The sequence below is a fragment of the Diadema antillarum genome, unplaced genomic scaffold, assembly GCF_040938485.1.
Source record: "Diadema antillarum isolate AM-2024a unplaced genomic scaffold, OU_Dant_1.0 seq00000910_RagTag, whole genome shotgun sequence".
Taxonomy (NCBI): domain Eukaryota; kingdom Metazoa; phylum Echinodermata; class Echinoidea; order Diadematoida; family Diadematidae; genus Diadema; species Diadema antillarum.
This window is the reverse complement of record NW_027271766.1, coordinates 984,627-1,242,898: the sequence shown is the minus strand read 5'-3', so window position 1 is coordinate 1,242,898 and position 258,272 is coordinate 984,627. Positions and strand designations below refer to the sequence as shown.

General features: G+C 38.0%; 5 protein-coding genes across 5 annotated transcripts; 3 read left to right on the top strand and 2 right to left on the bottom strand.

Moving 5' to 3' along the window:
• Window positions 1-46,675: 46,675 nt before the first annotated feature.
• On the top strand, window positions 46,676-141,086 carry LOC139741191 (neuronal acetylcholine receptor subunit alpha-10-like). The gene is made up of 9 exons (XM_071651783.1): window positions 46,676-46,688; window positions 47,305-47,456; window positions 65,140-65,184; window positions 114,331-114,440; window positions 120,051-120,231; window positions 123,567-123,729; window positions 126,017-126,214; window positions 139,095-139,302; window positions 140,729-141,086. Exons 1-9 carry the CDS (start codon window positions 46,676-46,678, stop codon window positions 141,084-141,086), a joined length of 1,428 nt encoding a protein of 475 aa, XP_071507884.1.
• Window positions 141,087-150,067: 8,981 nt separating this feature from the next.
• On the top strand, window positions 150,068-160,675 carry LOC139741234 (phytanoyl-CoA dioxygenase domain-containing protein 1 homolog). The gene is made up of 9 exons (XM_071651829.1): window positions 150,068-150,316; window positions 151,456-151,573; window positions 154,612-154,712; window positions 155,850-155,951; window positions 156,632-156,671; window positions 157,167-157,261; window positions 157,847-158,037; window positions 159,121-159,298; window positions 160,427-160,675. The coding sequence occupies exons 1-9, from the start codon at window positions 150,218-150,220 to the stop codon at window positions 160,598-160,600; spliced, it is 1,098 nt and encodes a 365-aa protein (XP_071507930.1). The 5' UTR covers window positions 150,068-150,217; the 3' UTR covers window positions 160,601-160,675.
• An 8,322-nt stretch (window positions 160,676-168,997) lies between these two features.
• Window positions 168,998-177,407, top strand: LOC139741233 (uridine diphosphate glucose pyrophosphatase NUDT22-like). Its single transcript, XM_071651828.1, has 5 exons — window positions 168,998-169,185; window positions 171,732-172,011; window positions 173,206-173,414; window positions 174,613-174,706; window positions 176,686-177,407. The coding sequence occupies exons 1-5, from the start codon at window positions 168,998-169,000 to the stop codon at window positions 176,785-176,787; spliced, it is 873 nt and encodes a 290-aa protein (XP_071507929.1). The 3' UTR covers window positions 176,788-177,407.
• A 14,875-nt stretch (window positions 177,408-192,282) lies between these two features.
• On the bottom strand, window positions 192,283-206,064 carry LOC139741232 (glycine N-methyltransferase-like). The gene is made up of 5 exons (XM_071651827.1): window positions 205,801-206,064; window positions 203,000-203,127; window positions 194,919-195,172; window positions 193,644-193,819; window positions 192,283-192,581 (listed from the first exon to the last, which is right to left on the bottom strand). Exons 1-5 carry the CDS (start codon window positions 206,004-206,006, stop codon window positions 192,419-192,421), a joined length of 927 nt encoding a protein of 308 aa, XP_071507928.1. The 5' UTR covers window positions 206,007-206,064; the 3' UTR covers window positions 192,283-192,418.
• Window positions 206,065-213,927: 7,863 nt separating this feature from the next.
• Window positions 213,928-253,434, bottom strand: LOC139741231 (uncharacterized). Its single transcript, XM_071651826.1, has 2 exons — window positions 253,209-253,434; window positions 213,928-214,728 (listed from the first exon to the last, which is right to left on the bottom strand). The coding sequence occupies exon 2, from the start codon at window positions 214,716-214,718 to the stop codon at window positions 214,377-214,379; it is 342 nt and encodes a 113-aa protein (XP_071507927.1). The 5' UTR covers window positions 214,719-214,728; window positions 253,209-253,434; the 3' UTR covers window positions 213,928-214,376.
• Window positions 253,435-258,272: the final 4,838 nt, after the last annotated feature.

The window sequence follows — 258,272 nt, the reverse complement described above, 5'->3', positions numbered from 1 at the left end:
CAAATACAGAGCAGAATACAGGCGAGTGAGCCGAATAGGCCAAAATACGGCCGAATATCAGCCGAATAGGTAAATTGAGCGTCCAGAAAGACCCGAATAGCCTTGCGAATATAGCAGTATTGGCGATTTTGTTCTGATTCGGGACCTATTCGGAACCTGTTCGTTTCTGATTCGGGGAACTCCCCGAATCAGAGACGAATAGGTTCCGAATCCACCGAATCCATCAGATTCAGGCCTTATTCGGGCAGAATCGGTCCAAATTTATTCGGGAGAATTCGGCTTTGGTGTAACCCTGTCTATAACGAACAAAAGCTCATGGTATTTAACACTTTTAACTGGTTTAAGCATAGTAAGCCCAACAAATTTGTGTTGCGAGCAACTTCCTGTTGTTGTAGTGTGCTAGTATCTAATTCTGTTAAGTATCTTATATTTCGAACGAATACAGAGTGGATATACGTACACACCAACCTATGTTGACCTCTTTGGCTCCTCATCTTACGTAATCAAGTAAAAAACAAACAAACGAAGCTACAAAACTTCCAATTCTTAATACATAAGAATCAGTTATGTAGTTGACATTGCGAATAACTTTCGTAAAAAATACCAGTAAATTTTCCAGTTACTGAATTTTAGCACTCCTTTCAATATGGTTTACAGTAAGTTTGAGGCAACATTAACTCATCAAGATGATGGTGAAATACATGCACAGGGGAAACAAAACAAAGAAAGGCAAGGTTAAAACAACGACAGAAATCATGCAAGTACTGTGCCCCTTGTTCATGGTGTAAAAATATTTACATATTCTCGAAAGCTTGACCACGCAGCACTCTCTCACGTCGGTGCAAAGTAATTGCATCCAGTGCTCTTGGCAAGTCAATGCACTTGCATTTCGAATGCATTAGCTCTTTCCTCCATTATCACTATTACCCTTACTGCTAAAGCCTAACCCACTGGATGCAATTGCGATGCATAGAGATTAGGCATGTCATCACGTACTGTGACCTCACCTACAAAGATAAAACAACAACAACAACAACAAAACAGATACAAAAAGCAAGGGCAAAATCGTCAACTCTGGTACCCCTGACAGTCAATCCGTATGATTAATCATCATCAGGCATGTCAGCAACACTTCCACGATTCCATAATTCCGTGATTCCATAATTCAGCGTCCTCATTAGTCTAATGAAATCAAGAATTCCATCTAATCAAGAACTGGCTGGTGGAAGATTTAAGAGAATTCTCAATCACCTGTCATCAGCGGAATCCCGTGGATTCTATGGATGCGCGTAAATGAAGTGTTTTGTTCACTGCAAAACCACAATCAAGAAATTGACCTTCAAATGACGTTAATCCCGCTACGTGTTTCCACTGATGCAAAAGTAACAAACTTCATAGGTTCAAATCCCTCAGGATTTGGCATAGCGCAATAAGGTAGTGTGTTTTTATGACCGTATTTTCTGTTCAGCCTGGTAAAAACCGGAAGCAGGGGCGAAATGAGACAGTCACTCTGTGTTTATGGCATTGCTACATGTTGTTTTCGTGTACCATTGATTTAAAAAACAAAATGAGTTTTCTGGACTCCCTCTTCATCACGTAAAGCTTATAATACCGAACCATAAGCCTCGTCCGGCATGGAGCATCTATCGCAGGATTCCAACCATGGCAACTATATTGTTTTCCATTCGAGATGATGGGATTCTCCTCGAACTTGCGTTCACTTGATTCTTTTCTAAAAAGACTATTAAGGTGATATATGTCTTATGAAATCACATCGAACATGACATCACTTTAACAGGCGACAATTTTCCTATTGGCTAGCTGGTCATGTGATTTGACGAATCTGTAACAAGAGTCACCGAACATTAACTTTTTGTAGTTTTTGAAGGGATGGAGTTAGAGGGATACTAATGATGCATGTAAGATGTAACGGGTTTTATCCAGATTTTAATTATTCTCCCACTACATTAACTGAGAACATTTGCAGAGTGCTGGCATGCATTCATATGCGAGAATCTAAAACCTATTTGTAGACAAAAATGGCAACATGAAAAAGCAGTCAAACGTGAGTTTTATTCCATATGTGGATTATTATCTTATGCTTTAACATTACTTTGATGTCTTTCTCGTTCCTGTCATTTCCAGACCTGTGAAACTGACGCAGATTGCAGAGGTTTGGACCGCATGGGGTGTTGTGCGCGCTCCAGCATCGGTAATTATCGTGTATGCAAGCCACTGGGCAAAGAGTTCGATCGATGCAACACTCGCAGCCTACCGTACCTGACGTCACGGCGCCGGGAGGGATTCGTCTGTCCTTGTCATAGCAGACTACAGTGCATGAGTAGAGGACGACGAGACAATCATCGGGGTTTCTGCTTACCTTGACGGAAGTCAGCATATATTCCCCCATCGGCTGCAGTAATTTAGCCTATTGCTTCGTGATTATTTTGTGACTCTTTAATTTCTTGCTGCGTCCTTGGAAAGCACGGAAAAAGCTTAACCTATCTCCTGAGGAATGTCAGCGATTGCATTGCAATTATGTGGCAAAATAAGTCTGTCATGTACCAATCAAACATTTTTAACTCGTCCAAGTCGTAAATTTCGTGATTGAGCTCATTAACAGGGCTTGAAGTGTGTTTAGTATTCTCACACTTGTCACAATCAATGAGATTTCCTGTAAGGCATTACTTATCTATAACTATCTATTCATCCATCTATCTATTGGCTATTAAGGCTGCTTTCAGTCCCAAGTACACCCACCGTTCCAAGGCACACCGTGCCAAAGGGAGCGAAAGCGATCCACGACAGCAAGCCACGTGGCACGATGTGGAACTGTTCAGGGAGCGTGTAATCTGAATTTTGTGAAGCTCGCCGCTGCTAAGGGACTTTCGAGGCTCGCTTCTTTTTGTGAAGTTTTATGCAAGCTCAGTTAGTATTCCTGAGAATTGATGGGATAAAAGCACACACAATGCGATATCTCATTAACCATTTCAATGACTTTTTCAAATCGATCCTACAAATGTGATCATATTTTGTCAAACAAGGTGCTTGAACGCTAAATTTCATGCTATTTACACCGCGTACTTGTGACTTGTAAATGTTTATTAGGTCAGACTCAACAATTACATTACTTATGTCAGTCCAAAATATTTTTTTCGATTTAGGCAAGAGGATCCGATGTAGAACAGGTTTCATATCTTAGGCTAAATCCTCTTACCAGTAGGTCCGTATACAAATGAAAATAATGTACAAAGTCAATGCGGCACTGTTTGCCCTGGCACGCTCTGGACCAGATCATGACGTGGTCCACCATAACACACTTTCTGGACTGAGTGCTCCTCTCGCTCTAGATCGCTCTTGATCGCTCAATCAAGATTTGATAATGGAAAATGAACGCATCCTAAGGCCAGGTCACACACAAACACACACACACACACACACACACACACACACACACACACACACAAAGACTGCTTTCCGACCGCCAGCAAAAGAAAAAGACAAAAATCACTGGCAACCATCATCAGCCAATCGGCGTCCAAAACCTTTCAACTCTCTTGAATTTTGATGGGAGGCTTGTGGCCAATCGGTTACAGATCGGCTGTCGACCATTTGCGGGCATTTTGCTGACCCACTCGGTGAGCGTCTTGCAAACGTTATACGAACAACAAAAACCTGATTACATATCGGCTACTGCTCTCAAAAAAGCTTAATAAATGTCGTCAAATGTTCGGTGACTAAAATACAAAAAAAAAAATGGTTACAAGTTATATTGGTTACTGATGCTTTCGACAACCATGAAAAATTACTAAAGGGTACAGATATAAGACTGGGTGAGAATATCCTTTTTGCGAAAGCTGTCAACATTGAAAAAAAAGTCATCATTGTTCTGCCATCTTTACATACCTAACTCTAAACCATGGATTTAATCTTAGGACAGGAGGAAGAAGCTATGATAGTAGCTGTCCCTTAAAGCTGATGAACAATATAGTTCATGGCAAGATGGACAGTACAGGTTAAAACCATGGATTTTGGGTGATGAAGGTTCGTTAATCCGAAAATAGAATAAGGTTCGTCATTCAGAAATGCACAAATCCGTATACCTAGATGTCCGTTAATCCAAAAATGAAAAAGGGTTCGTTATTCTGAACATCTTATTTTTTTCTTGGCGTTATTCCGTAGATTAGTTATTCCGACAGTTTGTAATTTCAAACGTGAAATTAGGTTCGTCAGGTTTGTTAACCCGAAAATGAAATAAGGTGCGTCATTCCGAAAGTCCGTTAATCTGAAAATAAAATAAAACTCGTTAATCCGAATATGCATAGAAAGTACGTACTAACGAACCTTCGGAAAAACAAACTGTGACCTGGATCTCAAGAAAGGTCCTATTTGAGGGACTCGAAATCCCAGTTCTCTCACCTAGTTTGTCCTTTGGAACATGGGACGTTGACGTGAAAAGTTGCAATACTTACCAACAAAGATGGACTTCTACTCCATTCACTCTTTGAAAATTTCAAAATCGGTGTCACAGACATCATCAGGAGCTTGGAGTTTCAGATTTGAGGGCTATGATCCGTTTTGCGTGGTCATGAAAACAGTCATTGATTAAAATCATTGATTAATAGTGTCCTTCGTGTACGTTGAAGCCGGCACTCTTCCAGAAAAAACTAGAAATGTCGCTACAGCGACTGGTTATACCCCCGCCAAACAACATTTCATAAGCTTTGGTCAAAACAACATTTCATAAGCTTTGGTCAAAAAACTGAGGAAGTAGTTAAATCCGCAAGATCTTTCCTTGATCTTCTGCCATTAATATGCCGTTACCATGGCAACGTACTTTCGGGTACTGTCGAAAAATGCGTCTTGCACATCTACAACCAAAGGCACACATCTGTACCAAGTTTCATGGAAATTGGGCAAAAACTGAGGAAGTAGTTTGCAACACAAAATTTTCCATCATTTTGGCTCATAATATGTGAGCTGTTACCATGGCAACATACTTTTTGTCACTGTCAAGAAATGTGTCATGCTGACCTATATCCTAACACAAACATTCAATATGAATTCCATGAGAATTGGAAGAACACTGATGAAGCAGTTTTGCCATGAAGCATTTTGCCCTATATTTTACCAATAACATGCCGTTACCATGGCAACGCACTTTTTGCCACTGCGGAAATATGTGTCTTGCACATTAACATATTCAGATGAACATCTGTACCTAATTTCATAAAAAATTGATCAAAAACTGTGGGAGGAGTTCGCGACGCAAGATTTGTACCCATTTTTGCCCATAATATGCCGTTACCATGGCAACGTACTTTTGGGTACTGTCAAAAAATACGTCTTGCACATCTACAACCCAAGGCACACATCTGTGCCAAGTTTTATGGGAATCGGTTGAAAACTGAGGAAGTAGTTCGCGACGCAAGATTTGCAACGGACCGACCGCCCGACCGCCCGACCGACCGCCCGACCGACCGACCGACCGCCCGACCGCCCGACCGTCCGCTGATTCCTATATACCCCCTTCAAACTTCGTTTGGCGGGGGTATAAAAAATCATATTAAAAGGTTGATTATTTCATTGAGGCCGGCGACAGCTCGGGAAATGTTTGGCTAGCAATCTTTGACTGGTCGGCAACTAGTTGCAACTGGCTGCCTACCACAAAAATACAAGATCTTCCTGTTTAGGGCTACATTTCACTAAGAAGAGTCCCTAAATTTTGGGAACCAACTGATGACCCCTCTCCATCGCCGCCTTCCCCCCCCCCCCCCCCCACAAAAAAACAACAAGAACAACAACAAATCTTTCGTCCACCATTTGTTAACTCAACAGGAAAAAAAAAACACCTCTGACAACCAACTGCCGGTAATTTCAGCAGTCGGCGACCAGTCTTTTTTCAGTTTTCAGTTCAATTTAGTTTTTATCTTCCATCCAACAAATATAATATAACATAAAGCGTGCGTAAAACAATCGCATTGTTTAACTAATCTTAATCAAGGAAAAAATACGAAACGAAAAGTGAATCGCATATAGTACATAATAAGATATGATATAAGTATAGTATAACTATGAACACATATACATGCATTGAAGGATAACAATAAAGTAGGTATGGAAAAAGAGTGGTCCACTAAAAAAAGCTATGTAATACATGGATCACTTAAAATATGATATATACAATTGTAAATAGATATCATCATTATAAACAGTAATTATTTTGTCTTCGCTTATATCTGTGACCGGGGCTTTGATAGACATATCGGAAAAGGATTGATTCGCGTCCTCGAAAACAGTAATGCAGGAATCGAAACCCAGGAATCAATTAGGAAACGTGATCTTAACGTACTTAGAGCAGAATCGTTCATGAAGTCTGTCTACAATGCATGATTAGGGAGCTTTAAGATGTTTGTTTGTATTAGTGACCTTTCCGTGGTATTTGCAGTTGAGTAGGGCCGCAAAAGTAAATGCACGGACCACAGTGAGTTCTTCAGTGGCATGGAATTGCGTTATGATTTTGTATAGATAGGAAACCCACTTTGAGCTGAATTGCTAAACAGGGTAAGTCACACACAAAAAAAAAAAAACCAAACTAAACAAAATACACAGATGGGTAGGCAAGTTATGTACTTTGAACTAGGTTTCGTTACATGTTTTCCTGAAACAGGGCTATTTGTCAGATGAAAAAGGTCATTACTGTTATAGCCTGTCAGTTCTTTGTGTGATTTGCTGTACACGATGATTAATGTGCACAAAATTTATGCAGCTACTATAACTCGCCTTGTATTTCACAGTGCTGACCTCTTATAACTTAAAACAATCTGACGCAATGGATTAATTTCAGTCACATTTATAACATTTCGCACACACACACACAAACACACACAAACAAACAAATATCGTAGCTGCGGGTTCTTTCCGCATTTTCATTCGATTTTGAAAATATTTTCATGTTCTCTATCTCATATTTCATTCTATTTGACCACAATCAACTTCAGCATGTAATTATAGACTGAAAAAAACAACTATTCAACAGGTAATCACGTAAAAAGTAATTGATCCCTCTTTTTTATTTTTTATTTTTTGGGGTCCTCTATACATCAATATCAAGATATATCATGACCATTGTAAATTTAGATCATCCCTCAAGACTACTTTGTTTACAGAAGCCTCTTTTCAATTTGGTTGATAATGCCAAGTGTAATAAAATATAATATTGCTCTATGTTTCCCTGTTTATTTGTTTAGGGGTTTTTATTATTAAGAATGCGTTATGGACACGAAGTTTATCACCCCTCCGTAAGCTACTGAGTTATGGAGCATTATTAAAATGTTTGTGTATTCTTTTATCTAAATGAAGATTCATTGGTATCAATATTGTTTATTGTGGCTTTAGAGTTGATTTAAATGAAATTCAAGGGAACATTGGCTTTCAGGTGTAACGAAGGTTGGCTGATTTCGACGAGGTTCCATGATATTTACTCCTGCGACAGTCTCTCCCTGCACGCTAAGCCGAACATAAACTATACCTACAAGCATAATCCTAACCCTAATCCTAATCCTCATCAAATTAAATCTAAAGCCCTATCACAGCCCTAACCCTAACACTCAGTCCTTGGAGAAAATAAGACCGGAGCAATAATGTCGCAGGAGCAAATGTCGTGTCACCTTTCGAAAAATAGATACGTTCGCATGTGTGCTGTTGTTGTTGTTTTTCATCCCTGCCATGCCTGCTCCGTACAGTAATACATACATTAAAACACTTCACAAAGTGGCCCCTTCCATTCGAGAAAATATCGAATACAGAGCACACAAAGAGAGAATCCGCATGAAAAATTTATGATTCGGTATATGATATAAAGTAAACGAAATATGATGAAGATCCACTTTCTTCTCGCGTCATATTGCAGCGGCAACGCTTTAACTTGTTCATTCTTATTAAGTCAGTGTAAAGAGGGTCTACACGTGATTTCCATGGTCATCTTATTCTTAGTCTCCACTCAAGCCCTGCCATTTTGTGTTATTTGCTCTTTTGAATCACTTATTCGATTTTATTCTGTAAATTTTCGTTCCTTTGGAATTGCAAAGCAAACAACGTCTAGGCAAATTCCATTTACATTCCCGATCACTTAAACTAATGATTGATAAATACGAAATATTAATTTCAGCAACAACACTATGTACCTCCTATTTAACACCAAACTGAGGACTGGGTATGCATGTACGTTTTTCCATAAAGTGTCAACACAGACGTGGAAATGTCTCCATGTAGATACTATGCGTGTGTGTATGCATGTGTATGTCAAAAAATGTGTGTCGAACTCAATCATAGACATTTTTGTCAAAGGGTATTATTGTCTTCTGCTTTGTTTCTTGTTAAAATAGCTTCTGCGGTATTTCAAAAACTCGTCTAGCGTGGTGTGTCACCTTGCATTTTGTAATTGTGACGCTTACCATGTAATCATCTTTGCTAGCATAAGATTTAAGCCAATTTCTTCTCTTTTTTTTCTTCGTTACTTTGTCTCATTTTTACTGTCAACTCATGTAATTTTTCGTAGATAAATCTACAGCCAATCATGGCATTTCTGTGTTGCTCACATTGTTGATCAGTTCCACATACATCCATCAAGCAATCGTCCTAATCACCGAACTGTTATATTCGGAACGCTGTCATTACAACGGCTTGATGCCGTCATAATGGTAAATTGGGCAGATTATCCTCCATCACAGGAATAATTAAAGTTTGATGACGTCTGCGATTTGTAAAAATTTAATTTGTTATCAAGTACTTTGTAACTAGAATGCGTGCACATGTTTGCGCTTATCCTTGAATCAAATTTGACTATGTTTCCACACATTCCCCATGTTGTTATTGATGGTGTCGAAAAATCTGTTAAGATGAAAAATATACAAGAGAACATTATTCTATTTAACTTCTTGTGTCTCTCTGAATTTTTTGTCTATTACAAGTACTTTGTCCATTAATACTTCTCCAAGCTTGACCTATGTATACAAAAAAAAAATGGACGCTATAAAATATGACCTTTGAGTATCCTGCGTGGGTGGAAAGTAGGAAGCACACGTTCTTTGCATAATGCGTGCAAACATGAATAGCTCTTGTCACCGAAGAAGATAAGTCTGAACAAGAGGGTACCCTTCAAAAGTGTTTGAGAGGGGAGCTACAGGCCCGTAACTAGGGGGTTCAGGGGGTTCAGTGGAAACCACCGTTTGTTAGGAGCAAAAAACCAACCAGCAGCAACAAAAGAAAAAAGTGCACGGGGAAGCTAGTCAGCTGATTAAACCCGGAAGTGACGAAAAATTGAACCAAAAATGTCTACTTTTTCTAATTCTGAACCCTCCCATAAAATGCATAGTTACGGGCCTGGGTCAAAAGGATATTATGCTTATGCAGTTTCTTATATCATAATTCTTTTGTTCAGTGATTTCATGGCAAATTATACAACGATTCGTGAACACGTCTCTTTATAAAACACATAAGGTTGTGTGTGTGTGTGTGTGTGTGTGTGTGTGTGTGTGTAGGCCTACATTGGTCGTGTCTGCTTGTGTGCATGTGTTTTTTTTTTGTGTGTTTTTGTTTTGTTTTGTTTTTTTGTTTATCGAGTTATTATAGCTACCCGCGGTTCAACGCTGCTGTCGATTCGGCCAAGGCTGTATGCCTTGAACGTAAATGGTACTTGATTATTAACGGCAGTACCCTTTACCATACTGAGCTCTCTTTGTGTCCCGGAAATGGGAGTATGACGTCATCACAATTAGAGGACTTCCGTCTGAAATTATCTTGCCCATAACGTTTATAATTTCTCCATTGTTTATTACGATATATAGCAGTAGAAATTTAACTCCTTCATAAAACGAAAGGTGCCTGTGTGCGAGGAAAAAAAAAAACACATTTCCGGCGACTGTATGAGGCATGAGTGATGAGGTTTATGCAGTGTACTGTAGTGTTCAATATAGTCCAGTTTGTTGAATAATTTTCTGTTTAATTTGGATCTTATTATTGGGCACTGGAGATGAAATTATAAAGCGATAAGAAAGACACTTAAAATCCTTTAAGAAAGCGGTTGTAGCTAATGCAGTGACACGTAAAGATTCTCCTGGTCAAAAATTACTTTCTCTCTCTTAAGAAAAAATAGTATGTAATATACGTGTACATATACATAATTTACTAGTATAAGATATATTCATATGATATACAGCGTGTCCCACAAAAAATGCTAATGGCACTCTAGATGGGTATGATATTAAAACTACAACATTATATTCTTTATATCTTTACACCCGTGAACTACAATTCATTTTCTACAACTGGATGAAATTTTATGAGATATCGTCCAATAATCACAAAGATATGAGCATTTTTTTTCATTACACATCAGGAAGCCTCTCCATTCAAGTTTTGTAGTCAGTACGTATGTGTATAATATGATAGTCAGATTCAGCGAACAAGATTTGTTATCTATATTCAAGTGGTGCAATATCTATTCACGTCCAGTCACGGGCGTAAATCTGCAAGGATTTTCTTTTGTTCAGGACTTGGGGAGGACCTATTCATTCATCCCTCTCTGATGAATAGAAATCTTGCATATTTACGACTGTGCGTTCAGCGAAACACGACGAAATCTGATCGAAATCTGAACACAAGATGAATTCGAGGCAGAATTCAATCAATGAGCACCATGCAAGGCGAGAATACTCAGAAATGTGCTCAAATACAGGGAAATGGGTACAAGCAAAAACCCTAAGAAGGGCAGATCGGGGAGAAGAGCAACAGTTCAAACACGAGAAAACATTGACATGGACCACATGAGGCAAAGCCTCATTCAAGAACCCCGACAAAGTAGCATGCAGGAGAAACAACGTCCCACACGTAATTGGACCACGTACTTTATTCAACGTAATAACAAAACTTGGATTGAGAGGTTTTCTGATGGGTGCTGAAGGAAGGCACATATTTCTGTGTTCAATTAACCATATGGCATAAGATTTAAGCCAGTTGTACAAAATAAATGCCAGTTTATGATTATAAAATTACATACAATATGATTTGGTAATTTTCAAATTATACTCATTAAAGTGTCATTAGCAATTTTTGTGGGACACGCTTCAGCATAAGATGTATACACTCCTTCAACCTAAATCTAACACTAAAAATTTTGAACTACCATTTCAAGAAAATGGTAAATGTAACATTGAAAGTGTTAAATCTAACATTTGCAAAAAGGTTCGGAAAGAGAAAATTTTGAAATTCTGAAATGAAATGCTACCATTTCATGTATATGTATAATGATAATGATAATGATAATAATAATAATAATACATTTATATAGCGCATTTTCCATAAACATACATGCTCAAATGCGCTTTACCAGTGGACTATTGATATAAACGAAACAAGTGGGTATATATATACATATATATATATATATATATATATACGTGTGTGTGTGTGTGTGTGTGTATGTGTGTTATTGTGGGAGTGGCTTTGTGTGTGTATGTACATGAAGAAATTAATGCTAGCTCAACTGGATACTTTAAAGAATCCTGACAAGTTGTTTCGAAGGCATGGATTCAATGCCTTCGCTGCCACTGAATGACCAACATTAATGATATCAAATTACCTGCTCACAGTGTAAGTGTCTATTTACAATTTGTAAAAGAGGGATATTTCCCACTCACTTACTGCTTCTGTGACAACAGATGAACAGGAATCCAAAAAACTACTTAATGTTGTTGTGTTTACTCTGAACATGATGCACCATGACATACATTGCCACGTCATTCTTTTTTATTTATCATCATAATCGATTTTGGCATTTAAAGATAAACAGCAAAGCCAAGCCATTTTTACACGTGACAAATACGATACAGATGCATGATGCAATTAAGTTCTTTTGCAAGATCTATGAGTAGGATACATTTGGTACAGTAGTTTGCGTTTTCCATCACATGTTGATGTAATGGAAAAAATAAAACAATGAACGTTCAAAAGGATACGCACATGCCTTATATTTCGTTCCATTTTAATGGAGCAACGGCTTGTTCTATTATCACTTACCTCCTCGAATTGTATCTTTAATATTAGAGAGCATCAAATAATTACCAGAAATGACTAGATAGGGTCTGATATTTGGTAATGATGAAAAGATATCTATCAAAAAAAAAAAAATCATGCTGGTGTTCTTCTACCTCCAAACTGAATTGACACAGTACACAGCAGAACACAATGCACAGAGACAGACTGCTGAAATGACGTCATTAATGGATTATTCAGTACGTTTTCGCAGTTCTCTGATCATCAGGACATGTTTAAGTAGAAATGACAGTTTCAATATTCACTCTGATATGAAGAAGACTAAGGTCTTATTAGACAAACAGTTCCTATACACTAAAAAACAACAACAAAACGAAAGGAGCTCGCGCACTCAGCTTTGCATTTTTCTTCTTTCTTTGCCTTTTTTCCACAGTTGTTTTTGTTTTCATTTTGTTTACTTCTGTCTTATCAAATTGTATACATTTTCTTATGGAATGAAATGAATATTCTATGAAATGAATATGCACAGTACACCGCTTCTAAAATGAGGCAAATTATACGCGTTTAATTTCGTGCTTCGATAAGCATGATTAGGCACAGGTGGGTGTCTGCGAGACAAGTCGCCGTACTCACGGGACGAAGGTTCGCTGTCCACCCGAACAGCAATTAGCATGAAGTGTTACATACGTAAATAGCACGTTTGGAACGAAAAAAAAAAATCAGTAAACCAAAATTGGCATTGCGAGATAGGGAATTGCATAGATTATCTACAATATCTCTTCTACCCCTCTCTCTCTCTCTCTCTCTCTCTGTCTATGTATCATTCATGTATAATATTATGATATGTGTGTTTGCATGAATATTTATTTATTTACACGTCACGTACTTATAGAGTGGAGAGAGAGAGAGAGAGAGAGAGAGAGGCGGGGAAAAGGACAAACTTATTTTGGGAGCTACGGGGAAGCCGAGATTAAACAGGATGAACAAGATACTTTAAACAGATTTGTGATTGCACTGTTTTTGTACTTGTATGGCTGTGATTCAAAACAAAACTCCAAAGGCAACCTTTGATAGATATCACATGGGGAAACCGCCTAACACCACTACATTCAATCATAAAACTATATGGGCGTTTTATTACTTATTCGGACAGTTGATGCATTTTCGGTTGTAGGTCAACGCCCATAATAATTATGCATGTTATGGAAATCAGTCAGTATGAATAAAGTTAAACCTGTGTACATGTATGCTCTGCATACATAGATTGATCAGAAAGATTTTTTTTTTCGAGAATGAATTTCTCCTATAGTAGGCCTATACATGTTCAGCCGCATACACTTCCGACCCTAATTGGTATTTGGACAAGGTTGTTCAAGGTTGTATGATGCGATGAAGTGAGCTTATAAATACTTGCCCAGTATCCATTTTAAAACCAAAACGCGAAATAGGTGTGGCATAAATGACACGTCAGCTGTGAAAACGAGGATGAGCAGAAAGGCAAATAAATCAAACATTAGAGAAGAAAATATAGACAAAGAGTATGTGTCTGTGTGTGTGTGTGGGGGGGGGGGGGTGATTGATGGATGGAGATTGAGTAGCATAACGCTGCGCACGTGCGTTTATATTGCGTTCAAAATGTGTGTTTCGTAAAGCGTTACTTTGTTCAGAAGTAGACCAAGGAGACAGTGCAAAATGAGGCGTATCGGTAACCGGAGTGTCCGCAATTAACGTCAGAATACAACAGCTTCCCCTAACAGTGTATAAGGACTGTCCTAAATAATGACGGCTGTTTAACACAAGACAGTTGCAGCTCCGCGATTACCACGAAAGGCAGTCGCGGTACATTTAAGGCATGATTAGTCAGGAGGTGGCGGTTACCCTTGTTGTCGAGTGGTGTGTGTGTGCGCCAGTCACATCCCGCCTCTTGAATAAAAGACGACGACAAAGCTGTCATCTGGCGACATTTTCTGCGTCAGGAGGAGCATGTCATGCCTGTCATGACGTCCCAATATTTTCCACATGTTTAAGTGATTAGGGACAAAACTTAACAATACATTTACTTTAATTGAGTGGTGTTATACGCAACAGTGACCTCGGAGTAATTTTGGCAATAACGTCTGCCTCATACACGAGTAATCATTAACCGGTCGAATAACACTTAAAGATCCGTATGCTGAAAGCTAGGTCGGTACCAAAAATATGCTTACTATCTTCTCTGGTATTTTCACCCTGACCCGTTTGGTATTCAGTGCCGATATACGACATGTTGCGTAGGAATATGGTTGCGTTTGTATTACTTGAGAGAGAAAATCCTGATGTTTCAAAACGTGTTTGATATGGTGTTTGCTAACGTGGTTTGAAACGCGATTCTCAGGGTGCAGCGTTTATCTAAACATCATACAATCGCGATTCAAGTGTTCTCACTGCGCAGCTGCGTTGTGCTGTTCGACCCGGGAAGTTAAGGTCAACTGTTAAGGTCAACTATTTGGCATGTTGTGTTATATTGCCCAGATACGAAGTTATATTGGGAAAAAATATCAAATTTTATATGCACTTATTTTCATATTGATATCACTGTGAATGAGCAAATGATATTATCAGGATTTAATGTAAGAGATAAATCTTTGATGTTGTTGAATTTGATATTAGATTTTGTCCAATATACGAATTTACGTTTGTATATACTTAGCAATTATACAAGGAAAGCAACGAATGTATACGCATTATTGACAGATTTTAGAACAGAGCTCATTATGAATTTGAAATTTTTGGTTAAAAAAGCTACTTGATTTCGCGAAAAGGCAACTTTATGAATTAGAGCAGAAGTTGAATCATAAGAATTATATTTCATTAACTGTGGATGCAGAAATCAATATGTTTAATGTCACACTCATGAAATATCTTGGAAATATTTGAAGTATACTATTACCAGAGGAATCGAAATTCATGTGATTATATGATTTTGACAACTATTGTTCTTACACTTAGTTTCTATGTTCTTACATCTTCGTTTTGGTAAACTTTTAAGATATCTGAAATAAAATCAAGTCCCTCGAAGGAGGATAAAGAAAAAAAAAGGTCAACTGTATACCACTGTAGCACCAAATATTCAATTCAATTCAATTCAATTTATTTCTGATAAACGAGGCAATTAAATCGTACATAACAGCATACAAGGGACATCGTAAAGGCAAAATAAAAAAACATATATATGCAAACCATAGGCCCTATATCAAGAGAAGTGGAGGAATCAACATAGGCTTAAACCAGCCTTTCAAGGTCAATCCCAAGAAATATATTCAAATATACATTGACAAGACAACACACACATCATAAAAACTTAAACAGAAGACATGACAAAGTACAATACCGACAAGAGGCAAAACAACAAGGCAAGTTAGTTAATAATATGTTAATCCTTATACATAATAATTTCATCAAAAATCATACAAAAGCAGAAAAATTATTGATTAAATAAATGTATCTTATATCTTTTCTTAAATAGATTCAGACTGTTGGTACACTTTAAGTCATTTGGCAAGGCGTTCCATAAAGAAGGACCAGCATAACGTATTGTTCGTCTGGAGTGATCATATCTATAATTTGGGATATACAAATTATAAAATTGCCGAGTGTTTTATGTATTTCTAACCTGAGTAAAAGTAAAATAATTACCGAGAAATTTGGGCAAAATACTATTTAGATAAGAGTATATAAAAATGCAGACAGCAAATTTGTTAAAATCATTCACTGTTAATAACCTCAACTTTTTAAAAATGGGCTGTGTATGAGTTACAGGTTGAGATTTTGTAATAATTCTGATTGCACGTTTTTGAAGAACATAAATACGTTTAAGTAGATAATTGACACAATTTCCCCAAATATGGCTCATCATTCACACACAAAATTAATAATGGGTAGAAAACACAACCGGAAACAGCTGGGAGTTGACCTTGAGATATAAACGCGTTGAAAAACGGTTTATCTACTCGCAGTACGGTGATCGTGGTCTCAAACGCGTTCCAACAAAACGGCGTTTATAAACGCGTTTGAAACACGGTTGCGTTTAGGATCGTGATTCTGCCTCAGAAAATTTTTATATAAACGCAGCCTTAGGAGTAGGAGTAGAGGTTTTCACTCAGGAGAAGTTCACCAATATTTTTTTTCTCAACTATCAATGTTCTATTTCCAAAGTAAAGAGTCTGACAAAAAAAAGAAAAATAATCTATATCACTTGTAAAAATCTTTTCATGATTAAATTTGTTATTTTCAGTAAAGGGTCTTATGTCAATAGATGCCATCTTCTACTCGTAATCAGGTTGTCTCTCCAGCATAGTGATGAGTTTTGCCGTGTTATTCTTACTCAAGACGGGAGATGAAAATAACTCTTCACGTCGAGTAGGTTTTATCAAGATTTCTTCACGGTCGCTTTATGTTGTGTGCTAGACTGAAGTGATATGTTACAAAACCGTGCAATCACCTTTTTCTACAATCGAGAGGGGCTCTATGACACTCATTACTGTATATCAATGTGTGCTCACGGATCGTATTTTGACGAGTAGAGTGCTGATCTGCAAACACTTATCATACGTCGAAGTATTATGCTCGAGGGTTACAAACCGCTGCGTGATCTCTAAGTAAATAATATAAACCTGAAACTGAAAACTAAAACTAAGTGACAACGTAACACAACAATAAAAGAAAATATAAATCACGAAGTGTTCATAAATTACAACTGGTATATTCATCAACTCTTTTCAGCTTCAGTTTCCGTATCATTTTTTTTTATCCACGCGTACAATGAAATCATTTTGCCGAACTAAATAAGAGTACTAACACCAATGAAAACAGATGTGACCAAGTGTTTACAAGAACATACGATATAATATCGTATCTAAAAGGTTCACAGGAATCGAGAACATTCGAGGATTTATATCATTATCCTAAGAGACATCATCATAGCTAATTTCTTTCACTGGTTTTGAATTTCACACTTATTTTTGGCCATTATAAATGAGCCATGAAATATTGAGAAAAAAAAAACACGAATTCTGCACGAAGTCGGTGACGCATAAGCAGTGCCAGGACTGGTGACGTCATCACCCCTGGAAAGAGCTCTGAGCACGATAGAGCGTGCACGCTACCGTTTCAATCGACTCTCAAACTTTGGCCTTTACGACAGTATTTTTAACGTTGTCGTTTTGTTTTGTTTTATCTTTTTGCTATTTCTTTTTTTTTTTGCCTAAGATATATCAGAGGGTTTGACCGAAAGGTGAGATTATCCTGTTATTAGCAACCGTTTTGAGCCAGAAGCTGACGCAGCAACCATAAAGAGTGAAATGATGGTCCTGACTTTTCCAGTGATCACGAAGACGCGGAAAGAAGGTTTGGCAACAAAAAAATGAAATTTCATTTTTCGTCTCCCGTACTAAGCAAACGAAAATTAATCACACAGTCATGTTATTGATTCATTATTTCTTCCCCCCCCCCCAAAAAAAAAAAAAAAAAATAGCTGTCTCTATTTGGCGGTAGGAAGTGTTTTTATGTGATTTGTTCATTATGTCTATAGAGCGTCACTACTGGAATCTGCTATGTCTCGGGTCGCTTAGTCTGCATTGAAATGCCCAGTGGGCTGCAAGGCCGAGGATTCAGATGTAAGTGTAAGGGCTCGGTCACACAGCCAAAAAGTCGCGTCGACGCATGAATCACGCATGAAATTTGGTTGTGCGTGCTTGTCCGTCGAGAATTTTCGCTGATTTACGCGATGAAAATCACCGATGAATTGCGCAGGAACTACGGAAAGATCACGCAAAAATCACTAACAAACTACGCACTTTCAGCGCATAGGCACGCAAAGGTCCCAAATAGAGCGAATACGTGGTTGTGCGCGACGACTGAAGTCCACGGAAAACCACGCATAATCTGCGCATTATCACTAATGAACTGCGTATGAACCGCACATGATTCGCGCATTAACGCCACTCTCGCGAACAATCACTGATATTCTACCCATATTTCGCGCGCATTGTCCGCGTAAGAACTACGCAAATTACGCAAAAATGTGCAAGCTTTTGATATTCATATGAAAAGTGATCAATCATCCCACATCGTTTGTCGTTATTTCGATATCTGTTGATGTGAATTTTCATTCGATTTTTAGGACTTGACTACACAGCTGAAAGGCTCAAAATTGACATGTCATCCCTTTGTGACATCACTATGCGTCTCAAGCTACGCCCATAATCTAAGCTCCTTTGTTTCTTCCTGGGCGGGGCTTATAGCAAGTGGGAGGGGCTTATAGCCGGCATAAAATTCTCAAAAACTGGTTGTTATTTTTCATTTTCTTCTCGAAGCAGAGATTTTCTGAAAAATATAAAGGTGGATTACAAATACAGTTAGAGTTACTTGAATGCTTTGAAGCGCTAATCTAGTCGGATTTCTGGGGACCTTTCAATTAAGGCACAGGTGCAGGAATCTGTTACCAACAAGCAATTTGTTTGATTGGCATGTCGGCCTATGGCGATATGGTATTTTGTTATTCCCTTAACACACACACACACACACACACACACACACACACACACACACATACACACACACATAAATAACTTCGAGCACATTCAACACCATTAGGCCGAGGAGGACAACACAAACCAATACAGAAACAAGTAAGACGGGACATAATAATGATAGTAATGATAACACTAATATCCTATTTATCCAGGGTAGCCTCTTCACTAGCAAGTGACACTGCTCTACCAAAAAGCCCTGCCATTATTATTACCCTAGCCCTGCCAGGTACCCATTTATACATATGGGTCGAGAGGGACATGGTAAAAATGGTAACCATGGTAAAGAAAAAAAAATCTTGTCCAAGGACGTAAGAATGGGCGGGAATCGAACTCGAGTCCTCCGATCGGGAGTCGGGAGTCGCATCCATACAGAGACGTACTTAACGGCTCTGCATTATAAATGCCACAGCGCCCCCACATAGAAAGGGAGACCTGAAGAGGATGAAATAAGCCAGTTCGGGGTTCCAATTTGAGCATGAGCGGAACAAGGTCATTTGTACCAATGGGACACATTAGTGTTTAGATTTACCAAGATTAGCAGCTGTGGTGTAATGATTATTCATGTAATCTTTATAAACATGATGTTTGCCAGCACATCCACCCGACAACAAAAAGCGTATTTGGCAATATATATATATAAAAAATTGTTAAACATTCGATGCAGAATAATGAAATGGATGCTTTCCAACGTGTTAATTGATGGCCATTCTGGTCTACACAACTTCATTCTTTGTTTGACCTCGACCGATGGATTCCATAAATTGTTACGTCTTGCAAGTTTATGCATTTTGTCACTTTGAAAACAAGTGAAGTGCCTAATCAACTGAGAAAAATGAAAGGTCACTTGTACTCAAGTGCGCATGAGCTAACCCCGAACTGGATTATTGACAGAAAAGACGTGATAACAGTGTTTAGTACTTCTAGTTGGATGGAACTGTGTTATGATCCTGTATAGAAATGACTTTACCTACGAATTTGTATGTTGAACCTACGAAAGCGAAGAATCATACTGTAAGCAAAATATGAATTTAATTTGTGATGTGAAAGTAAATCAATGAGCTACATTCCTAATTTGAGTGATACAATACGATTTTTTTTTCTATGATTGCAACTGAATGAACCAAATGAAAAAAAAAAAAATGACGGGTAGAACTGTTTCTGAGATCATCAGACAATGAGTTGTATGTATCAGGTCCATGGTTTCTTAGAGAATTTTGTGTGTTTTGATGAGTTTAGGATTTCCTAAATTGAATGTCACTGACGTGACGGGTAAGATATAATTAGATGCTGGAGTCTGAAATAAACGTAATTTTCAACTTTTCATTTTACATTGATGTACAAATTGCCATATTTATATAATCAGTGAATCTTAGAGTCTTTCAGTCATGTAACAAGCATTCAGTACGTTCTACGTGTTCTACCTAAGGAGAACAGGACCTTGCTTAGGACATTTTTTTTTTCCTGTAAGACAAAAACGTACGTACAATGTCAACTTCTTTTAACAAAAGAATAAAGAAATGAAAGTATCATTTCAAGTAATTCTGCACGAATTATAATAGGCTTCGAGAATATCGTAACCTCACAATGAAACAGGAAAACGAGTTTCTTTTGATAATCATTATCAAGTTTAAGTTTTCACGGAAATTTCCTCGTCTACCACACAAACTGCAATTTGTATGTGAAGCTACTATCAATACAAGCAGAACACACATAATGTCTGCTTGTCTAAGAGATCACTGATTGATGGTAGAAAAAAGACAGCGGCGAAACTAGGCCGCAACTTCATGCTAGGGATGTACTGAATATCAACAGCGCCCCCTGCACTAACAGTGTACTTTGACAGCAATTTCGATACCTATCTCTCCCTCCTTTTTCGATCTTTGTAAATTTACCTACCTTATTTCCATCCTGCTGTGTGTGTGCGTGTGTGTGTGTGTGTGCGCGCGCGCGTGCGTGTATGTGTGTGTGTGTGTCGTAGAGAGATTTGCACAGTTACAGTTTTATCGTGGGTTAGGGTTCAGATTATTGTTTTTTACGTATTGACGACTAGTGCAAAACGAGAATCAACTTGTAGATGCTACTGCAAATATTGTCTTCCTCTTCAGAGGGTATGATTTAACTTGCCATATCGTCTGGATATTTACATGATACTCTTGGTTGCTCCATCTTCATTACAGTCTTATGTCTATAGCAAAATAGCAATAACTTTAAAGAGCCCTTCATGTCATCACCTTCCAACTTTTCCACTGGTTTGTACGCAAGAAGAAAAAAATGATTTGTTTGTTGGCCAATGAACTGGCAACTGCAAACCCTTACTCTTATCTCGTCGTATTATTATAAATTCATGAAAAATATGCCAAGAAAAAAAATTGATGGATGTTTATGACTGGTTCAATTGGAGACTTGTGAGATTTGTGTAATTTCATGATCTGGTTGCTCTGTCATTGCTGTGTAACGTCACTGACACACACACACACACACACACACACACACACACACACACACACACACACACACACACACACATATATATATATATATATATATATATATATATATATATATATAGGACACCTTTGGGGAAGTTCCCATTCCATAAAGCTGCACTCATGCATTTCAGTGTAAAGTATAGTTCTGTAGAATTGCAAATAAACTTGGCCTCCAGCTGATATATGTAGAAGTGAAAAGGTCAAGTCACTGCATATATAGTCACAGTATGTCATACTTTGCTCTATAAAAACTATAGACCTCCATTCCAACCTTAATTTAAATCTATGCGAAAAGGCATCGGTCAGTCAATATCATTTCCTCTTCTCTTCAAAAATCCCCGGGCTTGTTTTCAATATGAATGCATAAACCTTCCACTTTATGTAACACATTTCATAGGGAGTATGCCCATGTACGTGTCACAGTTATCCTGCATCTTTGTATTCATCTATCTATTATACCAAATTATACGTACAGGTGTGTGTGTGTGTGTGTGTGTGTGTGTGTGTGTGTGTGTGTGTGTGTGTGTGTGTGTGTGTGTGTGTGTGTGTGTGTGTGTGAGTGTGTGAGTGTGTGCATGGTTACGGAAAAGAGTAGAACATTTTGTCCAGAATTAGAAATATATATCATGGTTGTTTTGGTTGATTTTTCCTGATAATGAAAAATTTCCTTTCGGACTAAAGTTCAATTTTGCACTCTACAGTATTCAATGTGATTTGAATAAATAGTTGAATCAAATGAGCAGAAATCGTAAACGTTTCAGCAAGTCGGACATGAAATGTAACATTTAAAGGAATTCTAAGATGTGACATGTTTTTAAGTTATCAAATAGTTGCATTTACTCGTACATAAGCAACTTAGAGACGATGATGTTATAATCTCTTATCATCCCATCGGTTGGTACACAGAGGTACAATGTATTATGGAACTAATATGGTGATAGTATATAATTATTATCCCATCCTCCAAATTGCCATAGATTATGGTGGCGAGTCATAATTATTATTAATCTCTTAAAATTCCTGAAAGTTTGAAATTCCATAACTTTCCATTTTCTTGTTCCATTTTGATGACCCGTCTACAGGTCGGTTCGTTAGCTTCTACTCTGATCATTTCATACGGCCTGAAAATGGTGTCAAATTCAACTTTCAGCTATATTACCACGATAATGTTATACTGTATAAGGTGTCTACAAATCGGCGCGCCTCTACAATATTATACGATGGAAAAGATGCTTGAGAAGAGATATTAGTATGTTCTGTCCGTCCATTCTCCCTCCCTCCCTCCCTATCCCTCTCCAACCAACACTGTCTTCCTTTCTCCCTCGATCCCTTCCCTTCCTACCCCCCTCTCTCCTATCTCTCCCTTCTCCCTCTCTCTCTCCCTCTCTCTCTCTCTCCCTTTCTTCTAGCTCTCTCCCTTTCTTCCTCTTTCTCTCTTTCTATTTCTCACTCTCTCTCTCTCTCTGTCTTGCTCTATGTAAATATTCCCCGTGCGATGGGCATTTCTCTGTTTGGCCTCCTCGCATACTCGTATCCCCATCTTCTCGATCACGTGACACGAGGGCCTCGGGGCTGGCGAAATGATCTAGTATCATTGGCTTTACTTCCCTCGCTCTCAATTAATCCTCTCTGCGCCATGTGTCCCCAATCTTTCTCTTTACGGAAGTGCAGAGGAAAGCCCTGCGGTCTTGTAGTCATTCCTTTCTACATTGATCAGTGGCCGAAACGTAAACTTTATATGTTTGTTTCTTATTTTCTGGGAATTTTTACATAACAGAAAAAACTATTTTTTTTATAAAAAAAGATATCAATTGAAAAGAGTACGTGTGGTGGAGAAAAATTAGAATAATATCGAAGTAGATAAAAGGATCAAGTTCCACAAAACCAGTTGACTCAATATTATGATTCTACGGAAGCTTCGCGATCTCGATCACTTGTTACGTAACTTGTACAAAACACTATTACCACTTCATAAGTATTAAGGAAAAGACGTGTCTTGTTTTGGCGGATACCAAAAGACTTACACTGCCGAGCATAATACTATATTATTATCATTATCATTTATTCATTCGGCATTTGCAAGACAATACAAGTGATAACAGATAAACAAACAAAACAAACAAAATACAAGAATACAAAATGTCAGGCTTTCCCTGGTGAGCTTCCCTAAGTTGCCGGGTCAAAATACACAAAGAACTCTCTACAGAGATGTAAGTGACATCACCACTTATTACTATGTGACGTAGACAACAAGCCGATACGCCCATAGGACACCGCTTTGTATTGTTTATTGAGCATTCAGTTATGAAAGAAATGTTTTAACTTAGTTTCAATCAGGACACCTTTTACTCCTCTGAGCTGTTGGGAGTCGTACCGAAGGTGACAAGATAACACATGTTTTATCACTTGGTATCACTAGAACCAGTCACCACACTAATAAAGAGCTACCTGACGTCTTTGACTTCTCCTTCTGAAGAAGAAACAAGAAAGATAACTAGTAATGGTTCCATCGGTTCCTGAGTGATATGCGGAGGCTCAAAGCAAGAGTACGCGAAACATCCTCTGTGAAACTTGACATTGAATGAAGCGCTGAATTGAAACACACGTGCATAACATTATCGTACCTTTACACGTTGGTATCGCACAATATCACTCGGAGCAGAATTTCAGACGGGCATTGGAAAGTGCAGGATCTTTTGTAACAGTTCTCAGGCAACTTTGTACATTGAAAATTGAATTAAAAAAATACTTATTGGACAGCAAGCCTACTCCTGTTGTTGAAAAAGTAATCATTCAGACGGAAATCCTTAATCAGACACACGGAAAAATGCAAGATCATTTGTAGCAATTCTTTTGCAACTTTTCCTCTCTATCCGCCGTCCCGATGTGATGCTAGCAATGACGTACCAATGCTAAACTCTCGGACATACGTGCATATCGTACCTTCACACGGTGGACAGTGTTGCACCAGTTTTCTCGGAGCATAATTTCTGGCTGATATTCGAGATTCACACCAGTGTGAATGAGCAATAAACATAATTACATCATTTTTAGAACGCAATCCTACATAAAACATATACAGACACAAACACAGACACACACACACAATATATATATATATATATATATATATATATATATATATATATATATATATATATGAATATATATATACACACAAATATATATATATATGAATATATATATACATATATATATATATATATATGAATATATATATATATATATATATATATATATATATGAATATATATATACACACAAATATATATATATATGAATATATATATACATATATATATATATATATATGAATATATATATATATATATATATATATATATATATATATATATATAGGGATATACGTTATTCGTGTGTGTGTGATTGGGTCTTTTTTTCTGTAAACAGCACAACAGTTTGAAAGAAAAATAGCTGCAATCTTTTATTTCAAACAAAGATACAATCAACAGCGGTGGCCTTGTTTGTATATCTGGGTTATTGTGTGTGTGTGTGTGTGTGTTATTTTTTTATATTATTCTATCTTCTCTTCGCGAAATGGCCATGTGGGGGAACGTACATTAAAGTGAGAGAACAAAAATAATATATAAACATATTTTCCCCTACAATCAGCCCGGATCCTTATCCCATATTTCACGGTTAACGTGTTCCACATAGAATATGGGACGCCCGAATTCTCAGTTCAAGAAGCGCAGACATAATTTCATTTGGGCTCTTGGCACTCACAATCGGACGCATAAAATATCCTACAGTTTTAGAAAATGACCTGCGATAGCCATGTTTTTTTCATGATAAAGAAACAAACAGATGCCATGATGACCAGTTCTATAGGCAACAATAATTTTTTGAAGTTTTTGTACAGCTGCATTTTCTGTATTACGCATATCGAATTCAATTTCATGATGTTATCTCGGCATGGCATACATAGACAATCTTGACCCTAAGGCTGCAAAGTAAATTACGATATTGCGGTCATTCCTTCTTCTTTTACCCCTCCAGCTTTTCTCTCCCTGTTTAGCGGAGCCCAATTTCATGAGATTGTGTTTGATTTGATTTAGAAGTTATTCTTCTTACGCCACAAGCTACCTCGACTATAATCACTCAGCAACGCTCGCCCTGATCGCATTGTCGCGAAAAGTCCCGCGCTCTTTCGAATTCACAATTTTGTTTGCCTCGGTCGCTAGTGGTTTTATTCACTTTACAAAAGATTGGAAAGCTTTCTTCCATCATTAGGCTTAAAAAGGCTTTTTGTGTCACACACATTGCATATTTCTTCTGTCTATTCTCTCTTTCTCTTTCTTTCTATTTGTGTTTACATGGAAATCTTTCACCCCTTTTTCTGTCAGTCTCGTTCACAGAAAAAGACACTGTCACTTCATCCGCCTCCTTTAAGGAGCGCCCTGCTTTTTAAGTCGATTGTTGTTGTTTTTTAGTCCCATTTCCCTCTCGACGGAATAAAACGTGTTTTATCATTAAAAAGAGTAAACAGGTTAATATATGCAATTATTGTCACGTAAATTTCGAATGAATGACAAGGAGTAAATTAACTTTGGCACAAGAAGTGTTGCAGTAGTATTGGTTCACCGTTAATCAGACAAATGGAAAGATGATGTCCAGTGGACACTGACTGACACGTCAACGAACTTTTCTTCAGTACGTGTTTAAGGGAGGCTGTAGTTCTGACCTATTCCCTCCATTCTGCGATTCTTCAATCTTTTTTGTGTCAGTTTAGTTTACGTGAGTTGTTGATAAACTTTTGAGGAATGCAATTAAACATCTCAAACCATTCTTATGTTTGTCCATTCCGTAATGAATAATGATAATATTGTTATCATTAGTATCACTTTAGTATGAAGATCATCATCACCATTGAAAGTACTAGAAGTCGTAGAAGAAGAGGAAATATCGAAAGAAATTGATAGATTACAATAAGAATTATCGTCCTTGTCATGTTGAGATGAAAACCTATCATGTTTGCCTGGTGAAAGACATTTCTAACAAACCATGATTATAATATGGAAGAACTGTAAATTTCTCTTCTTCAAACTCGCCTGGAATACGTCATTCTCCTGGGATATAGTGATTTTTTTAAAAATCTCAAATAAGTTACTTGATCAAAACTCTTTCACTCAGATCTCTGTAGCTTGTAACAGCTTGCTCCATAGGGACATCTGGCGCGAGATTGCAAATGAAGCTCAAAATAAACACACTCACTGTATATAACCCCCCCCCCCCCCCACTTCGACGTATCGGTGACGTGCATGTCGACACATTGTGTTTTGCAACAGATGATACGAGCGCAGACGACTGGTTTTTCACGGTTCGCTACCCATGCGATCATATATTGCCTTATTATCAGACCGTTTTGTTGTTTTTTCCCCCATCAAAGTGGTGTGATTCATTTCTACTCTCATCTTCATCAATAAATGCATAATTCCATTCTGTTTATAACGATTAAGCAAACACAGTTGCATCGCAACAAACGAACCAAACAGTAAGAAACGATACCCGTTACCGTATGCTTTACGTCAATCGTGTTTGTGTTATACCTTGAGTTATTACAGGGTCTTCTTGAACAAGAAAACAAAAAATGAGCGCTTTCAATTGTTATGTTGTACAACCAAACCAATCTTTAAAAGACGTACAAGTCTTTCCAATTTTCGATAACCCCAGAAATGATATGATTTTTGATTGACTGTTTTGATTTGTAATTTTCCAGAATTTCTCACTGATCTTAAGGACTGGATCTGGTGTTTGAACCATAACACTTCAGGAAACTTGTGTTCTAACAAGTGTGTTTATACATTATTCTACCTGGCTTTTTGTTTTATCTATTTTTCCGGGGTGGGGGGGGGGGGGGGGATGGGGTGGGGATGTCCTTGATAGAACTCTTTTCACTTTAGTTGCAATTTATTAATGCATACATTACTACATAACGTACCGCTCATATAAATCAGTGAAGTATTTGTAATTCAGTTTTAGGTGAACACATAATTTATCCCTAATTGTATCTTTTGCTCTATTACTGAGGCTGATCAAAAAGTTTCTTAAACATGTTTTACAAGAGCATAAATACAGATTTATGTGCAGAAGGGTTCGCCATTAGGTTGGAGTTGGTATTGTTCTGATTTCCAAAAGTAATAAAATATCAAATTCCAGTTGTTGAAGATAGCTTAAAATAACAAAGGATTTGGAAAACGCAGGCCTACATACACTCTTTTATAGCATAAATAACATGTACCATTGTCGAGCACACACATATCCGTTTAGATATCCTTTTGTAAATTTATCTTTCCTTTATCATCTTGCCCTAGAAAGATACAGTGGATATATTGTAATTAAATGTATCTTTCACTTACTATGTAGATTTCGACATGGTGTCTGGAGACTAATGTAGGGCACATCCGTGCACTTTCCTTCAATTTCTGCTCACTGAACACTAATTAATGTTAACTGAGGCCATCGTGTCAACATCCCAGTATCATCGCTAAAGTTCTCGTGCCACTTTCATCACCCTATATTTGGAGAACGACGCTTTTGTATGAAACTGGCAAACAGAGCAGGCAAAACAACTAGGCAAACATACCAAACCTCAGGCAAAACGTGCTAAGATAGCGTTAAAAGAGAAGAACAATTACAATTGTGCCCTCAAATTACTTTCAATGAAGCCTGTTGTCTTTAGAGTCATTCTATAAAAAAAAATCAAGCGCAGGAAAACTAGGTCTCCTGGTTACTCATTTGTTGGGGGAATTTGGCCACCATTGTTTTCATTTCCAACTGCATCGCCAATATCTCGTGCGTTTCTCGGCGCCACAGAGCAATTACCACTTAGGCCAATTTTCCACCAATCGTTCACGTAATTAGGATTCATTTGCGCGCTGTTGCAAATTGCACGGGAGATGAAAGGACGTAGAGAAAGCATCATAACCAAAATTGAGCCCATATTTTTCTTCATTTTGACCATTCTGATTGCTTTTCCATGTCTTGATGATTACAGCCTCGACCAAGATGTTTAAGCCAAGAAAGTGATATAAATGCATTCACACACTCTCACCCGCGCGCGCGCACACACACACACACACGCACACACATATGACACATATATACACACACATTGGTATCGATTAATACACATACATATACATATTCGTGTGTGTGTGTGTGTGTGTGTGTGTGTGTGTGTGTGTGTGTGTGTAATACCATGAAACGTAGTTAAGCACAGTAGGTGTTATCATTTACGTACATTCTACTGATTTTTTTATTTCCTTTTTCTCATTTCACCCGTCAACATCTTGAGTTGATAAAGCAAACACAAAAAAGGAATTAAAAGCCAAAATACTTAGAATAGCGTTACACTTTTCAACCTCTAATTCGTTCATTGATTTTAAAAAAAAAATGGTTGTGTTTGTATACGAAATATCTTAATAATAATACAGCATTCCAAACACCAGGCAAAACTCATCGATTGAATTTATAATCCAAAAGTCAAAGATTCGCTTGGTGTTGATTAGTCAGACATTATTGACAAGAGTTAATAACCTCTGCCAGTACTTCTCAAGCAGAGCACAAACATACTGTCCAGTCACTCATATACGGGAATAGAGTTATCATCCTTGCCGTATATCTCCCATTGCTTATGATGACGTTTATCTTTCTTTTACAGCTTCGGACGGGATGCTTTTCCCTCAACGTTTTTAATTAAATTTGCCAATGATTTACCAACTGGTGTCGTACATGTAACAGTCCTCACTTTGACGACATCTTGCCGATATCTCATTTCACTCGGTTTCATATACAAAGTCGCACTTTGTCGTTCATGTTTGAGTCATTTTCTTTTATTTGTATAGAATAAAGCATGTTTGAGTCGCCGACCGGAATTTGAAAAAAAAGTCAAAAAGTAGACGGACCTATCTCACGTTGTCGTGTTTTTTTCGAGCTGTAATTTACAATCAGGAATTGCCGTTCACAGATGACGACGACAAAACCAAGTCACTATACCCTTTTCCCCCCTTCAGATCAGCAGTTAGAAAACAATTCCAAAACACGGAAGTGTTAACCCCAAACTTCTGTCATTGCAGAGGTGAGAGTCACATGGATTCTGCTGACTTTGAGATGTTGAATAACAAAAGACACTAAATTATCATTTAAACAAACAAGACTTTGACTATCATGAAATACAAATATACATATGATATTAAACTAACTTGTCATTTTATTTGTTACCTCTAACTTGTGTGTGTGTGTGTGTGTGTGTGTGTGTGTGTGTGTGTGTAAGTAGGCTTATCTTAGTGCGGTGCTGACAACTTTTAATCATGTTTCTCGAGAAACACGGACAGCTGGTTTAAGCTTTTAAAGTCTTTGATTTTCTCTTCATACATGGGGTACAGTTACAGAAGATCGGAATGCAGGCAAGACCGCTGGCCTTCTTTGGAAGTGAAATGGATATCTCATTGATAGAATTCAAGGGAAATATCAACACTCTGTGTTCCTTCTGTTTAAAAAAAAAAGGAGCGAAGTCACACCAACGACAAAGTGACAAATGAACTCAGACATGTGAGACACGAATAAGGAAGTTACACGCGTTTTGCGACTCAGCGACACCGGCCATAATTCTAAAAGCAAACAATGCTTCTATTCGCTGATGCATTAATCCAGTAAAAATAATTTCGTTTTGTTAAAGGGGATTATAGCTATGATACTGAATAGAAACGACACAATTTACTTTAGAATTTTTACACATTTAAATCGTGCCCGGAAGTGAGCAAACGTATACTAAAGGCGATAGTTTGTGAAAACATCAATTTTGACATACTCTTGACATACGAGGATGAGTCTGATATAAGTCGATATTTGATAAGCTTCTTGACATTGATTAGACACAGAGACAGAAAAATCCTCTCCACTGAGAGAGTTTTATTGCAAGTCTTAAGCAAGTGTATTTTGTAGTTTTGTGTCCGGTTTTATTATGTTATTATTCGATTGGTTTTGATTTCTTAGAGGTCGTTTTTGCATTATTTCTTATTCAAAGGAAGCTTGTCCTTTCTGTGTATCAAATGTGACTGTGCACCTCAAAACGAACATAAAGTCGCACACACTGATTTGCCCGAGGACTGAAAATAAGTGAAATGGGTCAACCTAGCCAAACTTGACTTTTTCATTTTTTTTGAAAGAGCGGGTCTTCTTTTACATTATGCTAAAATTTGGTATCATAAAACGGGCAGGAAAGTGTGTTTTTTTAGCAGTTTATCTCGAACATTTTTGGTAGAATAGTGTGATTAGGTGTGTCTTTAGAATCCCTTTTTCATTTCTGAAAAACCTTGTCCACACTCTTCACTTTCAACTCTAATAACTTTTGAAAGGATAGTGCTACTGCTTTGAAAGTTCACATTGATTATGAACAGAATGTGTCAATGAGGCATGCTTAATTGCAGTTTAATATGATAATCTCTTCATTGTTGTTACTCTGGTGGTTTACTTCCTGTTTTTTGTCCCATTCATCGCACAGCCAGCACGGTTTGGTAAAGATTAAGCGCTTGAATATAGACACTGTACTTAACCTCTTTTCTCAGTTCACACTTTTCCTGAATTTGTGCTTTCTTTCCAATATTTAGATAGGTTAGGAGAGTCCATTTGATTTGAGTTATACATCATTTTAAAGCTTAAAGTCTGCTCTTTCAGAATATGGTCTTAACTAAACATTCATGTCTGGCGACTTTTTGTTTGTTTTGAGGTGCAGGGTCACAAATGAAAAAAAAAATACAAAAAAAAAATAGAGGGTTACGATGGAGACAGACTCTAAGGAATTGCATACACACCCAGACAAAATATCGCAAACTTTACACAAATAACAGAATCGCATACACATACAAAACCAACAAAAACGCGCGCACACACACACACACACACACACACACACAACATCCACACACCTGCATGTGTGTACACCACAGAACTATGTATTTATTTCTATGGTGTACACACACATCTAAACCCATTCGTGCACTTTACACTACACACCGCATTAACAGGATCCTCTCGAGCACGGCCAATGTTCGCATAAACATCCAGTCCACAAGTCATTCTCAAGTTTGTGGTTTTTTTGTGCATTTCCCGCTAAAGCCGCTAGGAAACCAAGACGGATAGAATCAATTTTTGGCATGGTGTCAGATTTCGCGCTTCACGCTACAATCCCCCAGCACGTGTGACGAATCGCGCAGCGCCGCGGATTCTCGGTGACTGTCTGTACCTAACTGACAATGACGTATTGGTGTTGATGCACTCAGTAAAATCTTGAGTACGAAGTACAGCGGGGAGTGCCCCGTCGAAATAGTCCATTAGTTAGCCTGTCCAATTACAGTAACGCACTCAGGTGTTTGGTTTTTTTGGGTTTTTTTTTTCGAATTGTGCGAAATTTCCATGGTGTTGAAAACCTCTTTTCATAAACTCATACATGGGTCGAATAATGAGCCTATTGTGAAATTAATGGGTTTTTTTCCCCGTAAAAATTACTTCAAATGGTTCTTCTTATCATCATGATAGCCAGTGTATTACAAAACACCCTTTATCAACCACAAAAACATGAGTATACAAAACTTCGAATGTTTGGGACAACTCCAGCATAAACATATAGCACACTGAGACGTACAAATTGCGTACAGATTGTCATTTTTGCAAGTTTTGCACTTTAGAATCTTGTCTGATTGAATAGTGCAGCATGAAATTGATGAGGTCGCAAACTGTACAATGGAAACTGTCAGAAACAATGAAAACCTACCTTGAAGGCATGTAAGAAAATAAAGCAATGCATACAGTGAGCAATGCTAATAAAGAATAATCAATAGTGAGAATTCATAAATGAGTCATCTTCAACTAGTAAGACGTTCAAGGCAAGGCGAGAAATTGTCCAGACTTAGCTAGAAAGAGAAAATCATGCGAGCTATTGGACTTATTTGACTGCAGGAATATCTTGAAGGATTTGACATATGAAATGATATTTCGAATTGTTTTTTTAATGTTTTTTTTTATGTGTGAACTTATTTTTTCCCCAAGATCTGATGACAAATTGACCACCCTTGTTACAATGATCAGGTTGGATGGAAAATGACGTAATGTCTAATTTCAGCCACACCTGTTACGCCACAATACGGCAATTGTGTGTAAGTATTGTGGCGCCATGACGCACTGCACGTCAGAAGTCCTCGATGAGATTATGTAATATGCATTTCTCATAAATCTATCCTTTACTTTTACGTACTGTATTTCAAACACATGGATTAGCATTAGGTCTTACCAACACAGGAGAGCACCACTGTTTTATGATTTCAAAAATCTATGTGCATTCAAAATCAGCTAGATCTGCGTTTACCATTTCTAACCAATTTCTGCTAAACAACAAACGCTACCGCACAGATTTGTAAAGTATGTAAGTCATATCCATGCACAAACAAGACAAATCAAAATTGATGATATCAAACTCATCACGAAGACGAGACTAACCAAACTGCCATACGTCAGTATGGAATACCAACATGCTTATGATTTACGGAGGTCATTCTTGGGGGTAGGATGGAGGTGGGGAGAAGATTTTCAAACGACTTCTTAAGGGTACATTCTAACAAATCAAGCCGTGTGAGTAGGCTTGCTTTTTGTTTACAAAATGATCATGTGACCCACCACCACAAAACGACCAATAAGTCGCAATGGGACTTTTCACGTAAATAGCTGAAATAGCCGGGTTGGGGTGGAATAGTCCATTTTTTGTTTTGGGTATTTTCTGAAAGTCCATTTATCGATCTACCACCTGACAAACTTTCAGGGTGTAATGTTTACTAGAAATACCAAACTGAAAGGAATTAATAGAACACACTCAAATAGTTTATTGCACTCATCTGCTTAACTTCATTTGAAAGATTTGGACTAAAGAATACGAGGAAGAGAAAGAAGAAAGTGTTAACTCTAATAGCGAAGCGAATAAGAGAGCATAGAATAGAAGAGGAAAAATAAAAAAGAGTGAAAGATGAGAGAACAGGAAAGTACTGAAGTGAGAGAAAAGAGAAGGAGAGAGAAGATTGAAGTGAAATAGAAACTAAGAATGAAATTGGATCAAGAGGGGGATAGAGAGAGAAAATGGATAAACTAGAGAAACGGGAATAATAAACAGAAAAATACACAGATAGTACATGCTATTATTTTATTGTTTTTAACTTCTTTTTTTCCTTCAAATAACTGATTTTGACAGATAAAGTTGAACATAAGAAGCCTTGATATAATGGACAATAAAACAATCATTTAGAATAGTTCTTGTCATTGATTTAATCCAGTTCATACTTCAAAGTAAACCATGAAGCTTTGAAACAACTAAGTATAACTCAAAAAGTATACAATATTAGGTCTAGAGATTTTGATTATTTGAGGAGTATGTCTTTTTAAAAGCTGCACCAAGTTTCATCTTTAGTCCTTTTTAGTGGTTGCTAGGGAGATTCTGCGCTGAATGGTCACAGTTCTTTAGAGCCCGTATTCTCCACTATTCTGGTAATTACCCTGTCTGACATTCCCACTTTCTCATGCAATTGCATTTTCAAAGGGTTTGCTTTGTCCATACAAGGCGTGTTTTATATCATTTTAAAGCTTAGAATCTCAGCTTTTTGATTATATTGAAATCTAAAAAACGAAATTTTCCAACTTATTGGTCGTTTTGTCGTGGTTGGTCACCACCACGATAGATGAATATTCATTTATCATTCATGCTCTTAATAAGATGTCTAGCTTCTTAAAATTTTCTGATCATTTGAAATATTTTGTAATGAATGTACATGACAGTTATCCACTGTTTGTCTCCTTTTTTTTTTTGTTCATTTCGAGGTAAACTGATCTTTACTTTGTTCTAATTTTTAGGACGTATATTTCACAATCGATTACATATTCAAGAGTTTTGTTATCTGGACCTATATCAGAAAAGAATTATTATTTGAATGTGAGGAATGAATCATTCTAATCTATTCCTTATCATCAGTTTTGCGAGATCTTCAAGGTCCTGTTTACCTTTGGGAGCAGTGATTTTAAAAATGTTCAAGATATCTCATTTGATGCATATGTGTAGATCTGTTGTATCACAAAACATCCTACCATATAAGATTTTCGCAATAAAGCCTAGAATATTAGGAGATATCAGTATTTTTCTCCATAAACTATAACTGTAGACGGTTTAGTCTGGAAACATTTTTATTGTAACTATTGTTCACATTTTGTATATTAACAACATCTCACGTTCATTATATTGATTTAAATTTATACAGTGGTTGTTTCTATCCCTAACTCACAATCTAGAACTATTTTAAGGCGCTGATGCGGGAGTTTTGTTTCATCTGCAAATGGTAAATTATGCCTTTAAGCAGAGCAAACTTAATTCGCTATACGCTTTATGTTTACACTTATTATTACAACAAATCCTAATGCTACTAATACTGCTTCCATTACTAGTACTATACTACTACTACTACTACTACTACTACTACCACTACTACTATATAACCAGCTCTTTCCAATTCTAAAACGGCAGGGCTGGGCAAATTTATTTTAGAAACTGTTGTCTTACTTTCATCGGATTTGTTGTACGACGGGTGAGAGCGCCAACGTATGGTCGGACAGGGGTCTAGTGGCCAAAGGGGCAGTGCATGGGTCGGAGAATTGATTGACTGCTCAGATTCTGCCACCGTATAAGAACTAACACGTAAGAGGTAAGACGATTATACCCTATTTTCCATACGCAACGAGTTCCTCATTACAATATCTAGTAATTACGCATAGGTTTCCTTCTTATCTATCGTATATCGCTCCTTCTATGTAGGCGAGCGAACAACTCGATATGTCGTGTTCATGCATATATGCTCAAATCTGGGACAGGGGGAATTTGTATTACTGCATCACAGAATTGCTAATGACTTGTTCTGTAAACGTGCTGTCGAAGGGAATTAATACACAATATATAAACACACACATACGCATTTATGCATTATACATAATGATACACACACACACACACACACACACACACACACACACACACATATATATATATATATATATATATATATATGTATATATACATACATATATATATACATACATGAATGCATATAATTGTCTACACACCTTTTACATGCTATATGGAGTGTGTGTCATAGTGTTTACTAAGTATATTGACTATACATTTGAATATTAGATTTCTATGATCTGTACTTCGCTATTCCTAATCCCTGTCTAAATTTATTTGGGCTCTCTCACTTCCTCAAACGTTGTCACGATTTTCATGAAATTAAGTTTATCTTTGTCCATTTTTTCTCGGAGACAGTGTGATATTCTTTAATCCATACTGCGTGCATTCAACCCAATAAGCAATGATTTGTGTTTGCGACGACAAAATAATTTACAAAGAAATCAGTAATAAGTAACTATTTATACGATCCGACGAGAGCAAAATAGATGAGTTTCTAGAACCATTACTAATTACGGCCCTTCTCCTATGAAGGCTCTAAAAAGACTGTCCACCATTCGTTTATAATGACGTAGCAAAAACAACAGCAAACAAATCAGACGCACCATAAAGAAGATTCTCTTTCGGAGACATGTATAGACGTCGTTAAGATGTGTCTGCCTCGTTTGTTTTACTGTACATTTTCTTTGCGTCAATCACAATATAAAACAAAACATTTACATGAAAGATTCAGTGCCTACCTACGTTTTTATGTTTGTGCATTATCCAATAGACAATTATTACATGAAACATCCATGAAATTTTCATCTGAAGTATAGCTTTTCTTTATAAAGCACTGCTAGTTTTACTAAAATAATAATATAAAAAGCGCTTAATGTGTGTAGTGGTGATCAGAGTAGTACAAATAACTTGTTAATATATAAATATATGTATTGATTTCCATATAATCAATCACGATTTTTAGGTAAAATAAGTATTATTGACCTAAGGGTTTCACAATAATCGTGAAGACATGAACGTAGAGAAGATGGCAACTTTTCCGTCTGGTATAACGTCAGGCTGTAATAATAAAGTGTCCCTATTTTTACTTTGTGCGTGTATGTGTACCCAACGCACGCTTGCCGTATTTACGTGGTTTTGACTGGCATAGTTTTACCCTTATCTGGGGTCTTCATCCACAAATCATGAGTGGCAATCCTAAGTCCATTTTTATCCCCACAGCAGGTGCGTGGGAATCGTACGCTCCCGACACATCAACAGCATCTGAGGTAGCTGCACTTGGAAGGCAACCTATCTATAGATACGAACCACGAACAATGTTGCCATTTGAGTAAGAAGAAACGACTGGGAGCGAGGCTGGAAGAAAGTCCGTCGTCTGCTGGGCTCTGTCTGTCTTTCCGTCTGCTCTCCTTCTAACTGTCTCTCTCCCCCTCTCTCTCCTCCTTTCTCTCCCTGGTTCTCTCTCTCTCTTTCACCCTCTCTCTCCTCCGTTGCGACCTTTCTCGCAGTGCTTCTCGAGACCCGCAGTTGGGGAAAGCCTTCCACTTTACTCAAATCACAGCCTCGCATTTTCGACCGGTTGGGACCAACGCATCATCACAGAGATCTTTATTTTCGGATATCTCATCGGAATAAATTTATTGTTCTCACTTGTTTATTCTTCATGTGCTTCACTGTTCTGAGAGAGAATTGTGTTTCCGTTTTTTGAAACGTTTTCTTCTTCTTTTTTCTTCCACCGCCACCAACTGGTTCTGGCATTCCTGAGCATTCTCCCAACAGAGAAAGAACTTCAGATCTACCTAAGATATGATCGGCGGGACAAATGACGTGGTTCTTTTCGTCTGTCTGACGGTCTGCCTATTGTTACAGAGATGTCAAACAGGTAAGAACGTAACAAATCTATAGATATTTGCGTCATCTGAGGCAGGAGAGAAGACTGCCAACTTCTAGACGAGTGAAACACTTTAAGGCGACTGACGAATGTTGAAAAATCATATTATGTTAATGTTAATTTCACGCTAATACACAAACTCTCAACACCTTTCAAGGCAGCAAACTAATGCTTCCCTCAAATCCATGCTTGTATTTTCTCTTTTCCTCCTGTGCCTTCTATCAAAATTGATGTATTTGTCAGTATCATTCCGTTGTGTGTCACTGGATGATTAATCATGTACCGTTAGAGATTAAACTTTCTAGGGCAATAATCTCTGACGCTTCAGGTTTGTGCGTGTTTAAAGACATAGCCGCTTAGTGTCTTATTAGGTTGATGAATGGTGCATTACGAACACTTTTTTCCTTTGCCTCCTTCCGCGTTAGGCTTGAGTAATAGAAACTGTTAAAGCAAACACAACGACCAAACACAGGTCTTGCTCTAATTAGCGTTTACAAACAGTGTATTGAATAGTATACAGCAACATCACGCAGATCCTGCGGCTATCTGCGTCACGAACCGATATTTGTTCTCCCACCACCAACAGATGCTGCATGTGAACAATTCAAAGGATTTTCAAAAACAACAAACCTGTCATAGACACTGCGTCCTTTCTCTTTTTGTCCTCTTCCATCTACACACATACACACACACACATACACACACACACACACACACACGTACATACACACGCACGCACACACACACATATTTGCACTGCACACACACCCACACCTATTACATACGTAAACATGTCATATATATTCATAAATACTCGTATTTTACAGACAACTAGCAATTTACGGAGAAATGATTCAGTGATTCACGATACAAGTTTTTATGTCAAAATTAGACCTTCGATGTCTTTTTACAGCAAGTCAGCATCCAGTTGAACCAACACTTATCTCTGACTTACGGGAATAGAAAAAAAAATACTTAATACATTTACTCGTGGCAGAGACAAGAATATAGCAAACGCAAGTATGTGTCCAGTTATACATGATGGTAGAACTTTCTCAGAGTTGTGACCGTAAGGAATGGCCAGTGATTATTTTGTTGATTGCAATTATAGCAACAAATGATTTTATGATTAACTTGGAAAATGCATTTTAATTTTCTGAGCACTGGAGGCCAAAACACATTCAAAATTCTTCAATTTGAGGTTGATTGATTTAATTTTTACGTGCATAATCAAGATTGATTATTGCTTAATCCATCATCTCCATGCGTGATCGTTTGCTAAAGTAAATCGTCACTCTACGTACATCACATGCTTTACCCTTCCTTTAATGTTATTGCAGTTATTAACTTCATATTGTATTAATATTAGTATTTATTTATCCGAGAATTAAAGTAAAACGTAGAGCTTGGATTTACCCTCTTATCTCGGGTATCCTATGAAATATCGATCGTCTAGCTGGTAATTTTCTTTGTAAATGTTATATTTTCTCAAACTGTTTTGATTGTAATTATCATTTGATAATAATGACAGGTCCCTTGTAGTTGTAATCTTTCCGCGTCGATCCTCACTAATATCGCAGGACATTGCTTGGTTATGTGCCACAAAGGAATGGCAAATTTCTTTGGGAACCTCATTACGTTCAGTCGTTTTCCTTTTCTATGGCTTTCTCCGTATTTCTTCAATGTGTTCTCCAGCGAGGCTGACAGCTCTTACCCTCACTCCATCCCACCCCACCCCAAGGCAGTATATAGTCTTCAAATTCTAATTCCCTTTCTCCAGCTTACTGTCTGTGCGTCTATTTTGTTTCATGATTTAAAGTGCCGTGAGTGCAACAAAAATATTGTGCTTATTCTATGTTTCTTCTCTATCTCTCTCGTATGGGATTGCAACTTGTCTGATAACCTTGTGCCGAAAATAGTTCCGGGCACTAACCATACAACATTCGTCTGTCTTTTGGCGTCAGATCGATGGTAATCAATTTAATTCCATTATGAATATCGTGGCTGCTGGGTATTGTGCGACACGACTTGCCAAATACACCACCAATTACGCTTCTTGTGAGACTATTGACGTCCTTTGCCGAGAACGTTCTCGGCAATAAGTCACTCGCGGCATGTTTTCGCAACCACTTCACTTGGGGAGCGCGCGTCTAACTCCTGGCGAGGCTAAAGGCATCCGTGAGTTCAGTCCGGCTGTCCGAGCACTTAGCAAAGGGGGAAATGGGGGGAATTCTATACAGACCGAAAAACAAAACAAAATGGCAAAATTGTCATACATTGAGAAAAGGTAGAAATGAAATAGGATGGATTGCACAAAAGACCACAAGAGACTTGATGTCTGCCAACGTAGAGATCTTTTTTTTTCTGAATTTTATGTTGATGTTTCATTTTTGAAAGCATCTCAGCTGGTAGCAAGATGCTCAAGCAGGAGATGACTTTCCCCAATTCACCGCTGAAGGTCAGGTCCACACTCTCGCCCTGTCGCTCTCCGGGTGCGACGAGAAAAGACACTGCGCCGGTTCAATGAGATAGAGATCGATAAGGCAGATGACTTTAGTGATATCCGCGATCGTTTGAGCTCTGTAGAAATTGTGCTTTGTCGTCATTTGTGTTTGCAGTCAGAGTATTGCGCGACACCATTAGCCCTTATATGCCTCGATCCGAACTGAGCCTGATAGAGCACATTTTCAGCTGTGGACACTGACATTTACATGTGCTCCAGTGACATCGAAGGGTAACGAGAATTGTGACGCTGATAGCGCGAGGATTACATATCACCTTCTAATAATGCTTCGTCTCCCTGTTTTTCTCATTTCTTTGCAATCAATAATACAGGAATCAATAATGCAACTATCCTAAAATTGAATATCTCCAAGGCCTAACGAAATCATGATGTCTTTTGAAGCGGCAAAACTTCACCGTCAGATTAATGTTAGTGGATAGATTTTTTTTTTTTTCATTTTGTGTGAATACAGATAATCTAGTACTCACTTCTAACGATGTTTCATTTTTTTATTTCCTTATGAGAGGGAGGCAGATTCGAGGCTGATTTGTTTGCTAGAAGATATGCGCCCCCCCCCCCCCCAAAAAAAAAGAAGAAAAGATAGTGTTTGAACAACACTCATGCAATAACTCTGGCGATCAGGATAATACATGGCAATGGTTACAAACTATCTGTCCTTTTACGATCTTAATATTTGAAAAACAGTTCCTTCATTCTCAATTCTACGCTCTGACTGCATGGTTCATGAGAAAAAAAGAAGAAGCGCGAAGGCCATGAGATATAGATCTCATAATTATGTCTGTTCAATATCCAACATACCAATCGCCATGCATGACAATAAATTGATAATGGGCTTTTCTTTCTATCTCTGGCGTGATAAAGCGTCAAGTGCTCTGTAAGTATGCATGAGTGACAATCACATAGCAAACATGAGCAGTGTGAGATAAGAAACACAAAGTGACGTGCTGTGGATACAGCAGCTGAGATCGAGATCATTAAGGCCGTAGGTTACAGTCCCAGAGGAACGCCGGCATCCGGGCGAACCTTTCAGACCTAGGCCCTATGCAGAGAAACAGGACAGTCTGTACACTGTACAGTACTTGGTATGGGGCAAAACATAAGATTACGTGTGATTGATCACGTTTGTCTGATCACGTGTGATTGAGCGACATGACCTAGGTAAGTTTCAGATATGATAAAAACACTATAAAAATCCTGCAGCATAACACTGATACATAACTACCACTAACGGTTCGCTTGGGGTCGAAGGATAAGAAAGTGGAAACGCTAATTGAAAGCAATAGAAACTGCGAATACAAGTTACTTGCTCACAAGAAGACCTCTACGAAATCTCTCAAACACTTCTTAGCAACGGAGATTCACATTTACTCGAGCGATATCCTCCTCGTAGAAATCTGCCTAGAGCTTCATTCGAACAGACAGCTTGAATATCGGCAAGTTTATCCCAATCTTATCCTCACTTCAATCCGCTTTTACCGGTTATTTGACTCTATCTTGTCGCCTATCTCTTGACCGATTTTAGAGTCGCGAAGTTCTTTGGAAACATTAAGCGTACCGCGAGGGAGATTGTGATGATCAGAAACACGAGCTAGACTTGAAAGTCTACCCCCGCAATTTGAGATAGAGAAGTGCGAGGTTCGTGGGGGGCTAGGCCACCCACAAATAGTGGTATGGATTGTCCATGAGGAAAAAACAAATGCAGAAAATATTAACTGAAGGACAGCGAGGATGCGCCTGTATACAAGTGCATTTTTTTTTTTCATACGCATCACTGGCGTTAACAAATTTACTGCTCCATTGCAGGTAAATCTACGTGAATTTAGCAATAGTTTAACAATAAATGATGTCATCAGTTTTAATGCCAAAAGCTATAGTTCTCTATACTCTCCTTTTTTTCCTTTTTTAAAAGATATTCCCCTTCTATATTGTGTTCTATTTTTGTCCTTGCTCAATACCGTTTGATTCCCTAGCCAGGAATGGGATGCGATTACACCCTTTGATCCTTTACACCTTCTGATGGTTCCGCCGGTTTCCTGTAGAATACGACTTGCACGCAAATAGAGACATTTTCAACCTTAGTTACGAGAGCATACTGTACTTTCTAGCATCATGCTCTATAAATACGGAACCATTGTGTAGTGAAACTGCTCCGTACGCCCGATTACGTTTATTTGTTATTATCTTTACTATCTCTACGAAACTTCTAATTCAGATTCTCCGCTGTATTCTTTCCATCTCTGTACCTTTTCCTCTCGTTCTGTCCATCCTCCCTACTATACACTCTGTTTTTTCCTTATTCACCATCTTGTCAGGTCCTTCTAAATGAGTCGATTCCTTTTCTCTGCCTCTTTTCAGTCTTTTTTTTCTCTCTCTCTCCTTTGCATCTCTACTTTCTCTTCCCGTTCTCTTTTTCTTATTTTTTTATTCTCTTCTTCATCACTGCACTTTTCCATCGTTACATCTTCTCCATTTTCATATCCAGTCGTAAGTAATATCAGGTACGCCTATTTCATGCACATTTACATTTCACGTAAATTTCCGTATTCTGCACATATTGGGAACTGTCGAATGCTTCGGTATTATAGCGTAATCATGTGGATATATATTAGTGAAACAATGTTGACGTACTTCGCTAACATAGTTATTTCAAAATCTTTGTCATTTAATCGATACGTTTGTTATTTGTTTCCTTGACATCGACATTTTGAAGAGACAGAGTACAACGTGACCAGAAATTGTTACTATTTACAACTCGAATGATATACAGCCATTGAGTCAAAATTTCATAATTGCTCCTGTGGCTATACACAGATGACGATGGAGATCACTGGAAATGAATCTATCCTCCTCGGGATTCGTCAGCCCAGAGCAATCTCTCTTAATAAGCTTCAAGGACATGAATTAACTGGTAGATCTCTGGGAGCTTATGAGCAAAGGCATTATGAATTATCTTTTCCCCCATGATCCAGAAGAATCGCAGTTGATTATGTGTTGCGACAGATTGTGAACTTTTCGCCCGCCATATCTATCTCTCCGTGGAAGCCTGTCTTTCATCAAAAATCAGTGTCCGGGAATCATAATCTATCGGCAGCTTACGTGTAAATGTTACCAAAATGATGATCAGAAATAGGGATTAAAAAACCACATACAGAATATGGTCTAGGATGCTTTTAAATCTATCCTTTATGTGTATTTAAGCTTTGTCTATCCACAGGTTACGTTTAGGATAGTTTCTCGAGGGAATGTTTAAATATCATGACATGACGGAATTAGAAAAAAAAAATCAGAATGCCACACTTGATTTAAATCGTGATATAAATCAAATGAAAAGATCGTATATTCAAATACAATAAAAGAACATTATAACGAGTAAAGAAAGTTTGTCGATGAAATTACGAGGGCATAGGAATGTTATCGAATGATGATATTAACATTTAATACATTCAGAGATTTTGAAAAGAAAACGTGAAAGTTATTTATCAAGAGCAAGAATAAACTTTCCAGAGTTCTGCCTTTTAATACGACGGTTTCTTTCAAATTGAGGATTTTCAAGTCTTGCTTGAAGAATCCAGCCGACTGAATCAAAACAATTCACAAAACACAAACGACCAGTATTGATAGTGCAATCCTCCCCCAGTGCTCCAAATAAAGTATGTGTCTCTCCTACTCAGGAATCAAGGAAACTTCGAACAACTATGGGCTGGATTTTTGCAAAATGCCAAAAGTGTCCCACTAGACAACAAGGAAAAAACCTCACGTCCAAGATTGTATAAGGGGGTTACTTAAATCCTTAATATCATGTCACAGATTTTCTGTTAGCCTGCTGGTTAGTTGGTCCTTGTGGAACGTAAAACTGTGAATTTAGAGGGGGAAGAAGCCGGGAGGGAAAAAGAGCACCCCTCTTCAGTTACTGATGCCCTTTAGATAATAGTTTCTGCGCATGATCTGAATATTAAATACCACAGGGTAAGCTACCTTTGTACCGCCAATTTTCCTACTCTGAAACATATTCTTCACTGCCGGCATTGATTGTATTTTAAGAGAATATCAATGCGAGTATAACAAGTAAAACAATTGTTCATAATACACGATATAAAAGTTAGGAGAATAAGGATATATCTATTTCAGGACTTAAAACAAATATTAAAAGTCAGACCAGTTATGTTTGTGACCCAACTTGCCTTCAGAACAATGCTAGTCTTTCACACTGTAGGTTGCAACATCATACTATTAAAGGCTTAACCCGAATATGGTAAATGGTTATTATAACATATATAAGGCCTATACATATGTTTTCCATCATTCATCCACTTTCCAAGGAAACATAGGAGACAGGCATATCAAAATAGAATACAGTAAGTTAAGAAATATATGTCACGAGAGATACAAATCTATAAGAGTATTTTCTCACAAACTTGTGCATTTCACAACTTTTGATGTCATAAATGTCGCCGTAAATGATTTAAATGCGTTTGATTCTTGTATTATTCAACCCTGGGAATTGTTCCATGTCATGGAAGTGAATCTTGTTATGTGTCAGGAAAATGAATAGAAGTCATTACAAAGCAATCATATTTAGCTTAATACACTGCCATTATTAGGCGAATTCTGTTCTCGTTTCATCACTTCCAGAAAAAACAGAGTGGTTATCTCATTATGGTGCTCGAGTTGGACACATATCTGTTGTCATCAGTCGCGTGGATAAGCGACGGGAATTTTTTAATTGAGCTTGCATGCCAAATATTCGATGATAGTCAGCACTTCTGGAAGTCTGAGCGATGTGCGAGGGGAGTTCAATTCTTCCGATTGCTCTTCGTTCGGGCCTGGCGTGGATGTGCACTGAATGAGGGAAATCAATGGAAATCTCCAGGCCAAATGTGGCAGTGACTGATAGAGCCGAAACCGTAGACTGCCAGTGAAAAGAAAAAAAAGAAGCAGGGTGTGCTGCCGGTAAGGGCGTTGGCAGCCTGCACTTACAGGACTTAAACTCAGATTTCAAAATCTATGTGGGACAAAAGTGGAATGCGCTTTATGAGGCATGTGAATATGACCGCAACTTCCAAGAAGCGATGAGATTGTGTTGCAGATTTCGACTTATCTGCCTTGCATCATTCCCCTGAAACGTTATGACTTAACCTTGGTTGGGTTGGGTTGCGTTGGGTTTCCATTGAAAATACAAAAGTCATGTCATACTTATCCATACTTGTTTAGGTGCTGAAACATAATGATTTTCATGGGTTTGTATTCAACGCTAGTGTCTGTGCGACAGACTGCATGAACCAACCCTCTGTCAAAAGAGTTTAAAAACGTTTGCAGCTGCATTGAATGTATCAGTCATAGCTGCATTCAGTAGATAGTCAGATCTAACATGCCAGGATCAGAACAAGATAACCAAAATGATTCCCAGTTGGACACAAAAAGTGCACTTAGAGGTTGATGTGTGGTTTAGTCTATAGATGTGATTAGAAAAGGGGGTAAATAGTGAGAAGATCACGGATTCTACGTGTGAGAAGTCCTTGGGGTGTCCACCATTAACCTCCTTCCCTCCACATCCGCCCCTGATGCCCACCTCTCTCTCATCCTCGTTCCTACGATGACCAGGTGTTCTGGCAAGGTTCCGTCCAGCCTGGCGCTCCGCCCCGCCCTAGTAAATTAAATGGAAAGGTGGATCATCCGTGACACAGAAAGAGAACCTGAGTAGGGATATTAGTCATATTCAACCTCATCTGTCCGGTGGACGGATCTAGGTAGTCCGTCTTTCAGCAGTAAAAAGCTTGGGAAAAGACAGAGACAGGAAATTGAAAGTGCACCCTGTGCTCACATCATGAATCGCGAAATAAGAGAACTGTATGCCTCAGATTGGGGCACTCCACAGGGTCATTTTAGAGGAGCTGTGCATATAAAGCTGAATATGTTTGTCCAAAAGGGCTCATCGTTAATTGGAGACAGAGAGTCACATTGATTCATCGTAAACCATCGTAAACTAACTGCAATGGCCAAGCTGTAGTATATATATCTATTACTGTATGCCTTGCGTATTGCATTATGATATTAGGGAGCATTTATTACAACTTAGGAGCATCATACTTCTATCAATTTACTATTACCATTCGCAAATCTCCTCCTCAGTCATGTTTTCGTTAAAGCTCTTACTTCCAAGGAACTTTAGGCATAGCAGTGTACCAGAGCTTGGTGTGAAGTTAAGATGCTTTCGAGATTATTAGCAACTGATACTGAGAGGACTGTTTGGGTTATTCATAGGTTTCAAATAAGTTTCACGAACGAAATTCCTGTGTAGTTTGAATTTCAATTAACTCTCCCATGAATAGTTAAACACTAAGTTGTTGCTTTTTAAGAGTGATGGTAAAGCGTAACTTCGTGTTTCGTGTTCTCAATACTTGTACACATGTAGGTTTGCATGTGTCTTGTTTAAATCTTAAAAGAATTACACGCTGATAGCATAAAAGATAGCAAATAATTTCCTGGTGAAAGAAGGAGATAAAAAGTTTGGTCCTTAATCTCGATGCTCACTCTTATTTGCGTTTTGTTTTGTTTTGTTTTGTTTTGCTTTGTTGAGAGTAGACTCTATAATCATAGCTGAAGCACAGAAAGGGGGTCGCTGGTTCACGGTTGGTCTCGCCGATGCACATTATTCAACGATTCTCATATGTAAAAACAAGAGATATATCAATTTATTTTAAATGTTATGTCTTCGCCTGATAATGACATATTATGGTTCGTGACACAGGGTTGCACAAGCACGAGATCCCAAAAGAATCTGGTTTCTTTTTGCCACAGGACAAGTCCGTGCTCAGGCATAGATGACTGTTTATTCAGCTGATCGTTTCCGACTAACTGTATTTGTACGAGCTTCGTGAGACGCAATGTTTCCATTACCCAAAGACAATACCATGGCACCTGCAGGGCACGGTTATCTTTATAGTGACATTTTTACAAACTTTTCCAGTACCTATAATAGTGAAGGTAAACTAATTACGATTCATGGAAGATTATGCATTTGAATCGATCGTATGATTTCAGTCTTTTCAGTTTGTTTGAAACGTGTACATTGAATATATTTGCCCATCCGGTTCACAGTAAAAGGTTGCCATGGCAAGGAAAAGTTGGTAAAACAAAAAACACTGTTGACATGATAGATCATAATGTTTGGCAAATCGTGTCTAAAGAGCACAAAGAATCGCGGCATAACACAATGGTTTCTAGGAACAATGAATACTAATAGTACAAACGGGTGAGTGGACAGGAAGCAATATGTGTCATAAAAATACCCTTTTCTTCAAGCTGCTGTGAATAAACGTGAAATTAGATATCGACGACTTCAAAGGAAGGTATTTCATAAATGCGGTATCAGCAGATAATCATAAAGTATCAATGGCAAGTGTCTCAAGAAATTTTAAGTCATTACTTGAAGTCAAAAATGTATCACAGAGTAGATACTGCTCTACGCTCAAAACCCACGCAATTGCAGAAATTGTACAATCATGTCGAATGTCTGGCATAATTCTTTTAGCCAGACGTTTTCATGTCATGTGACTGTATTATTTAAATGACAGAACAACTTGAATGATACGCATTTAAACATCAAATCACACATGGTTATGTCACATCGTTCAGGATTGCTTTTGTAATACATAACGTTGATGAATTATCCTCACCCAAAGTGCATTTTTACTTCTTCATTTAATATTCTCTCGTCTTTTTACTTTTTTGTCATACAGAGAGAATAACGATCTCTACTGGCCGAGGAGAAAAAGATCTGATCAACAAGTTGATGGGAGAGTACGGACACAAGGCTGCCCGACCAGTGCGGGATGCTAACAGACCGGTTTGGGTCTCTTTCCGCTTCTTACCCTCCCAAATCATAAAGTTCGTAAGTATCAAAAATGATATATAAATAGGTATACAGATGTATATGGAAAAGATGCTATATTTTGAATGTTTCATGTCTCTGTCCCTCTTCCTTTCTGCACGTAAATCTGCCTGTGATCTCCCTCTCTCTCTCTTGCTACCTCTTGTTTTTCTCTCTCTACCTTCTTCTTCTCTGTACCGCCTCTCCGTTTGTCTATCTATCTATCTATCTATCTATCTATCTATCCATCTCTGATGATTACATAGGACTTAGATATTCAATGACCAATGAAAATTCAAAACCCACTTGATTAGCATTAGATTTGTCTGTGGCAACTTTGATATCAGAAGTCATCACGTTTCCAGAGCTCATAACTATGCGCAGAGCAGCGACGAGGACATTGAATCTTGCTCTTTCGTGGGATGGAGGAAATAATGGTAACTAAAATTTAATTAAAACTGGTCACTATCAGTCATATTTTCCCTTATACCCTGATCAATGCAGTCACGCAATCGCATAGACAACACGTTTGAATACCTTGCATCGTTCAAGAATCTCATACGACTCATGTAAATTATCCAAGAACTGCATTGACGATCTTCCGTAGATGTGGGATTCGTCTGGGTGTCAGAGACTTAACTTTCTTTCACCGTCGGCCCAATATTTTTTGATTTTTTTCGAGGGTGCTGAATCCGAATCTGGATGAAAACAATTCTTGCATCCTTGAGGTTTTGGGGATACTCAAATTTAAAATTGATGCAAGAGTTACATCATTTACGTGGGCCTCTCTTTTTCAATAACACAATTATTTTGAACATTATTTTCACATGTATTGTTGTATTTATTATATTGCATTTCCCCCCTGAAATTGTATCTATTAATAGGTGATATTGGAAATAAAATCTAATTTGAATTGAATTTGATTGAATCATTCATATTCGGATTCGACACTTTCAAAAAGGTGAAATCATCAAGAACATTTTGGCGGACGGTAAACAAGGTTAGGCCCCAAATCTCACTTTGACACCCAGACTATACAATATTAATGCGGAGAGGAGTATTCGGACTATTATATGGATTCATGTCACGAGTTCGACACCCAAGAGTCATACAGACCACGAGTCATATAGCTCTCGAGTCGTACAGCCCAAGAGTCATACAACCCAAACAAAGTCCACGAGTTCGACACTCATTACATCATTGGGCTTGATGTATGCAGTGTCGGTCTCATGGGCCTTGTTTGCCTATTGTCGGACTCATGGGTTTTAATTTGCCTATTGTCGAACTCATGAACCTTATTCGCCTAGCGTCGAGCTCATGGGCTGTATAACTCGTGGACCTTTTTTAAATGACAAGCTCGTGGGCCGTATAGAATGACCCCTATCAACAATTTGGCGACATCTTTTCGAAACATGATACAAAGTCAGATCGCATAGCTATTTAACCAAAGTTTATCCCAGCGTGTTAGTAGATGTTTTATTTTTGTTGTTGTTTATATAAGGGTCAAAGTAAGAACAACTTCGTAACACATTTCTTTAAATACCTGAAGTTCTTCCATGGCGTCATGAATGACGAAATGAAAGGAGAAAGTAAGTAAAGTATCATTAATTTGCCCCCATTTCTACCTAGAAGCTGACATACTCTGACAAGAGAATTGCAACACTCCATCGAATGAACTGAAAGATTCGACGCTGTCTTTTTTTCGTAATTGGATGAATTGATTCGAGCAAACGAGGTAGCGCATAAGGGAAACAAGCTTTTCATTAATCTCTTGAATACAGTATGCATTAATCATGACTCAGTTACTCGTCACACACGAGGGGGGGGGGGGGGGGGGGGAAACTACCAAACACAAAGAGATAACAATACAAACAATGCTGGATGACCATCCAGGAGGTTATATGATGGTTGCTGACTATGTCAGTGTACTTTTGTTCAAAGCTGGCAATACTGTTTTTTTTTCACATTTTAAATTCTTCCTTAACCAAAAAATAACATCGACATTCTTTTTTACAAACGAAAATTTAACTACGCAACATATCTCCCAACTAAATCATGAGGACAAACTCTTCAATTCTAGCCGTGAAAAGCCTTTTTCAAACGAAATAAAAAAAAATCGCTGTCTACAATATCGTACATCTATCGCATACAGAATATTGGCGGTACTATCTGTTTTTTTTTTTTTTTGACGAGTAGGGCTACATAATAGATGAATACTTATTAAGCACAATGAAATATTTTTCTTCGAAGTCATGAAAAGAAAATGTTTATGACTTAAAGGGCGAGTTGTGTTATTCGCAAGTAAGCCAACTGTGTTCTGTACGAAATTACAATCGATTGCGTCTCAGTTTAATCCGGGACACATGTCGGGTCGTGACGAGTGGAAGGAATGATAGTCTTTTCAAGACGAAGACAACATATTTTTAATAAGTCGTTGGAGCTACCGGGGATTGTGAAAACATCAGCACAAAGACAAGGGCACTAACGAATGGAAAAACTACAAAGATTAAGTAAGTCATCACAGTCATGCATGTTTAATAATGATAACAAGAATGTAGATATCAGTTTATTAATCTCAAATGACCACATACATGAGTTCAGTGTGAAAATTATTCAGAAAGATTGTGCATTCGATGCTGATTGAAACCCGGAGCAAATCCTCCGTTTGATCCTTACAGACAAATGTATATGTTTATATTTGACGATAACAACAAGATATTATGTTAAAAATAAATTGGTCATTATTTAATGAGTTGAGAATACCAGAATCGTGATACTTACCCCGTGCTGCAAATTTCTGTGAGAAATGCGACATTACCAATATCATGTCGATTCATATGGTATATGGTCCATTTCTGTAATCACAGAATTTTTGGGTCATTTTTTATGAGTTCAAAGCTGTACTACTTACCTTATGCGATAGCCTACTCTTTGAGAAAGGAGAAAAATAAGTCCACCAGAATCATCGTTAGAGGAACTGACGTGATCCTTCAGCACAAAGACAAGGGCACTAAAGAATGGAAAAACTACAAAGATTAAGTAAGTCATCACAGTCATGCATGTTTAATAATGATAACAAGAATGTAGATATCAGTTTATTAATCTCAAATGACCACATACATGAGTTCAGTGTGAAAATTATTCAGAAAGATTGTACATTCGATGCTGATTGAAACCCGGAGCAAATCCTCCGTTTGATCCTTACAGACAAATGTATATGTTTATATTTGACAATAACAACAAGATGTTATGTTAAAAATAAATTGGTCATTATTTAATGAGTTGAGAATACCAGAATCGTGATACTTACCCCGTGCTGCAAATTTCTGTGAGAAATGTGACATTACCAATATCATGTCGATTCATATGGTATATGGTCCATTTCTGTAATCACAACATTTTTGGGTTATTTTTTATGAGTTCAAAGCTGTACTACTTACCTTATGCTCCAAAATTCTTCCCTCAAAACGATGATACCATCACTATATTGACTTCTTCGGTCGATTACTGTAATTTACTTCTTTATTCGGGGTATGATTTTACTCGGGGTATGACTTCAAAAATCAGATACTTACCTTATGCTGTAAGAAGATCACTTATTGTACGCATTATGACGAAACGAGTGGTAAGGGGAAATTTATGATTAGGATAATTTATGAAGCTATTATTTTGCAAAATCTAAATATTTCTTTTTTCTTTAAATGTTTTGATAGATTGGAAATTTCGAAATAATATGTTATATTGATTTCATAAAGTAATTTTTTGTTGAATAACATTTCTACGCTGTTTTATATGGTTCAGTTTATTCTGAGTATCTGCTAATTTTGAAACCAATCATTGTCTCTTTGATTAAAAGTTATCTAATAGATCAGGAAAAAAAAAATCCACTGTAGAAGAGTGAATTGATTTCACATCACGTGTTGTAATATTGACCCATGAACAGTGACTCTGGGTCCAGTTTACAGTTACAGTACGGTTTCAATAGGTGATAACTTGTTTTGCTGGTTTTAAGCAGCAGTCACAAAGGCACATATAATCAAGATCCATTTCCTTTCTATGTATCCAACTACTTGAAAGATATATAAAGAATTTGTTATTATTTTTGTCGGTATTGCCCTTTTGCGCACCAAAAATTGGAAGATTCTCAGAATATACGACTGACTGCTCCAATCCCTGGTATCTGTATAAATATTGATTCGTAATGAATGAACGTCTGACAGTTTTTCAGTACTCTGTTTCAACTTTAACATCTGCATACATAACACATTCAACCTAATCTGATATAGAGTAATGAATAAAATTGAAAATGTGTTTTTGAATATTCTATGTATTTTGATCTTAATCTTGGCCAAAGGTTAATGACGTTGGGTCCACCAAGTTTGGCAGGATCATCTAATCTACAAGGTTGTTGATTTATATTCTACTTTATTCTGGCCCACGGTCAATGACTAGCTCAACCAGATTTTGCAGGTACATTCAACTCAATAAGTTATCTGCTGTTATTATTTAATTTCATCAGACGCAAATTTGTTTGTCTTTCCGCATAATACACGAAACCGCTTGCCATTGCATACGGCAAAGTTTCATTTTTCTTACGTAACCCCCTCTAAATGACAGAGTATTGAGACAACTCGGATTTTCACAGTATGCACTGCCCATTGTGGCTGTCCCTATTTCGTATCAATCAGTATACTTCCATTACAATTAAGTTCATCCAGGCTCAGATTGTCAAGACGTTTGGACGAGAGTGTTTTAGTGTTCTATTCCATCCTGGTATTTACAAACATCCTATTAGCCAAATATTGAATGACAAAGTAATGTGAACACGTCAGGTGTTATATTATATTTTGTCCTAGCCTACGGTTAATGACTCTTGGTCTTCCAGATTTTTACTGGAGAATTCAGCTCAGTGATGTTGTTTAATGCCACATAGCAACATTCCGACCCTAAGGCGACAACTTGATCGTCATTCCACATTATATACGAAGTTATGTGTATAGCCAGGTTCTGTTCCACTTCTTTTATGTGTCCCTCTATTAAGAGAGTGCAATGAAACAACTAATGCCTTTACAACGTATGAAGACAAGATGTTTGAAACTTAGATACAGTATGCATCACTTAGAATGTTCAGTGTTCCGTTTCATCTTTGGTATTTGGTAAACATCTATTTAGACAAATTGCATTTCATCTGACATAATTTTTTTTCACTGAACGACAAGATGCTGTGTGTTCTTCTATTATTAGCCCACGATTAATGGACTGGCTCGACCAGGCTTTGCAGGTACATTCATCTCAGAAAGTCATCTACTTCTATTATTTCGATTCATCAGATAAAAACTCGATTGTCATTCCCCATTATACACGAAACCGCCTGCCAATACATGCGGCAAGGTTTCATTCTTCTCATGAGCCCTTCTAAATGACAAAGTATTGAGACAATTCGGGTTTTCACAGTATGCACCTCCCATTGTGGCTGTCCCTATTTCGTATCAATCATTATAATTCCATTACAATTAAGTTTATCCATCCAGGCTCAGATTGTCAAGAGAGTGTCTTAGTGTTCTATACACGAAACCGCCTGCCGATACATGCGGCAAGGTTTCATTCTTCTCATGAGCCCTTCTAAATGACAAAGTATTGAGACAATTCGAGTTTTCACAGTATGCACCTCCCATTGTGGCTGTCCCTATTTCGTATCAATCATTATAATTCCATTACAATTAAGTTCATCCATGCAGGCTCAGATTGTCAAGAGAGTGTCTTAGTGTTCTATTCCATCTTGGTATTTACAAACATCCATTTAGCCAAATGTTGAACCACAAAGTAATGTGAACATGTCAGGTGTTATATTATCTTTTTTTCTGGCCCGCGGTTAATGACTCTCGGTCCTCCACGTTTTCCAGGAGAATTCAACTCAGTACGTTGTTTAATGCCAACTAGCAACATTCCGATCCTAAGGCGACAACTCGATCGTCATTCCACATTATATACGATGTTATGTGTAGCCAGGTTCCATTCCACTTCTTTTATGTGTCCCTCTAAAGAGAGTGTAATGAAACAACTAGTGCCTTTACAACGTGTGAAGACAAGATGTTTAAGACTTGGATACAGTATGCATCAGTTAGAATGTTCAGTGTTCTGTTCCATCTATGGTATTTGGTAAACATCTATTTAGATAAACTGAATTTAATCTGAGAGATTTTTTTTTTCACTGACCGACAAGATACTGTGTGTACTTCTATTATTGGCCCACGGTCAATGACTGGCTCGACCAGGTTTTGCATTCAACTAACTAAGTCATCTATACTTCTATTATTTCAATTCATCAGACAAGAACTCGTTTGTCATTCCCATTTTGCACAAAACCGCCCGCCAGTGCATGCGGCATGGTTTCATTGTTCTCGTGAGCCCCTCTAAATGACAAAGTATTGAGACAACTCGGATTTTCACAGTATGCACTGCCCATTGTGGCTGTCCCTATTTCGTATCAATCATTATAATTCCATTACAATTAAGTTTATCCAGGCTCAGATTGTCAAGACATTTGAACGAGAGTGTCTTACTATTCTATTCCATCCTGGTAGACCTATTCACAAACATCCATTTAGCCAAATGTTGAACCACAAAGTAATGCGAACATGTCAGGTGTTATATTATTTTCCAGCCTACGGTTAATGACTCTTGGTCTTCCGGGTTTTCCTGGAGAATTCAACTCAGTACGTTGTTCAATGCCACATAGCAATATTCCAATCCTGAGGCGACAACTCGATCGTCATTCCACATTATATACGAATATACATCTGTATGTGCAGCCAGGTTCTGTTCCATTTCTTTTTTTGTGTGTGTGACCCTCTATTAAAAGAGGGTAATGAAACAACTAGCACTTTCACAGTGTTTAAAGACAGCATGTTTCTGCATGAATATGTCAGTGCGTTTATTTTATCCCTGGTGCTGCAAACACCGATTTGGTTTAACTGCCATAAATTTGATTTTTTTTTTTTGAAAGATAATAAAAAATATGCACGGGAATTTTAGTCCAGTACGACGACCCTTGTCCAATGACTTTAAGCCCACCAAGTTTCTCTAAGTTCATTAACCGTATTAAGTTGTATACTGTTAGCTCCTTTGGTTTCGTAATAGCTCACAATAATTTCAGTACTTCACACAAGGCTATTTACTGCTAAATTCCATTTTTTTTTGTACCTCTCCAGAGCTGAGATTGTTATACCAGCTGGATTTTTTTTTTTTAAATTTTGGTCAATACACCAATGTCACTGCTCCTGTCATCTTCTTGCTCAATCACTCTGGGTTCAATGAGACTCGTATGTATCGTGATTCTCTTCGCAATCACTTTGGTTTTTTTTTTCTCGTAAATATATAAAAAGTGATTATTTAGATAATATTTGCTGTATATAATTACCCATTTTGGTACCCCTGGCAGACTGCCAAATACTGTTGTAGGTTTTTTTTTTACCCATTAATTCTTCCCGCATATTCCAGACATTGTATATTTTTCTAGTTCTGTATACGGTGACTCTAGTTTCAAGTAAATAATTTAGACGCTTCACTCTTTATCACATACACTCAAGATGAATGCACACGCACGCACGCTCAGCGCACATGCACACACAGACACCTGCACTTGCACTCAAACCTCTTCCCACAACCCTTCAATTTCTACTCATACCCCCACACCGACAATGATCCCTCATGGTATGATCTTTGATGATCAAAGTTTGAATGACTCCGAAAGTACTTATTACACAACTGCCGAGTTTAATGCACTCATAAAACAAAATAAATTTCAATCATTTTTGGATTTGTTTAGTCTTCTTCACATCAATGCCAGAAGTTTAAATAAGAATTTTGATTCCATAGAATCATTTCTTTCCTCTTTACAAAATTTTCAATTTAGTATAATTGGCATATCAGAAACTTGGCTTAATACAAATTCACCACCAATGTTTAATTTAGAGCATTATCGAATGTATCGTTCTGATCGTTACTTAGGCAAGGGAGGTGGGGTTGCTTTCTACATTAGAAATAACATTGATATAAAAGTCAGGCATGACTTACATATCGAGGGTACGGAAGATATTTTTGTTGAAATTGTGAACAGTAAAGCAAAAAATATAATAATAGGTAATATATATAGGTCCCCAAGAAATAACATTGATTGTTTTCTAGAAAGTTTTGATCAAATTCTGAGTATTATTTCTCAGGAAAAGAAAGACACTTTTATAATGGGAGATTTTAATATTGATCTTTTAAATAATTCTGATAATCATACAATGCAGTTGCTAAGTTTATTAGCAACTTTCTCATTTCAACCACATATCAACAACCCAACAAGAATTTCTAGTACATCAAAAACTCTTATTGATAATATATTTTCAAATGTAATAAACACAGAATTCACAAATGGTATATTTTATTATGATATATCCGATCATTTACCTGTTTTTACCATCAACAATAGTTCTTTGAAAATAAAACAATATTTTGAAAATAAAAAATCTCAAATGTATTATAAGGAAACAGAAAGTAATATAAATTCTTTGATATTTGATTTAGCGCAGGAAGAATGGGACGATGTATTTGATGAAAGCAATGCTGATACTGCTTATGAAAAATTTATCAGCAGATTATTGTATTATTATCAGAGAAATATTCCTTTGGTTAAACGGAAACCTTTAAAGAAAAATAGACAACCCTGGATTACCAAAGGTATTATGCGGTCTATATCAACCCGTAATAAGTTATATAAGCAAGCAATAAAGAATCAAAGTAATAACTCATTTATGAAATACCGGAAATATAGAAATCAATTAACATCAGTAATAAGATTGTCCCGAAAATTGTATTATTCAACTAATATAGAAAAAAATAAGGATAATCTTTTTTCATTGTGGAAAACTGTCAATGCTCTTATGGGAAAGACGGTAAAAGAAACTACCAACTCTATCATCATTGACAATGAGGAAATTACTGATTTTACCACAATTGCCAATTCATTTAATGATTATTTTATAAATATTGGTCCTAGTTTAGCATCTAATATGAATTCATGTAATACACATTTTACTGATTATTTACCCAATCCTTGTGAAAATTCATTATTTCTCACGCCTACCAATGACCATGAAATAATCAATATTGTTCAGAATCTGAAAACAACTAAATCGAGTGGGCATGATGGTCTTAGTGTTCATTTATTGAAACAAATAATCTTTTACATTGCAAGCCCTCTAACTCACGTATTTAATATGTCTCTTTCAACAGGCATTTTTCCGAACTCATTCAAACTTGCAAAAGTTATTCCCATTCATAAAAAAGATGACTTTAAATTAATGAGTAATTATAGACCAATTTCATTATTACCAAGTATATCCAAAGTTCTTGAAAAAATTGTGTATAAAAGGTTATATCAGTTTTTACAAACCAATAATTTATTGATACCCAATCAATTTGGATTTAGAAGTGGATATTCTACTGACTATGCAATCGCTCACATGTGTGACAAAATGATTGAAGCTTTTGCTGATAAAAAGCATGTTATAGGTATATACATGGATTTGTCGAAAGCATTCGACACCATCGACCATGAAGTATTGATACATAAACTTAATACGTATGGTATACGAGGTCACGCTCTGCTCTGGTTTATAAATTATTTGCAAAACCGTCAACAGTATGTTAGTTTTCAGTCTTATGAATCACACAAACTTGATATTAAATGTGGGGTACCTCAAGGCTCCATTTTAGGGCCTCTGTTGTTTAACATTTATATAAATGATATTATAGGTTCTTCTCCATCTTTGAATTTTATACTTTTTGCTGATGATACATCCATTATTACATCAGATTATGATATAGGGACACTTGTTAATCGTTTGAACACTGAATTATTGAATATATTGAATTGGTTTAAATCAAACAAGTTATCTTTGAATGTTAATAAGACAAATTTTGTTTATTTTAGAAAACCCTACTCACAGGATCTTAATGTCAACATATCAATTGATGGGTTTTCTCTTTGTGAGAAACAGGTTATTAGATTCTTAGGCATTACAATCGATTCTCATTTAACATGGAACGAACATATATCCTGTTTACAAAGGACCCTATCAAGAAATATTGGTGTACTCTGGAAGTTGAAAGATCTCTTATCAGAACGATCCCTGATTATTTTATATAATTCTTTAATTTTGCCTCATATATTGTATTCAAATATTGTATGGGGAAATTGTAGTATTACTAAGCTGAATTCATTGTATTTACTCCAAAAGCGTGCTATTCGTATTATTACTAATTCCACATATTTATCTCATACAGATCCTTTATTTCATCGTTTGCATACTTTGAAGCTTCAGGACATCCACATTTTACAAACAGGTATATTTATGTACAAGTATGCAACAAATCAACTTCCCTCTTTATTTCATAATATTTTTCACTTAAATTCGAATATACACACATATCCAACTCGCCGTTCGACAGATTTTCACCTTGTAAACCCCAAAACTGTTTTAGCTCAGAAATCAATTAGACATTACGGTCCCGATGTCTGGAATAACCTACCTGATCAATTAAAGCAGTGTACTTCACTGTTTTCCTTTAAAGCTCATTTAAAAAAGTATTTATTATTGAAATATGTCTCCAGTTAGTAGTTTTTGATCAATGTACTTTTTCTTCTTTTTTTCTGAAGTCTCAGTAAGCCCTGATCCATGCAAAGTGTTTTTTTCCCTCCCGTTCCTTTCCTTTCTTTGATAATGATATTGCATACATTCATTAAAGCGTATACCTTACCCCCAAAATAGGCATGCTACAGCCTTTATTCTCTCTTGCACTGTCACCTGCACACACGACGCACTGTCACTCGCACACACCTACACTTTTATTGTCTACTATACCATGCAGCAGTCAATGGTGCTGCGTGCTGTTTTTTTTTTTTTCTTGTTCTAAAGCGCCAAGTCACTATTTTTCTTTTCTGGTTTTTTTTCTGTAGCAAAATGTGTTTTGTGTATTAAGATTAAGAGTTTTATGAGTACATATATAATTGGTGTTGTATTACATTGGTATCACATATTCAGATAGGGCCTCATCCACGTCAAGCTCTGCTTATGATGACGGTCCCCTGTATTGATTTCTCCTTTGTTATTAGATACAGTAAGCCTTAATATGTTATTTTGATTCATAATCATGCCACTTCAGACTGAATGTTGTTACGCAAATGATTTTTTTTTTTGTATTGATTTGTATGTATCTGTATCATTTTGTTTTCATTTGCAATTGTATTCGGAGAAAGAAAATGCAGAAATAAACCAAACAAACAACATGGATCAACATGCCTGCAGACATCAGCCACTTGCTGTTTTGATTCGCAGTCTAATGCCATTAATGCCCCGCACAGATGAGATGATATAATATTACAATGATATATCTTGTCTACAAGCCATCGAGAGAAGGGCTGATTGAAGGGAAGATAGGTGGGTAGGACAGTTGTGTTTGTGTGTGTGTGTATGTGTGTGTGTGCGAGAATGTGTGGGTATGTGTGAGTATGTGTGAGTGTAAGTGTGTGTGTGTTTGTGTGTGTTTGTGTGTGTGTGTGTGTGTGTATGTGTGTATGTGTGTGTGGTTGCTATCTCTAGTTTAAATTTCAAATATAGATGTAGAGTATAATCCATTCAGTTATCTACGGTAGATATGAATATAAAGTGTAAAGACGTACTATACACTAATACATCACCGGAAGATATTGTAGAAAAAAGAATATCCTTATTATGTTCTCCAGATCAAGTGAATGACAAAAAGCTGTGCGAAAAAACAACCCACAGCTACAATCGGATATACAATGGAGAATATCCGACTGCAGTCGTCTGATATTGATTGAAAGGATTCCGATTCTATTCTCTCATCTTGAATCAAAGCGACTGAACAGTAACACATCATTACAAGATGTTCTACTTTCCCTCAGTCAACTTGGAGTTTTACTCGCCATCCTACAATGAAGTTTGTTGATATTTGAAAAAGAAATATTAAAAAAGACGTTCTATATCAGCAAGTAATTTTATTGAGGGAAAAATTATTTCCTCATGTAACATTATTTGTGGGGACAGCTTCTCTGTGCTGTGAATGTTTACGCTGAGTTCCACATGTGACCGTGCATCACAAAACGAACAAAAAGTCGCACCCCTTGATTTTACGTGAGGACTAAAAAAAGGTGAAATAGGTCAACCGAGTCAATATTGAGTTCTAATATTTTCTGAAAGAGATATCCTTCTTCTACATTATTCTTTAGTTTGAGATCATAACATTGATGAGAAAGTGTGTTTTCAGCAGTTTTTCTACAACCCTTTTATGGGAGAGAATGGAAGGATCGGGTATGTCTTAGAGTCCCCTTTTCATTTCTTGAAATGCTTTACACACTCTTCACTTTCAAGTCTAATAACTTTTGAAAGGATAACTCTACTGCTTTAAAAGTTGGCATTAATCATGTACAGAATGTGTCAATAGTACACGCTTATTTCAGCTTAATCTGATGATCCCTTGTTGTTGCTCCAGTGGTTTACATCCTGTGTTTTGTCCCTTTCATTGCACAGCTAGCACGGCTTGGTAAAGATTAAGCGCTTGAATAGACCCTGTACTTCAGAGCCTCTTTTCTCAGTTTACACTTTTCCAGAGTGTGTGCTTTCTTCCTAGTATTTAGATAGGTTTGGGGAGTCCATTTGGATTGAGTTATACATCATTTTAAAACTTAGAATCTGCTCTTGAAGAATCTGCCCTTAACTTGAATTCCATGTCTGGCGACATTTTGTTGGTTTTGTGATGCAGGATCACATATATTCTTCCTGCAAAGAAAAACAAAATATCCGAAGCATTCAGAAGCACAAGATATTTTCTATCTATCATTTTCTTTTTTACTAGGAATGAAAGTGTTTAAATAGTAAAAGTAAGAGAAGGTAACCTTGTACATGCGAGGATACACTAATACACTAAAGCATGTAGAAGCCTGTGACACGTCTTTAAGTTTTTCTGTAATGTAATACAAACATACAAGAGGTAAGTAATGATGAATATTATTAAAGGGATGACACAGTTTCGGTTGAGATGGAGCTTCGCGTTTCCAACTTTTTTATGATGATTTTTTTAGATAATGCGAAACCTCTAATGAAATAAGAAACAGCGTATAATTCTAAGAGGAAGTCAAAGTTTATTTAATGAAAATTGGTTTTAAATGGCTGGGATATCCAAAACAAAGCGATCTTAATAAATGGTTGGACCACCGTTTATCAGGATCGCTTTGTTTTACTTTTTATTTTTGATATCTCAGCCATTTCAAAACCGATTTTCATTAAATAAACTTTGAAATCCTCTTAGAATTGTAAACTGTTTAACTTTTCATTAAGTGGTTTCCCGTTTTCTCGCAAAAAGTTAAAGTTGAATGAGAATCCTCGCTTCAACCAATACTATGCCATCTCTTTAAACTCGGTCCTGAAGATATAATAATCACCATGTGCCATCCATTATTATGTTATCATGCCATACAGGGGAAAGTGAAACCTATATCGGTGTCTGGCTTCTTGTTCGTCACTTTAAGCAAATGGTTTACAGATAGCTAGCTCTCTGTAAATATTTTCCGGAGTATTTAGGACTAAGCTGGATTAGTAGTGCTTGTTGCAAACAACATTAATCATCATCAAGTTATGATAAAGAATTACTGTGATAATTCATGGTTGATACTGTGTAAGCTTGTCCCTCCGGTATATAGTCGTGGTTGCATAATCAATAAAGCGTGCGTTCTGATCCAGCCAACCTTCTCGACTGTCAAAGTCTGTTTTTAACGCCCCTCCAGGTCCCCGTCATTAACATGTCAAGTCAGTTTACATTTCGGGGATGTTGGACACGTTTTTCTCGTTCGAAATTTCATGCTCCTAGCACTCATCGCTACGAACCATGAGTGTAACACGCTTAGCTAGACCCCCTTTATTCCATCGACTTTCGCATTGTTGAAATTATGTTTGCCATCAGACGCGCCCGGCCTCCCTGAATGTGCGCGTCATAATCTGAATTACGTCCCGTCATATCTGGTTATCGATCCGGAGCCAAAGCCCGATAAAGCTGGTGCAGTCACCCGTTCTTGTTTGTTTTAAGTGGTCATCAGGGAACGTGCGCACGAGCGCAGAGATACCGAAACCCGTTCGTCTCGGCGATCTGGGATGGTCGAATGGGGGAAAGTAGGGGGCAAGGGGGCGAGATGGAGTAGAAGAGGGACAGGAAAAACAAGGAAAATAGAAAATACGAGAAAGGGAAAAAGAGAGAAAAGAGAACTAGGAAAACGTATAAGATAAAGAGATGAAATATAGCAGGTATAGTCGAGTTGAAGAAAACTGAGATCGATGGATAAATAATAGAGAGAAATATATGTAATAGATTATTGTTATAATAGTATATATATATATATATATATATATATATATATATATAAGAAGTGTTGCTCTTTCAGAACTCGATAGGTTGAAGCATTTCACCCAGAGTGTACTTTGAGTCCTCACACAAAATCAGTGCGTTTTTTTCTTACTATATACATATTATACAGATATATTCGGATATAATATATCCGTATTATATATTACATAGCATATACAGTGGCAGAAAGCGGAAACATGGACCGACAGAAATTATATAAATTGTCTGTATTGTTATCTGTTTGAATAGAAAGCCACCACAGCACACAAAAAAGATCTCCAAAACAGCAGATAACTCACTCACTAACCCCTCCTCCTCTTTTCTGTCTTTACATTCTTCATGGTACAACGTGCACATCAGTTTGTTATTTCGAGTTGTTCCACATGAACACATGTAATGGGAAGTCAAACATCGAAATACCAAATGTTAAAATTCATCACTCCTAAGCCTTCGCAGAGTAATCTTCAAAATTGCGACCCAAATAGTAAAAGATGAACGAAATGTTAAATTCATCATCTGTTGAGCACAGGTAAAAAAAAAGACATGGAAGGCATTCAATAGTATATCTGCAATTCCCTGACGTCACTAGTTTTCAGCATTCATTACTGTATTTAGTTCACCATGATTCCATTAAAGTCCATTGCATTTTTTCTTTTCATTCAAACATAAACATCGAATAGAGAACACATAATCTCGTTTACAACTACAGCATGGAACAAATTATTTCTGAACTCATTACAAAACACAAATTTCTGATTATATGATGCATGTGTTGTGATATGAATACAAAATGATAAGACATGCAACTCAGGAACTGAGGCAAATGAAGAATGCACTTAAAAAGCAGTGATTAATTCAACTCATTTCGCTGTGTATTATCGATTCAAGTCTCAGGGTAGGATCATTCTTCGTTCTCATCTTTTCTTCTTGCGGCAACTTCTCATTCACCTCACCTATAAAGTAACTCTTCCCTGATTTTTTTGTTGATTATTCTCAGTCACGACCCGCCACGGCGTTTGTCCATCACCCCTTTGTGTAGTCTTCTCTTTGTTTTCTTTGTCTCTAATAGTCCCACATTCCCTGCAACTATTATCATCTTGGTATGATATCTCATTTTAAATTTCAATTTCAATTTCAATTTCATATTCTCGATGAAAGTAAATAAAGCATTACAAAATATGATAATAATTTGTAATGACCAGATTGGACATATAAGAAAAAAAATGCAAACATAGATCAAAGCAGTCGATATGTCAGTTTCAATCAAAGTAAAGGAATATTAAAGAGAAAAGCAATGGCACCTACTTAAAAGAAGGCTTGTTGAGTGTAGGTCCCATGATCTGTCGGTCATGATCTTTCGGTTTTTAACATTACGATTCAACTTTAACTGATTCAACATTGTAAGCTTGCCTGTATGCTTCTCAGCTATTAAAGAGATGGTATAGTATTGGTGAAGATGAGGATTGGACTAAAACTTTTTGCAAGATGCCATAAAACCACTTTAATACAATGAATATGAATCCAAGAGGAATTCAAATTTATTCGGTGAAAATCGGTTTTGGAATGGCTGAGACATCCAAAAACAATGTAAAACAAAGTAATCCTAATAGAAAAAGGCGAGTCCCCCCTTCTATTAGGATTGCTCTGTTTTTTGATATCTCAACCATTTCAAAACCAGTTTTCATTAAATAAACCTTGAATCCCTCTTGGAAGTACATGCTCTTTGATATTTCATAAGAGGTTTCTCAGTATCTCATCCAAAAAATGTTACCCGAAGTTGATAGGTCTCAACCAAAATTATACGATCACTTTAAGTCCATTTTTATAACGTGCGTGTATTTTTGTGTACAATGTCATGATACATTATCATTATGATAATTATGCTAGTAACAAGTGTGTGTATGTATACGTATGTGTCATAGTATAGATGCATTATGCATGTAATTTTATTAAGCTTGTGGATGTACATTATTTACACATTATGAATTTTTGTATGCACAATGGTGTGTCATAGCTGCATGTATGCATAGAAATTCATTTTCTGAATTTAATATATATTCGCACTCACTGACAAAAACGACATACTGTAAACAGTTATCTTCAGTCAGTTTGAGTAATTCAGATTATAAGCCAGATGGATATGATATTAGATTTCTTTTCATAGTAGTCTTAAAATAGGAAAAAAATGCGCAGTAGCAAACTAGACTTGCACGGCAACCTTCGCATAACCAGCTCAAATTGCTTATAAAGTACATCTGGCGGATATAACGTACCGTGTATCTTAACAACATGGTTTGTGTATTCCACTGGTTGACCTTTTGAATCAAAATTTGGAAATGCGCCCACTGTCCCGGACATAATGTGTATGGTTAAGATAGGTGAGAGGGTAGATCATGACTTGGGAACGAAATAAGATTAGCGAGGCGGAAGAGGGGGTCAAACGGAGAAACAAAAACTCTCATCCCACGCCCGACCGTACGTGTGGCTATACGGCAAACGAGAAATGCCATCAGATCAATATAAGTGGACTGGAGGAGTTGCTTGGCTTGGCCTGGGCCGAGTTTGAGAAGGGTAGCGTCAGGCAACTAGCCGGGGCAGGTCGTTTGAGTGGTTCCGTGATTGAATACGTGAATTCAGTGACAATGACTATCTTGTCTTTGAAAGCGTTTCACTCGCTGCAACGGCTATCCAGTCCCCCCCCCCCCACACACACACAAAAAAAAAACAAAAAAAAAAACTTCCATTTCGCCCAAAGCAAGATTGTGTATTATGGTGCGTATTATATGAAGGTATTGCAACTGAAACTTTTAGTGGTTTATTTGTTGGTTTGTTTGTTTGTTTTTTGAGGAGGGTTAAAAAGAGTGTTTTTCACTCATTCTTTCTTGTAACTAAATCGAAATGTGACATGCTCAATTCTAGGTCATCTAACTAGCAATGTTAGTTTCTTTTAGAAAAGAATGACCTTAAAAAAGGTCAATTTAGGATGATGTGTCGATTTAGCGGCATGCTGACCCATTTTTCGAAACATTATGGAGGTCATCCAATATTTGCCTTGACACTCATGAAGCCATTCTGAGGACATTGTAATCCCAACATTTGACAGTTCAGATGGAGACACATCGGAAATGCTTTCTCCGATTAGTGACCCTGGCCGGTGAATCCTCTTCCGATCACAGAAATCCACTCTGCTTTAATATCTCACCCTCTCTTTATCTCACTTTATGTATCAAAATAGGACGAAACTCAGCAGCAACTGACTGTCATGGCGTACATGAGAATGGTAAGTCCCTTTGTTTTCTTCTCTGTCATCATCAACGCTATTTCTATCTATCAGAAACATCGTGGATAAGTAAATGACAACTTGGGGTACTTCAGTTCATTGTTTTGGTTTTTTTTTTTTTGCATTTAAAGTATTTTGCTTTTCTATTCTTTCTCTGTATTTTGTCATCCAATATACTTTCCCTTAAATCCTCTTCTCATACTCCTCTCATCTTTTACGTTTATGGTGATTTTTTTTTTTACTCTCTGCTTTCATCACGAACATTTCCAAGCATTGCTTTGTTTTTTTTTTCTACGTTATACTGCCATGTATAGCCACTTTTTTTCTAGTTGTCTTGAGTTTGTAGCCTTAAGGTTGATGACATTTTTGGTGACTCTGTATATCTGCAATTGCCAATTTCTTCGCTTACTGCAGTTGAGACCACAGTAAGGCCTAAGTAATGTCAGTCTAAATCAAGAACGACATGATTATTATCGACAGCATTGTGAAATCAACATGTGGGATTTTTGTTGTTGTTTTTTATTTTTTGTTTAGTATGTACGAAAATTTTTCTTAGTGTCATTATCTTACCAGATTTTCATAATTTGATAAAGGAGGGCTTAAAACGATTCAGTTGGAAGCCTAAGTATGTCAGTTTAAAACAAGTATGACGTGACTGAAATTGAAAGCATTATGAATTCGACATACATTTTTTTTTTTTTTAGATCGAGGCAGCTGTATTTAGCAGGTATGATTTTTTTTTCTTCCTCAGGGAAGATATCCAACCAGGTCTTTAATTTCAATAAAGAAGGCTTAAAAAGAGTCCGATAAAAGAAGATTCCTCTCAAACCTTAAACAAAATTGTTTCGATAGAAGGACAATGTATACATGAAGGTGTTCCCAGTATGATAAGGAGGTGTTATGTTTCTTTTATACTCTCAATTCACTTTTCTGATGCATATCATTACCACACATAACAATAATCACACCATGCCGTTTTCACAGTTTGACTTAAATGGTACCTGCTACAAGAACAAATTCAATTCAATTCAATTCAATTCAATTCAGCTTTATTTTCATTTCCATTGAATAAACAGGAAAATTATATACAATGCATTAACAGAACATATTTATAATAATTTCAGAAAAGTAAATTAACAAAATACATGTGATCGTGAGTAACAACATGGTAGCATTTTTTAAGGTATATACATATGCATAGTACAAGAATGAGAATGGAAATGGAGGGTCCCACTAAATAGCAAAGCTTGTACGATATGGGACCACAGAAAATATATAAGAGAACGAATAATGACTTAATGGAACTACAACAGATATCTGAAATAACGCTTGATCACACATAATTCGTTCAATATTGAATTCAAGACCAAAAAAAAAAAATAATTCAAAACAATAATTGTAACTTTCCTTCCATTAATTGAAATCTATATTATGCGAGTTTTACTTCACAAATAATACGGAGTACGCAAAGATTAATGCGATGTATACTGATTAGGCGTTTTTGCACCATTATTCATCGTCTTCTAATTGATCACTCTGGAATGTTGTTTCCTTTGCACTTCCTTTGAAAGAAAGAATATAAAACAGGTGATTATACTAACGGAAATGATATTAGTCACCTGGCGAAAATGTTTGAGTGGGGCAAATTCGAGGTTGATGAATTTGGGCACACGTTATGGTCAGGTATGTCTAGGATTTCTAACGATTCATTATAATTATTTATAGAGCTTGATTGTTCCTTACAGGCTCAATCACTCCTGCAGAAAAAAGTAACAATTAAAAGATTTATTGCCAGTGAAAATCTGTCGCCAGTGGGCAGGAATCAAAGCTACAGATAACAATTAAAATAAAATGTTTCTTGAATAGAAGTGTGTCTTTGTTTAAAACTTTGTTTTACCACGGCATTGATTGTTGTGTTGGTAAGCTGTTTGTCCTCGTGTATCCATATAAATATTTTTACGTGGACTTACGGCTCTAGACGTAAGCAAGAAAACAATATTCTTCTCTCTGTGTAGAAGAGGAAGGCTTTCCCCTGAGCTTGATTTGGTTTACAATGAACCGTTTTCAACAAAATTGCCAGCAGATCGTAGGTTAGTTCTGAAGGTCAGATTGTTTTGATCGGAAAGGCAGCATGGAGGAGACGTCCTGCAAGCAAAAAAAAAAAAAAAAGAAAAGAAGAAAAACTCGGAGAAATAACACCGATATATCGAGATACACAAGAGTCCCCAACGAACGAGTACAACACCATCACTCTTATTTCATGTAGGGCCTATGTCTCTTGAGACTTTCACATACACGGCTGAATGTGCTCAATGTTGTTTGTTAACGTTGACATAACAGAGAAAAAGAAGAAAAAAAAAGATGAGAAAAATTGAAACTTTGTACTGGGAACAGCATCGAGAATATGAGTTAGAGACCACCAGGGGAAGGGGGAAAAATTGACGAAGTTTATTATTTATGAATAGTGCGAGGGGTTACAGGTATTCTAACGAAATGATGGTACCTGAATGTCTCATATAATTGTCCATCCATAACTAGTTTGCAATTCTTCTCCAGCAGAAGTTTCAATTACGCAGGAATTTACCATTTACCATTTCTTCCCATGCTATTATTTGTTATTCTGTTTTGCCTCGGATCCCCCCTTTTTGCGAAATGGAATCCCAATAAATCCAAAGGCACTTTTTTAATATTCCGTTTGAAAAATGATGCTTATATAAAGTGACACATCGGTTCTGGCTGCTCGCCACTGGCTATCCTTGGGAGGAGAGATGGGGATGAAGGGATGAGAGTGGTTGGCCTTAGATGAAAAAAAAAACCGAAAAAGGAGAAAAACAAAACAACAACTATAAACATAGACGTTTGAACGTACGATTATATCTCGTCCTCCCCCTCTGCTCTTTCGCCTACCTGCCTGGCTGTACTTTCGGAAGAACCGACGCTGCAAGTCAGGAAAGATAAAACTGATTAATGAAGCTTTCACGGAACGTATGTTTTGTCGGCGAGCAGAAATTGAGATGCGTTGTTCTGGCAGAGCTCGACGGGTGCATAAATAAGGGTCGGATGGAGGGAGAGGGGGAATGCGAGAAAAGTGCGCCCGGGTGCAGATATTTAATCAAACGCGCATTCGGACACTTTCTTCTGCGAAGGCGATTCCCCAGCATGGGATGAAACGTGAAGGAAGTGGTGTTGAAGGGATTTGCATTGTCGTCATTATGGCCATGTGTTCTCCAACGATGAATGAACTCATTTAGACAGGTTCATTTTTAAATACTGGCTATTCATGCACCATCTCACAAATCTAACCACATAAAGTCACGCATGGGCGTTTTGCACAAGTTGTGTAAAGATTTACATCTCCCGTGCTTTAAAACTATACAAAACAGGTTATTGCTTCTTCTTCTTCTTCTTCTTCTTCTTCTTCTTCTTCTTCTTCTTCTTCTTTTCTACCTAATTTTCCGGAGTGTAATGCAGAACTAAAAACAACTGTGACTCGGCTTGGCCGAATTGAAACAGTAGTCTCATGAATTTGTTATGCAGTATCACTCCTTGGAATAATGGAGTTAACAGTGAGGGAGATTGATACAATGGTAGTGCGATGCAAGACGTTTCGTTTTTGAAGTATTGCTAAAGTTGGTTATTCACCAGCGACGTTGTCGACTTGGGATACTCGTAGATCATCTCTTCAGTGATGTCATCGTTCTGTCTGACGCATTGTTGAGTTTGAAGTCTTAATACAACAGTGAGTCAATGTGATTGCAATCAATAAAGCAATTACTTTCAGAACTTACCCTCACATCGATGTTTCTGGCTGTACGATTTAACACGACCAAAAATAAAGGCGGGAAGTGCCGATGGGTATGCTCGATATATCGCTCATCATAAAGATTTTCTTTTGTTTATTCTAATCGAAATTTCCAAATCCATCCGTCTTGAAAATTAGCTCTTTTTTTTTCTCAATCGTGCGTGTTAATTTCCCTGCAAGAACACTGGCTCTATGAATCTACTGCGGATTATGGTTATAAGCATTAAAAAGCAATTTGTTGCAAATTCGTTGTGCTAATCAAGGTTTAGATTTCACAAGATGATACAGCGCACTTGCAGCCTTGAAATATAACGCAATACAGTAAATTTCGAAAAATCAAAATAATTCTTGTTTAAAACGAAATTACGTATGGGTATCAAGACGTGAAAATAAATCTAATTCATAAGAAAAAGCAAATCAAAGGACATAATTTTCCGTTTTTTTGTTTTGTTTTGTTTTGTTTTGCGCTTTCTGCTGTGACGTTAGGATTTTCTCATTTTTTTACATGCATAGAATATCGGAAAAGATTTCTTTTAGATATAAATATACTGCAAACGCAAACAAATCTATATGCAAATAAGACGGATAACGTGAAGCAGCAGCAAAACACGGGAAAACGCTGACAAGATGCATTATGCATGTAATTCTTCTGCATGACAGGGAAAGAGAAGAGAGTTTGATGCTATATTATTCTCTTCGGTGTTCGCTAGAGTCAAACTGAGCTCACTTTCCAATCACTTCGCCCCTTCAATCATTCAGGGCGGATAAAGGGTCTCATTTGACGAGTTTTATGAAATGATCCTTCTATTTTGTACGGTGAGAAATAGGTTTTGAGGTCGCATTTCTGGTGTTGAGATGGGAGGCTGGCACTACCATATTTCTGTCCTTCTGTATGATTCTGTTTGAAAGGAGGACTAATTCAAAATCGAGATCTCACTTTCGCATTCACTTTATCTGGAGAGGAAAGTGTCGAAATCACAGCAAACAATCAGGAAACCGTACTCAGTACTTGCATACAGTTGTAGATAAATATCCCAAGTTATATATAGTTATAGTTCGTTATTCCGAAGGGTCGTTGATCTGAAAACAGAATGAGGTACGTAATTCCCAAAGTTCATTGTAAAAGGCACAGTGTTTTTGTTTTGTTTGTTTGTTTGTTTGTTTGTTTTTTTTTTGATTAAGGAACACTCGGAATAACAAAGCTTATTTCATGCTGAGATTAACGACCCTTCGGAATAACAAACCCTAATTTTGTTTTTGGATCAACAAACTTTTGGAATCACGCCTCGAATGCTCCGATTAACAAACGATATTTCCTTCTTGGATAAATGAACATCTATGTGAAGGGAATTTGTGTGTTTCGGAAATACCATATTTCATTTGAGGATTAACGAAACTTATTCGCGGAGTAACGAACATAATTCATTATGGTTATAATGAAAAATGGTTATACATTATATGTACCAAAATAAAAAAATGTGTAGAGGCGTATGATCCATGCAGCTTACGTATTCTTTTAAGGAGCATGACTAAACAGATTTTCTATTCATTTAATGAAAGCAACAAACGAGCTTCAAGGACAATGACTCCACTTAAGACTGCATGATTAACACTAACATAGACACACACACACACACACACACACACACACAACTGATCAATGTTTATCATTATTTCATATAATTATAGGATCATTAATATGACATGATCACAATACATCGTAATTTATGAGTGGATGCAGTTGGATTACGTTAAGCGGTTCCAGGTGCTGCTGTGTTTTTAGTTGGCTAATGTGTTAGTGTATGTGTGTGTGTGTGTATGTATGTGTGTGTGTGTGTGTGTGTATGTATGTGTGTGTGTGTGTGTGTATGTATGTGTGTGTGTGTGTGTGTGTGTGTATATAATATGTACAGACGTTGGATGATACCGCATTTTTCTACGCTGTCTTTATATTGAAATAGCACCCACGACACAGCAAAGCAAGAATGAGATACGAAGGGGGGGGGGAGAGTTAAATGTATAAAGGGGGAAAGAGAGAGAGACAGAGAAGGAGAGTAAAAAAGAGAGAAAGACAGTATGAGAGGGAGGGAGAGAGAGAGAGAGAGGGAGGGGAAGATAGAAAGAGAACTATATCTATTTGGACAGGAGGCGCCACGATGAGTTTTCCCTTGTGCCCGATTCCATCCGATAGGACCAATATATTCGGTATTTCTTACCAAACCTGATCTCCGCATCTCGCCCCGGTCCCGGCTGCTTTGAAGTCATTCGCCTATTCATTTCCCCTCTGTAAAATAATAATAACCTGTCGTGTTTGCCCAATTCGGAGCTCAGCCGGCACGCAGGTATGTTTTTTGTCTCGGTTAGATAGCACGGAGCTAAATTTCTTTCCAGCCTGTTATTCAAACGCATGGTCTTACGTTTCACTGAAATGTGAGAAGCGGGCTGGGAGATGGGGGGGGGGGGGGGGGGGTGTGAGGGGAGGGGAGGGGAGGATGTGTTGGTCTACGTCATAGCATCATTCTCTTTTCAGGCTTGGATCCTTTTTGTGATTAGTATAACGCAAGCACAGGATACCGTGCTTTGAAGACATTGATTCCTTGATTAAAGCAAGGTTTCAGTGTTTTCAGTGCGAAAGAGAGTGTCTACTTTTAATGTTAATATTAAAGATTGACCAGGTGTTCTTAAACATTGGACTTTTATTTAAGAAAGTTGTCCATTAGAGGTAGGTGTATGTTTAGATAGAAACTCTCTAGGTACATAACCCCATTGGTGGTGACACAGCGCATGTGTTGCGTAGACCATAGTTAGTCGTCCGTGACAACATAAGATTTACGCCACATATTAGAACGCTTGCCCCCTCCCAAAAAAGATATATGAATGTATATATATATATATATATATATATATATATATATATATATATCACCTGTAATGCCTCTTGGAAGAAACACATACGACGCTGATACTCAGGTCTAAAACTGTGGTTGCTTAAAATATTTGATTGGTTCCCTTATCTTGTGGTACGGGTTGAACAATGGAAAACAAAACAACAAAAAAGTCAGAGTGACGATGGCCGTATATGATGGGGAAACTTGATTCACAGTATTCATTTCTGCGTTCGTCACTAAAGGACACGTATTGTAGGCATCACCTGTCCACAATATTTCAAAAATAAAGATTCTCGTGTGAACCAGCCTACTATGCTCTGGTGGGGAAAAAAAATGATTGAGTAGGGTAATACCGCGGGCATTCCCAATATTCGCGAGGATGCCGCGAAGGTTGATTAACCGGTAAGCCGGTTTAGTTTGCGCATCATGGCATCATCCGTATACCAGTTCCCACCGATCACTGAACATTTTCAGGACAAGAGAGTAAGAAGAGAACTTTTTTTTAATTCATTCCGAACGACTCCCGAGTTAGCATGTTTGTCTCGTTGTTGCGGTCGGTGTAAATGTTGAATCAATCCCACTATCTCAGGCTGTTCACGAGTGATATAACAAATTGAGATGCTAATTGGTTCCTCCGCGCTTTCATGCGCAAAGATAATTAGCCTCAAGGAATACGTTGGAAGACACTGACCGTCCTCGGTGTGTTTAACTTGCGTATGACTGTTCCGTGGTTGGATACCCTTAAAGGGATCAAATAGTTTTGGTTGAGACCTAATTTCAGGTTTCTAACATTTTTTGGTGAGATAAAGAGAAACCTCTTATGAAATATGAAAGAGCGTGTAATTCTATGAGGAATTCAACGTTTATTTGATGAAAATTGGTTTTGAAATGGCTGAGATTCCCAAAAAAGAGTGATTCTAATAAAGTGTGGGACCCACACTTTATTACGATCGCTTTGTTTTACTTTGTTTTTGGATGTTTCAGTCATTCCAAACCCGATTTTCATCAAATAAACTTTGATTTCCTTTTAAAATGGTATGCTCTGTACTATATCATAAGTGTTTTCTTGGTATCTTGCAAAAAGTTAGATGCCCAATTCTCATCTCCACCAATACTGTACCATCCCTTTAAGCGTTGGTGGGTGAATTTTGATTACCATTCATAACAGTATCAAAATTCGTGGAAAATCAAGAAAAACGTAAATGGTTGTCCCACAAATGTGACTGACATTGTTGTGTTTGTCTTTTACTAAACTGATTTGTTTACCTTCTTAAAACACACCCACACACTTTAAGATCGTCTTAACCCATTGTTTTCCATATCTTGACTCATATTAGAAATTACAGTGTCTTGAGGAGTATCAGATTAACCCACGCGATGTAGATTCTATTATCATGATCTCATTTTTGTCTTCCTCAAGTTTTTTTTTTCGGGGGGGGGGGTTGGATCGGGAGGGAAGGGGGTGAGATCGAGAATAATTCTGTGTATCTTTTTATGCACTATTGAAGTGAATAAAAACAAATCTTCCTGTCTTTTTTTTTTTACAGAGATTACATTCTGATTGTGTTAAATAATTTAGCTTGTTGGTAATTGAAGAGAAGGAAATTGACCCCAACCCTCACAAAGATATTTCTACATGTACTCGCACTTGTTTTGCGTGTACATACACACCGCACACACGTACACATAAACAAATACTCACATGAAATATTTAATGTATATATATCTATATACTGATATAATATATTCCTAGTACATTCGAATTGTGTGGTCCTAGTAGCATCGTAATTGAAGGGCTAACATTAAATTTGTCGAAGAAATAACATCATTTGAACTTTGAAAATCCTTGAAAGGTTTCCTTGAATAATAATGATAAAAAGAAGAATACAGTATTGTATTTCGAAGCCTGGAAGACTATAGTCCAAGAAGAAACATGACATCCGTGCGGAAGCATGGGATTCAATAAACATGTATCATGGATTACTTCTACCGTAATTTGTGACATGTATCGTTCAGCCTTGTCTTATATCCTGGTCTTCTTTTTCTCGTATGGTTGCATTATGCCATCACATTAGTCTATACAAACATCTTAACATGTTACGTTTCCTCTTCCGACTGTAGTCGAGAGAAATCATAATTGACTTTGATATGTCTGCTGTTATCCGGCTAAGTTCTTGATTGAGTATAGATGTGACAGGCAGTAGAGGGGAGGAAAGACAAAGAGATGGGGGGGGGGTAGGGGAGAACATGGGAATTTCATGGGTATTGAACTCATAAGGGTTGAGACATTTTGATATTTACATCTGATGTAGCAGTGCGACCATCGCTAGAATGTTGTCGACTCGCCGTAATAAGCATCATCAACAACTATGGCGTTTGCTAATACATCTGACATGTGAGATCAATTATTGAAATAGCCTCGATAGCCTTGATGGTCATAATTAATTTGTTCTCTTTTAAGTCGTTGTGTGCAGAGGTGCTTGACATTCCAATCGTTAAAACAGATTATCGAACAAGGTGTTCTTGCAAGATATTTTACAAAATTATCTGAGGAGAAAAAAAAAATACAAAATTAATGTGAAACCTCTTGTGCACAAATCCTTGCTAAAAATAACATTAACGTTAACATTGACTTAATGTTAGATCAGACTACAATTCTAAAATCACTATAATTGAAAACCAAAGAAATTTGCAAATTGCATTAAAACAATGATACAACACATCAAATCACTTTCAAACGAGGAGAGCTAGCTGGTTACACGTGGATATTATTTCAGTACGTAAGCACTGTGCCATAATGTCTCACTTTCAAACTTCTGTACCATGTTAAATAGTATACCCAATTAGGGTGGCCATGATAAGCACTAGGAGAGTATTCCCTGGAAATACAGCATTTGATTTTTCAGAACAACAAAGTATCATTGTTTTCCACATAATCGAACAGTAAAAGGACTGGCGCACTTTGAGTTCGTTGCTCTTCTTGCCAACGTGAAACAGACCCGCCATATATATACCTCAAGGCGAAATCCTTGCCTACTCGCTCTGAATTGCCAGTGGCAATTGTGGCCGCGCCGTCTCTCTAATTTGGTATTCTGCCCCACTGCGCCGGCCATCGGTCGGAGACGCGTCGGTCTATTTTCACCCAATTTCAACTATGTTCTTGGACAGCAGACAATTTTCCGATAATAAAAGTCGAAAAGTGGGGGGGGGAAAGTCACCGAACGTTTTAATGTTAGAACGCCGCCAATGCGCGTGGGGGGTCATGGTTCGAAAACAGTTTTAGTTTCGTTGGGAATACCAGTATTCAGTGCGCGTAGACCGAGCTCAATGATTAGATGAACAGCCTTTTTTTTCAGTTCAGTCTCCTCTCAAATCAATAAAGTGGCCCAGATATTCAGAGTGTTTAGATGGACGGAATGCCCTGTTTTCTGCCTTTCTACAAACTCTTCGACATGCCCAGAACTCCCAAGTGAATACACACACAAATTTCCCAGCAGGCGCCTCCAATGTCACTGTGCCCAATCTGATTCAAGTATCTGTAATGAATTGTAGAGAAATCAGTATAAAATGATATTTAGTCATTATTACCTCTCTTCGTTTATCCCTCTCCCTCATCTCCTCACTCACTCACCCTCCCCCTTTTCCTCCTCTCTTAATGCCATTTTTGTTGTTGTTGTTGTTGTTGGGTAGTAACATTATCATTGTAGCAAGTGAATCTATAGGTTTATTCAAAGATTCATAAGATATACAGTGCTTTGAATCCATTTATACGGGGTATGACGCAAACATAAATGATTTACGAGCTTTAAAGGAACTATGCAACGCAAAATGCATGTTGACTTGTTTAGATTCATAATACCCTCAACATCACTTCTGTGGCTAAATGTATATCTAAATACGCGCCTTATATCTTATGATAATGTTTTTTTACTATTTTTTCGTTAGATTACTTGGATACAAATACCTTCGTAAATGACGTCATCTGTCAGTCCTTAACAAGGTACTTATTACGATTAACGAAAGACAATGAAATGCAGCTTTTCCGAGATTAAGCATAACTTGCTGGACAACATGCAAGTTATGCTCAGTCTGTGGAAAGGTGCATTCCAATGTCTTTTGTTAATCATATCGATACATATTATATACCAGTTAAAGACAGATGATGTCACTCAAACAATCTTGCTTCGGAAGGCTTTGTGCGTGTGTGTGTGTGTGTGTGTGTGTGTGTTTGTGTGGGTGCGTGTGTGTAGGCGTATCCAAGTGATCTGAAGAAAAAGTAGTAGAAAAGTTATTATAGGTTTTCAAGGCCAATTTCGCACTTTTGTCAGTCCATTTGATAAAAGGTTCATTCAATTTAGCGAAAATCCTCGTCACTGCACATTCTGTCATTCAAAATTGCAAGTTGGTCGTTCAATTTAGCATTTCGATCAATGAAATTTGCACTTGTGCCTTTCGAATTCGTAAAACGGGCATTCAAATTGGCACGTGCTCTTCAGTCATTCAAATTCGCCAGCACTGGCCGAAAGGGGTATTTCAGTCATTCAATTTCGCGTATGGGCAGTCAAATTCCAAACATGTTCATTCAAATTAACGTCATGTTATTTCTTTTTTGAAAAGGTGATAACATTTAAACGTGTATTTCTATGTGACTTTTTGTTTCATCCACGCACTGTTAAGCAGTAAGAGTATCATATTTTGGACCCTATATAACTCAAGTTTGTTGCTCTGTAACGCCTCTTTTCTTTCATACATGTCATTTTAGGCCTACATGTACCAATACTACAGATTAACTTCATCCTCTTATATACAGTCATGACAGCACAAGTTAGATACAGACGTATTTCTCAAGAAGACAGAAAAAGAATTATAGGAACATTTGATGATCATAACCTTGACTTCCTAGAATTGGCCGACACACTTCGGATTGGAAGACTCACTACGCACATAAAGAAAAAAAAAACTGTTGCCAAAATCTCTAAGATGAGTACGAAAATATGAATGTAATGACGCTTGCAAAACAATAACTATGTTGAAGAAAAAAAAATAAGAAAGAACCAAAGCATAAACATGCGTGCTAAATTGACTGCAAAAGATGTTAAATTGGATGCCCAGAAATGAATTTGAATGAACGAGTGCAGCATGTCCGTGATCACGTGACTATATCATTCTAAATTGAATGAACGAATAACGAAATGGTGCTTGTTTTACGAACTTCAATTGCAAAAGTGTTAATTAGAATAAAGATAAAGGTAATTTGAATGCTCCAAAATTAATTTGAATGAAGACATCATAAAATTGAACTACCGAACATGTCATCTTCTCTAAATTTTGCTAAATTGAATGCAGCAATTAGGAATTGGACTGACAAAAGTGCGAAATTGGCCGGGAAAACCTATATAAGATATATGGCACACATTTCCTTTGAGTCACATAAGTGATGATTAAGGTATCATGAATCCATGCAACATGCATTTGTATTGCATGGTCCCTTTAAGGAGGAAGCTGCGCAGTAAAAAGGGTTTCCTTTCCCAATAGCAGCGCAATGCAACCGTCTTGCAATGACGGATGACCGTGACCACGTCCTATCACAATCATCCCTGGGTGTCTTCGAAGGGTAAATTTTGACTCTGTGGGCTGAATAACTGAACTTTATTCTACCCTGATGTTTTTTGTCTTGTTAGAAGGAGCTAAAAATAAAACAACAACCACGAAAGCTTTGTTTGTCAGAAGCAGCTGCTCTTACGTCGTAAAACACGCGTGACACGCCCGTGATCCGCAGCTCAACAAATCTGTTAATGTGCGACCGTCCGTGTCCGTTCAGCTCGCTGTTGGTATGTCTTTCGTCTCCTGCGCAAGGATGTCAGACTGCCTCATTTGCATTCATCCTGTTACCTCTTGCTCTCTTATACACTTTTTCAATGAGAGAGTTAATGCTTCTATATGCAAGACAAGTCCTTGAAGAGGTGAGACTTACATTTTATGTTGTTGCAAGTAAAATTATTATTCTACTTTGTCTGTTGTTGCTGTGCAAAGGATGGCTAAAAAACAATTATGGCACAAGTCTTACAAAGAGAGAAAAGATATAAAATTCCTTAAAATACTTCGTAAGCTTTATTTGTTGCCGTGTATCTCCACAACATGGAATAAGGTTGATATTGCCACTTAACCACATTGGAAACGCCGCAAGAGAATGCGTGTAGTGCAACAAAAACAGACTGCGAAAACAAACCGCTAAATTTCATGTGCTTCGTACGAAACAGTGGGTAGATCTTGCTTGCGGCGGAATGTATGCTACATTGCTCTTGCGTCAAAGTCTGGGTTCAAGGCAGCCCATGGTCTCTTCTTTCATCAAATGAAGTCACTCGCCGCTATGCCTGTAACAGACACACTCTCCTGAAGTTTTGGCACCCATGACTGTGGACGCTGGACACTAGAAAAGTCGATTTGCAACAAGGGGCCCTACAAGCAGCGACCGTAAACCGACGCCTGTTACGACAGGGATTTTTTTCTTTCAGTTTTTTTGGATGTCAGCAAATGTCATTCCTGAAAGTGAGCCTAGAAATCTCACCCGATCCCTCTTGCCTGCCTTTTATGTCAGCTCCTGTTCTCAGCGTTTAGCCCCAAAATAACACGGGAAGACATTTTAGCTGGATCGAACACGATCAACTTACACATTCTGCACTTGTTTTCACAGCGGACTGTCCGTGCCCCTTCATGCGATGTCTGCGGGCATAGTATCGTCTTCCAACATTACACGCACTTTAGCCGCAGTAAAATCAAGGATGGCGCAAAATGCGCGTGCTAACTGCTTCAGACATTTTGTGGCGTGCTTCTCGTGATGCGAGAAAATACCGCATGAACAAAGATCTTCAACCATTTTTCCGACATCCAAACATTGAAATATTCCACCCAATTTGATTTGAAATGTTGTTTGGTTTATGAAACATGCATTCCAGATTACATAGCGCCTTTTAACTGAGTCAAGGTATATCCATTGGGAATCATAAACCAAGATCAAGTAATTGTCGGTTTGGAAGATGTCTGTTCTATCGCTCCTCATCGACAGTCAGTCACGTGATGGGTCAAGGAAACTTTATTTACAACAGAGAGAGAGAGAGGGGGGGGGGGGGGGGAGGGGGATGAATGTATTCCGAACAACGCAGTGAAAAAATAGTTATTCCCTGTTGATGAGTGATTAGTAGGTGTATAACAAGACGCAACTTTCAACTGCACGCACAATCCATTTCTTCTTTGTTAAAAAGAGAGAGAGAGAAATCATACCAAATATCGAAAAAATCACCTGAGAAGATATGGTACAAATCTAGAATTCTGGTGTTTAAAATGTAACAACTCCAAAAAATGTTGAACTCAATTCAATTTGAATAATCTCCGTTTGGACGGGGGGGGGGGGGATGATGGAATTCCTTCCAAGAAAGGTTATCGAGTTTTGATCCCTGTGAATCCAGACTGGTAGAAGGCGTTTATATGATCGTCAGCCTGACTTGCAGATGGAATTCGATCTCAGGGCACAGGAAATGGGGATGTAAAGAGGGAAGTGGGGAAATGGGTGAAAATGGACTGATAGTGGAATTCCCATCACAGAAATTACCACTGATACCATATGGACTATATGTCAAATAAATGTGCTCCATTTTATCATAAACAGGAAATTCATTTGATTTTTTTTTCCGTTCTGTTTTGAAGAACGATCTTTAAAAAAAAAATCCGATGCGAAAGAAGACCAACCGCAAATAATGCTGATGTTCCCAAGAGCAGCTTAAAAAACAAAATCTAGCAAGAAACCATTGTAAAATCAGCCAAAACATACCATGTTTCTTCATCTATACTCCTCTAGCAAGATAGCAATAAGTTTTCACACCCTTTTGATTGCTAAACCCTTGCGGAACTAATGACTTCGAGATGCCCTTGATATTGCATACAAACATGTTGCCTTTAGAACGTAAGAGTTAATCACATCTCAGAGAGATGCCTCAATATCCATCTCTTGGAGTCTCCTTCATGTCCTATCCCGTTGAAGATTAGTCCCGAGTGTGATACTCGGGTAGACGTCTATGGGAAGTGATTGTTGTGGCAAAATCAGCCTCAACGGGTTAAACATGGTGAAGGTTTCTTCAGATGATTTGTGTTGCATTGTGTACTGATCATAATGACCTATTGCAGAAAGATCGTCGGAATATTTTCAGGAGAACAATGTATAATGCAAGAGCAGCTTGAGTACTTGGGTAGTTGAATTGGAGAAGCTCCTGGACCATGTCTTCGTTTCCTGGTATATTTTTAGAGACCCCAATCAGAAACGAGTAAAATGCTGAAAGCTCTCTGAGCAACTCATGCAACCATTCTTCTTTCTTTCTCATCTTTGCTTTGTTTTGTTCGTCTATACATAAGGGAATGATAAACAAACCCCACGGCCCTCCTTTGGGTCCTTGGGGCCTACATTTCTCGGTCCCAGTAAAAAAAAAACAAAAAACATCAAGAACGCACCGTTCCTACTAATTGTTTATCTTTCTTTAATATCTAGGGTCTAAAATGTGGCTGACTCCGTAAAGAATTTCACAGCAACTTCACAAATCATATTGTTTTAGCAACAGGTCATAAGTATAATTCGAAATGCAACACGTGAATATAGTGAGAAAAACAATGCATACTTTTCAAGGATGACAAGAAAGTAAATGTAGCGATGAAAAAGAGTGATCAGTGAAATAAGGAGTTTGAAAGACGTGTACACTCGATTAACAATATGCAAGTAACAAAAAAGAATTAAAGATGTCACATACATACACACAATTGCTCATGCAAAAAAAAAAGCACACACAAGCAAACGACGCAATGTTGTAGCAAGAACAAAGAACACATGGCATTGCAACACAACGAAGAATAAGAAGAAATGAACATCATTCACATGGTTTGCTGGAATTATTGCTCGTCATGAGTGCAATAAAAACTGCTGTTACACTTTTTAACTCAACATTAACGTGCATTATTGTTCATATATTGCCCTGCGTTTAAGCGCCAAAAGTGGTGACACATTGTACCGCACTTTCTTCACAGCACTATCCCTGCAAGGGTGAAATATCTATTGAGCATTACACGCACATCTGGAAAAGACTCTCGCTGTCATGTACTAGTAAAGCCGGCTGCACTTTCAAGAGGTTGTCCATTATTCATAGATAATGTGCATGACATCTCTTGTAACTCTTTACTATCGTGTAGTTATCTCGTTTTCAACGACGTAACAGCACGCTTTCTGTACAGCTCGCAGAATGTTAAATGTCGTGAGATCACGGTTCCCCTTTTTGTGGTAGATCGGGGATTGTGTATGATATGTGTATTTGTAATTCTATCGATAGCCGTAGCATGAAAATACAGGCGATGTTCGATATTCCGAAGGTTTGTTATTCCGAAACACACAAAGTACCTATTGCTGTTCGTTAATCAGAAAATGAAATAGGGTTAGTTGATCCCGACATTTGCGACATTATTCTAAAGGTTCGTCATTCCGAAGGTTTGTAGTTTAGAAGATGAAATGTGGTTCGTTATTCCGAAGGTTCATTAATTCAAAATTAAGATAAGTTAGTTTATCAATACGGACCTTCCGAATTTTGTTTAGGATTTCAGTGAAGTTTCAGTGAAGAGAGTGTTGTCCCCCATCCCTTCTTCTTCTTCTTCTACGCCTTCTTTTTGTATGGCATGACGCTCCTGATTTATACTGGTGCTCTTTCTGACAACGTAACAATTACAGACAGTCAGTGTCATTCGTTCATCACCAGCTTCCATTATCGTGATTATTGTCTGGGTGTGTGAGTAAGTGCTGGGAGGTGGGCGAGGACAATGCTAAAAGTCAAGTCAAGGTCATTCCGTCGGTATCGTGTATGTTGTACCACCATTAGATCCCGAGTTCGAGACCCTATGGGCCTGAACACGTTACCACGCTGGCAACTCTAGAAAGAAGCGAGACAAACTTAGACTTTAAAACTGGCTTGAACTCGTCTCTGAGACGAGTTAGGTGATAATTATGCAGGATCCGATATTGGTCTGCTCAAGATTTCGTCATAATAATGAAACTGGGGAATTCCAAATCAAAACAATACATTGAGAAAAAGCATGCTGTTTTCAGAATAAAAAACATCGGAATCTTTTGTGTGTCATTCTTTTTTTACTCTATATTTTGCATGATCAAGGGGCCGACACAATTCATACTCTTGAAGCTATCTTGTTTGTTTGGTCAAGGTCTATATTCTTGCAATATATTTGGGCGAAAAATTCCTTAAATGCAAAACAAAGGTAATTGTGTGTGTGGGGGGGGGGGGGTTCGGTGTTATAAGCTATTTTACGAGAGGATCTTGACATTGAGACATTCAAAGTGACACTACAGCGTAGCACGTAAAAAAGGAATTGATGTCCTGCAGTATGAAAAAAAAAAATCCCACATCATACTTTGGAGTGAGCTGAGCACTAAGCATAGTCTCTCTTAGACAAGTCTAAACTAAACACTGCTCTACGGCCAATATACCATGTAGTACAATTATTGTATTATCATAGTGTGTGTGTGTGTGTGTGTGTTTGTGTGTGTGTGTGTGTGTGTGTGGTTTCCTGTTCTGACTTTTCTACTTCTTGAGATCTCATATATCAGTATTTTTCGATTTTCATTTATTTTGGAAGCGTCGTTTATGTGTTATATGTGTCGGTTCAAGAGAGCCCATGGACCGAACCACGAGTGCTATCGTTAATATAAACACTCTAACCCCGTTTTTGACCAGAGTACCCCCCCCCCCAACAAGCACACGCACTAATAACGCACACCTGAAAAAAAGAAATGAAAAATCGTATCACGTGTGGCAAGCTTGCAATCAGAACCTTCTCTGTCAACGCGTACATCGTCTGTAAACGAGTCTAGAGTTTTGCGTTCCATTTTTCATTACAACTTCCAGTGCTAGGCGGCAGACGATATGTAGAAATTTGTGAGGGTCCTCATTCTTTTCGGGCAATTGTTATAAATTTGAATTCATTGGGGAGTTAGGGGCATGTGCGCTCATTAATAACGACGATGCATTCCTGATATTTCTTCCTATCAGCGCCTGCCATCATTTTCGAAGAGTAAACACAACTGTGTATATTGTTCATTTTGTCCCAAATGGGCTCTCAGTTTATATAAATCTTCATTGAAACAAGAGACACGATATTCCGATTCAATCGGCTTCGGCGCCTTGTCTGTGATGGCGAATCAATTAGTCTAACTTCCCCTACACTTCTTGGATTGTTCCTCATGTGCAATGGCAACATATTTGGAGAAGTTAGTGACGAACGAAATATACAATGAATGGTTTCTTACACGTTTGTTTTTTTTTTTTAAACATGTTTGGTAAAGTTACTTCTTCAAGATGCTGTGAGACATTTTCCTTTACACATTACGACAGCATGAATACAGCATACAAATTTTTGTCAGAATGTTCGATTCACGAGTGGAAGAACTGTATGTTTTCAATTAAGAGAAAAAATTCAAAGCATTCGTTTAACGATTGTATTGTTATAATCTTAGAAATATATCAGATAACCGCGAATAAATGTACGTGTTCTCACAAATACTACCAACTAAATAAATTGCGGTAATGAGGTAAGTTATACCGCAAAAAAAGATATCTAAGAAGATTGGTTTTTTGAGAAGGACAGCCAAAGAATGTGTTCCAAATGAAGCGTTTATGGTACTGTGCAATGCGCTCATAATGCCCCAATTCGATTATTGTGATCTTGTATGGTCAAATTGCTCTATGGCTCTATTGAGAAAGTTGGATTTGTTGCATAACAGAATGGCGAGGATGATACTGGGTGCTCACCCTAGAACACATATTGTTGATATGTTCAGGAATCTAAAGCGGCAGAACCTTGAAGAAAGGAGACATGTTCATAGAATGTGTGAGGTATTTAAGTGCGTTAGCAACATCGCGCCTCCATATCTGTCACAACGCTTTGCAAAGCCCTCACACACAGTAGGTACTAGGTCAAAGACAAATGCATCTCTATCTGAAGGTGGTTGTCAAATTTTTAATAATAGTGGCAAACGCACTTTCAAGTACGTGGGTACCAAAGAATGGAACAGCCTCACACCTGAGCAAAGGCAACTAAATACAATCAGTGCACTGCGAGTATCAATGAGAGGACACACGCGGTCCATCCCTTAATTGTAAAAAACAGTGTAATCCGATTTATGTGCTTTGTTTCTCGATTGTAGCAGATTTTGTTGGTATTGACGTTTGTTTGTAAGCCGTTCTCATTTACTTTATCATGCTTTCGGAGTGTCTTCCCTTCTTACTTCCTCCTTTAGTTATCTCTTTCTTTTCTTCTACTGCCTTTTCCTTCATCTTTCTTCTTCCTCTGCACATCTCTTCTTCTTCTTTTCTTCTTCGTACTCCGCCCGTTTTACTGTTACGATATCTGTGTAATGACTGGAGTGATTCTGGGAATAAGAAATGAGATTAAACACTTTATCCGTTTATGCATTGTGCAATTGCTTTTTAAGGAACATTTCATTTTATCATAGTCATGGAAATTAATATATGATAATTTTAGATATGTGTGTGTAATATAACGCATATTTTTTCATGATGTATTAATGATTATGTTTAAAGATATTCTAAGTTTGTTGTTATCAAATGTGTAATCAACTGATTGACAAATTGCCCTACATCGACGTAAATAAATAAATTCATGAATTTGAATAACAAAGCAGTACAAATGTGTAATTGTTTTTTGAACTTATGTTTTGTCAGTTGCAGTTTTATCTGTAAACCATTGTTTTCAAATGTCATGTGTTGTATTTGTATATTTTTACCCATTTGCAGGACCCTCATTGAAAGTAGTTTTATAATTGACGAGGCTACCCTGGTTAAATAAAACTGGAAATAAATAAATAAATAAATAAATAGATAAATAAATAAATACGATTAAATCCGATATGATTTTTGAAAGTGCATCTAAGACCTGCAAGTGTAGAAGTTTGTAGTTAGGTAAGTTCGAAGATCAGAGCGCCTTATTTCCCATGCGTTTACTGAAATTAAATGAACCATGACCAATTTGTCCTTGTTCTGTTTCTTTTCCTTCGTAGTAAGTTAGTTCTATGAAAGGCAGAATTAGTGCCTACAACCTGCGAACGATCACATATATAATCATCCAAGCCTATCTCGCGACTAAATCGCATTACGGACGGCTGCCCAATGAAATCACAGGCAATGCCCATGTAATCCCTTAACAATGTAAGTATGCCAAGCACGTCCGCATATAGACGCGCACGTCTGCCTTGTTCCACAATGTCTTGTAGACTTTGTCGTCTGCGGTTCGTCCTCTTCCTCAAAATATTTGGTTTACTTCAACACGCCACTTCCTAATAGACTTCGCCAGAAACTAAAAGTGCCTCCCGTAAAATCGTAATGCCACAGCATGTGATTTAAGTAAGTTTGCAACCCGGAGAATGCTAGCTGAGAGTTGGGACTAACAGAAATTGCTGTATACTCTAAACTGCAGCTGGCGGGAACTTTCCACGCATTTTAAAAAGGACTACAGAGTTATGTGGAATTCATTCAAGTTTATGAACCATGATCTTTTTCTACTGGGTACTTCGACTTATTGGAAATATCTAGTGATGCCTTTTTAAGATCACTTCCTAGAAATCTCTATGTGAAACGTTGTCTCAGAAGTAGTTCCGTCTACTTCATGAAGTACGTTTTTTAACATATATATATATATATATATATATATATATATATATCCACCAATGTGCAGCGTTTCACTTTGATGTATCATTCTTGTTATGATTATCATCATCACTATCTTTATACGGTGTTAACGTTATGGTATGTACATGATAGTATCAATGATAATAATCATATACTATTATCAATAACTGTAACATAATTATAGGCATCATTGATGACACGGAAAAATCGATCAACAACTGTTTTCAGGGTGGTGACATTGTACTTTAAGGTCATTCGTTCTTTTCGTACTACTTTTGGCGTGAAAAATTGAATTCTCGTCATCATGCGTAATTGGTAATAAGATATCTCTCTTATAAAACAAAATTAAACTAAAAAGAAAAAAACGTCGCCATGAAGAAAGGAATAATGGAAGATTGCAATGTAATCGTTTAGTATGATCACTTATGCCGTATTCATGTGAACGGCGCAGACGCTTGCACGAATCACTGAGCGGATGAGTCCAAACCCACATGGATTTCATCCCGGATTCGGCAAGACATGCACGCCTGGCTCCTATGGGACTCAATTCAAACATATCGTAGGTCTTGCCACTCAACGCTTTGCTTTGCTCCTTCCCTCAATACTTTTTTGCCCCCCCCCCCCCACTCCCCTCACACACCCACACACCCAGACAGACAATCTTGCAAGGTGGAAAACAGCAGTTATGAGGACAGGCGCACTAGGCGCGGCATTCTCATCCGGGATGTTCTTATCCCTACGATCGTACCGAAAGGTGTGTTTGCCACTCGTACCTATTATTTGCCTAGAGCGATTTGGTCTGCATGCATGGAGACCTATCAAATATTTGTGTCACCTGCCTTGCAAAATTGCGAACGATTCCGGCTAAAGGGAGTAAAAGTCACGATCGCTTGGAAGAATATGAAAACAAAAACAAATAAAAATGTGTCTAACAGCAAAAAATGTAAAGTAAACAATGGGGAAGAAATGAAGGTGACTCTGATCTGACCCCATATGTAGGAAGCATCTGTTATTTTTGGCTAGTGTTTTTTTTTTTTTACTGCAAGCACTGACGACTTTTTGTAAAGGATTAAATAATTGAAGGCTTTCTCGTTAGGTACCTGATGTAACCGCGTAGCACTGACATTCGATTTACAGTGTCGGTGCTCTCCACGTGGTAGAATGTCAGGAGGCACAGTGCATTCAAAACAGTTATCTCCATTCTTGGTTCACAAGACCAAGACTATGGGACATTCACATGAAAAGCAGTGATATAGGGGTGAGGTTAAGGCAGGTGCCCTCTTTTCTTTTCAAACTGAAGTTGGGAGTAAAGTCAGAGACCACGCTTAATTACGCCTTCTCAAAACCCAACAAGGTATAACTCATATATATTTTTCCATCTCATATTTCCCCATCTCAGCATATATATATATATATATATATATATAATTGGCAGCAAAACTTGCACATAGACGTGGCTGATGTTGGGTTGCACCGATCTGTGTAGATCCTGAAGAAGGGCATTTCGCCCGAGAGCTTGAATAAAGGGGTGCAACCCAACATCAGGCACGTCTATGTACAAGTTTTGCTGCCAATTATATCAACTGTCCTTGCACCGCCCCGCCATGTTGTGGTTAAGTCCTTTGCTGTCACTATACATACATACATATATATATATATGTGTGTGTAATGTGTGTGTAGTGTGTGTCTGTGTGTGTCTGTGTGTTTAGTGTGTATAAATGTGTATAAGAGTTAAAGCTTTCCAAGTCGTGCCTGAGTCCCATCCAAATTTAATAGTTTCTCCCGATTTACCGAAATGACCCCCCCCCTGAAAAAAATAGGGTCAAAATGACTAATTCTTTCAGAAGAGAAGACGCATGTGGACATCAATGCGTTGCAAAATAAAAGTAGGTACACGGAAGAATTCATCTGTTCCTCCATCCTGCCGTTATGCGTCATCTGAATGTACTAGATTCGATAAACCAGCCTTACCCGGCTGAACTGTGCTGTATTGTACTGTGTGTCAAATTAATTTGGGAGCAGAACCTATGGGGCACATAAATTTCAATCTACCGCTGATGTGAAAACACTATAAACAGGTGTAGATAGACATAGTAGACAATATGATATAGAGCTATAGTGATTTAGATTTCTCCCTGCATGCCCGTTTATACATTTATGAATACACACCTAGACATGTACGCAAATAAATCTTGTTTTGATATATATACATACATTATATATATATATGTATATGTAAATGTATATATATATATATTATAAATCCATTATAAAATCGTTATCATCAGTTTGTCCAATAGAAACATTGATTTGCACCTCATATACTCCGAAGAACTTATATATTTGTTTGTTCATTCAATCTAATTGAATTATTCAGTTAGCCATCTTATTTAGCATCATCATCATTCATTCATTCATTCATTTCATTTTATTTCATTCTTCTCCTTTTTCCAACAGAACATAACACAGTATAAATTAGGAATCATATCACAATCGTATACATACAACTTGCAAATGATATCAAGTGATACAACAATAAAGTTACATATATATGCATGTATACGCAAAATAATACAATAATACATTATTAGGCCTACTGTTTTCATATCTTCACAAGATTGAAGCTTTACGCTGTTTCTTACGGGGTAGTATCTAGTTAGCAATGGGAATTGCCCACTATCATAAACGATAGTTCAGTTCAATCAATCGGAACGAATTCTTATTGTCGCATGGTATAATGTGAGATGCTATAGAATTGGAATCTGTTTCGTGTGTATGTATTTTTACTGAAACAGTATGTTCTACGCCGAGCAATAGCATTCGGGGTTCTAACACCGCCTCCTCCCCCCCCCCCCCCCCGCCAAACAAAGACTCACCGTTATGCTGAAAGAGATATCCTTTCCCATGGTCGTGCGCAGGGGGGGGGGGTGGCACTTTTCCTAGACATTTTTAAGCCCCATTTTTCTTCATACGCTCGGATATTACATTTTCAGTTAATTTGATCATTAATGAGGAAATAATTCAGCTTGTTTGTCATATCGTAACTTAATGTACTTCAAATATTCCACCCAAAGTAAACACCTGCAGTGGTAGATTTCCAAGTCTAAAAATACATAAGCTCCCTTGTGTGGATAAGGGGATAGCCACCTCTGCCACTGATACCTTGCTCGATCGCTATAGGATATTGAATTTTCAAATAATTTGATCGGTAAATGGGAAAATCAGGCAGCGATTAAAGAATTTAATTCAATTTTTCGCATATTCCTTTGCAATCTGAACAAATAAGTTGATGTATTGCCAAGCTCTTTTAAAACTTTTCGAAACATTCCACCGAAAGTGCGCAAAAGGTTGTTGAATTTGAACTTAAAAAATACAAAAAGCTCCACTCCTTGCCTCCCCCCGCCCTTTCCAGGTTAAACATATTCTTGACCCCTCCTGGGAAAAAAAAAATGCGTACGGTCATGACTCTTACGATACCTGCCTTTCCGGGTCGCTTTATTTCCTCAGAAAGGTCCACCATTTTTCAATGTTAAAACCCTCGCTAAAATCCTTGTTACGGGCCGAATAATGCCAATAGATCTTTTTTGTTCAAAAGATGAAATATATTCAAGTTCAACATCTAAAATCACACGCTTCGAGATTTGAAGTAGGAGGGAAAAATTGGTACAGATCCATTTAAAAAAATCGTTTCGTTTGCCTTTCTCTTATAGTGAACTCGACAAGTCTGTCCCATTATTCCCTTCTTCTGAGTCGCCTACGCCTGGGTCAACTAATTTTTTGAAAAATCACATTGCGATAGACCTCAATCCATATCCCACCAATTATAGTAATATATTCAAAGGATAATAAAGCAGCGTCTACCAAAATCAGAGGGGAAAAAAAGGAAGAAAAAAGGGAAAAACGAACAAAAAAGTCGAGCTTGAAATTGAACGACAACACTGAGAGATGATAAGGTGACTATTACGACAGCTGAAGGGTAATTGAATTTCACGCAACCGTGTGCGCAGCGCGGGGGCCTCCCCGGACTGATTGGCGGGGATGATGTAGTGAGTAAGTGCTACATTAACTACATCGATCGTGTTTCAAGCAGGAACTTGTTAATGAAGAGAGGCGACGCCACACATTTTGGGTAGCTGCCAGCCTGTGAGAGGCTCTCCCTGTCTATCTCTATCCCTCTCCTTCTCTCTCTCTCTCTCTCTTTCTGTCTCAAAGATGATTTTTACGGACCGCAAGAATTGAAAGTCGATGCGTCATACTTTTTTCCAGAAGATAATGAGAATGGGAACAAATGCCTGCAAGCGATGAGAAGCGTCATCTTTAATTGTGCCGAAATACATAAAAAAAAAAGAGGAACAACTCTGGCTGTAGACATTAGGCTGTAGGCTGTGTGTACGCGTGTGCAGTCAACTTCAAAGTACTTGATATGCAAAGTAGCATTACACAGGAACCTTTTGAATATACTCCGTAAACATCCCTTTCTTGATTTTTTTTTTTACAGAGGAGGGGGAGGGTTATGGCCCATCACTCTCCTTTTCTACACACACACACACACACACACACACACACACACATACACACACACACACTCACACACAATAAATACAAAAAACACTTTAATTGAAACACAAATCATGAATCACATTTTAAAACCACGAACAGAGAAGAATGATTAAGCGCTCACAACATGAACAAGCGTTCTAAAGATGTTTAGTGAAGTCTCGACTTTAACAACAGGGAGTGGATGCTTTTAGCCTGCACACATCATTTAGCCTTTTCGTGATGTAAGAATTGTTCGCTCCCTAGCCATGTAGTGAAGTCGATTTGAAAGCTGCAGGTATGAGTGACAGTTGACATTTCGCGAACGAGAGCAACAACCATCTATAACTATTTTGTAGACGGGAAAATACCCAAATACTACATCACATTCATTCCAATCATCCGTGAAACACGGTGGTAGAATGTAAGACGGTAAGAGGCAAGATAGAAAAAGTGCCTAAAAGTCATATCCGGCAGCTTCCTTATCAGTCGTAACGTCTCCAAGGTGGTGCATCATGGATACAACTGACAAAACAAAATCTATCTTGACATTATGATGCCTGTTCATTTGTCACACTCTGTTTTTCCAAGAATGCAAAACTCACCCATTCCTCCGAAATTGTAAGGTTCTTATGTGTTCGCTCATGAAATTTTAAAACTAGGAGTAAGAGCTTACCTTTACTTTACGAATGACTGGCTTATTGGAGTGTCAAGTCGGGGGGGGGGGGAGAATATGGCATTTTGATCCAAATGTGTCCTTCTTCATTTCACAGAAATTCAAGAGAAGGTTTGTACTGCAAGTATGTGATGATTCAAAGCGCCTGGAAGAAGAGAGCAACTATATGAGGAAGAATTGGCTGTTTTTTCTAGCATAGTTATTTTGATCTACTTATCTTGTTTAAATGTTACAAATAGATTGAATCATACTTGTCATGCTTGTGGGTGGAGAGACGATTCTTTTCAATGAGCGTCTCGTCTTGGCTTTGATAGGATCGTTATTCACCTCATATTGGCCTGGATGGCTCTGATCACCGTTACAGCGTGCCACGCTCGGCTTCCGCCAGAGGAGTCTACATAGCTGTTCACACGCCTCTTGACCTTTCTCCCTTGGGCAAAAATGACCCTGAAGTCCACTCTGCACAAGAGGCCATCCAGTGTGCAGAGGACTATTATGTTCAACCCATGTAGACGCAGCAATAGGAAGATGATAGTCTTACTCGGGTCTTTCGCCGTTACATTGCAGTCATTGTGAGTTATGTTAACCTAGAAAAGCCTCTTCTAACATGTCGACTTCACGTTACCCTGCGTATTTACTCTCTTCTTTTTCCTGCTTGCAAAAGAACAAACATGTAACTAAGCCCCTGCTTGGATTCTGCAACCACATGTCTTTGACGCAATCTTGGAGTATGTGGGTGCATTGACATAAGTTGTTTTTGTTCTGCTTTGTCTCTCCTTTTCTTTCTTTACACACACATATCCCACCCCCCCCCCCTCTCTCTTTCTGTTTGCGTATGGATTGCTTACATTTTTTTTTACTAATCTTCTGCCTAATAAAAGCCCAACGATATCGAATTATCGACAGGATTAAGAATAAGTATCATTTTGGACACGCGTTTGCTTTTAATCGTCTCTTACCATGGCATAAAGGGAACGTTTATGGTACCTTCGGTACTACCGTAGTATCTGCATGTATGTGACGACGAATACGAACCCGGAGTATTTCGATCTCAAATTTTGTTCTCAAAAATTGTGAACGCCATGATGTGACAATTGCAAGAACTAAAAGCCACGAGTTATTGCAAGAATGTATACAATGCAAACCGCCGTAACTCCACGGATTATAGACTGAGAGAAAGGCGTAGACCTTGAGCTTCCGGCCGGATCAAGCTAGCCCACCATCCTCGGCCACCGAACGCCTCTCTCCGTGAAAGCTCACGTAGCAATTTCTTTACCACGTGTCCGCCAGTTTAGTCACGTGCATTTGCGAAACCCAAATAGGGTGAACTTTGCTTGATACAATTTTTTGTTGTCGTTGTTTCTGTTTTTATATTTGTAGCACGAGTAGGAGTCAGGGGAGTTTTCCTTCTGTTCTCTAAGCAAAGACTGTCAATCGAATTAAGGCGATGCAATGTTGCGAAATAATTTCAAGAGGTTACATGTTATGGGAAAATTATGCTTCGCCACCGTTTACTTTTCCCTATAATTCTTTCAATGTATAAAGAAAGGAGTGTCACGGATCACCTGTTTCTGTGTGATTTTTTTTTTACGAATCTTGTGTACCAATAATCTTTAAAAGCTCAAGCTCTTAGTTCTTGAATCTTACCGCACTCATCAGTCTCATGAGCTCAGAAAGATATTTTTTCCTATGAGATCGCTCAACCGTGACGTCATTATGACGTCATTTTCTAAAATTACACTATTGTCTCTATCTCCATCATTTCCATTTCTAAACTTTAGTTTGAATCCAAATTTGGCATGTATATATTTCATGTAGTGGTCTGTGTGTACAGAGCAGAAAATTGCCCTGACGCATACGTTATTAGCCTCAGTTCCCCGACGGAATGCATCACTCGGTACATGTAGCTTATGTGATCTCCCTAGAGGTGGCGTCAGCTGGCACTCAAGGTCACACTTCCAGAGTTATCTGATCCACTTGCTTATAGTGGTCATCAACACGTTAGCATAGGTGAGTTAAGATGTGATGATGGTGATACGCCAAAAGTTATCCCCTTTATGCGATCTTTTGAAATCCATTCATGTATAAGTGAAACTGGTTTCACTGTGGTATGGCAGATGAGAATCCCTTATCTTTGACATGTAGGTACCGAGTTCGAGCCATGCCACACCTAACGTTCTTGGACAAGATGGTTTCGACCAACGATGTCTTTTTTTTTGCCCCACGTTTAAAATGGGGTCATCCCATGAGACCAACACCCACGAGTTATACAGTTCGACATTGAAAAATGTCCATGAGTCTAACAGCCCACGCGTCACACAGCCCATGAGTTCGACACTAGGCAAATAAGGCCCATGAGTTCGACACAAGATAAAAACAGTCCACGAATTCGACATTACAACACGCGTCTTAATGTGTCGATCTCATGGGCCTTGTTTGCTTAGTGTTGAACTCCTGGGCTGTGTAACTCGTGGGCTGTATGACTCATGGGCTGTATGACTCGTGGGTTGTATGATTCGTGTGTGTCGAACTCGTGACGTGCACCATTTAAAATGAGTACCTGGTGATGCTGGGTTAATGATAATGATAGAGCCCTTGGGAAGAACAGTGGCAATAATGAAGAGCCAACCCTGGACTAATGAGACCATATCATTATACCATTCGTTTTATTACAAATGTAACGCTGACCAATGCAACGATTCGATGAAAGTTATAGTCCGTTTGTAACCCATTGTAACTTGAAAGTTGCTCTCGATCTCGAACCGGTACATTCTTACTTTCAGTGCATTTTCTATGAACGACCCTTGGAATAATGTCCATCACGGAATATAACTAGGGTGGAATTGTATGTATAAATTCAGTCAGAAGATACTCACAAAATGATGAAACTGAAAACTTCTAAACGCTTGTGTTTTTCATAAACCAAGCTGGAGTATAAGCAACGACAGACGTGAACTGTATTCAGGGTGTTGTGTTTTTTTTTTTAATCTTAAGGAAGGCGTTAAATCGGGTACCTGATGTAGTACAGATCGTAGCGATGAGAGATAGTACTCCGATAATTGAATAATGAATATAATTACACATGATGCTATGATAAATTTAAAAAAAAAGAATGAAAATTGACAATAGATAAGGGTAACCAAACAACCAAACAGATTGAATGGCGGTCAGACGGTAAGACTGACGGGAAAATGTAGATATAAACAGAGTGGTATACTTGGACCAGACATAAACAGCGTAACTGGAAGGAACATGGATTGACTGAACAACCAAACATCGCGTGCACTACTTAATCTCTTTCTCGCGCCCTCTTTCTTTCTTTTATCTCGTCCCCCCCCCCCTTTCACTCTGCGTCTCCCTCCATCTCTCCATCTCCCTCCCTCTCTCTCTCTTTATTCGTGCACGTGTCTTTGACTACTATACGTAGTCTTATTGCCATACCCTGTAGATGACACTAGAGTAATACCAACCACTGCTTTGCAGAAATAGTTACGGGCGAGAGAAGATCTAACCGCGCATTCTTATCGATCGAGCGTCAGTGCAACATGAACGTTTTAATATACCATAGGATAGGTCGTCTGTAAGAGGGATTCAGCTGCACAAATCCGGATGTAAGAGGAAGAGGGGGAGGAGGAGGGGAAATAGGAGGAGGAGGCGGAGGAGGAGGAGGAGGAACAAGAGGAGAGATTTTACTGTATTTTTGACATGGAAACTTCTACAATACATTTCCAGTGTTTGCAACCAAGAGTGCAAGAAAAGTCTTAGGGTGCTGGGTGTGTTCTGATCGAGTCTTTTTTTTAATATATTTCCTTCATTTTCTACAAACGCTCAATTGATTTGATATCCTGATTCTAGCAATTCTTGCGCCCAAGCCACCCATTTTCTTCATCATTTCTCCTGTGTGTCTCTTTATGTTACTTGGACAATCATAATGATTGAGGATATCCTAGAATAATATTCTTTTCACATGATACTTCAAAATGCGTGATATCCAAACTGTTAGACCGTGTTTCCATAATGAATCAACACAACACTTGGCAGAAATCAAGTTTATTGCAAAGAGTGCCCTTCGCAATCAGAGGCCTGTCTGCAGGTGCTGCCACCCTTTAGTACATTCGCTACAAAGGCAGTATTTGTATATGATATCTACAAACATACATTCAAAAACTCATTGTCCAAGTTTTTCAAACGTTCGCGTTCCATGTGAACGCTGTGGCTGGGTTATGCACGTGTATTATGTCGCTATCTCGTGCGCCAATCGATGGAACACTGGAATTACACTGGGTGTATTTCGACAGCAATCTCTCGTTTCACCTGCTACAAATCGCCTGTAGGCCGATATCTATTGATTGCACCTTTTTCTTCCTAGCTCTCCCCTCCTCTTTTTAACTTCTCTCTCAATTTTCTCTCTTTCTCTTTACCAACTTTTACTCGTCTCTCACGTTCTTTCCGCCTTTCAGTATCAGCCCAACATGAACAAAGCGACGACACCGAATAGGATTGGTGATGTAGATGATAAAACGTAAAGACCCCACAGAAGTGTTTTCAGCGAAATGTTGGAGATCTAAACTTGCACTGCTGGTTATATTTGGTGCCCTGTTTGCATATCTCACGTGTAAGATATACGTAATAGAATACCTTTGCTATATGCATATGGTGCGATGTTGCTGATATGGCAAGATTCAAAAGCAGAATGATATATTCCAATTACAATTCCAATATTCCAATTATAGGATATCAGTTGGAAATGAAACATGTCATTACCCCAACCAAGGAGGTTATGTCTTTGACGGCGTTGATTTGCTTTTCCAGTTTTTTACTTTTGCCAACGACATATTGATTCTGTTTGTTTCTCTGACATATCTTGATATACCTGTGTTTCATGTCATTTAACCTTTATCTATTTTGAGTGTTCGAAATATACCAATTTTGTATTACATCGGGCAAAGCTCCTCTTGTGAAAAATCATAAAGACGTCAAATGAAGTTCTCCTAACAGATACGTCTTTGTAATTATGCTTTACCCTTCATTTTTCTTTTTTTTCTTCATGAATTATATTTGCCTTATAGAGTCATTTCAAGAAATAAATAAAAAAAAATTGAACAAATTGCATGAATCATGAAGAAGTACCGAATGTAGCATTCATTACTAGGTGGATACTAAAGATCATGAATATTACATGATATGAAATGCATGTATTGTGATAATTACAAACAAAACAAAAAAAAAAACAACCTAACGCGCCTCCTAAGAGCTTAACCTTTATGAGCATGTTTTGGATCAGCACTTGAGAACAATTTTACATTGGATGGTTTTGCAAATCTCTGGAAAACCCATTCTCACATTTGACTTATTTTTCATCTTTTTTTCGGGGCACATTTTTTGTGTCCACTGAAAAGCTTTTGTGTGTGTGTGTGTGTGTGTGTGTGTGTGTGTGTGTGCGTGCGTGCGTGTGTATGTATGTTCATGTTGCCTTCTTAGAAAAAAAAAAACATGTTTATGGCAAATGCCTGGGACAAAAATTGAAATACGTCCTGCTCCTATCATTTATGTATCGCTTCTAATCTATTATTAATTACTTACTCTATTATAAGCACTGGCATGGCAAACTGTTTGTACATAATGTGAATGGTATTTTGGGCCGCTAGGTATAATGACAGTGTTTACTATTACGTCATGCTGTCCCGGTATCATTAGAAGTCTCTTTTAAGTAATTCCTACTCCTGAATTATTTGCTAGGAACAATGAAGCTAATGGAAAAGCAATCTGCGCCAACTCGTAACTTACATTTTACTTCGTTTCATCATCAAGGTTCAATCATGGCAGGTGTACCTGGCCAGAAGTTGCTTGATCTGTTGACGTGTTTCTGTTGAAAAAAAATACTCGGGCGTTATTGAGCCGGCTTGACAGTTACTAAACGCACCAATAACACTGTCGTTATCCAATCCATTCCAGCAATCAGTCCATACAAAGCTTTTCACCTCTAGAGATTGCCCATGTTTACGAATTGAACATCTGACATAATATTTCTGAGACGGTGCCATCCATTAGTAACAGAAAATAATTCCACAGGCAGACAAGCTAACATTAAAGACTCTGTGTCTCTCTGAGAAAGCGCCTTAAAAAGTTTTTTTTTCCTTTTTAAGTTCCTCATTTACCCTTGATCAAGATAAACAAAACATCAAGGTGACAAGGTGACGGGAACGAGCATATTGCATTGAACTACTGAATTCACGTATCTGTTTTTTTTTTTATTTCACAAGCGCAACAATAATGGTAAATAGTACCATTAACCAATATTAGTACTTTTCCTCATAGTATTATATGGGGTGAAGTGTCCGTCTTTTATCGAGGATACTTGTAACGATCTGTGTGAATAAGAATTTAAAATATTGAGTTTTGCATTATCAAGTCGAAATTCTATGCATTTTTACAAATAAAGTTTTGTATGAAAAGTACATCGGGCTTTAGATTGTGAGTGTTTACTTAAATTATGTGCAGATTTTTCCGGCTGACAAATGAGCCCGAAAAACAAGTGCAACACCTGATTATGGCAGAGCAATTTGGGAAAATTGTGCCTGACGGAATAACAATCGGCATAATGAGAAATGATTGCAAGATCACATTTAAAGTAGACCGCTATTATTAAAACCTTGGCAGTACAGTCTACGTAACTCGGAGCTTGACTTCTAATTACGGACCCCGCCGAGATTTCGTCTGCAATAAGATTTAAGCTATTATTGCCATTAATATTGATTGGTGATGTGAAAGCCAATATGTGTCGTGGCAGTATAGGCATCAAGTTAAAAAAAAAGGAACAGAAGAACGGAAGGAAAATGTCCCCAGCGGCTGCGGAATGTGAATTGTCCTGAATGTCAAAAATATCGAGCAATTTAAGCGTCTCTGATCAGTCCATTTCTCCAGTTTAAGGCAGAAGTGATGTGACTACATAAAATGTATGTTAATGTACATATGAATACATACAATATGCATATGATATCATGAGATTACTCAGTCAAATCTGATTACAGCGGTCACAGGAATGAAACAACAAAAATACCTGTATAGACATGTGGCCACTATAGACAGGTTGATTTTGGTTTTGCTGTATTTAGTAGTCGAACAGTTAATGGTAGACATACACACGTGTATGGATGCATTATGATATATATGTTGACCTTATATTTCTATATACATCATTTGATGAATCCTCGATTTTGATTGGTTAAAGGAGCAGTCACTAGTTTTCGCTATACTGCCCGCAGCCCTGCAGTCAGCTAGTGGTTTTTTCAAGTTGCCCGTCTGTCTATTTTGCGCGTGTATTTGCACATTTTGAAATTGTAGTTTATGTAATTTCTCTGTCTGGTATCACGACAACTTCATTTTGATATAAATATAAATAGATATCTCAATCACATGGAATGCGGTATCAGAAAAAAAAAACGAATATCGACTGCTTCTTTTCAGGTTACGGTTAAAAATATGTGTCCTTGGTGATTTCTCAACAATGCTATGCCTCTTGACTTCATCTCATAGCACTGTTGAGAAATCCCCTCTGGGCAATATATATATTCTTTTACCGTAGATTTTATATTGTAAATTCACATATGTGTATAACATATCAACAATGTATAAACTATGATATATGCTTGCTTGATCTGAATACTTTTTTTCTAATCTAAAGATAAAGTGCAATCAACGTTATTCTATAACGATAATCCTAATAATTGGCACAATTCAACCACTTTAGGGAGGTAATTGATGTTAGAATGGCAGCCACACTTTCTTGCAAACATATAACTGTCAGCGTTGTGTACTGCTAGAACAGTGTGTAAAAAGAGAGGTGTAATAAGAGTTCACCTATTATGATTAACTGAAATGAAAATAAGAGTAGGCGTTTCCTTAGGTCATATAGAACATCCACAGCTTGGGATTTGAAAAGGAAAGACATGGCGGAAAATAAACTTGATTTCCACACGTAGATTTTATGTGGAAGACTGGGGATGTGATTCATGTAACTGTTAACAATGTTTGCACGATTGTTTTCGTATTTCATGTTCAATTCACTTGGCTATTTTCTTGTTGTCCCATTTTTCAGCCTATGGGGATATCTGAATGTTGCTTGTTATTGTTGGGGATAGTTATTATTTCCTGGAATTCTTGAACATGAATGCAAAAAGAAGAGATAAACAAATCATTACTAATCCCCTATTGTTTATATTTATCACACTCATGGGTCAATCGTCTACATTAGAGACGTGACCAGAAGGCAGGTGAGGCGTGGGATAACCAGGGGGAGATTGGAGTGCAGATTGCACAGTGTCATCATGTAAGAGTTAGTGCCAGGGAGCGATGATCTTACCTGACATTCTCGATGGTGAAAGCCGCAATTTAGTCAAACATGGATCCCCAGCCCTCTTCCGCAATCCCTTTCCTTCAAACCCCACCCCAACCTCCACCTCCTAGCTCCCCCACCCCCTCCCCCACCACAGACCTTCACTTCAGCGGCTGTCCTTGTGGCTTCATTGGACGAGTAGAGGAGCGCCAAAGGAGACACCATCCCTTCGAATTAGTTCGGACAGCGCGTGGCATTGATAATAAGCCGGAGGGAACGAACCTCGAACATGCAGATATCCAATAAATCGATGAGCATCATCATAATAACGATGAAATATACCGAACGTCTTTTGCCTTCATTGTATTCTTCTCATGATCCTTTAATTCACTTGTGCATTCTTTTTAAGTTGATGACGTATGTGCCGTTAAGGATAAAAGTTTCCCGAGTTATGATTTTAGATTATAAGGGGAAGAGGGAGATTATACAGAATACGGCGGAAAAGTTACTCAGATTCTGTTATTCTTGTTATCGCCTTTGTTGTTTTGTTTTCTGATGTTTCTTTTTCTTCCCTTCTTTGCACATTATTAAGTCGATGTTCGTCTCTGGGTTTGCAATCTCCCATACTGAGGCTCAAATATGAATAGCCAAAATAATTAAAGACATCGTCTTATTTGGATAGCAAATATTCAACTACTCTCTCTACTGCTGATAAATTGTGAATTTCGATACCAGTGCAAGCCAGAACACAATACCCCCATCAAACACACACACACACACACACACACACACACACACACACACACACACACAATCATTCAAACAATCACTGATAAAAAGTAATTATAGATGCGAAAGTTAAACGAAATTTGGCTAATCCAAATCATAGCATGCAGTGATGGGAACGGGGGTGATGAATAATGAAAATTGATGTTTTGATGATTTTTATCATTTTTAAATTGATAGTTAGCATTAACCTATCATTATATTGATCAATAGAAAATGATTTCAGTGTAATCATATTTATACATATATATTTCATTATATACCTATATTCATATCTATGTTTACATGCATACATAGAAATTAACTAAGAAGAGACGGATGAACCGGACCTATTTTTTGATAACCTTTTTGAAGTTATAATTAAAATTTCTTCTTTGTTTGATTTCAGACAAAAACTCTATTCAATTCTACTTTATCATTATAAGTTGCTTGACTAAAATATGTTAATTTGTTATTCATGTCATTCTCCCGTTATATATGAAAGATTTACTCAGAATATCATGTTTTGTTGCTACATGGTCTCAGCGTTTTGCTTCCAAAGAACCTTTGGACTCAGCCTCATGATTTGAATTTGTTTTATAGGTTAGATATGCATGTAATACTTACGTTCACCTTTCTTCTTCACTAGATTCTCATCTTTTCTTCTTTTATTTCCTTTTGCCCCTTTTTCCTGTGCTATCTTAGTTTCTAGTTATGTCCTTAGCATTCATTTTGTGGTCTATCTCTACCGTATTACGTATCAACATTGTTATATCTTCCCTGGAACCTGCAGTTATACACAAGCTCCGTTTTTGCTGCTCCTTCACATTCCACATCGTTTAATGATAAGTCTTTTGTTTACATCTCACGCATGCACACTTTCTATAAGTTATAATCCACTTTATATTTTGTCCTTGTATGTACATTTTCTTATATATAACATTATGTATTACATTGATGTCAAGTGAAATAAGAAAATAAATGTACAATGACTGCCCACTGTGTTTCGAGTGTAATACCGATGCAGTTTCAGTAATCAAATTTAAAGTCAAAATAAAGACACATACAGAAACCATCGTATGATATCTAGAGGAAAACCTTCCAAACTGAAGTCTATGAGTAGTAAAAGGAAGAAAACGATGTATATTCTTTGGAAATCTCTAACTTCCCACGATCCCCACCAATTTAGCAGAGCCCACTTGTTACTTCACGAGAAGGAAATTGAAGGATAGGCCGAAGGGCATTCTTACTGGAAGTCAGTCGGGCTCGAACCCATCTCCTTGCCCCTTTGCCCCTGTGATTGACAGTTAATATGGCGACGCAAAGGAACACAGCGGCGGATGGAACGGTTCTTCATATAATTCACATGCTTGCCTTTCCGAGACGAGTGTTTACGGCCTTGGAATTTTAATAACGACAAACAGGTCAAAATAATGCTCGCGCAGACCTGCTGACGTGAAAGATGTGTATTCAGTCTTGAAGGCTTGTGGGGTTTGTGGCAGACAAATATAAATAAGTAAACAAAAAAAAAATAATGACGACCTGCTATCCAAATAAAAATGTAGTTCGTACAGACCTAGATAAGAAGTTCAACTATTGCAAATTTCTGTACGTCTTTAAATACAGCATTGTTTCCACACCACTTTAAGCGCATACTACCTGAAAAAAGTGCAATATCAATCATATTGCACTTTCATTCCATTTTGAGGTTCTCCGTGGAAAGCGTTTTTGTCTCAACGATATGACAGTGCAATTCATCAAATTACGATTTACACATCGATTTAGTCCAGAAAATTGTAATAAAATAATTTATAGACAACTTAAGCACGGATATAGACACACGCACATGAACGCAAGCATATGCATGTGCCCTGTTGCTTCAGAATGTTACTCTCATTGGAAGCAAGTCTTTTTATACAGAGGAAGTACAGAGCTCCACCTGCGCCGTCCTCCATTTCTGCCCTAAATCTCGTTAGCTCTTTAACCTACTTTCATTGTTAATCAGACGAAAGACTTCTAGATCACGAACACGACTCATTATGCAGCAACATTACTTTCCCTTGTTGACCGTGTAATCCTATTTCTGCACATTCAGCTTCAGGGAGACATAATGACGACTTAGGTGGTACTTGCACCTCTTGCAACGTCTTCGTCATTACTTTCTGAAACCATTTCAGTAGAGCCATGTTTCCAAAGTCATGGTAAACGGATGCATTTGAGCCAGTGTGACCGGGTACCGCCTCTGATAACACCTCAAAGTAGCGATTGATATAAGAAAACTATACTACTAAAGGAAAAGGCAATTCTTATTTGCCCGTCAAACAGACTTGGTGGATATAAATGAAATCATTTCTGCCGAAGATTTTGGTAAAATCTTTTGGTGAAAAAAAAAAGAGGAATGCATGCTTTTAGGAATTCAAGAAAGTGCAATCTGTGATATCTTCCTGTGGCATTTAGAATTTCAGTGGCAGTTGTGGCTAAGCCTAATGGTTACATTTTTTTTTTCAGAAACCGAAAACATTGAAGAAAGTCATACAGTTTAATTTTCGTAACGAGTGTATTCTAATCAACGCTAACGATGATTTTTCTGATAGGCGTTCCTATGAATGTAGATCAACAGTAGTTATTGATTACAATTCATCAATACTCGGGGGAAAACCAGATAGGCGCAAAGACTCTGTAATATATAACACTTGATGAAGGCTTCTTTCATCAGTTGAGAGTATTAAAACTCCACTTTTACTGTCTCCTTGTGTCTTCTTATCATTAAATCACGCGTTGAGGCCAGAGGAATGCACATAGCTTGACTTGCGAATCGCACAAGACGCATTATTAGCGATTCTGCAGCATTATAGCAAAAGCATTCTGGCATGGTCACTCCGAAAATAGAATCTCGCCTTATGACTCTTTCATTCCGCAAACATTTACCTATCTAGACATACATATCCACGCATGTTTGCATGCGATTATCGCATCGCTGTGCGTATCTTAACATAGCCCTTTACGTGTCGGTCAGCCACTCAGTGTCACGTAAAGCCAAACGTCCGCCATGAATCTTCTTTGGTGCTAATTACGTATGCCAATATTTGAATAAGTTGAATTCGATGTTTGGTTCCAGGGGAGCTAGTCGCCAAAGCAAGAAAATCTCCCAGTCCTCTCTACTTCACCAAGACAGTGTCCATCTGAACACATGTATTTTATCTTTCTTTTTTTTTCCTCACTACAAAAAAAAAGATGTCTCTTACGTAAACCCTCTTCAAATCTAGTCTGCGACGTGTTTTCTGGTATAAGAAAGTTATACCTTCCAAAGGCAATGGTCGGGTGGAAGGCATATTTTGATATCAATCAAATCTAATTTTTTAGTTCATTCAGTGAAATGATACAGTGCACGTTTGCCCATCATTGACTCGGTTGAGACGTCAAGGAAAAAAAAAAGGGCCATGAACACCAATAAAATAATGTCAGGGCATGGCATTGCGTGCATCTGAAACATTTTTTTTTTCTGTTCTCTCGATTAGAGTTTGATATCGGGCCTTAATTCGTTCTTCAAGTTGGGACAAAGAGCTCTCAAACCTTCCCGAGGCAGTATCCATCATAGTTTAGAGTGAAACACTGTCATTTCCAGATTTATAGTCGCAAATTTCAAACTGCCTTTTCTGTCTCGCTGGTGTACCTTCTCCATCCCATACAATCATGTCTCGTCTTCCTTCCCTGCGGAGAATGAAGTCTAACCTCCCCTTATCGCGATATAGTCTCTTATACCAGTCGTCTGAATGACTCTTCTTATCTTCGGTAGATGTAAACAGAGTGACATGAAGCAGATGATAATGTGATGTGACGTGCGATATCTGAAACTTGGCTCCTCTTCTACATCTTAATATTTTTGTGGCCTTTATCATGGTACAGTACTTTGCCTTTACATTATCAAAGTGTGCTCTTTCTTTACAATCTTGGTTGTACTTATTAGTCTCGAATGAAGACTGCGAAATGATGCTATGGTTTTTGTGACAGTCGACATACATGCAGCAGGGATTTATAAAGGAATGTGATTGACTTGTTTTACTAGCAAGTTTGCTTTTTACTTTAAGCACTTCTTAATGTATCAAAGTGGTGCTGTTTATAAAACATTAAGTTTAAACATTAAAATCAAACTTTTAATTATACCTTCAGAAAGCTTATTAAAAAGCGTTCAGGTGAATGAGATTGTTTTCTGAGCTGAAGGTGTGTGAGTACTTGGAAGGTTCATTTAATCATTTTTGTCTCTTGGGTAAGCATGAATCGTTTAATTGGGTTTTTTATATGAAACATGTGCATAGATAAATCTGGCAAGTCCTAGGGGATAGTGGTTACATAAATGTGCCCAAGTGGCCATTAAATCTACATCATTCAACAGATAAATGACAGAATTACGAAATAGTGTATATATTATTTTTGTTTTTGTTCACGTTGAAAGACAATTTGTTTGGATCCATTCTATGAAATGACTTTAGTTCTCCACATTCTAGACGGGCTGTAGGGTTTCGATGTGAAAATATATGTTGGCATAATCGGTAAGCAAAAGAAAGGACAAGAAGTTTGATGAGCTTTTGAAATCATTAATTATATAAAGGATGAATTCTGACACACTAAACTGTACTTCTTGTCTGTCACTTCTTTTTTTCTTCTTTTTTTTTTGACGTTCTTTGACGTTCGCGTCGTTTGCAGTTACAGTCTAAGTTCAAATGGTGAACACGTCGCTCTACTAGGGACTGGAATGCGTTATAAGCCTTTGACAAAATACGAATTGGGCTGTACATTGTGCAATGAATACAGTTCTACATTTCCCAATATCTTTCTTTAATACATGAAAGCACCCCCGTGACGCTGCCCAAAAACACAAATGCAAAGAAATGCATCAAAACAATTTCATTCTGTCATGTTTACATTTTACCTAACTTTTTTGATATTTTACAACTATGCAAGAAATTGCAGTAAACTGTGCAATGAGTAATCAAATATTGTTTAAAATGTCCGTTGTTTTGTTTGGGCTCTAATTACATCCGCTCAGGCTGAATAAAAACCAAATAACTAAAAAACTAAAGTAAAATCGCTTGTCTTTTATCCTACCGCTGACTTTACATGACTATCTTGATAAGTGCATATGTCACAGCCATTTCCCTACCCAATAGATAGGTTGGAGGTGGTAAGAATGAATCATTGTAATTGGGTCACCCTTAGGTGTGCCGGCTCAAGACCAGAAATACAACCAAAAAAATTGTCAAGGGGAATCAGGATTTCGCACATAATCAGCGAAAGTTTGCAGTCTGAAGAGGCTCACTCCCCGCCCTTCCACTACAACACAGTCAGATAATCAGTGCTAGCTGGAAAGTCGTTAGCGGGTCATTTTCCGAATTAACAAAGTGGTGGCTGACGCGGCACATACAAAGACTTCGTGCGTGACGAGAAAAACGGCCGATGGGACGATGGAATGTGAATGTCTCATCCCTATACGGGGTACCCCTGAGGAATCAGCCATCGAAAGACACAACTACATTCATGTCGGCAGCCAGGAACTTTCTGGCACTAGAATCGGGATCTCATCGGATCTCACTGACTACAACTCATGATTATACGCTATGTACAAAGAAAATGAGTGCATTTTGCCATCTCTCAGTAAGGCTAGATGGCGAAGTTATACGTCACCATCTTATAAGTTTTAATTCACAGAGTTATGTGCTAACCCATCCGTGCTAACTCTGCTACCATAATCATTATGGCACATTACGCGCGTGAACAGTACAGGTACGAACATGCGCACCGTTGCGTGTGTGTCCCCATGACATTTACATCAAGACCTTTTTAAGCTATACATACAGTATACATACGTGACTGGTTTAACACAAATCTTAAACTGTTTATTCTAAAACCTAAATCTTAAGTCGTATTTGAAGCATGTTGCTATAGAAAAGGGTATTCAAACAGACAGCTCTATTTCAGCGCCAGGGATTTCAGGTGCTTTAGAGTAGCCTCACACTGTTCCGAAATTGACACAAGACACACGAATTGACATACGAACATGGAACTTTCAACATCGCACGAAGCTGACCGCGAACCTTGTTAACAGCCAATCAACAGCCGAAGCAAATGCGATACCTACATAAAGTCACACGATGACACCCGAACCACACCAGAATACACGAGATGTGAATCTTTATCCTAACATGAACCTTTGCAAGATCTTCGGGCTATTCTTTGGCTTGCCAAAGATTTAGCCGCCGCTTACGAAGTTGCTGCCAGATCCTCAGAAACTCCATCAGCGATCATACGATGGCATTAAGATGACCTAACGAATGACCCCAGATTTATTCGACCAGAGCCAAATTTGAAAATTTCCTTTATCGTGTGTCCATCTTCCGTCGATTTTGGGACAGTGTGACGCCATGACACCGATAGGGATACGATCCAAGGCCTATATGCAACCACCTCCAATATTATAGTTTATTACAGTTCTAGTCAATGTGCGATATAGTCCGTGTCAATGCCAAGATTTGTCCCTTTGTAAAGATCGCATTCCAAAGATTTCAGGGATGGATTACCTCCCCGACTCCTTTCAGGGAAGTCTGCTAATATATCTTTGTGAACAACCCCTTTAATATGGCACAGTGCATACACCCAAGACCAAACACAATTGAGGAATGGACAAGATACATACTTAAAAGACAAGAGGTATCTTGCGGTGCCCGGGGTCTGACGTCATTCGGGTGGCTAGTCAAAACAAGGCCGGTGTGCAGCTGAATGTAGGACTAGCCTTTCAACCAGCCACTCTTATTTCAATTTGGCCAGGGTCAGCCGATAGGGCGACTTTTAAACACCAGGGCACCCGTGTCATCACGAAGAGGCGGTCATGTTACGTGTAATTGCATATGACACTGGCCGTCGCCAAATAAGCAGGATTCGTGTTGAATGTCGCAGATCTTCACGCACGGTCCAATCGATGAGACGATGGCACAATGTTTGCAATACTTATCGGAGGGCTGCCTGTTCCCATTTATCACATGGCATTAGGGTGATCTACAAACTTCCTCCATATCTTCGTCGGTCATCAGGAACAAAAAGGGCACTGAAAAGGCCACTAACCTGTATGACGATTGTGTCGGTCAGGCACAGGGACAAAATTAAGGCTTATTCACAAAACTTAGTGCCTTTTCCCTCTGAAATATTCTCAGTGCTATAGCAGTTAACATCAGTGTTGGAAAATCGTAGAGGAAATAACACACATACACACACACACACACACACACACACACACACACACACACACACACACATATATATATATATATATATATATATATAGATAGATAGATAGATACATATATATATAGATATAGATATAGATATAGATATATACACTTCCATCTCATCCTCACTTAAGCTAAACTTTTTAATGTGAATGTGAATTGCAATGTGTAATGGTGCATTTTTGCGTGATCGAACAGGAATACGAGACAAACGTGAAAATGACATTGGTTATGACGTTTGCATTGTTTCTCATTAGAGATATTTTATTCATATTCTCTTCTTGGTATGGGTGAGTAAGAGGGGACGGCACACTTGGCTGATCTTGGTGTAGTTGTCACACCCTTTCACATGACGATCTGAAACTGGTGTGATTAGCATGCACTATGTGGCTCGATCTGTCCCGTTGGGTTCTTTTTTGAATCATTTGGTGAGAGCTTTACCGCCATTTGAGGTCTTCGCTGCGTAGAGTGAGAGAGGGAGGGAGAGGGAGAAGCTGTTATACCAATTCTCTGTAAATGTCACGTTCGTGGATGCTGTATCTTTCGAACCACGAAATGTTGAAGCGAAGAAAACAAAATGTGCCTTCACAACTTCACAAAGTCTGTAAATTTGAGAGTAGTCAATATCCTTCGGCATTCAAATCGTGTTTACATGGGTTGAGGGACACTTTGAATTCACCCCGAAGATCTAAAGAAATATCTAAAGGAAAATCAATGTTTAAGGGCAAATCGAGCTAACATGCAGAAGAGAACTTGTATCTTGTCTTGCCTTTCCTATGAAGACCATCCAGGACCACGTGTCTGCATTAATACTATAGTTAACAACGTGTCATCGATATCCCACCTACCATTTTGTTCACTAATTAAACAAAATCAAACAAAATACTCGATTCACCACACACAATCGAATGTGCTTGTATATATCGCATACCAGTGCATGTCAGGGGCGTCAATCCCCCCCCCCCCCCCATGAAATTGTTGGGGGCAAACATACCCCCCCCCCCTCCATAATTCCGAGATGTGCAAAAAGAATTTTAATACAGTTAGACTGCTGAAACATAAATGGCAAATTGTACGAAAACGTTGCATTTAGCTATTGATGCTAATCAAAATGTTTCATAATTTCGAAACATTTCACCGAAAAGTGTCCCACATCGTGTTATTTCAATAAAAATGCAAAAGGTACACAGTAAAGGCGCGCACACTAAAAAGAGGTGATAGATAACAGGATTTAGTCATTCACATTTACATTGAATATCTATTTCCCTTTGATTTTGTTTTTATTGAAAAGTGTAAAAAAATTTGCTAAAAAAATGTGCATCAGATCTTTTGATTCTAATTCTATAAAAAATGCAAAAGGTCCTTGTGTCGGAGGGGAAAAGCCCTTACGACACCCTCTCCCCCTCAGTCCATAGATTTAGTATACTTTGGGGTTTGAAAATGTCCAAAAATCCCACATGAGATGTGCAACAGACCATTAAATTTCAGTTCCAATATCAGTTCTACCTCTATCAACTTGGTACTCGGTGAAGGAGCAAAAAGTGGTATATAGATGCCATGATTTAGGCATTCACAATTATCACGAACATTTGAATTCAGCAATTTTCCAAATATTTCATCAAAAGTGTGCACCTTATCGTTGAATTCTGTAAATGCAAAAGCTCCCTTGTGTTAGAGGGGGGCATAGCCTCTACCACACCCTCCCCCAATCCCCGTCGGTGTCTTCTCTCCCTTGCACATATGCTTTTTGCCCTCCCCTCACCCCCCCCCCCCCCATCCTAAAACGGATCGACGTCCCTCATGCGTGCTGTTGGTTTTCTCTTTAAAGTCAAAAGCAGCGCACGGGATATTGTACTAAGGTAACCGATTTTGCTCCTAACATCAACTTATTTTTACAACCGATGAGTGTTCGTCGTATCAGCTGTTTTTGCATGAAGTTTCAGCTCATTTATTGTGAAATCTAGGTGTTCAGTGAATTTGCCTTCAACTTTTGTTTTGCCTTTAAATGATGATTGCAGACCGGGGAAGAAGTTAGCCTGAGTGAAAAAGAGTAAAATTTCATGACAGCGAAGACAATTTTATCAAAATCAAATTGTGAAGTTTCGCCAATTTCTACGAAACAGTTCTTGAACTATCAATATGACCACGCAAAGAGAATTGATGATGTCATCGGCCTCACAATAGCCATATAATATGTGCTCAAAATTTTGAAATTTCCAGGATTTTTTTGGTTATTGTTATGGAGGGGTTCTGTTGTTTTTTTTTTTTTTCAACGGAATTATGTCCTGGTTTCATATCAAACTCCTGGACTTCAGAGGGTGGGTATTGGTTTCCCTTTTCCCGCCATATTCTAGCCATTGTTCCTGTTCGTCATTCTCAAAATCGTGTTTGTGCTTGATACCTGAATGACACTTCCCATCCAAACGGTGAAATGAAAATGAATAACGCGAAATGTCTCACAGCATGCCGCGAATATATTGCGTTCCAGTTAACCGCGAGAATAAACTACGAAGAGACACTCGGGGAGAATTTTCGTTTTCTTACTTTCCCCCAGTGACTCCGACATATGAATTATACAGTATTCTCGACTATCTCCCTGTCATGACGATTGTGCATGTTCCACAGAGCTACCTTCTACCGTCTTCAGAAGAACATCCACATGATTAATCAACGATTTTAAATCTTCCTTGGCAGTTATCAAGCAGCCGAAATGATGAGATTATTATAGGAGTCTTTATTCGCGCCGAGGCTCTAAATGAAACAAAATGAGAGAGACGTCCTTGGGCTACGGTAATGCCTTGGTCCGTCCTTCCCACATCATTGTTCACATACAGTAGAAAAAGAGAAAAAGAGATGTTAAACACAGACGAGTAGAAAGACATGGCGACAAATGCATATTCAGACTCAGGGAGGAATAGAAAAACCCGAAATTGTGGACAACTCCCCTTTCGATTTAATGGAATTCCACTAGATGCATGTTTGTATAAAAAGATACCAACGTTAAAGTTTGTATCGAAAGTTAAAACAAAAGCGAATGAAAAGAAACAACAATCAAAAACACTTCGGTCTTTACGCATCCGAAAGGGGAATTGAATAACCTGGAAAGATACTCTGCTCTTTCGGTTTTCGAGAACGATTGATTGTGTACGATATAATTTTGCCGTAAGTTTAATCTGTTGAGAACGGCAACCTATATATTATAATAGTGACTGCTCGTGTTCTCTCCAGAGGGGGTTTTCGTGATACGTGGAGTCACGTATGTTGCTAACTGTTATCCATCTCACATGATATTTACACTCTACTCGCAAGCATTTCTCGAGCTCTGCACGGTATGCTAAGATCAAAATGTCACTAAGTGCTTCTCTGAGGCCTCACACTTTTATGTAGGCCTATAGAACGCTAAAAACAGATAGATGACGGAAAATCATGTTATCAAAAGTTGGTCAAATATGCAAGGCTCGACTAGAAATCAATAGTTTCCCTGTAACTGGTTTCCTAAAAAAAGAAATGGATCAAATTGCTGCTGTATTGTAGCAATGCTAACTCGCAATATAATGTAAGTATGTGTGCTAGTGTACGTGTCTGTCTTTCTGTGTGCAATATGCATGTGTGCGCTTGTGTTTATGTATGTATGTTGTTACGGCACTGGAGAAGTCATAATCTGTTATAATGACACGATATCCTTGTTAATAGTACTTGCCATCTATTGCTTGTCGCCTAGGGTGATTTATGAGGCGTCGGTTTGGTTGGTACAGTGATCTGGTGAAAGGGTAGGCATGGTGCAGCAATTGCTCTCCTCTGTATTAATTAATTGAAAGCAAATCATTTGAAGCGTTCGGCCCCGGACATACTGGGTGACCGTGTATAAACATGCGTTAATGAACAAAATGAAAAAAATTGTGTTTGTGCACGCATGTGTGTGTATGTGTGTGTGTGTGTGTGTGTGTGTGTGTGTGTGTGTGTTGTGTGTGTGTTTGTGTGTTAATCCGTTTAGTTCAAATTATTATCTTTTTCCTCTTATAAAAATATGTGGGAATGCGGAGGGATAGCATGTCTGTCATTTCAGCCAAAAGAAAATTGAAGAACAAAATGATCGTTGAGAAATTGTGTAAAGGAACACGTAAAAGTGATGAAGAAAGGAGTTTTTTTTTCTTCTTTTTTTTTTCGTGATCACACCTGGGTCCATGTATGCTGACAAGAGTAGAGCAACCATCATAAATTTTCCCATAGTTCTGTATGTATTGTGTGAAAAACCGTGTGCACCACTTAAGCAGCAAATAATGATAACAAGAACGACAATGAAAATGATGATGATGATGATGATAATAATGATAATGATAATAATAATAATAGCAATAATAGTAATAATAATAATAACAAATGATAATGATGATCATTATCATTATTATTATCATAATTGTTATTGTCTCAATCGTCACAAGATATCTCTTGGAGATCAATATCACGTCAAGTTCCATCCTCGAACCTTAGACTTCTAGTACTTTCCTTAGGATTCGCGCCGTCCCCAGCAATGCTGCTTTTTGGAGCGTTTGCACTCGATCAGGCACACCCACATCGTCCAAGTGCCGTCGCAGCTGCTTTGGCGTTGTTCCGAGTGCTCCGACGACAATAGGGATCACCTTCGTTTTCGTATTCCACAGGCGGTGAAGTTCTCTGGCAAGGTCCTGGTACTTTTCTATCTTTTCCTTTTCCTTGTCGGCTACTCTGCTGTCTCTCGGTACCGCGACATCGACGATCATGCACATCTGTCGAGCCCTTTCTACGACGATGATATCCGGAGGCCTATGCTGGATGACATTGTCAGTTTGAACATCGAAATCCCACAGGATTTTAACTTGGTCATTTTCAGAAACTTTCTGTGGTTCGTGCATATACCATTTCCTCTCACATGGTATTTTATGTTCTCTGCGAAGCTCCCAGTGAACGACTTGCGCCAGTTTGTCATGTCGTCTTTTGTACTCTTTCTGGGCCATGCAGTTTACCACAGCCACATACAATATGTTGCACTGTCTCGTCTCTTTCTCGGCATGTCCTGTATGCGGCATCCACATATCTCTTCTGTACCTTGGCTTTTAGAGCATTCGTTGACAGTGCTTGCTCTTGGGCAGCGATGATCAGTCCTTATGTCTCCTTCTTCAGTTCTGCTTTCTTCAGCCATAACCATGTGTCATTACTGCTGATGTTCTCCGTCTCTCTGCAGAACTGCCCGTGTAGCTGCTTTTCTCTCCACTTTGCGGATCTTTCTGTTCGTTTCTTGCTTTTGAAAGTAAGTTGATTAATGGTGTTTAGATTATTTCCACTTTCAACCAGAACGGCTCGAAGGAGTTTTTCCTCAGTGCTGTTTATGTAATTGTTGAGGCTGATTTGCTCCATTTCCACGCAATCTGATGCACTCACGAGTCCTCGGCCTCCTTCTTTCCTTGGCAGGTACAACCTGTCGACATCAGCACTCATCTGGTGGGTTTGTAGATCGAGAACATCTTTCTTGTCTTAAGATCCATAGCAGCCAGTTCCGCCTTCGTCCATTCCACCACTCCTCCTGTGTATCTCAAAACTGCTACCGCCCAGGTGTTTAGAGCTGCGATCACGTGTCCACCATTTAAGTGTGATTTTAGTACACTTTTTACTCGTGAAAAGTACTCCTTCGTCACAGACACTTTGATAGCATTGTTCGAGACATCATCAGATTCCAACACACCGAGGTATTTGTAATTCTCTCCTTCCTCCAAACTCTGCAATATTCTTCCATCAGGAGGTGATATTCCTGCACTCTTCACTTGTCTCCCTCTCTTCATAACCAGGGTAGCGCACTTGTTGATGCCGAAGTCCATTCCGATGTCTTGGTTGACCAGACGAATCGTTTGAACTACTACGATAGCTTGTCGCACTGCTTCTCGTCTTTGCAAAAGAGCTTAAGGTCGTCCTATTACTATTGTTATTATCACTATTGTTATTATTAAAAGTAAAAAAATGGTGTCATAATTGATATGCTTCTTCTTGTTTGATGTCTCCGCATATTCATGGACCAAGGTGCACCGTGAAATCAAGACATGATTTAGCAACCTGCAGCTATAAGCTTCAAACATGCTAATGAATTTACCTACTATTCCATTGCCCTCTAAAGCCAGCCGGCAGTTTTCCGTTGCTTTAATGACTATTAGTGCCATATGAAGACGGTAATAGGTAGATCAATAGGTCATTTACAATTGGAGCTTGGAGTATGATGTTGATAATTTCGGCATAGTTATGATTCTCCGGCAATTTGAAAGAAGAGCAATGAAATCCGATGGACACTAGCAAAATAATTTATTTCGGAGTAGGACGGAGTGGTAGAGGAGTAGATGTTATAGGTGACCAACTTATATAGCTCTTAGTCGAAGAAGTGTGAGTGCGATTCCTGCAGGGGTTAGATTTTTCAAGTCTCGGATTTTTTTTTTTTTTTTTTTTGGGGGGGGGGAATCATTTTGTTTTGTGTTTTTTGTTCTGTTTTGTTGTGTGTGTGTGTGTGTTTGTGTGTGTGTGTGTGTGTGTGTGTGTGTGTGTGTGTGTGTGTGTGTATGTGTGTGTATGTGTTGTGTGTGTGTGTGGGGGGGGGGAGGGATTCGGGATTGCGGCGCTGAAGGAAAACGAAAGCTCTGCAGCCGAACGTCGCTGTTCCTTTATATCCAAGTTGTTGGGTTGTTTTTTTGTTTTGTTTTTTTTTTTTATATTCAGAGTTGTTACGTGAATGTATGTCTCTCATTTACGTCTTGATGACAATCGAAGTTTTTCTTTTTTTGGGGGGAATCATTTTGTTTTGTGTTTTTTTTTGTTCTGTTTTGTTTTGTTTGTTTGTGTGTGTGTGTGTGTGTGTGTGTGTGTGTGTGTATGTATGTGTGTGTATGTGTTGTGTGTGTGGGGGGGGGGAGGGATTCGGGATTGCGGCGCTGAAGGAAAACGAAAGCTCTGCAGCTGAACGTCGCTGTTCCTTTATATCCAAGTTGTTGGGTTTTTTTTTTTTTTTGTTTTTGTTATATTCAGAGTTGTTACGTGAATGTATGTCTCTCATTTACGTCTTGATGACAATCGAAGTTTTTCTTTATTCTCTACTTACAGAGCTGGACTGACGAGTTCTTGCAGTGGAATCCGGATGACTACGGGGGTATCGAGGTGCTAAGCCTTAAGCCATCGGATATCTGGTTACCCGACGTCGCACTTTACGAAAGGTAAACTCCCCCTTACGGCAAATCACGTGAACAGCGATATGACCAGGCCGTGTTTGAGTCCGCTCCCTCCCCCTCCCCCCTCCCCATCCCTTTCCTCGCAGATACACTGCTGATGGAATTAGTGGCAGTGTCATCGTGTTCGGGGCATTTGTCAGTGGTTATTGGATTACCATATTAATGAACATTAGTACAGAGACAAGTGGATAGCTCGCTTTACCGACGCAATGAAGGGCTTTCGGTTCATATTCAATTTGCTTGACTTTTTTTTTCAACTGTAGATACCAGACAAAAAGGATATATTTCCGCAGTCTAAACAACGTATAATTTGAGCTCCTTTTAGACGACACAAAACATAATGAAATCAGTGGGCGAGAAATATGGGTTTTAACCTTAATCAACTGAATGATGGAAGTTAAAGTGCATTTTCACTCCATGATCACGTTGTTTTCACGATATAAGACAGTGATATCGAACAGAGGGAATTGAACGATGGAAGATATTTGAAATTGGACCATTATAGTATGAAATGATTATGAAAATTGTTGGCAAATAAGCATTATTTAGATGTAAATTACTGTCAACGTCCCACAGGTCTCCCTTTGACCTATTATAGACACAGCATTATAACACAACCTTCGTTGAAATTATATAAAAAATAAAGATCTGTATTCCTAGCCCCATTATTGTTGGCGTGCAAATAACTTAACAATGTTGACGTTGCAGTTGCTGAGGTATCGACGAAAACTATCATTTTAAATGTACGTGCGTGCATATCTATGACATCATTATATCAGGTCATAAACACATATAAAATCACCAGACACGTGTCCAATATCATTATTCGATGAAAACGTGAAATTTGAAGAAAAAAAAATCCATCACTTCCTCACTTCAAGTCTTATTCTGGTAGAATTTCTCTCAATTTGATCGATCGCCGATTTTTCATCTTATCTCATGAAGGCAACTATTATGGCATGCTGTTAGACTGCACTTTGCGACAGCCTTGGTTTGACTACTTTGAAACTTACAAGACTAGCTGAGCATAATGAAGTGCACACTGTCCAGGTGTCTTCGTAAGTTTGGTGTTGACGTTCTATTCGGGTTTTTTCTTTTCTTTTTCTTTTCTGAAGGGGCAAAGCTTACTATCAAATTAAATAAGTTATTACATGTAGGCGTAAGCTTCAGTGAGTTGTCGAAGGAAGTAGTCTGGGGCAATGCTGACGTCATGGAGGGTTGTTTGTGAGTCGACTCGCGAGATGCCATCAACCACTGCTTGTAAGAAAACCATCTGATGCAGAGAGATGCTACGACTGTTTTGGGGGGAGCCTGAGAAAAAAAAACACCCAATTCATACCGGCTACCTTTCATCCGTTGGTCTTCGCGGCTTTCATGACGACCATCAAGTATATAGTCTCGGCTCCGTCAGAGGGAAATGGTATTTTTCTGCCGAACCAATATGATTATGCCCTGCTTGAGTAACCCTTGACATTATCACCACGGCGAGAGGAACCCAGCGGCACACTGACAGGGCCTTGTGAGCAAGATTAAAACATATTTCGTTTCGATTGACAACGCTTCCTGAAGATATCGAGAAGAGCGGGTACGGAATACACGCCGATATGACCAAGCAGTATACTCTCTGCTTACGACTGAGTCAAAGCTACCATTGGGAGAACTTCTTTTGCTGCAGCGCATGTTGCAACACGCCCAGAGTAGAGTAAAACAATCCATAGATTGGGAATAGGAACAAGCTCTGTTTTGTGAAGAAAGGCTGTTGAACAAAAAAAAGAATAATAAAATCCCACGAATTAGAAGTCGTGAATGGTTCTGTTACCTAATACCATGACAATAACGTATTACTTGTACTTTTTTCCTCTCCCACGGAAACAGCGAACTGAAATAAAAGAAAAAAAGAAACTTTAATTTTTGTCGTACCTAGGTGAAAAAGCTTTTCATTGCATACTTTATTATGACCTCTATAGTCTGAAGGTCTGAAAAGTCCCTTTGCAACTAAATTTGATATTTCTCCCCTGCAAGAAATCAACATAATTTCATCATAAATCATTCGGCCACTAATCATTTTTTTGCCGACGATCCTTCCATCGCTAAGAATTATGTTTGGCCACTCGAAGTAGACTACGGAAATCAAACAAGACAATATTTGGTTATCGAGCGGTCATGGGCGTTGTAGCAATTCAAGTAGACAAGTAAGCGAAGAGATGAAGTGATAAGAATGATAAAATTAGTGAAATCGGCAGTGTTTGTAGTAGTGTGGGTAGTAATGTAAGAATTTTCCGTTTTGATGTTAAGGGCAGGGAAGGAAAAAAAAGGGTACAGCAAATGAGAAGAGGACAAAAAGTGGATGGCGCTGGAGATGAAACGTAAGAATTTAATGGTATTATGAACTTTAGTAATGTTTGAAACAGTAACAATCTTTTCAATCAAATGTTAGCATTTCGGCCACTTGCACGATTTTATCCAGGCTTTCTTTCTGCTTTATGTTCAAGTTAGATAGGAGAGAATAGAAAGTTCCCGATATCTTCTTTTAATTTCTGTCTCTGTCGTCGAAACAATTAATTCGATGGCAACGTGTGCCCGGTGTACTTCCGGCCTGTTGAACACAACATGTGTATGATTTCCTCATTACGTGGCTGGTAGTATGGGGACGATATCAGGATCTCCAAAAAAAAAAAAAAAAAAAGATGTTTGTTGTCTACTGGACCATGGTAAGAGTCAATTTTAATGTGCCTCGAGTGTGAAACTCTCCCCGACAGTCACCCTGACAGTGTCACCGACGAAAAGAGAAGGAATCGGGCCCAGAGAATCTCATCGCAGCAGCCAGAGTGCTGTAATCAGGGAGGTGAAGTGAAGGAAATTCGGATTTCCTGTAGCACACTTCGAAAATTACGCCCTGGCTGCATGCTTTCTAGATTTAGAAATGCAGTCTTCACGGGCCAGAGAAATGCAATCTGCGCGGCTATTTGAGTTTTTGGAGACTCCAAGTCTCTGCATTTCTATTTGGCTAAAGAACACACGGAGAAACTCAGACGCAATACCACCATTTTGCCTTTTTTCTCTCTCTCTTTCTCTTCTTCTCTTCCTCTCCACCTCCTGGTATTGTCCCCTCACCTCGTCCCCGTTTCCTTTCTTCTTGTAACGCAATAAGAAAAAAAAAATACCATTCTGTTCCACATTACGCTTAATCTTTATGGGCACTGGTATTACCTTGGCACCATCATCTCCATATTCCTAACTTACTATTAGCTATCCAAGGTCAGTTGCAAGGTGATTTTTCCCTTTTGACAAAATTGTCGCATATAGCTTGACTCCGAAAATATACAGCTTCTATCTTCATGACATCTGTATTTTCAGTGTAGGAAACGCTAGAGAAACCGTATTTCTACTGGGCTGTCTTAACGGCCAGCCCCTTGTTCCATGTCAACATACACTTCCCCAGAACTTGTTGATTGATCGAAAGTAATGCTTTTATCGAAGAGTGCAGCGGGCCGTTTCTTTCCGCGTATCGGTGGCAAAATCTCTCCTTTTCTTGCAAGGTGTGTATTTGTTACACCTACGGCCGAAATTTAATACTAGTTAAATTGGGCCCTGCGAGTCGCATTTCCTCCAAAGTGAAATTGATTAATGTTTGGATCGAGGATGAAATTTGCAAGTCAAGACGCGAATGTATCTTTCTAATGTCTGAATTCAACCTCCTTGCAAGTCCGTCTCTAACTCAGTCACATTCACACACAAAAAAAAAACGAAGAAAGGTGAAAGACAAAAACTTGAGATAAGATGTGTCCCATACATCAATAATGTCCTTTAAGAAAGTTGTAAACTATAATATACAGCTTAAATTCCAAATGTGTTCTCTAATACTCAATGAAGATGTTATAAGGAGAATAAGTCAATGACGTTATACCGCTGTATGGACTGATGTTAACGAGTTAGGAAAAAAGACCGACAAATTCGGATGAATCAATTGGCATAGGTCAGCCCCACCGGAGGAAATAAGCTTATCCCTCTATTTTTCTTTTGTATCATAAGTCACATCCTTCACTGATATTGCTGGCTTTCGCCTGAGTGTGGACTAGAATGAAGAAGGCAATTTGGGTTGAATGATTGTTTGGTTTGGTTTGATTTCGTGTTATTTTTGTATCACATCTCCGTACTTGACAACACATTAAAAATATGTTTTAAACTTTCATCGGGTTTTGTAGTACGTATTATCATTTTTTCAATTTGCAGTCAAATTCCACTTCATGTATTAGCTAAACTGAGCACCCCAACTACTCATGTCCATCACATCCACTCTAGATGGTCCCTCTCGCTCTATAAAGCCTTTCCACTAATTACAGATTGTATTATAACTTGCAGAGAAGCTGGCTTCAATTCACATTCTCGAATATTGACAAGTCTGCAAGCTGCTGTCGATTTGAATAAAACTCCCAATAAACTCTTGATAGCATTTTATTAATCATCACTGTAGATTTTATTTCGAGTACACCATTGCCTTGCTCACTCCTTACATTACGAAAATTTAGTAACGTATAAGGAACCCTCAAAATATTTCGCTTTAAACTTGACAAAATGTCAAACAAGCACACATTTTTCGACATGCCAAACTCCATTTCAGGAAGCTTAATGCTCTTCTGTTTGGATTCAAAACTTGAGTGGTATTTGTCACCAGCATGCGCTGTATTTTATCCAAATATGACACAACACTCTGGGACAGCGCCCCCGTTCGGACGGGCAAACGAGTGGCGCGTTAACCTCGATTTCACTTGAAGTGGGTAAAGGAAGGGCAGGAATGATTTGCCTGAAAGATGATTGACAAGAGGTATTTCTACACGTCTGCGCTAAACGAGCAGCCTATTTTTGCCGTTCTAGATATACAAGTGCTTGCGAAGTGTTTTGTATTTTCCCCAAGATGTCAACAAAGGCATTTTAGCACGCTTTATGAGGTGAACGAACGATTCTGTTATGGCGCTCCCTGTTGATAAGCCCATTTCATCTTTGAGCACAAGAGCCATGGACCGATGGACGTATACTGAAGAATAGAGAATGAAAATGATGAAATGTCGTTTTGAAGATTAAAGCAGCATTAGTCAAAGCAATAGAATTATCTTTGTCGTCTATTGTAGAGTTAACAACATTTGAAATTTGAAATTGGCATAGATGTTTGAATAAGCAGCACTGGAACTATGTAATGTTTAAGAGCGCATCGCCTCCAATGTGAATGTGAATGTGAATGTGAATTTGAATTCGATTTTGAATTTGAATTTGAATTTGAATCTGAATTTTGAATTGATTTGATTTGATATGACTTGCCACTTTCGCATATTCTAACTGGTAATTTTCCCCTTTTCATCATGTAGTTATCTTCAAACATGAGAAAATATGTCATTTGTTGCATTTGATATGTATAAATGGGGGGGGGGGATGAAAAGTAAGTGAACCTGAACTAGTATCATTGGCGTTTCACAAGCCGTTTTTCGACATGAGAAGAGGGGGGTTTGTCAGACATTAGAAGATCAGCATACAGCTGTTTTGTATTGTTTTTCATTTTGTTTTTGTATCTGTCTGTCTGTCTGTCTGCTTGTTACACAGCTGCAGCAAGGAGTTCATCAGTTACCAGGAGACGTACGTGTTGACGTTGTACAATGGAACAAGTGACTGGCACTTCCCCGCCATTATGACCAGCACGTGTAAGGTGGATGTGCGCTACTTTCCCTTCGATATACAGCTGTGCGATCTGACTTTTGGCCCGTGGAGCGCCGACGTAACACAGGTAAGGATATTTAAAGGGGCATTCCGGACGATTTTCATATTTTCACATCATGTAGTACATAAATCGACAGCTCCACATATAGATATGTGGAATTTATTGTGGTTCTCGAGCAAAGAAACCAATACTCTGAAAAACCTTAAACAAATTACACTAAACAGTGTGGATGACATAGGAGCCTCACATATTTCAGAAATCTAGCAGTGTAATTCCATTTACAATACCGCTTTTTTCATCATGCTCACCCTATGTGAAATCTATGCATGCCTTCTTCTTTTGTTCTGCTTCCTTGAGCCCCAACTCATGCATTCTTATGGTGAGGCTGCCATGTCATCATCCTTGTTCATTGTAGTTTGTTTTAAATTTTGAAAACATTCTTATTCCTCGCCCAATCACTATGAACTCTGAAACTCTGTACTCAGTAGAACTAATTTATAGTTGTTCAAATTTAAAAGTCTGAAAATCATCCGGAGGTCTCCTAAAATGTACTGGCACAGAGTAATTTTGGGAATTTGATGGAATTCGACCAAAGTTTTTAAAGTGCACGGGGGGAAAATCGATGCTTCCCGATCGGTGCTTTCGTTCTTGCACTGAAAAAGTGGAATTCTGAAAACTACGTTGTCTCTTTGATCAGGAGGCCATAGTATGAATATTGCTGCAACATTTAACTCAAGAGGCAAATGGACCAGCTTGATAAGTCTCCTCTTGCGACTTCAGGCACGACTATTCACTTGATACTCTTTATCTCCAAGGCTCGGGGTGAACAACCAATACTGCACCACTAATTCCGTAAGATGGATAATTGACATATATCTAATGCATTTTGATTGTGCACGGAGAGTACGTCAAAGGAGAAAGAGAACTAACATACATCTAAGGCATTACGAACATTGCACGACTATTCACTTGATACTCTTTATCTCCAAGGCTCTGGGTGAACAACCAATACTGCACCACTAATTCACTAAGATGGATAATTGACTTATATCTAATTTATTTTGATTGTGCACAGAGAGTATTACGTCGAAGGTAAAAAGAACGACTAACATAGATCTAAGGCATTACGAACGTTGCACGCTAAGCTCTTCACCAACAACTCGCTGTGTCGCCATTGTCAAGTATCTGGGGATGAGGCTGCGATTATTCACACACCTAAATGCATGATGCAGAACTCTTCTCATGATGTGGACCGTGTTGTCATCTGATCGGAGAATCGAGTGCTCTCCAAGAACTGTGCGCGCGTTAGCATAGATTAAAAGCATTAATGTGATCATCACAGATACCCAACGGGCGTTTTTCCCTCTTGCGAAAAGCAAAATAAATCGAACATTGCCGTTCATCGGCTGACTGAAGGCGAATGGAGAATAACTGGTCTTCTGGTTATGGAGGATGGAAACTGCACTTGAGATGGTTTCGGTATACACTGGGACGACTCCAAGAACAATTTAATAGTTCTCACTCACATAATTTCTATCGGTTTATGTTGTATAACGATAGTGATCAACTTTCTCCATGCGTTTTATTTTGCCTTGCCTTAGTTTAATTTTATGTATTTGTTTCCACCAGGTAGGCCCACAGCATCAAATGGATATGAAGTATGCAAGGAAAGTAAAAGACACAAATCAGTGCAGGAATTGTCATTACCATAACAACAGTGTTCCCAATAATCATGGCAAAACGCACTCGCCACTGCCTACATGTACCTTTGTTAGAAAAGTCACATATGTACTTGATACAGTTTCACACACAACAGACATTTCCTGGACTTCTACGAGGCTTATGATGCAATTAACAACGAAATGCTCTTGTCCAAACTATTCTGTCACGACATGAGCATACACGAAAGGTTTAGTCATGCTAGAAAAGGTTCGCGAGTTACTTATCAAACAGATCCCGATGGATGTAAACGTCAATGACTTTTATATTGAAATTGAATATGGTGCTCTACGAGGAAGCTTGCTAGGCCCATCATTATGCGTAAATCACATCAATGATTTCTTCTTCTTTTTTTGCCTCAGACAAACTCTCATTTAGATTATTCGCAGATGACTCTAACCTTTTCTACTCTCACCCTGTCCCTAACATCTTGATTTTCAGCAGTAAATGATGAAGTTCAAAGAGTTACGATAGATTTACGCCAATTAGTTGTCAGTTGATACAAAGAAAAAATCTTTGTCTGCTTAACTGCTGTTATTGTTTTCCTGGTGTACACTTTTCAATGAATAGTGTCTAGGCCGTAAACATTGATATCTTACTCTTAATTGCAATATATGAAATAGTTACTGTTTACGATATGTTTTCATAATTACCTGTATTACATTTAAACTGTTATACTCTTGCTATAATGATGATGTATTATCTACACATTTTTCATTGAGTGATCCACATTTCTCATGACTCCTTTCAGTAATTATCTTAAAGTATACAAGTAAGCTGTAATTTTTTGTAACATTCTTTATGAATAACCTTGTACTAAACATAATTCTTACAAATTGTCAAAGCAATTTGATTTGTGAAACGTATGCTTTGTATCATGTTTTGACTTTTGTCGAATGGAAAGAAACTGCACTTAAATTGTAGTGACTTGAATTGAATATGTTGAATGCATAACTTATTGGCGACATGGCGTACTATAATCATACCTAAAAGAAGTGAAAAAAAAAATACGCTAGACCGTATTATAAGCAGAGCTTTATCTAACCGTGTGTTGGCCTACATTCATGAAAAGGAAAAGGCTAGAAATTATGGGATGATAATTTCTTCTTTTTTTAATGTTTGCACGCATGCGGGTAGGCGTATGGGTAGGCCCATGCCGTTAAGCTGAGGTCTGTTTATCACTGACTTCATGCCATGTGATTGTGAATTGTGTGTAAGTGGGAGAGTGTAAGTTAGATGAAGGCCTATTTTGTGCGCTGCACTTCGTAAGCACCATGTATAATTGGAAAACTTTGAACCAAAATGTGAATACAAAAACAATGATGGGGTGGTTTTCATGTGAACACACTGAGTAGCGAAATCCATACTACTGCCATAAGTGGTTTTCCAAGAAGTGATAAACAATTTTGGAAGATAAACACAAGTTCTACAACTGATGTAAGCAATACCAACAAGAAGGAATTATATTAAAGCGCGCCAAGGGATCAAACGATTTCACTATGAAGTGAAAGCAGAAGTAAAAGTAGAAAGTGGGACGTGTATATCGGGGATTTAGAAAGGAAGAAGAACGTCTATAACACCTTTAACCCCTGGCATATCGGCGTCGACAGTGGGACGCCGGTTGGCTGCAAGCAGAATGAAAACGACTTCCTGCACCTTGTTTGTCTATGCACCCGATGCAGGTCGAGTTCCACACGTTCGAAGTACAGGATGACACGTCCGATGACATCTTCGCACAAAATGGCGTCTGGACGCTGGAGTCCTTCGCTGCCAGTAACCTCCGCCCGTTTTACCTCTGCTGCCCGCACAACTTCTCGGAGATCCGCTACACTCTTCGGCTCAGACGTAAGCTTGACGCATGCTCGTCACCCTCACCCCTCACCAACCCTTCCCTTCTCAACACTAGATACCCCCCCCCCCACACACACACACACACGCGTTTAAAGGCACATGTTCGTAAAATACAGAGTTAGTTGTTAAAAAGTGCATATAAGTCAAATACGTTGTCCAAAATCATAATATTTAACACACAAAGACACGATTCACTAGGATACACTCTCAACGAATAAAAACAAGACAAAGCAATATTAACGAAACTGTGCAAACTGCACTATTTTGCATATTTTCTCACAAGTTACCCAAGTTCATTCTCGTAAATGTGTTAAAAGTCTAGCAACAGCAGTTTGCCCTAGAATGAAAGACTTCATAAAAGCCCTAAGTATACGAGCGATATAACCTTCACAAAAAAAAAATCAAATAAAGATAATGTAGCACTAAAGGATATACGTTCAACTACATTATGGAAAAGAAAGTGTCTCGAAGCTCAAATCACAGCAGTCTCAGGGAGAGGGAATGACGAAAAGATTTGGGCATGAAAACCATTTTTCAGATGCAAGAGAAGGCTGTGTGACTGCAAATACATTCTTTTTAATATTTTTTTTTTGCTATACTTCTCAAGTAACTGCACGAGAATGAATTGATATACGAAGCCAATTACGATCACATGTCCTTGTGTTACGAGAATAAGAAACAAAATTTATCAAAGATTTTTTTTTAATGAGCATTATTTTCTTTCAACTACATTTCTTCAGGAGGTGTTCCTTTTTCTATATCAGAGCAAATTAGTCTACAAATGATAAATGAATTCCATATACTGTTTTTTTTTTAATTTCGTCTTGAAAAGCCTAACATGGGATTAATTTGACAGTTCGGCTTGAAGTCATGCATTATGATTGCTTTGACATAATGCTGAATTATTCAAGCACCTGGCTGAAAACGTGCCTCATTCATGAGCGACAGGTACAAAATATTTATGCGCATAGTTCAAATTGGGAAAAAAAAATGGTTCACTAGCCAGTCATGACACTTTCTTGAATTCAAAAGTGTCAGCGTGGCATACATTTCAATTCAAAGAAGTCATGTTCACGCGCTTTCAGCTTATATGCAATATGTGATCCCCCTTTCTCCCTGTTTCCCTCTATATTGATTCTTAGCGGAACTTGCTGGCAAAGATATAGCTCAACCATAATATCTCTCTTGCATCCATTCATTTCCATATTTAATGTATGAGTTGATTCTGTGATAGGAAACAAACGAGAAAAAAAAACAGCTGCCCCTATACAGTTGAGCTGTACTGCTTGCACTTTTAATTGTGTTGAGTTTCGAGACAGTTTTCTTTCTTTTTATATTTTTTAAAGGATGGAGAGAGTTCGTTTAAATCTATTGGCCCGAATTCACGAAGGTGGTACAATCTTGCCCATGGTTTAAACCATGGACAATGAATAAAGACCGCAGTTTTGTATGGGGCGCCAAGTGTCGCACGGCCTATTTCGCTACAAAATCAGTCATTTCGTAGACGAAATGATCATTTCGTCGACGAAATGACTGATTTCGTAACGAAATATGCCATGCGACACTTGGCGTCCCATACAAAACTGCGGTCTTTATTCATTGTCCATGGTTTAAACCATGGGCAAGATTGTACCATCTTCGTGAATTCGGGCCAATGGGTTTCAAATTCTTCAAATTATTATTTTTTGTAAGGTGTTTCTTTGGAAAGAGAGAGTGGTCATATGGAATTGACGATAGCATGTCAGTCATTGCATTCAGTGTTTCTTAGTACTACCAACTTTAGCTTCAACTGCAAACAGATTTTCTTTTCCTGTCCCTAAAGTCTCTGTACTCATCATGACAAGCTCAGGATTTTTTTTTTAACTGCCGTGCGTTTGAATATTGTGTCTGTGAATTTCATACTTAACATTTACACATTGTCCTCATCATTTTTTTAATTGTTTGTTTTCATTTTCGTCTCCAGGATCATTTGTGACGTCATCGTTGAGTTCATTACCGGTACTAGTTTCCAGCCAGTATGGCATAGTAGATAAGGTTCTGGACTTTAAACAGGAGGTTTTTAGTTCGAATCACCACTGCTGAAATGCTGCTCTTGACAAGTATATCAACCACAATGTCCTTCCTCACTCATTTTGAGTGTGTAATAGTCGGAACCTGGCAATGCGGGGGGTAATGATAATTGTAGAACCATCTGGTCGAACACTGCTTACAACGAAGAGGCTATTTTAGATTGATAAGACCTATATCACAGGTGGTATTCTTGTATTCATTCATCCCACAGGTGAGTCCGCGTTTTTCACCAAGGTAGTTGTCGTTCCCTCGGTGCTACTCACCATGCTGATGGCTCTCACGTTCTGGTCCCATCCGGACTCGGGCGAGAAAGTCACCCTGGCCATCAGCAACCTGTTGGCCATGATTCTATTCCAGCAGCTGGTGGCGGACAGCATGCCGCCCATTGGCGACACTACATCCGTGTTAGGTGAGTTGACCATCTGGTGGATGCACCTACTTTATCGTTGACGTTAAAGCATTATTGACGTCAGAGGTCTAAAAGGAATCCTGTCGAGTTATGATGGTTGTTTCTCTTCTTTTTTTTATGTTCCAGTGCAATGTGTTCGTGTGTTTACGGATGCCTTTCCCCGATATTTTTTTTCTGTGCCGCACAAATCGGACGTTGTAGATCGCCATTACTCGTGAGAGAGGTGTTTCAGGGTTATTTTCCTCTCTCTTTCTCCCTTCACTACAGTATTACATCATACCTCTTTGTTTGCGATGTTCTCCTGTCACAAATTTGTAAGGAAGTTTCGCTTCTGTTATAAATGATATATGCCTTTTCGTATACAATATATATTTCTTCTACTTTTTTGTGGTTACAGTACAGAATCTAATTATCTTATAATATATATGTTATATTCCTATGTACACTGCCGTAACTGTGGGAATGCATGCACCACCCCCCGCCCCCCCCCCCCCCCACACACACACAAACATACGACTTGACGTTCGCTTAGGACAATCTGAACGTGAACGTGCGGACGCATGATTACACACTACTCTGGGGGAGGGGGAGATTTTCACAATTTTCCTAAGCGGCAACTACATCTGGATTTTTTTTTCTTTTGATAGGAAACGCCACAATCTTATCATAGAGAGAAACCTCCATCCGAACCCTTACCAGATTGGAAACTCCTTCCCATCTCCTGGTCACTTTGGTTTTTCAGAGAGGTTCACCTCATCATTATGCGTCGTCCCCCCCCCCCCCCACACAACCACCACCTTACTATTATATTGACCTGTGTATATGTACAATTTTTTTGTGCTCTTCCTTGTAGCACGTATTTTCCTGGGACAATAATCTATATTTACTAGTTATCATGTATGCCCATCATCAGGTGTGAATATATCACATTCATTTCCTATTTTTGCAAAGTTTTCAAGTCCTCATCAAGAAATATCTGTTGCCTTAGCTCTGATTGACCTGATGTGTTCATTACATTTGCAATTGTTTGTATGACAAACTGCTTCGCGGATCCCAAGCGTTGAAGCTCGAAATTTCGAAACGCCTGAAACGCGTTCAGATCGCGAATATCAATTACGGAATCGCTTTTAGGAAAACTGAAATATAGCTTCTCGCTGTCCTACTGTAAATCGAACGATGTCAGCAATGATGAAAGACAGTCGGAAGGGACAGCACTGTTACTTGTACTGGTTACATCTCCGTTACACCCAGCCGAGGGGATGATGAAAGCAAAACAACACCCAACGGTTAGGAAACCAAGACAAAATTTATTCCACATGAATCGTCACCGGGTTTCAATTACGCATTTAATTAAAGACAACCATAACCAGGCGCTGTCATACATAATATATTAATTCTGCAAGCTACAGGGAACGAACTGTATACACACGATCGCCTATGATGCATATACGGTATGTGGTTGAATTTAATTACACCAAGGATGGAGTGGGAGATATATTATGCAAGTGATATAGATACATTTTTCGACACTCGGAAAAGAAAGTGAATTTACTTACACCAGGACTGTGTCTTGTTGTTCCATTTTTGCAGCGCCTCTCCCGAAAATTCCCAAGTGTTATGTGTAAATCGCCGAAATTATGAAGCTTTGAGAGACTTTCGGCATTGTAATTGCAATAACGACCCAGCTTTCGTTGAATGACCTGGAAGTTCCCTTCAGAAGTGATTTAAGAGCCCCGTGATTACACTGATATTGATACACGTGATACTGCAACGACCGATTAAAGTGAAATTTACTTCATGTTAATGATATTGCTTCTAATAAATATAGACAAATCAAACTAACTGAATAGAGGAATTTTCATTAAAACGAAGAATATTGATATAGCTATAGCTCTATATAGCTCCACATGTTTCATGAAACATGAAAAAAAAGTTGAAACAAGGCGCCAAAATTAGTGAAGATGGTGTAGTCGTCACCTCCATACAACGCCCCGATCATTTGTACATGCAGATATCATAATATTCATAAAGTTAGTGGATGATCTAGCAATTCTTACACCTCTGTTAAACCCATTCGTGACAGTACACCTCTGACGAGGCTGCAAAAATCTTGCTCCATCTGATCTTTTGTTCATGTTATGGCAGTCCATGAGCTGAGATATCCGCTCGATGATGACTCGTAACACAAATATAATGATTATTTCAGAGATGTAAACTCACTAAGTGAACTGAATTGTCATTCAGGTGTATATAAAGCGTAAAATCAATAAGAGATAGGCCTTGATCGTGACTGAGCTTCTTTCGCGATACCTGTCTGCTTCAGAACGGAACTAAAGTCAGGTGGCTGACTGATGGGAGAATGATGGGCCTCCGTGGTGAATGAGAGGACGTAGTAACATTGATGTCTAAGGGTTATGCAGTAAAAAAAAATCGTACTTCAGTCATCACTATGGTCCATGCCAAACTCGTGTTTGTCAGGAATATTCGCAGAATATTTCCCGCCTATCCAGCGTAAAGATGGACTGCAAGACAGATCGCAGGGCATTCCTCCTTCGTGACGACATGCGCGGCATCTTCCAGGCAATATCGGTGCGAGAAACACTGGATTCGCGTGTTGTGCACTATTGCCTTGTCTGCACGCTTCTCTCGGTAGCCTATCGTTCCAGGAAAAAAATATCACTCACTGAGCTTTGCATAAACACCAACAGGGAGTTGGTGACAGAAGGTAGCAGCACTACGACAGACAGATCTCATACAAACATAAACATATATATGTTTATATGCTCGACATACCTTATCCTCATCTCTTATAGTTTGTCTTCTTATGAATTATGAATCATTCTGCTGGTGATGTCGAAAAAGGGAGGGGCATCAGAACGGGATACCATCTCGAAGAGGGGGGGGGGGGGTATGGAGCTAGAGGGCTCATCAGCGATCATAAAGGAACGGACGCAGACAATAATCGACTGTCACAGCTGAGATTGATGTGCTTTTAGATGTACCAGACGTACGATTGAGATCAATATTTCACCTTTTTCACCTTTTGCTCTTTTCTGCTCATCGTCATTTCCACTCTCCATTTTCCGTCTTCTCTGCACTATGATGACACCCGAGTGTACTTGTAGCAAGTAATCAGAACCGACCTTGGTTGGTATCATTCCACCAGCGATCGGAAGTTGTTCCCTTTCAACCCCGGCTTTCAACAGTTGTTCATATTCGTTTGTGTTTGGTTTAGTTCCTAGACGAAATGAATGAGAGTGACAGGAGTGTGTAAAAATTAAGCATTCCAATTCAAGGAAATAAATCTACAGCCGTTTTTCTTAGAAGAGGTTGATGAAGGTCTAAATTTTTTGGATTTTTTTTTTTTTTGCCGGGGGGGGGGGGGGGGGCTGTAAAAAGTATTCATTACTTTATTGCCTCGTATGATTCTGCCACACTCATTGACTTTTGAAGTCGTGTGCTATAGGTTGAAACTGAACAGCAACTCATCGCTACAATTAATTGTCGCTTCTTAAGTTTAACTTATTAGTTACATCACTTGAAGAGACACACTGCCCAGGTGACATGAAGACCAAACGCATCTTCCAGTCATGTAAAATGTCACTATTATGTAATTGGTTATAACTGTTTACAGGCAACGAAAAAAACTGTGTCTGAAACACGTAACTACGAAACGACAAGCACCCCGCATTCATGCACGTGCTTCAGTGCAGTTGCCGGGCAGAAAGAACAGTGTCAAACCTTGATATGCGATGTTGGCCTATGCAGAGTTTATTTTGAGGAATCATGATCACCTCACAGTCCCCTTTTTAAACAATCTAAAACTTTATGATATAATTTTCTCCATTTTGAGAATATTGACCTACTCATATTATTAGGCCTGTAGTAGGAGGGAGATGACACGCATTACGTCACTGGTAACAAAGTTACTCTATTTTCGAAATTATACATTTATGTCTTATCTCTCATTATTGGCGTAATAAGAATCGTCCTCTGGCCAAAATAGACCATACTTCTGAGAGAGAACCTGAAATAAACTCTCTCGTGGTAATAACACATCCCCAGTGTTTTGAATTACAGCGATTTAATTTGACGTCAAATCGATCTAATTCTATCAACGCATTGGATATTAGAGGAGAAAGAGAAAGGGGAAAAAACTAACTATGGAAAATTCAATCAAAACGTAATCAATTTGTTGTCACTTCTGGGCAGTTACGATCGAAGCAATTCTGTCGCCCAAGGGTTAGTTTGTACGGCGCAGTGGTGTGTTTGGAATATATTTCCCCCCTTGTCCTCAGATATATCCATATCGATGTATTTTGTGCTTCGTATATTTGCATGCCTGCTAGCAGCAAACGAAGCTATCATGGTGAGCCTCGAAACATAACTATCGATCGCGTGAAATGGAAACGATTCTGCTTCATATCACTGCTTAAATTGGCCCAGGGCTAGGCTGAAAACATGCGTCCTGCAGCAGATATCGAAATCTTTTTTCTCTTTCCTTGATGCTATTTTGCTCCCCACCCCCGTCTCCTCTCTCCCTACATCCATCATGTCTTTCTCTCTCTTATCCAGTGATAGCTCAAATCTGCTCAATATTTCCGAGAGCAGTTGCATTATATGGCCAAGGGCTAGCGCTCAACTCGGGATCTGACAGATTAATATCGATACTTTCTTCGGTGTGGATAAAGACGCTGGACCTGAAACCATGCCATCACCATTACGTCACTGCATGAACCTTTGTCGAGACGTACTGTATACACTGAGTTCAAGCTCATTCCAACTACGTCATATTGCAATGAGAACCACCCCCATGATAAGTACCCGTACGTAATACGAGTGTGATTCCTACCCCCTCCATCTCTTCGATCCAATGAAGATTGAATCAAACGATTCTCTGAGTTCAAGTATAGATATATAATATTATACACAGAATAGAAGAGTATGCCTTAAAAAGACGCCCCTGAGATTGTCTCAACATTGTGGACATTTAGAAGTTTTCCACCTTACACACAGAATGACCCACTTGGGCATGTACAATGTCAACAAAAACAATAGAATAACATGGGGAATAGTTTTTGTTTTCATGTCGCCACGAGTTCAGGCCAATGGAGAACATCACGCAAAATGTCAGCAGAGTTTAAACATTCATCCCGTGGCGATACGATTATTTATCCGGCACGAGTCTTAGCACGCTGGATTGGAAAGGCTTCTGTCATCTCTCCTCCTCGCTGTTTAGACGGGGAGAGATTCCATCCGTCTTTAGTCTGCGTTGTGACGCTTCTTCACGCGAAGTGGTGCGCCACTCTTATAGCATTATTATTTAGGCATGAAACAACGCACGCATCATCATCGAGTCATTATAATCTACTGGTTCCAGTTATGGTAGGAGGTGTTAAGAGACCACAAGAAAGGTCTTTCGATATCGTAACTACACGCTATATAACACATCGTCGTTTCCAATGTCTTGTTAAAGTTACGTTTAGGGTCTTCTTATGTTATGTGACACAATCGATCATTATTATTGTTGTAACTGCGATACATGAGCGCTGAAAATCACACGGTTAACTTCTTGCATTCTTTGCCGTAGACAAACACCTTCTCCTCCCCCCCCCCCACACACACCCCACCACCACCACCACCCTTTCAAATGTTTATATCAAACTAAAGCCGAGCCCCCTTTCAAGGTACCCCCAAGACACAATACGAAGCCTACCATCCATGCCAGCAGTCAGTAATCATCGTAAGCCCATATCGTTCTGTTTATTGTCTCACATAGCATTTATTATCCTACTGTATTGTGGGCCACCCAAGTTATGTCCGTGAACCCATTTCTCCACCTTCCCCCTCCTTCACACAGAGACCTTATAAACCTCATCAAAGACATTAATGCTTAAGTGCCTGGCATGTTGATATGTCATGATCATAATAATTATAAGCACGTGGGATATCGTATGATATCACGGTTGATGGTCAAGTTTTAAAACCGACAGCATAAGAAGCAGCGGAACGTTGGGCGCTTTACTACCTTTTCATGTGATAAGCCAACCAAAAGTTTGTTTTGTTTTCATGTAAATATCGTATATATGATTTGTATTTAATGTCTGATTGAGTCATAGGTCGGTCAGGTTTCATGACTCATCTGGTTGACGAATTTAGAACACCGTGCTTTACGGCTAAGCAAGAATTCCAAGGTTTTTAAAAAGCACAGTTAGAATAGGGAAAACTCGTCAATCGGAAATAGCGCCCGTACTGTCCAAGCCGCGCTACATGACGAGAACCTTTTTCTGAGCAGGGTCACTCGGGATTTAATTCCAACGAAGAACATACTTCCTTTGAGAAAAAAAAAATTGTGTGGAGAATGAGAAATGATGGGGAAACTTTGAGATTGCATTCGGCATTACTTCCGAATGAATTGCAAAACTGCATGATGATTAATTGTGCCGCGAGCGCGAACTGTTCAAGAATTCCTGTATTCTCGATTGTAAAGTAAACAAGTGAAATGTGTGCGAAGTCACTCACCAGCAAAGAGAGACAATCACATCTGAGTTTTGCAGTGAGATTGCTCAACGTGGTTCGGTTCTATTCAGGATGATAAATAAAACATTTACCTGTTAACTCTTTCCAATTCTGAACATTACACTTTAAATAGAATAAATAAAGATTATATAGATACTTGTGTGTATGTATCAATTTAAAAATTGCTTGTTTCCGACCCGCCCCTATCAAAGTCGATCACCAATATCTTAATTTAGGCGTTTTGCAATAAGCCAGAATTCAAGATTTCAATTGATGTTTGATTTATCGCACTTTATTTGTGTTATTAAAGACAGAAACAATAGCAAAGCTGGATTCCAGTAAACACGGTAAAGAGATAAATCAAACTTAAACAGTGTCGAAAACTATATGCATACATTAAAGCCTACAGGAGCTTTGTCATTCATAGTGTTTAATTCATTCAGAGTGGGTCAGTTTGAAACTCTTTTACAACATGCTTCATAAAACAACGGTTCCCACGTTAAGCATAATGAAATAAGGGTATACTTTTTGGCAACTTCAATTCCCTTCATCGAAAACACCTGAATTTACGGCACAGTTTCATTGACGTTGATCGTTGTACGACTGAACAAGCTTGCTTTTACGTAGGCTCCATCATATTTCTCGCATTTCGAACATAGCCCAACACTACCTCAAACAGACCTTTGTGTTTATATTGAGACAGACTGTTGTGCATTCAGGTGATATTTCACCGAATTTATGTTTTGCAATTTGGTATTGCATATTTTTTCTATGCCATTCTCATGAGAAATATGAATATAGATGGGAATTGAAAAATTGAAATTGAAAATTGAAATTGAAGATTGAAACTTAACAGGATGAGGTGGTGACGGGAAAATTTCAGTCACTTCAGAAGGTGTCCCTTTTGTCTTTCTGTTTTTTCGGCCACCAGTTGGAACAACGTGGATATACCAGAAAATAACAGATGGCAAATCTCCATCAGCCATCAAAAAGACTTTTTTTTGTCCACATTGAAAAAAAATGAATGTTCAAATTTGGCAGCTCTGAGCATTGGGCCATTAATGAGGGCATCTGAACAGTCATCGCGTGACCGCTGGTGCTCGGTGCAGTTTCTCATGCTCCAGCAGTATTAAACTTCGTGGGCCTTGGCAAAATCTGCGTGTCCCGTTCGCGTAAACTTGCTGATAAAGGTTGACATCTTAAAGGGATAGTGTAGTTTTGGTTGAGATGGGGCTTTAGGTTTCCTATTTATTTTGTGAGATAATGAGAAACCTCAATCCGATAAAATATGAGCATATAATTCTGAAACGAATTCAAAATTTATTTTATGAAAATTGGTTTTGAAATGTCAGAGATATCCAAAAAACAAAGAGGTCCTAATGAAATTTGGGACCCAACTTTGATCAGGACCATTTTGTTTTCTTTCTCTTTTTGATATCTCGGCCATTTAAAACGGACTTTCTACAAATAAAATTTGAAATCCTCGTAGAATTGTATGGTCTTTAATATTTCATAGCTGGTTTCTAATCATCTCACAAAAAGTTCAGATCTGAATCCCCATCTCAACCAAAATTATACCATTCCCTTAATATAGACTGTGTGCGTGGTTCAGACGCCACCATTATGACCTTCCCTTGGCATCGTACTCACTTCAGCTGTCGATTGCCTTAATTGTGACCAAGTTCGGGGTCAACTTCGCACGAAATTAAAAATTCCATAATCGTATTCCCATTTTGTGTCAATTTCGGAACAGTTTGGCGCCATCCTGAGAAGTTTCATTATACGATGTGATTTAAGGTACGTGTGTGTGTGTGCGTGTGTATGTGTGTTCTTCTATACAACTTGTGTAATGTTGAAGTATTTTGCAGAAGTGATGACGAGCAAATGACCCTTCACATAAAGAAATGCGATGTCCTCGGTGCATAGCAAAAAGCTCGTGCGACAAAATAATCATGATGGCTAAGGCATGACCACACTTGATGCTTTTGTAATTTGCTGTGTCGGTCTTGCGTAGGCGCGTCATCATAAAATGTATTCCCGATGGGATATTACTTCATCAGCAAATTCAATTTATTAAAGGTTTACCAGGGCAGAGACATGGAGGCAAAATGCCACAGCCCTCGGTCATAGACACGAAAATATATACAAGAAGTATTTTGTGAGAAAACAACGACCTACTTTCGGGTGCCAATATGTCAATGTGAGGCTTAAGGCAGCTACGTGTGTAACATAGTTGATCTGCATAGTAACTTCAAAATATTAGTCCTAGATGCAGAGATTTCGCCGTAAAACCATAATAGCGTTAACTTCAGTGAGCTAAGAGAAAAAAAGACACAGACTGTGATTAGAAAACTGGCATTTGATGTATAGGGCCTATATATATATATATATACCTTGCGTGAAAAAAAGAACCTGTCAATTTCTGTATATCTCACAACTTCTTCAATGAATGATCGTGTCTAATAACAACTGAATAATGTAAATTGAGTTAACAAACACAGATGTCATTATGCAATGCAGCAGAGAAGGCGAAAAAAAAATGTATATTAAAGGTATGGGACAGTTTCGGTTGAGATGGGGTCTGAGGTTTTTAGTATTTTTTAATGATGATTTTTTTTTAAAGATAATGAGAAACCTTTTATGATTTATGAAAGAACATATAATTTTAAGAGGAATTCGAAGTTTACTTGATGAAATTTTGCTTTGAAATGGCTGAGATATCCAAAACGAATCAATCCTAATAAAAGGTGGGGCCCATCTTGTATCAGGATGGCTTTGTTTTACTTTGTTTTTAGATATCTCAGCCATTTCATAGCCAATTTTCATCAAACAAACTTTGAATTCCTCTTAGAATTGTAGGCTTCTGAACATCTCATAAAGTGATTTCTGAATACCTTGCAAAAACTTAAAAGCTGAATTCTCACTTCAACCAATACTATACCATCCCTTTAATATAGACATGGTTAATATTCTTACGTCATGGTTATTCTAAAAGACTCTATTGCTATACGTGAATACTATGTTACTCGTGTCCTAAAAATAGACTAAAAACCTGTACTGTTCAAGCTGTCCTCGTAATCACAATTACTCTTAGCTGTTAGGTACATGAGAGAAATATGTCGGCGCCAGGCAATGCCAGGTTTGAAAATAAGCATATTTTTAAAAGGATAACACTTGCAATGTCAACGGCTTAAAAGAACTAAAAAACATATTGTTAGACTGAAGTTATATGGTCAGTTTTACCAGTACCTTCAACATAAAGATTTTCCCTTTGTAGCTGAGTTAGGACAATCAGATCCATCCTCTTCCGTTCTTGGGACTACGACAACCATCATGCTTTCATGATTTTTCCCATCAAGAAATAATGAGGCTGCAGGGGACTTCCCGCTGCACATATTGGAGTTCTGGTGATCTTTGAGAGAACCCCCCCCCCCCCCCCCCCCCCAAAAAAAAAAAAAAAAAAAAAAAAAAAAAACCAAACATTCAGTTGTTGTTATTTGTGCATGGAAAATATCTACGTATCAAAATAGTCATGTACTTCTTTGCTTCCATGCTAGCGATTTACTGCAGCTTCCTAGTGCCCAGGTATGGCATTAGTATAAGTGTGACAAGGTATCGAACATTGCGGCAATATTAAATTGACCAGTGTTTTCTATTTTTAACCTAATTTGATACTTCAGGAAAGCAAGGTTGTGGTATTACCAGTTCTTCCTCCATTTTGCTGTGATCTACTGGACGGTGTCCTCAATTTATGACCAAGTTTTATTGAAATCGAGAATGTGCAATGAAAATACATTGGAGTTCTATACTGGAAGAGACTGTATGCGAAGTATATATATGGCATACATGGACAGCGAACCGGCAGAAATTCCTATTTGAATTTCCAATCGAAGTGTAGTAAAGGTCATAGGTGGACATTGTGCATCGGTCTCTGGCTGAAAGCTGAAAGCATTTCAATATCATATAGAAATACAAGATATGATATTGTGTTTCCGTGATTTCATTTTCCCCGAAGCTTTCTCGGCATTTACAGTATAATTAACGATTCGTTTCCATGAAAGAAATAAGAGACTTTGTAACAAGGCTGTACGGTTGTCTTGTTATTGTCGTTATTGTTTTTGAAATATGTTTCTTCATTGGTTACCTTGACTTACAAGAGTGTATACCTCGAATTCATTTTACTATAATTGACGGTGCAATCGAATAATACTGTGCTGAAGTTTGTATAAAGTAGTCACATATTCTCTACTCTTTTTTATTTAAAAAAAAACGTAAATTTTTCTGAAGTCGAGGGAAACTTGAATCAAAATTGAATGCATCAGTCGGCATTTTTATGGAAAAAGTGGGTTTTCCACTTTATCAAAAAAAAAGCTTCCCCTTTCCCAAATGTTTTTGTTAGTTACTATTTGTTAATATTGCTGCCTATAATTCGTAAGAGATATTTCAATAAAGCATATTCTTGATAGGGAAAGCAATATATTTCAAAATTGGAGTTTGAATGGTTTTCGTCTGACAGACAAAGCGTAAACTGTCAACAGCTCCTGTACACCAATGATGACTCGATGGGGGAGGGGGGGGGGGAGGGGGGAGGAAAGTAAGTGACCATGGCCCTCGTACTACTGCAGCAACCAAAATGACTTCTCGATGGACAATTCACCATCAAATACAGAAATGCGTCCATTTAGGTACTTAGACTTCCAGGCTCGCAATTGAGTGATGGTTGCTTTCTCCCGTCATGTTGCTGATGTTGTTTTTTCTGTTTCTTTGTATTATATTGAAAAGTCTGATTTCAATGAGATGGATATTATTAGACCCTTGAGCACGTGACTGACGTCTGTCATATACAAGAGAGTTCATTTAGGTCTTGCGGCGAAATGGCTCTCAATTGATTGGTACATCTTGATTCCAATGAATGCATTTTATACAACAGATTGCGATAAAACACACAAACGCACATATACACATACGCACGCACATGCACATCAGATGTAGAAAGTACATCTAGATGCTGTCTTGTCGGCTCAGTTAGTGGTCACTGCCTTCATCATCTCAAATGTGACGTTTTCATTTTTGGTCCACAGAGCTCTACTGGCTTGTATGTTTGTGTGTGTAAGAGTCTTTGTTTTCTCAAGTGCGAGATAATCTCCATTGTCATTACTATCCTTTTGATCCACACACACACAAAAACAAACACAAAAACACAAAAACACACAAACACACGAACAATCACACACACACACACACACACACACACACACACACACCCACACACGCGTGAACCCTGAAAATGTGATTCCATAACAGTGTTTTCTCATTATATCATATCATTTCTCCTTTGGGGGGAAAAGGAAATGTTTTAAAGTCAAACGCTCGAAGCTTATGAGAAAGAAATATCTATAATGCTCAAGATGCAATGATAACTCATAGTTATGGCTTAAAACACAAACGTATTAGTAGTCATCCTCATTATGTCAATTTTCTTAATAGGAAAGGTAAACAAAGATTAATCTACAATATGAGCTACAGATACACAAAACAAAAGTTCCCCCGATAGAAAAAAAAAGCACCAGAGTCAGTACCCTACACCAATCCCAGACAATCCCCCCCCCCCTCCCATCACCACCACCACTATTACCAGAGGAAAAATTTCAAAAGAAAAATAGAAGATGTTCCAAAGGAAAATGTCAGTGACATTTACCCTCCATTCGTGTCTACATAGACGAGCAAGAAACATTGTGCAGACACGTTTCCGTAATTGATAGGAGTCTATGACTTCAACGTTTTGATGCATGGTGGAAGCCAGAGAAGAGTTTTGTTAACAATTGCAATATAAAAGCCAACTAAGCATATTATTTAAAGGGATCGTATAGTTTTGGTTGAGACCTAATTTCAGGTTTCTAACATTTTTTGGTGAGATAATGAGAAACCTCTTATGAAATATGAAAGAGCATGTAATTCCATGAGGAATTCAACGTTTATTGGATGAAAATTGGTTTTGAAATGGCTGAGATATCCAAAACAGAGCGATTCTAATAAAGTGTGGGACCCACCTTTTATCACGATCACTTTGACTTTGACTTTGTGTTTGGATGTTTCAGTCATTCCAAACCCGATTTTCATCAAATAAACTTTGAATTCCTGTTAAAATGGTATGCTCTGTACTATTTCATAAGTGTTTTCTTGGTATCTCGCAAAAAGTTAAAAGCCCAATTCTCATCTCTACCAACACTGTACCATCCCTTTAAGCAACAATCAATGTAGATGGAGTGTATCAAATATCGTGTAACTGAGCGCAGTGATCTCAATAGCACAGTGTTTGCTGATACAGCAATATTGCCTTTCTCCCGTGCTTTCTTTGCAGTGACTTTCTTCTTCATCATGATCGCCCTGGGATGCGGGGCCGTCGTGTGCGCCGTCATCGTCCTCCGCATTTACCACACGGGCGGCGAGCGACAAATGCCCTCGTGGTTACGATACATGATCATCCGGCGTCTGCAGCGCCTCCGCAGAAGACGACACAGTCTCCCCGAGGTGGTAACCGTTGCCGAAAACCCGTCGAGGGAGACGAAGTATGCTTCTTTTATTATTACCACTCTGTCTGAAAGACTCTTCTCTCTCTCTCTCTCTGTCTCTCTCTCTGTCTGTCTCTCTCTCTCTCTCTCTCTGTCTCTCTCTCTCTCATTCTCTCTCTTTCAGAGGTCAACTACCTCAACACTTAATCGATCCGTTTTTAGCTCCTTTTTGCACCCTCAGGATATAACTTAGACAGTCGCGCGAATCATATAGTCTTCATGTTCTTCATGTCTCAAAATTATCAGTGAGGCAGAAAACGATCACAGCTGTTGTAGTTATGGCAGAATGTTAATGGTTATTGGTGGTAGAGCTTTACAGCTAATGATTGTCGCTTCAGTGTAATTGGACCTATACATTATGACTTTAGAAACAGTGAGCATTGCGTCATGTTGCTATCGTCTCCTCAACCGTTGCCAACATGAAGAATGCGACTAATTCCTCAAAATTTCAAAAGAGAAACCCTGACAAAGCCCTCAAAGTCTGGTGTCCAATAAGGCAGAGCAAAGGGTTGCTACGTCACGTTTTGAATCCTCCTATCACCAATGATCACGCCGTAACATTCCAGTCTATCATCATAATAGTTATCTGATGAGCCATGCACAATAAGCGTAAAATCTCATTGCTGATAATAATTATATTTCTCCCTCTTTAGTACTGTGTTTCCTTTGATCATCTCAGGAACATTGTGTAAAGCTTTCTCTTTTTTTCGAAAGCTCTAAATTGGAAAACTCGTTCATGGGCGGTTGCACCATTCTTAAAGAACCTGTTTACTGCATTTACAAACAGGTCGTCAATTACTTACTTACTTTTCGTATTGGCACAATGTGCCTGGTCAGTGCTGGTTGATACTATTTGCTGACTATTGCTAGTCGCCTGGGGCCCGTGATAGTGACAATGCTAAGATAAAATACGCGTTAATGATGAATGTTCTTTTAAAAGACGTGTGCCATATTCATAGGGTTTGTAACCACAGTTATAAAAAAAAAGGAAAAGCAGGTATACCTCCAAGTCTTATTCACCTCGTCCAAATAATGTCGTGCCATTATGCGTATCATTTTATAGCAACTTTGGTAGGTTTCCTCTTGTGAAAGTCTACAGGCCATGAAATAAGGAAGAATAAAGTCTTTCTTTATATTTTCTACAAATGGATTACAGATGCATCTAATCAATGTACATGTCAATGCTCTCGTTTGATTTATATTGTTTGATAATCCCATATCATGTGTCCATCATTTAAGGCCAAAAAAAAAAAATGTGTTGCTTTTCCTAGAGTGACCTTCCTTCTTCGAATGGTTCGATAGATTGATATTGCTGATAACACTCAGAACCTTTGTGTGTATGTGTGTAATACTTTGTTTGGTTTGGTTTTTGTTGTTAAAAAACAAAACAAAACAAAACACGTTACTTTTATTCCCCAATCAGGACCTACAACAACATCGAGAGCCCCAACGGCAAGGCTCCCCAAATCATGCGGCAGAGCAACTCGCACACCCACGCCCACACCCACGGCAACGACAGCGGAAGCGAGGAGGTGCACGACAACGAAAACAGCCAGCTCTACGAGCCGCAACTCATCGACCACAAGCTCCAGATGAAGGCTCGGATGCACCACCGGCGCGACAGTCGGAACAAAGAACTAAACGCCATGTTGTGGCGCGAGTTTGCCCTCGCCCTCGACAAGGGACTCGGCATGTTTGTGGCCATGATCATTGTCGGCGAGTGTCTGTACTGTATGATCATCTTCATCGCCATGCCACACTGGGATTTGAAACAACCGTGAGCGAGGGGAATCGGTTTTCCTACAAATCGTTGATCACTCGACCGCAGCTTGGATGGTGTTTGTTGAAATTAGAAACTAGCTTCATGCAGGAAGATCCCATCGACTAAGACTTTGCTTTCTATACCGGATCAATGGGCTCATCGAGTCGAGAGGTTTCTGAAAGCGTTTCCCTGTGGGGGAAAGCTAGCAAACATCCACCTGTGGCGTACATGGTAGAGTTGTCACCGTCAGTGCATAGACTGTCTTATCAACGGTTACGCTGCAAAGTATAAACAAAGAAAAAAGTCAAATCCTAACCATGTATTTGAAGCTTGTCATTTATGTATTGCTCAGACTCTCCTGATATGACAACGAGAATGCTGAGGACTACGCGATTAGTGGTCATGAGGAAAAGATGTAAAGAAAGGAGGAGAAATTAGGGCCGACTCGTTATCATATTATATTGTCGTATCTATAATGACGTTCATGATGACGAGGTCTTGCTCAAGATGGATGTGCTTTTCACTTTTTTTAATCGCTCGTTAATGACACCAAAATGCACTAATGCAACTTAAACATCACACTGTACGCATAGGCCCATGGTACTTACTGAACAACCAATTCCATTTTACCCCATTCTTTTGAAAAATAAGCAAAATCATATTTGAAGTTGGGATTGAAAATCAATGCGATTTGGAAATAATTTGTCATTAAAAGAGATTATAATTACTTCAGCTGGAATAAAACAAAGAAAGCCTTGTGTACGACCCGATGTCACAATCCAAGGTACTAAAGAATAATGTTTGCTTTGCTCACAAAAACTACCCACAAAAAACAACAACAAGAACTACATTCAGATTTCAAATATTAACCAAATAGCAAACACCATGAATACTATGCCGGGGCAATTTTTCAAAACAATTCCGATACAATAGTTGATATGAACAATAACAATGACTCCTGTTTCGATAACTACTTGTCTCGTTGATATCAAACACTCGATATATTTAGCAGATAGACTGCACTTTTGGGTATAGCTACATGATCTGTAATTGATGAATCGGTCCATTGTCAAATGAAATGACTCAGTTACTACGTAGCAACGACAATCCGAGCCATATAACATCCATTTCTCCCGGGACGGTTTCCATCCGTCAAGAAAATTGCTTTTGAGATTTTTGACGGCACAAGTGCCCTTCAACGAGCGATTCTTTCCGGTATCCGAGAGATAATGAATACGAATTTGGATTCCAGGGAAGAACTCAACGTGAGGGATCGTTGAGAACATTGATTTTGATTGATTAATATTGATATTATGATATTTTCATTTTTCTGCGTTCTCCATCCGCAAAGATGGGTTGTAATAAGCTACTCTGTCATCATAAGAGAAAGGGTGCAACAAAGAATTTGTCGCCATACATGCCATAGGAGGCAACCTGTAGACGTTCTGCGCTCGAGCGAGTGAAGGAAATATCCATGCGTTGAAGAGCTCCTGAATGTATAATGCTATTGCACACATCGTGGTACTGCATGGCACGAGCGAGAGTGGTCGTATGAGTAGGCCTACACAGAATTAACCGAGAGGATCATTTATCCAACAGAAATGCACGTGTTACTCGCGATCATTATCCTCTCATGAATGGCGACAATTCAGTGAATAAAAAAAAGAAGAAGATACATTCATCTGGTAATTTCCACAGACGCAGACTATTTTTGTTGATAGAGAAAGTGGGTATACGGCATGCCGATTCCGTGATCCATCATGCATTGTGGAGTGGAAAACGAGTCGTTGAAATGCTTCCCTCACCGCTGGAAATTGAAGAGGCCATATAACTTGTATTCTCTAGTCAACCACTAGACAGTGATGATAATCATACAACATAGCTTACTAAAGCCCCTTTTACACTTTCACGGATCGCATCACGGGTGACCACGGATCGTCGATCCGGGATCATCCGTACTGTTTCCGGCATGACCGTGTTGACTCCTTGAAGTCATCCGGCATGTCCGCGGAAAAAATTAAGCTAGCTTAATTTTTCATCCCGGACATCACGAATGAAAATCAATACAAACTCTTCCTTGTTGGCACCGTCTACTCCGTGTTGCCTCCGTATTCCTTCCTTGTAGGCACCGGCTACTCCGTGTTGCCTCCGTACTCATTCCGGGAGAATACGTGAAGACATCGGGACGTCCGTATTAGCATCGGCTCCATCCGGGATGAAAAATTCGTGTATTTTGCCAATACAAGCTCACAAAATCCATGAAATTTGCTCACATCTTCCCCCATCAGTAGGGCCTACAGCCATCAACCCCTCATACTGTTCGTATAGTGGTCGACTGAGAAGCTTAAGTGACCCACGCACATAATTATGACATATGACTAGAACGAATGATGTGTTTGTCATGCTAGATTTATTTGATTGCGTAAATGATGTTATGAAATTATCCCTCAATGTTATCTATATTTTTGTTTTCCAAGCGGAAGTTGCGCATACGTTGTTTAATTGGCTTTTTTTTCCGTTGGCGCAAGCACAGAAGCTTACATGAAATTGGAGACGTATAGGTCGCGGTGGTACTCATGCGATATTTCGTATCGTTGCTTAAAGAATCATCGAGGCAAGCTTCATTTCAGTTATGCGCAGATTCAACGGACACAAACATTCACGTTTATTACTTATTATTGTTAGCTGAATGAAGGGTCACGTGTGATCGCTGTGCCGACACACGGACTTCGGAAGCAATCGGTCCAGACCGGACACGATCGGAAGCGATCGGAACAAAAAAATATATATGACGCCCTCGCTGCAGGATTGCCTTCCATGATCACATTATTCATCCCTAACACGAATGTCTCGTCGCTGATTTTTTTTTTTAAAGCTCGTTCTTCATTGTCGGTCATATTTCAATTCAATACTTCCGGACATTGTCCCCCAAGATGCCACCTTTGTAAAAGTGTAGAGCTGGTAGCTTTGCTTCATGTTGCATTTTGTGGTAGTTATTGTTGCCAATGTGCACGGGGTTGTGGCATAACGATGGCTTGTCATGATAGTGCGTGCCATTGCACAAAAAGTCGTAATTGATGTAGTGCGTACCATTATTGGTTATTATTGATTATTAGAAATCTTACGCCAAAAAGGAAAGACCGCAAACGACTCTGACAGGTAATGGTTGTGTAAACAAGACATTCTCTTCAGAATCGTGTCACTAAAGCTCACGATGAAACTTATGTTGATTCTGGAATCTTTGCCGGTCGAGATTTCTAACTTTATTGTTACTATTTGTTTGACACATTCTATTTTACTCTATTATGCCATACCAATTTGTCATTGTTGTTGTTATTTTTAGTTTTGGAACAATATAATTGCAAGTATCAAGTTTTGTTTTTATGCGTCTTCATGCTTATCGTCAAGAATAACGTTGGTACTCATTTCACGTGCGCTGGCCGTGGCGTAAAATGGCGCCAAGAAGAGGTATTTTCAGAACATAGATCAAGAAAGTTATTCTGATTAGAAAGAGGAGGACATCTCCGGTATTACGTGTTAAATGTGGAAGAAGCTGAAAAAAATAATGACTATAGTGCTTATGACCAAAGGTGTTGATACAATTGGTGATGAGTTATAGCATACATTTTGATTGAAAAAGAGTTTTTCAGTTATACAAAGATGCTCGCGATGCATAGTTAGTGTATACATCGCGATTACGTCATTATTGTAATCAATGTCATAATTGTCATCTGTGTAAATGCTCAGTTCTCTTTCATCTGATTATTGCGGTGTTTATCAGGATGCAAATATACAGTACATGCAGGGGCCAAGTTATCCTTAGCTAAATATGTTCATGACCATCTTGTACAGTGTAAATATACTGTCGGAAAACGCATCTTCCATGTTTATGGCGTTCAGATTATGGTATATATCACTGCAATAACCCCATGGTTTTGGGTTCCTGTCTGTGTGCATTTGTATGATATGTGAAAACATAGTGGATCCTACCAAAGTGTACATTCTAATCCACGTGGTGATCAGAGCCCCTGTATTATATTGCATACATTCATGACTGTATATAGTTTTGTATTTCGCGGAACATATCTTTGAAAATGAAAATTGTACTGTATGCCAGCAAAAGACAAAACAAATAATGAAGGAAAATATTACTAATTATAAGATATGAATCATAACCATAGAATTACACGTAATCAGCAATTAAAGTATCCATGTCTACTGCAAGACAATGTTGTAATTTGTTCGACCGCCAGTCATTAAGATTATGTGGTTCATATTATTTATATCTTGTAACCTCGATCGTGCGTTTTGCTCAGATATACTTTTACACTTAAATGATTGTGTGGCAGTTACCTACTTATGATGTGGGTTTTGGTATCTATAGTGTTTCCTGTAGATAGATAAAAATTTTCTTCAACTAAATCCAGAAGCAACTGTCATGATAGAACTAGCAGACCAAAATGATAGCATCAAGCATTACATTACACAGCCGAGAGCAAGTTCGTAACGCACTTCATATCTTGCAGTTATTAATGAACGGTGAATGCCTATTCTTTTCATTGTGTAGATAAATAGGCCTATACATGATAATGTGCAGATGAGAAGTTCGTTGTTGATTTCAGTAATATGAAACACATTCTTCCAGCCTAAGAATGAATGAGATAACGGGAAATTGATTCGATCTCGACGTCATTGTGAATTTTGTCAAAATATTGTGTGCATGATTTCATAAGCCGGTTAACTTCATTTTTACAATTGTAATTTTTAGATATAGTAACATTATGTACTCCATTACGTGCCTAGCGTCCCACCCAGTATTTTCTTCAACATGCGCAATTATGTATTACATTCATATTAGTTTAGTCTCATCAAACCAATGAGGCAAAATGGCATTAACTTGATGACACTCCACTCATTATAGCTCATGAAGCAGTTGAAACATTTCCTCGGCGCACAACCTGTATCACACATGAGGGACACGCTGTATCAACAGTAATTGTTAGTTTACTCAGTGATCCGATCAGCTGCATACCTATATCCCTCCTCCCCCTATGACCAGTTTTCTATCATGAAGAAGAGGTTGAAGACCGGAGTACTGGGTCGTTGTCATAAGGTTACCCTCTCCCTCCCAGCCGAGCTGGGTAAACTTTTTCATCCGACTCTTTCTCTTTCTGCAATGAGAAAACATTGCATTCGAAAACTTCTGAAATATCATCGTAATACGAAAAAAAAAGAGTCAATGTTCGTATTTTTTTTACAATATATTTCCATTCCAACAGGTAGGTTATTATTCATGTATGCAAATAGACAGAACATGCCCATGATTTCTTTGAAATAATTATAAAGCAGCGTTTTCGCAAGGCCACCATTGAATACGCAGACGGAAATGTTGCACACCCTGAGAAGGATCGAAACGGGCCATCTTTCTAATTATCCTGTATGTGCAATATCCCTTGACAGAAACCATCACACCACATGGTGAAAAAGATACAATGTGTATTGTCAAGAAGTAGGACTGTTGCCAACTCATGATGAGCATCTTGTAATTCTGACCCGTACGCGGGTTTTCGGGAACGGAAATACGTCATCTTACAGCAATTTTCAGTAATGGGAATGACCTTTCTTTGCAATTTAGGCTCTCTGGCTCCAGCGTCATGAGCCCTTGATTTCAATGAAGATAAAACATCGGGCGCTGCTTAGAACAATGACCTTCACCTGACCGAAAGAGCCCATCATAGTATTCTAGCATAATCATAGGCAATACCTAATAATAATCTACTTACGCACCCGCACACACACAATCGCACACGCACACTTTAACAAACGCAATCGCAGGCCTAAACAAGTAATGTACACACTGTATTTCCCTTCGATCGACCATGAAGAGCAATGGATAACACACACACACACACACACACGCACACACACAAATGATCTTTTGTATACGCTTCTGCAACGGACTTGTACGAAACACTATGTAATCAATTTAAAGAGGCCTCCCATCTTTTTGACCAAGCGAAGCTATTCTATCAAAAATTATTAGTATTGTAAACGAGAAAAGAATGCAATGAGACTTCTCTATCAAATATATTACACACTTGCATGATACAACCTATACGAGATTACCATAATGATCAAGACGGATCAGGAAAAGTGACGTCATTAGCGATTTGTGAAGTGATATCCGCTGATGCTAATTTTACATCAACATGCAACAATATAAGATTAACCAAACGGTATCCTTGAAACCATCAACGAAAAATCTCCTATAAACTCATATGAGGGTTTTTTGTTTGTTTGGGGGTTTTTTTTTATCATTTATAACGTCTTTGACAAAGTGTATTGGTTTCGCATAACGTTTACATACATTTCATTGTGTGGATATTTTGAAGTGAAATGTTCTGAAATTACCGTGCTAGCATATGCCAACACACACAAAACATTTCCAGTCTATTTCAAAGAATATTTTGTCTGCCTACGGTACATCTCCCATGATTCATACATCGGTTATTCAAAAGCACAAATCAGGACCGGTTACAACGGTCTTGAAGCTCAACTTTTGTTCGCGTGCATTCGGGTTTAATTCAAGTACCTCGCCCCGCTCTTGGCTAGATTAGGCCAAGTGATAATCTTGTATCACAATTATTGAAGCATGCTGACCCAAATGTTCGTATAAGCGGGTTACAGTAGGTGAAACATGGATTCGAGTAGGAACCTACTATACAGAGTCTATTTTCTGAACGCCCGAGACATGCACTATCACATCACGCATGACGTTCTCGACTGGAGCCAAACCAATTTACTGCCACCTGCTGTATAGTGGCAAAAATAAATACAACGACTCGACTGTCTGCGTTCTTACTTGTTCCCTTTGATTCAATGGATATAAAGATATCCATGATCTGCTCTCAAGTCTTTAATCAAGTATGCCATGTTTGATTGGTATTTGAAACCAATATTGAGTGATCAAGTATTATGTGTGATATACTTGTCCTAAACTGATATGAACATGATGTATACTGTCAAAGAATGAATCAAAGATACATTATTTTGTTGACATATTCTATGATCAATCCTGGGTGCTCGACATCATACTCAGCAAGTCAGCAGGCCAAATTTCATCATTATTTTCTTTCGAAGACTGTAAGACAATACAAAATAATCTGTATATTTCATAATTACTTTCTTTTTTCTTATGCAAATCAGTGCATTCTTTGAAAGTCATGCGTAACTTCGAAGTAAGTGGATGCTAATTTGTGTTTTAATCACAAACAGCACAACCCAGCCCTTTCTAGAGTTGTAAGATTTCCTCATATCATATTTGTATGAAGCTGATTTTATTGTTTAGTTTAAACATTACAAATGGGTATGATTGAAACCAGGCTGTATGAATTTTTGTTGTCAACCTCTGCTTCTGATGATTTGACTTTCATTGTAAATTTAGTTCTCGGAGAGAATTACCCTCTCAAACAAATTCAAGCGTATTTGATGATGTTTCAATAAATAAAAGTAAAAAAGGAAATGAATATGAGTATGTTCATGTATATATAAGGTCGTGTGTTTTCTACAGCGGTTAAGAGAGACGTGGAACATGAAGTGCTGAACATTTTTTTATGTTTTTGTAAAGTCACCGTATGACGATAGAGCTTAGCGAATAGATAGAATGAAACAACACGTAGGAAGCCTCATCAGCATTGGAGAAAACGATTACAAAGTTTTTGATTTAAAAAGAAAAAGATATTACCTGTGACCACAGAGTTGAAATCTTGAGATTCATGTTATGTGGATATACGGTCTCATCTCACTTGAAAATCTTCTTCTTCTTCTTTTTTTTTTTTGGGGGGGGGGGGGAAACAATTCAAGATATATGGCAGGGATATATGTATGTATATATATATATATATATATATATATATATATATATATATATATTGTATCCTTTAATTTGATTTTGATTTGGGTGCAATCAATGGGTGGGAAACTTGGGAAACTTCGTAATTCATGGACTTTCTTTATTTACTTCCAATTTCAGGGGGAAAAAGTCCTTTTCTGGGATGTTCGATGTTAGCCCAGTTATTATAAGTTAACTAGAAAATGTGAAATTGAATCGGTTCAAATTCCTGCAAGGTTTACACTTGTGTTTATGGAATCGAACAAACTTTAAGGGCTACTCTATACAGAACCAAAATGTGAAAAGTGATCAGTGTAAGATGGCCTTAACTCGTTGGCTGCGGTTATTAAGGAGAAACATAAAACATTTACCTTCTACTCGTACATTCAACACCCCAATTCATTATTCCCACGCCCACAATTAGTTTCAATCGTTGTTCCTTTTTTATGTCATTCAGCTATAATCCCATGAAAACTGCGTCTATCAGTGTTTTTGGTTGTTGTTGTTGTTGTTGTTGTTGGGTTTTTTTTTTTGGTGGGGGGTGTTTTCTTTTTTTTGGGAGGGGGGGTCTCTCTTGTGTGCCGTCAAAAATATTGCTAAAACGCCCACTGTTTGGTGTGTGTATAGGTGTGTGTGGGTGTGTGTATGTGTCTTCCAATGCTAGCCATATTGCATGATCAGGGAGATGGGAATCTCTTCCCACCTCCCTGGTGTGATTACGCACATCAGTCATTGATGGTCTAACTGAATAATTGGTCCAGTATCAAAACTGTGACTCACTGTAATCTTGAAATACATATGGGATCTCAGGATAGGCTCCCTAGATCTTAATTCCTACTCTATGACAACGCATGTCAACTTGACCGGGGAAAACTTTCCTCCGCACGCCATAGCCCGCTTTTTAGTGTTAGTAGCATGTTAGATAAAATGTTCACAGTGCGTGATGCACTTTACACAAGTTTAATGATCACACGACGAATTCGGTCAACAAAAAATAACAATTCATGCGACGCACGAGGTTATCAGCCTGAATATCTTGATTTAACCCCGAACACTTACATGTACGTGCGTTTGTAAACAGCTTACTGTACTAAATGTAACAACAGCTGACAGGACAAATAACTGACGGGCGAATGCGCAGTTCTGGGCAGGTAATTTCGCTGTCAGCTGAACAAGTCAGAGTTCCCCCTGTTTTCTAGCCCATGCCCTAGCTGCATTCTGTCTGTCTGAGGGAAATCGAGCAACATTGGTTTCTCATCATGGATGCAAATCCAGCTCTCTACACAACCATTCCACCGCAGGGGGAGAGAAAACCAGGTCAGCTCACAGCTCAGCAACTCAAGCAGTACTTTGACGAGGCAAGTAGGTCTACATGTATCTCATTTTGTGTGCTCAGATACCGTTAGTAAGGTCCTGCTCCCCCCCCCCCCCCATCCCAAGTATTCATTCGTAACTATGATATATATACACTGTATATAAATTTGTTGCTCCTTTAAATGCTATTTACCTAAATCAATGATACTGTATTATCTAATCACACGTTGAAAGGTGTTAAAGTGGAAATAATATGTATATTCATATAATATAGCGCCTATAGATACATGTATATATATATATATATATATATATATATATATATACATATATGTATATATATATATATATATATCATGTATTAAGTGGTAGATGGGTAGATAGATAAATATAACATGTACATCGATTGTAAATTCAAATACGTATATAAATATACATATATTTATATATATACATGTATATATTCATTATATTGCTTTCATTACTATTACTATTGTAATGGTATGTTGCTGATATCTTTACCGTTGCACCTTGTCATTTTTGATTATTGATGCTATAGATGTGATACAGAGGTGAAGACAAAGGACGTCCCATATATACGATTTCAGATTTGCTTTGTTTTGGTTTTTAATGGGAGTTCGACATCGATATCTTCTTCGGATTAATCTATCTTTACAAGCACATTAAATAACGAATTCAAAGTATATGGAGGTATAAGGGACAGAGAAAAAGAACACTGACATTGCTTCCAATTGGGAATATTTGAGCTGAATGGCCACACATGTCATCAGATTCTTAGATAATGTGTTGCTGTAGCGGTGAAGTTGGCTTGGAAGCTAGGATCAGTAAACAGTTTAATAAGATGAAATGTATTTCTAAATCTCATGATAGAGACAACATGCATGATTCTCAAAACGTCTGTATACTTGGTGGTTGTGTTTTTCATGCTTTTGAACATCATCAGCCATCTCACTCAGCAAAATTTGCATTTTCTCAAATTGACCTATATACAACGATATCAACAAATTGTGCTGTTACTGCGATCTCAATTTTTTGTGTTTGCATTTAGGATGTATTGTTAACATGTAACAATTACACATGATTATGCATATTACCTTCTCAAAATTCACATAACGAACGCTTTTCAACATTGACCCTTTATCTCCATTCTGACTCATTTTAGGGCTTCGTGGTTGTGCCAAATTTTTTCAAGCCGGAAGACCTTGATCCAGTTCGTGAGGGAGTGAAGTATCTCGTGAACCAACTGGTCAACAAACTCTACGATGCTGGCAAGATCAAAGGTACATCAGCTCTATCTAGACCCCTAGGTACCCAATTCTAAACACTTCAAAACGCCTAGTTTCACCATTTTGATTTCCCGAAACTTACCCCCGTGCTCTGTTGTAGTCAAAGGCTTGTGTGATAAATAATGTAAAGATTCTCATTCGTCCACACACAAATCATGTGATACATACAATGCATGTTATGTATGTACATACAATAAAACGTGATAGACCTGTAATTGCCAAGCCCTCACGATATCAAAATTCGTCTTGTCATGTATCAGGTAATAATGTTCCATGCTTTCAGCCAAAACCTACATAATATACATGGTTCATTTTATCATCTACTTCCCTTCAGACAGTCCCCTCAGCGTTAAGTCAATGTTCCTGTTACCATGGTTATGTAATGTTTTACGATTATGGTATAGTACGTCAAATTGAAATGATTGGGGTTTTTTGTTCAAGGAAAATAAAATACAAAACATAAATCTTAAAGCGATAACCTCGTCCCAGTCTCTTAGCTAAAAGGTCAAAGTTATACAGCAGTTAGGGGTTGACCTTTCCAGGGGCTCAAATCATATTTTGCACCGTTATACGACGGACACGACTTCTGAGCTGTTCGATTCCGTTATCGATCGACTGCTCCGGCTCTGCGGAGAGGGCAAAGTCCATATCGCTCGACATATTGACAGGTTTACGCCCCCCTTTGCTTGGCTTCCCTGGATGTACACTATATAGTAAAGGGCTAGATTTATAGTAGAGTGAAGTAGTTTGTATCGTATTTGAAGTATTCATGGTATGACATTGATGGCGTGCATTTGGTGAATGAGCTAACACAATAACATAGCCATGGTCAGTCATATGCAATGAATATTTGACCATATATTGAAGAAAAGTAGAGTTATAGCATATTTTGAAAACAAAATGACAGAGTGGTGTAAAGTATGTACCCTGATTTTCAAGATACCAGATAGTGAAGTATCATCATGATTATAATCTAGAGGACACCAAAACCAGGTTTTACGGTTACTAATCCGATTGCAAATGCCCTAAAATTGAACAGCCTGATTACACACTATAGTACTCGAGTAACATATCACGGCACACTGTTCCTTCATATACACTCTTTCATTTCACCGGGTAGGTATTGATAAAGATATCATTTTGCAGATTCTTTACAATATTCGCAAACCATCCTCAAACACTCCACCCCAACTTGCATAATGACATCAACCCCTATGATCTGTGAAGTCGGTTTTCATCCTATAATATACGTTGCAAACCAAATTACACGATAGATTGAAATAGCATACACTGTTTATGTGTGGCATGACTATAACCTATAAAATCACAAACTTTGGAACAACTTCCTATTATCTGCATCGTGTGGTATCTATGACAAGCACAATATACTGTGAACATTTATCTTCCAATAAAACAGTCAGCAGGTGATAAAAGAAGCTCATCAATACAAAACACACACACACACACACATACACACAGAAAAAAAATGTACGAGTCAGCACAAACTGGCATTCTATGCAAATAGGACACTTTGTCTTTCATTTCAGTCATGCAAGTTAAATCGCGTTTCACATAAATGTCATCTGGGTCCCTTGGTCTACAACCAAGCAATAACGTTCTGACACAATTATTCTAAGAATAACAGCGTCGGTCGTCTGCGCACAGAACATCTCGTTAGTTTGTGTTTTATCAGAAACGTTTGTCAATAGCAATTAGCAGCTTGTGTTTCATGTTGAATATGTGTATATGCCAATATGACACTGTAATTATTGCTAACACTGTAGGTCATATGGTACCCATGGAATTTTTTTTTACTTTTTCTTCGCTAGAAGACGTGAATATCTTCAATTTTGTTATCTTATGAGTACACTTCTGTGATTTTTTTGTGTGTATACGTCGAATTTTGTTTTTGAGGCTTCAGAGAAAGTCAATCCTAATCGCTTTCTATTTTTTACTTTGGAAAAGAAGGACATAAATTATATATATATATATATATATATATATATATATATATATACATATATATGCATACCTGTGCTTTGGCGTCTTGTCCACCCCCTGCGATTTCATGGATATTATGTATATCTATATATCTATATATATATATATATATATATATATATATATAAATATATATAAATATATATATATATAGATATATATATATATATATATATATATATATTTCTATATAAAGACCTTGAGGGCAATACGAGTTAATTCCATGTTTGTTAATATCACATAATCTATTTGCAATTAAAGCTGCTGAGAACATAGAAAATAACATCATAAAAAGGGATATTTTCAGTCATAATTTCAAGAATATACCTTGTTAAGCAACTTATCTTAAAGGACAAGTTCACCTTCATACACATGTGAATTGAGTGAAGGCAACAATGTTAGTAGAACACATCAGTGAAAGTTTGGGGAAAATCCGACAATCCGTTCAAAAGTTATGAATTTTTAAAATATCTGTGCAATCACTGCTGGAGGAGAAGACTACTACAGTGTATGATGTCACATGCGTACAACGATATAAGGAAAATAAAAAGAGAATTTTACAAAAATTGACTTTTTGAATAAAGTGCACATTTTCTCGACTTGTTACTGACTTATGTTAGGGGTAATATTATTCCCCCTGACTTCTGAAAGAGAGAAGTCGAGAGTTCTTTTATCATGTGATAAAAGTGAGAATATCTTGAATTTTCTTTATACTTTCTTTATATAGTTGTACTCATATGACATCACAAGCTATAGTAGTCTTCTCATCCAGCCGTGACTGAGCAGAAACTTCAAAAATTCATAACTTCTGAACAGATTTTCGGATTTCCACCAAACTTTCACTGATGTGTTCTACTAATATTGCTGCATTCACTCAACCCACGTGTCTATGCAGGTGAACTTGTCCTTTAAGTAATTGTTTGAAGATGTCGCTTAACCTGTTTTGTATTAAAACTCTTTATATTCCTATATCCTTTCCCCCATTTCCTTCATCGCTATCACTGTTTGTTCATTACGTCTTCTCATTTCAGACAAGCATGAGGACGTAGGACTGTTCCAGAGGTTCACATTGATTGAGAAACAGTTTCCTGGGGCAGGCGTACTGATGCACAAAGCAGGAATTCTTCCACAGGTAAGTGGCAAGTAATGAAAGCAGTAAAAATAACAGTCACAAGGATACTAAAGATAACAAGAGGAATGATAACATTGAAGACGGTGTGTATATATGCATATAGGCCAGATATACATAATTATATATATATATATATATATATATATATACATATAGATATATATATACATATATATACATATATATGTATATATATATATATATACATATATATATGTGTATATATATATACATATATATGTATATATATATACATATATATATATATATATATATATATATATATATATATATACAGGATAAATTCATTTCCTCCATCAGTGAAAAAAAAAGGTTAAAAGAAAAATGAAGGTGTTGCATTGCTAAAGTCGGTTCACAAACCGCCAATTTAGTGAGATGAAGAAATTAATTTCCAAAGCTTGGAGGTAATCAGTCTGGTTTTACATGAAATCTAGGGAATAAACGTCTGATGTGGCTATGTCAATTCTTGAGAGTAGTTGCCTTGAGAAGAGAAGAAATTCCCTGATGTTGAATCCTCATGTGATGAAAACAGATTGTTTAAATTATTAGCATTTGCGATTCAACATGTCAATGAATGCATTCAGTCACTCTGTCAGTCATGTCACTTCATGTTAACATGAAAGACATGCACTGTTCACAATATTTGGATAAAATCACAAGTTTGATTTTGATTTAGATCTATTTGACGTTTGAATATTCGACATTCTCAGCATGAATATTAGAGGGGAGAAATCTTCAAATCTCTTAGTACTAGTAACCGCTAGTCTAAAAAGAGTGCAGGTATCAGTCTGTCCAAATGACAGATCTCCGATATGTCTTATTCATACAAAATTTGTACTCGTTTATATACAAGTGGAGAGATAAAACAAACTAAAACTGAAATGTGACCCTAAAAACGGACATGTGGGCAATCTTATGGAGTGCAGTTGCAATAGGTATGGCCTACAATTCTTTATAACACAACGGATAATTGTAACACTGCGCAACCTTAGTCCCTTGTACATGGACGCTAAGTGTGGCGCGAAGTGAATGATTTTTTTTAAAGGTATACATGATAGAAGGACTGCCCTAAACATGACATTACATCTTTGGTTTTTCCCGTAACCATGGAAACAGAGTTTTCGAGACCTTTGGAGCCACGACCATCTGTTGAATGTCATGGAACAGCTGATTGGTCCTAACATCGCCGGACATCCCGTGTGGAACCTTAGGGTTAAGGTACGTCAGAAGTAAGCTGTGTAATTATTATCACACCCATGTACTCCCATGCACACACACGCACACACCTACACACACATGGCTGCATGGACACGAAAATATTATTCTAGAATATTCATGATTTCATGATTTGCCATATTTCTATCAGGTTTATTGTCAAGAGAGTAGGGATTATGAAGGGCAACTGCAACAATATCTAGAGTAATAATAAGTTGGTTTTTCTTTTAATTAAGAACAAAAATAATGTCCTGCACGGATACAAATCATGTCCGAGACAGGAATCCTTCCAAAACGCTGATAAAGCTGCCTTTATTCTCGGGCTGTCTGTAAAGGTAAAATACACAACATGACAGTGACTCTAGATTGATACTTATCGGGCTATATGGCTTTTTATTTCGAGATGTCAAACACTTTACGTCTTTGACACATACAATGTATTTCTTTGTCTGGGCTGTGTCAAATATGATTTCAGAAACATCTTACAGATATGCAAGTGAATGGTCTGCCAATTTGGCACTATAACTCCTGTTAAACCATTCTATGTTAGGTTTGATTTCACTCGAAACATCTCTAATCAACAATTTATGAATACGTTGTGAATAATTCTCTTCGATGCGTAATCATATTGAATGTTCAATGGCAAGAATCATCATGTTTTCCACTCCAATCTCCCACAACAGACGCCCCAGAACGAGGAGTCGGTTGTTCCTTGGCACCAGGGTAAGAATGACACCGTTCCAGCATTTTATGCTGGAAAATACCGGAGTAGATCATTTAAACAGACGTTTGCCGCGGCGCCGCTAATACATTACAAAATGATGCCGCCGTCATCAACATGTTGCGTAACTCCGTATCTGACGTATTCCTCTATACTTTTCACTTATAGTTTTGATGTAATTTTTCCAGTTTTTTTTTTTTGCTAACTTAATTCGCTGATATAATTTTTACGTCATCATACAATGAACTGATTGTTGGGACAGGATTGCGTGGGTTTAGATAGTGGTTATTGTTGGTGTGCTTTTTTTTCCAATGTTTAACAAAATGCAGAGTTTATGTGAGATGACTCACCGTCGTCCATATTTCCAGTCTGCTTTTACAATAAGTTGTTGTCTTCAGTGGGATCAATTGATAATTTGTATTTTTCCAGTAAACAATTATCTGCTTTGCATAAACTAGTCTTGATATCCTATCGACAAAACCACTCCACCCTTTTAGACAACGCGTATTTGGATCCTAACGCCCTCAACGTCCTGCAACCTACAGCCTGGATTCCACTTCTAGACGTGAATGCACAGAACGGATGCATTCAAGTCAGTATACTAGTATTCATGTGCCAATGAAATCATTATTATCATTTTGAGACCAAGTTTGTAGTAGGGAGAATGTGTGAGTGTGTGTGGTGGCCTCTGTTTTGATAATTGCACATATATGACAAGACTGAACCGAATACGTTCAACATAGTGTTAATAATGGTTGCCAGTATAATAGCAAACAGCTATTAGGGAGACAGGGGATCATACTAAACCTATATACTTAGTACATGAATTGTATTGACAGACTCTTCTCTGTACAACAAAGTCGTACGATTGAAAGTGAATCACACTAAGGAGCAAATCTTCAAATGGTGTGTACAGCACATCGACACTGAAAAAAAAATGTATAAAAAATAAACAAATAAATGAAAAATGTGCTCCTATTTGCGAGACAACTAACTACAAACTTTGTTCCATATTTTCTTCCTATCCCACAAATTTATTGTTATGGGTTCATAGATATGGTTAAAATTCATTCATGTCATTCTTGCTAGTATTCTGTATGTTGTTGGAAATGATGTAGGTACTCAAATGCTGAGATAACGGCACTTAGCTATATGTTATCAATTTTTCGGCGTATAGGTTGCAAGGCGAGGTCATCGGAAGGGAGTGACTGCGCGTCATCAGTGTTGCGTCGGGAACACGTGGTACGTCGAGCTGCTCGAGGAAGACATGATGAAGACGCTCGAAGTCGACATGGACAACGATCTCGTTACCTGCGACGTCCCTTACGGAGGCGTCCTTTTCATGAACAACAGCATTCCCCACCGCAGGTATAATGTCTCGGCGGGCAATGGGACGAAACGATTGGACAATCAAGCCTTTGCATGTAATTCTAAATAAGTGGAAGTAGTTTAGTAAAACAAAATATAGCAACACATAGTTATAATGATAATTCGAAATGATCATGATAATGATAACGTCAAAAACACTTATAATTAGCTATGGATTTATTCTAGTGGAATGTCAGGACGTCGTCTTTTCGCTCCGTATACAACGCAGTGTACCGTGCATAAGCCTCGCAGAGTGCTATCCTAGCTTACCACATAATACACTGTAAAGCACACTCAGTCAGAAACACGTGCATGATAAGGATCATGTTTTTGTTATTATTACCCCATTAAATTCAAGGTTTATGTTTCATGTTACGAAAATTTTGATTCTTTGAATGGTAATCATACCGGTATACACTACAGATTGCAAGTGTTCTTCAATTTAACTCATTCTATTTCTTTTTCTGAACGACAGAGTCATAATCAAACTGATTTCTCAAACTGAGTGAAAATTAAATTGAATCTAGAGACTCGTGGATATAGTTTAGTTCTGTATCCGGCTTACTACAAGTACCACATTTTGTTAGTTATTACTGATTCAATGAGGGTACCTATACTCATAACATGAAAAGAAAAACAACAACTCATGTATAACTCAGATTAATGCAATCGAAATAGATATATTGCTTCGCTTATATCTTGGTCGCCGAATGTGAAATGAGTGAAACCCATGTAATCAATCCTTTCTGCATGTCTTTATACATTGCAGTTTCCTATTGATATTTAATTTCACATGTGTTCGTTTGGTGATTACTTAAAGGGAGTTGCTTTGCAGATTTGAAAAAAAAAAAACCCCTCTCAAGTCGACCTTTAATGGTCTGACGTCGTAGCATCTTAAGTTCGCCAACGGTTCCCCAAAGCATTGTATGGCAGCAGATTTTGTCTAAAAAAAAAAAAAAACAACAACAACACATGTTATCCGAATACCAATGTCATCCGGAAGTAGCGGAATTTGGGGATGTTTTGTTTTTAAACGTAGGAAATCTCAGATGAGCGATGTCTTCCTTTGTCTCTTTTATTCAGCTTGACCAACCTGTCAAATGAAATTAGATGGAGTCTGGACCTCCGCTGGCAGCGTCCCGACAAACCCAACGGCTTCTACGGTATCAAGGAAAGTATTCCTATGCGAGTGGAAGGGGACCCGAACTTTAAGCCGGACTTTGACACCTTCTCGAAAACAGATCGACAACTCTTAACGAAGGTGTGTCAGCTATTTTATCTTAGAATCCTGTGCTTTGAAGAGTTTGGTGGATTCAGTGTTCCTGCCTTTCTTTGATTGGTCATAGTGATTGCTGTCAGGCTGTCACGACGATGTGTCAGAAGATAACCATAAGTAACTTCGTTACAGATTGGTGCGATAATTTCAAGAGTACGTTGGAAACCATGTGGTGTTCAACAATATTAAGACCTTTATAGGTTGAACAAAACAAAATGGCCATAGATGTAGACTGTGTCTCTGAGCTGGGAGAACAATCAAACGATGTCTACCGGTCACAAAGTAATTACACAACCATTGCTCATACAATATTGATAAACTTATCAAATAATGAATAAGTCCTCAAAGTTTACCATTACATCTTATCAGTTTTTTTCCTCCCCGTCAGTTCAGAGCTGTCATTTCCTGATAGTTTTTCTTTTTAATAGCATTCCTTGATCAATGATAAATACATCAAAACATTCATTCATTCATTCATTCATTCATTCATTCATTTCTTTTAATATAGGTCTACGTATTATCATTGTTATCTCATATTTTCTTTTTTTTTTTACTTCTACATACATCATTGAATAATTGTTCACATTTTTCGGCATTAGTGTTAAAGGGTGTGTACAGTTCTGGTCGAGGTGATGATTTAGCTTTTAACATTTTGCGAGATATTCAGAAATCACTCTTTATGAGATGCCAAAGAGCATGCAATTCTAAGGGGTATCAAAAGTTTATTTGATGAAAATCGGTTTTGAAATGGCTGAGATATCCAAAACAAGGTGAAATAAAAAATCTTAATAAAAGGCGTGGCCTGTAGTCTTTTATCATTATCACTTTTTTTTTTGATATCTCAGCCATTCGAAAACCAATTTTCATCAAATAAACGTTGAATCCGTCTTTCAATTACATGCCCTTTCATATTTCATGAGAGGTTTCTCATTATCTCACTTAGGAATGTTCAAACATGAATCTCCACCTCAACCAGTACTGTACAGTCCCTCTAACAGTGATTGAGGCCTAGATTGTTGAACCATAAAAAGTCCGCCGATGTAGACAAGAGAATCCTGATAATGATAATATTTTTTCGTTTTTTAATTTTTTGTCTTCTCTATCCGAGTGTAGGATATCTTCTTTGCGTCCAAGAACACCGAGCAGGGAGCCACTAGTGACGAAGACGACGACGAATTCGACACGACAATCACGGGTCCGTGGATGCAGCGATGGGAGATGGTGCACACAAACCGGCACACGGCCAGATTCAAACCTCATGATAAATACAACTGGGTCAAAGCTTGAAGTAGGCTGGGCTACTCTCACATCATGATTTTAAGAAACAAAACCAACAACCACATATACACTCACAGGGGCGGATCCAGGAATTCCGTAAAGGGGAGGTGCCTTTGCAAAATTAAAGAGGCTGCACGCACCCTTTTTTTTCTTATTTCTTTTGTTTTAACCAAACATAAAGAGAGGGCGCGCGCACGATGTGCCCCACTCTGGATCCGCTACTGCACTCAGAACTTTTGAGAGATCACCATGTGTTTCATCTTAAAGTTTAAAAGGCTAAACTTCTGCGAGTCCTCCTTATTCCAATCAGAATGAGTGTATTGTATGTACCTATTGCATGATTTTGTTCACTTTGGCAGCTTACAAGTGTGACTTCAGTAACACTCTATTTTGATTGACTATAGCTCATCAAACAATGAGACCATGGTATGGCAAAAATATTGATGTGACTATATTACAATCTCCCCTAAAAGGTACATGCAAGTTTTCCATCTCAAGCTTTGCTTTGTTGTTGATGTTGTTTCAATGACCACATGCCTGTAGTTTTATCCCAGTATTAATGATCAATAAAGGCAGCTGAATGATGTATCCATATTATTTTCTACATTTTATATGATTACATTCTATATTCACAGATGTCATGGCATGTGTATATCATATCATACATGTAATTTGTTTTGTATATATATCAATCCGTCATGTCGTAATATTTACCTGGATTTTTTTACATGCAGATGATCTTTGAACAACATATCATGACATAGAAATAAATAAAATCCAACGAAATGAAATTATTTATCACCCCCTTATCCACATTGTATCTCAACAAGTATTGTTTATATTTCAGACTGAAAAACCGATAAACCACCTCAGGGAATGATGGAAGAAAGAAATGACTCCGCTGCTTACGACATAACCAGTTTAGCGTCTATCTGACTTTGTTATCAGGTAATCTAAACAGACTAGGCAAACTGTAAAATGATGCAATAAAAATGTTCGTCCTAAATATATTAAATGTTAAATCTCGGACGCAGTTCTTATAGTAGTGCAATTAATAATTCCAACATGAGCCCGATATCACGTGCTTCAATTGGCATTAACGTGTTTTTAGACCGTAAGAAGATCAGAGAGCGTCTGGTTGAGGTTGTGTGAAATAATTATAACTATCACCAACCCAAATACCTCGTATATCTAGTTCATTATGCCATTTTTTTTTTCTGTTTCGTATTTCTCTTCCCTATTTTTGGGGTACTAATGTCTTGCTTTTGATTTTACTTGTACTTCTTTCTTTAACTCATTTGGGTGTTGTTGTTGTTTTTGTTCCTAACCATGCTGATGAAGATTGCTTGCCAATGCCCACGTTTCAGTGAACATTCAAACAAACCTTTCTGTATTCAAGTAAAGTCAATCTTTTGAATGGAATTACGTATTTTCAGTCAGTGATATTATCTTAAAATCTTACCAAGACATCTTCCATGAAGAACAAAGTATATTCTGACGGGGATTTCCCATAAGAGATTGGACAGTTAAATGGATTTATAAACATGAATATTCGTGATTTTTTTTGTTGCTTACATTATGCATGATTGCAAGTTATCAAGAAATTTAGAAATCTGGCAAATTTTGACATGTTTCTTTGAAAAAGACTTGAGAGAGTATTACACTTCTATTAGACTCAATTAAATCAACTCAAAAGAAAACTTGAATGAACTGCTATATCAAGACAGTTACTGGTGTCTATTACAAAATTAGATCTTCCATTATAAGGAATGCAAAATTACGTGATGTCGTCATATATATTCTACAATTGATTTAGATTGCGGATTTCTCCTCCTCCTCCTCCTCCTCCTCCTCCTCCTCCTCCTTCTCTTCATCCTCCTCCTCCTCCTTCCTTCTTCGATAATATCATAACCACTCACAATAAACTGCGGGGGTATCAATTCCTGCAAAACTTTCTGTGTCACTATATTGAGTCGTTGTTCCTGCGTTTTAATTGTTTTGTGTTTTTGTTCTTAGTGTATGAGAGTCACATAGAATTACAAGACTATCAATATCTACTCAAATTCTATTCTAACCAAGCAATGGAAACTTTAAAAGCACGATAAAGCTGAAAGTATGGATGTTAGTGCATGCTTTATTTGTAACAACAATAGCAATAACAGTGAGGTTGATGCCGTTAGGGAAGAAGCATAAGGACAACAGCAGTAATAGAGAAATATGAAAATATGGTGGGAGTGATGATTATTATATGAATAATGACAATGATATAACCATGTTCAATGATATCTATAACATTAACAGCCAAACATTTTTATCATCATCATCGTAATCAAAATTACTTTCATTACCAACCTTCATCATCATTATCACTTGTTATAGTACCTATAGGCATACATCTTGGCCTGCTACTTTTCACTCTGTTATACAATTAAATAGCTAATGCAGTCTTTTGACTTCCTTACCATTTCGACCATTGGTCTGCCATCTTTATAAATTCATCACAAGCGTATACTGGCCTTTAATTTGCTGTTGTAACTACAAAGCGTTGTTCCTGCGGTCAGAAGAAACTTCTTGACCCAACACATCATCATCGTCACCACTATGCACTTGTTGATTAGTGTGCCACAGGAACGGGCTGCTACCATGTTGTGCTTTAAATCCTTAAAGGTTACCGCTGTTTCACTATTCGTGCAGTTTGGCGACAAAATGGTGCTATACGCCCTCATTAAACCTGTGTAGATTAAAATAAAACCTTTAAATATCTGTCGTTCATCTCCCATTTTTGTAGTGGACGAGTGGCAATTTTGGAAATCAGTTGGAAAGTGGAAGATCCTTAAAAACACTGCATGGAGACAATAATATGTTGTCCCATCATTCACCCTACAACATTTAAAGTAGCAGTGTGTGCCCGTTTTTCTCTCTTTATCTTTCATCTGGAAATGGGGAGAGGATAAACATTGCCCCCCTTAACATTTACAGTTTTAGGCCTACTCCGAAGACTTGCTGTCACTCTTTAACCCCAATATAGAATGCTTGAAGAGACACTCTACTATATCCCCGTAAACTATTTTGCGGGGCAATTTGTCTTCTCCGGTAAACCCTCTCCCCATTGCCAGATGGAAAACAAAAATGAAAAGAAAAAGCTGCCAAAGCATCCGCATGGTCTGCTTTTACTGTTTAAGGTGAATGACCAGGTGTTTTTCCATGTTTTAATCAATTTGTTTCAAGGAGCAATCTTCCATTTAATACTGATTTATTTTGAAAAACGGGACCAACTATATTACATTTTATATATAACTATATGTCACCATTTGGCTTCAAGGGGCAATCTGTTATTTTGCAGTACATTCTCCATAAAGTCGACCCCTCCCGTTGCCAGAAAAAAAAAAGGAATGAGACTGAGAGAGAGTTGACGTGAAACTTCTTCCCAATAGATCACTTTGTGGGCTGCAAACTCTTGGCGTGCAGTCATACTAAAAATGTAAAGGTGTATAGATGAGGAACAGTTTCTCTCAGGCGCAATCTTACATTTTAGCAATATTTCCTTCACAAATACAGCCCTCCCTTGGCAAAATATCTAATGAAATCTAATTGTAACGGAGTAAACAGGATAATGTTCGTTATTCCGAAGGTTTATTAATCCGAAAATGAAAGGAGGCTCGTTACCGTACTCCGAAGATTCGTTATTTTAAAACATGCAAATTTCGTATACCTAACTAGAATCACGTTCCATCATCCGAATCCGAGTATAGCAGGTGGGGTTATTTCGAAGATTTGTTTGTTATAATCGAAATAATAAGATTCGTTAATCAGAAAAATTGATGCAAAGTAAGCTAGTGCCTGCCACCGAATCTTCGGAATTAGAACCTTATTTCGTTTTCGGACTATAGTATCAAGCCTTTGGAATAACGAACCATTTCTCCTTTTTATTTCCATTTTCGGGTTAATGAACCTTCTGAATAATGAACCTCATTTCATGGTTTTCATATGAGCAGTCATTACCGGCATTGAATCAGTATGTAACAAGGGATTTATCAAAATAAAGATCCCTTTCCCAGTCGTCAGTGATGAGTTGTTGTAATCAAGAATGAGTCTACTTTTTTTGACACGTCAAACAATTCAATTACATCGCATACCTAGTATAACTTCACACCTTCATTGGAGCCACATATGGCGGCCATTTTGAAAGCTATTTTTTGTCTCTTTTGCAAGTGTTAGACCGTCATGAAAATTCGAGCATTTTTAAACTCTTGGAAGGCTACGGAGATGCCCAGCATGTAGGCCTATGGACATACCAGAGCAGTTGTGATAAGGGTTTTTGTTCCCTTCTTCTTCTTTTCGTAAGTAGTTTTGGCATTTATTACCGTAGTCATCATTCATCACAGTCGGAGGAGAAAGAGTGATATGAACGGTCATTTATATTCCGTTGTCGGCCTGCACTGGCTTTGTTGAGGAGAATGGAGGTAGTGGTCGTGACAGTGATAAGCAGATATGTTTTACCATCACCGTTGACTCTGCAGAAAGTTAAAGGATGAACACAAAGCAGACTGCTTTTTTATCCGTATATACGTGTCCTGCTCAAAATTTGTTTTTGTATAGAGTTGGACAAGAATATTCAGTGATTATGAACATGCATAAAATTATGGTATATACATGATAATTTTCTTGTCGGCATGTGGTTTTGTAGGGGCTAGTTGACGTAGGGCATGTAGACACTATAAAGTACAGTGAGGTTTTTACATCGAGTATAGAAGTCACCTACATGGAGAAAAATGATTACTAGTATAGTGAAGTATTGATCGGCGAGAGTTTTCTAGATAGGCCTACTTAATGGCCATATCACAAGCCATCTTTCCGTGTGTGTGTGTGTGTGTGTGTGTGTGTGTGTGTTTTGTTTATTGGGTTTTTTTTGGGGGGGCATATAATAAGATTATCAGTCATATCTTTGTGTCGGTATGTATCAGACTTTCATCTCTTCTAGTCTAGAGAAGAAGTTGATATCAACCTTTTCAATAAACGTAATAACATCCTATGAGAAATGCATTTTTGGGATACATTTAGTATAGAATATTATTTGATTTGATTTGATTTGATTTATTGGTTTCTGTATCATCATTGTACATGCACATTCATGTACAAACATAAATATAAGTTGTTCACAGAGTATTTTCTTCTTCATTGCCTTTGCACAATGTACAGCAAAACGTACAACAAACATACAACAATGAATAATACAGTGGGGCTACAGGATAAGCGTGGCTTGATTTGCGTGCAGCCCCCGTACATACATAATATTATGATATACATAGGGAGGAGAATAGGAGGGAGGGGTGATTTGCATAGAGATAGGATAGTTGAAAGGAGAAAGGGAAAGGAGCGGTCTGTCTGCTTTCACTAAAGTTGTATACAAAGTAAGATCACCTGTATCACTGATTAGCAAGGCATGACAAAATATTTTCTCACCGAGGTACAGGTGAACAGTTGATACAGGTCATGGTCGGTTACATAATTACATGATGAATTAAATGCGTCGATATTTCTGCGAAAGAATTTCGTGTATAATACATCAACAATGACAATGGAATTACTGATATCCAGAAAGCAGCATTGTTTTTACAGCTTTCCTAAAAGAGTACATGGACTTTAAACTTCGAATTTCAGAAGGAAGAGAATTCCAAACATCGGGTCCGGTGTGTCTGACAGATTTCAGAGCCATCACTGTTTTGGGATTATATAAATGAAACTTATCAGATTGTTTTGTGGGATAAGAATGTATGTCCTTGTTTAATTGAAATAGTGAGAAAAAAGAAGATGGCAACTGACCATTATGTAAGCGAAACATAAAGAGTGAGTTTTGCAAAAAATTAATGTCATTTACCTTAAGTGTTTTTAATTCTGCGAATAAAGGATCTGAATGGTCTCGATAATTTGAGTTGGTGCATATACGTATAGCTTTCTTTTGTAAACGTAATATACTATCAATGTGGCTTTTTTAAGTTGCCCATACAATGTTGCACTATGAAATGTGCGATAATATCAACGAATTATATAACATAAATATTATTATTCTACGGTCATTTCGGATATATACCATTTTGACAAATTTGACAAATTCGCTCAAACTGAAATATAGGCCTATACATGTATTACTTTTTTAAAAGAATAAGAATATATAGGAAATGTCTTTTTTAAACATTTTCAATATCTCAAAGTCCTCACGGATGCAGGAGTTAAAACAGGCCAGATTCAGATTCAGTAGGACCTAAGATGGAAATAGAGTAGGCCTATTTCCACATCACGTTAAAAGGATAGTATTGGTGGATACTTTTTTACTTTTTGCGAGATATCAAGTAACCACTTGTGAAATAGTACAGAGCATACCATTCTAATAGGAATTCGAAGTCCATTTAATGAAAATCTGTGTTGGAATGGCTGATATGTCGAAAAACAAAGTGAAACAAAGCTATCGTATAATAAAAGATGGGTCCCAGCTTTTATTAGGATTGCTCTGTTTGGGTATCTCAGCCATTTCCTCAGAAAATTGATGAAAACCAATTTTCATCAATTTTCATCAAATAAACGTTGAATTCCTCTTGGGATTATTCTCTTTCATATTTCATTATAGGTTTCTCATTATTTCACCTGAAAATGTTAGATACCTTAAGTTAGGTCTCCACCAGAACTAGTGATCCCTTTCAGTCGAACTTTATTTAAAAAAAAAAAGTCCAACTTAAAATCATGTTAGGCTGTGTGTGACTGTCATGATATTCTAACTTTCATATTATGAGAATGAAAACTTTGGAGACTTTTTCATGTAGGCATTAATTAACAAAATAAAGTACTAAGTAAGGGACAAAGAGTTTTTCTGTCAATTTTGATAACAATTTGAAGTGGATTATAAAAAAAAACCCTATGTAAAACTGGAGAAAAAAAAAGAAGAAACCAACCGCATACCATGATTTTAAGTCAATCTTGACTTCTTTGAAATTATTCTTCGTGCAGCATTCCCTTGTGAGCCCCCCCCCCCCCCCCCCCCCCCCCCCCCCCCCAGCAATCTCCGTAGTACTTATGTGGACTTGCTGTATACATTTATATGTACAGTAATTGCTGTGGTCATCTTGCTCAGAGGCGGAGACGGTGACTCGACTGTGTGCTCCGCGTGCTGTGTAATGTTAGTGACTTCATGGTCTCACAACATCCACGTTTGAGTAAGTGTATTACCTCAATTTGCTTTCTAATGTCGCTATTTCACACTAGAATTTGAGCTCAGCAAGTAGTTTGTCGTCATTTGTGTTAGTGGTATAATGTTTGTTTTGGTAACGGTAACGGTCCCATCCGTTGACTTACACGTAAGGTAGGTTCCATAGATTTGATTGAACTGTGAAGGCAAATAGCCGTATGAACACGTCGCCTTCGGCCGGGCTTCATGCCTTTGACTTTGCATACAAACTCATAGGCGATCCCTTGTACAAACAATACATATATATTATGTATGGTATGTTTAGTAAGGTGTGGGCTGTTTCACTCTAGCCATTTAATTTACAAGGATCATTGATCAATGAGGGACGTGGGTAGAAATTAGAATTCTATATTTTTTTTAAAAGACTTTCATGTTATTTTTTTTTTTTTAAGGGGGGGGGGGGGGGAGCCAAAGCTAAAATTGCAAATGTTGACTCTAACATAGTTTTTAAATGTTCACGTCTACAGGTACATTTTTTCTGTCACAGTATTTTTGGGCTGTGCAAGATAATGTTTTATTATACTTTTGTTTTATTTTGTCATGTCAAAAGGCACTAAGACTAGGGTAGGAGATCTAATGACTAATGTTAGACACTATACATGATATGGTTGTATGCCTATATGGAGTATGGCTCTATATATAGCTCTTTCACAAAGAAGTCAGTGTTGCATAGTAGTATGAGGCATGCCAGATACTAAACTGAGTTCCATGAATTACTCATGTGTATTTAACTTCTTGCAAAAAGAGGTAACAAAAAAATCATGCAACAAATTGTGGTGTCCTTGTTTTACCATGTGATGAACATATGTACAATGTAATGTATTGTAAAGGCCACCAATGAACAATTTCATGCTTGTTGTTGTTGTTCATGTTTTGTTCGAATGTTGTTTTCTTTCCAAGGATGTTTTCTGATATAAGTTTTAGTTTACATATATCATGGATTGTTGGTTCTGCAAACAGTGAAGCAATGTAAAGAAACAAAACAAGAATAAAAATGCTTTTGAGAATAGCTATAATCAAAAAACAAGTGGGTCATTATTTTTATCTTTGATCCTTTGAAAAAATTGACTGTAGAAAGTGAAAAAAATTGAAGAAAATTGACTCGGCTCTTTCACGTTTGTATTACCTGTGTAAGTGTGTCAATATTATATCTTACACTAGCAGCCATGGATACAGACGTAAGTCTCATCTTCACAGCAAAATCTCCACCTGGCGTGCCAAAGAGTGCTGTCACAGTTGTGCTCAGTGAAGACTACAACCGTATCATTCTACCAGAGCATGAGGAGCATGTTGATGAGATATGGAATAAGCGTCTTGAGAAAAACCCTTCCCTCTACAATGGTTCAAAGTTTAGGTGAGTTTGAGTCATACATAGTTGAAAGACAATTATTGTGGCCCATAGCGCACAAGTGAGAATTTTGGGCTTATAAATTAGATAAAGACGTACATATAATTTATTGATTACGTATTGACAACAATATCCACTATAAAATGTCTGTTCCATCACAACAAAATGCTAGCTGTTTCATAAAATAGTTGTAGAGCATTTCATACTTATTACTTTTTTTTACACATCACCGTATAATTTTTTTTTTTTCAGGCCCTATTCATAGTGAGTTACATGTTATTCAAATACTTACAAAGGTCAATATCACCATTTTTTTTTCAAATTCATTATTCTTGATGATATCAAACAGGGAGATAATAACAGATATATATATATATACTGTATACGCTGTTATTTTCGCGTACAGATATTTTCGCGAATGAGGGGGTCACAGACATTTTCGTGAGATGTTGTTTTCGCGAATATACACAGGGGCCTTCATAAGCACAATACTACCTTAAGCTGGTATCTCACTGAGCGGCGAACGTTTGCGAACGTAGCGAATTTGAGATTCGCCAACTTTTCTGACGAATGTTTGCGAAAAATCAAAGTTCGCTTCTGCCATTAGCGACAGTTAGCGACTTTTAGCGATGTTTAGCGACAATTAGCAACCCTTTAGCGAATGTTTGCGAAAGTGTTTGCGAACACAGGTGGCGACTATTAGCGAATGTTAGCAAATGTTAGCGACAATTTTGCAAACGTTAGCGACAATTTTGCAAATGTTAGCGACAGTTTTGCAAATATTAGCAACTGTTTGCAAATCCTTTGCGACAATTTTGCGAATGTTCTTGGACCTAGAAAAGAACCAGGCGATTGTGTATAGTAAGACCCATAAAACGACATAAAACCTTCCACTGAATTCAGATCTCTTGTGACAACCGTTCAAGATGGATTTCCAGGATATGGAAATAAATTTCTGCCAAGAAGAGGCTCAAGGTGTTGCTATCCTTGAAGAGCTGCTTTGTCAGGCTGCTGCTACAGCTATTCTCTCTAAAAAAGAAAGAGTGAAAATGTTCACTCTTGAAGAAGTGAATAACAGAAAAGAGTGAGTTTCAAGTGAAATTAGAGTGATTTTGGACTGAAAATGTTCATTTTCACTCATTTTGGAGTGACTTCAGGGATCACTCCAAGATTTTCGAGTGATCCCTGAGGTCACTCCAAAATGAGTGAAAATAGATATTTTCACTCAAAATTCACTCCAATTTCACTCAAAACTCACTCTTTTCTGTAATTCACTCCTTCAAGAGTGAACATTTTCACTCTTTCTTTTTTAGAGAGTTGTGCAGCATAAGAGAAATAAAATAAAGAAAAACAAGAAAGGAAGAAGAAAAGAAAGAGAGTCAGAGAGTGCTTGTTGCAGAGGACAGACTTTAGTCAATATGAAAAGCTTTTGAAGCAATTACAATCATGATGGAGATGTCAAGAGCTTCAAGAACTTTCTTAGAGAGGAACCTTGTCTGTTTCAGAAGCTTTTATATAGGAACCATGTGGTTACTTGTTCGCTAGCAGTGGCGAATCCTATAAAAACGTTAGCGACACCGTATTACGACCGTTTGCGAATTCTTACGAATGTTTTGCGAATGTTTGCGAATGTTTGCAACTGTTAGCGAAAATACAAATTCGCAAAGGTTCGCAAAGAAATTTTGAACATGTTCAAAATTTCTTTGCGACAAGAAAAACTGTTTGCGACAATAAAAACCGTTTGCGAACTTTCTTGCGAATGTTAACGAACCTTTTGCAACCGTTTACGAACCCTGGCGAATTCCCAAATTCGCTACGTTTGCAAACGTTCGCCGCTCAGTGAGATACCCCCTTTAGCGTATGGTGACATTTTTGTGTGTTGTTAAAGTTGCGGTCCAACTGTTATTCGCGAAATTCACGAAAATTAAACCCTTGCAAAAATAACAGCTTATACAGTAGACAAAAACCAAATCCTTTTTTTTCTAAATTATTTTTTATTATTATTGTATCTTTGCTAGTGACAGTCTCTAATGTCCCATGCAGATTGGTTGGGACTTGCCTTGCCAAGCTTGTGAGTACAACAATTTCTACTTTTGGATGATTTGCATCATGAAATTCAACCTGATAAGTTAAAGGAGTGGTATCTAAGTCCAAGGAAACTCGTCCTAACTTTTGAAAAAAAGGAAGATGAGCCCCCCCCCCCTTTTTTTTTTGTTCCAGGACCCAATCGATGCAATGGATTTTAAAATGGTTAATCCATTGCACAACGCTATTTGGGTAGTTGGATTTCCAGTCGTTTTTTAAGAACAGCACAATATTTAGCCTGAGCATGTGCAAAATGTCGTCTTTTTATCATCTGAAAAATAAAAGAGACAATTTTTTTTTTTGGATGCAGGCGGGGACAAGCAACTGATATATATTTGTTTGGGGTTTTTTTTGCGCTTGGCCTTAAAATGCAAGCAAACGGGAAGGGTACTGACTCAACATTATTGTTGTCAACTTCTTATAGCTGTGTGTACCACATCATAACCAATGAGTTGTTCACTCTACAGGCTCCACTCGGTGAAGGAGAACTCCCAAAGTGTTACCTTCTGCCTGGGCCTGACAGATTACAAGCAGTTTCAGACAACCAACTGGGCCAGCAATGCAGACGAGCTGTTACAGCTAGGACTGAAGGACTTTGGCAGCAGCCAGGCCTACATGTCAGATCCCCTGGGAGTTGGGGCGTTTGTGTTGACAGCCGATGAGTTTGTCGTCTTCATCAGGCGGAGTCAGCGAGTTGGGGAGGCGGCAGGATTGTGGGACATACCTGGAGGGCACCCAGAGCCAGGGGTACTACTACTACTACTTTTTCTTCTTCTTCTTCTTCTTCTTCTTCTTCTTCTTCTTCTTCTTCTTCTTCTTCTTCTTCTTCTTCTTCTTCTTCTTCTTCTTCTTTTTCTTCTCCTTCTTCTTCTTCTTCTTCTTCTTTTTCTTCTCCTTCTTCTTCTTCTTCTTCTTTTTCTTCTCCTTCTTCTTCTTCTTCTTCTTTTTCTTCTCCTTCTTCTTCGTCATCATCTTTTTGAACGTGTACTAGTATCTTCTCTGATTGTGCAAAGAATTGGTACTGTATTGGCACACAAGTTTGTGCATGTAGGCAGATGAAGGTCCAGAGGAACTCCCCATAATATAAATGAAAATGTGCCTTAGTTACCTGCTATAGTCATAACCTCAGGTGCTGAGATTAAAACATGCAGTTTTTAGCAAGTTTTGTAAAATTGAATACAGACCTACTGTATCTTTATAGCTGACAGTATGTTTAAAACTTTTGGAGTGCTTAAAAAAGTGTTACATATGTCGCAACTTCATAGTTAGCCGGTAATCTTTTTCTTGTGTTTGTGCTATGAAGGCTACTGTAGCAAAAAAAAAAAAGAAAAGAAAAGAGAGAAGTTTTATATGGGTAAACCATCTTAGATATGTATACTCTTAAAAAATACTTTGTCTAGCCCTTTATGTGTTGGGGAGGGGGAGGGATTGAACACATTTTTCATATGATCTGACTTCTCTGTCTTTGACAGGAGTTATTGTAAAACGAGGAATTTTCGCGTGCATTTTAATTTCGCGAATTTCGCGAGCGCCAAAATTCGCGAAATTAAAATGCACGCGAAAGCTTTTGTCTACACTACATTCATTGAATGCCAGTAGCAATTCGCGAAAATTTCATGCCAAAAAAAAGGCTGTCGGCTCCAATTTGCAAAAATTTCATGCCGCGAATATATCATGTTTTACAGTATCGTGGAGGGGGGGGGGGGTCTTGACAATGGGAATAAGCTTGTAAATCTATGATTGTCATTTTTAATACAGGTCAATCAAGAAAATCACATATTACTTTTCATCCATAATTATTGATACAGTTGAATGTGTGCAGAGTGAAAGAGCCTCATTGTTGAATGGTCTGGCAAATTTTGATGCATCGATCCTGTTAATTTCATTTGTTTCTTTGCTAAAATGCCTATTTTTAAATGAATGTATTTTTTACCCATGAAGGAGGTGAAGGGAGGGTCATCCAAGCTACAAGACATCATCATGCCAAATCTTGATCCATCAGATGTCATCAAAGAGATCTTCCAGTCAACGCTGAACGAGATTCGTGATGAGGTGAACATTCCACTAGAGCACCTGAGTGAGCCAGTTCTAATGGGTGTGGGAGTGAACCACACCAGCTCTGGGAGACCAAGCTCAGAGTATTTTGTCAAGTGAGTAAACGTGTCTGCAAGAACAAAATCCAATACTGTATATGCCATGTCTCCAGCAAGTCTAATTTTTCAATATTCGGAACTTCCCAACAATTTTGCAATTGATTAAATTTATGCATCGATTCACGCAGAAGGAACTCCAATACTCAGGCCTGCTAAGCTAATACACCTTATTCAAGTACTATGTACTGCATGCCAGTACGCAAACATACATTACAAATTTTGTATATATGCATGTCACTTCCATGTCTGGATCAGAGTTGATATTTTCATGTGTTGTTGAGTTAACAAAAAGCAGACTCGCAAAATATTGCGTTAAGACAGTAGGTTATACGATCATGGCTGCCAAACTCTCCATCATGGAGAGCCTCTGTCCTAAAAACAAAACTTTCTTAATTGAAAGTACAGATGCAATGGACTCAATGAATTATTAGAAGCAATAAGAATCGAATGTATGCGTAGCAGTGTTTCCGTAAATGCCAGAATGTTTTTATTTTTGTTTTTCTCTTCAATGAAGTCATAGCCATGTTACGGAAACATCATTTCTTGTAATTGTCCAGAGGTACCCTTTGTAATGATGTGTTCCACAGTGGCTTGTTGGAAATGGAAATCTGGTCATTGTCTTCATTGTCTTCATGGAATATATTTATGCTTGGTTGAAAACAACAACAAATAGTGATTGCCAAGAAAAGACAATGTTGTTTATGAGCAGCCATCAGAAGACATTAAAACTTGAGTTTACTCGAATTCAATTAAATTCACTTTATTGATAATCATAAAAACAGAAATATTTACAGTGTAAAATGTGTCAGGGAATTCACAAAGAAAGCCAAAGGCTTGGGACAAATGTGATCCCCTTTGTAGAGTTGAGTACATAAAAATATACAAATACATGCAGATTTGGAGAAAAATTCACAGTACTTCGATAGTAACAGTTACAGATTACATGCACAAATAAAATGAAATATGAAACATCTGCTACTACATTAAACAAATAAAACAAACAGAAAGAACAAAATAAATGAAGATGGATGGATACGTTTAATATAATTTAATAGACATTTCTTGTATGTAGACTTAAAAGCACTTGAGTTGATACATTCATGAAAATTGAGTCTAAATCATTAGTCTCTCATTATCTTGAAAATATCCTTTGCGCGTTCATGTGTGCATGTTTGTTTGTGTTGTGTGTGTTTAGATGCAGTCTTTCATCCAAAGAAGTCAAGAGGTTGTACCATGAAGGTGGTCCTGAAGCGGATGAGTCTTCCAGTCTGAAATTAGTCCCCTTGAAGGTAAGTACTTATCTAGCATTTTCCTTTTCTACACATTATAAAAGCATTTCTTTTGGAGATGTCATTCTTGAATATTGTGAAAGAAAGCAATTTACAAATATGTAGAAAGAATTAGGATTTTGTTTTTATAGCAATGTGCAAAAGTTTATATAACATCATTTCTCCATTTGCTGCCCATGTTTGCTTGACGTAGACATGTTTTGTTCAGACATCAATACAGGCAGGGCTAGACATTCATAGGGACCCAGTGGCCTGGGGTCACAAAAAGTTGGTGTTGGGTCACCAAATTTATCTTTTAGTGGCCTAATTGGGCAACTAAGATTCAAAATGGATTGTTATTTTTGCTTTTATTTTGGGCCACTACAGGGGCGGATCCAGGAATTCCGTAATTGGGGGGGGGGGGGGGGGGGGGGGCGGCGCAACTAATATTTCTGGTGCCGCTACCGGGTTTCATCTCATTTTTTTTTCTTTTTATTTCTTTTGTTTTTAACGAAAAATAAAGGGGGGCATGCGCCGGTTGCGCCCCCCTCTGGATACGCATCTGCAGTGTATATAAAATCTCACATGTACAGATTTTAGTTGGCTGACTGGGCCACCAGATTAAAAAAAAGTTAGTGTCGAGCCCAGCTACAGGTTACAAATATGTTTTCTTTTGTATGTGTGTATGACATCTCTCTCTTTCTCTCCCTCTCTCTCTCACTCACTCTCACTTACACTTTCTTTGGCAGTGTTATATATTATGTCTACTGCACACTTTTGCTGCATTTTTCCAGTGCTATATTCTCCTTTTTTGTGTAGGCCATCAAAATTGTCATCGCAATTTCTACCTGTAAATTGTAGTAAACTGCACTTTCAAGTAATCATGGGAGCTTTAAATAATGTTTTGCCAATTCATACTGCAACGCTGCACACTGACACTAGTCCGACGGTCCAGGACCAGTAAAAATCACTGTCGAACCAGTAACTTTTTCAGGAATGGGCCCGTAAAAAATTGAAAAAAATAGACCTACCTACTGGTCTGACAGACAGGTCGGACCAGTAGAAAAAATGGGTTTATAGTGCACAGCCTTGCATACAGTCTGTTGAATTTAATCAAGCACAACAGCAAACTTTTTCCAGTGAAATGAGAGTACACTGTACGTATGAGAATGATATTATTATCTCTGTTTGCCCAAGCCAAAGGCGCTGTGATGTGATAATTCTTGTTTGTCTTGTTTGTAATGACTTACTGTGCAACCAAAAATGTTCTTAAACAATATGATATTGTGTAAATATTGGTCTCAAAGTGATGGCCTATACCACACCTTCTCACTTGTCTTGTGACTTCCTCTTTCATGTGAAGAATGGAATATGGAAGGAAATTTTTTCATTTGTGTCACTTTTCTCACAGCTTTTCCAAAAACTTAATATGGCTGTACAAAGCAATCTAGGGGAAATAAGATAGGAGGAGAATAAGTTTGATTTTACACTATTGACCCACTGTGCAGGTACATGGGAGAGTGTGACCAGTGTACCTCTGATGCTAACTGTCATTTGCTTACCGGTATCTCCAATGAAGGCCACCCAAAGAATGGCTACTCTAGCATGTTAATCTCTTATGTTTGAGATAAAAGGAGGGGATAGTACATCCGATTTTAATCAGACACTTCCTCTAGTAATCTCCATGGGGGAAACCTTGAACCCATGCCATCATGGTAAAAATAATGATAAAAAGAAAATCACTTTTCCGAATAGCAAATACAGGGGATTCCAGTCATAGTGGAGTCCGCGGGACTGGCATTTCTCTTTCGATATATCAAAATTTTGTTATAACCAAACAATTAAGCAATAAGAAATATAGAGCAGATAATATTGCGGCCTGAATTTGTATTTCGTTGTAACCGGAATTTCTTTATAACCGTGTTCGTTACAATGGGAGTGCACTGTAGTCAAGAGTAATTTCCCTCCTTTTTTTCTTAAATTTCATCTTTCTACATCAGGATATTGCCTCTCTGCCCTCATCATCCATGTGGAATGAGATGAGTCCATCAGGCAAGGGCTGCATTCTGCTCTACAATTCCCTCCAAGCTGACGTCAGGTGATGGCCGCCAACCATCGGTCCCATGTCATAGCCCTATATCTGCAAGTCTTCTCCATGGGGTTGTAGAGCCACCCCAAAACCTTGTCTGTGGGAAGCATTTGGAAGCAAAATGCCACTCAACAAGTGTCAGCTCAGGATAAGCAAAGAGAAATTCAAGTGTTATTTGAACGAAACTGCCTAGAGTCTATTTTTGTTGTTATTGTTAAATATCCCTTGTAGTCGTGGGGTAGTTTTGCACAGAAATTATCATCTTATTCCCATTAGATTGGCATCTCTGGATTTTGTTGTTGCATATCCTATTTTTTCTGAAAGATGAGATGGAACTAGTTTAAGTAGTTAATTTCCATTATGTCTGCACAACATCTGAAAAAAAAAATCCCACAAAATACTGTAACATTGACACTGAAATATAAACTGTAATCTTCTAACTTTGTGGCTGAATTAAAAATCAGATAAACATGTAGCAGTTTATAGGCTTAATTATGATAGTCCTCTAAAAGGAGCTCAACAGAAAGAGAAGAATGATATGTAGTTAAAAACAACAACAACAACAACAACAACAATAATGTGACCAAACAGCAGAAATGTGGTTCTGGGTTAATGGGATACAAGGCTCCACGTTGTGTGACATAGATTTGACGTCATTGCATTAATTACACATTGATGCAGTATGCCATTGAGATTCACCTAGTTAATATATTTGAGCCAAGTATGCCTGCTACACATTCTGACACACCTGGTTTTCAAGGTTGACTGTTTCTGGAAGTACACTGTATTTTATATTGTCCAGTGAATTTGAAATGGATATTGCCTGTAAATGCTACAAATAAAACATGACCAAGAATTAGTTTCTGTGAAGTAATTTTAGCCTGCAGCTTCAAGAAGCTTCTCCCTCCCCCTTCCAAAAACACTTGAGAGCTGTAATGATTGTGTTGACATAGTAATGCAGTGACCAGGATCACCTTCCAGTCTAGTGTGTGACTTTCAGAATATATATGAATCTACTAAATGTGTGATTTAGGATGGATTTTAAATCCTGTAGTCTGTGCTATCGACAATGAAGTGCCTTTCTTGTAAAGTCTGGTAAATATCTTCTAGTATTTTTTTCTTTTCTTTTCTCTATGTCATTCTATTTTATGTGACCATTTTCCAGGATGATATATGTATCGTGTCAGAGTGTATTGCATGGCATACCAGAAAATACTGAACTAGGTAGGAGAACATTGTACATGTATGTATATACTACAGTATAGGCCTGTTATGTTCAAAAGAAGCGCAATATATAGTCTACATGAGAGCAAGATTTTCCTTGAAATGGGACAATTTAATGAAATGTTAATCGATGGAACAAATGATGTACCATTCTTTTGGAATTTCATTCAGTTTTGCAGAGATTGAAATCGTGAGCAAATCATCTAGGAACTGTTCTGTGGAGGTATACGCAGGTATTGCTGAAACCATGCATAGACTAGAGGCTGTGAATTTTACTCTCAGCACATAAATCTTTGTGAATTCTCGCATTTTGCAATCCATGCACCCTCATTTGATCCAAGTGCGATAAAGTCAGTTTAATGTATTGCTTTCTGGGAGATGGGGAGACAACACCGGCATGCAGTAGCTACAAAAGCTAGACTAGACAAATCCAGAAATGCTGTTCATGCTCATTCTATTAACCCACCCTTCTTTATCCCTGTACTTAGAATGCCGTGGTTGGTTAACTATTTCTTCAATTGGTCGACTTTCATTCCATGAAACTCACTTCCTGCATCCGCTATCTTGGAAACAACTGATGTCGACATATTGGAAACAGAACTCCAGTAGCGATGGTTATGTTAATATCAAACTTCTTTGACGTTGATCCATGAGTGGAAAAATATGCCCCTCGTGGTATGGATGGTAATATTAAACTTCTTTGAGGTTGATCCGTGAGTGGAAAAATGCCTCTCGTGGTATGGATGTTGGCGGTGCATGGTTTGTGAATAGGGGAATTTTGGCGTTATTGCCGTTTTACAGTGAAACAGAGAAACAGTGCTTTTGACAAGTCAATTATTTCTGTGTATGCACACTTGAATAGTTGCTCCAAAATGGCAGCTGCATTTGAACAGTGGTCTATGAGGTAAACAGCATTGTTGATGCAGTGCTTTGTCATTCAATGATACAGGATACAGACAAACAGGATACAAATCAAACTAAGCATTGGGAGTGTGCAGCTTCTGTAATAAGGTGTTATCTTTACGAACAGATATTTTCGCAAACGAGGTCACAGATATTTTGATGTTTTGCAATTTGTACATTCACTCTGCCATTTTACATGTAGTTAGTATATGACTGAGTGCATCAGGTGGCGAAATTTTTAAATTGGCAGTTCAACGGTGACTCGCAAAATTTGCAGAAATGAAATCCTCATGAAAATAAGGGCTTATACGGTATCAGCTCTGTTATTTCAATATCCTGTAACCACGTCTCTTATGTTTATTACATGTATCTCAGTTGAAACGGCAGACTGGAAATGTCCTTTGCGTTGAATGATATAATTTTTTTGGCTGACTATGCGTGAAAGATTTCTTCTCAAGTCTCAAGGATGAATATTATGTTGTTTCTCTTCATCTTAGAGGCAATCATTGCTGAGAGTAGTGCATCAGCAATATAGTGCCAGATGGTAAATAGTTGGAATCATGGGTTTCAGTATAAAGCTACAAAGAAATTGTTGATGTCAAGAAAACCAATTCCACTAGAGTACTTCGGAGATCAAAATCTAAATGTATGATGATATCATATTAAATTTGAACTCCTTTGGCTTCATCTTTTGGAGTCATAACCAACACACATGATTCATCTCAGGAGTGGATCCAGGAATTCCCTGAAGGGGGCGTGAAGCAGTTTATATTTCTGGTGCCACTTCCAAGATTTAATTAGTCTTTAGCCAATGCGGTCTGGGCTTATATCCTCTGTGTGTCTGAATCGAGACTAATTGCGCGACAGCAACGAACACAGCCGGAGGGGCCGCAGGCCCCGATGGCTCGGTCCAGCGATCGCTGATGTGACGCACACTGCGTTAGTCTATTTTCAGACACTGCTGAGAGGCAAGCAGTGCGCGAGGCCTTGTCCAAAGGCTAAGGTTTAATCAGCTGGCAAGCAAAAACATACAAACAAACAAACGAACAAAAACAAACGAACAAACAGAAAAAAGGCTAAAGCACAATACAATCAGCTTAGATTTAAAGGGAGAGGGTGCATGCACCCTTTTCATTTTTTATTTTTAGTTCTTTTATTAAAAAAAAGAAAACAAAATGGAAGAGTAATTTCATCTTTCTACATCAGGATATTGTCTCACTGCCCTCATCATCCATGTGGAATGAGATGAGTCCGTCAGGCAAGGGCTGCATTCTGCTCTACAATTCCCTCCAAGCTGACGTCAGGTGATGGCCGCCAACCATCGGTCCCATGTCATAGCCCTCTATCTGCAAGTCTTCTCCATGGGGTTGTAGAGCCACCCCAAAACCTTGTCTGTGGGAAGCATTTGGAAGCAAAATGCCACTCAACAAGTGTCAGCTCAGGATAAGCAAAGAGAAATTCAAGTGTTATTTGAACGAAACTGCCTAGAGTCTATTTTTGTTGTTATTGTTAAATATCCTTTGTAGTCGTGGGGTAGTTTTGCACAGAAATTATCATCTTATTCCCATTAGATTGGCATCTCTGGATTTTGTTGTTGCATATCCTATTTCTTCAGAAAGATGAGATGGAACTAGTTTAAGTAGTTAATTTCCATTATGTCTGCACAACATCTGAAAAAAAAAATCCCACAAAATACTGTAACATTGACACTGAAATATAAACTGTAATCTTCTAAATTTGTGGCTGAATTAAAAATCAGATAAACATGTAGCAGTTTATAGGCTTAATTATGATAGTCCTCTAAAAGGAGCTCAACAGAAAGAGAAGAATGATATGTAGTTCAAAACAACAACAACAACAACAACAATAATGTGACCAAACAGCAGAAATGTGGTTCTGGGTTAATGGGATACAAGGCTCCACGTTGTGTGACATAGATTTGACGTCATTGCATTAATTACACATTGATGCAGTATGCCATTGAGATTCACCTAGTTAATATATTTGAGCCAAGTATGCCTGCTACACATTCTGACACACCTGGTTTTCAAGGTTGACTGTTTCTGGAAGTACACTAAATTCTATATTGTCCAGTGAATATGAAATGGATATTGCCTGTAAATGCTACAAATGAAACATGACCAAGAATTAGTTTCTGTGAAGTAATTTTAGCCTGCAGCTTCAAGAAGCTTCTCCCTCCCCCTTCCAAAAACACTTGAGAGCTGTAATGATTGTGTTGACATAGTAATGCAGTGACCAGAATCACCTTCCAGTCTAGTGTGTGACTTTTCAGAATATATATGAATCTACTAAATGTGTGATTTAGGATGGATTTTGAATCCTGTAGTCTGTACTATCGACAATGAAGTGCCTTTCTTGTAAAGTCTGGTAAATATCTTCTAGTATTTTTTTCTTTTCTTTTCTCTATGTCATTCTATTTTATGTGACCATTTTCCAGGATGATATATGTATCGTGTCAGAGTGTATTGCATGGCATACCAGAAAATACTGAACTAGGTAGGAGAACATTGTACATGTATGTATATACTACAGTATAGGCCTGTTATGTTCAAAAGAAGCGCAATATATAGTCTACATGAGAGCAAGATTTTCCTTGAAATGGGACAATTTAATGAAATGTTAATCGATGGAACAAATAATGACCATTCTTTTGGAATTTCATTCAGTTTTGCAGAGATTGAAATCGTGAGCAAATCATCTAGGAACTGTTCTGTAGAGGTATTCGCAGGTATTGCTGAAACCATGCATAGACTAGAGGCTGTGAATTTTACTCTCAGCACATAAATCTTTGTGAATTCTCGCATTTTGCAATCCATGCACCCTCATTTGATCCAAGTGCGATAAGTCGGTTTAATGTATTGCTTTCTGGGAGATGGGGAGACAACACCGGCATGCAGTAGCTACAAAAAGCTAGACTGGACAAATCCAGAAATGCTGTTCATGCTCATTCTATTAACCCACCCTTCTTTATCCCTGTACTTAGAATGCCGTGGTTGGTTAACTATTTCTTCAATTGGTCGACTTTCATTCCATGAAACTCACTTCCTGCATCCGCCATCTTGGAAACAACTGATGTCGACATATTGGAAACAGAACTCCAGTAGCGATGGTTATGTTAATATCAAACTTCTTTGACGTTGATCCATGAGTGGAAAAATATGCCCCTCGTGGTATGGAGGGTAATATTAAACTTCTTTGAGGTTGATCCATGAGTGGAAAAAATGGCTCTCGTGGTATGGATGTTGGCGGTGCATGGTTTGTGAATAGGGGAATTTTGGCGTTATTGCCGTTTTACAGTGAAACAGAGAAACGGTGCTTTTGACAAGTCAATTATTTCTGTGTATGCACACTTTAATAGTTGCTCCAAAATGGCAGCTGTATTTGAACAGTGGTCTATGAGGTTAACAGCATTGTTGATGCAGTGCTTTGTCATTCAATGATACAGGATACAGACAAACAGGATGCAAATCAAATTAAACATTGGGAGCGTGCAGCTTCTGTATTAATTATTTTTACAGATATTTTCGCAAACGAGGTCACAGATATTTTGATGTTTTGCAATTTGTACATTCACTCTGCCACTTAACATGTAGTTAGTATATGACTGAGTGCATCAGGTGGCGAAATTTGTGTGTGTTAAATCGGCAGTTCAACAGTGATTCAGGAAATTTGCAGAAATGAAATCCTCATGAAAATAAGGGCTTATACGGTATCAGCTCTGTTATTTCAATATCCTGTAACCACGTCTCTTATGTTTATTACATGTATCTCAGTTGAAACGGCAGACTGGAAATGTCCTTTGCGTTGAATGATATAATTTTTTTGGCTGACTATGCTTGAAAGATTTCTTCTCAAGTCTCAAGGATGAATATTATGTTGTTTCTCTTCATCTTAGAGGCAATCATTGCTGAGAGTAGTGCATCAGCAATATAGTGCCAGATGGTAAATAGTTGGAATCATGGGTTTCAGTATAAAGCTACAAAGAAATTGTTGATGTCAAGAAAACCAATTCCACTGGAGTACTTCGGAGATCGAAATCTAGATGTATAACATCATATAAAATTTGAACTCCTTTGGCTTCATCTTTTTGAGTCATAACCAACACACATGATTCATCTCAGGAGCGGATCCAGGAATTCCGTGAAGGGGGCATGAAGCAGTTTATATTTCTGGTGCCACTTCCAAGGTTTAATTAGTCTTTAGCCAATGCGGTCTGGGCTTATATCCTCTGTGTGTCTGAGTCTAGACTAATTGCGCGACAGCAACGAACACAGCCGGAGGGGGCCACAGGCCCCAACGGCTCGGTCGAGCGATCGCTACTGTGACGCACACTGCGTTAGTCTATTTTCAGACACTGCTGAGAGGCAAGCAGCGCGCGAGGCCTTGTCCAAAGGCTAAGGTTTAATCAGCTGACAAGCAAAAACAAACAAACGAACAAACAGAAAAAAGGCTAAAGCACAATGCAATCGGCCTGAATTTAAAGGGAGAGGGTGCATGCACCATTTTCATTTTTTAGTTTTAGTTTTTTTTATTAAAAAAAAAAGAAAACAAAATGGAAGAGAGGTGGGCATGCCCGATGCCCCCCCCCCCCCCAATCCACAACTGTTTATCTGGCTATTTGTGATCACTTATATGCCTTGATGTAATGCATGGACCAATCCATTAAACAATAAAACATTGTGTGTATGCCATATGTGATTATCATAATCAAATATATTATGTCCAACATGTGTCCAGGAATTGTAATTCCACTTCTGTTTTGTAACCCTCTGCTAAATATATTAGCTCTCCTTGATAAGAGATTTATGCAATCATGTGTCACTGCTTTCAGAGACTACAATAATCCTCATAATTATGTTAGCCTATTCCTGACATTTTCAGTCCATCCGTTGGTCTTTAGTTCATCACAAATGGGTTTTATGGCCAATTCAACTGAAGTTTCAACCATTCGGTACATCTGATTTTACTGTGTTCATCTCGGTGAACTTAGACCCGATGTGGAATTGCACTTTTAAGAGTTAAAATGCATAAATCCGTAATAAATCATGTGCTTTAGTATTATCTGCCAGGGTGATATTGTACCTGGGGGTTGCCAGAAGTGATCTAATATGTAACCCTCATTAAGAATTGAAATTCAGTGTCATTTTGTGGCAATAGAAAAAAAAATGAAACATATGCTCCTGTGGCAGATAGTGAAATATTGGTAAATAAAGCTCTTTTGGGTATGGAGTCTTTTCTATGAAAAGGTAATTGAAATATGGTGCTTAGATTTATGGCGTATTAGTCTTAAAAGCTGAAGAATGAATAGACAGTAAAATCTGTCTGTTTGGAAGAGTTTCATAAGATTTTTTGACTTTGACAGTTCTACAAAAAAGATGGAGGCCTGTCATAGACTCTGCTGTGTGTGTGGGGGGGGGGGGGGGGGGGGGGTGACACTTTAACAACTGTCCCTATGAACATTTAAAAGGTGAGGTGCCTCACCGGCACCCTCCATGTTTTGACTAATTCATAGTGCTAGATCAACCAATTTTAACTTACACAGTAAAATTAATGTATACTGAATACAGTATGCTCACCAGCTTCATGAAATAGTAAAGAGTTGGATGGAAAAAGACACAGCTACCAGTTTGTTGACACTCTAGTAACATACTACCACTGTAGCATGCTGGTACCTAATCATCGGCGAATGAATCCATTAGCCAATCACTTTAATTTCCATGGGCAGAGTACCCCTACATGATCGGGTATGGGAGACTTCAGTCTATTTAGGAGAGGGATTCCTTGAAACCAGACATAGTCTCCACGGTACACATCCCCAACAATAATGACTAATCTTATGGTCAAATGAATGAAGTGAAGGCAGGGTCGAAATTATATTTAAGAGAGATGATTTACTTGTAAATGTCTGAAACAGGGCGATGTCATATGAAACACATAGTTTTCAAAGTTTAATGGGGTCAGGGGCAATGTGTCTGTCAATTTGCTTGACAAAAGATGTAATAAAGATGTTACAAACATTCACTTTTCTATGGTGGTAATTCATATTTAAGTACAGTTATCAGTTTGATGCAAAATTATATTTTTCATGAAAATCAAATGAAACAAAGAGACCAAAGTGTTCAAATTTTCAGGAATTGTTGTCATAGAAATGTGGGAACTACCCAGCAATAATCTGAATATGTATGTATGTTTCTTCCATGTAAATGTACAACCATGAAATCCCTGGTGAAATCGATTTGAGATTACATCATGAGATTGGGTAGCCTTATTATGATAAAGTGTTTGAATCGAGTATCATCGGTTTAATGTGATAGTCTTCTAATAGTTTGTAGTTGTAATCATTGACATTCATTCCAGCTCACAGGGGTTATTGGAAGGAGAAAAAGGTCCTGGCATTGATTCAAACCAATGAATAATGTTGAGGTTATCATGCATAACTTAGCCAAGGTGCTATTAACTGTTGTTTGATTGAGAACATTGTTTCGCTACGATGGACCCATCACTTTTCAGTACTGTCATGGATACATGTGCATTGTACTATTATTTCTGGGCACTTTATTGTTCCGCGGAGGAATATGTAAATAAAGAGTTCGACAAGATGACCGAGATCGACCAAACACCTTGTTTGAGAGTTTGGGTATTTTTGGTGGTTATGATTGTTCGTTAGGCCAAGTTAACCTCCGTAACAAATTGGGGGCACGTCCGGGTATTTGTGACGGAGGTTACCTTGGCCTAACAAACCATCATAACCACCAAAAATACCCAGACTCTCAAGCAAGGTGTTTGGTCGATCTCGGTCATCTTGTCGAACTCTTTATTTACATATTCCTCCGCGGAACAATAAAGTGCCCAGAAATGATAGTACAATGCACATGTATCCATAACAGTACGCACTCAATGTACATGGAGTAGGGGGATTCGTATGTTACGGTAACAGAGCACTACTTTAAAACTAAAAGATGCTCTGATAATCTGTATCAGCAGCATCAAATGATGTGTAATCAAAAACTTGGCACTTTGTGCATGCAAAAAACTGTTGATGGCCGAGTGCTATGCAGTGAACTCCAGCAAGTCAGAATCCTTGACCTACAACTGTATGAGACACTAGGCCCGTTCACAAACAACGAAAATCGAAATTTCAATCGCGATCCAAATTTCGATTTTTTTTCTCGACCGTTCATACACAGGGAAAAATCGCACTTCGCAGCAAGGAAAGAACGATCAGTGGCCAAACTGCGCATGCGCGAATCTTGCATGACCGAAGACTGACCCCGCAGTCCCAATAGAGTTTCGCACGCGCTACGAACGATGGGATTAAAAATACCAATTTCCGAATCTCGATCGCGCTCACACACACGACGCTTGGCAAAATAATCGCGATTATTCTGAAAAATCGCACTAATAGTGCGAGTTGGATCGCGATTAGGATCGCGGTAATTAGTGAGATTTTTCTGTCCACACTGGAAAAAATTTCGAAATTTTGATCGCGATAAGAAAATCGATTTTTAAATCGCACTTTTTCCCTTGTGTGTGAACGGGCCTACAGTCTCTGAGCCAGTAACCTGTTAAAGTGGACTTGAGATATATTAAATTTCTCATCACTCTACTTGTGAAATGTGTATCCTTATACTCCTCTTTGAAAACACCCATTTCCACATTTTCACAGATGCATTGACTGAGTAAATTTTAATTGTTTATTGTAGTCTATTAGAGGGAGGGGGACACAAAGAGATAGATAGATAGAGATAGATAGAGAGAGAGAGAGAGAGAGAGAGAGAGAGAGAAAGACATACAGACAGACAGACAGACAGGCAGAGACAGATAATTATCAAATAGATTTGATCCAGGCATGATGAATAACTTGTGAGTTGCATAAGTACAATCAATATATCTGTATATGCACACTACTTCAAAAAGGAATTTCATCAATTATCTACTCAAAGTGCTTTTTGACCCACCTGCTCCTGTCAAACAAACAAACAAACAAAAAAGGCTGCACAAAGTTTATTCTAATCACATATATATGTGCTTCATGATAAAGCCACTTATCTTGATTCAGTTTGTTTGTTAGGTTTTTTTTAAACCTGCGGTTTAGTGTGTGGATTGTTATCAGCAGTAAATCCACCCCCTTAAAAAAAAGAACTAATGAGATAAAGCCCAATTTCTTTGGCACTTGATACTGCTCCTAAGATAAAATAACAAACACCTTCTACATTGCTTCCAGTCGCCACTCACATTTCCACTGGTTTTAGTTTGCATACCTTCACAAACAAGGGAGCATCCTAAAGTTAATTCTATTTTAATTACATGTGTCCTAGATTAATGATGAATGCCTCATGTCCTTGAGTGTTGTTTTGAACCTCTTAGTGTGTGGGATGTTATCAGTAAATGAAAAGATCGATACAAACGTATAACTTGACAAAACCTATTCTCCGTTATATAGACCAAGCATGATACTGCCTGCAGGACAAGGATAACAACAAGTAGGCCTACATTCCTTCTACAGTCATCAGTCATGCAGATCTGTTTGTGTGTATAGTTGGCTGTGATAAATTGTGGGTGTTTGCTTCTGGTGGGCCGCTCCTGTAGACACAGAATAGTCATGGGAGGATTTAAAATGGATTATGATAATGAGGCAGGGACATATGGCCAATCACAAGGCAGCAAAAACAAGATTATAGTGTTTTCATGGTTGCACATCCCCCCAAGGTAAAGCCGTAATATCAACAGTATTCTGACATCTCAATCTGTCCTTGAGGGCACAATGGAGGGCCGTTTTGCAATCCAATACATTCCCACACACTCTTTTACACAGTAATTTGATGTCAATGGCTTCTGCAAGATGGATTCTTTCTTTGTGTAGTTGCTTGTAAATAGTTCATCATTGAGTTCATAATACATTGTATAAATATTCTTCTGTGCCCCATAGTGTCTTTATAGTTCATTTGCACTTGCAGGTCACACAGATGTAAATTAATGACTGTTTTGGTTGTCGCGAAACTCAGTAATTGATATCATCCAGCTGAGTGATTTATTGAAACTAAATCAGGTCAGTGTCACGATTCCCTTCAAAACTCAGGATCAAGGTAGCGCAATCTGTTTAAACAAATATGATAAAGTTCAAAAGCAATTAGAAAATTATCAGTGCCAATAACCAAACATTTTGACATGAGTCACTCCAGCTGAAATCATGGTACGTGTACATTTATCAGAATTACCACGATGTCCTTCACACATCAGCTAATGATAAGATTCTGCCACAAGCACTTCTACCCTCAAGGTGCTGAATTTGAACTCTCTGTGGAATCTGATCACAAAACTTCATTGGTGTCACACACGTCGGTCTCACCTCCAGCCCTGAATAGGGTTATTACGACAGCTTAATAAGAGCAGTTTGTGATTTTGGAGAATGGCAGTATGAAGTACGGTAAAAGCAAAAATTTTTGCATGAGTAATTTTCCACACTTGGCTAGGTACAATGAATGTTGCGTTTTATTCCATAGGATGAAAACAGAAAAACAATACAAGCAAAACAAATCATGTACTTCTACTTTCAAACTAGTTTCTTGCTTTGCAAAAACTTGTATTTTACAATAAACAATCAGAACTGGGCTCACTGACATCTCCCTCTCACTCCAAAAAGGACCTAAAAAGTTTTCTCAGTATTCATGGTAACTCTACACTTGGGTACAGCTCATCCAAAAGTTTGTGAGATGAGAGAAAACGTATATCATTTCAGCAGGGGTTGGTGAAATGTGTCTCATGCGAGTTCCTAATTGAAACATACTGTACTCATCTTATGGAGACATTGCTAAAAGCAAATGGAAGATGGAAAAAGGACATTTTCACTGATTTATTCCTGCAGGCACTTCTTGCATCTTTTGTAATTCTTTCTCCTACCATGTATTAAGAAAAGATGAACGACCTGTTTAACCTGCAAGAGATGGCCTCATACACCCCAGATGCAACTGTTCTAAAGAATCTTCTCAGTGAATGTCCTTGTGTGTATTTGGCTGCTCCTATAAAGCTGTCTTACAAACAAGCCCAGCAAAATGCATACAATACCATTCAAACACACAAACACATCTATCCTTGGAGAAAACAGCCTTCAAGCACAGAACATACACTACATAATGAACAGTCTTTTCCATTGCTTTTTCTTTTTAATCTGTGCACCAGTTTATTTTCATATACCACACACTCTGAAAACCCACTCAAAGTAACAGCATTCCATGCAAATCTTACAGCCACACATACTTCACATATTTGTGCGTTAAAAATAATTTTTCTCTCGTAGAAGCTGTACATTAACATTACACTTCACAACCATGAAGAAATGACTGATTGTCACTGTACTAAGTCTTACCAAATTAACTCACATACATTTTAGTATTTCCTTTACCTGCTTTGATAATATTCCATAAAATGTACAACAGGCTTATCTACAGATTCTGTTAACGTAAAGCATTTTATTTATGAAGTGTTACTTCTTGTATCACTACACTCTACACAGACACACACTTTTTTTTTTAGATGCTCTTCTTTTTCAACTCAAAATGTTCCCAACAATTTTCACAGGAAGTATGTAAATTTGTAGACACTGCATTTTGACATCACTTACTTAAAGGAACATGCTAACATTCAGATATCGTTGATATCACGAAATGTCCAACAGAGTACAGTGGACTCCCATCATAACAAAGTCCTCGAGGCTGGCAGTTTTCATGTTGTTATATCGAAATTTCGTTATAACCAAACAAATAAACAATAAAAAAACAAAGAGCTGGTCATGTTGAGGCCTGAATTTTTATTTTGTTGAAACCAGAATTTTGTTATAACGGCAGTGCACTGCACCAGCAAGGGATTCTTTTGTAAGTTTGAATATGCATCTCAGATATAACGATACTCAATACTTTACCTCATGAAATGAGCTACCAGGATACAAACATATATCTAGGGTACTCCTGTTCTTCAAACATATACACAAAATACTATCAAAATAATATACAGTTTTAAAAATTATTGTTTTTTAATAGAACACCTCATATTACTCACCAGTCACTTGATGTGGCTGTCATGCATGTTTTTCTTACACTGTATGAAATACATTGTATGGTGTCCACAGGAAACCAAGTCATCGGGGAAAGAGCCAACAACAACAAAACCTGTTCAAGTATAACACACTCTGCATGGGTCGTTTTCATGGTATATTGCAGTCTATTCAGGTTCGATAAGAATGTTTCACAACACAATCTACAAAGCAAATAAGGAGGGGAATTCGAGGAATCGTTGAATATTATCAGCTCCTAATAACAACCAATATTGTCACTTGGTCAACATTTGGTTGTAAAGCCACCCTTCATCTCAATTCAGGGTAAAAGGTGTATTTCAACTATGAAAAAACAAAATCACATACCGGTACATTATGTATTAGCAATAGCAATGAAACTGTTGAAGGCATAGAGTATCAGCCAATGAAATGAAAGAAAGAAAAAAAAAGAGGAGTCACTCACAAAAACAACAGTAAAATGCAAGGGAAAAACTAGAACAATGGCATAATGTGCACATGTGCCTGAATGAACACTTCCATTGCCATAAGGAAATGCATGGAAACAGGTTCAAACCAGTTCTAACTGGTATGCTTATTATCAGCTTTTGCTCCTGCATCTTTGTTTACTTATTTGCCAAACACACACTGCATCTAGTGCAGCCCCTCTGGAATGTAGCCCACATTGCATATCAATCAGCATTATACATTAACATTGACATCAATGTTCATCTTGTATCTTTACTGTGTGTACTTACTGTCTTCTCTCTACTGACATACAAATAACATTTCTGGCCCTTTGTGCCTTGTTTTCTTTTCTTTTTGTTTCTTTGCTAATTGGCTGGCAGAAATAACTATAATTCAAATAAAATCTGCCAGGAAATGGAGTGCACAATCAAAGGGAATGAAGTACTTCTAAAATACATACCCTTTTGAGATTTCAGAAACTGATCAATGTCATTTCAAGAAGATCCACATCAGCATTTAATACAATAAGAGTTAAAAAGGACCACTACTGAGATCCATTCTCGGCAAAAAAGTGCTAATGCATTTCATCTTGGCCGTGGAGTCCTTATAGACTTAACTACGGTGAGGCAATAATACCAAGTATTACAGCTGAATTTAAAGATAATATCTAAAAGAAAACATACAAGAAGCTGTCACCGATGACCCATAAATGCACAAAACATATCTATTATATAATTACACTATGTGTACAATTTCCTGTCACATGCACCATCTATAGACAAGATTCTGTGACATCAAAAAACATGTGCCTGAGGGGCTAAAACAAATCATGTGTGGTGCATAGCTCTACCGTGCAGTATGTACTGCATACCTGCCTGCCTGGCTGGCCTGATAAAATTGCTTGCGATGATGGGACATTGAATGCAATGCTTACGCGCTTGCCCCCCATATGCAGTTTTTGCCCCTCGGCAAAGTTGAGCCATGGCTTGGTGACGTCACTGGAACCTTGTGTATACCACATAAAGTCTGTAAACTAAAAAAGAACAGAAAAAAAAGAAATACACACACACACACACACACAATCAATCAATCAATCTCCCTCTTCACGTTCTATCCATCTCTTGCTCTCCGTTATCTTAATCTTCCTCATCTCCCATCTCTCGTTCACTCAATCGCCAAACACATTATATCCCTGATATCGCATTTGGAATGGAGGCATTAATTTCTTCGAAATCAGCTGCTCTACTTTTGATTGTTTTTTATTGCTTTTTGACAATGATGTACATTGAATTCTCAGCACTGCACTGCAATTTCAGCAATTAAATCTTGTAATACACATAATCATGTGCCTAACTTTCCCTTTGTATACACCAGATATCATCCTCATTTTTGCTTGCATTAGCACAAAAACATTATCTGATTTTCTCCCAGTCTACACTCGACAAGACAGTTGTCTTAGTTTGCAAACTGCTGTGCAGTGTTTGAATGTTTCTGAAGTGATGACTACAAGCTGTTTCATACCTTCAGTGGCACTTAGGTCAAATTTCATGATGAAAAGAGTCTTATCATAACAAGTCAAAGATATCTTGTACCTAAACAATGCTATCTCACACTTTCTAGAGCTGATGTTCTGATGTCATCAAAGTTATAATCTAAGCTGCTACCTCCATTGAGATATACACATACATATATATCACATGTATTACCTATACATATATATATCATACATATGATACAGATATATATATATTTTACTTATTAATTCTTTTATATCAAAAGTACTGTATAAGCTGTTATCTTCATGAATGAGGAGGTCATTGATACTTTCACGTGTTGTTACACTCGCAGTCCAACAGTGATTGGCGAAATTCGCAAGATTCAAGAAAATCAAAACCTTTCAAAAATATCAGCTTATACAGTAACACAAGAAAAGACCCTTTTCAGCAGAAGGGCACATGACTTCATTGGAGAATGAAAACCACTAGTGTGGCTTTTCCACACAATGTATGTAATACGCCGGGTGGGGCACTTCGTTGACCGACTTGAAATCTGCCAAGACCTGGTGCTTGCACTCACTCGTGAAAGCCTCTTTCAGCAGTTCTGTGAAGGCATTCAGGCGGTGGGGGTAGTAGGACAAACGAAACCTGGGGGAAATGAGTGAGGGATTCAAAAGGAGAGACAAACAGTGTAGGACAGATTCAAAAGTTGAGATAGAACAGTCAAACTTTGAAAGGATCCACCTGAACAGGCTTCAAGTCAATACATTGCTAACATTGGTATCGATAAGAATAGCACGATGGGCATCATTCTTGCCTTGTGTGCCTGGTTGAGATGAGCTACACTGATGAATCTTTTCTTATCCCCTGACTCAGCAGTACGTGTGCAAGTACAAAAAAAAAAAAATCTTTTCCTACAATTCCAAATAAAAAAAAAACAACAACAAACAAAGCATGGCAGCCCATAAGTACCATCTTTGCTTGGTTCTTTGATTTCACTAGTCCATATAAAAGCTCCAATCAGCATTGACTCCTCTATGACCCCTACATTCGGATATGCTCAAGCCATTTATGTGCAATGACCTTGCAGTGCCTTGAAAGCGAGAGTTTTTTATTCAAATGGGTTCACAAACAATGACAACAAGTGAATATGGTTTGTTAATTCCGTCTTCAAAGGAAAAGTTTCACAATTTTTTTCTCAAAACAGAGAAAAGGTCCTTTCCTACTGCAAGTTTAACAAGTCTGCTTTTTAGTGGAAAAATGAGCAAAGAAAATGGGATTTCATCTGGATTCAAACCCGAAACCTCCGGATTGCTAGCCCAGTGCTCTACCAACTGAGCTACTGAAAACCCTAGTTCCGTGTTGGTCCCAGAAACTACACAGTGGAAATTCCATATACATGAAAAAGAGATCTGATATAACAAAATACCTGATGTAACAAACTAATTTCTCTGGTCCCAATGCATCTTTTTCCTTTGTTTGTTTTGTTTTATTGACTACTGAAATAACAAAACATCTGATATAAAGAACAATTTCTCTCGGTCCCAAGGATTTCATTATACTGAGTTTCCACTGAAGTAAGGTGTGTGAGAAATAAGATTAACCCATTGAGGATGAGTCCTGAGTATACTCGGGCAAGTGTCTATGGGAAATGCATGTTGTAGCAAAATCAGCCCGTCCTTTACGGCTTAATAGACCATGAAAGCTCACTTCATGATGGGATTTTTCGAATCGATGTCCAGCTTTTTCCTGCGGATGTTGAGGGCGCCCTTCTTGTCCACATCCTCCTTGGCCTGAACCATGTTGATGAAGTAGTCCAAGGTGACCATGGAAGGTCGTCCGTTGACGTACAGCGTGGACGTCTGGATGTCCTTTATGCAGTTTCCCTGTCAACAGGAGCAGGTGGACAGATAGAGGGGCATGATACACAGGTTTGCCACTCGCCAGACAAGAATGCACTACCACAGACCTACCAAGTCTCATGCCTATGGCGTGAGTCTCACTCACAAGAAACCCATCTCACGCTCACCCGCCCAGCAACCCTTTTCTTACGCCTCCCAGAAAGAAAAAAAAATGCGGCAGGTAGATAAATAGTACAGATATGGATGAGAGGCCCATTTTGTATGCTGAACTGGCGACACTATTAAAGTAAGGTAAACTGTTTTTTTTTATTCTTTTTGTTGGCTAGAGGATACCGATGTGGCTACATTTTACAGCTATTTTCCTTTCTGAATGAATAATCTAAAAAGGTCTCAAAAAAAAAAAAATCAGCCATCTACTAAAGTCATGTCAGTCAAACATTCTCTGTATATGCATTCACCTATGACCAAAATTTGGGCAAAAAACTGAGGATGGTTGGGGGATGGTAGCATTCGCTCCACCCATCCCATTAGTTGCTTCAATAAATTGCAGTTCCTCACTCCTAGCCAGTTGAGAAACTTGGCATCGATGCTACTATGCATGTACTGATACAAGTTTGTAGGTAATGGCTTTAATTTGAGTACAACAATATGCTTTTGACAGAGCCCATACAGAACCTGCCTAGCACTATACCTTCCACTCGAAACTGAAAGTAATTGAAAGTAAAAAGAAAACACTTACATTGTGCATCAGTAAACATGCCTGCATAATTTTTTTTTTCTACATGAAGGATGTGAGAGTACAATGTACTTCCAAGGGGAAAAAAGTCTGCAAAATTGAAAACTTAAGAAAAGCAAAGTCTATAAAACTGCATTAACCTGTGAATATTTCAATGCATTTGAAAAGTGCTGCCAAAAAATGTCTTTAAAGTTGGTGTGGGACATATTGAAAAAAATATGACATCAGATTGAACTCTGAAATTTTACATCCCTGTAATACTGTTTTTTTGGTTTTTTTTCATTCCCCTAATTCCCACCAACCGCACAATTTCGGATAACATTTGAGCAATCTTTTGTTGTGATGACAAGTCTCTGCAATATGACACATCACTCGATGGAATCTGACCTGGTAGTACACGTTGTGTACAGGAGCTCGGCCAGTGTCGAGGATGGCGTCGTAGTTCCTGTGGTCGATGATCAGGATTCCTCCCGGCCGCAGGAAGTCTGCGAAGTTCTTGAGGGCCACCCGCTGGTTGTTGAGGGTGCCCTCAAAGTCTGGCAGATTGGCGAAAGAGTTACCCAGGCAGATGAGGGCGTCGTACTTTCCCTCTTGTGCAGGAAGGTCGTCAGGGAGGGTCAGCCAGTTGGCGATATCAATTTCTGCATTTTACAAAAAACGCACGGAGCAGAGACAGACGGACAGACACACACAGACAAACACACAGACCAAATCAGCACAGGGAAAGACAGAGAAAGAGAGGGATGGAGATGATAACCTTCATTTCTATTATTCATGTGCCAAACTGAAAGTAAAATCTCTTTTATGTACATATTACAGAGAGCAGGACTGGAAAAATGTGCACAGTGATCACAAAAGCATCTCCACCATTTCTGGCACAGCCCCATTTTGTATATGTATGCATTCAAACGTTCTACAAGTGTACCAGCAGAAGTCAATAAAGTATACATTGTACTAGTTACAGTCAGAGGACTGCAAGACAAAGATGATAAATGTAATTACCCCATCAATAGGATGCCATTGAAGATATTAATTAATGATATTCAAAAGTCACAGCTAGTTTTCATTTTCTTCAATTTTACACAAATTTCCACTGAAGTCCACAATGCCAAATCATGCATATTCTAGCACATTGTCTGTGAGATATCATAATATGGTGGATTGGCAACACGAGTCACACTTGAGCACTGAATATCAATTAGAGCTCAGCACTACAAATTTCTGCACAGGCAAAGGGTTAAAATGAAATATGCTGAACACACAGTAACACACAAAAAGTTAAAAAGTCCATTGTCTGCAAAAATTTTCACATACAAATGTATTAACTGAGAATACATATGTAGAACAGCAATTGAGGTGTCATATACTATATAGCATCCTGAGTATAAAAAAAAAACTAAATAAAATCATTATTACTATTGATTATTGGTTATAGATATCATTCATTACTTCTACTTCTACTAACACTTCTACTACTATGAGCATTATTCTTATCATTTGATACATGTATCACTCACTTGAAGATACACATTCTGATAGGTGCTGAGAAAAGGAAAATGAGAGCTTTGCCCATAGCACCTACAATGTACCAAGCTTGTAGTAAGTATGGGCAGTACCAACAAAGGTTTGATAGCATAATGCAAGAATCGTTTTGTGATCATGTAGCTCCACAGCTATAAAAGCTTTTCTATGTTGTACATCTCAGCTCTATAAACAGAGTACATGAATACTGTAAGAGCACGACAGAATAAACTATCCAACACATCACAGGGAACATTAACCACAAGTCATGAACTTCCTCAGAACTTGGACTATTTTTCTCTCTGTAAGAAACAGAAAAAACGCACCTCAGTGAAACACCCTTTAATTTGACTCATGCTTTGAACATGGAAACATTTTACCCACAATGAACTGCAATGCTAACTGCAAGTGACAGTTTTTTACTCAGTTGCAAAACCACCAAACCCTCCTTCACAGGAACAACTTGCAGTTCTTGTACAGCTCTACTAAAGAGCCTCAGCAACACTCATGGCAACACTCATGATCAGTCATCTCACATTTGCTGAGGTATCATGGGGAACTTTATCTACCACAGCACTCTACTTCTTTATAATGTTAGCTTCTTGCATACAATGTAGCAGCGCTGCAGTGAATATACAACCATGAACCCTACCACAAAAACATGATATAACAAAGCATGAGCACAGCTACATTACAATGTATTCATATTGTTTTAAAGGGATCATGGAGTTTTAGTTGCGACCTAACCTCAAATTTTTAACATTTTCAAGTGAAATAATGTGAAACCTCTTTAAAAAAAAGATGAAAGAGCACATAGTTCCAATGGGAATTCAACATTTATTTAATGAAAACTGGTTTTGAGATGGCTGAGACACCCAAAACAGAGCAATTCTAACAAAAGGTGGGACCCACCTTTTATTACAATCGCTTTGTTTAACTTTGTTTTTGGAAGTCTCAGCCATTCCAAAACCAATTTTCATTTTTAAAAAATTCATTCCTTGTAGAATGGTATGCTCTGTACGATTGTACAAGTGGTTTCTTGATATCTCGCAACAAGTTAAAGGTCTAATCCTCACCTCTACCGATACTTTAGCATCCCTTTCACTACAAAATGTGCACTCTGTACATACACTGTAGTGAGAATAATACATTCCAGGTTCTTAAAGGAACATTCCAGACGATTTTCATCATTTCACATCATGTAGTACATAAATCGACAACTCCATGTATAGATTTGTGGAATTTATTGTGGTTCTTCAGCAAAGAAACAATACTTTAAAAAACCTTAAACAAATTACACTGAACAAGGATGATGACAAAGGAGGTTCACATATTTCAGAAATGTAGCAGTGTAATTCCATTACAATACCGCTTGCTTCCGATTTCACCAGTGCATAATCTATGCATGCCTTCTTCTTTTGTTCTGCTTCCTTGAGCCCCAACTCATGCATTCTCGTGGTGACTCTGCCATGTCATCATCCTTGTTCATTGCAATTTGTTCTAAATTTTGAAAATATTCTTATTCTTCGTCCCGATTATCATGAATTCTGAAACTCTGTCCTCAGTATAAATAATGTATAGTTGTTCAAATGTAAAAATCTGAAAATCATCCAGAGGTTTCCTTTAAAGATGGAAGCAACTGTTTCCATTCTTTCTCTTTCTCCAGCAAAGTTGTCTGTTCAAGATCTTCCAGTGAACACACTATAATCATACTTGGAAATGATTATGTTGTATCAATGTAGAAAACGGTTTTAATAGTCCACAGATGCTGCATGTCTTTACAGGGGGCATCAGCAGATGGCATACTCCAGCACCACTCGATCATGACAGTATAATGGCAGGTGTTGACTGTCAGAATTGCAAAAAGGCCATGCATGGAAGTATGTGATTGCATCATGCATATTGAGCCCCTCTGCACTCTTGGTATTTTAGATGCATTGAACAAAGTACGCATATTGTACTTTCTACATGAAAAACCCTTCAGATATACATTGTAAGCTGCCTGATATTGGGCTGTCTGCAGTAAGAATTCTATTTTGCTAATTGCATTTACAGAAAGTTGAATTTTACTGGACATATCCATAGCCTCTGGATGTGATATTACATAAAACAGTATTTAAAGCACATGTCCACTGGCTTTGATATGGGTGCATTGTGTTGTATTATGCTGTATCACAAGTTCATCATATCTACAGCTCCAAAGACAAAAATGTGCAAAGTCACCACACAACCTTACAGTGAATTGTCCCATTTTGGCCACATCTGCAGAGAATGTAAATTCATATGCATTGACCTGTTCATCAAGCAAACTCATTGCAGCACTGTGTCCATATCGAACTCTTTTGTGCGAATATCTACAGTGTACATGTAGTATTTGCCATGGGATTCATACGAATTGCATGGGTCCGGCAGTTCTTTGTGTACATCTGTCCATCAGGGACTATGACTTGCTAAACTGAGTACTTGTTGGGAGAACTCAATAGGATGACGTGTTTTAAACATCATAAATTTGAAAATCATGCTGCTGGCTTGCATTATTCCCTTATGGAAATGCAATATGAATATTACATTCTAGATACGGGTGATGTACGCAGAGCTACCAAGTCTCACGCATTCTGCGTGAGACTCAAGCATTTAGGGGCCATCTCACGATCTCACGCATGACACCCATTTTTCTCACGCATCGGGCGAAATCTGCAACTTGGGCCTATAATAATGAGCATAGCATTGAAGGTATATTTCCCTTTTGTCTTTCAAAATAAGTAAAAAATAGTCACTTAAGTACGCACCTGATCGCACCATTAAGAGCTAAAAATTGAAAAAGCTATACCTACCGTGGAAGGCCACAGGGGGGAAAAACCCCTCCCACACCCTCGCTCGCGCGCACATTCGCATGCCGAGATGCCGAGTCATGAAAATCTCACTCATAGAATTTTTTTGAACTTGGCATCTCTGTGTACGCCATGCAATGACTTACTTTTTTTTTTTACATGTGTAGGCCCATTTGTGGTAACATTTACTGTTCAATACTAGTTGTAGCACCAAGCTGCACACTTAGGGCCAATGAGTAATTTTGATGTCACAATTACATTGCAGAATTTGAACACTAATTCTATTTTTGTTTTGATTCATTCAACTTTGCATAGCCATATCAAGTGATGCCCAAGAATATTACATGTCATGTTTTTAATAGCCACAGAGTCTTGCATGTAAATGTCCAGCAATAAACTGCAGAAAAAACCAGAAACTTGTGCATTCTATGTATGAAATTGTCATGAGAAGAGCAAAGATTTGAAACATAGTCAAAATGCACAACGTTCTTGTCGACCGTCCATGCATTGAATGCACGGGGCAATTCACAAAAATTTCCTGATGTTTGTGAAAAAGGCTGTCTGCCCCAATTCCTGACAGTTTGTTGCGAATATTTCTGGTTCTACAGTACTCATGGAGCATCATAGAATTATATACTTTTTCTTTGCTCTTTCCTTTTTCTGTTGCTTTATTTTGGTACATGAAGACGATGATTTCTTTTCCTTTTTTTACTTGGCAAAAATGGTACTGACAAGCACTCTAAAACATTTCTCACAGCAACATTACAACTGACAAATTCATTATGTTTCTGGACAAATATTTTAGAGTGTCACTTTCTGATTGTGCAATTTTAGAACAGACAATGAAGCACTGTGCAATTAATAGATTGTAGTAATTTGTACTTACTTTCCATGCAGGCAGCTACACCTCATGGTTTAAAGGGTGTGTACAGTTCTGGTCGGGGTGAGGATTTAGCTTTTAATGTTTTGCGAGATATTTAGAAACCACTCTATGGGATGTCAAAGAGCATGCAATTCTAACGGGTATCAAAAGTTTATTTGATGAAAATCAGTTTTGAAATGGATGAGATATCCAAAAATAAGGTGAAACAAAGAGATCCTAATAAAGGTGGGGCATGTCGCCTTTTATTATTATCACTTTTGGGATATCTCAGCCATTCGAAAACTAATTTTCATCAAATAAACGTTGAATCCTTCTTAAAATCACATGCTCTTTCATATACCATAAGAGGTTTCTCATTATCTCACTTAGGAATGTTCAAAACATGAATCCCCACCTCAACCACTACTGTACAGTGCCTTTAATGCACACAGATAATATTTTGTACAATGCCAGGCAAGTTTGTGCTGCATTCTTCATCCCTGCCTTGTGATGCTTGATCAAGGCAGTGTGTCCACTTGCTTGAACAGAAAAGCCACAATTTATGCCACGTAAAACTGCATCAAGCATTTATGGCCCCATATCAGACTGTACAAAGTATTGTGGATCTGTTTCATACATCACTGGCTTTATGCCTGGGATAGTGAAATACAACAAGTACACAATACATGTACAGTGTATTAGACTTCAAATTTGTTGCTCTGTCATTGCTTGTGTTGCCCTCGATTAGATCTACAGTTGTATCTATAGATAAAAGAATATGCACAATAGATATAGTGCACAGATTTTGACCTTATAGTGAAGGAGTCAATTATCAAGATTTGAAACTGGGGCATAATTGCATTGAAACAATAAATAATAGTGGAAACTTCAAGATTTTGTGTGCAAAGTATGCATGGCAAGTTGTGAGGCGATGACATCATGGCCACACTAATTTGCATAGCATTTTGTGAAAATGAGCCAAACTTCACAAACTCAGTTCTTCTTTAATCTTTATCCTTTTTTGCTCAAACTTTCAGAACACTGTGCATATTGAATTTTGTGTGCCACCTTTGCACCAAAGCATCTTTGCACTTTCAGCATGGTGATTGACATTATGTCCTTACAATTATATGATGTGAAAGAATAATGCAGTTACAATTTGTATACTGATTGATGAAATACAACATCTCTCAAGTTTTACACGCAGTTCATCAAATTTTGCAAAGTTTGAACTTACATAACATAGTGTATACAAACATACATGTAGCTTCCAAGAAAGCAATTACTGTACTGGGCGAGTGCTCTCATGGCTCCAAAGAACCACAGAAGCAACAATTTGAAGTCCTTCCAAAAGTACCATAAGGATAAAATGTCCAACACAAAAGCACTATTAAAGCTGCCTACAGTCTTGAATCGGAGACATGAGGATTTATAAGGACACTGGAGTCTTATCCACTGTGCCTTTGTGTTCAAAATAATGCCCTACTTGTATGACTTTTCTGCATCATTATGATGAGCAGTTACTTAAAAGAAACAAGGTGACTCAAACTCACCCCCATGTTATGTACAAAATGTAGTCAAATTTGGTATTCTTCCATATAAACATAAAAGTAAAAGGAGCTTTTCAAGGGCTAGATGCAACAGGTAGCACATGTCTTTTTTAACTCTTTCTGTGCCAGGCAGTTTGGACAGTGTGTATAATGCTGTGGGGTGTTTATGTGCTAATCAGCACTCCAGTGCACACAACGGGTTAAAATCGCCTGGAAGGATTTGCCGGAAGGTATAAACTCCAAACAGTATGCACCTGCAGCAGCAGGGATTTGGTATCCATTCATCCCTTCTTTCACCAACCATTCTTTATCAGGGGTGTACAATTGCAGCTGGCTCCTGTAAACATGATATTCTTTATAAAGGACAACTCAAGTCCATGGTCAAGTTGACTTTATAAAGAAGAGTGGATTGGAAATAAAGGAAAACTATCCCTTGGTTTGCACCAAACATAAATTTAGTTGTTGTCTACTTTAGATAACTTTGAAAGCACCGTGCAGTTCCCTCTTTTGAAAGATACACTGTAGTCATTACTCAATCACTGATACTCTGCAATATTTTGATAGGAGGAACATACAATATAGTCTCTCCTTTTCAAAGCCATGAGCACTCAGGTAATAACAGAGATCTATACATTGCAAACCGATAGAAGAGTTGTGAGATGACAACACCATTTCATTATTCGCCTCATTTTTTTTAGTGGCAGATATGCAGTCATGACCAGTGTCACAGTTCATAAAAACATACGGAACCTAAAAACGAATATTCCTTTTTATCTTCTGTCTGAATTATGGCTGTTTTTAGTCTTTCTGTGCTTTGTTTGTTTTTGCTACACTCAAACCTGAAGCGGGCATTTCTTGAACCGCTTATTTCCACTCAGTTTCTTCCGTCCTAAATTTGTTTTTCAGCCATTATTGCCAGTGCAATCTAGGGTTGTTCCTGACACTGGATCAGTGCCAAATACATGATGTCAGAGGGTGACCAAAGTACAAAATCATGTGTACACAAATTCTGCTGAGTCAGCAATTCCATCGCAAAGTAAGTATAACAGTATTTCTTTCACATGTACATTGTACGATCATGTGTACAAACAGTAAACAGAAGGTCTAAAAAAAGTTTATAAGTAGGTATTCAAACACAACTTCCTTAGCAAACATCAGCTATCTCGCACAAGATCAAAAAGGAATCGGCTGTGGCAAAAACTGGTATCAACCGGTAAATAAGGTCACCAGTAGGTGATAAAATAATTTCCTGTAAAGTGCTGGCTCAGCAAAATATTGGATGCAGCTTGCAGTGTGAATAAGTAGTCCTCAGGAAGCTGCTGCCAGCAGCAAATACATGCAAGGTTATTTACAATGTACCAGATTCATAAAGGTTTCACATGCTTCAAACTTCTTTGATGACTGCAGGATTGATACAGCAAAGTGAGGAATAAAAGAGTACCGGTACAGAAATTTAGTTGCAAAATTCATCGTCTAGAATTAAACATAAGAAAATACCAGGGCAAAAAAAAAAAGAAAAAAAGGCTAACTTGCCATCGATGAACAATGCAGGGACAAATTTGAAGTGCTAAAAGAACTTAGTCATTGGCATTTTTTTCTTCTGGTTTTAATAAAAAATGATGGAAAAAAAATGAAGATAATGCTCCCTCCAAGTGATATTTCTCAAGATTTTGAAATACATGTAACAATTTATCAAGCACCTACCCCATTTGTCAAATGCGTCCTCCTTGCGACGGCTCCACCTCTCACGGAATGCATGCATGATCATCTTGTCTGAGGCGTCAACGCTCACTACTTCGAAACCTTCTTCCAGCAGCATCACAGAATCAATTCTGATAGAAAGGAAAACACAGTGCACAAATTGTATGTTTGGTATTGGGGAAAAAAAGCCCATAAAATTATGTTGGCCAAAAATCTTACCAATGTAGAGTAAACCTGTCACTGACAAGTGCGCAATATGTCAGTGTTTATCTCTACAGGTACTAAATCATGAAACTAAAGGGTTGTATAGAAATGAGAGACAGTAAGCTAGATTGCCCTAGATATCCAGAGTGCATTACAATTTCTAGATGAGAATGAATAATATAGAAGAATGTACTACCTGTTTATATCTGTAGATTAGATGCTCCCTTTCAACTATATGTTAGTGTTCATGTGACAAAAAAAAAGGAGAAATCAAATGCCAAGATAATGCAACATTTCTTTTAAAAATCAGAGATGTACGCTGTACATCTTAGGACAATAATACACTGTATTTCAAAAAGAAATGGGGGTGGGACAAGTACAGTACAGTATTTACCCATGTAAATGCTACAGTGGTATATACAGTGTAATATGTCTTTATTACCTTATCATATGACATTGTTATAAACACGCATTAAAAGTCAAGGGACTGCATGTACAGTACAATGTACATGTAGATACCGAACCCATAAAATAATACTGTACAGCAAGTCATGCATATACTGTAATATGAGAATGTCATGTTACAGTATATCAGTTTGAAGGCTATTCAGAACTGATTTTGCTTAAAGTACAAAAGACCTCATAGCATATCAATGCATCCATGACATCCTGCAGGGTTTTAAACCAACATGGCCCAATACTGTAAAAGTGGATATTTTCACGCGACTAATTTTTCTGCTCTGCAGAGGAGTTTCGCGTGTTTTTAATTCTGCGGAATCAAGACATCGACTACTGGAACATATAATGGCAAGCAAAAATATTTGAATGCTTTTATTTGCGCGCTAGTTTCTGGTTGCGCGAAATGCATGAAAAATTTCAACACCAAGAAAATGTCCACTTTTACAGGGCAATAGGCAGCACGGGTCTATGAAGTATGTACACAAGTCATTGCTTGAAAATTATGGGAAAAGGGTTCACCAAGTATTAAATTTCATTACACATCTGCTCAAGGTCATTGAAGGCTACAGGTACACTGTACATCTTTGTATGTTTAAAACTTTAATGTCATATTCCCATTTTATGAAGGTACTTGTATGAACATTTGAATTGCATGAAATGAGCAGTTGCACAGAAGCATAACAACAGACAAACAGTACAATAACAAACAACATTTTTTGTTACTGGAGTATTAATGCATTTAGAGAAGTGGCTATCTTAAAGGGAGAACTGTACTATATAACAAACAGCATTTTTTGTAAATGGGGTAGTACTGCATAATTAGAGAAGTGGTTATTTTACAGGGAGAAGTAGAGGTACAAATTTTGAAATAGGTATTTCAATGCTTGAATAAAATACTGATTGTGTGATTATTGCTGCCAAATGCTTGGCAGGTGGTTCTCACTGAAAATGGCAGCCTTGTATTTGGGCAATTGTTGACAGCCTGTCGATCAGATTACATGGCAAAACTACAGTAAATGTAAGCTTCATCTTGGAAAATCCTGATGTTCTGTGTTGTCTTTTTAGATCTATTGTTGGTCAAGTGTCCCTCAGTACTGAAAATTTACTGCAGGCTTTGCAATTGTATCATCTACAAAGTATTCATTGCAGTAGCAGGTTATTGCCAACAATGACATTCAATCACCAAACTGATGTAACTGTACACTTTGAACAGCATTTATACAACAGACGTGTAAAGCATTAAGGTACAAAGCAAAGTGAGAGTCATGGGTGTATGCAAGGGGGGGTCGGGAGGGTCGTACGACCCCCCCAAATTTTCAAAAGGTCCACTTTTTGTAAAAGACATTTTTGTTTTTGGAGGGCTTTTTACCCTATATACAACAGGGAAAAAAAGTGACCAAGTGGTGTTCCAGCAAATTGTCAAAAACCTCGTATATTTCGTAAGTTAATTTTAATGCCATGCCTTATTTCTAAGCCGCACTGCCATGCCGAAAAAGTAACTTTTGCACGCACCAAATGGCCCCATTTTAAGATATAGAATTCAAAAACTCCCTACCGTGTGAGGGGGGACACCCCCCTCCCACACCCTCCCCCCGCTCGGTCGCTCCGCTCCCTCGCAAAAAAGGTCCAAAAATTTTGATTACGACCCCCCCAGAAAAAATCCTGGATACACCCCTGAGAGTACTTCAGAAAGTCAATATTCATTATCAATATATTTCCCCTCACTTTTGATTTTTTTTAATCAAAATTTTAGGGGGGGGGGTGGATGCCTTACAATCTTTTATGCTTTCTGTACCGATCAAGTTACTGTGTATATATTATGTCGCAAAACTGCAGTACGGCCTATATGGCGAGCATACTCACCTTAAATTTCACGAAGAGGCATATTTCTATCATACATATGCACATGATAAAGTTGAGTCATCAATGTGATAAGCATGCCAGTATTAAAGATCGTACGTCACGAATCTGAAATTCACAGTTTACACTGTAGACACTATTTTTCAGGAGTCGAATACTCGCTCGTGAGCGAGACAGTTTTAATACAGGTCGGTTAGCAAATGGTGTATGAATAATACCTAAATGTCAAATTAAACGGGTAATTGTGGTATCTGACTTCACAAATTCGGATCTTTACCCACCCTGTTCCACATGCAACGTCTAACACTTTCTTGCAGTTTTTGTCGCGAAGCAGCTGTGTCAGCCACGTCCTGTACACTTCAGTCCTCTCATTGCGGCTGCCGATGTAGTACTCCCATACCTTCGCCGCCTTGCCGTCGGCGTACTGGTCAGGGATACCCTCCGCCGCTACACCCAGGGAGCGAGTACGATAAACGCTGTCCACCATCTTCGCCAACGATGTGATTATATTTTGATTGACTCGAAAGCTTTGATTTTTAATATCTTCAAAGTTCTTGAGGTTTGAGGAAGATGTAGTTGTAATTCGGCTCGTTAAAATGACAATCTGTGAGAACGCAGAGATTAAAGTGCCGCAACTACCGAGCAGTATTGTGGACACATATGCACGATGTAGGAGCAGTGCACTTTACTACAACGTATACGTACGATTGTGTACACGAGCGAGCGATGCTGATGAATGAAACCTCGCGACCGCCGCGACGATTCGCTGATGATCACAGATCGCATGCGCAGCAAGTGTAGCCAGAGCTAGAGCTAGAGAGGAGTACAGAAACAAAGTATGCGTACATGTATTGTATTTGACAGTGTTTACAAAGTGAGAGAAGCACCATCTGAGCAACGCGCGATAATAATGATACCACCAAACGGAAGGCCACCCCACCCTATCCCCGTCCCACTGACCCACCGAGTAAGAGCGGACCATATTTTCAACCTGGTTCAATTTTTGTAGGGCCTAATCTTGTATACAAAACAAAGTACATGTACATGTCCCCACGAGGGGTTTATGTTACATGGTGAATGATTTTTGAAAAAGAAAATGAAATCGAAATTTAATTGAAATATCTGTACGGGACCGGGTCCCAGAATCGACTCGCATCTTGCCGCCGATTCATGCTTCTGACTTGATAAAAATATGGGCACAGGATGCTCGCTCATATCATAGTATGATACACATCATCCTTCGAAGCAGTTAATTCAAAGCCAAACTGATCGCAATTGATCATAAATTTATCATATCAACTTCAGTTTTGTAAACTCCAACGGACTCACCTGTCGCAAATTTAAAATGCTAATTCCTGCGCAGCCTAATTTTCATACCCTTTACAAAAGTGATGCTTGAATTATTTGTAGACTTTTTGGTGTCATATGAAAGTTGAGCATAAGCTATCCATACATATAAACTTTTTCCCCCAGAATCATATATTTCTTATTCGGCAGCCATTTCAAAAGTGTGTAGTTTTATTTGAGACACCCTGTACTGATATTGTTGCATCAAGTGGCTTCTTTGTATGTTCTTTAGTAGTAATTGAGTGTTTGTCTTTGTTTTGTGTTTTTTATCATTTCCCCTCAATCATAAAGGTCTAATATGTACTCCTAATGTCCCTATATCTGATTTAATTCTGGAACCCATAGGCCTAAACAAGCTTGCTCTTACGTATAGGTCCCATCATAATCATTTCTCGTGCTTTGAATCTATAAACCCAACATAGTACTCAACAAGACCTCTGTGTTTTAAACATATCTGAGACGGACTGCTTTACATTCGGGTGAAGTTTCACCTAATTTGTAATTTGAAATTTTGGTGTCGTATATTTTTTCTGTGTCATTTTCATGAGAAATGTGAAAACAAATTGAAATTGGAACTGAATTGTGAAAATACGCAAGTCGTTTGTATGTGGTATGTGCTTGTGTCATATGATAGTAGTATGTGCTAATTGTTAGATTTAACAAATCGCCTTGCATTTGGTTGTTATTTTTGATGAGAGATTATATATTCCACATTTCAACAAATATATAAAACATAAACATCATAATACAAAAGCCTGGATGAATTGTCAAGTACAGCTTATAAGACAATAAAACATGTGAAATATGAGGAATCTATACGTATCGGAAGCTTGCTTGTAGGGTGTAGATTCCCAGATGCGGATGTGAGATTATTTCTTACTTGGTATATGTAATTAAAGGAATGACAATTTGAGAATTGGAGAAATTTTCTTATGTACAATATACATGCAAGCCTACTCATAGTTAGGATCGTATAAAATAGCCCTCACTCGATTTTCTTAGCCCAGAACTTTAGGATATTACACAGAATATAAGTAATGCGAATGCATATATTGACTTGTGTTGATTTATAATAACCCTGTTTGTCACTTTATGGCCGAAAGAATAATTTTATATCTGTAGATTTACCGTATACTTTCATAATGAGTTTTCCGCTATTTTTCTTCAAATCATTGGATCCACCCACAAAAAACAACAACAACGTCCAAACCAGTCAATGGCTTCATGTCAATCCGTTCTCAATTATTACCTCATGATTGATATACAACAGACATCGAAATGCACAAGCGGAATGAGCGTAACTTGCACGTTACCGTAATGATACCAGTAATCATAGGTTGATATCAGTGATATGGAAACATGCATGCATATCCTATAAAACTAAGCATTTTGAAGATGGTGATACTGACACATTTTTTCCCTCAAATTTGTTTGAGTCTATATTGGCAACGGTAAAATGGAGAATCCATCTGCCCCTTATGCGTTCCCTATAAAGGAAGAGTGATCAAAAAAAAAAGTTGGAGCTAATAATAAAATATGAAGAAAGCAGATATCGTTTGAATGTCAGAACATTCTTATTTTGGAGGATGTGTTCATGAACTTAAATCTGTATTAGTTTTTGTTTGTTTGTTTGTTTGTTTGTTTGTTTGTTACTACGTGTTTTTGTTTTTGTTTTCGATTTGTTTTGTTTTGTTTTTCCTTATTCGATCGAGTTCAATCCCCTGCAGTATCAAGTGTATATCACCTGTCGCATCAAGTCTAGGAGCTTGGCCATAGTAAAGAGTGCCAAATGGGCCCGGAACATTATCCTCTCAGTTTCGAAAAGTGTGACCCGCACACTTTGTCGCCAGCTTTCAAAGAGCTAATCTGTCATTCATTTCTTTCTTCTCTCATGACTGAATGAATGAAGTAATCGGATAATTATATGGATCATAGAAACATAAGTTTTTTTGTTTTGTTTTGAGTACAAAATCGCGCTTTGCAATCAAATTCCTTTGACAAATGGGAAAAAATAAATCATACTAACAGAAGAGTAGGGGGTTCGTTGAAATAAAACGTGGAATAAGAAACCTGTAGAGGTTGAACATTTCACACACACACACATACACACACACACACACACACAAACAAACAAACACACACACACACAAATGACTGCTGTGAGAGTCATGCAAACCAGATGAGGTGATGACGTCATCACTTCAGAAATCTCCCACCAGTGTTTGTGCATATAATCATCTTAATGAATAAAAGTAGGCCTTGTATGTATTGTTGCTAATAACTATACGGAGTAACTAGGCCTACATCAACCCCTTTTCCACATTGGTCATCCATTCATTGTATGACACTGCGACCTAAGGTTAAAAGATATCTGAAGTTCATTCTTACCCTACGAGACAAAACGATTCTTTTCATCTCTCTCCTGTACGGACCGTATCTACTTTAAAAACAATAAATACAACAGGACCTAAATTTTGGAATGATTTGGATAGAGAATTAATCCAATCCCAATCTCTTAATTCATTGAAGCATAAACTTAAATTAGTGTTTCTGAATTCATATTTATAGCTATTCTTTAATCCTCCTCGATATTCTCTGCTCATACTTCTTACTTCTGTCATCGATTATGTAACAAATGCCTCGCTCGCGATTTTTTATTATCACCTGGACCTTCTTTGTGCATATTTTGCATTTTTGCTATTGTACACTGTGTCTGACTTGTAACCTCGCTCGGGTGATCACACAACTCTTCAAAAGTTTTGTGCCGCGGACATTGTCTTTCTTTGTCTTTTCTTTGTCTTTTTCGTTCTTCGATGTCTATATTTCCCCATTTCACAATTGTCATTCCTTTCAATTGTAAATATCAAGTAAGAATTCATCTCATATCAGCCATCTGGGAATCTACACCCTACAAGCAATTAAATACTTCTATGTAGATTCCTCATATTTCACATGTTAAATCGTCTTAAATGCTGTACTTGACAATTCATCTATGCTTTTGTATTATTATGTTTATGATTTATTCATTTGTTGAAATGTGAAATATGGAACAATAAAAAGCAAAACAAAAACAAACAAAAACAAATGTCTAAAAAATATGGATTTATGTGAAAGTTCGAGTGGAAAACTTGAGAGGTGATGACATCATAAACACATCTGATTTGAATATTGTAGATGAATAGTTCGTGCAATCATGTGACTCTTCTGCTTTTTCTGCTTGCGTGATTTATCTCCGTGTTTCTCCTTTTCGTTCTGACCTCGGCGATCGAGTGGTAAGTCACTTCGCAGGACAGACTAACCGGTATGTTAACGGAGAGGGCGCTGTAGCTATCGGCAGCACAAAACGCGATTGAGCGTCGCTGAACTCGGGCGTCCTATGAATGCTTTTGTGTTGGATATCGGAATAATGTCATGTACACTTTGTCTTGTCATGTATATACACAGATTTGTATTTTGTTTTTATCTCAGCATGATTTTGTAGGAGAAGCCCCCCCCCCCCCAAAAAAAAAAAAACAAAACAAAATTATAATGATAATAATTTAGGTTTGCTGACTGTCCTTATGGCCTTCAGTTGTCGAAAAAAAAATGTTTGAAATATTAATTGCGAAATGCGAAGCTACATCAAAATGATATGTTTGTTTGTAGTTATTTACAAAATCATCACAATCACAAAGTCACGTCATATGTGCCATTTACTCGACATAAATGTTAAACTGAATGATTTTATTTCAGCTATATCAATTAATTTAATATCAAATTGTAAATTGTACAGTATACATTATTTTTGAACTGTTTGTAATTTTTCAGAAATCGATTGTATGGTTTGCACTGCTCATGAGTTTGAATACCAGCCATCAAACTAGTAATTCCAAGAGAAAAAAATAATAAGTATGAAAAAGTAAGAATTTTGAGAATATGAGAATGGGATCTCTTACATGAAACCTATATAGCATATTATAAAATCTGACCCCCATTTAAGCTTTGACATGGAAAATAATAATGATAATAATAATAATTTATCGTGATTGATTGGTTATAAATGCGAATTCAGTCAATTAAGATTGGGATGATAATCCATGAAAAGAATGCATTGAAATTTAATCTAAGGATTTACCTGGTATTCAGTCATAGACCCACATAAGCACGCGCACACACACACACACATAACGCACGCACACACACACACACACACACCGTATTTCTCTTACTGTATCATTGTTTTTATTCCATCACTGTCTATCACTGCCTATTATCAATGCATCTTTTACATTATGTGCCAATGACATGTCTGCATTCTCCACGTAGGCACCCAATAATTTTAAGATAGCTAATTTTTATGTGATGCCTGTATAAATGTTTATTTTTCGTGCGCTTCCTATTTTGCATTTATTTTTTCATTCAAGGTTAAAATTATTCCTCAGAAGTGGTATATTATGGAGAGAGTACTTGGAACATTGCATTTTGCGCAACCTTTTCGGTTAGTATTATTATTACCATTTTTTTTTTCTTTTAAGGGTGTGATTTAAAATAAGAAAAAAGGCATTGGGAAGAAAAATGCAACTCCTGAGCAACTGAAAAAGCCCCATTGGTGAAATAGCGCCCTCTAACGTGCATATTCGTTTCACAAATAGAATTCGGATCTAGAGTATACTGCATATTCTAGGAATGGATAATAACTAATAATGTTATTCAGATGCATACATTTGGAAAGCAACATTGTGAGGGAAACAAAACAAATCATACCCTCTCACCAGTTACCGTGCCACAAATCTCTCGGGTCATCAGAGTATTTACGTGTTATGAAGAGGATCAAAGAATATAAATATTGTTAAAAATGTAATGCTAGAGTCACACACGGCCGGATTTCGTACCGGGTCCATAAGGAATTAAAACCGTATCGACCCGGTTCGAGCCGTACAGACCCGCATTGACCCGCATCGTAACCCGTGTCAATTCCTGATGGATTCCCGGGGCTACGATACGGCGGTAAAAAAAAAAAAAAAAAAAAAAAAAAAAATTGTGGTCATGTTCAAAATTTTCTCACGGATTTCAAGTCCGTATTGATATCCGAATTGACCCGGTTCGAACCGCATTGACTCTCATCGACCCGCTGCAACCAGCAGCGTAAAACCGTATGGACCCTTGCCGTATTACACATCGCCTTCATGCAACGGATGATGACAAGGTTTACGGTACGGGTCGAAGCGGGTTGACACGGGTCGATAGGGGTCGAAAAGGATTCAGTTAAGGATTTATTAAGCGGATTTTAATACGGTTCGATACAGGTCAATGCGGGTCTCTACGGCTCGAACCGGGTCGATACGGTTTTAATTCCTTATGGACCATAACCCGGTTCGAAATCCGGCCGTGTGTGACTGCAGCATAAATTACCCTCTATTCCGGGATTAATCCGGCTCATTTTCACTCGGATCAAATGCGTTTTTTGACCCGGCCGTGTGTGACTCTATAAGGTGCATATAAGATGAAAGCATCCTGAAGAATGCTTAAGGATTATTTTTTTCTGTGTTATGACAGTCCTCCCTATCCTCTTTCTCTCCCCCCCTCTCTCTCTCTCTCTCTCTCATTCTTCTTTTATCTCCATTTTACTCCTCCATTCTTTCTATGTCCCTTCTTGTTTTTCATGTATCCCTTTTTTTAATCTTTTTTTTTTATCTCTGCGGAAAATGTCAAAAGGTTCTGTAATTTGTATTTTTATCCTCTTTTGTGCGTAGAATATTCCTTCACGGAATAGCAGAAAGGGTTGTGGTTAAAACGTATGAATATAGAAAAAAAAAAAAGAGAGCATGAGTAATCCACTTTGCTCCCAAAATGGAACATCAAGGTGAAATACGTTCAAGAAGTTTAACTCATTATCGCAGCTGTCCGGAATGAGAAATGCAGGCTGGAAAGTGGGAGCTGAAAATATGAGTAATTTATTATATCATTTCATAAATACAGCCACAAAAACTGGTACGTGACAGAACGGTGCGAAACAATTTCAACAAAAGACAAGTGAAAACGGACAACGCGGCTATATAATCATGTCAAAGCTATCTACATCCACTACTAGGCGTTTTGAAGCTCTATAGAGATACGAACTCCAACAGAAGACTTTGAAATTTTCTATTATCGATCTTCGCATCTTTGTCTGTGCATGATGACATGGTGATATTGATAATGCAGTCTACTCTGAAAGCGTCAGTTTTCCGGTACAAAGAGAAGCCCAGTTTTATTTTTATTTTTATTTTTTTTTTTTGCTAGAGAGTATATATGCCAAGGATGGGACACAGTGCAAGTAGACAAGAAGTAGACACTCATCTTTAGACAAACCAGTAGTGAAGGAGTATCATATTGATTAGAATCTGGTCAATGTCATGTGTTAAGCTGAACGGGTTAAGAAGGTGACGTTGGTGTTACACGTTGTCTGAGAGATTAACGCACTTCTACCTCGAAACATTATTTTGCTAAACTGAAGGATTAAAGTTGGTTATTTGGTGCATTAAATCATGCAGTAATCATGGTAATAGCTGAACAAGTGAGAAGACTGATTCAGTTTCATTGGGCTATAGCAGCAATGTCAAACTGATTTAAACCTTGAACAGGATAACAATTAAGTTGCTATCATATTTCAGTTATCAACATCATTCAGAATAGATATCCGACAATCTGGCTTTATTCTTGTCCGAACATATCCCCAGTTTCCTGTTATTTCGTGTTATCGCGCATCCGAAAATGCATGATAAACACTATACAATCTCTTTTTCTTCAATCACGTCAAGCACGTCACTCGCTTTCTATAAACCTTTATTTCTAAAATATTTGAGGATCGATTCTACGTCTATTTAGGTTCTAATTGATAGTTCGTCGGAGCTACAAATGCGGGTAAATGCAAAAGTAGTAACGCACTGCTTGGTTATCTTGTGGCAAGAACACAATAAAGAGCATCATACAAAATGGTACAAACTCTTATTCGTGCGTCCCGGTGAACACTAGAGATGCACAGTCAGACAGTGAGTCTTTGAGAGAAAGAGGGGGAAAAACCCCCAAAAAGATGCAAAAAAAAAGTGTTGGATTGTTAACATAAAGAGATGGCAGGTTCAACATTTGTATGCATCACTAACATTATTTTGACTGGTTCATACAAGAAGCAAAGATGAATGGCACTAGATTACAGTCCGACATTTAAGTGATCTTTTGTTGTTTTTGAAAAAGTCCTTATGCTCAGAATGTAAGTAAAGTGTTTCACACCCAGACTAGACTGTATCGTAAAGCAGAAGAAAGGTAAGTCCCGAACACCGGGAGAGATGTTTCATCGTCTCCATCAGATGGAATTCAATCAAAATGGCCCTCTATCGTGGGTCACGTCATGGATGGTGGCATCGGGCTGGTGGTGTTAAGGGTTGCGAGAAACATGGTGATGGAGGCGGGTGATGCCGATCTGCAGGGATAACTGATGGGGAGGTGGAGGTTGGGGGGGGGGGGGCTGGACGGGACGCAAATCTGGAGTCTTCTAGAAGCGGAACTGCTTGCAGCCGAGATCGTGGAACCCTCTTCGGCATCCGTGGAAGCAGCTTCCGAGCTTGTAGGTCGGGAAGAACGAGTGGCAGAAGCTGCAGTCGCTCACGCAGACGCGGCGTCGGTCCCTACTGAAGGCCTGGTCGCCCCTGGTCATCCTGCTGAAAACGTCGTCGTCGTCATCGAGCACGGCGTCGGCCTGGAGGGCGTCCCATAGTTGCTGCTTGTTCTCTGGCGGCTCTTCGTCGTCGGTCTGCTTGTCGAACGGTAGGGCGTAGCTCTGGATGAGTACCAGGAGTGAGCAGACTAGGAGGAGATACTGTGACAGCGTGTTCATGGTGGCAAATCTGAAAGCAAGAATGAAGGTTAAAAAAAGAAATTCGGTTATCTAGTCGAGTTTCGAGACTCAAGGATCATCATGGAAATAGCCAAAAGTAATTCATGCGTTTATGTCCATTCGTCTGCGTATCAATGGTACCATTTCGTTATCAGCGGTGTGTCTGTTTTCGTCTTTGCTACTGTAAGCTGTTACCATTATTAATGGTTGTGTTTTTCTGTGTGTGTAAGTGTGTGAGTGCTAGAAAAAGAGAGAGATGGGGGGGGGGGAAGTAGACAGTGCTCTTGGATGTTTGACTTATATGATGCGATACTCCCTTCCACCGAGCCACCCATCCCCACTCCCGTCTTTCTCTCCAACGGAATAACTAGTGGTGGAACCCTCAAAAGTCATGGTGGCTTTTCTTGTATTTTATATTTTGCATATTTTTCTCTTTTTGTGTAACAGCTAAAGTGTGTGTTGGGGGTTGCTTGCAACAAGTCAGTATTCATTACTCTCAGGAAGACAAATTCTATGAACAGATTTTGTGTGATTTTTGTTCCCCACTCTGTCCCTCCCCGCCCCCCCCCCCCCCCAATCAAGCGTGCTTGCTGAAGTCATCTTTTAGCGTCTAGTATTGTGTTTTATGAGCGTTCTTTTCTCTCTTTATTTTTTTTTGGGGGGAGGGAAGTCGTTATAATGAAGTATAGACAGATGTTGAAGAGGTGAAGCAGGACCCATATGTCGTTGTCTTCTACCTTCCGCTGATTGAGCAGGAAGAGCGTTACCCGTCTGTGGCCAAAATATTGTTCACGCACGAGTTACTCGAAAGGACCGAGCAAAGAAATCTCGAGAAACAACCACGTCCAAGATGCCATGCTGCTTGTCGGCCTTTTTTTTTTCTTTTACAACAATACGATAATCGAAAGGCGATTTGGCAGGCAGATGGCAAGCAAACAGCCTAATAAGGCCATTATCGTCATTAGAACATCTCTCTAATGCTTTGTTACCTTGTCAGATAAGCGGGCACTGATGGCACTTGACGTCTTCTTGATCACGTAATTTTGCGTCACGATTTCTGGACATTTTCACACTTCTCTTATCAAGTGATCATCCCATTGGTCATCCCGAATGGTCAACTGGCAACGACAATAAGACACCTGATACCGTTGCTGAATATGTATGTGTGAGAGTGTGTTTGTGTGTACGTTGATGAGTATTCGTTTGTATGGACGTTCAACGTGGCCATAATGTAGGTCAATGCTATAGAGATAAAGACAAAAGCAAATACGACGACAAATTGATAGGGGGTGATGAGAAGGGATTGTGCGATACTTGGCCAATTCAGAGTCTCTCTCTCTCTCTCTTTGATATATATATATATATTCTCTCTATCCTTCTCTCTTTTTCGCTATAATCTTTTCCGTTTATCTCCTATGTGGGGAAAGCAAGATAATGGTAAAAGTTTTCATATTCTGATAATAATGAATACGCTGTGTTGTGAGTAGATAAGAGTTCAGTCTCTTGCATTCTTTTTCTTCATCCTTCAAGTAGGCCCTACATTTTCTTATCCTTCAATTTTCATGAAGGAGGAGCCGTTGAGTGGAAACTCAATACAAAGAGATTCGTATAACAAAATACCTCATATAACAAACTAAACTCTCCGGTCCCAATGAATTTATTTCCTTTGTTTTGTATTGTTTATTGACTTTGATATAACAAAATAATTATCTGATATGAAGACCAAATTGTTCTGGTCCCAAGTATCTCGTTATACCTAGTTTTCACTGTATTCCTAAAAGAAACCCTTTCTAGTTGGGTCGCATATATAGAATGCAAACCATTAGAGGGTTGGGTAACTCTTCAGGTAATCACCTATGCACTGCATGAAAAACATGGAGACTATTATCTACAAAAATGTGACGTTCTGCTTTGTTGGTTGTCTTCATAGCCAACAGAAGCTGAATATGGCTAATGAATAGCTAATGATTTCGTTACCTTCTTTTCATTTTTGCCCAGTATTGCGTAGGAATTACGTAACATTAATATTATTGCTTGAGTTTTTGGTGATGGGTCATAACCGCCCACAAGTTGGCGCGCATGATTACTAGCAAATTACAACTTGTATAAACAGGCAATTAAGTACGGGAGTTTATGTCAATCATTGTAGTCTTTTGATGGGAATAAAAATGACAGCTGATTTCTCTTTACGTCACAGTGGGCAATTAAGAAGCAGTCTCTGGCAAAGGAGAGAGGGGATTTGGAGGGGGGTTCCGGACCAGTAAAAACTTAGTCTGAAAGAGAGAGAGGGTGAAACTTTTCCCTTGCAAGACAGTGAAAATTTGATCAAAATTCGACTGAAATTAAAGGAGATGTGACATTTGGAAGTTTTACTGATCTTCATGAAACATCACTATTTTGAACAGTCAATAAATAATGCAATATAGATTAGTGATGTCATGCCCTCACAACCACATAAACAACAAACACAGGACATATAATTCTAAAATGTCCAACTTTTCGTTCAAACATTAATATGCCCTTTTAATTTTCAAATCCTAACATATCTGGCTTATTTCTATTTTGAATTTGACCAGGAATAGAGAAAAGTGAATTTCTTTGTCAATTTTCATACACAATCAATGGAAAATTGTGAGGTAATGACATCATCAGCTTACTCATCTACCAACTGTTCAAGAACTGTCTTGCAAAAATAAGCGTATCTTTGAAATGTAATAACTTTTGTACTTTTAATCCGATTTTGACTAAATTTTCCCTGTTGTACTAACTTGTCATATTTTACTCTTTCTTTTCAGACTGACATTGAACTGGCCCTGGATCCCCCTTTAAGCCTGCATTTATTCTCCCATCTCATTTTGCAGACAAGTCAAATCTACAGGGATACACATGCGTTACAGGGTACCGGAGCCAAGGCACGTTTATACAAATAGTAGCGCAGTATATAGATTATTTTATATGTTTGGATCACAAATTCTTCATCTGTTACTCATGGTCACTCTTGACCGACGGATTCTCCATCTAATACAACTATGTGAAACATATCATGATAAAGTCACTCTTTTGTGGGAAGATGTTACAAGAAACACGTACAACCATATATTAGCTAAATGCTTTCGAAAGAAATTCTAATGCCGGAGAGGGAACATTGCATAGTAAACTCACGCTCGGTAGTCTATATGAAAATCTGACTGGATGAAAGACAGTATATAGTTAGAACGGTAGTTCTCGTTTTCTTATAGTTGTTCCAGATGTGGTTCGTGTACACAAGTTTAGAAAAATATTCTTCGGCGAATCATCTCTCAGGAGAGCAATTTCTGTGATAGGTGAATTGGCATCACTTATCACTATTATCCGAAACAAAAGAAAAACTGCAGTGAATGATCAGGCACTAATACGACTTCATATTTTGTATTGTAATGCATGGAGTCAGTCCAACTCGCTATATTACATTCATACACCTCTAATGCGCAAGTAGAAGCACCTCCACCCCCTTATTGATCAGCAAATAAATATGAATAGCCCCTTTAGCTCAGAGAACACTTGTGGGATTGACTAAATTCCACTGGACGCCACGAGAGTAAGTCATGTAAACATACCATCATGATTTCAAACGAGTTCTCCACGTCCTTCTCAAGCCTCAGGAAATCAGAATTTCGCATTATTTAAATTGCGACTGGTGGAAAGGGGGTCTTAAGCCCGAGGTTTATTTTCTCCCAAAACACGAATTAATACGAATTGTAGACAGCGGTCAAAGGGGGTTCACATCAAAGCCAGAAGGAAAGTGTGTGTGTGTGTGTGGGGGGGGGGGGGGGTTCAGAGATAAGTGCGAAGGAAATGGAGAGACAGAAGGAGCATGTAGTCCCGTAGATCTATATGGTTTCATAGAGGGTATTCAATTAGGCAAGTTCAGACTTCGATGTACGTAGCATGTGAAGCACGTGTGATAATCACGCTGTCTAGTTAATTAGTTGAAGGTAATCATAATAATAGCAAATGGTTCTTGGCGCTCAGATTGTCATCGAGTTATGAAAGACGGATGAGTCAAGTCACGCTTTGTTTTTGTTTGTTTTTTTAATTACTGTGCATGCTTTGTAGATGCTATCAAACCAAGCGCGTATTTTTACATGCAATGTCGTAAGGATAATAGTGTCTTTGGCACTCTCATATGAACATCGACGTGAGCACGAAACGAAATAATTTTCAGTACACTTTTTTTTTTTTTTTTTTTTTTGGGGGGGGGGGGTATTTGTTGCTTCCAAACATTATGAAACTGAGTTGTGTTACAGGAGATTTCCACATAGGAAGCCCTCTCTAACATCCCTCTATGGATGCGTTATTAGCGCCATCTTATCGTCTTTGCTGCAGATCATTGTTTCAATGGAGGATTTCATTTTGGGGTTGGTATCTTTCATTTTTAGGAACAAATACTGCATACATCAGCAGACCAGTAGCTCCCCAAGACTGCGTTTATTAGTGAGATGCACATAGTACGCCCATGTTGTTATTAAGGTCGCCAGATTTTATTGACAGTTTCAAGACGCCATCAGTTGTTTTCAGAGACGCAGAGAGCGTTTATTTTCGGTCCTTTCTGCATCTTTCTCTATCCGACTTTTTCCTTCTTCCTGTTTTCCCCTTTGTTTAGCATAATCTAATAGAACATGGTACTGTTATACTGTTTATCCCTCGCAGGTATACGCATCGTCAGTCCGAGTGATAACATGAATGCTGTCGGCAAGCCTAAAAAGCCCAGTAGCTGTGATCAAAACTAAATCGCTACATCCCTTCCACACTGCACTTTGCGCTCCATTTTAGGCAAAAGATGCTAAACGTAGCAGCTCTCCGGTTTTTTGTGCGTGTTGAAAGCACATTCAGATCTTGATTTTACAAAAGGGGGTTATCAGAGTCGACGGATCTCGAGGACAAGCATTAGACGAGACAAGACGAGACGAGACGAGACAAGCAAAACGACTGTAATGGCTAATCGGAATAAACCATGGATTCTCAATATTTCAATCGTGCCTTGTATTAGCGACGTAGATAATGATCCCCACTCGTGTAAGTTCCGACATCAAAAGCAATTAGTTTCTATCACGTATCTTTATTCTACATCTTTGTGTGATAACGTATCAAATGTGAATCATCTCATCCGGGTTTCTTCTGTTGGATTTGGAATCATTGCTCGGGGGTTTTCTTACAATCCTAATAAAAAGGACAAAGCTCTACAAGGAATCCCCGTTGATATCTTCACAAAAAATATCCGATCCCATCTTAAATCTACAGACATTCTGCGGTTAACAGTAACCAAATAATCCAATTATTTGAATCATAACTTTCTTTCAATGAATGCTGTAATCATAATGACGCGTTTAAGTTTTAATTCTCTGTTCAGCTATATGCACCTCTAAGACTCTCGTCTCAACGTAAATGCCGATAAGGAGGAGCTTTCCCCATGCATCAAACCTGTTTACGTCAAAAGGATGGCTTTTGGAGGAGGCTTTCTTGGGGGTTAAGTTCCCACGAGTATTCCTCGAAACTATCAGTTTCCGCGTTAATGTTTTATGGGGTTTTTTTTTACTTTTTTGTGGTTGAAAGTATAGAACGCGTATTATAATCAAATACATAAGCAATCTGTACTCTTGGATTACAAGGAAGTATTCAATGATCTTAGTAACCCAGGGTAGCCATCTTGAGCGAGAGTAGATTCTTCGGGGACATTGTGAACTAGACATCTCGTCCAAGAGTTTATAGTTCAGTTTAGTTCATATGAAGGAAATCTTTTTACATAGAGCCTCATCCCTTATGTGATTCAATAGTATACAACATCCCGATCTCTTATTGCCTTTTCTCATGCGATACCTTGTCTTTTATCTTTGTTCTTGCTTTCCTTGTGATTGATAGATTTTTTTTTCGTTAGGGATCATTGATCTATATTTTGCTTTGCTCTCTTTTGTGTGTTTTTTTCTCAATGAAGCTATTTGGTGACCTTGATTCAATAATGAAACACAGTAGTTACAAACTCTTCATTGAAAAGAATTTCATCAATGTGTATACATCGGAAATCTTTGTTTCTCTTCACTCGCAGTATTTTTATTTATTTATTTTTTTGGATGGATGTATTTGCATATAGGCTAAAAGAATCCAGTATCTTTTAAAACAAAATGAATAACGGTCACTCACCTGTGTGTTCAGGAATGGGGTTCTCCCATGACAATAAAGCGCTGCAACACATCCGTTTTAATATAGAGCCTTAAGTCCTGATTTAAATCTTGTAATGTTATACTTCCCAGGCAGTATGCTATTGATATGGCGTGCTCAATTCATCAGGATTTTTTTTCTCTCTCTCTCTTTCTCTCAGTCCACTGGCCGAGAGTTATTGCAAAACTCTCGTTCACCTTGTCGGTAAATACTAATTTTCCAAGTTTGTGACTTGTGTAAATCGTATATATTGTCAAGTGGGTAACGGACGCTTTTGGGACAATGGCTAAATATTTAGCCATCAAATTAGATCTGTATACTGTTTGACACACTACAGGATGTAGAACACACGTTGCGAAATATAGCATGTTTATAGCGTATACGGAAAAGTCATAGATTGACCGCCATATTTTGACAGCACAAAGACAAACAAAAGACAGATTGTATGTTTCAAACGCAATCAAGGAAAGTTTGATATTTTCAGCTATTTCTCTTGATCATTATCAATGAAATAAATTCAAATCATTTCTGGGGTACATCCTGGTTTGTCTCGAAATTGCGCTTTTTAAAGAATGTTTTCCTCTTACTTGATTGGATAGATTTGCTGGTGGTGGGGGGGGGGGGAGGAGAGAAGATAAGTTAAGGGATCTGGTCGTCATAATCGAGCAGTTTTGTTTTCATCTAGTTTCCTGCTGCTTTGATAGCCCATTTCAAATAACTTTCAACCAATGTGCTGTCTGGTATCGTACTTGTTATGACGGCAGCCGTAATAACACTAATGGCACTGAATGAGGGCGATTTGTCGCCCCTTCCTTCGAATGCAGTGAATTGTAAACACAGTTTTGCCCAGTGGCCGGCAAGTGTCGTTTTCTTTCCATCCCATCATCCATTTCAAACTCTATACTCGGCGGATCACTGGAAACCCCCTGGTTCACTTGTTCAAACATCACTATCAAGCCTGGCATTTGCAGAAGGATCTACTTTCCACAGTGCGCACGTCCCACAATGCACGGGTGGGACGCGCGCGACAAAAAGATTATTATTTGAATCGTTGCCAAAAGCAACAGACAAACACTGTAATGATGGCATCATTTCAAAAGAGAACGAAAAACTGGTAACTATACATATTTGACAAAAAGCTACCAACAGAAAAGATAGTATTGTCTGAGATGAAATGGCGCCTCTAAGTCTGACAATTGGAGGTGGTTACGCATGCAGCGGACTGCGTGTTTGCTGACTGAAGGCATAAGAAGAGAACCAATTAAGAACGTTTAAAATTGCACATTATCATTCAGCTCTGCTGACATCTAAAGATATGAAAAAAAAACAGATCCATGACAGGGTTGCTGCATGCCTGTTGCTTTCTTTCAGGTTCAGCTTAAACGACGACTACAGCAATTCATACACAGAATGTGTGAGTGACAAGTATTATAGACACCTCAAGACGATTATTAAAGTTTCTACCGTATACCGCTAACATGGCACATATTACTTTCTCCACCCACACTCCGCGTGTCCTACGCTAAACACGGTAATACGACACGGCCTATTCACCGTGCGTCTTTCTTTCATGACGCTGAATGAGAGTGGATAGGATAATAACGTATATATAGCCAGAAGTTCCGGGACGCACTCACCACGAACCTTGTCGCCAACTCTCGCTGTCACAGCCCATTCGCACTCATAATCTGATAGTTGCCACGAACAGATTTCTCTTAAACTGCGACTTCTATTGACAAAAGAACCTGCCATTCACTCAGATATGAATTGTGGCAGAATTTCTTCCCTTCCTTTTTAATGTCATATCTACGTCAACTATAAAACCTTCACTCAATTTGCACGAATCGGTATCCTTTATACTCCAAAATGAATGATATTTAATTGATACAAAGCAGATTCCTTCATTACGGAGTCTTGTATTTTCATAACTATGATTTTCAGCTCATCCTTCGACCTCCTGGCGACAGTTCGTGAATGTTTCCTTGATTCGAATCTGAACGTGAAAGTTTGGTCCTTTATTCGAACATCCGATTGACATGAACTGAATACATCACTCAGGCACATTATAAGCTGTCATCAAGTACACATTGTGGTGAATGTCGCAGCATTTAGATGCGACAGAATGAAGTCATGTCTTTGTTTTACTGTCGCTTTTCAAATACTGTTGTAATTCCTTCCATGTATTGATGTGTTTCTGACATTCTGCTTCTTTCAAACCGACAGGCATTATACACATCAGTGTATAGAAAACTATTATTTGTTTCATGTTTCATTAATTGAAAAAAAAAACCTGTATCCACAGCTCTGCTGAGTAATCATGTTTGTTCATGACAAGAAGCTATGTAGTACGCTGCATTTGACTCATTTGTGCTTGACACATCCAAGAAGAAGTCACAAAATCGATTTGAGAAGCTTTGAGCAAAGTTCCACCACTGGCTTTCTGTACATCCCTTTTAAGTCACACCCCAGGAGCTCATTTCTACCGATGCGGTATTCAATGGTGAGCATTAAGGCAAATAAGGTATAACATCAAAGATAACTCGCGCGCAGGAAGTGCCCAAATGAAGAGCCTAGGTGAAAAGGAAACTCGAGGAGACATGTTGCGAGAGAACGGGCAAACATACGGACAGAGAAAAATGGACGGACACAAACACACAGAAGAAAGAAAGTGAGAGAGGGGAAGGAAATGGACGAAATGCAAGGGGAAAGAACGATTTGAATGGAGACAATAAAGAGACAGACATAGTCAAAGACAGGAAGAGAAACCGACAGGCAGAATGACATCAGTAAATAATATGGTCCAATGCACTGACAGACGCTCAGAGAGAAGCAAGGACACGAGACATTTTATAGACATACATACAAACTAAAAGACTGAAAAGACAAGGTCACGCAGGAGATCAAGTAGTATTCAGACAGTTTCATATATTCATATTGTTTTGCATGGTGTTTGTAATGCATCGACTAAATAAAGCACTTATCAATGCTATACAGGAGCGGATCTAGCTTTTTTCCAAGGAGGGGAAGAGCGAGGGGGGGGGGGGGGAGGGTGTGGGAGGAGGTATCCCCCTCCAACAGTAGGGAGATTTTTAGGGTTGCCAGCTTGCGATTTTAAGCATACTTGTATACTCTTATTTTTTCTCTTTTTTGCCCAAATAATTTTGGGGAAGGGGTGGACTGCAGCTCCACCCCCGGCCCAAAGCGCGCCGGAACACTGCTGTTTTTTTTTATTTTTATTTTTTTTTTGGGGGGGGAGGGGGGGGCAAAATCTCGACGGGGGCCCATTCATGTGACGAGATCCTCGGCGAGGGAGCGAAGCGACCGAGCGGGGGGGGGGGGGGGGGGAGGGTGTGGGAGGGGGATACCCCCTTTCTCATGTTGGTAATGATTTTGATGAGCCAGTGCTATTCTGTGTTAGCATAATGTTTCCAGGTTAGCATGCCTGGTCAGTGACTGGGCATTAAGCTGCACATTACTTGAATATGAGACCGTTTTGAAGCAAATAATTTTCACACAACGATAGAAATATAATGTTCTGTTAAATGAATCCCACAAGAATTGGAACAATCATCCCTCAGCATTCCCACTGATTCCCACTGATCAGTTACTAGTCTTTCCCTTTAAGATTCATATTCCTCGTACAATGTCGATCTTGACAGAAATTACGGATATTGGAAAATGCGAGTTCCGGTAAAGAATTAAAAGGCATTTCGGAGAAAGCCCATTCTTGGTGTCGGCGATAATAATGCCGCTCTATGACAGAAAGATCTTACATGAGTGGGCTCAAGGTTTTCAAGAAATAGTGACGCAAATAACACAAAGATATATTTGATGACGTATCAAAGCCTGTTAAATTTCTTTCCATTTGCATTCACCCTCCCCCTCCCCCTCGACTTCTTGCGATTATACACTTACATTGGGGAAAAAAGTTGCAAGACATCTATCATGATCGAATTATTTGCTTAGCATGTTTGCTTATCACGGTACTCGCGATGATGTTTGCACCCAATCATAGATGATTTCTTGTTTCGTGGTGAGACCACGAGAGTGGGCGCTACATTCAGACGCCCCCATCCCTGAGGACAATTCACAGCGCTTGATTTCCGTCGTGATAATGATTGGTTTGACCACATACTCAGAACCGCAGCATGTACAATCACATTTATGAAGACATTACCCACTTTTCATACAGAGTTAGAATAACGAAATTCATGATATCCACCTACCTAAAATGAACAAGTCGCGCAGGAAATTAAGACAATGAGGAAAGAAAAAAAAAGCTGTAAAACAGTAAACCCCTCTCAACGTAAACGTCATGTACTGCTTTAAAAAAACGATAAGGACAGAAAAGGTTTGACTAAAAATCAGACATTTTATAAAGTTTCAAAAGTCAAAGGTTTTCCACAGAACAACAATGTCGTGTCATAGTTGCTTATTGATATGAAATTCAATACAAAGATGACTCTTCAGCCTTTAAAAGGAGTCTAATTCCAGTGAAAAAAACACACCAAATATCCTATTTCAAGATTTATATAAGGAATATACCAATCATTCGTTGATATCGAATCATCCTTAAAACTTTAAACTACCGTTTTGACTCCAGGAATACCGTCCGTACCATTCTCCCAGAATGAGAGGGATTTGTCTTCGGGTCCTTTCTACCAAAGATGCCATGATTAATAGGACATCATCATACAATGACACTTTCTACACCATGGCGACTAGCGGTTGACGTTGTTGTATAGTAAGTTATCCTTAAGATCAGTGATTTCTACACGAGGTTGGCGTCAGGACGGATGTTTTCCCTTTCCTAAGCAAGATTTATTTTCTTATTGGAAAGAAGAAACCATTTCCTACACTATGAAATGGCTGATGACATCGATTATGAGACTGCATACTTGAACATAAGTTACAGCGTTGCATTCTTCCCAATATCTTCGCAATATCTTGTTAGTTTATCCAACGTTAAATATGTTAGAGGAACGTTTGTAAAATGTTTTAAAAGATGCTCTCTTGCTAATGCTTTTTATCGTCAGTAAATAGAATGCAATCTTTCTAAACGTCTATTATTGTGGAACTATTCGATTGTTGGATTTCGGTGGAAATACTATGTCATTACTGGCAATTCTAAATCGATGTTCTCCGTATTAAAACAAAGTAACCTTGCAGGTTGAGGAATAATTTCCCTCCTGGACTTTAAAAAAAAAAACATTTCTGTCATGATAGAGGGACATTTAGCTGTACAAATTGTGTGGATTCGAAGTAGTGATCTTTGTCCGCGGTAAACACTGAAATATGACAAGCGTCCAAGTTTGATTCGAGTTTCTCGAGTGACTATCCCCCCGGACAGCCAACGTAGCCTACTTGTTAAGGCATCCACGGTCCTGAGACGGGGGAGAAGCTAACAATATTACAAGAGCATTACAAACTCTTCCCCTATTTGCGCAAACGGCGCGCAGTGACTTTCGAGTTCTATTTGTCTGCATCTAATTGGTTGAAGTCCTCTCATTTTTTTTTCTCCCAGCTTGATATACGAGAAGAATGACTTGCCGGACGAGCGGCGTTAGAAGCGGACGTGAAGTGGTGCTGGTTCGCCTCTCAACGACTTTAATTCGGTGGAAAACAAGATGGAGAGTATTTGCAGAGTAAAGTGCCAGACTGTTTTGACACTGACGGAATGCATCCACCGGTGGGAATCTGCCGAATTTTAGGGGGAATTTTCTTGCCCCAGCGCTGGGGAAAGGGAAATTCAGAGTAACCAAACAGACAGTCAGTGAACGTAATTCAGAATGTACATTATGATCAGCTGACTCCTTTTCGGAAACAGCAAAGATTGTCACTATAGGCAATAATCTTTAGACAATAATCTTAGTCTCCTTATCTAAGGCAGGGGCGTATCCAGGAATTCCGTAAAGGGGGCGGGGGCCCTCAAAATATTTCTGGTGCCACTTCCTCTGCTGACAAAAAAAAAAACAATAAACAAACAAACAAAACAAAACCAAACAAAAAAAGCGCTTCGCTTCAGCGCAATTTTTCCGTTTCTCGTCCCACTTCCGGGTTTCATTAGCTGACGCCCGGTGCTCCCCAATTAAAGTAGCAGTTTAAACGCAGTGCAAAGTGTCAGGACGTCAATTCAAAGTTACGAACGAGAAAGACCTCCGACTTTCATGACAGGTGCTTGCCGATGTTGTGTATAAAATAGTTTTCTGAGACCCAATCAGGGACTCACTCCCGCACATCTCATTTCGAAACTTCGGATTGTTTTCTACATTGTATCCTCATATAAAATCAAAAAAGCATGTTGAAACATTGACTTTGATCTTTGATTTTGAATGTTAATCATACCTCCGTCCCTATTCTCGCCAATATTACTGTTCATGCCTTAAAACACACACACACACACACACACACACACACACACACACACACACGCACACACATATATGTATATATATATATATATATATATATATATATAGTACACAATATAAATGAGGCAACCACTTTAACGATTTCTTTCATGGAACATAGCTGAAAAGAGATGTCACTATTAAAGCAAGGGTGATAGAGTTTGCGCGTACGCGAGTTGCAGGAACCGAAGAAGTTGATGGCGACTGTTATTTAATGTGCTATAGACTGTGTTCATATCAGCATAAGATTTCAATTAATGCAGCTCATATACTGTCCACTTCATACTCTACAAGTTATGAGTACATTATAAATATGTGTGTGTGCTTGTGTGTGTGTGTGTGTGTGTGTGTGTGCGTGTGTGTGTGTGTGTGTGAATATGGTATAATCAGGATATGTGTACAGGCATTATATACGGTGAGTTGCTCTCTCTCTATATATGTATATATATATATTTATATATAGATATATACTCGTTTTCCTAGTATTACGTTCATAATGTATATATATATGTTCATATAAGAAAACCAAAATTTTGTCAGTCACTGCTATAGACTCCCCTAATGCAAAGGGGTCAGAAATCGGATTAGATTCCCTCGGTTCATGAAGTGGGGCTGGGTGAATGTATAGGTGTGTGCCTGTGGGGACTAGGTGGATGTTTTAACAATACAGTATGCATCACAAATGGAAGTGATGGATAACGATTTTGGTGCTTGTGGCGACAATGCCAATGGGTGGTGTTACACCAGTTCTTCTGTATGAATAAAGCGCATTTTTCGTGTCGGTTGGACTTTAAAAGAAAAAAAACTTCACTGAAAAATGCGCAGACAGATTATAGACCCGAAATTATTCTCACGTCACTAATTGCCCCCTCTATCTAACTCTATTGTTTGCATCTCCGAAGGCAAGAATCTGAAAGTCGTTAGACATTAAAACGAGTACGCGAATGAACAAGGTATATACCTACTAGTATTTGTGAGTATATTGACGTCATTCCAACTGCAAAATCATAAACATCCAATATCATTTCACAGGGAAAACAATGTCTCAAGAAAGTAAGAATGGAACTCAAACAACCTCACGACATTCGTTTGACCGCTTTCACATTCAGTGCCACTTGTAGCATCATTATCTGTCTTCTTTTTTTTTTCCACGGAAGTTCATTAAATCCTACTGTGTCGCATTTTGATAGACCGACGGAGCACATGACAATAAAAGAATCGTCTTTGACGGAAGATTGACATCGACCGTGGCTCGATGACGGACCGAGTATTGACCGGGAGAGAAATAATGAGGAGCAAACCTTTATCATCCAGTGTCCTTATGATATGGGAGAATATCATCGAATCTGTGTTTCCAATCGAGAATACGATCACCGTCTTTATCACAAAATCACCATTGATTACAACTCCCCCTACTCATGGCAAATATGAGATAAGGGTTTCTTTACGCTGGCAGTGTAATATAAAAGAACTCAATCAATAGAAGACGCATCAAATTTGATGCATTTAATTGTATTTATGCAATGATAATAAATGTAAGTAAGAGACAAAGTAAAATATGTTACTTTGCTTGGTGATGTACTATGCTATGTTTTGCCAAATGTATAACAGAAACGATAATTGCGTATATGGCTCAAAACATTTTGTTCTTTGCGTCATTTCATAAAAGTATAATATTGTATGAGTATACTGGCTTTGTTTTCTTATGTTTGTCAAGGTGAAATGAACTTAAACTAACTATGGACCATCGCTTTCCGAGGAATTTTGTTTTCTTAAAGGAAAATTCCATAAGATAAGTCACCAATAAATTAAAGCACATATAAACGCGCTAGTCACAGGATTTCATTCCTAATCTACTAAGAGATGATATTATGTTTTTGTTTTTGTTTTTGTTTTTCGCTCTAGTGCTCACATTTAGCATGAAAATGGGAAGAGGGAAACCTCACAAACGCTATTTGACATCAAAATAACAAAGGTGACACGAAAGTAAGGACATGGCGGAGCCTAATTTTCTTCAGCATCCATATACCAGGTCACGTTTCGCCTTCATTAGAAAAGTGTGTCTCATCAAATCTTGTCAAATGTCATTTTGTCTGTGTATTGACCGTCTACCTCCTGGCAGCAGGGATAAGAGGGAATGAGAGAAAAACAGACAGACAGACCGACAGACAGTGAAAGATGGATGCAGAGGGAGAGAGAGAGGGGATTTCTTGCCGTGGCGTGGCGTAAGTTTTCATATTTTTCTGGGTGCCAACCTTTATCGCAAGCTATCAAAGCGGGTGTCACCATTCGGCGTATCTCGCTTCCGATGCTTTGGCAGAGGTGCGGTCTTTCTTGTGGATCAGATCTGAATCTCCCCATTAACGCCGAGAGGATAGCATTACCTTATGATATTGCTTCAGCCCCATTTCAGGTGTATACGCCAGGCCCTGTGGCGGTAATTTCACGTGCCTCCTCGCCCTGCTGAAAGTGATGTGAACAGCATTTAACTTTTTCCCCCTCGCAGGCAAGGAAATAAAAGACCATAATGTAAAAAGAAGAAAAAATTCTCGTGGACACCAAGAATGACCTTTTGGGGCATTCACTGGTCTCCCCGCCAAGGGTCTACATTCGTTATTACTCAGAATGTTGAAGGAAGAGTCTGAGTCCCTCGAAATCATTTCCATATTGCCATTTTCGCGGTCGAGTCACGTGGTTTGACGAGTAAATCGACCAAGTATCGTATCCAGAATCCCCTTGGCGTGCAAAGAACCCTGGATACAACCGTGTCAGATTAAAGAGGGGAGGACGGAATGCGGTCAGGACATGAGGCACGTACCCATCTACCAGTATTGTATCCCCAAATTTTACCGAAATCCACTTCGGTCTTGAAATTTTGGCTGTGGTGTACCTACACACAACCACCGCCTGGTCGTGTGTGGACTGCAATACTTGTATAGATGTGTGTCAAGTTAAGGTTTATCCCCACATTTAAGCCTGAGAGCTTTTATCGTTTTCTTCAGTCTTCATTGATAAAACGCTACCAGTTGCTGCTTCGTCTTCTATGAAGTTTCTTGAAGAAAATGTATTATCAAACCTATGTATCTTAAACATATAAAACAGGCTTCGTATATCTGGTCAGTAAGTGATTAATTTTGTTCAAGGAGTATGCCTGAAGTATCATTTGAAGCATTTTTAAACCAATCAAATGCTGTCATGATTGTAGGCCGATTCTGTATTATAAGACTTTGCCTATAACTATCACTGAGATCTCTTTGCTACCTATTTTCTCTTTGATAATGATTCACTTTGAATTAAAATGTATGTTTTAGGAAATTTCAACAATATGCTTTTGATTGCTGCAATCATATTGAAACTTTCTATGAATACAACCTGTTAACAAAGTGGTAAAAGAATTCAATTCTTTCAATGAAATTAAGCTTTTGAGGGATTTTTTCATACTATTGGAAATTTGTACTTCAAAAGTACAATACATTTGGATTAGAATATTACGTATGGCGATATCAAAATAAATTTAATACATCTTCTGCGATTCTAGTGGTTACAATAGACAAGAAAAAAGAATACCCGTGTGCATTACGCTGTTATTTAATGAATTTTCATCCAGAGCAATGGTTGAATTAATCCTTAATCTCAGCTTTGCCTCTCAAAAAAGATTGAATCACAGTGGGTGGAGTAAACACGATCATGAAGCCTCGCCAATACAGAGCAATAGTCCTAATGTCTTCATGCACAAGAGCGAATTATGAATTCTCCCATCGCTAAGATTGTGTATGATCCCTATAGCTGATGATGAGAATGTGATTTTAGAGTTACACCATAATAAATGTTTGCTTCAAGTAATGCCCGTAAAAAAAGGTCTAACATTGCTCAAGAGGGTCTCCGGCCTCTCCGCACCATATTTGTCGCGTTTAAAAAGGCACCGACATCGGAGTCAGGTGTCGCAATTTATGACACCTATACCTAAACATGTCCCAGTTATTCAGTGACGTCGAAGTGGGAATGGAGTCATTTTGTCATAACGTTTGTGTGAATGATGTATAAGTATGGAGCGCCAAGTATGATGTCATTTAGGTTTGGACCAATTTTGGAATTTGGGTATTAGTATTATTCATTGTTATATTAGTCTTCAATGCGTTGTATATGGTGTGATAGGCACTTCTGAAACAAATACATATCATAGTCATATAGACATCTATTCGTGCATACAGTATGTAAAGCCCTGGGTAGTGTTAGCAACAGCAGGCCTTTGTTTGTCCATGGTTTGTTTGTTTGTTTCTTGGGGGGGGGGGGGCAATTTAATAATTTTGAAATGGTTTGCAAAACCTGCAAACCATATGACAAACAGTCACAAGTTATGATTTAGTGACGTTTACATGAGCGTAGTGAGGTAAGATTTCCATAGGCTACTGAAACATTATTTATACATGTAGTATCTATCTTTCTATTACTTTTTTAAGTGTTTAATTTCACTCTGCTTCGAAAACTGTCAGTCAAAGCTAAAATTGCGATTATAGATAATACATTGTCCACAAAAATTATTACGTGTGCGCAGGCAAGAAATTGACTCAAAACGTCCCTCAGTACAGAATTCCCTGCGTTCTTTCTGAGGGGAAAAATCAAGGAAGTGTCAACAAGATTTCGATTCCCCCCCCCCCCCCCCCCCCCGCCAATTTTACCACCAGATTTAAATGTATACATACTGCTCACAGACACGTATTGCTGTTTTTCAATTACCGGGTTCCTCATAGATTCGCACAGATAAATACACCGAGTTTGAAATGAGCGCACACCCCTTCCACTAATACCCCGTGGTAAAATATTTAAAGCTTCAGCTTATGGGTCAATGAAGACTTTTTCTGCGAGGAGTTTTCATCCATTAAATATGCCTTGGATTCACGTGATCGTTTAAAGGAGCCTTTATTTTCACGTCCAAGCCGATTTTGTCATTGTTTATACATGGTCTCATTAAATCTAAGCAATTTGTTCTGTATCGTATATTTGTGTTATTTCTCTTACACCGTTACCACTCTCATGACATGAATTTGGCGTTCTCTCTACTGTACTTACTGTCACCTTTAAGTCCGCTCTCCTTTCAATATTGCAACAAAAAAAAATGAAAATAAAATTTGATTGTTATTTTTTTTCATTTCTGCACCATTTTCCTTCGTGTTTGTAAAATGACCGCGACCATTCTTTCAGATAAACTGACTCGTAGATATTTATTTTTTTTTATCAACAAGAGTATCATCCCCAGGCCAATTGGCCCAGATAATCCTTCTATTAGTGTCTTTGGTTCATAACAGCTACAAGTCTCGACTTAGCAGTCACGTAGAAGAATGTTAAATCTGCAAATTAATGATCGGGGTTTGGAGTCAAGTCATTTACAGCCCAAGGATGTGAGATTGATTCCCCATTGATTTGCCGGTACTGTTAATTACTGAAGATTTATGGCATAAACGATATGCATATATATGTACTTTATATGTATGTATATATATATATATATATATATATATATATATACATAAATTATACATATATATATTCATATTTATATATATATATACATGTATATATATACACATATTGGTGTTATTTAAAGCAAAAATCATACTTTCCGCTGAAGATGCGTATCCAATGTTATCCAATTAAGATTGAGGCTTTTGTCTAAAATCCAATAACAAGATGTAATCTACTAAGTCTGTCATTGCCAATTGAGAGCTGATGACGTTTGGAAACGATGTTAGTGTAAGAGTTGAGGCTACAATGAGAGACACTCAAGATATAACAACAACCACCGGTACAAGGAAAATTACCGAAACGCGAAAAAACGTAGTTTACTCTTAATCAACCATTTCCATCTATATTGAAGGATTTTTTTTTTACCATATGGATGCTGATCGTGTAGATAGTAAGGTGCACGCAGTTCTTCATTTTATTTATCTTTTATTCAGAAAGGCAAACCATTTAAATAGTCAAGTCAGTGAAAAAAAAAAACCCGGTATAATGAATAACACGTATGTACCACACAGTATAAGTACTGGTATTCCTCTTTGAAAGTTTTATGGCTATACTTCAATGCATCTGATCCTATATGGTAACAAAGAGTGACCTCACTGTAAAACAAGCCAAGAGAGCTGAGTGAACATACAGTTGATGATTGTCAAGCAATCACCACACTCGACCCAATGCTGACTAAAAACTCAACTCCATCCCTCAGTCACATGCACAGAAGAAAGTTTATTATTTTTTTATTGAAGAATCTCCCAAATGACTGGCTAGAAAAACCCAATATGCAATATGTTGATGTACATGAAGCTCTCATTGTTAAGTTGAAGAGTACAAAGAAAATACCCAGTCTTGCATACAATTTGCTGAATTCCAAACAAGTTCCTAATAAGCGTTATGAATATTGGGATATCTAGATTTTAGTACCAGTCAATCTCGATTGGGAAAAAGTACATGTGACAAATTTTACATTCGCTATTGATACTACGCTCGTTTAATTCAAAATTTTTTTATAAAACAATAGCCCTAAACGAATTTTTGTATAAGATTAAAAGAAAAGATTCCCCAAATTGCTCTTTTTGTGAAAACTTTGAAGAGACAATAATTCATTTATTTTGTGAATGTGAGAAGGTCACCCCGATTTGGGAAGTTTTACGAGGTACTAGTATATTAGTGCAAAAGCATGATTCTAATTTTAATTTTACTTATTTCAATAAGTTGTTAAGTGCATCATCTGAAAGGCCATATTTCATCTTAGTGGTAAAATATTTTACATTTATTTGTAAATTTGAAATACATACCAAATATTGATGAATTTAAATCATTTGTTCAAAAATAAAAAGAAATAGAATATCATTTGGCTAAGAAAAGGAATAAGCTTCCTATTCATTTTAGAAAATGGAGGTTTGATTTCTGATAGTAAAAATTTTGTTGATGGTCAGTGTACTTTTCAAGATTCTTGTTGCTAGTAACAGTACTTTGATATATATACTATCTCTCTATCAGTGCACTCAAAATGTAATACAGTGTATGTCATGTTCATAACTCATATGAATTTAAATAATTATGTGTCATATGGAGTCACCATGGAATGGTTTTTACCCTGATGTCTCCAAATGTTCTCCAAATTTCCCCAAATGTTTCTCTTGTCACCTTTCAAATTGTAGCCAATTAAGTGTAAATAATGTTATTTTGATTTTATTTAATGAAACATACAAATAGAAAAAAAGTTGGATGATAAAAAGATAAAAAATAAAAACTCACCTCCAAATCCCTAAGGTCCCCCCCCCCACCCCATCCTATCCCCAGTCCCACAGAACCACAACGTCATCAACATCAACATCAACATGCCGCATTATTGACTTTACACACTCCAAACAAGCCCACATTTTGGTGTCAAATTTGGGCAATTCCCCACGCGCTTACCCTTCCGTCTCACAAACACTCCCTTCCGCCACCAGGCGATAACCTCCATACGTGTTCCCATTGTGTGGCATGTCCATATTGACGTCACCAACGAGAGACTGCCATGATGTCTACATCGTCATGTCTTAAAAGAAAAAGTAAGCAGCTTGCTGTTCTCAATATTTTGTCTATGACCAAAAGGGAAAGAAAAGGAGCAGTCAGAGGTGCCTTTTCATCTGATATAAGACGGTAGACAGTCCTGATCTTAAGTCCATTGCATTTGCGTTTCTTCAGATTTAATCTTTTCCCACTCACAGGTTACCAGAAATTATATGTTTTGAGGTCGTTGAAGGCTGCGTGGGCAGTAAAAGAACTGATTGCAAACACTTAAGTGCAATGCCTAAGTCAATCAGTTAAAAGACTTTATAGATATATTATATATATATATATATATATATATATATATATATATATATATATATATATATATAATGTATTATATAAACTCTAATATGTTAATCAGAAATATTGATGTAAATGCGCAGTAGATTATAATTCTTTCCGGTTAAAGAATAAAACATTGTTGATTAGGATATTCATCATAATGACAAACGAGGTATAAAGAAGGAGAAAGAAAATATTAATTGATTTCATCTTCATAAGTAACACGGTGATCATGTTTCCCCTTTTCATTTCAAATACCAGCAGTGGTCGACATCAAGTCTACGGTGCCTAGGACACGTACAGTACGCATTTTCGTTACCTACGTTCTGACAAATGCTGTCACTGAATTGATAATTTCTTGGTAGCTTGTATATGTCCGTTATTTCGATTTGAGAATTTCCGGTCACGTTTAGACAGGGTCTGGGAGGATTTCATCTTATCATAACGACCTCACTTTCAGAATGTCAAAGACAAAAAATGAATCCCGCCTTGGGACTCACTGGGCACCATATTTCACTCGTCCACGTATGTCATTATTATAGAGTCTGCTATATGCTGCGGACACATGAAGTCAATTTGTAGTTTGCATTATTAGCATTCACCTTATCCTCTGACACATAAACACATTTCACTCATGTATGCATGATTATTAACACTGAAAAGAAACCGATATCAATTATAGGTGATGCTAGACCCGTCCTATGCCAAATGCCACTTACGATCTTCTTACAGCATGTTTGTAATAGCTCACATGTGTGTAATGTGTGTGAATATTTGCATCTATTTTCCTCTTTGGCTTCACGTTTCTCTCTGGTTATCGTTTATTTCTGTTTCATAAAGGACCTATCGAATACAAACTAGCAGTTATATGTTTCTTTCTTCCAACAAAATAACAAATCGCAAATTCTATGAAACCTTATTTTTGTTGCTGTTGTTGTTGTTGCTGCTGCTGTTGTTATGTTACTTCGAAGCCACAATACCTTCCAAACTCTATCCCCTGTCATATAAGCTGTATATTTGTCTTACTTTTGACAGGTCCGGTATGCTCTCCTGATATGAAATTCTCTATCTTGCTTAAAACTGCATTACGTGTATAATATATCACCTGTTATGTTCCAAATGTTAATGATTTGTGTTCAGTCTTGGCTCATGTGAATTTTTTTGGAAATGAATGTGAAATGAATCGGAATTAATTTCAAAATGTCACCAATGCTAGAAGTCGCTATCTCAAGAACGATTGGGTTTCCGAGATAGATATTCCACATCTCGGTCTCAGTCGAAAATGGCATCCTTTTTCACACTCACTACTCTCTCTCTCTCTCTCTCTCTCTCTCTCTCTCTCTCTCACACACACACACACACACACACTCACACACACATACATACAAACGAGGTCTGTCTTCAAAAAGAAGACTTGCAACTGTTGCTCTTTACCGTTGAAGCTGCACCTTCTCCCATTATACTAACAGGTTAAATAACCATCCCTGCCTGACTGTTGCTATGGTAACTGGAAAGTATTGTCCATGCAAGTGCTTAAAGGTTTTATGACATACAAATGTATGTTGATTTGTGTTGATTCATATCTAGAAACAATCCATATATTTCAATCAAGATTTCTTCTATTTTTTCCTCAGATTACTTGGATACGCCCACAAAAAAAAGGAATACCTTCCAAACCTCGATTCTGGTTGTGACCTCATCTGTCAACCATTGCTAAAGTACCGATATGTTTAACAAAAGACATGGAATGTACTTTCCCCTCGATTCAGCATAACATGCGTCTTTCTGTGACATTAATGTGAATAACAAAAGACATGGCGAGGGAACATGCAAGTTATGCTCGGTCTCGGGGAGAGTGCGTTCCAATGTCTTTTGTTTTAGTACGTTGGCAATGATTGACGGATGAAGTCACAACCAGAATCGTGTTAGGAAGCTTTTTTTTTTCTTTTTGGTTGGTGTATCCAAGTAATCTGAAGGAAAAATAGAAGAAAAATCATTTAAAAATATATGGAATGTGTCTAGATATTCGTTTCACCGCAAATGTACTTTGTATGTCATAAAACCTTTAAGATGCCTCAAGAAAGAGGACCACGTTGTGCAATGTCCAAGTCGCGGTTACCACGACGCCTTTAGAAATCACAGTCCTCATTAGTAAAGAGACACTGCAAAAAAAAAAAGAACTTTAGAAGGGACTTTTTCAACAACTTGGCATTCTATAGCATAGCTTCATTTAATGTTAACATTTCAACGCGGCCCATCCGCTCTCAACGGTGAAAATAGAAAATCACAAAGGAATAAAACAAAAATGATGTATACGTACGAGTGAATTCAGTGAGGGAGAGCACATCAACGACTTCTGAGGAAAGTCGAACAATCCATTCCGAAAGCTATGAATTTTTGAAGTTTTCTGTTCAGTCATCCATAGATGAGAAGCCTGTTACAGTTCGAGACGTCATGTATGGAAAACGACATCAAATAGATACAGAGAAAATTCCACAAAATTTCATTCTTTATGAAAAGTGGACATTGCCTCCACTTCTTTCGGACATATTGTTAATTATGATAATTATCCCCACTGCTTTAATGAAAGAGATAAGTCAAGTTTCCTTTCATTACACTATAAAAGTGAAATATGTTGCATTTTCTGTACGTTTTCTCTATATCGTTTCCTCACATCACGTTACAAAGTGCTGCAGTCTTTTCATCCAGCATGCAAAATCATAACTTTATAACAGATTGTCCGGTTTTCCTTAAAACCTCCATAATGTGTTCTAAGATATTGCTGCATTGCCTCAATTCACGTAATTTAGCTGGGTTTCGTTCTCCAATCTCCTCTAGACTTTATCTCGCCTAACTTGAATTTATATATTGTAGTTTGAATATAGGAAAGTGGAAGGATTCAAGGTTCTTTCTTCGTATAGTTTGAAGATTGAGGTTGGCACGAGTGTACTGAAGAAGCTGTTATTTTCGCGTACAGATATTTTCGGGAATGAGGAGATGACAGACATTTTCGCGAGATGTTGTTTTCGCGAATTGACACCGAAGGCTCTTGTAAGTTCGCTATTAGCTTAGCGCATGACGGCATTTTCGCGTGTTGTGAAATTCGCGGTCCAACTGTGATTCGCGAAATTCACGAAAATCAAACCCTCTCGAAAATACCGACAAAAGATCATACGTGACTCTGTTTGAGCTGTTGCAGTCTTCCAAGAAAGTCAATTCGCTTTTTGGAGACCTTAAGATACTGACTGCCACCTATAATATGAATATTTCAGATTCTGTAGTAGGAAAACAGCATGATAAAATATGTATAAAATGTACTCGTCCAACAGATATGCAAGACATATAGATTATACAATGTAGATGTAAGTGATTTACACATTCTACGCCGACTCTTACGATGTTTCAATATAGATAAGAGTCTTTTAAGAGCGACCATGACTTGATGAAAAGTGATAAGAGCTGATACTCGGGCTTCCATCTCATTAGCAATACAACGAAAGCACGAAGACAATATTCCTGGAATTATTTTTTTTTACTCTGACACAGCAATAGACTATAGAATACCAAAGAATGAAATGGATAAAAAGAAGAAAAAAAAAAACTATTCTCCCTCACCCTTCTCCCTCCGTTACACGTCAGAGGTCTTTAATGATAAGCACTATACTTATACGCATACAGATCATACTTATTTTTCATGGAGCGGTATCTAGCCAAAGCAAAAAGATAATGCCCTATTGCCTTTAAGATTTCTGGCCCTAAGCCAGGCCGTTCAAGCAGCTGGGTTACATCATCCTGACATAATATGTTTCGAGATGTTTATAAGAGACACGACAATATTGTGCTTATGCGTTGATTTTGCAGTTCATGTGGTTAACGTTTTGTTTAGAGAGGGAGAACAAAGTTTCGATCATACTGTGGGAGCAACTGTCCAATAGTATAAATGTCAAGCGCGATTATCGTGCAGGATCAGGTCTTTGTGAAATTTGTGCACTCTCAAATGTGGCCATGTTACACTGTTTTCCACGTGGCACCCCCAGCCTGCCTGCACACAGGACGCCCTAAAATTTCCGATGTATGGATGCTTTGGAAGGCCGGGGGTGGGGGGGGGGGGGGGGTCACGGAAAGAGCCCGTACATCGCTGTGAATTGGATTGATGTGGACTTTGGGAAATAGAGTAGGGTCAAACAAATAGAATGGAATGAATATCATTAAAATCAAACGTTCAATGAGAAGTTATGACAATTCAAAGTTTCACATGTTTTCTCAAAACATCGACGCCTGCCAGAAACAACTATGCAAATCGCCCAACAAATGTCTCAGCAATTGATAGTACAAAACTTTAAATAACTATCTTACAACTTTATTTTTTATCTATCGGTTTTTCGCTTTGTTTTGTTTCGTTTTGTTTTGGGGTTGAAAAATATCAGAAGAAGAACAGAATTGATGACACTAACGGGCAAGTTATGTGACATAATAACAGCAAGAATATCCCGGTTGTTTCCAGTCAACATGGATAATAGATTAGATCTAAGAATGAATGAGATTCAGGGCATTCAGAAATCATATACATCCTGCAAGTTACAATTTTTTCCTAAAAATAATACTGTAGTACAGTAAAGCATCACGCATGCCGTATTAAGTTGTCCGAAAACGTGACTGTGTGTATGAAGTGGTGGGAAAACGCAATAATCACAATAAGAGATATCCCTATATTCGGACAAAAAAAAAGTCATGCTCAATGCGATTCTTGAAGCTTAATACTGACCCCAGAGTAATAGTTAGCCTTAAAGAGGTAGCATTCACGTAACTGAGACTTTGAGGATCAATCCCAATTTTTTCCCCCTCAGTTTTCATCCGTGAGAGTGTGAGAGGAATAAGCATGCATGCTGTAAGGTGAGAACATGTCAACTGTTCTCCTCAAATGTTATTTCAATAAAGACCCAGGTCGTCTGATTGCAACTCCTGCCTGACGTAATTCTTCTTTGTTGACACTACACCCCTCTTAAAGAATAAGTAGGAACAAAGACGACCTTCCAAAAATTAAGCTCCATTATGATTGACAGAATTTCCTTTATCTTGCCCCTAAAGTTCCCAAATGAAAAATACAGGACAACTATCCAATCATAAACCACGAAATGGAGCTCTTGTGTCGCCGATTACTGATTATACAAGTCTCTGTCCTACGTCCTAATTGTCACTCGATCTTTCCTCTGCACGAACACCTGAATTTAGGTTCATTGAAAAGACACGTTCCGGTGAGATATATATATGTCTTTTTCCCTTGCTCCCAGAGGCTTTAAAGACCTCCAGGACATTCATCAACAGGCAGCCATCTTCCCAAAACCAAGTGACAGTTTTAGCGAACATTCCCGCGTCATATTACGCAAAGCGCTGGGTTTATGAGGCGATAAAGTTCCGCTGTAAAATAAAGACAGATTCGAGAGAGACTGTGCTATACAACGCTGATTATAATCAAGACGGGAAAACGCAGGGGTACAGGATGGGTTCGAGACACAAACTTAGATGTTGGGGTAATAATACTTATTATTAAGAATCACAAACCTTTAACAATAAATAACAAAAGATAGTAAAGAAGAAATATGTGCAGACGCTAGTGAATAGTACCTGTTTTATACATATGTGAATGGAGGGAATGCAGCAATATTAGTATAGAATACATCCGCGAAGTGTGAGGAAAATCGAAAACAAAATCAGTTTAAAAGTTATGCACTTTTAAGTTTCGATGCAGCAATAGATTAATGAGAAGATTACACCTATGGACACTGTTTTAAAGACGATCAAAAGAAATTTCAACATAATCATTCTAACTTTTCTAGAATACGAGTACATAACGATCACTTCACTTAACTCTATTAGAACACTGGGAGAATAACATACCATTCATCAAAGTTCACATATGTCAATAACAAGTGAGGGAATGTGTACTTTTCAAATACAAGGTTTTTTTAAAAGGAATTTTCTTTATATTTTCTTCTTATTGTTGTACATTCGTAACGTCACAAACTGCGCAAGTATTCACATCCAGCAATAGCTTTTCCGAAACTTTAAAAATTCATAATTTTTCAACAGATCATTCGGTTTTCTTCAAACTTTCCTGATGTGGTCTACTAGTGTTGCTGCATTCACTCAATTCACATGCATAATTAGGCTTCATTCCCTCCAAATAACCTTACTGTCGGAAAATACAAACCGTTATATCCCTTCTATATGTTTTTTATTAAGATGCCACCTTTATAAAGTATGACGTCACTTCTCAGTTCTGTAATACAGGGAGGTTACGAATGTTACAAACAAGTATATTAAAACCCCGTAGGAGTACCAATCTCTCAAACGTGGAAACAGATAGGTAACCGCAAGAAAGTACATTTCAATGGTTTTAAAGGGATCGTACAGGTTTGGTTGAGACCTAATTTCAGGTTTCTAACATTTTTTTGGTGAGATAATGAGAAACCTCGTATGAAATATGAAAGAGCATGTAATTCTATGAGGAATTCAACGTTTATTTGATGAAAATTGGTTTTGAAATGGCCGAGATGTCCAAAAAAGAGCGATTCTAATAAAGTGTGGGACCCACACATTACGATCGCTTTGTTTTACTTTGTTTCTGGATGTTTCAGTCATTCCAAACCCGATTTTCATCAAATAAACTTTGAATTCCTCTTTAAATGGTATGCTCTGTACTATTTCATAAGTGTTTTCTTGGTATCTCGCAAAAAGTTAAAAGCCCAATTCTCATCTCCACCAATACTGTACTATCCCTTTAAGTTGTCACGGTTTGTTGTCAGTGACCTGTCACCATGACAACGGGGAAAAAGAAGAAGGCGAAGCTAGGACGGATGTTGTTGTTGTTGTTGTTGTTGTTGTTGTTGTTGTTGTTGTTGTGTGTGATCATGTGATGCGTAGTCTCTGCCAGGTCTTTATTGCATTTATTGATCTCCGTCCCCTTGCCCTCTCTCCCACAAGCCTTTTGATAGATTCCCACAGTTCATTATTTAGTAATAAAGATATAATTGGACGTCAACAGCTCAAGTGGCCCGGACACTTATTGCTCGATTGACGCTATGAGGTCCATGGGTTTATTCCTTTTCTCAAAATACAAAGGTCACAACTTTTGATAAGATATTAGTGTCTGGATTCAGAGCTCATAGGCGTCTTCGCTATAATAGGGCAATCTAGAAATTCAGAGGAAATCAAATCAACCATGAGATTAGATTTTTCATCTGAAACGAAGCCATTTCGCTTTTCCTATGTGGTTTGGCTATTTCTTCCTCTTTCTCTCTCTAATAACTTCTAAAGCTGAGACTTCAGAGGTATTATAAAAAATATTTGATATGCTGAAATGGAAACAAATACAGAAGTGCAAAAACATGTTGCCTGTCATCAGGGCAGACTCTCCAAAAGCAATTGAAAACTCATTTATTTCGTTTAGCCTACAACTGTCAGTATTATCACGAGTACACTAGAACTTTTCCGTTAGGTCCAATGGTTTCATTTGATTTGTTATGTCGCATGAACACATCTGTAGCTGTATTCAAACTGTTTTTCAAATGTTGATATTCATATTCGCTTCGAGAAATTATTTCTTTGTTATAAAAACGTATTAATGTTACCACCAGTATTATGATACGGTAAAGAAAAAAGAAATTTATTTGAATATTTGCATAGACAGTCAGTCCCCTGGGCGTTCTACAGCCTCGTCTGTAACAGAAATCAAATCATGACGATGATGATAATGATTATGATAAAGATAAAGGTAACGATGGTGTGTCTTTTTATATGTTTTCCTAGGCTGTCATCACTACCAAGCACCAGTTTATGATGACAGACTCCTGTATTTGTTTTCTTCTTCTTTTTTCAGTATAGCTGGAAATTAGTGCGCTGTTGACTTTCTTTGATTTCATCGTATTTGTTGAAATACATTAAAGATCATCATAATTGTTATATTATTAGTCTATAATGTTCTTTTTGTTCAAAATACACGTCATTATGTACCGTAAATTATGTATGAGTTTAATGAAAAAAAATCAAACTGAAAATGAAACTGATACCAGTAAACGGTATGATGCTGTTGATAATTAGAGCGATGACAATAGTAGCGATAACATAAGGAAGAGAAGGTGGCCTTTGATGCCTCGGTGTTAATAACGAAATTCGGAATCACGATGACGATATAGGGCAATCATCTTTAATGTCATCGTTATTATGAATATTAACTACGATCATTGCCATTGTCTAAACAATCTGAAAAATGTCCACTTACCTAAAATGCTATTTGCTTGTTAATTTAGCTTACTATCTCTCATGCACCAATTAGAAGACGAAGAGATTTGCAAGAAGTATGAAACGTAATCTGAAGACAGAATTACATCAGCAGTTACCATGGCTACAGGCGAAGACGTAAAAGCAGAGGAGGTTTCCAGAACGGATCTGTATCGTCCACGGTCATCATTCATGTCGCTGTCGTCGTCGTTTGTTTGTTTGTTTTTTTAAGTACAGAATATTCAATGGCTATCAGGTAATTTCTTTCTCTTCATATGGCACTCAACAGCCCATCATATGATGACTGATTAAAGTCATTTTTAATATCTCAGGTTCTTACTTAGTTGGTTTGCATTGTGCCTTTGGGTACAAAATGTGTTAAATACAGATTTTTAACCTTTCTATTTCTTTTCATCCCAAAATGATTCACTTGCGAGAAACTTTTGGCGAGCTTCTCTCTTTGCTTGATTGCCATTTGCGGATGCAGAGTACATCCGACGCCTTAAGACCGGTTCATGCCTAGCGCAGCCCATCTTATGATTAAACCCCTCCCAAACGCCCTCGCTCGGACCAGCCTTAAGCATGCTAAGTGATAATCGGCCGATCTCTACCTCGCCGTTATCGCATGTCCCGCCACGAAAGCGTCTGTTCCAATATCCGCCCGAATAGAATTATCCATTACGACGAATTAAGACCGTCGGCAACCAATCATCGGGCGAATTCATGGCCATGTAGCCCATGCGGTGCAAGTGAACGATAGCGTAAGTCTTTGTTAAAGAATTAAACAAAAGAAGAAAAAATACAGAAATTGACACTTTGCTGTGGCGTCTTGCAGTTCATAAAAATTAGGCTTATGACGTCGTAATTGCTGTTGTATATAGCTGCTCCCAAAACCTGTTGCAGCTATTTACATAGTTAAGAGAAACAAAGGCCGACAAGTGAGAAGACAAAATGTCAAGTCTAATTCCATAATGGCTTGATCAACGTTGGAGTAACAATATTCCATGGTTTTAAAACTGTCAGTTACACTCATTCATATAATTTGACGGTTGACATTGGGATAAGGTAAAAAAAAAATTTATGTCCACATCATTTACACGTCGAGGTAAAATGCATCAACACAAATCAATCTGATGTTTGTTTTGTTTTTTATTTCTACTTAATAACTATATCTCTTTAAGGGGGGAGGTCAATCGAGAACGTGCTTATCCATTTCGCGACTCCTCTTGTTTGTTTGAAATCTTATTAATATGAAATAAAGTAAATAAACAATGGAATGTCGGGTATTTTTCAAATTACTTTTCCTCGATTGTATATAGTTTCTTCTAATCCTATCATACCACATGAAGACATTAAGGAGTTTCTTGAAAAAGTACTACTTCCAACTTTTTGATAATAGCCATCTTTAGAGTTATAATTGTCTATCTTAGGCAATGACGGTATCCTTCCGCGGCATGTATTCACTAAGCCCAGTTTAACATCTTCAGTTGTCGTCGTCATTCAACAATACATCGTAGTTTAGTCAAGTTTCATAACGGACCAAAAAAAAAAAAAAACACAATCTGCAAAAAAAAAAAGAAAACAGAAGAAAGAAAGAAATGCAGCTCATCGAAGAACTGTGAGGCAGCAAACCGATTAACCAACTAAACTTTGACAATTAATAAATAGATACCCTCAAAACCTATATGCAGCTACAACTCTTTCAAGATGAAGTCATAATCAGTCGATTAGTCGCTTTTGCAATGACAGTGTGTTAAAAACAATAATACCTTTGCTGTTACACTTCGATTTAGACGATCCTGTGTTTGTTTGGATTTTTATGTTACACTGTAGTTTAACAATCAAACCACCGTTAGTCACTCATTTCGAAAAAGTATAATGGCTGCTTTGCTGACTCAACGATTCAACGAGTTCTTATTCATGTTTAATTCCCAGATCACAGAATGATCTGGTCAATGAAAGTAGAGAATTCAAATTTCTACCAAAACAGTTTTACCTATTTCGTAATACTCGTAGTTCGGAGTGAGTAAACTTCTGTTCAGCGTTTCAGTATTTGTGTGAACACACTAAATACTTTTATAAAATGGGTTCAAGAATGTAGCCAATAGGAAGCGCTGAAATGAGTCACGTGTGCTTTGGTTATTCTAGTCCCATCGCACTGCGTGTTAAATCCTATTGCCGATCGTCTGTGCGCGCGGCGGCTCCTTTGAATTGCATGCATACAGTACGCGCTGTCAATCCTGTAAACAACTTCTAGTTCGGGCTGCCGGCCGGCCGGCCTTTCTTCCCTTGTACATAACATGTGTGGCGTACGTATACTCTTATACGTACACTTTGTACAGTACAGTAGACCAAGCGTTGTGGGACCGGACGCGTACATGGAGTCACCTTGAAGGGCAAATCCAACGATTTAGCAGGTTAATTCTCACGCCGTTTTCAGAGTATGTTGTCTAGTAGGCCTATATGAGGAGTCTATATCAAGTCTTTAAGGTAAAGGGTGCATATTCTATGTAAAATAAGTAAGTTTTCATGCGGGAACTTAAGTGTCCGGAAACCCAACCCCCCATCATACTTATGCTGTATGTGCGGGATTTCCGAGTGCGACGTGCGTTTAATGTTTGGGACGAACATCTTCGGACGTCTTGACCCACAAAGGTACGTGAAAAACGCTGAAAAATGCTGTTAGTTTTCGAATTTTCGACCCATTTTATAAAACAAATGATGCACAGGATTATTTCGTGGCGTTAGTGGAGGCGTAGCTCACTCTCGGGTATTTACAATGTAGTGCATGTTTCACAATTGTAAATACCCTTGAGTGCGCTATACGCCTCCACTAACGCACTCTATCCTGTGCATCATTTGTATAATATTACTTAGGTTTAACTATTTCCATATGATGTTAAAAACTAATATTCCGATTATCCCTACGGAATTTAAACATTTACTCTTGATAATTTTCGTATTCATGTAATGCTTATAGGTTTTTTTTTTTTTATTTACTCTTAAAAAGGGGGGAAAACATGTGGCCCATATTTGCTCTTTGTTTTCCAGGTTGTGTCCCGGGGATTGATAATAACTTTCCCGTGAACCTTTTAAAGTCATTGCTAATAGCAGATGAACATTCCCTGCGATATTTCGATTTTAGAGCACTTGTGTTTTTTCCTTTAAGGTTATTTCATGGAATATTTCCAGTTTAACATTTGTCATGTTTTATATTATATATATAAATATATAAGAGCTTGCTTCCAAAAGGCGCGAAATCCAGTAAAAAAGATGGATTTAGCGCCTTTTGGAAGCAAGCATTTCATATATATATATATATATATATATATATATATATATTAATCCACGCGCTTTTTAGAGAAGATGAAATATTTGTCAAAGCCGTCAGTGATATCTGATGAATTATTCCAATGTCTTACCATTTATAATCAATACAAACACCGGGTCCTTTTGTATTCTAAATCAACCAGTGTTACGCAAGATAGTAGCAAAAAAGTTTGTCTATTAGGCTGGTTTAAGCTATTAACAATTATCAAGTCAAACAAATATTTTGATATTTTCTCATGCAAAATATTATTAGGAATTAAAAAGAACTTTTTATTATAGGGGTGCCGTGCGATATAACAATCTCCCTCGTAATTTAAAAGCTGTTTGTAGTCCTGTCTCTTTTTCTAGTAAGTTTATGTCATTTGTTCCAGATTTGTTATAATCCCTCCATAGTATAAGTTTATTTTCTTTGTAGCTCAGCCAATATACTCTTTTCTATTGTCAATGATATATATATTTTTACAGATTGAATATCTTTATCCCTATATCAATTTCATGTTAAGACCCCATGGAAGAACAGCCATGTCTTCGTAGACAGAGCTGAATGGGCGATCCTACTGTACAAATTTATTGCTTGTTTTGTTTTTTCTCTTGCTTTCTTCCCTTTTCCTTATGATGTATTTCCATTTTTTTAAAGTATATATTCTTCTGTTGATTATAATCCTATGTTTGTATATTGCCTGTCATACTTTTACTGTACTCTTTTTTGCATGAATTTATGGTGAATAAATCAAAACAAATCAAATCAAATTATGGAAAAGAGAGTCGTCAGTCAATTAATTATGATTCATGTGGTATATTAGGCCTTTGTATAACATACTTTCACAAAAAAAAAATATTGAATTTTTTGGTCAGAATCCAAGTACATGACTGAAGTAAATGGATAGGTTACACAAGATAGTCATACTGGCAATATACGAATGCGCATACTTGATTTGTACGCCAAGAGTCGCTGTTTTGTGAGTTCTTTTGCACCCCGGTATTTCTTTTCTCTCCTCGGTACTTCAGCAAAATCAAAAAAAAATAAATAAAAAATACAGTACATAATACTATACAATGACTATATAACAGCGTTGAAATAGAAAAACGCCGGTGTCAAACACTCATTAACATCCCAATTTCAGTTCCAGTATATGTTGACAATGCATATTAATCACTTTATTCCGACGATAATCCTCATTTTGTTATAACTGTTAAAAAAGCTAACCTCTTTAATACGTTAAATAATTTTATATATTTTATTCATTTATTTACTGATTTATTCGTATATAAGACTAATCAGCTGTATTGAATATGAATGATAATTAAAATACATAAGGTATTTTAAGCATATATGAAATAATAGCTTTTAAAATTCTATATACACACAACATAAATGCAAATTTGGATACAATGCTTGATTAATGAACTCAACATTATTGAGCCAACATAGTTAGTGCGTCAACTTGTGTCTTTTACTGTCTTTTTTTATGGTCTCTTTACCCTTTTACGATATGTCCATCCAGCGTCATGTTCATTCCGTTACCAATGATCAGATTTGATTTGTATACCAACACTGTATGCTCTCCCGTTTGCTTCAAGGTTTCCTCCAGAGCAGGATCCGGAAGAAAGAAAATGAATTCTTAATAAGAGGAATGCTGTCTATTCGATTTGAGTAATAAATATGCACTTCCGATCTGAGTAATAAATATGCACTTTCTTTGAACTTTCCTTTGTCGTGTTTCAGTTTATCCTCGCGTATGCCAAGCTGGTTTTGTTACTTTTTGTTACTAGGATAAGTAAAATATATTTCAAAAATTACTTATTGCCATTTTATTGTTGAACGATTTGGAAATTGATATTCTACAATTATACTATAATCACATTACTCTCACAAGATTATGATTTGTAAAAGCTTTTAGTGTATATCGTGTCCCTCCTGTAGGCATTCATGGTACAATCGCTGTTTCTCATCTCTGCCATGTCATAATTGAGTCTTTCGCAAACACCAAATGCCTGAGTTTGATTTGCTGATAGGAGACCTAATATCTGCGATTTTGTATACGCATAAAAGCAAACTTGCTTTAAATGATTTTTTTTCTTTTAATCTAAACAAAAACGAAAATAGGTTTCTTCCAAGTGATTTATCAACGGTGTCTCCTGCTAACGATTTATTGTCAACAGGGAAGATATTCATGTTTTACATAATATTATAAGGTGATATCAGATTACATGTAGCAAGAGTAGTGTGGTATACGCATTAGTGTTGATAGTGTGCAGGTAAACAGAGGCTCCAACCCCAAGCACCTTCTGATCTGGAGATTCTCCCGCCCGAAACCCCTAGCAAACGGGAGACTCCAAGTTGATGTGTGAGAAGCGCGAAGTTCCTAGGGTTCTAGATGTTCTCTGGTGCTATCTATAAAGGCTTATTTTTTCAACATACGATAGCATTAAGTAAGAAATCCTTTCCACCGGGAGACACAGAGCCAGGGCGGGAGAAATCAAATCTCAAACGGGAGAACGGGAGATTTTGCAAAAATGGGCTTTCAGCGGGAGATCTCCCGTCGAAAACGGGAGAGTTGGAGTCTCTGGGTAAAGCTGATAGCATCTGTTTCCTGTAGTAAACACACACACCCAACACACACACACACACACACACACACACACACACACACACACAGAGTAATGCACGTACACGTACACACACATTTTGTGCAGTCGTTATGAATGCGTCACATACAAAAACAAAAACAAGACCAGTTGTTACAATACCATTATGCTCTGTGAGCGCATTTCGCAATACGATATGATATATAGCTTACAGTTATACATCGTGTAACGTATAAGCATAACATTTTGGTGAAGTGTATAAATTTCCATTTCTTAACAATATATGCACTCCAAGTCGATTATTCAGTCATTCCGTAATTCTCGATAGACGTATTGTTGTTCATCTTATAAACCACACAGATCTGATACTTTTTTAAGAAGCGTATGTGGTATATCAGTTCCTTTTGTCTGTCATTAATTTTCCGAGATGTCAGAGTTCGTAAAAGCAATTCCAATTCCTCGATCTATCTACTCGAAGTAGCCTCGAACAGATCATCTTCAGCCGTCCTACTGTCTGTATTCAGTTAACACACACATTCAGTTTTGATTAATCTCTCATTATTTGGGATGAATAACAGCTCGAATGCTACGCACTGGAGTACTTAGTAGACCTCTAAAGCATGTGCATTTCGATTTAGGCACAATTTAAAAACGCAGCGCCAAATATTATCAAAAAATTAACTTACAAAGTTACAGAAACAATTTCAACTATCAAATATCTGAAATATCGGGAAATCATGGCAAAACGTTATCCTCTCACGATTTAACTTCTGTCAGGATTTTGTCTAATGACAATATTTTTGTAAGACACACAAAACAATTATTTTGATACATGTATTTGATTTTCAGAATCTTCACAGTGCTGTCATCAATAACAGCCATCATTCTTGGATTCTTTTTAGAATATTTTGAACTTCTCCTTCTCTTTCCTCTTTTTATACATTAACTTAAAATAGGTACTCTCGTCCATTGTTCGAAATGTCATCTAGAAATTTACCAAGTTTTTGTCAGATCTTTTTGCGGTTTAAGCAATTGATATCAAGATGAGCTTAACAAGGTGTCATGTCAAGGGGCAATATTTATATATATATATATATATATATATATATATATATATATATATATTTGTTTTTTTACGATGACCTTTTTGACATACAAAAACTTACAATTTTCTCTCTATGACGTTCATCTTCCGAAGGTTCCCACGCAAAAAAAAAACGAAAAAAAAAACACCTCTGCAATGTGTTTAAAATAGATATAAGTCCACACACACCAAAATTCATATTTTCATTCACGCCTATTTTCTGATGTACACACATCTAACATTTTCTAAAAAGTATGAATATATCAACGGCACTGTGAACCTCGCTATTCGTCATTCATGCTTTCACTGCCGAGTCTGCCTAGCGTGTCCAGAGAAGATAAATCAACGAAGTGAAAACGTCCTTACCCCGTCTCCTATCGGTGCTAATCTGCCCGCAATGGGAAACTCGAGGGTTCAAATTTCTCCGCCACCAATGGGTTCTTAAGAGGCCGCATCTCCCGCCCACTCCCTGAGCCCTTGAGGTAATGGCGGTTTAGTGGTATCGCGGCCGTCCGCCTTCAATAGCCACCCGTAAAGCTGGCACCGTGTGACAAGAGCCGTACACATCCACAAAGATTTCTTCTCTTTTTTTTTTTGTCGGCGGCAGATCTTCTTTCATACAGTGACATTACAGCCAACACCCCACCCTAGACCCTTACTACACATTTTCTCCGCCCCCTTTAGCATTTTCTCAATCCGATACAGAAATCGAGTGAGTATGGCGTTTTTCTCTTGTTTTTGTAAACTATAGTCATACGGTCAAACCGACCAGCACGGATATAGTTACATGCAGAAGAAGCATTAGTCATGTCTTTGGGTTTATACAACAGGTAGCAAACTCCGCGGGAGCACATCCAATAACACAACATGAGATGGATAACCGAATAAGCTGGAATGCCAAACTCGCAGTAACAACAATATAGTATATCCCTCAATAGAAAGAAAAAAATTCCGGAAATATGCCAAATTCGCATCAATAACAATAATTCTGATGGTAAATTCCTCAAATAAGGACAGGAATATCCCAATTGGAAGAAATACTATCTGTTGTTAGTAGCGTTAGTAAAATGAAATGAACATTTATTGGTATTTACTAGCATTGGTGAAATGGACAAAACAAAAGCCAGCTGATGCTGTGAAAAACTACATTTTTATCTTATCCATCAGTACCATCAAGTTCATAATGCAGGATTGGGAAGGAAAAATGACAGTAGTTAGATGGTAAAGAAGAGTATTGGAAAGTTCTTTGGATGCGAGGGGGGGGGGGGGGTGGAGAAATGCCTGTGCCACACTCGACCCACATAAGACCACTGATCAATCGGTAGAATTTTCCGGTACTGCCAAATCCAAATCCTCTGGGCATTTTCCTCAACTGCAAGTATACTAGTAAGCTATTTTCACCCCTCAGCGCGGAACTCATAAGGCACTCTCACAGAGTGACTAACACTGCGCTCATGATTTTTTTTTGACGTGATCCAGATTCGTAGCTCGTTACGAAGAAAATTTCAAAATTCAACTTTTTCACTGATTTCAGATCCGCTACCCTGTGCACACCCACCTCGGTAAAGAAAAAACATCTCGGCTACTCTCACCTGTTCGTGACGCGAAAGCGTTAATAAAACAATGATCAAATTTCATATTCTATCATCATTATTAATCAATTGCAACATGTCAGAGTTCGTTGTTGCAGGAATAAGCTAAAAACGAGGTACCATACTAATATGTGCTACTAATGTAGACAGCGGAATGGATTTGCCACAATGATGTACAGAAATTGTATGATCCCAAACACTTTCTTGATTGCCAGAATGTGTGTGATCGTTTCACAGCTTTTGTATCAAATGATTTCAAGAGGGTTTGTCTGTTTCTACAATATTAGCCATTTTCGGCATTTGTGACGTTGGAGCTGGGAGGGGAAAAAAGCTTGCAGAGCAAATGTGATACACTGAAAAAAAAAATCAATTTGCGTTTGTTGGTCAGAAGTTTAGTTGTGTTAACCTGTTCCATACTGAATTCTGAAATCCCTATATACATAATACACCGGCCATCAGGTTCCCGTATGGAACGGATTCATTCAAATTTCACCCAAGACGAAAATCCTGTTTGACAACTGGTGGAGTCAATTGGGAATTAGTCTGTAAACAAGAAATTGCTTTCATTAATTACTATCAATTGACGCTCAAAAATAAGATAAACAAAGCGTCGCGTTTAACGATGCTTAAGTCCATGATACAAAAAAGAAATGTAGTTTAGACACCCCCGTTTGCTGCATGTATCAGAATAACATTTCGTTGCGTTAAATCGAGTTAATTTCTCTACGAGAGCCAGACTAAACATTAATTCCACAATCCCAATGTCAGAGCTCCCTAAAAATTCCTTTGTAACAGATATTTAGTACAAAGGAGTATTACACTATCAAGAAATGGATGATAAATCATGGAATGTAAAAATGGCAGACAGGGAGACAGAATTTTTGTATCCTTTTTTACTGCGTCAGGTGTGTCTGTGAAAGCGTGGGAAGTGATAGCACAACTGATATATAACACACAGTAATATAAAGAGAAAATTTGCCTTTCTGAAAAAATAAATAACATGAACTACTTCACACAAAAAAGTCCATTGTCATCATATTCAAACTGTTTATGAATTGGTCATAAAGGCAAGATGCTAATCTTTGCATCTTCTAAGTGACATGCGTACACTGATAAATTTAGATCTTAGAGGGGAAAAAAGAATACTTACCTGAAATTTGTGACGTTATTTCGGAGGTGAAAGGCGAATGGATGGTTGTGTTCTTGTTCTTGTCCTTGTGAGAAGTGTTCTGCCAGCAGATTCTAAACTTGTTGATAAATACCACCAACTTCAAGATGTCGATGTAACAGTCCTCTTTTGTCGTTGTTGTTCTTGCTGTTATTTCTTGTATTCAAATCCTTCGCGGTTTAGCTGGAGCCGCAGTCGTTACTGCCCGTTCACGTCTATTTCCCGAAATGTCCTCCCACTCCTCCAAGTCTGGCGTTTTATACAGCCATTCAACCAACCTGTGATAGCGGCTGGGTTGTCATGGCGACCTGCAGACCAGCCCGCTCGTAATTCATCCTCATTCATCCTCCTGCGCATACGCCATGGCGCCAAATTTCGTTTCACGAAGCAGCTGCGGATTCAGTTGGCGCACGTGTTTACAGTTTTTATTATCGCTATGACATTATGACATCATAACTTTTCACAAGCCATTATCTCAAACGTCTGACACTGTATTTGCTTACCATGACAAAAAGTTTTCCTTTTTTTCTATCCTTGGCATTACGACATGTAACGTCATTCCTGCTCGACGCACACCGACTACTATACGACGGGAACGCCCACAAAATCGGTGATTGGTTAAACACCTTCCAATGCTGACGAGTTTAAGTATACGCTTGCTGTTGGTAACATGTCCATTCCCCTTGCAAGGAATGACGAAGACTGAACAGATATCTTTTGCTGCATAATCATCGAACTTATTTCAAAAATAGTAAAAACCTCTGCTTTATGTCACAAGTCCAAAGGTCGTATATTAATTGTGTGTCTTTTTGTTTGTGTGATCATCATCTATACCACTTCTTACTAGTGGCCCTGCCGTGTAATTGCAGAGCGACATAACGTCCGAATATTATATATATATATATATATATATATATATATATATATATATATATGTATATATATATATATATATATATATATATATATATGGGTCAGAATTTTGAACGATGTACAATTGAGCCAAAACAAGGCAAAATTCAAAAAGTAGGAAATTCACCTAATCATTCATCTTACCTGAAAGAGTATAACTCAAGCTTTAATATGAACCCAATTATACTAGGATTTTCCCAGAGGAACAAGTTTTTATTCACCGCTGAAGTTTACCATGTCCAGAGCAGCGAACGTCCGTGAGGAATAGTACTGCACATACATTTGAATACCATTTAACATAGTTTCCAAAGATCTGATTCAGTTCCAAATCCTAAGGAAATATCTGAAGGGACATGTGTACGTGATTGCAGAATATTAAGCTTGTACTCTTAACCTGTACGTAATGGTAGACAACTGATGATTTAACTAAATTCGTCATTTCTGTGGAAATATTGCTCTTCCGCTAAACACTTTCTTAACTTTACGCGCATTTTACAGAAACTCAATATTTTCACCTCTTATTTCACTATCCCATACTTCAATCCTCACTCCCAAATGATAATATACCTTTTTAAGATGTATCTCATCTGGGCAGTCTCTATAACCCAACAAACATAGCATAGTTTTCATCACGGAGGTTCGCATGTAGCTCACGGACGTTCGGAACAAACAAGATATTGAACAATGCAGCTCTCTTGAGTTGGAAACGCATTCTACTCACAACAAACAGCAATTTCATGTCGAGAACAAACTCCTCTGCAAAATCCTGAATAGATATTACCAATTCTCAATTATATAAGCTTGTTTATCTTCTCATACTGAGGAATCAAAGAAAATAATTTTTTTCCATCTCTCGTAAATGAACGTACAAACGTACGTGTAATCTCAGTGACGTAGTCCATCCTTGAGAACGAATATATTTATCAAAATTTCGTTATCATGAAGTAGATATTCAGGTCCTAAACTTGTTATATAAAGTCTACAATGCAAAATTTGCTTTTTATATAACGAACATGATCACAGCTAAAATCATGACAAAGAATTAATATAGAAAAACAACAGAAATGTGCTCCGTTATAGAAATACGAAGTTTAGCTGGGGAGGGCAAGCGAATACGTTAGGAAGAAATCCCTCTGTGTTTGTTCCTTGTGTTACACACTGTTACCGAGGAGAATTTGTGTTATTATATTAGTCAGAAATGATAATAGGTTCGATACTGCGAAGTTTCGTCATAACAAGACACAATAAGTCCATATAACTTGGATGGATGTTTGTGACTTCGATATTATACAATACGATTTGTTATAACAAACCTTTTGTAGCGCGTCATTTCGGAGGCTCGTTATTCATACAGTTTGTCAATACGAAAATTGATAGAGTTCGTATAATTATGGAGCTTTTTTATTCGGTAAATGATAGGAATCTCCGAAGGTTAACCGAAAGGCTTATTTATTGGAACATGAAAAATTATGTTCGCTTATCCAAATGTGGAGAAAAAAGTTAACAACTAAAATCCTCCAATTTCAAAACCTCATAATAACTGTTTTCACCTAAACGAATATCAGGCCCATTCCACTTTTAGCAGAACGGACCTAAAAATAATGATCCTTAATATCTATTTTTCGAAGAACATTTCTAATAACAAACCTCCTAAATTAACTACAATTTTTTTTTTCCATTTTGGAATAACAAACCTTTGGACATCGGAGTAACGAATCTTTGGAAGAGCGAACGTATCAAAGTGCAACCTTAAACCTATTCTTAATCATTACTTTTTTAACATGTGTTTTCAAAGTAAGCACAAAAGCACAAACAAATTGACGATCTCTCTGTCTCTTAAATGTAAAATGAAAAAAAATCTTGGAAAAAATTACAAATGAATATTGCTTTTCATTGATGAGTATAAAACAACACCATGTGATGATAAGCGGAGGATTTGTGTGTTTTCATCAGACAATAATTGTATACTGCATGATTTTTGTTCGCTTGTGACGGCATTTCGATGAATAAAAAACATAAACAAACAAACAAAAACTTCTCCAGAGGAATTTGGTATAAGGGGAGTGCACTGGCAATTCTTTTCTCTGTGTGTTGGAGCTCGATCCCTTCTCTGTTTCTCAGTCATTTTCATTCAACTGCTTGCACGTCCTTTTGAAACTTTTCCGTTTCTTATTCAACACATGCTCATTACAGACTTCTTCCGTCATTATCCTGAATGTGATTGCGTAGCACTTTTCGAATTTGTTTTGGTTTGTTTTATTTTGTTTTTGTTTTCTGTTTGGTCGCAGCATGTTCAGGCTACTGAGGGAATGAGAGAAACTCGTCGTGAAGAGAAAAATAAGAATGAATTAAGGCATTTAATATCATGACAATTACAGCGAACGTCCGTTATGGAGACCAAAACTGGATGTGTTCTGTTTGAGACGGCAGCTACCATACTCAAAAGATAAACACTTAGAGCACCTGTCACTAAAAAGTGGCACTGATCCTCTTTCTCCTACTACGTAATCCACTGACTTATTCAACCAACAAACATCCGTGAAAAAAACGTTTTCCGTTTGTTATTACAGGTAAATTGAGTGCTGAACGCTATTCACTTTCGGGTATGAGCGGCTCGGTGATTTGGTAATGTTTTCAAGTAACATTAATCTTATGTGCAGTGATATATTTGTAATTGTCAGAAATTTCCTTTCTCGGACAGAACTTCCGTGAGCGAAACTTTCAGAACCTGTAACAGTACAAATTGTCTCCAGAACCTCATTAGAAAGAAATTTAAACGCACAGAAATTACAGATTACGCAAAATTCCATTTTCCTATAACTTTGTTTTAAGTTTTAAGGTGTTTTTTGTATAATTAGAGGGAAAACAAGCGTAAAATTGTGAGTAAATTTTGAATTGTTTGTTCATCATGATCACATAACGCCTTAAAAATTCTGAAACTTCTGCTCTAAACTCATTTTCTACTTTGTAAATTTTTATTTGTCGCTATTCGAGCCAAAAGTTTTAAAGAATACAGGACACTTTCGGGACAAGTTATCCCTATCGGAGGGATTGCATACGTCACGGACGTTCTCTGGAATTATCACGGACGTTCGTTCTACTACTAGGGTCATGTTCCAGGACGGATAACTAATCGGCAGAGAGTACCTAGCCTTCCTAACTCTTTCAAAAATTTGAAAATGTATTGTCAATGCAAATTATAAGAAATTTGACATCCTTACAACATATGTATTGCTCAGAGGGGGATCAGGAGGTGAATTTTCAGAGAAAATATTAATTATTTGCTTGGTTTTTGATGAATTGCATGGTCCAAAAACTGCGGACGAAACTCAGTCCGCTCCAAAAATGGCATGCAGCTCCTCGGCTAGAGAGCCAAAGGTAAAATGCACCTTCGCCATCAAAGCAAGATGGTGTCCCACTCGAAAACGTTTTAATCATCACGGACGTTCTTTTTTTCTTGGAGGTTCGTCTAAAAATATAATTTCGGTTCCTATTTGACAAAGGATGGACAGAAACTCAAAACAAACATATTATCGTGTTGCTAGATCTTAGTTGATTACGACTCAGAACAATATCACCAATAACGTTTCATGGGCTACGATCTTTATTAGAAAATAGCGGAGGCACGTCCGTGACGAAAACTGAGTATAATTTTGCATAAAAGAATATTACGTCCCATGTACAGCCAGCAGACGTACAATTTTTTCAGGATATGTTCATTAGGTGGAACACCAAATTTTCGTATACGTTACAGTTGGGACAACAAAGTAGAATTTGCAGCAGCGATAGAAATAAAAGCATCACGGACGTTCGTCTGTTTAGGACTTTGATATTTTAATTGTTCTCTGTAGTTTTATTCGTGCTCATAAAGTTCTTATAATTTTGTGGTACATACCCATGATATGTCAGATCCAGAACATGGTCAGATATTAGATGCCACGTACCATTAAAAATGCACATCATTAGTTTGAAAAACAAAAATTATTGTGAAAATAGCGTTTTTACCGTATTTTTACGCTTTAAGTCCTTGTGAAATGAAAAATATCAGGCAAAAGTCAACCAAACCATATATTTCCTGAAAGGAAATTTACCAATCTTTGAGATGACATGAAAAAATCTGGTTTCTTAGATCAT

Bases quoted from the DNA above. Each gene is read 5' to 3' on its own strand.
- LOC139741191 (XM_071651783.1), top strand. The intron at 65,185-114,330 runs GTAAGTCCCTTT...CTCTACTTACAG, and splicing joins TCATGGCGTACATGAGAATG to AGCTGGACTGACGAGTTCTT. The intron at 120,232-123,566 runs GTAAGGATATTT...CACCCGATGCAG, and splicing joins GGAGCGCCGACGTAACACAG to GTCGAGTTCCACACGTTCGA.
- LOC139741234 (XM_071651829.1), top strand. From the start codon at position 150,218: ATGGATGCAAATCCAGCTCTCTACACAACCATTCCACCGCAGGGGGAG. The intron at 151,574-154,611 runs GTACATCAGCTC...TTCTCATTTCAG, and splicing joins CGATGCTGGCAAGATCAAAG to ACAAGCATGAGGACGTAGGA. The intron at 155,952-156,631 runs GTACGTCAGAAG...CTCCCACAACAG, and splicing joins TGTGGAACCTTAGGGTTAAG to ACGCCCCAGAACGAGGAGTC.
- LOC139741233 (XM_071651828.1), top strand. From the start codon at position 168,998: ATGGATACAGACGTAAGTCTCATCTTCACAGCAAAATCTCCACCTGGC. The intron at 169,186-171,731 runs GTGAGTTTGAGT...TTCACTCTACAG, and splicing joins TACAATGGTTCAAAGTTTAG to GCTCCACTCGGTGAAGGAGA. The intron at 173,415-174,612 runs GTGAGTAAACGT...GTGTGTGTTTAG, and splicing joins AGCTCAGAGTATTTTGTCAA to ATGCAGTCTTTCATCCAAAG.
- LOC139741232 (XM_071651827.1), bottom strand. From the start codon at position 206,006: ATGGTGGACAGCGTTTATCGTACTCGCTCCCTGGGTGTAGCGGCGGAG. The intron at 203,128-205,800 runs GTGGGTAAAGAT...CCTTTCTATCAG, and splicing joins GACGTTGCATGTGGAACAGG to AATTGATTCTGTGATGCTGC. The intron at 192,582-193,643 runs GTGAGCTTTCAT...CATTTCCCCCAG, and splicing joins TCGAAAAATCCCATCATGAA to GTTTCGTTTGTCCTACTACC.
- LOC139741231 (XM_071651826.1), bottom strand. From the start codon at position 214,718: ATGAACACGCTGTCACAGTATCTCCTCCTAGTCTGCTCACTCCTGGTA.